The sequence below is a fragment of the Crocodylus siamensis genome, chromosome 3, assembly GCF_052110815.1.
Source record: "Crocodylus siamensis isolate JL-2025a chromosome 3, ASM5211081v1, whole genome shotgun sequence".
In the NCBI taxonomy this organism is placed as follows: Eukaryota; Metazoa; Chordata; order Crocodylia; family Crocodylidae; genus Crocodylus; species Crocodylus siamensis.
The window spans coordinates 105,257,991-105,546,348 of NC_143397.1; the positions used below are offsets into that span (position 1 = coordinate 105,257,991).

At 43.9% G+C, this 288,358-nt stretch overlaps 1 protein-coding gene and 2 long non-coding RNA genes across 12 annotated transcripts; all 3 read right to left on the reverse strand.

Moving 5' to 3' along the window:
• Nucleotides 1-20,580: 20,580 nt before the first annotated feature.
• Nucleotides 20,581-146,819, reverse strand: ZNF462 (zinc finger protein 462). Of its 10 annotated transcripts, XM_090038907.1 has the most exons (14): nt 145,847-146,819; nt 100,468-100,528; nt 95,042-95,293; nt 89,009-94,512; nt 87,801-87,965; nt 85,353-85,624; nt 82,350-82,468; nt 78,211-78,402; nt 48,921-49,176; nt 46,963-47,099; nt 35,114-35,337; nt 32,802-32,934; nt 27,044-27,158; nt 20,582-23,199 (listed from the first exon to the last, which is right to left on the reverse strand). In XM_090038907.1, exons 3-14 carry the CDS (start codon nt 95,259-95,261, stop codon nt 22,998-23,000), a joined length of 7,539 nt encoding a protein of 2,512 aa, XP_089895033.1. In that variant the 5' UTR covers nt 95,262-95,293; nt 100,468-100,528; nt 145,847-146,819; the 3' UTR covers nt 20,582-22,997. The 10 variants fall into 10 exon arrangements, with proteins under 10 accessions (XP_089895038.1, XP_089895033.1, XP_089895032.1 ...); XM_090038906.1 differs by lacking the exon at nt 100,468-100,528; XM_090038904.1 differs by lacking the exons at nt 100,468-100,528; nt 145,847-146,819 and adding an exon at nt 145,367-145,511 and having other exon boundaries at nt 85,353-85,621.
• Nucleotides 146,820-219,340: 72,521 nt separating this feature from the next.
• LOC149868618 (uncharacterized) lies at nt 219,341-224,993 on the reverse strand. The gene is made up of 3 exons (XR_016441012.1): nt 224,750-224,993; nt 224,159-224,279; nt 219,341-219,800 (listed from the first exon to the last, which is right to left on the reverse strand). It is a non-coding gene; the product is annotated as an uncharacterized LOC149868618 (long non-coding RNA).
• A 5,138-nt stretch (nt 224,994-230,131) lies between these two features.
• Nucleotides 230,132-245,747, reverse strand: LOC149868619 (uncharacterized). Its single transcript, XR_016441138.1, has 3 exons — nt 245,718-245,747; nt 233,206-233,256; nt 230,132-230,200 (listed from the first exon to the last, which is right to left on the reverse strand). It is a non-coding gene; the product is annotated as an uncharacterized LOC149868619 (long non-coding RNA).
• Between the last annotated feature and the right edge of the window lie 42,611 nt (nt 245,748-288,358).

The following is a 288,358-nucleotide window of genomic DNA, read 5'->3' on the forward strand; positions in this document are numbered from 1 at the left end:
CTAACTTCTCTGGAGGTTAGGCAGCTGCCTATGTTTCCCACCCTCAAAATCAGCTGAGTGCTGGGAATTTGCTACCTTCCAAGGTAGAGTCAGTGGGTAAATACTCCTCACAAAACATGGAGGGGCAAAATGTATGCCATACACCAAGAGAATTCCAAAGCTGAAAGTGATTAGCTTTCCTATGCCTCTGAGGAATACTACCAGGAAATTGCCAACACTGTAAATTGTCTCAAATATGCACTTACTAAAGCCTTTAAAGAGCAATTACTGTATGTTAAATGAACACCAATCAACTGTAAAAACAGCAGTTAAGCAGGTTTAATAGGTATATAAAGGAGAAAATCTCACTACCCTGCAATTAATTCTAAATCACATAAAAAGTGTAACTGGTACACTTATTGCTTATTAATACATAAAACATGTGTGGCATGTTAAAACATTTAATTAGCATTTATATTGCGGGCTCAAAGTTCAATATCAAATAATTTCTAAAATTCTTGTTGACCTCTTTAATAAGCATGCTAACTGACCTCTCACTTGTGGTGCTGAGGTCATTCTTGTTATTAGGTGTTCTCAATTACCGTTCAGAGATTTAGTACGAGTCACGTCCCATGCTTCCCTCCATCAATGGTCATCATAGTATATTGCATGGAATAGCTCTTTCAAAGGCATGCTAGTCACAACCATGGGGACATTATAAACAGCCAAGAGACAAGATGGGTACAGTAGACAGATGCACATGGGCCAAGTTTCTAGCTGGAGCAGCTCCACTGAAGCCAATACAAATTTAAACCAGTTGAGGATTAAGCACAAATGTGGTAAATTTAATAGATGCAAGCACCATAGGCCAGGTAGATTTGGAGTTGCAGTGGATTAACTGTCAGGTGCAGAAATTGGACAAATTTGTTTTAAACTGATGGCTGCAAAGAATCAGCATTTGACAGAGGAGAACCAGGGGCTACAGAAAGCAAGAAGCAGCCATAACTAAGTGGAGAGGTTGCTGAAAGCTGGTGAAGAGGAAAGCAAGCTAGATAAGTTCTTGTAGGAAGGAAGGTGGGTCCTTGTAAAGGAGACAGAAGTAGAGAAAGGAACTGTGGCCAATTTTATTAAAATAATGGGAATGGCTCTAGTGTAAAGATGCCGTGTTGAACTGGGACAATGACAATCTACCAACAGGTCATGTTGTCATGACTCCAGCCAGCATATACACATCTACATTTCATATCGCTCACTGGTAGTTGGAAAAATCTTGTTCCTAAGGAAAAAAGTCTGATATGAAGGTCTCCTACCATCACCAATATCACAGTTACTGTGGTTACTCCCAGATGTGTCTTAACTGCTGTCACTTTAAGATATAGCTTCATATTCACCAACTTTGCCTGAATCTACTTCATTTTTTACTGAAATGTTCTCACTCAACCAACTACCCTGTAGTATAATTGAGTTACCCAGCATATCATCAATAAAAAAAATTGCATGCTTTGGAAGCGGAAACTTTAAGCATAAAGCAAATGTTCCTGCATTTTTCCCCTGACATAACTGTAATTGTTCAATATATGATTAGCAAGATGATGGATATAAAATTCAGCCAGCTCTAGGACAAAGAGCTAGAGAGCTTCTATTCACTGGCAAGCTGATTGGTATCTTTGCAAATCAGCTATGTATAAAAGCGAAGTCTTGGCATCATCAAACCTCTGAAGTAAATATTTTGTATCCTTACCAAACAGTTTAGAGAGAAATAAGACACAAGGCTGAAAAGAGAAATCCAGAGTATAGAAGGTAATACTCTTCCCCCCATCTCCCCACCTTCCCAGCTCATGCTTGCTTAGACTTTGCAAATATCTAGAGAAAAAAATCTACTATTTTAATAAAGAAGGCGGCAAGATTATTGATAAAAGCATAGGACTGGGACTCAAGAGACTTGAGTTGATTTCTCAGCTATGCTGCAGACTTCCTGTTTGATCTTGATCATGTCACTTAATCTACTCGCTGCCTGAAATCCCCATGTATTAAATAGGGATAAGGAAACTTCCTGTCCTCTGTATCTAACCTTGTCTACATGTGGCCTTAGGCTGTAAGAACTTTGGAGCAGGGCCTTCTATTACAATGTGTTTGTACTGTTATCTACTGCAATGGAGACCCAGTCTCAACTGAGGCATGCAGGTGCTACTGTAATCATCAGATATTAGCTTTTTTCTCAGCCCTACTAGACCTGGGCTATTAGCTGAATGCTGGAAGCTGCAGCAGGGCAGGGGCAGGGGACAAATCAATTTACATTGGAGTGCTCAACCTTTGCCCGTGGACCAAATCTGGCCCATGGAGCCATGGCATCCAACACACAAAGCTCCCCAGGAGTCAGGAAATTTGATGCTGGGGGAGTGGTGGCAAGTAATACGACCAGCTGTCCACCACTGCCTGGTTCCCAAGCCCTGCAAAAACAGATTGAGGCCAGGCCCAGCCCCCTCCCATGCTGCTGCATTGGGCCTGGGTCACACCCCCTTCTCCCTGTGTAGCTAAATCAGCTCTGGACCATGCCTCCTTCCCCCTCCACAGCCAGATCAGGGCCAGGATGCCTCTGGATCTTTCCATGCAGCCAGATCCAGCCTGCATCTGGATGGGACACTTCCCATCTGGCCTGCAGGAAAAACACTGAGCACCACTGGTCTAAATAGTCTCTGCTTAAAAACTCTTCCTCTCTGTCACTGAGCGAGACCAGCCTTTGTGTTATACAGTTATTATGGGCCTAGGCCCACCAGGAAACATGCCTTAATGATTAGGAGGACATGGGATGTATAACAGCAAAATTCCTGGGTCAAAGGACGATAAAACAGGAATGGGAATTCCGATCAAAAGCTAATAACTCTGGGTGCCTGTACACATGCAGTGAGGCTGTTCCAACATGCTGTAATTACAGCGTGTCCGAGTAGACTCAATTAACTGAGTCTGCTGCAGCATGGTAATTACTGCACTCCAGCAGACTCCAGCATCATGTGTATTAGTGTCCCCATGCTGAAAAGTGGTGGTGGGGGAGCTTTAACTACAGCTCATTTGGCGAGTTTTAGTTAAAGTCCCGCTGCCTCCATTTTTCAGCATGGGAACACTGATACACGAGATGCTCCAGGTGCTTTAATTAGAGCAGCTCTCAGTGCTGCTCTAATTAAATCTCCCCTCCCCCTCTCATGGAGCATGTGTATAAATGTCCTAGGGCTGCAAGGAGAGGACATCAAGCAGAAAACACCGGCTAGGGTCCATTGCCCCTTGAATATAGCTAAGGAGCCTGTGGTTGCTGCCCAGGGAAACTTTACCCAGAGACATACATGGATGAGTGAAAGGAAGACAGCCACACAGTCACTCAGGTTCCCCCCAGGCCCTCCCTCCTGGTCTGGCAGATGGAAAGGTTGGCCAAGGCCAGGATGAGGTTGACCAGAAGGTCCTGGGACTCAGTGGGCCTTCATATGGCGTGTGCATAAAGTAAAAGTTGTAGGGCAAAGAGCAGCCAGAACCTCACTAGGTAGTTCCTGAGGAGGTAGTATTTGTAGGCCCCTAGCATGGGTGATATTGGCCAGGACCATCCTTCAGCTCCTTCGGACTATCCTCTAGGGTCTGAGAAACACAGGATACTGCAACAAATGGACTTGTCATCTGACCCAGGAGGGTACTTTTTTATATTCTTACATTTCCATTATTGCTAGGATGAAAAGGATGTAGTAATCCTGCTTGCTGGCTGAAATAATGGCAGGAGAGTCCATATTACTGATACAGAAAAGGATTATAGATCAGAAAACAAACATACAGTATTTCATTTATACTCAGGCATTTTTACACATCTCTCTGGAGGTTCTAAAGATATTTATCATCATTTTGGAGTCCCCTTCCACTGCATAAGATAAAATTAAACCCTACAAGCTTTTGACACAGAATAAGGTGGATTTCTCTTTGAGATTTTTAGGAAAACTCACAGCGTGAATGTTAGAGTTGAGTAAGAGTTTCTAAAACTGGTGGGAAGTTAGTTTATAATGCTGTTTCTTCTTCCCTAGTTCCTTAAAAAAGATCCTAGCCTGAACATGAATATACTAGTTAAAACTCTGCTGGAAAATTATTCCTGTATGTCACAGGAGCAAGCAAGATACTTCTCTGTTTGTAGACGGTTAAAGACGTCTGCAAAACTTTCAAGATAAAAAGAAGAGTTCAGCACTGGAGCAGCTGCAGAGATATGTTACAGAGCTACCATTGTTTTCAATGTTCAGTTTAGCAATAGAGCTAAGTCACAGAGACTCTGACTTGCCCCAAATTCAGGGATGCTCAGACTGGAGATTTGGATCTGATCCCACTACAATGGCAAATAAGTGCTCAGAGTTAGATCTGAGCTCTTCCAAAGCATACGCTGGGTTTGGATCTGGGAATTTGGTGTAAACCTGTCTCCGTTCACCTTGAATTATTACAATGGGAGTGTGTCCTAAGTGAATCAGATCCTCAGTCAGTGCAAAGATCCTGACTTGATGGTATTTCCTCTGCAACACCAAAGATGTCTAGGTATTCTGTGAAGAGATGTGGTTTCATTTTGTTTTGTCTTAAAGTAGCCCAGTGGGGCGGCAGAGGTCACCTGTATGAAGTTAACGTACCATGTTTGTGAGTAGAGTTCCCAAATGCACTGCAGTGCTCCAGGACAGTGACCTTTAAAACCAAAAGTACCAAAGCAGCATTCAGACAAGCAATGCTAAGTGATAGAGCCAATTAATTCACCCCTTTGTTTATTAGTCCACCTGCAGGGCTGCACAGGGAGGCTACCCTGCTTCTAGTTTAGGAGGCAGCCTGTCTGGAGCAGTACAGTGCTCTTGAGAGCACTGGAGCCACACGAGTCTATCACGTAGACATGGACAGTAGGACTGTGCAAAGCAGCAAGCATTCTCTTTGGATTCAGATTTGGCTGATTCAGAGACAGTAATTCAATTTGGTGATTCAAATCACTGTCCTGATTCAATCTGGCTGATTTGGATTTGGAGATTTGGTGCCAGTTCAGAGATTTGGCCATAGACTATAATAGGGAATCACTAAAATACCTATAACTTTGTCATTTTTTTGCAGATTCAGATGAAAACAGCAGAGATGGTAGCCCCTTTTGAGGACATGAAGCCTGCCAAGTTTCAAGGAGATAAGTGGAGGGGTTTCTGTGAAAGTGTACCTCAAACTGTTGAAAACAAAACTTGTATTACTTGTGTGTGTTAAGGCAGAGCAGGATGAAAACTGCAGGGATGGTAGCCCTACATGCGGGCATGAGGCCTGACAGGTTTCAAGCAGCGTGGTGCAGGGGTTTCTGTGAAACTGCACCTCACGTTTCTGAAAGCAAATAAAAAAAACAAATAGGTGCGGAGTGAAGAGGGAGGCACTCACTGCAGGTGGAGCTTGGGGAACCCCGGCAGTGGGAGGTTCACCTTCAGGAACACCAGCCGCTTCACCAAAGTGGGATCCAAGGAGGTGCAGTGGGAGGTCACAACATCCTCTCGCTTGGCACACTGGTCAGTGGACAGGACAGGTGCTCTTGGGCAACAGTGGCCAGAACCTGCCACACGTGGCTGCATGTTGCCCAATAGGCCAAGGGGTCACAGTACGGTAGCTCCACATCCTTGGCAAGATAGGTAATCACCAAGGCCTCTGTACTACTAGCCTGATGGTGGGGTCTTGTGCCTCTGGACCTCAACATTGAAGCCATGCCGTTGGCTCACATTGGCAGTGACTGTGATGGAGGAGATGGCTCATGGTTGGAGTGCTAGCATGGGAAAGTCACCCCTCTTCCCCATCCCCTGCCTCTGCCCTTCTGCCTCCCTGACTGTTCACCAGCACCTCCGTCTAGTGATTGAGTGTTTTGAGTGTCCCTCCCCCTCAGGTCTCACATGGCCACCAGCACATGAACTGTACTGGGCTGCAACGGATTCAGCCATTTTTTGATGCCCTCCTTCAGCTGCTTCACCAGTGCCTGCATCTCTGATGAAAGTGGCTTGCCCCAGCCAGGAACATTGATCCCCTGGGATTTCTCCATTTCATTCTCATGCTCCTTCACTGTGAGGATCACCTGGCTGAGGAGGGCATCGCCAGCGCTGAGGTTCTTGGTGGCCTCGAGGAACCACTTGAGGACCACCAAGATCTGGGAGATGGTATCCCACTCCATTTTGTTAAGGGAGCCACTGATCCCACTCTCCCCAACCAAGGCCATCTCATGGATGGCCTTCTGTTGCTCAACCAGCCTCTCCAGCATCAGGTATGTGGAATTCCACCGAGTCTCCACATGCCACATGATTCTGTGCTGCAGGATGCTCTGCTCTGCCTGTTTCTCCTGCAGCATCTTGCCCCACTTCATGCTGCAATGGAAGTAGCCCACCACCTTCCTGCATTTCAAAATGAGCTGACTGGTAGTGATGGCACTGTCACCAGGAGCCCTGTCCCCCTCCAAGGCATCCCTGACTATGAAGTGGCATCATGCACTGCCTTGACCATATTGGCCCCGTTGTTGGTGACCACGAACCCGCAGGTGAGCTCTTCCTGCCCAACAGGCCACCCCTGCACCATGCAGTTCATGGTCACCATGATCTCCCTTGCTGTGTGGGACTCATCCATTACCTCAGCTTGAAGGAGAGCACTTGTTTCAAAGTGTTTCATGCCCTTGCCCCAGCTGATCTCCCTTCAGCAGTACTGGCAGGTAGCATACTTGAGATAATCTGCCACCTCAAAATGATCCCACACTACACTACCTACCCACCCACTTCTGGGTTGAAGGGGGGGTCCTGCTTATTCCGCTGCTCTCCAGGCAGAGGCACAACAGAGGGAGCTGAGCCACCTGCCTGCACAACCTCCTCCAAAGTGCCTTCCAGGGAAGGAGACCTGCCTCTCGGGGAACTTTGAGGGGTGTGGAGCACAAACTCAGATTCCCCCTCCTTCCCCAGAATTTCCTTCTCTAAGGCCCTCAGCTCCTCTGCTTCCAGATCGAGGTCCTCCTCTGGCACTGGAAGGCTCATGCTGAAAACTGAAATTGGGGTGGAAAAGGTCATGCTGCTGCTGGTCAGTGGTGTTAGTGGTGGTGGTGCAGGTGTAAGCACTGCTACCATCTCCTTGCTCCCACTAGCAGCAGCAGACTCACCGTTGCCAGGTACATCTATGTTTGGGGTAGGGGGAACTTGCAGCTCTCCCTCTGCCCCCTCTCCCTCCCCTGCCAGAAGACCTGGCACCTGCCTTTCCAGCATGCTTCATGTTTGGTGTGCTGCAAAATGTGTGTGTATGTGTCTAATATATATTGTGCTTTCCCGCACAGTGATGACACACCATCAGGGCAAACACAGATTTCTTTTTGTGGGGAGAAAGACTCAAAACAGACTTGTTGACTTGACAGGCACCAGATCAAAACTCAGGATCCCAATATTGTGCTGTTAAACAGGAAGGCAATACAAAATGATATACACACACACAAACTACACAAACACCACTATAAGTTCACACGCGCATGTACACATACACAAACACACAAGCATGCACTTTTGTGGCTGTGTGTTAACACTAGGGGGCACTGGGGTAACTTGGTGCTTAGGTTTACTTAAGGTCAAGTGGCCCCAGGGTTACTTGAGGTCACTGGGCTTGGGGTTACTCGAGGTCAAGTGACCCCTAGGATTACTCCGGGGTCGCTTGGGGTTGGGAGTTACCTGAGGTCACTGGGGCTTGGGGTTACTTAATTGGTGTTAATTAATCAAAGGAAAAAGCTGAAAACCAGCCAAGTGGAGGAGCAATGCCGGGGAGAAGCCAGCACAGAGGCTGGGGCCAGAGCCAGAGCTGGAGCTAGAGCAGAGAGACTGTGGGGGAGCCCAAAGGTATAGGGAGAGGGAAACTGGGACCGCGGGGAGCCGGGGAACCAGAGAGGGGCTGTGGGGAAGCCAAGGGAGGCTGCAGGGAGCCAGGAGCCAGGAGCCAGGTTGGGGAGCAGCAGAGGAGCCGCAGATGCTGCGGGTATCAGGGAAAAGCTGCAGGGGTGCTGGAAGAGACTGCAGGTGCTGGAAAGGGGCTGCAGGGGAGCCAAAGAGGGGCTCTGGGTGCTGGGAGCTGGATCATGGCTCCAGGTGCCAGAGAAATGCTGTGGGTGCCAGACAGGGGCTGTGGGGGAGCGGCTCCAGGTACTGGGAGCAAGAGAATGGAAAGGGGCTGTGGGGGAGAGGCTGCAGGAGAGCTGGAGAGGGGCTCCAGGTGCTGGCAGAACTGGGGAAAAGCTTTGGTTGCAGGGAAAGGCTGTGGTTCCCAGAAAAAAAGCCATATCAGGGAGCTGGGGAAGGTTTTGAGTGCCAGGAGCTGGATTGGGGGGCAGCGGGAGAAGCTGTGGGTGCTGGAGCTAGATCAGGAAGCTGCAAAGGAGGCTCCGGGTACCAGAGCTGAATCGGAGGAAGCCCAGGAAGCTGGGACCTGGATTGGGGAGCAGGGGAGAGGATGCGGGAGTGCCAGGAGAGACTGCAGGGAAACTGGGAAGCTGGGAGCTGGATTAGGGGGCCACAGGTACTGAGGAAAGAAGCTAGGAGTCACTGGAGGCAGCTGGGAGATCGGGGGACACTATGGAAGGTAACAGGGAGATCGGGGAGAAGGCGGAGGCAGCGAGGCACACCGGGGGAGTGGAGAGAGGGAGAATAGGCAGAACGCAAAGGCGGCAGGACACAGGCAGGGAGAGAGAGAGAGATCAGGGAGAAGGCAAAGGTGGTGGGACACAAACGGAGAAAAATCAGGGAGAGAAGGCAGAGAGAGACAGGGATTGGGGAGAAGGCAGAGGCAGAGGAGAGAGTGGGGCCTAAAGCTGGAAAACCAAAGAGTGGGGCTGGGAGGTCAGCAGAGAGAGAAAGAAAGCTGGAGCTGGGGGTGATACAGGTGGCAGAAAGGAATGAATTCCAGAGGGAAGTCAGAGAGATGGGGATTTAGTTGGGAGCCTGCAGCAAGACAGACCAACTCGGGGTCAAAAATATCAGTTTTATTAGACAGGTAATGTTCTATACAGCTCATGAATTTATTGGTTCCTACACACACGCACCCACACAATGGTAGGAGGAGAGAGACAAAGGGTTGGTGGAGGGATTGAAGTCAAGGTGTGTAGGGACAGAGTCAGGTCCTTTGCTTGGGGAAGAAAGCTGAGTGATAGCTACCTATCCTGGGCTGCGAGTTGATCCTTGATGGCCAGTCGGTGTCTTCTCCAGCAAGGTGTTGTCCAGAGGGGGTCACCGGTAGGGCCTCTGGGTAGATAGGTGGCATGGTGCAGTGCTGGTCCAGATGGAGAGGGCATCCCAAAGAGGTCACACTCTACCAACCCTTTTATAGGGGTGGGCTACCTGTGTCTCCTATAGGAGGGACATACCCAGACAAGGACAGTCCTGCTGAGATGCCTACGTGCAGATCCAGGTGTCCTTATTGTCTGGTAGGACACAATGGCAGGGTTGCTGGTTAGTTGTCTTTCAAATGCTGGGTTTCTTTTCTGTTCCTGGGTGAGGTCCATGGTTCCTGGGTGAGTCAATGCAAGGCAATGGTCCGGTTGTTGAGCTGATGGTCCAGTCATTGAGTTGATCATTTAGTAGAGGCCTGCTATCATTGTACTTCAAGCAACCTCATTCATTCCCATTCATTCAGGAACCAATCTACATGAGACTGGTTAGACATGAGTCACAGTTACAACATAGGTTACACCCGGGCAGAGGACACAAGATGGAGGCTTGACATACAAAATGGAAACTTGACATTACTTTACAGACATAGGCCTAAATCATATAAATTCAATATAAAACAGTAAAAATCAATACAATCATAATAGGAACATAATATAATGCAATATAAAACAGTAAAAATCAATACAAACACAATAGAACACTAGTTACAATATAAAAGGGGTTTGTTACTATAAGGGAGTATAAGAACTTATCTTAGTTTACCTAGTACTACTTGTAATCACTTATAAGGGAAAGAGAGGGCAGAGAGAAAGTCAGAAATGGTTGGGGCAGGGAAGAGAATGTATTTTTAAATAATAAAAAAAATAAAACCCGGGGTAGGGGAGCGTTGCTACAGACTAACAGGAGCAAATAAGAGGATTTGGGGGAAGAATAAGTTGAAAGGAATGGATAGGGATAACAATAGGGATTGTAGGCAAGGGTAAGTAGGAAAGGATTGGATACAACTTACAAGAAGAAAGTCTAGCTAGCAAGAGACTAAGCCTTTCAGATGCTGATGCTCTAAGGGACAGACAGCTCACAAAAGGCACAGATCACTTCACTCACAGCTTTATATGTTGCTTTTACTTCCCTCCCCCAGAGCACTGTGATTGGAAGGGAACTCAGAGGATGATCACAGACACTGGCCAGCTACAGACGTCAATATCAGAGCAGTCTTCCCCTCCCCCCTGCCTTTTCCATATATGGAAGATCGACCTGCCCCCCTCTTCTCAGTTTCTGTTTGCTGCAAGCTTTCGAAATGTCCGAATCGATTTGGATGCTTCTAATTCAATTTGGACCTTTCAATGCATCTCCTGATTCGATTCAGATTCAAAGATTCGGCTGCCGAAACAGGCTGAATCTCCTCTGAATCAAAGCGACTACCAAAGCTTTGCATAGCCCTAATGTGCAGTGCCATCCAATAGATAGCTCACTAGAAAAAAATGAGTAGTGATCTGGGTTCTAGTTCTAGTTCTGCTCATGCTGCACACAGTAAGCAAGCCATTTAAATGCTCCATACCACAGCCCCCCAGTGTGTAAGACCAGAGACAGTGCTTACCATTTCCTTCACTTTGTAATGTGCATTGAGATCAGGAGATGACGAGGATTTTCTGAAGAGTTAAGTATTGCTAATATTTGCAGCTAACCATAAAGACCTGTAAATAATGTTTTAAAAGTGAATATGCACCACAGCCCGATATGTTTGCATTTTCTTTTCATGTTGCTAGTTTTCTGGAAGAACCAAACGTGTGTGTAACAGCAATGACCCGAGACAACCGGAAAATATAAACGTCATGGCCAGATCCCAGATACTTCAGTTGTGATGCTAACAAGTCAACAAACAACCTACATATACATACATAAGGTCCTACTGCAAAGTGCATTTCCATGTGATCTGCAGAAAGAGCAGAATGCAGAGAATCTAATCAGACAGGCCTACTGAAGTGGGAACTCACCTGGGCACCAAAGAATGACTCATCTGTATGACACCCTTGCTATCACACTTCTTTCTTTCTCTCTCTCTCTCTTTTTTTTTTTTTGCTAATCTCTCATTAGAACCAAGCTCTTTAAAATTTAATATGATTATTTTAATTGAGAAATCTTTGAGGCTCATTTTGCAAAGCACTTTTCACATAAAAATCAGAATCATCACCTTTTTTCCAGAGCAAATTAACCACTTATACACAGAGCATTTCCTATCACTGATTGATACTGTACATAATCATGTGTCACTCCTTGAATGTTGAATAGAGGATAAGTAAGGGGTACTTCCCGAAGGACGTGTTGATGGGTAAGGAGTTGTCCTAGCCTTTAGGGACACAAGCAAAGAGCAGCCTAACAATACTGGTTGAGCAACAAGGATCTCCACTGGTAACCTTCGCTTTAGGATGTGAGCCTCAGCCTGGGAGCAAGAGAAAGAAACAGAAAATCTAATAACCCAGCAAGACACGGAGGACCAGCTCGTATTCCACCTGTTAGATATAAATATTTTTTATGCATCTAAGTCTAAACATATTCTGCTGCTTGAATCCCTGACAAAATTGTTAATGGGGTAAGGTCTTCCTCCACTTCACCCTTCTTTGTGAATCAGCCTCAGTAGAAGAACTAGCGGTGGGTAAGTGGGGCACCCGCCCTGGCCACTGATTTTGACTGGGCCCAAGAATGGCAGTTCCTGCTGATGTCTTGGTGGCAGTAGCTGCTACCTTAGGCAAAACATTTCCTAGTTACACCTACAGTTGGACTTAAATGCAAGAGGACAGCACACTACACAGAAATGGACACATTATATTAATGACTTTTCAGGGACTGAAAGCAGAGTGAAGCAGGAGTGGACTTAGAAGCTTAGGCACCAAAGAGGCAAGACAGGAACTTGCACTTAACCATATACCTCACAGCTCCATTGACTATAATAACTTGGTCTGTGCTCCAAGCAACACTTACTTCTGTGAAGACAAAGAGATTTTCCGGTCTTCGCTCATTACTGTGGTCCATTCATACCATCTTCACAAAATCTCTGCCATGCCCCAGAGCAAGAGTAGCATGTATTTACAGCAGTGCTGGATAGCCCTGGCTGAGATTGGGGCACTGAGCACAAACACAGGGTAGGACAGCCCAAAATCCAAAAGCTTACACGAGACAAAAAGTGGGAGGAATAAAGCTTCTTCACCCATTTTAGATAGGAGCATCCGAGACAAAGAGAGATGAAACATATTGAAAGGGATATAGGTGTCTGAAAATGCAAAGTGCGATTTTTCAAAGCACTAAAGTGCCCATTAGTATTTGTAGGAATTTTCAGCCTTTTGTAAATCTGACACCAAGATCACACAGAGAATCTGACAGAGCTAAGAACTGAACCCATTATTTTCCAAGTCTCACCCCATTAGCCGAACCACGAAGTCACTCCTCTGCCTGGCTGCAGGCTTTGTACTTGGTAGTGGGAAGGTACCCCATGCAAGATACCCCAGAACCTTACCAGTCTTTCTGTTAACTCCACCCCCTCACCCGTGACTACTGAATTAATGGTTTAATTTGCTTCCTACTGAATGTGTGGTTCTTGAGACAACATAACCTTGCTGATAATCCTGTGCTGACCTCACTGAAATGTTAGAAATTAATGTCATTGACCTGAGTGGTGCTTGCAGATGATGACTTACAAAAATGAAACCAAAGCTAAGATATACTGGGGACATCTCTAGAATTCACACACAACTTTGCCAAAGGGAGTTGGTGAGGTTCACTAGTCTGAAGAAGTTATTCCCTAGATTTCCACTTGCCATAAGGCTTCCAGACTTGTACACCTGCAGAATATCCCTCGGCACAGCCCACTTTCTCTGGGCTGACATCCATTTTGTATAAATTAGGTAGGAGAGCAGCATTTTCTTGTCAATTTTCCAATTAAATTACACAGAAATAAATCTGAGTTACAGCATAAGTCCCTACAGAATGGGATCCTAATTGCTCTACACATATGTTTAATGGATTAAGTAACAACATAAATTTAATCCATTGATAAGAATGTAATTATACTTTTGTTGCTGGTGTCAGCTAAGTTAATTACATGGGATTGGATCTGTACAGCTGATTGTCTCCTCGTCCTGACTTCAGCATGTGACAGTGGTCATTTGTGTGTTTCCAAGACTTAGGTCAGACCTGGAGAAAGACACCTTTTAAGTCAGCAACCTTGAAAACCTCCCTACTGTGACTAAGTCAAAACGAACTCAGTTTTCTCCCACTCTCCTAGAACATGCAAACAGGATGAGCAGACCAAAGGGAAACAACCTCCCAGAAATCAGTTGCCACCAATTTTCAGTTGCCAGGTTGTTTTCTGGTGTCCAGAATGAATCCATCTGGCCCACTCTCTCCCACCAACTTTGGAGGCAGACATGCTTATCTTCCTGCCAGGAACTCAATCCCTCTTCAGTGGGCATCTGTACAGTCTTGATTCAGTCGCAGAAAGCAAATGTACAAATAAATGGGGCTTAATTAGCTACAGCATATACCCTGGAGAGAAAGTCTATTTCCACAAAGACAGCAGCCAAATTTCGCTAGGATCAAGGCTTCATCCTATGTTCTTAGTAGAACCACACAACTAAACACCCAAGATGGGGCAGAATGGAAATGGGCTGATTGCTTGAGAGGCCAAGAAAAGAAAAACAAGCCACGGCTGACCTCCTCACTTTCCTACCACCTCCTGGGTGGAGACTCCTTGGTGGAAAAGGCTGCAGTCGCATGGACCTGCACACTGAGGTGGGCACTTTCAATAATGGTCAAAGCGGCTCCTTTCTCAAAGGGCACACACGGTGCTTTGACAGTGAGGTTCCTTAAGGGTTTCTCAAAGTGAGCACCCAAAAGGCACAAGATATCTGAGAATTCACTATGCAGTAAGAATGAGTGCCCAGGACAGAGAGCCTCTGAGCGGGATGAACACACACTCAGGGTCACTGACAGGTGGCTACATTGCCTTATTTTGGGGAGCGAGCAAAAGGAGAGCAGGAGTGGATAGGTAAGACTGTGCTTATGGCAATCCATCTGGCTGTGGCAAGGAAGTGATGTAGACAAACTTTATGGTTACATCTTTTATTTATTGCAATGCAAGTAAACACTTATTTTAGGAGATTTAAAGCTTCAGTGACAGGCAGGAGGAAAACATACCTTGTGTCAGTAGCCAATTTTGCTTTCCAGAGGACTTAATGACCTTCTCTGTTTGTACAATTTCCTTTCCATGCTGTATATGTGCCAGTGGGAAACCAAACTCTTGCTATTCTTGCATTTGATTTGGAAAAACAAAAAAGTGGGTTCTACAAACACAGACCTTAGATTCTAGAGAGAGCCAAGCAGAAGGAACAACTCTCCCTAAGCAACATAACAAAGGACCCAAGTGTTTGATAGACCTTGTCTTCTAGTCAAAGAGTATATAGCTAGACAATGAGCAGGACTGTCTTCTCACTTCCATAAGTATAATTCTAGAAGATAATTCAACAAGAGTTATTTCAGCTGCAGACAAGATACGGTTTCAATCTAATGTTTTTATGCAAGCTTAGCTGATTTGAGGCATATGTGGTTCCTCCCTTTAAACACTACTGGAAGTGCAAGCGCACAGCTGCAGAGACGCATTTCACTTGCTTTTGGAAGTCACGCATATAGAGTTGGCCTGACAAAGCTAAGCTCTTCATTAATAGGAGTTTGAACTCAATAGAGAATTTGTCAATCAAACTGAGGCATATTTGCTCTTATACCAACTATTCAAAGTGCCAAATTATTTGAGAAGCAGAGATGAGGTATTCCCCATTCTCATTCCAACAGCTGACTTCATTTTTCCATGAGCATTCTGGATTAAAAGGACCTCTTTGAATTCCATATGGAATACACACACACACACACACACACACACACACACACACACACAAACGTCAAATTCTGTAAATGACACAGGACTCTTCAAACCAAGTGTTTTCCTTTTATCAAAATACTTTAAAATGAAGAAATAAAAGACAAATGACTTTTTTAAAGGATGCTTTGTCAAGCCTCATTGTTAGGGCCGATGTAACAAGACCTTGTCAGTCCCCATTACAGAGTAAAAGGGACAGGGCTTTGTAAGGCAAACCAGATAGGCTGGAGGCCATGCCCCAGAGATCAATATAAAAGGAATGGCCCTAGCAGCAGCAATGGGACAGAAGGGCTATGGCTGGGGAGACAGCAAAAGGAAAGCTGAAGAAGAGCCCCAAAGACACTGACTGGGGTATATCTGGGAAAAAACAAGGGAGGCCAAATTGGCTGCAGGGGAAGTCAGCTTGGTGCTGGGCCTGTTCAGAAATATTCAGACGATGGAAGCAGAAGGGACTGGACGGGGAAATATTAATCGAAGATTTATCAGGTCAGAGAAAGTACAAGTTAAAAACATGGCATATCAGGATGCTAGCAAAACCACATTTCATGCCAACTAGATTCTCCTTCTCTTCAGAGATCTGCACACTGAATAAGATCAAGATTATCTAAAGTCAAAAAATGCTAATGAAAAGGGCATATCAGGAGATGCCTGAATTTTCATACTTTGGGTTTAAAGGTAATCTGATATAAATTAAAATGAGAACTTTGTGGGAGAGACAGAATCTTAGTTCAACCACCTGGAAGTTTCTTGCATCTTCCTTTGGTCCCATGTTCCTGAACTAAATGGACCATGACTTTCATCCAGTTTGGCAGTTTCTGTTCCTCTGGAAAAAAAATGCTTTTAAAATGTGAAAAAGAGAAAAGTTAATGGATACTAGCCTAAAAGTTGCCTGCATACTCTGTTTGCTCCTTTTGCTGCATCAGCAACTTTTGGAATCTAGATTTGACATAACTTCAGCCTGGCTTCCTCTATCCAAATCTAACAAGAGCACCAGCTAAGGAAGAAAAAAAAATAGTGACACTTCCCTTAAAGTTTCAGTTGATTTAGGCAAATCCTCGAATAAAATAGGATGGGATTTAAAAGAGGAGTCATGGGATTTAAGAGTGAAGCAGTAAAAGGTTTTGTCTAAGGTGACATTCAGTGATCTGGATCAATATCCCTGCATGCACAATAGTCAGTTTGCAGACTTTTGGTATGTTCAACACCTGTGGTCCACTAATAATCTAGATAATTTTGTTCAGCGATATTACTAAAGGCTTTTCTACATTACAGGGCTACTACTTCCACAGCTTTGCTGGATGCACTAAGAAGTCAAACCCCTCAAGTGCAGACTCAGCATATAGCAACAAATACTATTTACTGCCTACACAAACAGAAGTTCTGGGCAGAAACTCTCTTCTGATAGTGGGGCTGCATCCAGATAAGGGAGGGGTGGGCAAAATGTGGCCCGTGGGCCAGATGCGGCCCACCAGGCCATTCTATCCAGCCTGCAGGGCCCCTAAAAAATTTAGAAAATTAATATTTATCTGCCCCTGGGCTGCCTGTCATGCAGCCCTTGATGGCTTGCCAAAACTCAGTAAGCGGCCCTCCACCCGGAATAACTGCCCGCCCTGATAAAGGATCGGGCAGAAGGGGTTTAGTTTCCCAGCAGATTCACATTGGCTAGGGTCGTGGTTCTCAGCCTTTTTAGCCACAGACGGTTCAAAGCACAAACTGCCCTGATCAGCCACTCACGTGCTCACAGAAACCAAACCAATCAGTGATGTTATGGTCATTTTCAAATTCGAAGGACAAACAAGGCACCCCTACTTATTTCTTCTGGATTTCATGACACCTTGTTGAGAATCACTGAGCTACAATTTAAATTCAGAGATCTGGAGGGCTGCCTTCAGGATAAAAGGTTAAGAAGCACTGATCTAGTTGGCACCAGGTGAGGCCAGTGGGAATAGGACCTAATCCTGCTATGTTCTGCCTTTTCTACTTCTGCCCCCTCCCTGCCCTGTTCTGTACCTGAAGGACAAGGACAAGGACAGCACCCACCTTCAGGGTCTCATGCATCAGTTATCATCCACCTGGTCCCTCTCTCCAGCCCTGGGAGTCTTGGAGGAGCAGAAATGACAAGCCAGCTTGCAAAACAGCTCCAGCCCCGTGTCCATGTAGCCATCTGCCTGCCTGCTGCAGAGCATGCTGTTGGGAGCATGGGGACAGCAAGCACAGAGGCTACCTGGGGAGTCAGGAGAGGACAGCAGTAGCAACAGCCCTAGAGGACCAGCTACAGGTGCTGCTGAGTAGCTGGGGAAGTTGCAGGGTGCCACATGAGGGGAGGAGAGCATGTCTTTCCTCACATAAGGGCCGGGCGGCACGGCATCCTTAACAAGATGACCAACGAATTTTTCTATCCACCTTATAGTCCCTTCATCCAACCCGTACTTCCTTAACTTGCTTCATGAGTGCTGTGGGAGACTATATCAAAAGCCTTGCTAAAGTCGAGGTTTATCATGTCTGCTGCTTTCTCCACATCCACAGAGTCAATCATCTCATAGAAGACAATCAGGTTGGTCAGGCATGACTTGCCTCTGGTGACTCCATGCTGGCTGTAACTGGTCATTTTCTTCTCCTCCACGTGCTTAGAAATGGATTTCCTGAGGACCTGCTCCATGATTTTCCCAGGGACTGAGGCTTCCATCAGGGGAGCCAAGGGGCACCCCCCACCAAGGAGTTTAACCTTCCCCCTTGCCCAGCAAGCAGCTGGGCACAGACAAAGTGGGCTGTTTAGCTGCAGTGCCCCGCACCTCTCAGGAGCTGTGGGGAAAGAATTATGAATATGCCAGGTTGCAGAAAGCCCCATGGCTCCCCATAGTCTGGCAAGTTGTTCACTTTGCCCCACAGCCACAGCTTGGTATCCCAGGTCAGCTGTTGGCCTCCCCATGCATCTACATGCCGAAAACCACACAGTGCCAAAGCAGGGGGAGCCCATCAGCTAACAGGCCTTCAGGACAGGAAGCTAAAGTCATGGGGTGCTGTCTCATACAGAGCTGCACTGTGTGGCTGACAGCCAAGACTTGCTGTTCAACCAGCACTGGGCCCCAGGGCAGAGTCCGATTGAAACAGCCACAAAAACGTTTCACTTATTCTGTGGAACATTTTTATGGCTGTTTGCTCATTTTGTTATATCACTAAATTCCTTGAATGTGTGTCCAGGTTACTATTTCTGGCATGATTGACAAAGTTAGTCACATCATGATTGTCCTATCTGCCAAGGCCCTAAGTTGTTGGTTGCTACAATAGGAGTGGCCAGATATTAGCACAACATTCTTAACATTGCACTAACATTACATTTTTTGTTGGGCCTGAGATACTGTTTTAAAAACAATCAGCAGTGACTAAACCTCAGAACTGACTGTTTTGATGCCCCCACCTTTGAGTTAGTTGGTTGCATGGAACATCTGGAAGGAATACAGCATTCTGTCTCAGTAGAAAGGGCTAGGTTATAAAACCCTAAAACCCTCATGTACCAACTAATGAATGATACTTCTCTGTCAAAGCAAATTTAGCTCAAGTTCAATTCAGATGAATTGTCTGAATTCACAAGTACAGCTTTCAACACCAAAGAGAGACTCCTGTGGCCTAGCAATTCAGGATTTTTCCAAGAGAGTCACGAGAACAGGGCTAGCACAAAACCTATGATTTACCAGGGCAGATTATGCACTCTCTTTATATTGCTGTACATGCGAAGTAGCTCCATACACTGATGCGAGCTCTGTGGATGAAGGAAATGGAGACCGTGCTCCAGGGCTAAAAGAACATTCAACTAGCAGTACGTTGGCATCAGGGTACAAAACCTTCATAGATATTCCCTGCATGTGAAAAGGTAATCAGTGTTTAAGTACCCAGTACTCTCACACATTAATTACACAAAACATTAAGAGTTTCCACAGAACCGACAGCTTTTCAGGCACCTGGTAAATTGCTTTGAACTAAGTTAAATGTAATGGAAGATGAATGTTCTGCCTGGGTTTAGAATAAAAAATATCAGACTAGACAAATTAAACTAATAAATGCCCAGCTTAATACACAGTACTGCCTTTCCCTTCTCACCATCTCCCCCGACATACTGCATTTTCCATTTCAGCGGGGGAGGCGAGCGAGGTTATAAACTGTACTTGAATTCAGCTCAGGATCTTGTAACACTTGAACTCTGAACCTTACTCAGTTCTCAGTTGCAAATAGGTAACTCAGAACAGATCAAGAGGTCATATTTTGTTTCACTCACACCCATCATGGCATTGCAATGGAGTTACATGTCTGTAACCTTCTTCAGATTTATACCAGTAAATGACAAACTAGAAATTATCCTGAAGTCTTTCATTACATTAGTAACGTAAAGCTTATTAGTGACATACCATTGACAAACACTTATTTTTACAAATACAGGTTGGCTGTGGGAGAGAATTTTTACCGTTCAGAGTACTTGCATATTTTATTAATTTACTCCACTTCGATGTTCCCAAAAAGCTCTGAGGCAACCAGTGCCTGAAACTTTCAAATGCATTGTTTGATATATAGTTCAAAGAAATGTCTTTTAGCACCTAAATTATTTTGATCATGGTAGCATAAGCCCCTGAAGAGAAGAGGATGTGGATAAGGTGACCAAACAATCAGAATATTGGTGCTATTTATCATTTGTCCAACCACACCAATTCTGCTCTCAGTAAGGCTTGGACAAAAGCTTCCAAAAATGAACTCTTATCACATCTTATCAACCTATAGTTGCTGTGGAAAGATTTGGACTTTGAAGCCCACGCCACAACTGTCATGTAAATTTTCTGAAGAAATTCTCTGAAGAAATGGTGTGCATGCAGGTACACACATACACACACAAACTGCTAGGCTCACTTTTGCCTAAAATAAAATGCAAAAATCAATTAAGGATTAAAATGGATCATGAAATATTGAGATGGACTTACAGATTTGATTTGATGAGCCAGATAACCAGTTTAACTCCAGTTACTGTGATCTTATAGGATAGATTGCAGTAATTCTTCATTTCTGCATCCAGCTTCAGAAGCACTTACTGGACCTTAGCAGCGCCTGTGCAGCCCACAGAAGAGTACCATTGCCCTCCGCTCGCCCCAGCCCTGCTCCTGGGACGTGGGGGCATGGGGTGGTGGGTGATGGTACTCCATCCCTGTCTGCCCGCACATACCCCCTAAGGCCTTCCCATTTACCCGCAGTTGATAACCCCTGTTGTAGACTACCTACACCTTGCTAGGTAAGTCAGTTAACACCTTTGTCCCTCAGTGCCCATTCTTTCTGAAAATAACTGCCCTAATTCATGGGGGTATTGCATGAATAAATACTCCAAAAAGTGTGAGGCATTCAGGTGCCTCTATGACCCCATAGCATAGACTGCAATATAAAATGACACACACACACACTCTTAAAAAGTTTTTATTAATTTTCATTGTTTAAAAAAACCCAAAAAACAAAAAACCCAAACCCATCAGTGCAACAATTCAGGATTCCCCTTCTCCTACCCCATCAATAAGCAGTAATTAAAGAAAAAAAATCAGGAAATACTGAGTGCTGGAGCCAATGGGTTAGCATTTTGCTATTTATTTCCTTTTGTCAAACTCTGAAAAAGTCCTCTGTATAAATTAAACAATGAAAAAAATGTTATTTTCAATTCTATGTCATCATTACAGTCAACATAATTCATAATAATGCTTCTAAAATGTGTGTCCACAATATATCAGGTATACATTTTGGGGAAAAGAAAAAAAGGGAAAAAAATATGACATTTTAGGCTTGTTAAAAGGATAATGGTCCCATATTTTTATTAACAGGTTAGCAAAACAAAATCCAATGGATTACAATATTTACATGTTATTTGAAAAATAAAGTAGTGATAAAAGCATGTCACAATCATTTATTTCATTTTTTTTTTCTTTTTCATTTTTGGTAACCATTACAAACACCCAATCCAGGTATGGAACTGTTTAAATACATTTGAAATGAGGCCAATTAAAAAACAAATACAGACACAAAATGTGTGTTTATACTTGTCCCTCCGATGCATTTTCCACATAATGCTCCCTCCCACCTCCGAAAAAAACCCAAAAAACAAAAACCCCCAAACCCACAAAGGATGAATCCTTAAAAGCAAAAAACACCATGCTTCTCAAGTAGCACTTATTCCACAAATGCAACATTTTTGCCATTGATTTTTATGTGAAGCTCTGTGGGACACTGTCTTCTCAGCAGCTTCCTGTCTTTTCCCTCCCCACCCGATATATTCCCCCCAAAAAAACAAAACAAAAAAACAAACAAAGACACATGCATTTTCTAAAACTAGGTTTCAGTCAAGTACTTTCTACTTTTTTGGAAAGAAACTCTTTTTGTTCTCGATCAGAACATACCACGGGCCTGGATCCTGTATTCCTTGCTCAGGCAAAAACTTCCATTGGCTTCAGCAGAACTTTCACCCAAGGAAAAGTGCAGGATCAGTCCCAAGGCGTGTAGATTCCTATTTAGTCTACGCTGCTCTCCTCATGCCAAAAGCTAAGGAGGAGGGAAAAAATAGCAACTCCCATCTTGAATCAGGCAAGAGTAGTTCTCCAGGCTCCATGTAGTATGAAACTATCTCACCTCCGCTTGCAAAATGATGTGTTAACAGACACCTCTCCCTCCCACTGCACCAAAACAAAAAAGAAACACACACTCCACGTACAAAAAGGCAGCCAATCTTAACAAAAAAAAAGTTACTGGTGTGAGACTGATAGATGTTAATATGACAAGCAACAGAATGGTTATGAGGACCTAAGTGTTTGGTCCGCAAGCTGCATAGCTGTGCCATAAGTTTGGTTCTTTAGTTTAAATTTGAGGAAAAAAAAGTTAAAACATCTTTGTTATTTCCGTGTTTAATTTAAAAAAAAGTTCTATTCACAAGAACTAATTTCCTTTCCCTGCCCGCACCCCCCCCTCCAAAAAAAATAATTTTACATGACAAACTTAATTGTGCTGTATTTGTAACACCTCAGGCTGATAGAAAATAAACATGTGGCAAACAAAACCGCACAATCAGTCACATGAAATCTATCAAATCCTAAAATTATAGTTGAATACTAACAAACAGCTTACCTGGAATAAAGGATGACAATTCACAAACAGTTATCTAGGAATTAAAGTCTCTTTCTTTTTTTTTGTTTTTTTTTTACTAAAATAATTAAAAAAATCACAGTATTTTAAGAAATAAAACCCACACTGGGATTTTAAGCACAATTTGTTTTCCTTTCTTTAAAACTTTTTTCATCCTCCATTCACCATCTTACCCAGCAGTCTCTCTACATTTAACCACAATGACAACAGGTAGTACTGACAAATGCAGAGATTTCCCTTGGTTAATTTTGAGGTACTAGGAAACAGGTGACTGTTTTAAGCAAAGCAGTTTTTTTTTTTCTTTTCTAAAGCAGTTGCATTCAGTCTGGAAAAGCGTAATGTATTAAAACTAGAAAAACGCACCGAAATTTGTGCGTCGAAAACTCGTCCCCCCCTTTCTTCCACGCGTGCGACGCTTCCATTCTCAAACAATCCAAGTCTCCATTGCAAAGCACGTTGTGTAAATGTAGAGATATATGGGGAGTTGCTTCATTAGTCCAAGGATGAATGTAACTTCCCATTGTCATGATCCAGAAGAAAAGATGCAGTGATGTAATGGAGCCACTTATTCCATCATTTAAATAACTTTAATATACACACACTCACACAGGTACCAGTGCTTTGAAAATAGATCATTCAGTCCTAAAAGCAGCTTTATTTTGTCCTTCTGCCCACCCCACCCACCCCACCCCATTCATCAATGTTCAAGTAATTTGATTAAAACCACACCAAAATGCTTATTCATTTTTGGCCTCTGAGTTCTCTTGGAGAGGTTTGTCGGTGGCTGCAACACTGACTGAAGTTTCATTCTTGTGGGAAAAGTCTAACATTATTTGCTCGCTGCCTTTCTTTTCTTCCACAGGCAGTACCTTAACAGCTTCCTCAGCATTCTCCTTTGGCTGGTCCTCACTGGTCCCTCGCTTACTTTCATTCAGAGCCCTGGAAATGTGAGCAATGAAAAGTGGAAAAAGTTAGGATTAGAAGCAAGTAAAACTAAGCCAATCTATACAGTTACCTCCCCAGCAAAAAAAAAAAAAAAAAAAGAGTGCAATTTTCCCGTGATAATGTTTTGGAGATAACAGGATCAGTCAAGCCCCTTGGGACCTCGTACAGCAGGGGCTGTCAACCTTTTTGCTTTGATATCCAGCCCCGTCACTGCCATAGACCACAAGTCTCTACCTCTCAGTGCCAGCTGGCTTACCCTAGTTGCTGATTCCCATCCCCTCTGCAGTGAGGACAGGCACAGATATGGGAGAGCAGTAGGCTCCACAGCAGACAGGACACTGCAGAGGGGATGGACAGCACAGCATAGCTCCGTGCTACTGATCCCTGTGCAATCAGACCAATCCAGCCAGTGGACCATAGGTTGCCGACTCCAGTACAGATGCCTGTAACAGGTGATGTAACAGAATGAAAATTTTAGTTTCCAAGAACCAAGGTAGGCTGCATGATATAGTAGTAAAGGCACTGGCCCACAAAAGAGATGACCTGGGTTCTTTCTACAGTTCGGGTGCTGGACTGCTTGTGTGACCCTCTCCTCCTATATGGGATGGTTTAGGAATACTGAATCCTGCAACTGTGCAGAGTGGGACTCAACTGACCACACGGCCCTTTCACCTTCTATGATTCTGTGATCATTTGAATTAAACTGTGAAATTCACTGATTATGAGCTGCCTCATAATGGCGAAGAAGGAAGGATTCTAATTTTACCTTTTCATCAAACAAAGTGCTTTTGACAGTATGGATACTGTGCAGGCATTATCCAGTGAGGGTTAGGTCAATCTATAAGCCCAATCATGCAGGCATTTGGAGGGCTTAGAACTCCCCAAAAAATGTTGTGCCCAATCTAAGGTAGTTCACACCTCAAGAAGTGCATTAACTTAGACTGAGATCAGGCTAACCTGATCTAGGAAGGAAACGGTTAACCCAACCTCCTGAACATCTGCACAAGTTAACAGCACAGCCCCAGGCCTGGAAAACCCAACCACTCACCCCAGGGCTGTGCTATTCCCACCCCAACCCTGACTGGCCTATTTTTAACCCTTTAACCCTCTGTCCCACTCCATCAACTGGCAGTCCCTCCCTTTCGCCCTGTAGACCTGCCAGCTGCCTCCATTCCACTCACCCGTCCCCACACATTGAGTTATTCACATGGGGTTCCCCGTGTGGCTGCCAGGAGCAGCAAAAGGCTGTATGTACCACTCCTGATCTACATTCAGGCAACTTAAAGTAAGCTGCATGAGCATAATCAGGCGTGACGAATGACTGAATGTACCCTATACAAACATCTAGGAAAGCTGTTCTTCCCCACAGCCCTATCTAAAATAATCCCTGGTCCCAGCCCCTAAACCCTTTCAACCACTGGCTTTCAATCACTCAAGTAACTCTCATCTAAAAAGGCAAGAGAAAGGATAGACATCACTACTATCTTTAACATTCTAGCACTAAGCAAAATGAATGTTACCATATTTACCTGAATATAAGACAAGGTGCACCCTCCCCCCCAATCAGCATGGGGAAAAAGCCCCTTGTCTTGTACATACGAAGTGAAGTGGGGAGCAGATAGCTGCTGTAGCTCTGACACTGGCCCTGGTTGGGGCCAGAGATGTGGGTTTTCTGGAAAATTTTGAATTGGAAAATTTTCCAATGTCCTACATAGAGCGCGATTTGATTTAGCATGTTTATTTTACTTATATTTAGTAAACAAAACTAAAAAAGCACCCCGTGTTAATTTTATGCCCCAATAGCCACAAGCATTTGAACTGAAATATTTGATTAAGAAAAAATTAAATACAGCACACTAAATGTGGTCTAAATGTTATATTCAAACAAATTCAAAGCTTTATGTGGAAAGAAATTATTTTTATTGGAATACTTGTAAAAATGTAAAGACAATACACAATAGCATGTACTTCCCTTCCATTGTTTGTTTATATTTGAGGGAAAAAACCCAAGGCACTGAAAACTGTTGACACACTAATATTAGCATACCCAAAGAACTGTGCATGACATGCCATGGTTGTCCACTCATCTACTTCAGCAGAGCTTAACTCTCTTCCATTGCAGCACCTCCAGTGTCACTATCACTATCTGTAGAATCACTTGCACTACTTATTGGTCCATTTCAGAATCCGACTGAGGCAAATCTGATTCACAACTACTCGACCCACATTCTCTTTCAGTAAAGGCAGAGATGTGGAGTGGAAAATTTTCCATGGAAAAATAAAGCACTGGAAAATTTTCCATCCCACGTCTCTGGTTGGGGCCGGAGTCAGACCCACAGCAGCCTCTTGCCTCCCCCCGTTCCTTCCCCTCTGCAGCTTCTGCCCCCCACCCCCCACTTTCTTCCCTCCCTATTAATGTCAAGCAAATCTCAGCTCCAGGTTGGGCTTGGCTCTCTCCCACAGAGCACATGGAAACTGCTTCCCCTGCCCAGCCAAATAGCAGCACCAACACTGGTACATGGACAGGTAAGGGTTGAGCTTCCACATGCCATGCTCTGGAACGGAGCAGCTCAAGCAGTGCCTGACAATAAAGGGAAGGTGGGGAGGAAAGAGGCAGAGACTGTGGGAGGTAGGGAGGGAAGAAGGAGAGACTGGGGAGAACGGGGAAAGGCTGAGGCTGTAGAGAGCTGGGGGTGGGGGATACAGGTGGCAAGCAGCCGGGCAGGCTGCAGGGGGAAAGGGGGTATTCAAGACAATCTTCCAATTCATAGATTCTGTACTTGGGAAATTATAACAAATATATAGAATATAATTATTGGGAGGGGGGGTCATCTTATATTCAGAGTCATCTTAAATGTGAGTAAATATGGTATCCCCCAGCCCCCGGCTCTAATAGTAACAGTGAGCAAACCTTCTGATTTGGAGAAATTAGGGCCCAAGATATTATCAGTTCGATTTACAAGATTTAGCTGATAAAAGTTTTGAAGGCTAGCAAGAGTATCACAAATGCACCCACCCACCCATGCTGTGGGCTTCCATGAGCACAGGAAACAACACGAAGTGCTGTGCTATTAACCCTATACTGTGAGTTTCAGCGAGGTGGTGCACATCTGAAAATCTTCAGCGAAAGATCAACTTCTTAATTCTATGTGACATCATAAATTTAAAAAAATCAGCCTTCTGAAAGAAATAGTACAAAGGAAAAACACTTAATAAATCCCTAGGAAAAGGTCACAGTTATCTGAAGAAGTCTTCATGCTGGTCCAGGAATTGACAAATGACAACAGTAAGTTCCAGCAACACTAATTATGGAGTTGGATCAATGAGTGGGAGGACACTTGAGGCCTTGAGGTCAGATTTAATGATAATCCTCAATTTGGTCTCATAATTCTTGCAAAATGCTCCAGATTTTGGTCCAAATTGGTGAAATGTTCTGAAGATTCACTGTACCCTTTTCTAGACTTATGTACTTTTTGTCCATCTCTGGAAAAGATGTTCCTTCTAGTTTGGGATCTGGGGTTTAAAGCTAGTCATCCCCACATCCAATACTGGATTAATGGAATGAGAAAGCATTTTAGGTCATTTTCTAGTCCCATAGCTACCTTAGAAAGTCCGGAGTGCCAGAGATTAATACATTTTTAAGGCTGGGACTATTACAATCATCTAGTCAAACCCCCTAGCATTAACATAGCCCATATTCCTGCAGTGAAGGGAATTCTTCTCTACCACTAGAAATATTCGTTCACCTCCCTGTTTTTGCCTTCACTAGGTATTGGAAGGAACAAAGATCTACTGTTGCCTTTGGCTGTTATGAAAAGCAGTTTGTAAAGCGACTTACATGCCATGCCTCAGTACATGTCGTTCCCACTCAGATCCCTCTGTAAATGATCGGCCACAAAACTCGCATGGAAAACGCTTCTCAGGAGCTCCGTTGTCTGAAAACATCAGAGAATCTGTTGCAGGAGGGAACAAATGTTAATCACAAGTTCATGAATGTCATGTCCAGAAGGGACCATTATGATCATCATCAACTGTGACCTCCTCCCCTTTAATCTTCAGGGAAAGAGGGGGAAAAGCTGCTGGGCCTTTTGAAAAAATCTGGCTCCAACTCTCACTACATACAAACAATGCAGAAGAAGATTCCTATCCTCCATGTTTACATCTATCTACAGAGATATGATACAATTGGTGTTAGGTCCCCATAGTTACAGTCTCAGTCTCCATGTTTCAGGTGGGGAGAGTATGCACCTCCTCCTTTCAGTTCAAAAACTATTTTGCCAGAAGCTTAACGTGGGAACAACTTGTAAGAGGGGGAGAAAAAACACAAGTCCCTATAGATTTTTCAGGCAGAGGCAAATTTTAGGCAACGTGGTTTCATTATATAAGGCATGTGATCCACCATATATGAAGTCCCTCATGACCCTGCACACGATGTCTCTTGTGTGCAAGACAAAACAAAATTCTTTCAGTGGTAACTACTGGACAGGTGTCTCATCTTGTCCTAATCCTTTACACAAAATGCTAGGGACCTCATTTGTAGAAGAGCCAGACAACTCCAACTGAAGCCATTAGAGGCTGTGGACACAGCACTTCTGAAAAACCAAGCCTTATGTGAACAGAGCCAGCTTTAACAAAAGATGAAACATTTTCTCACAAATTAAGAAGATCACCACACAAGCCATTAAAAATAATTGCATGGACTATCTCACTTGATTCTTTTCACTGGAAATGAGACAGCACCATCTGCTCAGAGCATTAATTCCTTAGCAGGGATTATCTTGAGCAAGAAATCAACAGAATGCCTTTCTGACTCCTCCCAAACTACCTAATGAAAGAAAAAGGGAATGTGCTTCATTTAATTTTGATCTCTGCTTCCCTGTCTTTTTCATTTTAAAATTTTACTTCATACTAGTCCAAATCCAGGAACTCAAAACTACTCCCACTTACTCTCCTTTCCTGCATATACACTTTGTACAAGCAGTTTTACCAAGACTTTGCTGGAGCCTGCCCTAAGTTAACTGTTTAAGCTGCAGTAGAAATATTTTTATCCTTTCACCACTGAATATTGGCAATCTGTTACATAATTAAAAATCAAAGGACCCAAACATCTTCTGATGTGAATTAGTACTGATTTAATTCTGCAAAGTCAGTTTATACCATTTAAGGATCTGGCCCTTAAGTTTAGTCCTAGATACTGATGCGTGTGGTACAAATTTAGAAGCATCACTATAACACCTCTTTTCTGTACCAAAGCTAGTCTAACACCTATTCAAAGAAAAACTTTGGAGGCAACAGCTGCTCTTCTGTGCAAGAATGCACCTAGACGACAGCAGACAATAGAAAATTTATTCTGGGCCTATGCAGGGGAGATACGGACAATGAAGCCTATTTTGCTCAAATGAATAGTGAGGATTTATACTTGTAATTCCCATTAACATTAATGAGTGTTACCCCTAGTAAATCCTCTACCCTTTCAGAACAGACTATATTCTTCCCTCCCTCTCCCCATGACTTCCCGATCAGTTTGGTTCGAAGGATTGTGAATGTGGGCTGCTTCTTGAAATAGAAAACAAGCTGAAAGTATTAAGTTCATCTCAAATCTACAGGAGCTCGGTTGGCACCAGGGCTCCAAATGGGAAGGAAAATATTTGTATGTTCAGGAACACCTGACTGTCCTTTTAGTGTCCTTGCATCTTGTACACAGGCATCACTTCTTTTTTTTTTTTTTTTTTTACTACTACACTGAGCACCCTTACAATTCAAGTTTGTTTCAAAATTAAGAGCCAGATTCATAGGGATAACCTGTGCCTTTATGACACTGCCTAGCCATATCAAAGGGTTCCAGAAGTATCCCAGAGAAGGAACATGTCTTCCCTATCCCTTCCCCCCTGTAGCTCCCAGATATGCCAGCAAGAAGTTATCCCTCTCCTACATACTGCTGTGTAGGGCTGTGTAAAGCTTCGGGTGGTAATTCAATATGGAGGAGATTCAGCCCGATTTGGTGACCAAATCTCTAAATCCGAATCGAAGCAGGGGACCAATTTAAACGTCCAAATCAATTCAAAGCTCTCTGAATCTTCAGAAAAGATTTGGAGAGCTTTGATAATTTGGGCAGTCCCCAGTGGCTGCAGTAGGGAGCTGCAGCAGACTCCGAGCTGGTAAGTACTAGGGACAGGGGAGGGGACCATGGGGGGACCCCTGCCAGCCCCACCCCCCATGGGTACCCCTGCCTACCCCAGCTCAGTACTCTCTGGTGCTCACTGGGTGCTGCTGGGTTGGGGGGCGATCCCTGATGCCCCCCACTGCATGTGGAGCTCTGCACGAGCCCCCTTTGCTCTCCCATGGGTGCCCCGCCTGGGCTAGCTCCGGCCCTTTAAGAAAAAAAAAGACAAGGAAAACCCCAGGACTCACTGCTCCTACAGTGGCCTTGGGGGGGCTCATGCAGAGCCCCCCACATGGCATGAGGCAGTGGGGAGCAGCAGGGATTGCCCCCTGCTAGCAGAAGCAGTGAGTCTGGGGGGTGGTTCTTAAAGGGCCAGAGCTGGCCCAGGTGGGGCATGCGTGGGGAAGGCTGGGGGAATGGGGGGATAGGTCAGAGGGCTTGTGCAGAGTCCCCCATGCAGCACCCGCTGAGTTGGGGCTTTTTTTTCCAAAGAGCCGGGAGCTGGGGTGGGCGGGGTAACCATTGCCAGGCTGATCTGGAGATTCGGCAGCAGCCAAATCTCTGAATCAGATTCGGCCGAATCGAATCAGGACAGTGATTCGAATCACCGAATCGAATCATTGTTCCCCAAATTGGCCAAATCTGAAGCAAATACTAGCCGCTTCGCACAGGCCTACAGCTATGGTATGAAGATATATGTGTGTCCCCTCCATGACTCACTTTCTCTGGAGAGGAAACAACTGGGTACATAGCTGTGCTTACTCCTGGGGGCTTGGATTCAATGCCTCAGTAGACCATGTATTGTTGCAAGAAGTGTTTTACGCCCCCCCCCCCCCCGCATTGTAGTCCAAGTCACAGTATAGGCCACAGTGGGACTCCTGGGGTGAATTCATGACTGCTAAAGTCTATGACTTCAATAGGGCCATATTTCATCCCTGGCACTGAGATGAGAGAAGACTCTTACATGATGTCCGTTCTCCAGCACATGATTGAGTCTATAATTGTCCTAATTGCCTAAGTGATACAGGACACTAAGTCCCATATTAAAAATTATTTTAGCTTGGCCTTTTAAAATGCTATTTTAACTTATTCCATAAAGGGGAGGAGGTAGGTGATCGTGGAATGTTTGCCCAAATTCCTTTCAGAGTACCAAGGCAGTTTTGATCCTGGAAAGGGTGAGGAAGTGAGGCGGGAAGAAGCATGTTTTTGTACCCACCATTTTAACGACCAAATATAGATTTCTTTAGATACTCACAGATGTAATGATACAGCTCCCAGTGAAAAAAATATTAAATAGTTATGATACTGTCTGTATCGTAATGGCGGTCCAAAGAAAGTATATTGGGGTTTGATAGCCCTGCTGAGTAAAATCCTGATGCAGAAGCCAGGAGTGTTAACATTTCATAAGTGTCAAGGGGTTTAAGAATCTTGAAAACAAAAATTCAATTTTTATGGATATTTTCTTTTTTCATAGAGAATGTAGAGGGATTCTGAGTGGCTCAGCTGACAGCACTCTTCCCTCTGTGCCTGAATACTACGGTTTCAAGCATCATAATAGCACCTGGGCTCCTACGCAGCGCTGATGCGATCCATAGGAGAACATGCCTCTTCATTCCTTTTTACTGTTGGTCTATGCAAGACTTCAATCAGTCAGCTACAGCTGCAAGTTAAAGAAACTGGTCCTCTAGCAAAAGTGGTACAGGCTGATTCTTTCAGCGCTGAATTTTCAAGGTTCAAAATGCCACTGTTGATCAGATGGAATACTGTTTATAAGGACACAGAAGTGCACTTTTATGTAGGGGCTGTACATTTAGAGATCTCAAACTGGTATGCATGGAATACATGCAAAACATAACCCTTTTGGTTCATCTGTTCACTTCTTCTAGGGCCACCAGCGAAGATCTCCTGGCACTATTTTTCAGTGGGAGTTAAGTGGTCTCCTGTCTGGCATGTCTCTCCTCTCATTAAATAACAACTCTGTGTGAGCCATCACAAGGCATACACTAAGGAAAGCGCCAAGTACTTATGATGCAATGATGCTAAACAAATGGCCAACACACTGGGATTTCACTAGGAAGAAAGGCATGACCTAAGTCCACATTCTGTTCTACATGCTGCCTGTGAGTCATCAGCAAGTTGTCACATTTATAAATTAGAAAAAAAAGAAAACTCGAGTAGATGTTTTGTTTTCTTTGGAAAAAACCCCTTTCCAATACAACTCTGACTTTAGGTTCAGAGAGAGGGGGAGGCCACAAAAAGATCACAGTGATCCTCTAGTTAATGGCGTAGAAGCCAGTAAACTGCCAGAAGAGACTGCAGGACTGAATGGTTCAGGGTTTTGGTAACGGGATAGGCAAAGCCAGACTTCTGTGCATCATCAGTTCAAAGTGAACCAATCAGCAGTGACTAAAAGTCTTTGCTATATTGTGTGTGGTGGATGGCATGGTGGGACTATGCATTACATGGAGTTCTTTAGTTCTCAGAGGCATTGGTATGCAGTAAATTGACTTGAACAGTGAAGGGTAAAAAAAACCCCATGGTATGATACGCAGCAGATATTCCCTTTCTTCTCCCTACCCAACCAATGATGGCCGAATAAGGATCTGTAGCTGTAAAACAAGAATGATGCTATTATTTGTTTGATAAATAGTTTCCCCTAAGAGTGAGTATGCTATTAACACTAGTTCTACATAGCCCTGGTAATTTAAAACTTACAACAGACACAGGCACTGATTCAGCAATGTACTTAAGCACGTGCCCAAGCACATGAATGGTCTTATTGGAGTAATTTGAACTATTCACATGCTTAAAATTAGGGACATGCTTTAGTATGTTACTCAGTTGGGACCTTCCTAAGTACTGCCCTTCCAAGACAGAATATGGCCCTACCCTCACTCCCAAGTTGCCAGACAGAATGAAACTTAAAAAGGCAGAAAATGCACAATCCCACCCCTCCTCTCCAAAATACAGCAAGACAGATCAATAATGATGCTCCAAAATTAGTTTCTCTCCTAACTTTGACCTAAGAAGTTTATTATGTCATAATAAAATTGCAAATGATTTATCAGCACATAACTGGAAGTCATGGAATAGACAGCCATGCTACATAACAACTGCTCATACATGCAAGTATAAATATAATCTGCTTTTCTCTCAACATGTCACTCTCATATCATTTTGTTTTTCTTAGCACCCAACACACTTCTTGATGTTCCCAAAGAACCTTTTGGGTAAAATTCTGAGGTAATCCTGGAAACTGCATCTGTAGAAGTGGCCCATCAAAAATTTTAATTCTCTTTCCACTGTGATGCCTCTACATGCCTGAAGAAAAGGGCCATTGAGTCAATAGCAGATTTTGCTTGATGGTGGGTGCTTAGATTAGAAGGTCTATAGCATAAAAAAAAGGAGACATAGAAAAGGAAACAAGACTGACCTCTATCTTCAGTTTTGGGGCTCATCTCCTCTTCCTTCTCTTCCTCATCACTGCTGGAGCTCTCTGTTTTCCCCTTCATTTGTTCCAGCTGATCCAAGTTAACCCGTCCAACCAGCTCAAAATTACGACTCACCTTAAAAGAAACAATGTAATCAACAATTAACATTAACAACATCACTATCTATCAAAAAAACCTTCTACTGGCATAGTAAAGCCTGGCAATGAAAACTTGGCAACACACCCTGTCAAATTAATACCCAATCACTTTAAACACAATTAGAAATGCAGCTAATTGGTTTTCTTTAGTGTTTATACTGCATTTCTCCCTGCTTCTCCTTGCAGAGCTCTTGGTACCTGAACACAAAACAAAAAAGATTCTTCAGATATTAAGAACATGACTTTAAAAACAATGACAAGAACAACAACAAAACCCCCAAAATTAAATAGCACTCTTTACCCCCAGGATCACTTCATGTTTGCCTGGGGAGCACTAAATTGATGCAGTATAGCAGTAACATAGCACCACACCAGAGTAAAAATATCCTTTGGGAATGGTTCATTCAATTTCTTTTGTGAAGAGATGGGTCTTTTACTAAGCACATGGCTGCTGCCTGTGCATGTTCCCTTACACTCATTAATAACAGATTAATTTTCATTATAAAGGTTGCAGAGTGCTTAACAAACTGATTTACAGACTATAATGGGAACACTTCACCCAGCAGATAACCCTTAGGTAAAATTCATCAGCTATTTAGCAACTCACAGGAACAGTACACACAAGTGAAGAACTCTACTGCATCCAACACAAACTACAGAGTAGGAGGAGATGGCACAGGTCAGGTTTATGACACAGGTGGAGAACGTGGAATGCTGCCATGACACTGAGGTTAATATCATCTGTTTAACAACTGCCCTGTGATTTTCAGTCAGGCTAATAGTCAGGACTGGATTTGCATCTCATCCAAAAAGACAGTGGTTCCAGCAGCATGAGCATTATGCCAGGGAACCAATCCAGTATGGACTTAAAAGAGGGCTGAATCCCTCTTGTAGCACTTTAAATGAAGCGCTGGCCTTGTCTGACCTTGTTTTAGCTGTTTGCAGGGAGGGGCGTTGGAATTAATCTAAAGCGCAGGTCATTTCATAACAGGGAATTTTTTACTAAGCAACGTGGCTTCCAACAGGCAAACTACAATGAGCACAAGAGTGAAACAGGAGCAGCTGGAACTAAAAAGCACTGCTAGGTACATAAATCATGCATAGAAACTTAAGCTAGGAGAGAGAAAAACAGAGTAACTAGTAAGATAACTGCTGCAGACTCTTACTGGAGAGGAGGGAAGTACACATCTCCAGTGAGAGTCAGAATGGGGTTAAACCTTCCTAGACTGAAGAACTCAGGAGCAGGTTAGGAATCCTCCCCCTCTACATGCAACTGGGACCTTAGCTGCAACCAGCAGGGGAAATGGGAGATCTTTATGTTCTAGCTAAAATAGTACAGCAGAGAAGCACAGGAAGACTGTAAAGCAACAGTAATGAAAAGGGGAGGCAGGCATGCAAACTGCTAATAGACCAACATGAGCAAAAGAAATTGCACTACAGTTCACAGTGTGAATTTAAAAAATGCAGTAGAGTAACATTTCAAAGCAAAATGAGTTTGGCTGAAGCTGTTGATACTCACCTTTTCCCCACCCCCTAAAGCCAAGAGAAGCCCATGGAAAGGCTTCTATCGACTCACTCCTATGGGTTTGGAGCAGGTCTAGAGTCAGAGAATTCCAAAAGCTGATGCTGCCAAAGTAGCCCTAACTTAGCATGCTGTGCACATGATCTATTTGTTGTGGATCTTTCCCTTGTGAAATGTAAATGGGAATGCATGGCACTCTTTGTTACTGAAATATGCATGGCATGTGATGTAGTTGCCAAAGCAGTCTTAACTTCTGGAATCTCCTGACTTTTATGAGGCTGGACGAAACAGCCTTCATGTTACTTCATGACTTAATTTAGAAAACAAACAAACAAAACATCAAAGCAAAAAATCCAAACAATATTTACCTAAGTATTTACATGAATCTCCTTTTCAGGTAATCATTCTGTATATTCATGGGTAGATACATTCCAGAAGATGTATCCAAAATTCAAGAAAAAAACCCTCAAAACCATAATTTTTGAAAATATGGGATTTCAGAAAATGTAAATTCCAGCCTGTGGGGACCAATCAGATTCTGAATCATCAGTGTATACATGTGACAAACTAAATTTCACCATTTGAAGAAAATACGAAGAGGTCTATAGCTGCAAATAAAACTCTGAGAACTCACTTTGTGCTCATCTCGAAGGTGAGCATCCAGCTCCTCTGTGTGTTTGGTCTCATAGTAACAGAGTTGGCATTTGTAAGGTTTCAGTTCATTGTGCTTCTCTATATGCTGCTGCAAGCTCTCATCGCTGGAACAGGTGAAGGTACACTTATCACAGCGGAAAACGACTCCCTGCAAGTATTTTGACAGTTTGGAACGGCAGACTTCGATGGGAACAACTCGCTCTTCTGTTGGGAGAAGCACAATGAAATTAAAGTGTTTATTAAGGAAAAAAATGGACATACAACATACACACAAGCATACAGAACAAGATCTGCTAATTTACTCATGCAATTTATCTACCAAGGAGCAGGAACTGAACTAGAATGAAAAAGAAATGCAACTCTTTTTCTCTCACAGAGGTAGGGTGAACCCTCCAGGACTATGTATTAGAAAAAATAAGGAAAAGATTAGAAAAAAAATTAGAAAAGATCTCAGGAGGTCATCTAGTCCAACAGTTCTCAACCTTTTTTGTACCAGGACCCATTTGTAAACATTGATGGCCAGTCCCGACCCAGTAAATAATTAAAGTAGAAAACAGCCTGTTGGTGCCCCTCACTCCCGACCTGCTGCCCCCTGCCTTCAGGATACAGCTCCCCAGCATGTGGGGTAAGGGGTGGATGTGTGGGGCGGAAGGGTATGGGGGGGCACATACCTTCCAAGATTTGTGTGCCCACAGCAGGCATGGGGCTGCAGCCTAGCTGGACCAGCATGGGCAGGAGCCATCTGTGCGGCTCAGCAGGAGCTGCCACTGTGGTCCAGCAGGCAGGACCCAGCACAGGAGAGTGGAGCAGGGCAGCAAGACTCATTGCTGCCACCGGGACCTCTGTGCCAGCTACACAGCCAGCAGTGCAAGAAGTTACAGACTGGACAGGGGGCCCACGCTGCCCTCATCTCTTCCCACTGCCAGCTGCTTCTCTCAAGCTGCCTGCACTGTCCCCCATCTCATCTCTCCTCCGAGGTAGAGCCACAGCCCGAGGGGAACAGCAGAGGTGGCAACAGCCAAGCCATCGTGTCAAGGTAGAGCCACAGCCCAGCGTGTGAGCAGCTGCTGGTGGGAGGAGGTGAGAGTATGGTAGCCCCCCCTTCCCTCCCCCCCAGTCCATTACTTCTCATGCTGCTGGCCCTCTGATGCATCACCCCACAGTCCTCTGACACATCACCTTTGCCCCCCGCTTCTGATGCATCATGCCCTCCCCACCCCCTAAACTTACCTGTGGGGAACTGCAAGAGATGCCATATGTTGCCTGGCTGCCACATGGATGTATGCTTGCACACATGCATGTCATGCCCCCCACCTGATCACTCTCCTCTTGCTCCCCCCAGCCCAAAGCAACCCCTTGCAGGCTCAAACTGCCAGCCTGCAAGGGGAAACCCATAGTTACCCACATTTTTCTCCTTTAAAGGAGAATCCAGTTTTAAAGTTTGTTTGTGATCTTTTCATAAATTCTTGTGACCCAATTGTGTGTCACAACCCATGGACTGAGAAACACTGATCTTGTCCAACCCCCAGCCCCAACTCTAACTGCCCTTTCCCAGGTCCTCAGGAAGGGCAATTTTTGCCTGAAAGCTTGTCTAATGTCTCTCTCTACTCAATGGTTAGTCCAGTAAAAGATACGACAAAGAAATCCCTTGCCTCTTGTACATTTCCTGGGCCACCATGGCTGCAACAATACTCTAACTGCAAGTCATTTTTACATTTCCAACAAGCCCAGAATCCTGATATTTCTTACATTCATTCACTCTGGGCTGCAGAGTATTATGCATACAGGGAAACGCCTTTTATTATAATATTATTGGAAAGTTTTCACTACAGTTCTTTGATTACTCAACTGCCCCTCTGAGCTACCATATTAAATTAGCACTACTTTTCCTTTTAACCTGTGTAATAAAGCGAAAAGATGGAGTTTGAGATTCCTAACATAGGTCATAACTAACAGCAACTTGCTTAAAAAAAGGCCAGACTCTCAGCTGGTGCAGGACAGTTGAAGAAATTCAATGGAGCTCTGGCAATTTATACCAGGGAAGGATCTGAACCAATATATCCAATTCTTTGGCAAGTTGGTGAGTCTGAGGCTTCCAATTTGGAGAATTAAAATAAAGCAAGGTCCCTAATGTCTTTCCTGTATGGAAATAAGCAGCAACTATAATTTAAGGTTGGGGTTTGATAATCAGTAAAGATCTGCAGGGTATGCCCTATGAAGTTTTGTTATTCCCCCAGGGAAGAACTATATGGAGTCATTTACTGCATGACTAATCACTTGCAGCTTATCACATTCATATAGTGGAGTTTCTTTAAAGATGCCACTTATGCTTCATGTTTGCACATCTCCCATAACAACCTTTAGTTGCTCCTCCCTGGACACCATTTGTTAACTTCTCAGTGGGCACATCTACACGTTCATTAATGTGTAGTGGTTACTGCACATTTAATTTAGTACTTATATAATGAAGTACTGAATAAATGTGTAGTAACCAGAGATACTGCGCAGTAGTGCCAGCAAATGCCTTTTTAATGTAGCCTAATAATAGTGTGGAGTAGCATATTACTGCTGTTTATGCTGTGACCTGCCACTGTGCAGTATTATTAAACTACTGTGCTGTTAGTGTCTTTAACTCTGTTTAAAAGGTCCCAAGTGATATACGGGTACACAAGTGCAAAGAATCACAACTATGTACATCCTCTCCATATAAAGAGGCAATATCCATATGGCAAATTTGTTTATCCCGCATCCATGACTAACTTGCATGCCTTTTTAATTTTTTTTTGCCAATTAACAGATTTTTCTGGGAATCCTGAGCACACCCTAAAACCCTCAGCCCCTTCAAGCATTTTCCTTTGAACCAGGAAATTTCAAACAACCTCAACTATTTCCTTCTGCCACTCCTGACAAATGTGGAATTCTCCCCAGAGCTATCCTGTAAGAGGCAGCCCTGTATCAGGGACAGCTCTACCATCTACAAAAGTAAGTCAACCCATAGCCCTTCAGGGTTAGAAAGAAAAAGGATTAAAAGAGAAGAGGATTTAAAGCTGTAACATTTGGGGGGCACAGGAAATATTTTAGAAGGTTTTACAGCACCATGCATTTAGATTCATGGATCTAAAGCATCTGGCTTTAAAAAGTGAAAGAAGCCCCCCCTTTTTTGTACATTGACTATGTAAAATATTTTAAAATTAGTTTGCCTGTAACGGAAGGCATGAATGAAAACCAAATGAAATGCAAGGTGGCAAAAAGGTTTTGTCTGTCACTTTTGAATAATGCTACATTTCCTAACTCATGTAGGAAAGAATCTATTAGCAAACAGACATACTCTCCATATATTTAGCTGACATAACAAAATGAGACAGGCAAGAAAAACACAACATAACTTTCATTTGAGGAATTCTGATTTCATATATGGCAATTTAAAATATATTTATGGTGGGAAAATTCTGAAAGTTATAAAAATGTGTTGGAACAAGACTGTTGCATCTTATAAAGGTGATCCTCCAACTAGGGTCATTCCAACAGTCACTCTTCCCCCAAATCCCTATTTAGAAACACACTAGTTCTATTTGAGCAATTGACAAAGTTAGAGCAAACTGTAGGCCCTAGGCAAGGGGTGCAAAATGTAGCCTTCCTCTCCATGAAGCACTTCTTAAAGTTCAGTGGTTCCCATAGTAGAAGCTTCCCTAAAAACCTATAAAAAGGAGATAAATCTATTAAAAAAAAAAAAAAAAAAAAAGTTCAACAAGCATCTCACTTCATGCACTGAGTACATAAAAGCTAAGTGCATCAGCTCTTTTGAAGAAATTCAGGCCCAGCAATAGATGAGGGTGTTTGTATTCCTGCATTTTCTCACATACAACACCCCTGTCCCCGCAAATAAAATATGCACTTTGTTTTTGCAAGGGAAAGTGTAGAACAGAGGTAAACAACCCCCAGCACAGGTGCCAGAGTGTGGCACTTAAAGGCATTTTGCTTGGTACGTGCACCTTGGAGCAGATGGTGGGGTAGGGGTCAAGGCTGCACTGCCACAAGGATTGGGGCCCTCGTGGCTCCCCTGCCATCTAGCCCTGGCACACTAACATCTTACAAGTTGAGGTTGCTGGTATTTTTGGCACTCTGCTCAAAAATTTTGCCATCCCCTGGTGTAGAATAAAAGATATTTCCAGAGTCACGGATGGCTTGGAAAAAGTCCTCCGGGTAACACAGGATGTCCAAAAGTGTGGCATCCTAAGAGATAGCCCCACAGGATTTCCTGGTATGTCAGACTGCCTTCTGGGATGCCACACTTCCTGGACACACCATTTTTCTAGAAGAACTTACTCTGTCACACAGAGTAGGCGCCCCAGGCCTTTGCAAGGAGAACAGTAAGACCCTTTACTGTATTCAGTTCTTTATATAGGTTCCTGTAAATAAAGTGTTTCCATATCACAAGCCTCATCAAGAAACTACCAGCAGCTCATGTGCTGCTTCAAGTGCTCAGTCAATAGATATGGCTATGAGAGGGTTAATATAGGACTCTGCCATCTTGGCAGCTGCAGGGCATGCACAGCATCTCTAGGCCTGCTTTTTTTCCAGCGAAGGAAAATGCTCTCCTGCTTAAGACGTGCATCCCAATTTTGGTGGGCTGATTTTGGGGGATAAGACATGCCTTGCATGTGAGAAAATAGGATAATTCTAATATAGATGAGAAACTAAATGGAAATTCCAGTAATGTATTAAAATACTCACAGTCCAGTATTATAGTTAAAGGCAAGCATAATTTTGCTCAGGACTTCATTAAACAAACACCCCCCCCCAAAAAGGAACAGCATCCCCCCCTTCCCCTTAAACAATGCAGCACTACAAAATGAAAGCCCTCAAATGGAAAAGTATCATGTTTCTCACATATGGCCTACACCTTTCCCCCTAAAACCAGCTTGTAAAAATTGGAATGAGAACTATATGCAAGAAAAGTAGATTCCCATAGGTCCAGAAAGTTGGTGGTGGCAGCATTTATTGCTGGGGCTCTGGGGGCCACAGCAATTAGTGCTGCCACCTCAACCCCACTGCAAGATTTCTGGACCCATGGGGGTCTCCTGCAGCTGGACAATGTTGCCCCATGTGGTAGACTGGGTTGGTGTGTGGAGTTTGTCTATGGCTAGACCCAGCAGATGGGGTTGCACCTGGCATGCTGCCCTGGACTTGGCACACTGGGTCCCAACACGTGGCTCCAGAGCCAGTGCATGGGGTCAGATTTGGCACACGGTTTCACATCTGGCACACTAGGCCTGACCTGGCAAGTGGCCCCAGAGAATGCACAGGGCCCGACCCAGCACATAGCCAGTGTGTGGCTCCAGACCCAGGGTGCAATCCTGGACACAGAACATGCACATGGTCTTAGAGCCAACACACAGCCCTGGACCTGGTATGCCAGGCCCAACCTGGAATGTGGCTCCAGAGCCAGCACACAGGGCTGGACTTAGCATGTAGCTCTGAACCTGGTGTGCCAGGTCAGTTCCTGGGCTCCATCTGGCACCTGGGTCTAGCAGCAGGCTCAGTTCTCTACCTGCTGTTACATGCTTACCACCAGGGATCTGGGATTTTTGTTTCCTGCGGAAAAATAGACATGTTCCCCTTTGAAGCAGGAAAACGCAGGTTTCCCCTTTGCCAGCCTGCAAAGAGCTGTTTGCAAGAGTTCCAGCCTGCAAGAGCTACTTGCAGAAGGGTAGGAAACCCTAAGCCCTGTCTGCAGGGAGCCAGGGCAGGGCCTGAGAATGTGAGTCAGCCAAGGCTGGCTCAAACTGAATTTCCCTCCTGTGGCCTTTGGAGTAAGTACGGCTTTTGGGCTAGGCCCTGGGGATGAGGGACAGTTGGGGGCCCCCTCAAGAAGGACTGGGTGGGGGACCTGTGGGTCGGGTGACTGTCATGCTGCCAGGCGGACTGAGGCCTGCAGGGAGAGCTAGCATGGGAAACAGCAGGGTTGTGGGTGGCAATCACCCTGTCCTGCACTATGGGCCAAGGGCAATGCATGTGCAGGCTGGCTCGTCCCTCTGTGAGTCATCCCAGATGGGCTCAGGCTAGGGACTGGGATGCTGCCCAGCTGAAGCGGCAGTGGCAGCAGCTCAGTGCGGGAGGGAGGAATTGCATGCTGTACCCCTGCCCACCAGGCAAGGTGCCTTTAGAGCAGGGTTGAGGGTGCTGTCCGGCCAAGGCGGTGCTCAGGGCCGGAGCCAGGGCTCTGGAGGCGACTACTACCTATCCGCTGTGCCAGTGGCCACTGCCCCACTGGTCACTGTACTAATGTGCTACATCCTGCTGGCCTGCAGCTGTGATGGCTACTGGCAGCTAAGCTGGGGACAGCACTGGAGGTGGTGGCTGTGAGTGCACTGTGCAGAGGGGTGCAGGAAGGGGAGAAGAGGAGCAACATGGCTAGCCCACATACTGCCCTGCCCGGCCCCCAGGGTGGTAGCAGGGTCAATGTGTATGTGTGATGGGCACGCAGTGGCAGTGCGGAGGGGCTGGGTGTAAGACAGAGACGAGAGTGGGGGGCACACTCCAGGTAGAAGTGGCCTCCAGAGCCAGGCCTGGAGCTCCCCTGGCCCAGTAAAACAGCTTGTCCAGGGGGAGGCTGGCCTGAAAGGAAAGGGACTTGCCCAGCCAGAGATAGGGCCAGCCCAGTCTCTGAGCCGGAGTCAAGGGTTTCCCAGGAAGAGCAAAGGGGCTGCTGAGGTCTGGGCACATATGTGGGGAGCAGAACAACAGGGGCCAGCACTGTTCAGAGCCACAAAGGAGCAGGCACTGCCAGAAGACAGTGAGTGGGGGGCAGGCAGGGATTGCAAGTCAGGAATGAGGGACACTGGCAGGGCTGTGAGGGCTGTGGGTTGCGAGTGAGGGGCAACGGCATGGGCAGGGCACCAGCACATCAGTGCTGCTCAGTACCACAAAGCAGCCATGGGAACAGATGCAGCTGGACCCATGTCCTGGTAAGCCAAGGGGGGCAGAGGGCGCTCTGATTTTCTATGATAAACAAAATCAAACACCAAAATATATAGGTATTTAGAATGTATTTTATTAATGATCGAGACACTGGTAGGCTTTCAAACTGCTTTAAAATTGTAAATATATCAATAAAACATTGTGTTCATCTGATACCTATATACATATAGCGGCCTTTCATTTTAACCATGGAAAAATGCAGGTTTTGCAGTTTTTAGTCAGAGAATCCAAAATTCTCCGATAAAAAGAGAAAACCAGGATCCTTGCTTATCACAAATGACATTATTTTTTCATTCAGACTCCTCTTCAAAAGCAAGATGTATACTATATACATGGGTATGTTGCATGCAAAGGAATGTGGTATATCTTTACTCTTCAAAACACTTCAGTATTATATGCAAGTTCCTTCCCTCTTCCTTTCCTGTGGTAGGTTAGAGTGATGTTGTAGATATAATGATCCAGGAAAGAGATGTATATCTTGGGGGTATCTTTTATTGGACCAACTCTTCCTGTGCCCAAAAGCTTGTCTAACATCTCTCCTAACTATGCAGTTTGTCCAATAAATGATATCACCTAAAAACCTTTGCCTATCATTCTCCGCTTCTATGTGAGTCAAGTGTCAATGAAGTAGTGCAAGACCGGACCAGCGTTCCCGGTACCTAAGCAAGAAGCTATTCAATAGATAGGTTTACTCGCATGCATCTGGTTTTGCCTATGGTTACAACAGCACCAGCTGTAAGCCTTGTATGTATATATTTGGTCACACACAAAACAGAATACAAATTGGTTCTTCATGTATAGACCAAATCACATGTGCAACAGCCAGTGCAGAGAGCATCAATGCAGAAAGAAACTGGGTGTGAAGGCTGTTTTGGGAGTTCTGAATATTTGAGCTTTTTTACCTGCAAACAACATTCTAGAGAAATTGTGCCCCTTTCCGTGAAAATTAAATTGCCATTTTGGGCCTGGACCAAGAAGAATCAAGTAAAATAAGTCATTTAAAAAAAAAACCCTAAAGAAACAGGAATGAAGACTCACGACTGGTCTTGGTAAACTGCATTCGACCCTGGAAAAATACCAGGGCATTTCAACATGCTGGATGGGAAAACATAATGGAATGGACAATAAAACCTAATTGCACTGTCTGGACTAAATTAAAGGCCAACAGTTCCTCTGGGCACAGCACTAGAGTGCAGAGCTGCAGCTATGGAACTTCCAAGAGCTCACAGGGCTTGACTGCTGCAAGGGCCAAGAGAAACTCAGTAGCCAAAAGTCTCCTCAGCACTGCCTGACTGCAAAACAGGCTCTGGCTTTATAAAGTCCTTCCATCTCCAGACTACTGAAGGGCAGGAAAACAAATCGTGGCTCCCTCTGTGCCCGTATAAGGGAAGTTAAACCACGCTTAAGACATTGCGTAACTGATGGAGCTGAGTAGGTGACACATGGCAGAGCTCTCAGAAACAAACCGACAACATCCCTTAATGGGAAGCATGCTCCTTGTCATACTTCTTAGGCAACCCATTCCATACGCTAGCTCATAGTGAATTTAGTCCAGTATGGGCTACTGCTTCTCTAGCCATCCATTTACCATGGTTACAGAGAAGTCAAGAAGCTGTTAGTTTCAGCTCCATGCTGCTTGTTTAACTTCATTTAAAGTTGGGTATTAGAGTCTGCCTGTCTGTTGCAGAGGCTGAACAACCTTTTTTAGGCTGCAGGCCAAAATGACCCAGTTCATGACAGAGGCAGGTGGGTGCTAGGACACAGCAGCAACCACCAGTGCTTTTCTGTCTGGCAGAACAGGGAAAGCGTCCACTGCAGCCACTTCTCCTCATGGTGGTGACCATCACTGAAGCCCCATACCTGCAGGCAGATCAAATGGTTTAATGGGCTGGATCCACCCTGTGGGCAATAGGTTGCCAAGCCCTGGTTTGATGAATCTTTGTTTCATATTTTATTTAATATTCCACTTGCTTTTATATGTTATTCTGTCTCTTACTGCAAGCTACCCTGAGTCTTTTCTAGGAAGGGAAGCATATAAACAAACAAACATAGATATAGGACATTTTCTTCCTTTGGTACCATGTACTAAAGCACTGAACAACCTAATGAAAATTCCCAAGTAGACTGTCATGTCCTATAACTAACTAGCTGTGAATTCTATTGTTTTGTTTTAAATGGGCCAGATATTCAGCTAGTGTAAATCAGTGCACCATTACTGATTTTATGCCTCACTTCAACCCCCTGCAAAATGACAGCATTTGAACTGATCGCTTAAGATCAAAGCCCTCATCCTATCAACAGAATAGGGACAGAGCCATTTCAGACCAAAGCAAAGCAGACGACTTCAGACCATGCTCAGCATGACTCCACCCTGTCAAAAGATCACTTCTAAAGATGGGAAAGTATTTCAGTTCCTGCATGCACTAAAATCTCGATGAATTTGCAGAGGATGCCATGATTAGTGACAAACACGGTGAGGTTTTTGAAGTAGTCATATTCATTACGAAGGGTGACCTAAGAGGAACAGTGTAGTTTTTGAATGGGTTGTCCTTTATGTTTTAAGTGCTGTGCATCTGAGAAAACCCTTAGGAACCAACATGTTTGACACTCTGCAGGGCCGAGTCTCATTTATACTACTCATAACTGCAGCTTACACCCAGTTTAAGGCTCCATTTCGTAATCAGAGCAGTCTTAGTGGGGCCTAGAGGGACGACAGTGTAAGTACGAAATCAGACCCAAACACTGCTGTGTATTTGCTGCAGAACTTCTTGCAAGATTATAAAAGCTACGCACAATGAAGCATTATCCATTATCTAAGGAGAACACAGACAGAGGTTGAGCTGGGAAGATTGTCTTCCTTCTTTGGAAGGGCTTTTTACTAGTGTTGGCTTTGTCAGTTGAGTTTGGTTTTCTGGCCTGTGTTTTTAGATTTTCATTTGGTATGTCTAGAAGTCTGTGACAGAAGCACTAGATGAATTGAGGGAAAAATAAAAATAAACATAAATCTCTTTTGGCTGGACCAGATACAAATTAAAATGAAGGAGCATCTAACAGAGTGTATTGGAAAATGGAAATAGAAATGCAGCTCAGAAAGTATAAACGTGCTTGTGTGCCAACTTCACACACACACCCCTCCACCAGGCCTGTCTAGACATCAGTCTGTTCTCTATGATTTGACAGCTGCCAATGACACCTGACACATTGTTTTGGAAACTGGGTAAGAGTTGCCTTGAACCACACTCTTGGTTAGAGCAGGTTTACATCACCCAAGGGTTTACCTGGTCCAGTGCTCAAAGCCACTCTGTGCTCTCAAAATATTGTGCAGCAGCTACAGGTATGCTAAGGAACTGGCCCCCAAGACAGATCCACCTACTTCCAAGGGCCTTTGAGAGACATAACTATCTCTGTATATTACTCTAAACACAAGTTTATTATTGAACATTTTTGCTCAACAAACTAGCTTTGGGAGAAACTTTCCATGCAAGTCTAGCATCACAAAACAGCATTCTACCCATCTCTGTTCATTCACATTTTAAAAGTTGTGCCTTTGCATGTGGGCGTAAATCCAGAACAGAAAAAAAACAATAAATTTTACAAGATACACCTAGGAGGAATGATGAATTATTTTCATCTGCTCGCTGGGCCAGAACTCTATATAGACAGTCCCTCAACGAGCTGACATGCACCATTCCAAAGCATCTCTTCTGATAAGACAAGTAACCCCTATGGCATGCCCTGAAGACTGACAGGCTCTGTATGCCTTGTGCTGTAACACCCTGGGAAGACAAGCTGAGCACTGTCACCGTCTGCCTAGCTTTTCTGATACTCAGTGAGGTGGTTGTATTAAACACCTTCTGAATCCCAGAAAGGTCTTTACGACTTCCCCAAATGCTCCTTCAGTATAGTCTTTCCAACATTCAGAAATACATATGAGCTCTGTCTACTTCACTGCTCAGGTATAGAGAGGAACTAAAGCAACTGGCGGATGAAAGTGGCATGCTACAATGTAGCATGACAGTGCTGTCACACAAGGATCTCCTCCAGGAAAAGATGGCATATGAAAACTTGTGTTTGCTCACCAGCAATAACCCACTGCGAGATGCTGCCCAACCTGCAAGCTAGGCAGAGTGCCATCCTAACACATGGGTTTGGAGCTAGGCAGCCAACAGACCATCTATAAGCATCAAGTGTGATGGCTGTGGGCAGGAATCCCAGCCCAGGGAGTCCAAACAGCTGTCTCTTCTGAGCTTGCATGCCTGTGGTTAATAGAATATAAAAATCCCTAACACGGCTCTCAGTTAGTTTACAGAAGTCATAAAAATTGGATATTTTTTGTTTTGCTTCTAATAACAGGTGATGCATGAGGGGTGAAAACAGGTAGCTGAGGCTCTTCTTGAGCCTCAAGGATATGGAACAGAATTGGGAGAAGTGATTTATCCTTTAACATTGTACAGAGAAGATACGCAACACAGAAATACCGGTAGGTATCTCAGAAATACATATGCAGTGAGAGAAAAAAATGCTCTCGGGGTCAGTAAGTGCTACCCTCTCTGTTCTACAGAACAGTGGGATACCGTAGCTCTTGCTGAACAGATGACTGTAAACCTTTCTAGTAGAAATTTTAAACAGCACTTTTCAATCATACCCGTTTCAACTTCAGTCTGATCCGCTGTATTTCATTGGACAGAAACAAAATGTATCATTAAAAAAAAGGCACAAGGTCTGCTGGTCTATTCTGTGTTTTAATGCTCACATTTGGAGGAAAAGAGCTTCGTTTCACCAGTCTGAAAAAAAGGTTATTGCTCAGTCAGGTCTTTGTCAAAAAACAAATACCATAAAGGACTTTACCTCTGTGCAGAACTATGTGGTCAATCATGTTACGTTTGTATTTGGTGTGGTAGAGGCAGAGAGGACAGCGGAGGTCTTTGGGTCCTTCCTCAGGAACTGCTGAATGCCCAGCTTCCACGTGCATAGTAAAAGCAGATCTGTACAACAGGAAGAAGTAATTTTGTAGTTTTGCACACTTGTAATATTATAGCTTTCCTACACAGCTATTATTTAAACACTGCAGCAGTTACTCACGCCTGTCTGAATAAGGCCACATAGTACTTTAGTGGGACTACTTATGCAATTTTCATGTGTATAGATGTGTACCTTTATGTAGCCACCACATATTGGCCCAAACATTCTTTGATATGTCTTAGTGCTATATGGAAGACAGAAAAACAATTTTCATTCCCCATGCTGGTTATTTAAAAATGTCTTTGGGCTGAAATCTTCCATGTTCTGTCTCAGCCAAAAATTAGATGTTTTTGGAAAGCTTAAGAAACATCCCTTCACCTGTTCTATAGATACAGGGGTGAAGACAGACCTAACTCTGACAGTACCTTTCCTTTGTGGGATTAACTCAAAAGCAGCTGAAATTCTGTCATCCACATCTGGTATGTATGCGGACTTTAGTTAGCAATAAATGTCTTATAATTTTAAAAAAATGTGCCCCCCAAAATTAAAAAAAAAATCATAGTTAAAACAACAATCATATAAGCTTGGAAATGCTAGTCTAAAAACTCCATGGCTCTACAAACAGATTTCATGATACCACCGTAGTTGCACGCTTACAATCACTGATACAGGGCACTGGCATGCATTAGAAACTAACTACACACCTAACCTGGCTACAAGCTCAGCTACTGAAATGAGGAGTTTGTAAACTAAAGGGGCTCAATAATTTTGGCTTAAGAAGAGGTGCAATTAGTGAATGAGGCAGGCTGCTTAGCCCTTGATTAAGGAATTTATGGTCCCTTTCAAGCTCCACTAGCGGGTTAGCTTGAGAGCAAAGGAATGTAAGAACTCTGCTGGCTTTTGGGCTGGATCCAATAGCCACTGGAGTCAATAGGTACTTTTTCATTGACTTCAATACAAGTTCTTCACTCTCTAATGAGTGGAGGATGGGATTTTCTGAGAGCTCTGCTACCTCATCCACAAAAAACTGACATACCACATAAAAGAATGCAAGCGTCCCTGCCACAACTGTCAAAGTTAGCCTCATCTTAATTTAAAGTTGTTTGGCAGCCACCAGTAGTACTGGATGGAGAAGAGAATGAGAACAAGAGTTGCACTGACACTATGGGGAAGCATAACAGCATAAGACCTGTGATAAAACAGTAATCAGGAACTGGGGTGTAACAGAAAGAGACTCCTGGAAATAAGTTTTTTTTCCCCTTTGGTTTGGGAAGTTTAATTCACTGGGTGAAATATTCCAATATGCCATCAGATACTTATGGGAATGCCTTTCATTTCTGCTGTTTCAGCTGGATGGTTAAAGGGGAGCAGAATATAAAGTCACATGGGTAGAGGTTAATTTAGTCAATGGGAAATTTGCTACCTCACTAAACGTTTGCCCTTCTCATGCCTCAAGCTGGTTTTGAGCTTCCTAGAAAAGCTGTCCCAACAGTTTGGGGCATGATATAAACCCTTGTTCTTTATCATACAAACTAGCCTCTCACTAATGATGATGGAGAGCAAGATTAATTTCTTGTACAGAGACTATTTTATTAGACTCTACTGCACGGACTTCTTACACTTCCTTCTGTAGATGATACAAGCTATTGTCACAGACAGGAAAATGGATTACATGAACCCTGGTGTGACCTGGGGTGGCTGTTCCTGTTTTCTCTCCTGGGTCTCCTTGGGCTCTGCTTCCTTCTGCTACAGTCAGCCCCCCGAGATCTCAGGAGCTGAAGTGCCTGCCTTTTAAAGAACTTTTAAAAAGTGAGTTCAGTTCATCTGTTTTGCAAAGAACTTACTTAAAGCCTGTATAAAAGGAACAATCTTTGCACTTGAAGAGCTTCTTCCCTCCATGTTTGTCACGGTAATGACGCCTAATGCTTTGAATGTAACCCGAGGAGAATTCACAAAATTCACAGTTAAGGATGGCTTCTGTTTTCTCCCCAGTCCCTGAAAGTGGTACAGGGCTAATGTTGTTGTTGTTCCTGGCCAGAGCTGCTGACTGGTAGTGGTTCAACTGCTGCTGAACATCAGGAGGCTCTGAGTATGAAGAATCTGTGAAGAAAGAAAGGGGTAGTTACAAAAGAGAACTGATCCAGCTTCTCTTAACTACGAAGAGATCTCGAGGAAGCCTAAAAATATGAAGCCCTCCATTCCCAGAAATGGTGTAGGTGGGGGATGAAGGATACTTGATTAACTATAAATTAATTTCATATTCTGAATTAACAGTAGGTGCATGAACTGAGGGCTTTTAGTCTGATTTTAGAGTTCCAGGTTTAAGTTTAAAAAGGACCCTGATTTCAATGCATCTCTAAATGCTCAAGTAATGCAAATCAGGGCAATAGAAGCATTCTTGTTAGACATAAGACAAATCAAATGAGAGCTTCCCCATTGACTTATGCTGATTTACACCACCCTAACTGGACACAGGATATATGCGAGTAACCTACAAAAAAAATTGAAGAAGAGGATATGGTATTTCCCCTGAAATTCATGGAATTATTTAAGCAAACTACATCAAAAGCCTACAAATTTTACATGTCCCAATTCTCACATTCCAAATGATTTCAAATTTTCAAAAAATATAAAATTAAGACACATTTTTCTAGCAGCTGATGTCTAAAACTGAGTCACCATTAGAAAAAATGGTATTTATTAATAAACACCATGAAAATGAATCTTCAACCAGATTGTCTTGGAAGTTATTTCTAAAGCTTGGCCATAGTGAGAAAAAACGTCCATGTATTTTATATCCAGACACATGAGTCTGAGGGAATCCAACAGAAACTTAAATGCCATTAAACAGTAAGACATAAATTCAATCTAGAGATAGTGGAGAGGGGAAGAGGAGAAAGATCTCAGCACACTAACTAGAGTACTAAAAAAAAGGTCTTCAACCTTTCCCAATATGCTGTTTTGAACACGGAGGTTAGGAATTCATCAGCTTTGTCCTAAATAACCCACAGCTGCCCATGAATGGCAGAAATGAAGGCAGATGAATAAAGCACAGATGAATTTCAGTGTAACTTTCCTGAAAAGAAGACAAAAGACTCTTTTCTTAAGCCTTTAAAAAAGAGAGAGAAAGAGAAAGAGAAAGAAGAAGCTGAGATACAAACTGTACAAGCCACCTCCTGCTTTGATGGATACTTAATTTTCCAGAGTATAATTCCCTGAGGCAGGATACGCAGGAATTCTAACACCCATAGTCACTGGAACTTAATACCATCCATTCTAACTAATTAGTAAAGACAAACAAAAGGGAAGGAGTACTATACAGCACTCAGTGTGGGGATTTCTCTCCACCTGTCTTCAAAAGAGTAAAAACGCTTGCTTTCTTTTTTCATTGCCACAAAGGGGGGTATACTTGCTTTAGAAACGATAAACAAACCGACAACAAAAGACACAAAACAAAACATAGAGAAGAGTTAAATAATGTCTCCAGCCACCCCTTGATTCATCACCAGGTGTATAGTGAAGACAAAGGCAGAGACATGAAGGCTTCTGGTAAAATGAATTAAGTTCTCCCCTTTGTTTTTCTACCCACCTCTCATGAACCAAGACCAGATTACAATGCAGCATTTATCATCTTTGCACTCGTTCTTTCCAAAGCAGGTTTGTTTAGCTTTTTGAAGGTTGTTTACACTGTTTATTTCTCCATAAAAATCTCAAATGTTTCTTTCAAATAAATGAAAAACGTCCCCGTGTTCCCTCCACGTAAGCACTGGACCTGGAAGAAGAACAGACTCCTCTGAAAGCCTGCTCTCCCTCTAAGACAGCAATGGCATGTGGCATGTGTCCCTGTTTACTGCATGACTTATGATCCAAAAAAATGATGCACAGCTCACTGTACACTTGGTAAACTCCAAAGGTGCGGCTTAGTGTCTGGGCTATGTGACACAACAACTCTAAAGTCCCAGTTGTACACAGCCTTCCATACCATGACCTGGCATCTTAACAATTCTGATGTTACAGGAGACAGTTGTGTATGCAAACTACTTAAGCTTCCTGCAAAACACTGACTGAAACCAAAGGTGCCACCTGATCCACTCCTTAGCAACTAGATAATAGACAATTTCTATCACATTTTCACCATTCTGAGCTACAGCTTCAGTTCAGATAAATGGATGCAAGTGTTGTCAGCTGCGCTATACCTGCAGTGTTTGTTTGGTTTGTTCGGGTTTTTTCAAATACCATCTGAGCTCTAGTCCACATTTCTCCTGATACAGGACAAGGCCTGGGTAACTCTTTACTTCACTCAGGAATGTTTTGGATATGAACTATTAATAAAAATGATGTTAAGCTTTTAACCAGAAGTGTTTTGTGGAAGATCCAGTCTACTTTATTTCACACATTTTTCTTTTCCCTAAAGTCAGCTGCAGAAAACTCCAGCCTTCTCATAAAAAAGCCTTACACAAAAAGCCTCCAATATTTACTAGTTATGTGGAATTCACTACACAAAACCTGCAGAAAGAGAACCGTACTGACCAAATTATAGTTAAAAACAAAACAACCCCTTTCCCCTCCCCCCCCAAGATGCACTTCATGGCCTGGGAAAGATCTTTAAAAAAATCAAATAAATTGTTTTTGAATCCATTTCTTCAGCTTTAATTTGTGCTGGTTAGTATTTCCATTGTGATATTTTTGGTATAAGAGTTTACACTGAATCAGAACTTCAGTGTTTATTAAAAAAGCATGTTAATCAAACATGTTCCATATCAGTGATTCTCAATCAAGGTGCCACAGCATCTTGGGATGTCTTAAGCTCTTTCAAGGGTGATTCGCAAATAAGATTTACAAGATAAACCCAGAGATTTCAGATAGAAATCCATAGTTGTGGTCTTTGAGTTCTCTGCAACAGAAAAACTTATCTATTATTTTTCCATAGGCATAAACAGAGTGAAAAGTAAGAGCTGGCATTTTCTAAGGGGTGCCTTGAGTCTAAAAAGGTTGAGGACCATGACTCTATAGGTTGTGAATAGTCACATTTCAACAGTGCTAACACATGTACTTATCAGGGCTGTGCAAAATGGCTATGTTTTGTTTCCATTTCAGATTCAGCCATTTCGGAGGGATAGTGATTCGTTTCAGTATTTCGGATTGCAGTTCTGTTTTGATTCAGCCAAATCTGTTTTGGAGTTTCAACGCTGTTTCAGCGCTGATTCAGAGATTCGGATCGGCTGGGCAGAGGCAGGCACAGCCGGGTGACTGCAGGTTCTCCCATGGCTCCTCCGGCTGTGCCTGCCTCTCCCTAGGTGGGGGGAGCCATGGGAGAAACCCCCATGACTGCCCTGCCCAGCTCCATCCCCCATCCAGTTCCAGCCTCCCAGCACTTTACAAGGAGTGTGGGGGGGCTGTGCTGGACTCTTCCTGGGGGCGCAAGCCCTCAGATCTGTGCGTGGGATGACAGCAGGCTGCCACTGCTGGCTGCAACCAGTGCTTGATGCAGCCCACACTGAACACTGGGATGACTGGCGCTGCCACTGGCCCCAGCCAGCAGCAGCAGCCTGCTGTCATCCTGCATGCAAATCTGGGGCCCCATGCCCCCCTGGGAGGGCTGTGGGGCTGTGCCAGACTCCTCCTAGGGGGAACGGGCACCCGGATCTGTGCGTGTGATGACAGCAGGCTGCCGTCCCTTCCCCAGAGCACTGGGTTTGGAAGGGACCTCAGGGACAGATCACAGACACTGGGCAGCTACAGATGTGAATATTAGAGCAGTCCTTCCCACCATGCTTTCCCCTCCCTCTTCTGAGTTTCTGTTTCCCCACAAGCCTGCCTCCAAAACATTTTGGATGGTTTCATTTTGTTTTGAAAATGTTTCAGAGCCTTCAGTTTAGTTTCAGAGTCGGTGTTTCAGGTGCTGAAACAGGCCAAAACACCTCCAACATGAAACGGCTGCCGAAGTTTCGCAAAGCCCTCGTGCTTATAGCTCTGCAGAGGTACTCCCCTCCCCGCTTTTTTCCCCCCTTGATATGGACTGTTTGGATCAATGCAAGGTTTTTAGCACTTCCTGAGGGAGAACAACCCAAACTGACAAGTGTGTATGAAGCTTCTGTTGATTTCTGAGACTTAACTTGCCAGACTACTATTCTAGCTCACAGCTGGAACAAAGAGACACAGCTAGGCCCAGAACAGTTAGAACCACATTCAAATCTACCAAAATGAATGGGAGTTTTTCAATAGTCTGCAATGGGCTTTGGACTGTAACACCCAGTCTCAAACCAAGTCAATAGAAAAAGACACTAATTTACTTTATAGGGCTTTTAATCAGACCCTGAGCACAGCAGTGGAACTGGAGGGTGGGACAGGAGGGAGGAGAGGAAACACAGTAGAAACACCCGTCCTGGGCAGTGTTCGTGTGTGTGTACGGGGGGTGTGGGGGTGCATGTGTGAATATGTCACTGACATTGGCATAGGAAGAACTGAACATAGCACCTAAGTCAGTGGCTGCCCTAGGCATGGACCTGCCTCGCTAAGCCTCTGCCTTGGGCACATAGTGCAGCAAGCCCTGTGAGCAGGTATAGGCAAAAGAAGAGATCATGCCAGAACGGGATGTCACATAGTAGAATAACAAGAGAAGGTTCTGTAAGGTTTTGTAAGCAAACGAAGCAATTTGGTAGAAAAAGCAAAAGATAGTATAGCCTCAGCTCAGTAAAACACTTAAATGTGCATACATATTATAATACCACCCTTGCTCAGCAGACCATTTAGGTATGTGTTTCTCTTTCTTACAACTAGGTGTGTACTCCAGCACTGTGCTGGCCTGAGGCCAAAAAGTAACAAGAATTTGTAATGAAGACGTTGTTTTACTGTATGTTGTGCAGTGCCTAACACAATGACTCCTTCCTGGCTGAAGCCTCCCAGCAGTGTCATAATATTAATTTTAATATTTATTTTATTATAGACCAAAAAAAAAGATTTTGCATATTGGGGGAAGGTACTAATGGATAAGCCAATAGTTTGAGTCATTATGGCACACAGTGGAAATTACATCCTACTCTTTTACTGTATTCAGACAAAAAAATGGATAGGGCAAACTCAAGAAACATGGCCTCATCTATCCGAGCGGTGGACTACACTGTTGTTACTGCACAGTCATTTAGTACTTACATAACCAAGTACTAAATGAATGCACAGTAACTGGTGTTAAGGTGCAGTAGTGTCCCCGCATGGATTTTTTCAGAAGTTACCAAATGAGCAAGAGCTCATTAATACAGCACAGCAACATCATGTCACAGTTAGTGCCTGCCAACACTACTGCATAGTAGCTTGGTGCTACGGCACAGTAGTGTCTCATGTAGACAAGCTCCCTATTACCAATCTCCACCTAAAGTAGAAAGACAGCCTAGAAATCTAGGCGTGAAACAAAGAAAAATAGTCTTAAGACATCTGCGAAGGCAGCAAGGAGAAAAGAGGCATTAAAATAAGTAGATGAGTAACAGTTAGAAAAAATATTTTTGATAATGAAATAAATCATGCCAAAAGGAAAACTATAGAAGGTTCAAGGGGGAAAAATATTACAACACCCAAGAAACTAGAGCTAAGCATATGACGGAAAGAGAACTACTTTTCTTTAAACAAACTGAAGAGGAGAAAGGCAAGTATGACAAAGACAAAAGATATTTATGCCCATAGACCTGATAACCAAGACCAATATCTGAATATTTAAGCCTGATTTGTTTAACCAATGGGGAAAGCCCACCAAAAAGATGGACTTTATTTAGTATTTTTGTACTTTGTAAGTGCAAGAGGCAAGGGTTTTTGTGAGTGACAACACTACTACATAAAGAAGAAATGCAAGACAAAATACAGAATGTTCAATAAAAAGAATAGAAAAAAGGAAAGGCTGCATTTACCATTTTGTCAATGAAGGAAGAACTGGCTGCAATTGAGGCTGCAAAATGTGGAGTAAACAGTGGAGATGGCATAAAAATGGTGGCCTGAAATTTAAAACCTGGGATTTTCCTGTAGGCTATCTGCACAGAAGGAGAAACATCAAAAAACAAATCACCTAGCCCCTGTCTATACTGTGGGTATGCCTACCCAAAACACTTTACTGAACTTTAGACTAATCTAATGTGTAGTAGTAAATTGTCACCATCTACACATGTGCAGCAATTACTGACCAGTAAATTAGTCTAATGCATGTAGTACAGGTCCTAGATTAACCATGCATTAGGTACTGTGCATGTGTAGACAGCTGATGAGGAGCAAAATTACTCTTGGACAGCCCAGGCAGCAGGGGAACTGTCTGGTCTCCCAGGAAGCTGCTTCCCAGCTGTATACCCTGATCTGCATGGGGTTGGGGGTGGGGAACTGTCTGCCCTCCCAGACAGCTGCCTGCCCTCCCAGACAGCTGCCTGCCAGCCCCGTGCTCCAGTCTGCATGGGGTGGGGAACTGTCCAGTCTCTTGGGCAGCTGCTTCCCAACCCTGCACCCCTATATGCACGGTGTGGGGGGGCAGGGAACTGTCCCTGCCCAGATCAGGGTGTAAGGTTGGAAAGCAGCTGCCCAGGAGACAGGACAGCTCCCTGCCCCTTGAAGATTGACATGTGGGGCTGGCAGGCAGCTGTCCAGTAAACCTGACAGTTCCCCACCCCTTGAAAATCAGGATGTGGAGCTGGGCAGCTGCTGCCTGGGAGACTGGATGGTTTCCTGTTCTCCCCCCTGCCCCGATGCAGATTGGGATGCAAGGCTGGCAAGCAGCCTCCCCAGAGGCAGGACAGCTCCCCCAACCCCTGGGAGCCCAGGCCCAACCCCCGGGCCCCCTGTCAGCCTGGGACTGACACCCAAGGGAACCTGAAGCTCCTCCTGGCTGCTGTAGGGAGAGTGTGCAGGGTAGAAACAGCCTTCCACTGAACACTCCCAATGGGCGTGTACATAGATGAGTTCCCGGGGAAGGCTTACTGCGCCTTAAGCTCCGCACAGTAACCCTAAGGCACAATAAAAAGGCATGCGTAGATGTGCCCTGCTATCCTAAAGCTCTTACTAGTGGCATCAATCTGTTCTCACTAATGTCTATGAGTTTACTGTAGATTTCAATAGTAGCTTTTAGGCCTGAACTGAATGCCAAACTAGTTCAAAGGATCTTACCACAAAGCAGCAGCACTCCTGAATGGTTATCAAAGAACAGCCATGGACTTCCCTTTAGATGGGAAAGGGCAATGCATGGTGTAGTAATGAAGCCAGAGGCACTAACTGTTCACAGACTTCATTAAAAGTTACACTGTGAGGAGCCTATGGATAAAAATGTTGCATTAATGGAACATATAAAACAATAAACGTAAATATTTAAGGCACAGCAGGATTCCTTTACTCCAAAAGACTGAAAGCTCATCTGAAATAAAGTAACTGACATGAATGCAATACAGAAAATGCTTACTTAACCAGGGAATTGGAGAAAAATCAAAATACTGTGAGAACATATACCAAAATAATGGAAATGATGGAAAAGAATAAAAATAAAAATAATATTACAAAGGGGAAATGGCATACCTGAGAGAAAAAAAGACTCAAGTTTAGTTTTTCATCTAACAAGACGTGGATTTACTTGAGTATCCTCAAAAAAGAAATCAAGCTAAAATATCATACATTTGGCTAACTCAAGATTAATCAATGGAAAGATACAAAAGAAAATATATATAAACTTAACCCAGAAGATACACATGTGAATGTGTAAGTATTGGGCACAGTCAAGCAACTGGAAAATTACAGAAAATTAAAAAAAAAATACAAATTAGCAACCCAATCTCTGTAAAAATCAATGGAACTACAAAAATTTAAATGCATACTTAGAATTACATGTTTGTAAAATCAGAGGCAGAGAGGAAAATAAATATATTGCCTCAGAGAAGGAACAGACTGTCTGTTTGAGTGCATCAGGCAAGAGTATTATACCGAAGTGACAGCAAAGAATAGCTCGGTAATCAAAGGGAGAAACAGATAACAATTAATTATGTTGTTTCTTTATGAAATTCATTTTGAAACATTAAACACAAAGTCACAGGGCATCAGCTATGTATAAAAAAGACAGAAAGAAAAATAATCAGAAGTTGAGGAAGGTATAATATGTAGCTTCCAGGTTTAGTTAGAGCAAAGGTGGGAAGAGACTGGGAAACTGTAACGTGTATCTAAAAGCCTGTTTGGGGGAAAATGAAATGATGAACTGGAAGTAAGCAAATGTAAGTAGACAAGCCAGGACATTACAGTGAAACTGACTTCAGCATCAGGGGAGACAAGCAGAGACATCAGAATGGCTAAACACCTAGAATACAATATAATTTACTGTGTACAGATTCAGAAAGAGAAGGTAACAATAAGGAAAAGTTGGATAAAAAAAATTGTGAGGAAGAAAAATTACGAACAACTGGTTGCTTCTTGACGGCTAAGTCATGATGCAGGACCAAGATCAATAAAATGGGATTTTCTAATGAGCCTTCGAGATTTAGCAGCACAAATTCTGCCAAAACTCAGTAGGACTAATAGCACCAGCTTACCCAGCTGTGGGAGAGGATCTCTCTCTCACGTGTGTCAACAGCCAGGGAAGTGGGAAGGTGACTAAGTGAAGATTCACAAAGATCACTAAGACTTAACACATTTGTTCACTTTTTTGCATAACACTGACTTGGAAGGTGGAATATGTGGGAGGGTGAAACTTTCTGAAGGCAAAATAAAGGTGGGGGTGGGGGAAGGGAGGAAAAAAGGAAAAAAGCAACAAGATTTAGGAGGATTCAATACAGATTTGAAGCTCATGGAAATATTGTGAATGTTGAGGAACTGAATATGATCCATATTAAAGAAGAAAATAACCTATTATTGGGCCAATTCTCATTCATGTTCGGCACCTCTCCATTACCTGATGTGAACTAGAATTATGCCATAAGCGTTAATACACTGCAAAAAGGAAGAGCAGGGAAAAGATCTGAATGCCAGTAGGGAAATAAAAACAAAATTACCACCCACAGTGCTTCCTATGGTAAAAAGAAACTAGTGATGTTTAAGGATGCATAAAAAAAGAAGGATTGCTAAACAAAGATGTGAATCCAAGGTTTGTCTATTGAGCCTCATTTAGAATGCTTTGATCTGTTTTGGACATTTTTGCATTAAAATTAAAGATATTATTTCTATATGAAGGTATACAGAGAAGAGCTCAACCAGAAAAATACATGAACTGCAGGATCTCAACCTTTTGAAAAAGAATTGGGAAACTATATTCTAACTCCTTTGTAACTTTTAATCCTCTCTTTTGCTTTGAGTTATATGTACATGTAATTCTGAATAGAATAGAAAAAGGATGTGCTATATAACTTGTGCTGGTGCCAAAAATCACACAGATGGGACATGTACTGAATCTAAGAAGATAAAAATAATAAAGGAATTTAGAAGATGGTATTCTGAAGAAAAAAGAATGAAATTCCAAAGAAAAAAAAAATCTTTTCATGAGATAGGGAAATGGAGAGGGAGAGGGCACATGCACATGAACATGCATGAGCCAGCAAGAAGCACCATACAGTTCTCCACTGAAGTGCATGGGAGTTTTATAATCAATTTTTCCATGGCCTGCAGATCAGGCATGAAACAGTAAAAATATGCTATATAATAAGGTACAAAACAAAACAATGGGTCTCAGGAAAGAGAAAAACAATTGAAGAAGAAGTTGTACTATACTATTTCTAGCTGCAAGAGGATCAACTCATGAGCTTCCTGTCCTAAAATTTCCAACATTGCCAAGAATTTCTATGAACATAAGCATGCAAGGCTTCTGTCTATACAAGGAGCAAGTACACATCATGGACAACAGAGAATCCCAGAATCATAGAAAATTAGGGTTGGAATCAGGAAGTTATCTAGTTCAATCCCCTGCTCAAAGCAGGACCATCACCAACAAGATCATCACAGCCAAGACTTTGTCTACCAGGGACTTAAAAACCTTTAAGGACAGAAATCCCACAACCTTTCTGGGTAACCTGTTCCAGTGTTTTACTACCTTCCTAGTGAGAAAGCATTTCCTAACATGACATCTAAGCATCCTTTGCTGCAAGTTAAGACCACTGCTCCTTCTTCTATCACCATGGAAAGCAGCATAGCTCCATCGTCTCTGGAGCCACAGTTGAAGGCTGCTATTAAATCCTGTCTCAGTCTTCTCCTCTACAGACTAAATAAGCCTAGTTCTTTCAGCCTCTCCTCAGAAGTCATGCATCCCAGCCCCCTAACCATTTTTGTTGCCCTCTGCTGGACTCTCTCCAATTTGTCCACATCCTTTCTGTGGTAGGGCACCCAAAACTGGACTTGGCACTCCATATGTGGCCTCATTAGTGCTGAATAGAGGGGGACAATCACTTCCCTTGATCTGCTGGCAACACTCCTACTAACGCAGCCCAGTACGCTTTTACCCTTCTTGGCAACAAGGGCATATTGTTGATTCATATTCAGCTTATTGTCTACTGTAACCCACACATCCTTTTCTGCAAAGCTGTTGCTTACTAAGGCTGTGAGAAGCTTCGGTTGCCGATTCAATTTGGAGGAGATTCAGCTCGATTCGGCAGCTGAATCTCTGAATCCAAATCGAATCAGGAGACCCATTAATCATTCCGAATTGAACACTGAGATAGTGGGGCAGATGAGTGTCCCACAGGAGCACAGAGGGGTCCTCCCGCATGCTCAGCAGCAGACCCTGAAGTGGACCAGCAGTACTCCCAGTCCACCATGGAGCATGCAGGGACCCCCTCCCCCCTCTCCCCAAGCCTGGCGACTGGTGCCTCCTGGGTCAGGGGGAGCACCCGGGGTCCACTTCCAGGTCCAGTGCCGAGCGCACAGGGGACCTCCGCCACGCTCCCATGGGATGCTTCATCCACCCCACTATCTGAGTGTTCACGAGCTGCGCCTAGTACCTAGAGGTACGTAGAAAAAGCATATAAAGCTGTCTATGGCCAAATTGCTGATTCTCTGAATCAAAATCGAATCTTTACATTCAGATTTGGCTGAACTGAATGAGGACTGATCTGAATCAGCAAACTGAATCACTAGTCCCCAAATCAGGCCAAATCTGAACAGAATACTGCCCGTTTTGTCCACCCCTATTGCTTACCCAGTCAGTCCCCAGTCTGTACTGATGCATGGGATTGTTCCATCCTAAGTGCAGAATTTTACAATTGTCCTTACTGAACCCCAGTACACTTCTTTTGGTCCAGTCCTCCAATTTGTTGAGGTCTCTCTGAATGCTAGTCCTACCTTCCAGTGTGATCTACTAATCCTCCCAGCTTGGCATTATCTGCAAAGTTAGAGGGTGCTCTCCATGCCATCTTCCAGCTTGTTGATGAAGATCCTGAAAAAAACCAGCCCCAGGACTGACCCCTGGGGCACTCTACTTGATACCAGCTGCCAACTAGACATTGAGCCATTAACTGAGCCTGACGATCCAGCCAGTCCCTTCCTGCAACCCATAGGTCTTTAGCTTGCTTGCAAGAATGTTGTGGGAGACTGTATCAAAAATGTTGCTTAAGACAAGGTCCATCACATCCACTCCTCTCCCCACATCCCAGAACTAGTCATCTCATCGTAGAAGGCAATCAGGTTGGTCAGGTATGACTTGCCTTCAGTGAACTCATGCTGATTGCTCCTCCCCAAACTGTGCTGCCAAGTGTAGTAGTCTGGGAGCTGACATTTCCCGTGAAGACTGAGGTAAAAAAGGGCATTAAGTACTTCAGACTTTTCTGCTTCATCTGTCACTAGGCTGCCTCCTCCATTCAGTAAGCAACCCACACTTTACCTGAACTTCCACCTGTTGCTGACATACTTGTAGATACCCTTTTGTTACCCTTAATGTCCCTTGCTAGCTGCAACTCCAGTTGCTCTGGCCTTCCTGATTTCATCCTAGCATGCCTGAGCAACACTCTTATACTCCTCTCTAATCATTTGTCCAAGTTTCCACTACTTGTAAGCTTCCTTTTTGTGTTTTAGCTCATTGAAGAGTTCTCTGCTAATCCAAGCTATTCTTCTGCCATCAGTTAAGGTTTCTTTAAAATACAACCAGCTCTCCTGGACTTCTCTTCCCCCCTGAGACTGGCCTCCCAGGTCTAGGTGCATGGATATTGGTGCCATATCAGACTGGCATCAATAAAAGGAAAATTAACATTATGGGCTATCAGCTTTTTTAGACAGTGCAGCTGATAATGTTAACCGATAAATACAATATTCCTTCTGGTGGGGGCCACCAGATGCCATGTGCATCTGTGCAGTCGCATGCATCCACGTGGCCAGGAATGCAGTGCCTCGCAGGTAAGTCTGTGGAGGGAAAGGGAGCATGGGGGAGGGAAGGGGAATGAGGGGGGTAGATTGGGGACCCCATGGTGAAGGAGGGAGTGGGGGGAGGTGCAGAGGCAGGGTCTGGGGGCACTGCCCAGCCAGGGCAGTGAATGGGACCCAGAGCTGGGGTGGGGACCAGGACAAAGCTGCAGATGGCTCATCCAGGAGTTTGGGGGGGGGGGGGGCTCCCTTCCGCTGCCTGCACCCACCAGGGGAGGCATAGGCAGGGGGGCATATGTCCCCCCAGATTTCTGCATGGGGACAGATGAGGGCTGCCCGTTGTGGGCCCTGGGCTCTCTGCTCTCTTGCCTTTCCCTCAGGAGCTCTGAGCTGGCTGTGTGACCCATTTGCCTGACAGTAGTGAGGGCCAGTGAGTCATGCCTCCCGCTGCCAGGTTGGCAGGGGATGCACGGCCAGTGTGGGGCTCCTGAGGGAAAGGCACCCACCACGACATCATCCTTGTTGCTCTCCCCTCTGACCTTAACCCAGAGACATTCAACAGGCCTACTGACCAAGATCATTGCCTGCATCCCTTTTTGCACTATTAAAAGTGTTTATTTGGAATGATTCATTTTAAGGATGAAAGGACACTTCATTCTGTGCATCCATGCAGTCTTTGACCATTCATTCTGTTACTTCTTCATGCCCAGTATCTGCCTTCCCCCCTGACAGTGCCTTCCCAAAGTTGCTTTCTTGGTTTCATTTTCAAGCTAGTTATTCTTCTACTTTTCAGTTGGTTTGCCTCAAATATGATTACAGTTAGGTTGAGCACAATCCCTTTTTTTAGCTTGCTTCCTTCTGAGTGTTACTAAAGACCAGAAAAACACTCCAAAGTAGGATTTGTTTTCTATACTGTGATTTTCCTCATTATACAGTGTCAATGTGTGTCGAGCAACATTACATATTTGAATTTTATTCCCATAGTGTTTGCATTTCTGGCATCTATGTTTACTCAGTGACTTCTGTTTAAAGTATGGGCCCTTCAGTTGGCTGGGAGTTTGCTGCCACCTGCATGTACTGGTTGAACAATTCAATACATAGGTCAAGTTTCAACCAGGCATTTTCATAATTAGCTTTATTCCAGTGATAATATTCCACAGTCTAAATACTGAGTAGGACATATAAAAACAAGGCATTTCTATTTCATATGTCAAAACTGCAATAGGTCTGCAAGTGCCAAAAAATGAATATGATAAATATGTGCACAATTTTTTTATCTATTGAGCTGGTTTTGCTTCTGGTACAACTAAAATTAAGGTATATGCAGTTACATCAGGGACAAACTGAGTTATATCTGCATACAGAAGACAAAGGCTAAGTGACTATATGCTAGGCAAATGTAGCAAGACACAGATTAGGCCATTCAACAATTGGAATTAAATATTAATAGATACTCTCTTAATTTGCAGAAATTTTCCATTCACCATTTACACCTCATTCAGACTTTACTTTGTTGGCATTTATTTTTTTAATTTGTAACCATCTCAGTGATGTTTTGTTGCTCTGGGATTTACACGCAATTCATCAGACACATTAAGCAGCATTTCAGCTTTGCTGCCATTATTATTCTAGCTCTGTGGTTCTATGTATACGCAGACACCATCAAGAACCGTCTCATCAAAGGCCGTGTCTATACCACCTCCTTGCTGAGCTTGGGAATGCTATGGAGAAAAAAGCTCTGCCCACTTGCACCTGCTCCATGTGCACCCAGGCCTGAAAATTAGACAGTGTATAGAGTTCAAAGTAGTCCAGAGTATTTACCCCAATGCTGCTCGAAGCCCTACACGCTACCTGACTGATGGACTTGGTTATACACAAAACAGGAATGGGTAGGTGGACCTTGTTTCTTGGCAGTGGTCTGTACTCAGCAATGAGGCAGTACTGGTGCACTTCTTGCATTTAAGCCACCTTGTTCCTGGGTTTTGAACAGCCTCTAACTAGGGAGGATGAGGGGAAGAAACCCACTTCCCCCTAGAGTAGGCCATTATCTGTCATGTTTTTTGCATGGTTTTCCAAGACTTCTGGAACTGGCAATTATCAGCAGTGGATACTGGCTTTGATAGATAGTTGATGTAATCCAATCCAGTTATAGTAGCATAATAGCTACCAAATTTCATCTGAAGAATAAGAGATTAAAAATAGACACCTTGACAACACTGTTGCCAATCTATCCTGCATTAGGAGACCTAAATTCTATTCTTGACTTTGCCAATGACTGGCTGTGTGACCTTGATGTCTTAAGCCAACTTCTTCACAACTAATTATGAAAACGCAATGCTCAAACAAGAGTTGAGGAATAAATAAAAGTGCGTAATGTAGAGGCCTAATCATGAGTTTAGATACCAAGCAATAGGCACTTAGCCTAAAAAAGGAATGATATCTGTATTCCTGGGCTGGATCCCCTGTACATAAAAACGGACACAATGCTAACCGGTTTTTGCCACCATCTTTGAGATCCTGTGATAGAAGGTGCAAGAGGGACAGTAACAGCTAAATGCTGCTAACTAACAAAAGTTATTAATACAGGGCCAGGCAAAATATGGTCTGTGGACCAGATCAGGCCCACCAGGCCATTGCATCTGGCCTGCAGGATCCCTCTAAAATTTAGAAAAGTATTACCTGCCGGTGGCTACCTGTCTAAAACCTGATGAGATGCCAGCAGCAGGAAGAGCCAGCAGCAGGACCCAGTGGTGGCAGCAGCAAGGCCTGCCCAGCCCCCAGCCAAAAGCTTCTGTGTAGCACAAGCTTCTGACCTGGCAACCGTGGGGCTGTTCCCTTTTGAGAGTGGAAACTCAGATAAGAACAAGCATGGGAGGGAGGGAACTCAATGGCACAGCAGGAGCCAGCCCAGCCCTACTGCTACCACATCATTCCTGGCTGCATGGCTGGGACCGAAGCACAGCAGGAGCCAGCTCAGCCCGGCCCCCATGGTTCCCAGCTGGCTCCTACTGTGCTGTGTGGTTCTGACCATACAGCCAAAAATCGTGTGGTGCCAGCCAGGCTAGACTGGCTCCTGCTATGTCCAGCAGGCCGGGCAATGCAGCCAGGAATTGCGTGGTGCCAGAAGTAGCCTAGCCCAGCCCAGCCAGCAGCGCATGGTTCTCGGCTCCATGGCTGGGACTGCACAGTGCAGCAAGAGCCAGCCAGAAACTGTGGGGGCCAGGTTGGCTCCTGCTGCGTTCTGCAGTCCCAGCCATGCAGCTGGGAATAGGCGGCAGCAGCCAGGAAGTTAGGGAAGTGGTAGAGGAAAGGCAGTGGCAGCAGGCAGGAGTGGGGGAAGTGGCAGCATGTAGGCAGGTGGGAGCATGGGCTGGTGTTCCAGAGCCAGGGCCAGCAGGGGACCAGGGCATGGCAGCAGGAGCACAGAGCCCAGGCTTGGCAGGGGCTCTATGGAGCCGGGCCAGCTCCGCTCCTTTCCCTGCTGGCCGCTGGGGGTCTCTGCCTGCTGTGGGCCGTGAGCACCCCAAGGCCTCGCTGCCTCCTGCTGCCAATTGTGGCAGGGGCTGTGCCCAAAGAGGGAGGGAGACATGGGGGGAGCTGTGTCCCATAACCTCCTCACACTGCCACCACCTGGTCCTTGGTAAATGCAATGCTTGCACTATGCTTCTATATTACTATAAAACAGTGGTGCTCAACCTTTTGGCCGCACAGGCCAAATGAGTGGCACAGAACCTGTGCCTCAAGATTGGGCCCACCCTCCTTCACACATGCCAGTCACCCTCCCCCCACATGTCCACAGCTCCCCACAAACTCCATACCCACCCACACATCGGCATACCCCCCACAAACCTCATACCCACCCACCCATCGGCATACCCCCCACAAACCTCATACCCACCCACCCACACACCCACCTAGCCAACCCCCCACAAAGCCCATACACACATCCTCCCCCACAGCCCACACACACACATATCCCCCAACACATACCCACAGCCCCCCCCAAATCCTGTACCCACGCACCCATCCCTCCCATACCCCTCCATACCTCCCCAATATACAAAAGTAAGACTTCATTTTAAGTTATTATGCAATCACCTCTATGTATACTATGCAAGCACATATAAATCAGGACAAAAATGTTTTTTGAAATCAAGGCAATGTATGTTATAGTAGATGTTTGATTTTTAGTATATATTTTTTTTTGGTTCCGAGATGGCAAACCCCCTTGCCAAAAGGAATACTTCCAGCAACAAGGGGAGGGACTTCCAGTGGCAAAGATTGGGGTTGGGTGGCAGGACTTCTGGTCCCAAGATGGCGATCACAGGGCAGGGTACCTGTCAAGGGGCAGAGCAGCCCTTGCAGCCCTCAACAGCTCACCAAAACTTGTTAAGCAGCCCTCCAGCTAAAATAATTACCTGCACCTCTACTAACAGATAGAGATGACATGGACCAGATCTTTTCCACATGGTCTTACTCAAGCAAAAATGACATAAATAAGGAGGGCTCAACCCCTGGCCTACAGGTCAGATCCAGCTCCTGGCACCTTGTCATCCAACCCACTGGGCTCCCTACAGGCCATAGCCCTGTGTAGTAGATCTGGGACACAGGACAGTGCTGGGCCCAACACCAGTACATGGAGCCTGGCAAAGGCAGTGTGGAGTCCCAGGAGTCCAGCAGGGGTGGTTCAGGGTCCTGGGGCCCCAATCCCAGGATGCAGGGCCATGTACAGGATCCTGATGCCCTGAAAAATTGGCTCAAGGGATTGGAAAGAGGTGGTACAGGACCCCAGGGCTTCAATCCCAGCAGAGATGGTGAGGAGTCCTGGGATCCTGTTTCCAGCATGCAGGGCTGGGCAAAGGTGGTGGGGTGCAGATCTGAGCATGTGGGCCCAATCTTGAGGCACAGGTTCTGTGCCACTCATTTGGCCTGTGCGGCCAAAAGGTTGAGCACCACTGTTTTATAGTAATATAGAAGCATAGTGCAAGCATTGCATTTACCAAGGACCAGGTCTTCACAAAATAAACAGGACAGAAACACAAGTGGCAGCTTCTGTTTACACTTTTTTCCCCCTTCCTTAGCATGTAGTCCTAACCAGGGTGAAAAGAAAAGAAAAAGAACAGGAAAGAATATGACCTTAGGAAGATCACATTTGGGTTTTTTTTAGCAGAGAAAAAAAAGGTGGTGTTGATGATAGGATGAAGAGGGAGAAGATACAGGTCCAGGGAGAAGGGACCGAGTGCTGAGAAATACAAGAAATAGAAGAAAAAAATGAGACAGTACACAGAAGAACTGACAAACAAGATAGAACCACACACTGTGGGGTGTGAACAAGCTACAGAATATGCATGTTTTATAAGTAACAATGGTTTCTACAATGATTTAACTCCACTCCCCTGATGTCAAAGGCAAAACACTCTCATTGACTTAAAATTAAGAGCAAAGTTAGACAAAGGCTAAACTATGTAAAAATTTCACCTTACTTTTTCACAGTTTGGATCTTTTTATCTCTACTCCCTGCCCGCCCCCCGCCTTCTCTCATCAGGCCATCCTCTGCCTGGCTCCCACCTCTCTCTTCGAACATAAATGAGAATGAATTATTCTAATGATTCTAGATTCAGTATGTACGTATTGGACTTTGTTCTTTGAGAAATGTCTAAGTATTAAGCATTGCACAAACTTCATACAACATCATCATGATCCCGTTGCTTGTTTAAAGAAAACCACAAAAGACCATTTATTGGGTGTGGGGAAGAAAACCAAACACTCCTCAATAAAATATTCTGGAAACACCTTCCTATGACCTCCTTAGGGACAACATGTCAAGTTTGCATGTACAATTTCACAGGTGACCATCTGGAAAAAAATTGTGTCTCCATATCCTTCCAGATTTATAATGCAATATATTAGCAATGATTTATTTTCCATTAGAATTTTCAGTTGGGTACAAAAAATAAGAATGTGTAGAGGAATTGCACAGTACACCAGTGCTCTTTTGGTCAAGGTCTTTCATCTCTTAATCAAGCCACAAACCCAGTATTCAGTGATTTCCAGCTTGGTCATAAACACTGTACACAGCAAATATGCAAAGCAAAAGCTTTGCATATATATAGCCATTCACGAAGAAATAATTTTTGTTTCTATTAAGTTTCATCCTTTACCGGATGAAGTTTCATCTCTTTTTATTTAAGTAATGTCTGTCTTGGCATTTCAGGATGTAACAATGCAAAGCTAAGTCAGAAAAGTAATTATTTCTGTTTTAGAATTGTCTTTAATTTATACACTACAAACTAACTTAATTTTTTAAGACCAGAGCATGTCCTTGCAGGTGAAAGAAAAGCAAACACAAACAGGAAAAATTAAGGCCTTGATCCACAGAAATAATGATCTACGTGGTTAACTTTAGGCAGATACTTCTTCCATAGACAATAATGGGATCCACTCAACAAGAGTATCAATCTAAGTATAAGTGTATATAGTGCTTTCTTGAATTGAGGCTGAACTTAGTAACAACTGAAATAGCAACTTTACTAAGCAAGGGCAGTAACTGTTGATTCGCAGGGTTATAGTAAACAACAAATGCATGTGCATACTGATGCAAGGTAACTGTCAAAATTTTATATGGTATCAAGTGTGCAGAAGTACCTATCAAGGTTGTAAACATGAAGACATCCAAGTTACCCATATCCCTGGTATGCCATTGCCACAAATGTTCTGTGCAGTTGTGCATCCAAGTTACTTTGCCATTTAAGTAGTTACCTATTAAGCTTTATTTGAACTTGCACTTATCACCTACAATTCCCTGCCTTCCCAAACAAAGTCCAAATAAAGGACTCCAGCTTCGTTCAAAAACATGTGGTCCATGTTTCATAAAGGATACTTTCATGTTTCTTCGCTGACAATACTCTCATGAGACATTAATTTCAATGTAAGCCTTCCAGAATCTAAATATAATGGCTTACATGTGTGGGATCCTCATGTAAAAAGGCTGGATAGCACATTATAAACACTTAGGGCACATCCAGACAAGCACACACGTGTAAGTTTATGGTACTGCACACCCATCTGCAGTACCACAAATTGCATGCATCACACCTGCAAGCACTTGTCACACTGCTAATCTGCAGCATGGTGGGGTGGGGTGGGGCGGGGTGTGGGGGTGTTGATACTGGGAGATCCTGGTGTCAAAAATCCTGTGCCACAAAAAAGCAGGGCAGCACACATGGCAACAGTGTGCCACCCAAAACCAGAGCCTGGCCATGTAGAGCCAAGCTCTGGCTGCTGGCCTAGCTCCATGCACTTAGATAGTCACCAGTGCAGTCCCAGGAGGCTGGGGGCAGGTTGCTGGGGCAGTCCAGGTGCTGGCCCCAGCCTCCCCTACCCCACCTGGAGCACTTTTCCTCATGCTAACCCCATGTGCAAGGGCATGCATGGAGGCAAAAAGCAGCAGTACAATGCTGCTGCTTTTTTCCCGGCAGGAATTGCACACCCCTGCTCATAGGAACATGGCCTTAGGGTGCTGACAGATGTGGGAAAACAAAAATACACACACATAGTGCTTTACTACAAGAGGAACTGCATTAGTTTGACCCAGTTCTCCAGTGTCTGTATTGCCTGTGCGCTTCAGAGGGACCTTTTGGCACTTCTATCTAATATCTTATTTGATCAGGTGTTAGATAAAAGTACCAAAAAGCCTCACTGAAGTGCATGACCTATGCAGATGCTTGGCGAGCCAGGTCAAACTGACGCAGTTCCTCTTCTGGTTATGTGCTGTGCTTGGCGGGGGGGCGGAGGGGAACAGCACACCTAATGAAGTAAAAGTGTTGTTCCCCTCCCCACCCCACCCCCACCCGTATCTGTAAGCACCCTTAAGCGTTTAATTGTTTTTTCTTCTTTTAAGTAAGAATTCAAGGCCTGGTCTTATAAGTGATAGATTTAGAGGTTCTCTGCTCTGATAGGAGACTATCAAACAGCTCTAATGCACTGTAGCTAAAAAATACAGAAGATGAGCTACAGTATAAGGCATGTTTAAGAAATTAACTGAAGCCTAAATGCACTGAAGGATCTTATTTGAAAAGTTTGCCCACATCCCACCCCTTTCTTTTTTTAGGGTCGGGATATCTGCTGGAGAGGGTGAGAGTAGTCTGCTGATATAACAGACCTCTATAAAGCATCTGTTTCTGTCTCACTGGTGTCAGTTCAGACGCTCGGTTCTAAAAGCCTCTTCAGGCTTCTGGTGGCACATTAAACAGTTCTAATAAATATTCTGAAGGCCCTCTGAGCCCAACAGGATTTCAACTGTCAAGGAGTGCAAGATAGGCATTTATCCTGATTATACAGCATAGCTTCTGAAAGTGGGGTTGGAGGGAAGGGATTTGCACCTGTCAGGCAACCGCTTAAAAGACGGGACTCAGTTGAGCAGTTCTGTACCCAGCCAGGTTCTGGTGAATCAAGGCAGCCATGTCTTTATATGTCAGTCTCCATATGATGCGATGGCCTTTATCAAAGGGAAAAGAACAAAGTTCAGGAAGAGCTAGAATAGATGGCATTGGGAGTTTTGGATAATGACTGAGCTCAGGTTACTGTTACTTTGTTATTTTAATCACAACTCCCATACTGTTTTTATGACACTGGAGTTTGTTTGTTTTTCCAGTTGCTCAAAAAAAAGTTACAAGTCCTAGCTATCTGAGAAAGCTTCAAATCTTCAATTTATGAATGTTATTAACTGCATGTGTTTTCTAATATGTGCCCGTATTAATGGTAGACAATTTATTTTCTTTTTTTTGGCAAGCAAGGGGACTAGGAATGGTCACTAAACTTCACGGATATGTTTAAAATGAACTGCGTTTCTTCCTATACTCTTTCACCAAGTATCTCCGGCCATTGTCTAAAAGTAAAGATTCTTTATATTCTTTATATTCTTACATCATGATAGGTTAGAGCAATTTGCTCATTTTTCCTGCATGCATCACCATGTTTTCAGTGTGGTTTTCTTGATCAAATATTCTTAATTAGTAAGGTCACTAATGCTTATTTTGAATGGCTGCCCAAAGCTGATACAAATAATTTACAAACCTCCAACTTTCTGTCAACCTTGCTCATACAGAGAAATCTGTTGCTCTTAAAAATGGGTCCAAGGAATGTACTGTGCTAAAAAGCACTAGTCAAAGGAAGCAAGGGATGCAAGCTGTAACAACTTGTTGGGGCAAGTAACATGATGAAAATACATTTTGAAGTGCAGGAAGTAATAGTAAACATGACACAGCATTCATCAGTCTGTTGAATAATTTTTATGAACTTTAAGTGTTATAGGTCCCCACTCGTGGATCTCTCATTTCATTATTTCTGTGGGATTGTTTCAGTTTGCTTGCCAAATGGACTCTTCCACATCCTGCAATATATTTACACTGGCATTTTGATTATTCTCTACGTAGAGTTTTCTTTTCCTACAACCAGACAATGCGGGGGGTGGGATTTTCAAAAGTTCTCAGCATTGACTTACTTTTACTTCTACTAAAGCCAAGAGTTAAACAAAGCATAAAACACTATCTGAAACTCATACAGTGGCATTTTAATTACTCAAGATATTTTATAGCGCTGGCAGTGCCATACAATACAGGCTGGATGGAAGCTGATTAAAATAATTTTTGGCTCTTACTTAGATTGCAAGATTAGACTAGGCAGGGAAAAATCTGCACTTCATACATATTCAGTTCTTACATACTTTGATGTAGACACTACTCATACTTTAAAACTATGAAACCACAACAGACAGATTCATCTGCGAAGCCATTTAATCCATGATAAAACAGTATGGCAAATTTCAATCCAAGCTTGATCTTCATGGTGTGAGAACTCAAATGCTTTATACCAAATTCCAGCACATCACAAAAGGGTCAACAAACCCCTGAAAATCTTGTACATGACTGAAAATATACAGAGGAAATGGTTTCCTTTTGGAAGAGGACAAATCCTTGAAAATACTGGCATAGTAAGGAACATTGGTAGCCTTATTATTTCAATTTCAATGGATACAATGTTTTGCACAGCACCACACTATATGTTGTTAGGCTACACAGAACTCAAAAAACAGATGCATTAGTGCACAATATTTAAATGGGCCAGTCATTTTTGGTTTTTAGAGACAGAACCAATGCTTACAGAAGGTACAAGATTTATTTCTAAGGAAACTCAGACACCACAACAACAGACACTTTATAAACAAAATACTATACACATAAACAAGGCCATTATGCAACAGGTATAGGACAAACGAGTCCTGCTCATAAGTCTCCATGCTGGCCGGCAGACCATTCTGGCACCAGGCAAATATTACATTTATATTACTAGCATGTTAATCATGTGTTAAATTGTAAAATGTCCCACATTCAACTAATCACATGATAAAAATGGCAAACCAACAACAAAAATGTTCCACATTTGATGTGGAACATTTTTGTAGCTGATTTCCAATGTGCTTTAATTTTACCATGTGGCATATTAAAGGCACCCATTTAAATTGCCTGATACATGGCACAGGAGAGCCAGAGACCTCTGATGCCAGGCTCCCTGGGTACTGTCATGTATAAAGTGGCACATGGGGAGTCCAGGATCAGACAGCCACTTCCCAATCTTGGTTTTCAACTCACCAGCATTTTGAAAAGGTATGGGTAGAGCTGGGGGGAGGGTGAAATCAAGGAGCTCCTTGTTCCCTATCTTCACATACCATTAAGGCCTAGGGCATGGCAAACTGGAGATCAGGAAGCTCCCCAGTCCCCAGCTCCCAATGCACAGGCAAGTTAAAAGGACGGGTGTGCAGCACAGCATCAGGGAGCCACCTCGTGTAGCTGGGTTCCCCAAACCCAAGAAGATACACAACAGTATCTCTGAGGAAGTTTGTCCACATCTCAAAAATCAAGCGTCCTGCCATGGCAGATAGAGTCATAGAAAAGTAAGGCTGAAAGGGACCTCCAGAGGTCACCTACCTGAAACAGGATCAGCCCTATCCAAACAATCCCATACAGACCATAATCTAAACTCTACATAAGACCACCATCAACCCTGATACAACACAGATCTAATACCCTAACCTTCAACAGGTAAAACAGAGGAACAATATATACTCAAGAGATCCTGGATAGAAGGCCATGCCTCCCATTACACAGGAAGGCAAAGATGCCCACGGTCTGTACCAGTCTGACCCTGGGGTAAAATTCCTTCCTGATCCTAAATATGGTGATCAGTCTGACCTAGAGTGAAGCAGCAAGACCCTCTAGCCAGGAATCTTTGGTCCAGCAGAAGCACTGGCACACCTCAATCGAAGTCCCATTCTTGGCTATAGCCAACACTCAGTGCCCTCTGGGAAAGCTTAAAAAACACTCTGACACACATAGTGGAAAAGGTTGGGGGGGGACAATCAGCAAGGCGCAAAAGCATGGGAAATACTATGGTAGAACATAGGCATAGCTGCACCTAGATCATCCCTGACTGGTGGCTGCCCAACCTCTTCTTGAACACCTCCAGTGACGGAGAGTCCACAACTTCCTTAGGCAGTTTATTCCACTACTTTACTATTCTCATAGTGAAGCTTTTCCAGATATCCAATCTAAACTTACTTTGCTGCCATTGGTCCATGTCCTCCTCTCTGCATCAAGACAGAAAAGGTATTTTTCCCTCTTTATGGCAGCCCTTCAGGTAGTTGAAGACTGCTATTATGGTGCCCCTTACACACTTTTTCTGCAAGCTGAACATGCCTAGCTCCTTCAGCCTCCTTGCTTTCCAAGCCCTTTTGTCATCTGTGCTGTCCAATTCTGAACCCAATCTAACTTCTCCACCTCCTTTTTAAAATGTGAAGCCCAGAACTGCACACAGGATTCCAGGAGGCCTAACCAGTGCTGAGCAGAGAGGCACTATCACCTCTCATGTCTTGCACCTAATGCTTCTACTGATGCATCCCAAAACCACATTTTCCTTTCGAGAGGTTGCATCACACTGCAGACTCATATTGAGCCTGTGGTCTACAAGATTCCCAAGTCTTTTTCCACAGTGCTGTCATCCACCATGTTTTTTATTATTCCTCCCCAAGTGTAGAACTTTTTATTTGTCCGCATTGAACACTGTCGTGTCAGCTCTAACCGAAACTTTCCCATCTCTTAGATCTTGAACTTCTGGCATGGCAGGATGCATCATTTTTGGGATCCGAGATAAAATTCCTCAGATTCTATCGCAAGATTAAATTAACATCTATCAGGGACTTGCCTATGTAAAATAAGTAATGGACATGAGTGGTCAGTCTGGCTAAACATCCAGAACCTGCTGACCTGGGAAGGCTTATAATTATGAACCTACCAAATCTGCGATTGAGCGATTTTCACAGAAACCATGAATTTGGCTGGGCTCACTGCAAAAAACTAAGAGAAAAAAAAACTTCCTGGCAAGCAGAGACAAGGGTGGGAAGCCCTGAAGTCTTGGAGCCTAAAGGGGAAGGCAGAAGGAAAAGGATGGAGGGGGAGCAGGCGGAGGGAAGAGGGATGAGGCAGGAGGGTGGGCCAGAAGGAGGCGGGCAAGGGCTGCTCACAGCAGGAGCTGCCTGCAGCTTCTGCACATCCTGCTGTGAGCAGCCCTGCCCTGCCCCCCACTCTACCCTGTCCCCTCTCTGTTCCCACCCTTCACCACCCATGTTCCAAGGGCACCTATGCACATGCCGGACATGAACTAATTAGCATGCATCAGAGCAGACTCAATTAATCGAGTCTGCTGGAGTGTGCTGATTAACACACTCCAGGAGCCTCCTCGTCATCTTTATTCAGCATCCCTGTGCTTTAAAATGGCAGCAGGACTTGTGAAATGAGCTTTAGTTCAAGCATCCCCCCTAACATTTTGAAGCACAAGATACTGGCAGTCCTTGACTGAAAACGTTTTGAGTTACGCTTTGCACTTACAACATTTATAAACTGACACCCTGTTTCAACTTTCTAATGGCAGTTTCAACTTTGCAATGCTTGATCCAATGCCATGCCAGCAAACCAGTTCGCTACATTGCCCATTTCCCTGGAAAACATCTGTCCAAACTTCCTCGAATACTTTCTTTGAGAAAGCATACAGGACTCCAGAAAAACCTGCAGCTAAGACTCCTGAGAAGACTTCCAGCCTTCAAAAAGTCCAACCAAGAATCCTTATTAAAGTCCAGCAAAGTCACCTCAAAGAAGTCCTCCCAAATCATTCTGATTGCTATTTATAATATAAATACATTAATGTAGCTTTGAGTACAAAATTCTGGGTTATTTTTGGTGAAAAAGGGTAGCGTGCCTTGGTTCAGGAACCAATGCCCCATTTATAACATTTTTTCCTATGGGAATATTGGTTCCATGTTACAATATTTCGACTTAAGATGAGGTTTTTAGGATCCAATCATGTTGCAAGGCCAAGGACTGCCTGTACATGAGATGCTGTGGGTGCTTTAATTAGGGAGGCTCCCAGAGCCACATTAATTACGATGCCACCCCCCTCCCCATGTATAGATGCCCCAAGACAGTAGGACTTCCTGCTCTTTTCTCTGCTTATCAGTTTTTTTGTTTTCTTATAACAAACCCACCAAAATCACAGAGCTCACCATTTGGGTATGGTCCCAAACCATGGCTTAATTACACCGATTAAGCCTGGGGAAGCCATTAATTCATGCTTAATAATGCATGGATTAATGGCTTCCCCAAGTTTAATCGAAGTAATTAAGCTGTAGTTTCAGGCCATATGGCAATCTAGGGGGAAAGGCGGGATTCCTGGTGCCCTTCAGCCAGGTGTGGGGGATCCCATCACACTCAGCCCATGAAAATGGCGGCTGGATCCAAGATCTGCTCACAAAATTGGCCACCTGCCTTCTCAAGCTCGGTATATCCCTATTTATAATCAGGTTTTGAGAATTACAGAACTACCAAGAATATGCCTAACTAACATGGTCAGAGATCCATCTTAACCCTAGCCCCACCAATACTTCCCATCTTCTGACTACATTAAAAGTTATACTTATTGCTCCCAACCGAGAGCTAAAACAAATGAGCCATACAAATTTGAGTATCTTCTTCTTATGTTATAATAAACTGATCAGCTTCAGTGCATTTTGTTGCATCTTTAGCAGTGGTACTTTTGGAAACAAATTCTGAAGTAACTGGAGGCAATATTTCTTTTGGTCTCTCCACACTGAACTGTTCTGTTCAAACAAGCTTTCATCAAATGTACATTTCACTATTTTAGCTGCATTTCCTTTTCCTCTCCCCTCTTTATATTTACTTGTTCCATATTTCCAGGACGAATTCTACTCACTCCCATATCTCTTTCAAGCCATGCTGCTTAAGTTCTGTTCCAACTACTGTGCATGTGCAGAGAAATGAATAGCTCTCATTTACAAACACTTAATTATACTATTTTGCCATGTAGCAACCAATCCATGAAACAAGTCCAAGTTCATTTGCCATAGCCTCCACGCTTGCCACTTCTCCCCCATCCTGATTCAATTTTGTGTCATCAGTAAATTAACTAGATTACAACCCTGGGTGTAAGTTATTTATATACATTAAAACAGCAGAGGTCCAACTACTCTGTGTTGTGAAAACCCCACTTAATATTTCCCGCCAGCTGGGCATAACAGTGCTTCACATGTACTCCCTATTTTCTATTATTGTAACCAGTCTTTTATCTATTCCTACGTAACACCTGCAGTTTACAGGCCTGGGTCACATGGAACTTTATTTGCTTCCAAACTGAACTATGATAAAAGCAAAGTGCTCATTAATTTGGTCTGTAACCAAATCCATTATGTCAAGAAAATGACTTAAAACAACAAACAAACAAAACAACCCTCCCAGGTATTCCTTTCACAAGAGATCCAGAAAATGTGAATAATCATCACTACCCTTGTACTCTTCTGACTACCTCCTCAGTGGAGAGCTTCTATTATTTTCAATGTAATTTAACCATTAACCCCATTTAAAGATGATCACACTATTTTGAACAAGTCCTGCTTTAACCTCTGAATGCAACTCTGACCTGGTTAGCTGCGACATCCTGATAAGGCCTGTAGTTTAGTGTATGTAAAAACTTGTTAAACAAGTTTAACATATATTAATATGTGGTCCTTTAAAAAAAGCTCACAATACTGAATACCTAGGCTACAGGACAGAATTTCATTTTGTGTTGGGCTATAATAATTATGACTTCAGTCTCCTAGGATGAGCAACAGGAAGTGAGCATCATCCTGCCAAAGCCCAAAATATTCTCTGTACACATCTTGATACTTTTGGTATTAGTAGAATGGTACTAACGTTGTAGTAACACTGAAACTAATAGAACGGTACTAATTAATATTACAGACTGGGAGACCCAATGAAAATTTCTGCCTTTTGAAAACTGGAGAATGAGGAAATAAATTTTTCAAAATCACACCCAAAGATGAATGTTGCTAATTCAACTATTTTAAGCTAGTTTTAGCACAAATAATCAAGAGTCCCATGATAACAAAAACTCTTCCGTGAAAACAAATTCAACTCCACAGTTCCAGACAGTCCTGTGAGGGAAGGGAAAATTTAAAGCTGTTCAAAACCTTTTCATTGGAAATATGATGACCAAAAAAATTGCTTTTTGAAATGCACAAATTTTTTTTTTTTGCTTTGCTCATAATACTTTATGTTTTCATTTAAAGAAACCAAAATAACTTTGACTAGAATAGAAGCTATATTATACAGAATATAGTATATTTTATATAGAATAGAAGCTATATTATATAGCTTCTATTCTAGTCAAGATTATTTTGGCTTCTGCCTTATTGGGCATGTCCCTCCATTCCTCCTTTTCTCGCTTTCCTCCCTTTTTTCCCCTCCCCATTGGGCAAAGTGACCAAAATGCTTGAAGTGATCAGAAGTTCAATTTTTCATTTCAGCAACAACAAAACATTTAACAATTTTTCTATGGAATTATTGGACAGCTTTAAACTTTTTCTTTCTAAAAGTCTCCTTGGAATATTCAATCTGAGAGAAACCAGTAAGACCTTTGAACATTGACAGAAACCACCAGAGCTTCAACTCCCCAACCTTTCCTCTTCCTTTCATATGGTTTACCCAGCAACTGTGCTGACTTCTTGACTATCAAATCCCTTTTTTTGGTTTGCAGGTCCAAGACCTGAAGAGAAAGCTAGAGTTACTAGCACTTGTTTCTGGCAAGCATGTCAGGGCACTAAGCCACATCTCTCCTCTGGTTCTGCACCTTATTTGATTGACCACCCATTGCAAAGATACCAGGGACACAAGCTACCTACTGCTCTTGCACACATACAACAGCTAGCAGGGAAAGAAAAAAATGCTACTTGGATGTCATTTGCTTCCTGTACCCACTACCCAGGAATAATAGCCCATATTTTTAGCTGTATATTTGTTTAATCCTTTGTAGCAGGGGAAGGGAAATAATTATTTTAACTACCATTAAAATGTTAAACTGAACTCCCTAATATGACCTCACCAAAGCACTCTGTGAGCTAGATGCCTCATTCCCATTGACTTTCAAGGAGATCCAGACACCTGATCACATCTTTCAGAATCTAATGAGTGGGTCTTTGAGAAACAAAGGTTAACACATACTGAAGGCCAATTGTCAGCTGGGCAAATTGGTGGAGAATGAGTGAGTGACCATGCTTTACAGACTATCCTAAAGCATTGAATTTATTCTGATTTTTGACACAACTTAAGATGCATTTAACAAAATGACTTAAGAAACTTCTTTTAGGGCAAACTGTTGCCTTAAAAAAAATCAAAATAAGTGGCACCTTAGACAGTGTTGTTCTTGCTCTAAAGCACCACTTACCATTAGAGTCCTCCACTTCTTCAGCAGGAGTGTGGTTCTTGGAGGTGTGTTGGGCGTGTGAGGCTGCAAGGTTGACAAGGCGGGGTCTTGGTAGTGTCAGTGCTTTCCCATGCACTTTCAAGGAGTGCTCTTTCAGCTGGCTGATTGTCATGGTGGAAAATGAGCAGGAGGAACATTTGTAGGCATGTTCACCTGGGTGAGCGAAATACAGGCACGTCATCAGCTCACAGAAAAAAAACAAAGGGGCCCCCTATCCTTCTCCTACAGAATTCGGTGGTAAAACTCCTATTTTCTCCATTAGTAAAAGACTGTTTCCAAAGAGAACAAGCTATTTAGCTTTCCTGCTGGAATACTGGAGTCTGTGGATCTTAACACCTACATCTGACAACAGCATCATCTTTTAGTAACCCTGGCTCCTTGTCATGTGATTGAGGCCAAAAAAGAGAGGCTAGACTCTAAGCAACACTCCTGTGCATCACAATTTTATTTCGTGGTATTGGAAGCAAATTGAATCTTTGGCGAAAATGGAATCATTTGAATCCAGAAGAGAACTGAAGGATGTTGATGGCACACTTCCCTGTTTTCTTGGAAGAATGGTAACAGGGAAGAGCTCAGTTCCTCTGTACTTCTACATGTGGCAAGTCCAAACATATTCCAGAAGCAGCATGAAAGAAATGACAAAATCCTAGCCAAGGTCCTTCAGAATTTTCAAGAATGCTGCGATATATCCAATGTGCAAAAGGTATATATTTTCCTTATGTGAGCAACGGTGTTGCCTGGCAGCTGAGATCATTATTACGATTACTGAGGCTAAGGCAAGTTTAACAAGAAACGGACATGACCATGTTAGGGACTGTGGGTAGATGTAAAGCTAAAGTAAAATTCTATGGAAGTGAACGAATAGAAGTAAATGTAATTCTAAGTATGTTCCAAGCCGCAAAGAGAGAATCAAGGGTAAACAAATGGCAGAGACCAGATTTGTTTGCAGTAAGCATGAAGGCAATTGGAACACAAAATGGTGTGATGTTATGCATGCAATAAAAGCAATCAATTTTTTCAAACTCTGCTTTCACGTGTAAGAGAACAAAGCACCCAACTGAGTAAGCATGGGTTACACACAATCTGCCAAAAAACAATGCAAGAGTAAAATATTTATGAATGTTAATTGGAAGACAATTCCTCTAATAATGAAGATACAGGGGGAAAAATTGGTTGGTTTCTCAAATACAGACAACAGTGTTCTGGAACACATTGGTTTGCGACACTGGAAATGAACAAAGAGAGAATTTCAAGGTCTGTACTACAGCTGAAAGCAATGTAATCACAGCAAGCACATACAAAAAGATTTGCAGCCATCCTCTCCTAAAATCAAAACCTAAACTTGTTTAATGTAACAGACACAAAATGTGACCACCTGGCAAACCCATATCAATGTATCTGGAAAAAGAACAGACCACACAGCACAGTCTGAAGTTGTGGAACAACAAGTCCCATGTGCTCTTGTGTCAAATGGCATTCTGCAAATGCATATTATCAAACAGGTATATCACTTGTTTATAGAGAGGATATAAATGATTTTCTTACAGGATATGATGAGTTGCTTAATAGAACTGCATGCATTAGATAAAATACATGCCACTGATGCAGACACTGGTAAGATGAAGAGATAAAGCTTCACAATATGGTAAAATCTGATGTTTGTGAATGAAGACAGGCAGCACTTGACTGTTAACATTAAAGCAACCATACTAAACTCACACAAGTAAAGTACTGTTACAGATCAAGATTTAAATATGGCTTTCAAACCCCATCACAGCAACTGAAATGAGCATAAACAAGCAAACTTTCAATTTTGGATGCAAGGAAATAGTTTTAATAAATCTTACTAAGTAGAAGAGCTTTTAACTTTTTCAACTCCCTAATTTGTATATTATAAATATTTAATTGATTTCCCCTGGGGTCTGCCTGAGCATCGGAGATGTACCAAAAAAATCTTGTCCCAAAATCTACAGATGTACTGATTCAGGGTAAAAACAACTGACAACACACTGGAAGGCACTAATGTTCTACCACAATCCAAAGAAGAAATGTATTGAATGGGAGTATGGATACCAGATGAAGTAAACAGACTAATTTATGTAGAGAACATACATCCAAAAAGATGAGGGAAGACACTGGAAGACAACCCTGGAATAAGAAGATTTCAAAGGAAATGCATGAACATGCTATGTAGTTTCATCCCTAAATTTGCATAAAAATAGTACTGACAAGATTAGTAAGTGAAAAGCTTTTAGAATTGCCGAGATCTCAGCAGACTCAAAGTAACATGGTTTAGGCATAGTCTTTCTGCAAGGTAGCACATATTTTCAGAGGACTGACTAAAATACAACAGAGCAAACACCAGACAAAAATGCTCAAGCAATTATTTCTGTTTCATAAATGTTTCTTGGGAAGAAATGAGTTGAGGCAAAAACAGACCATAAACTTTTAAAAACCCTAATACAGAAGCCATTGTGCAAAGCATCACCTAGACTCCAAAACATGACTATGCAATTGCAGGAATACTTGTATAATGTGAGATAGAAGCCACGTAAAGATATTGTAATAGCAGACCTGTTCAAGAAAACCTATATACTGGGGGGAGGGGCAGACCCCCAAAAAAATCAAAGCTCTACGGAAAAAAGAAATCTGCAGTATAAATATGGCTTGCATACAAATTTTGACATAAAAATCTGATAAGTTCAGCTAAGACATACAAAATGACCCAAATACATAGCAGCCTGAGAAACAATTCTTAATGGAAGGCCAACAAAAAAGATCTCTGGCACTTCTAAAAATCTAAAATGTTCACGTATAGAAGCGAAACAGATGCATGCAATGGGTTTCTGTAGAAAGTACACCATGTCATAGCCCAGCTACACACAACATGAGGTCAGAAATGTTAAGCTAATCCAAAGTGCCCATCCAAGTATTGAGAAGTGTTAGAACAGAGTCTGGCATGAATGCTGTTGCTGAAGATAAGGCACCCAAGTGTGAAATCTGCAATCAATATAGGAAACAGAATACGAAGGAAATGTCTGGTTGCCCTTGGTCCAAGGTTAGTTTTGATCTATTGGAATTAAATAGGAAAGATTTAATTTCTTATTGGTGGCCTACAACTGATACCTCCCCTCCTTCCCCCCACCTCTGAGCCCCAGCAAAAAACAGGCCATTGTAGATGCATCTGTTCTAAGAACGAGAAATGATCATGTGATCAAAGAGCCACTGAGTTCAGAGTGGTTAGTTTTTACCATACATATGGTACCCTATCCCCCTCTATTCTACAAGTCTTTATTTGTGGGTTTTAAATTGGATTATCTTAAGATGGTTAGTTTTGGTTAATATGCATTTGAACATTTAAAAAGAAAAAAAAAAGATGCAACAATCACCAGTGGCTACTGATCCCAAGTAAAGGATAACTTTTGAAACCTGGAACCATGCAATACAACTGAAATTAGAAAGTCATGATCACATCCAGATCAGGAAATCTTCCATCTTAGTCCTTTATAAAAGTTGCATGCAATACTTTGCCTTGATCATTTTTCTCATTGTCCCTTTTTCAATTCCCAACCACCATAAATACCCATTTGCCCACAATTCTGTACTGCATGGCAATCTATAAAACATTATTCCGCTTCAGTCAATGGAGTTATTCCAGTTTAAGCCAGCTGCAGATCTGGCTCCAAAATTTCAGTGCTAAATTTGAATCTTAAAGCCAACATTAAGACAGTACAGCTTGAAACCAAAATGTGATCCTCAATCATTTTCTCAAGTCCTTTACAGAGTAAACTAAGTGAAAACAAACTTCTCCATACCAAGCTGTCTTCCTAGTGTCTCTAGAAGCTGAATGACTGAATCCTTTTTCAGAAGCATATGGAATTTCCCAAAGTGTTTGGTAATGACCCGAATTCTGCTCCTCTTGAAATCAGTGGTAACATTTTCATTGATCACAATGAGAGCAGAGCTGCAGCAATGCTGAACCACCTTTGAAAATCCTACCCAAAGTTGATAAATGTTTAACTCAAATCAGTAGCACTGACCAGCAAGAAAAAAGTCAAAGGGTTGTTATGCCTGCTGCACTGTAAAACAGAGAAACTTACCAGCATGAGCTTTGAGTATATGAGTTTTCAGGCGGCTATTATAAGAGGACTTGAATGGGCAGAGTTTGCAACGGAATGGTTTATGGTGTCCATGGTGAGTCTGCATATGGCGATCCAAACTTGGCAAAGAAAAGGCAACAAAAAAAAGGAAACAAAATATTAGAGAATTTCAGCTACCATTTCAGGTACAAATGTGAAAAAAATATATACTGGGGACAGTATCTACTATTCTTCTTTATGTTGGGCAGTGTTGTAACCACCTGGAATTACTTGCACAGTGAAGTAATATTCAGTATTAAGAATGGTTACAGAATAGGCACCAAAACTATTATACAGAATGCTAGCCACTTTAAAAGAGGCTAATGGAACAAAAATCTAGTTTTAGTTTCTTTACTCAGGGTCCAAACTAACAAGATGGGAGTTCAGGAACAAATGTGGTTGGGGAATAAAAGACAAAATGAAAAACAAAGAATTTTTTTGTGAGAAGTATGGCCCCCTTCTTCCTTCCAGTCAAAAAAGGGTTTTGTTTGTTTTCTTGACCAGGTCTAAGGAGAAGCTTTCTTTTAGTAATGGGAATAAAAACAATTAGAGAGTCTCTTCTGGGGACAATGCCAGCAGACTATACAAGAACAAATCAATGAGTTTCAGAACAAAAAAGAAAAAAAAGAAAGAAAAATGATGATACAACATACAAGTTGGAGGCCTGTGCAGGGAGTTCAACAAGTAAGTGGGCAGAACTTCAATCCCCGTAAATTGGCAGTCTCAAGAGAGCAGGCACCAACTTTAGGTTGAGCTACAAACATCTCTTGTACAACTCCTTCTAGCATGCCAGCACTTTGGAATCCAGTTCTATTCTGAGTCTGAATATGGAGATGTGCATAGCAGTGTAACAAAAGGAAAAATTAGCTTTTTAAAAAACATGCATACACTTGGCTCTTGGTTCCAATTATTTTATGCAAGCTTGCTTCCCCATTACTAGTAAATATCAGCTTCCAGTTCAAGTGGAGTCCACTACAGTCTTTACATAAAACAAAAAAGTTCATGCTGCTGTGAGTCCTAACTACCAGAAAATGTCTGTCCATCAGCGGGAAAAAAAGCTGCACTCTCAGTATATATTCAAATGCCCAGTGATAGCAACAATGCAAAACATCCTGTCTGTCTGTTTCAGGACCACTTCACAGGAAAATCATTTTAGTATAAATCCAATAAGGAATCTAAGATAGAATATAACTATTGATGGTCTAGTGAAATGAACAAATCTGCTAAAATTAATTTTTAAAATGCTGATCATCAGATTGGGTCAATATTCTACACAACAAAACTCCATGTTAAAAGCCAATAGTGAATGAATCTGCTTACAAATTAAACTATCCTGCCAATCCAAAGCTGTATAATATAGAAGTTTTGTTGCCCTAACAGCAGGAGTTCTATACAGGCGCATGAACAAGTATACCTTTTACATCCTACCAATCAGTCAGATTCTTTGAAGCTAAGTTTGGGGTTTTCTTAGGGTTTCTTTTTTAATTTGCTGAAAAGATTTCTTCTCTCCCAGAGCCTAAATTACTTTGGTTATGAAAATAAAGAAGATTGTGTGGCAACCTCTGATGCAGTGTCTTTCTAAATTGGCCACCTATTGCAGCCAAAGTGTTTATAGCTCTCTCCCTTCATCCACACTATTGGCTCCACCATCTTTTATACCCATAGAACCAATGTAACAACTGAAAAGAAAGAGAGTGCAAGACAACCTTAGAGCCAGAGTGGTTTTGGGGACAAAATATTTTTGCATGGCGGCAGAAGTTCTTGTTACACTCTAAAGGTGGTAGAGCCTTACATTGTCCACATGGTCCCACCAGTCAAAGGTGGGAAAGTCCCTGAAACTAACCAGTCACTTCCTCTCCTCCAAACCACCCTTACTGATGGGTGATCAGATCTTGCAACTCTCAGAGCCTACCACCATATTATGCCTATAGCCTGCATGGATGCACTTGTCATGCCAGTGGAAGCTTTGCCCTTCTGGCATGCATTATTTGAATGCATTCATATCCAGCCTTTCTCCCTGTACATGGGATTTCAACACAGAGCAGTCAAAACTGAAACCCGATTGGTCCCACTGAAGGCAGGACACAGCATAGATCTCCCTTTCTCTTTTAAAGGTGGTGAGCAGGTAGGGAGGTGGTTCTCTGCCAGGCAAAGAAGGACATGTGCATATGCTGATGTCTTGTCTTTAAGGAAAGCATGTACCACAAACCCATTCATTTTTGGCAGTTGTGGTAAAAAGTTAATTTAAAAAAAACCCAACACCTTACCTCTGTAGTCTTAAATACCCACTTGGGCAAATTCTCAGGGACTCTGTTTATTTATAACTATCTGTAACACTTTTACTCTGTTGCATCATACAGTCAAATATGTTCAGGAAGTTGTTCAAAAAGATTTAAAAAAAAGATTAGCTTTTGAGACCTGCCTGGTATTAGAGACTAAATCTCTCTAAATCAACTTAAATTTGTTACGTCCAACACTCACATTCATTATGCACAAAAGATTACAGAACAAAATCTTTTCCCTTCTCCTTCCAGCTTATTTCATTCGACAGTGCTCTGTAAATCATTAGTTTTATCATTCTCTCCATGTAGGAAATTTTCACCTTTTGTTTGTGTGCATTTTCCCCACAGCCAACAAAAGCAGGTGTAATAAAAAAAGAAAGGAATCCATGATAGTTTCTAAAAATAATCATGGACAATAGTACCAGGCTACAGGGCATGGAAATGCATGAAAACCAAGAAAGCAAAAAACATAATTAAAAGTAAAATTGCCTAGATTCCAAGCTAACAGTGCCCCTTTTAATGTCAGAAGCAAGGATTTCTTAATCTGATATCTTATACTGAACCAACTACATAGCTGTGATAGACAAGCTTTTGAATATGACAGTCTTCATTTGTTGGTACATGCAAAAGCAGCACCTATAGTCTGTGCTTTTATTAAAAAACAAACAAACAAACAACTTACTTGTGCCTGAAAGCAGAGACAAAGGAGCAATACTGGCAGCTGTACTTGTCTTCCCGGGTAAACATGGCCAGAGCCAAGTGACTCCTCTCGTGAGATCGCAGACCCTGCATAGACATCAAAACCCGGTCACACTGGCTGCAGTGGTAGCCCCCAGGCCTGGTTTCATCTTCCAAGGATGCTCCAGATTCAGCTTCTGTAAATTCCATAATGCCAGGGTCTTTGACGCCCTCAAAACCCTCCAAAGTTGTGTTTGAAGAATCTTCAGCTTCCTGCTAAAAAACACATACCCCCCCAAAGCCATCAATTCTCTCTCCCTTCTGCCCTCAGTCTTCTCCATGTCTTAATTTTAAGATCTAAGATTCCCTTCAACAACATCTCAAAGGACGTGTCTACATGGCCAACCTCCGGACTGTAAGTCCAGAGTTGACAAAATGAACCCAACCTACTCACTGCCACTCAAACTTGGAGACTGGCTCTTAGGCAGAGTTGCACATGGTTTGAAGTGCCTTTGATTGAGCACCCCACACCTAGGCTCAGGTTCTGTTCCACAAGCAGCGCTGAGGGGAAGCAGTGCTCAAATCTATGCTGACCCACTTAGGGCTTGTCCTGAGCCCTCTTCTGTGCCTAACTGTCAGTGTCCAGGTGTGCCTCAGTGGGAGTGAGTGGGCAGTGCTTATCACGTCAGTGGCAGATGTTGGAGGCAGAGCATGTTAGGAAGGAAGCCAGATAAGACCTCACCCAGGAGTCCCACTGGCCATGTCTACACAAGACACTTACTGCAAAGTAGCTCGTTACTACTCTGCAGTAGCATCGCTGGGCACAAACTATGACACAATGCTACTGCACAGTAGTACCGAGCTACTGCACAGTAAATGTCACTAGGCAACCATGCCAGGACACTACTGTGCAGTAACACCCGTTCGTACTGTCATTTAGTAACAACTGCACAGTGGGCATCTCGTGTAGACACACCCACTATGTTCACAGTTCTAATGATCTCTCTACACAAGTCTCACAACACTAGTGGCAATCCACAAGCAGCAGCAGCACTCTAAAAGAGACCACATCTCACAGCTGGCAGTGTTCAGACTGAACAATGTCAGAACCAAGGCCAAACAACTAAAATAGAACCTGAACTGCCTACCTACTAACCTCTGGGCACAGATCCTCCAGAACAGGTTAACAGAAATGTTAGCGTCATGATATGGAGCAAGCTATCATTGCTATCGCCTACTATCATAACTGCTCTGTAGGCTAATATACACCTATGTTTCCCAAAACTCACAAGTGGACACTTTTCACTAACACTAATGTCACAAAAGAGAAGCAGGCCCTCTCAGGAAATAACCCTTTTTGTAAAAAACCTGTTAGTTTTTATTCCTTTTCCTTAGTGTTATTCATTATGGCAAGTATTATGATGCAATCAGGAACTTAAAATCAACATAGTATCCTCAGCTTAATTTCTATTTGTTCAAAAACAAAAAAAGAAGAAAGGTGGCAGTTTTCCCACTTGTAAAAACAGCCATAGTTTGATAGGAGAAAAATTACTTGATCACTTATGTAGCATCACATATGTGAAGGGGAGGACAGCAGAACAGTCTAAGCCCTCTCACTTGGAGCTGTTCAGACCCAGCTGGATTCAGTTTCCTCATGGCAGGTTAGTCAGCATTATGGAACAGAGATACGGTATAAATAAAGTTCTGAGCACAGCGGTTGCATCTTTTTTCCTCCACATAATCCAAGTGCTCACTGCAGCAGCAGCAGGAGGAATGCATTGCCAGCTCCTGCTCCATTACTGTGTACACACTCCGCTCTTGATATCCTGAAGAACCAGCTTGGGGAGTGGGGGACACAGATCCTTCTTGGAGACCAGATTCTCTAGAAGTGGAAGTCCCGATGCCCACAGAAAAAAAGTGCATTTACAATGAGCCACTTGAACCCAGCTAAACAAGTGACTAATTAGTCATTTGAATGGGGATTTGCAGATGCAAACCCTAGTAGACTGCAGTGGTAACTCTGAAAAAATAAGCAAAATACACATTTTCATGCACATTAGTACCTATGTGCTTCTGGCTTCCTCCGCTAAATATTTTGATTTAAGTGTGTTAGAAAGTAGCCTACAGTAGTTGGACTACAGGGTCTTGCTCAGAGACCTAGGCATTCTGTTACCAGGAAAATAAACTCATTTGTGGTAGAAATCAGACATGTTCTGGAAAACACAGTCTTCATGCCCTTGAATCAAGAATGGAAGAAAGTTAAAACTAGTATCTTAAAATAAGCCAGACATACCACAGAAAGCTGAAGCATTAGAGATAAATCATGTGCTTAACCTTACCCGTTCCAAAACCCTTTGAGTTCAATGAGGGCTTGCCACAGACTTCATTGGTCTTTGGACTAGGACTTATAGCCTCAAACAACAACGTAGCAGACAGATCTCAGAATGCCTACCTTTACTGTAGCTGACACTGAAGAGACATTCCCATACTGAACATGCTTGCGAAGATGATTACAGATGGCTCGAAGGGTCGGGTGAACCTCCACACAAAATTTACATTTATATCCAACAACTTTCCTCTCCTTAAGTTTTGACATATCTTCCAAGTGACCAAAAGTCTGTTGGAACACAAGTATAAAATCAATTTATGCACTGAAATATGCATAAATTTCCACATTTTAAAGTTATCATGAATAGATCCAGACAAGCACAAATCTCAAAACGAAATTAGGAAAGAAAAAAAATCTACTATCTGGGCACTTTAAAGGGCAAAGGGCTGATCTTGCAAAGCAGCCTTAGAGACTTAAATGCATCTCCATTAAAATTTAAATAGATGTGATCTTAAGTCCCAAAGGCCGCTTCCCAAAATTTCAACCCAAGTTTTCACTTGGCCTCCACTAATGCCTGTAAAATATATTGGTAAAAAAATATTTTCTTGCTTTGTTTTTATGCTCAGGAACCCTGTGTATTTGGATGGTAACAGACCATAACTCATATTTGTTTCAAACCTGACAGGCCAAATTTTGCCCTTAGATGACACCAGGGTAAGCTGTCGATAACTCTTTCAAAAGCAGAGCTATTCCAGATTGACAACAGTGGTACACAACAGAATTTCTTCTGTATTCCACATGGAGACTGATCCAAAGTCTGACGTCCAAGGAAGACACCTACTGACATCAATGAACTTTGAATCAGACCCATGACCAGATATATTATTAACACAGAAGTGTCAATCAATCAATCACATGCCTTCCTGAAGAAAAAAAGATCCGCGTGTTATTTCAAAAGAATGACCCCTGGAGGTGGGAACTGTGGGGCAGATGACACATTTACTGAAAAAAAATAAGTAAAAGTGCACAGTAACTTTTTAAGAAAAAGCTACATTATTGTTGAGGGTGAGGACAAGATGTTGGGAACCCTCTAGGGAACTCTAGGAAGAGGTGGAGAATGAAAAGAGAGGATGACAGTATCAAACTAGAATATTTAAATTGACTTACAGAGCTCATTGGCAGAAGTCACTAGTTAGTCTGTTTTTTGGCTGCCAAAGACCACGTGTGTGAGCACTAGTTATACACAGCCTACTGAGAACAGTGGGGGCCTGGGAAGGGTTGGGGGAGTAGGGGAGGGGGGAGGGAAAAAAAATGAACACACATTTCCTTACCCTCTCTTGTTTGAAATCTGCAAAAGCACCATCTGCATATTTCTGCTTGCTCAAAAGCTGTTTCCTCCTTTCCTGACGTTTGGCACGCTTCTGGAATTCCTCATTGTGACTATTCAAGTGTGAGGTCAGATCTGCCATGCTATGCAATTTACTATCACAGTGCTTGCACTGGTAGAGAGAATTCTGAGAGCGGGTGCCACTCCCCAGGATGGTAAAGTCTCTCTTCAGATCCTTGCTGTGGTGGTCAGTGTAATGCATGCACAGCAGCTCTGCGGTGCTAAAAGACAGTTTGAAACATTTAATGCATCTGAAGGGAAGCCACTCTATTTCCTGAGCCTCATTCTCCACCTCAGGCTTTTCAAAGTCATTTCTCTCCTCTAGCGGGGCTGGCTTTTCATGCTCATCAGCATACACAGCAGTGAAGTAACCCCCCAGCTTGCTCGCATGCTGTTTTTTAGGGAAAACACCAGGGTGACGCTTCATGTAGTGGGAGACGATACCTTTTTTGCTAAAAGATTGGAAGGAGCAAAGTGAGCACTTCTTCTTCTCCACAGCCCTCCTCAGCTCCTCACTTAATTGAGGAGCATCATCTTTGGGAGGAGATGGAATAATTACTTTGTTGGGCTTGTCACTAATTGTCCTGGAGGCTGCTAAGCAATGGGTATAGTAAGCATCAATGTCATGCCGTTTCTGGTAGTGTGCTGCAAGCCCTTTGCGGATGGGATTGGTGTAGGAACACAAAGCACATTTGAAGAGATTGTTTTTGCCTTCTGGCTGTGCCCGGACATTGTTGTGTTTGATGCGGTAGTGTCTAGCTATCCCTTTCCTGGTGGAGCAGAAATACTTGCAGAGCTGGCATCGGAACACTGTATGAGACACTAAATGAGAACTGGAAAAATGAGGAGCCGGCACTGTGATCTCTCCAATGTCCTCAGGAGCAATTTCTGGAGAAGCCTTGATTTCAGGAGTAATCTCTGGCTCCACAGAGGCAGACACCTTTGGTGGTGACTGCGCAAACACATCAAATTCGGGTTGATTGTGGTACTTTTCATAGTGAATTTTAAGTTTCTCCAAAGTGCCGTGGGTATAAGGACATAATTTGCACCTGTAAGCGCCATAACCTTGCTTGAAAATCCTACTTGTTTCCTCCACATCATTCTGAGCTATGTCATTAGACTGTTCTACATCATGTACAAAATCTTCAGCGGTGACCTTTATTGATGGATGCCGTTTCTGGTAGTGTGTAAGTACACCGTGAATGCGCGTGTTAATGTATGGACAATGCCTGCACTTGTATACAGCCCCTGGGTTAATATCTATGTCCTGTGCAAAATCTGCAGCTTTCACTTTCATTCCGGGATGCTTTTTGCCATAATGTGTCAAAAGTCCATGTAGGTTATTATATTCAGATTGGCATACTGTGCACTGATACGGCGTGGAGGAGATTGCAGGGTTTGCAGAGGCCAGCTGGACTGTTTTTTCCTGGGAAAGACCCGAGTCCTCAGTGCACTCTGCATCCTGCTCCATCTGTGATGCTGTTATCTGGTCTTCAGAATTAATCCTAGCCCCGAGTTCATCAGGCTGCATGCCAGCTTTCTCAGCAGCATCTTTCTCCTTTATGATATCCAACAGCACAGACTCATCACCATTCATGGCCCAAGGATGAAAAGCCTGGTAGTGATTAGTAATATCCCAAATGGAAGATGCTTCAAAAACACAGTCACGGCATTTATACGTTTTTGTCTCTGATGGCAGCACTAGAGCTGGAGGGGAAGGATCTGGACCTGCCCAGAGTTTAGTTGCCATGTATGTGTAGTCAACATAATGCTCAGGATGTCTCCTTTGGTAATGCACAAGCAAACCACTGGGCTCAGTATGCGAATAAATACACCATTCACAGTGATAACCAGCTTCTATTAAGCCATCCAGAAATGCCCATCGCAAAATGGATGTGACAGTGGCCTTCAGGGTTGGATGGTCTTTTTTTATATGCTTTCTCAAGGCATAAAAATAAGGGGATGTATAGGAGCACTGCCTGCATTTGAGAGCTCGTAGCTTAGCCTTGTCCCGGTCAGTACTGGAGGTGGGAGCAGGCAGGCTGCTGGCCAATTTTTTCTGGCCCCGGTCACAGAGGCTTCTAATAGTGGCTGTGTGTTGTCTAATCACATCTGCATTAGCTTTGAAGTCACGATGCTTCTTTTGATAATGAATGAGCACGCCCTTAACGGTCCGGTTTCCATAATCACAGTGCTGGCAAAAGAACATTTCATTCTCGGGGGGAGTCACAGCACTCTCAGAGCTGCCCCTATTCAGCTGTTGCATAGACATTGGTGGTCTCTGAATACCAGGTGGCATCTCACCAGCCCTCATCATTGCTGCAGTAGGGGGTGCCTGCCTAATGTATTTTGCAGTCACCTTTATTTCTGGATGCCTTTTCTGGTAGTGGACAAGCACTCCCACAACTGAGCGGTTGCTATACGAACAGTGTTTGCAGTAGTAGAGTTCAGTGGCAAGGTCTGGTGGTGGCGGTGGGGGAGGTGGAGGTTGAGAAGCCAGGCTGGACAGTTTTGGAGACACAGAGGTTCCCATCTCAAATGACATTTGAGCCAGGGCAGAGCCCCGGTCAACAGACACCATGCGCATGGTCTTCTGAATCCTGAAGTACGATGCCTTTTCTTCAGGGTGTTTTTTCTGGTAATGAACCAGAACTGAATGCATGTTAGGGCTTGCAAATGAACACACATCACAGTCATAAACTACAACAGTATTTACTGAAGGCTCCTTCTGATTTTCACTCTCTGGACTAAAACTTTTGGTAGCATTTTTGTTAAAAGTACTAGGCACGCTAGCTGCACGGGCCACGGGGGTTGATGTTGCCATGGTTTTGGGAGCAGAATTCAAGATCTCTCTCAGTGTTTGTGATTCTGTATTTACTCCCTCTTGCTGCTCAACTACATAACTTGAGAAGATCATTGCATTATTAATTTTAACTGTTGGGTGCATTCTTTGGTAATGGGGCATCAGGCTTCGCACATTCGGGCTAGTGTAAGAGCAGAAGCGACAGCGATAGATCAGGTCAGAATGATCAAAGTTGAGTACATTCATAGCTTCAGGGTGATGCTCACCATAATGCTGCTGTAGGTCTTCAAAGTTTGTATAGTCAATGTAACATTCAAGGCATCTGTACACTGCACTGTGATCATTAGGATCCAAAATATATCTAAAGCTGAATTTAATGTATGGGTGCATCCGCTGGTAGTGGGTGCTAACACTCCTGGCAGATTTGTTACTGAAATCACAGTGTTTGCAATAATAAAGCCTCCCAGAGTCATTAAACTCTGCATTTTCATTGTTTTGTTCAGATCCATATAGACTTGACTGGCTACCCAGAACAGAAGCATTAGGGCCCTGCTGATCTTTCAAGCTGACAGAAGAGTAATAATCTTCCTCATCCTCTGATAATGTGAGCTCAATTTCTGCCCCATTGGTGGAATTATAATCATGCTGCATGTTTCTGAAGTTAGCCTCCTTCTGAGAATCATTGGCATCTCTTCCCCACATTTGCTGGGGTGCATATGAATTGGATACCTCCATCATTGGCTCTGCTTGTTCTTCTTCCCTATCCAATTCTACCTCTATCTCCACTTCATTGTCTTCTTCCTCCTCTTCATCATCCTCTACATTAATCACAGCATCTTCTTGCTGTTTGTTTTGGTTGATTTTGCTCTGCAAGTTGCTTGCTATTTCATCAATTCTAGTTCTCTTTTTCACTGGTGATAGATCCAAGGGAAAGTCATTTGACACCTTTCGAGGGGCCTTAGCCACAAAGTTATTTTTAGATGACAAACCCAGAATGGAGGTCTGGCTTTTCTTCACAGTGCTGGAAGAGGTGTGAGCATCCCCCTCACTCTCTTGTGGTGCATTGGATGACGGTCCATCATATTTTGGCAGGTTGTCACAAAATGAATGCTTGTGTTGCTGATGAACTCTGAGGCCTTTCAAAGTAGTCGTGGAATAGTTGCACATTGTACATTTGTAGGGGTGCTGTGAATGGGGTTGTGGTGACTGCTGTTGCTGCTGCTGCTGCTGCTGCTGTTGCTGCTGCTGCACAGGTTCCATTATGCCTCCTGACTTCCTGCCATTTATATTTCCACTGTCATAAGACACAGTGCTCTCATTCAGAGAGGAAGCTATGCTTTCACTTTGAGAATTCACAGCATCCCAGTCTGACGTTGTACCTGTGTGACACTGTTTATGAGCTCCAAGTTTTAATGAACTTTTACAAGTGAAAGGACATTCATCGCATTTGTATACAGCAGTTTTCCCAGACAGGTGGATGTTTTCAATATGGCGGGAAATACTTCGGCGGTGCATGGTGAGGAAAGGGCAAAAAGGACACTGGAACCTGTTCATGTATCTTCTAAAGGGAATCCCCTTGGTTTCTAATAATTTGTTGCCATCAGAACCCATCAGTTGCTCTGCAGACATTCCTGAGGTCTGGTGATCCAAGGCATTCAAGCCATTTTCACTGTCCATTTCATTTAGCTCTTCATCCGAGCTAGAGTCATTTAGCATACTGTTCGTTTCCAGGTCAGCAGAAGAATTTGTCATGTCAGCAATGCCATAGCGGGATCTGTCGGACAAATTAACCATGCCAGAGTTATGAGGTGACTTAGGCTTCATTTGAGGATAAGACACAGAAGGAAACTTGGAGGATGTAGAAGAATTGGATCTGATAAGGGAATTGCTCATAGAGCTTCTGAAGTTTGAAACATTAGCATTTGACATCTCACGACCTACAGCATTCATAGAGATGTAGTTGGAGTTTGGGGAGGGATTCTGTGCATTCTTGTTCTGCATATCAGGCAGACTAGTGCCATCCTGCTGCTGCCGCAGGCTCGACAATATTTTCACCATGCTCCGATGTTTCTTCATCATGTGGTCACACCAGCGCTCCCTTCGAGGTGTCTGATAGCTACACCATTCACAGCAGAAGTTGCCCCTGGATTTTGTCAAGGGCTTGACCATGGACTCCAAAATGCTACGCTCTACCACCTCAGCAGGCAACTCCTTGCAGGGCTCCTGCACTGGCATAGAGGCAGACCCAGATTCAGATATAGCAGCTGCAGCAGCAGGAGGAGTTGAGCTCTCCTTCAGGTTGTTTTTGTGATACATTTTCTGGTGTTTAATAATCCTTGCTCGTCTTGGCGATTTGTAAGTGCAGAACTGGCAAGAGAAAACTTTGCCAAACCCCTCGTGCATCATGATGTTGTAATTTAATGATCCGGCAGCAGGCAGCCCCACTGAGCTCCCTCCAGCTTGTGCTCCATGGACCTTTCGGGTATGCTCTATGAGCAGGTTTTTGGATCTGAAGTATCGCACACAGAATTTGCACTGGAAAAATTTATTTGTTGGTTTAGGATTTGGGGCCATGTGCTGACCATAAAAACTCTGGCTATGGCTATAATAACTTCCAGTCCCCATTTGAGTTGCTGCATTTTGCCCTAGGGGAGAGGTGGGGGGAAAAAAAAACAAAAATAAAGAACACGCACAATTGTTTTCTTCACACATCACACTAACATGATAATACTCAAGAACAGCCACGTCCATGAAAGGCATTGGGAATATCAGGATTGCAGAGCATGCAATACTACCCTAGACATTATTTATGACACGCTTGTGCACCTAATATAGGTCACAGGCAAACAATATATATCACCTGGAAAAATGTTACTTCCAAATTAAGTTTCTTTGAACAAAAATGCATGAAGTTTTTTTAAAAAGGAAAACCTCTTCAAATGCAACAGTAAAACAAAAAATTATAGAAACACCTGAATGAAGAAGAGCAGGGAGACAAATCTACCCCCCATTTTAGCGATCACATAAAAAGCGACAAGCAGAACCAGTAGCTAGGCAAAATTCACTTCACCATCATGGCAATAAAGATAATGGATTTTTTTTTAAATTGCATTAAAATTGCACCTTAAAATATGCAGAAACCAGCATGGAGAAGAGGTTTAGGTTGACGTTTACCTGCTATTTCATCTGCAATTGCAAATTCATCCTTTACAGAAGAAAATTCAACCTCAGTCTGGTTGCTAGCATTCATGGAGCCAGACCTTGGCTGGCTAGGGCTTTCCTCAGAAACATCCGTGGGCTGCAAAAAAGCAGTGTGAACATCCTGAATGTGGGCTTTCAGGTCTTCATAGGAGGGAGCTCGAAAATCGCAGCCGTCACACTGCAGCACCTCCATGGTTCTGGGATGATCTTTCACATTAGAGAATTCTGAAAGAAAAGAGGAAAAACCCTATTTTAGAGAGACTCTTCGATGAACTGACTATATATAAAACCAAGCCTGTTCCCACATGGTTCAGCAGGCTCCAAAAATGCTATAGTTATTGCAGCTGACAACTCAAACTTTGCTCAATACTTTGAGACACATCAAGGCATTCAAATTCACAGAAAGTCCTACCTAAATAGCTCACAAGTTGCTGATCTCAACTCTACAAACATTCAAGCCTTCTGACAAATGGATATTGATTCAGTGGACCTTGACCTCTTGGCTTTTTCCTTACTCAGGTTCTTCTCATATGGGTTTGTTGTTCCTCTGGCAACCTGTCTCACACAGACTCAGGGAAGCATATACTGGAATTTCCAGCTGTGAATGCACTGAAATTTGCAAGCAGGAAAAAAAAATGGTATTTCTGCCTCTCTTCATCCAGCACTAACCTTTCTGAAGGTTAGTGATTGCCTTACCACCTGAAACGGAAAACCTCCAAAAACCTCTGCATTTATTCTAAACCTTCTGTCAACACTGACTGCAGTGGGGAAAAGAGACATTGTGGCAAGGTGATGTCTGGATACATAGATTTTTGGACATTTACTTAACAATTCCAGAAAGCTCCAAGATTGTGTCCATTATTGGTTAGAATTCCTATGATTATACCCATGGTTTATAGCCTCCTTAAAGGAACATGTCTTTCATGGAATAGGGATAGAGAAGAAAAAAACCCAGAAACAGGCCATTTTCTGTTGCTTTTGATAGAAACATTGCAACAGTATTCAAGGATTAAAAAGGCCCCTCCCTAAAACTTTGACTTCCTTGTTACCTTCATGAACCTACCTAGTTTGATATACGGAGTAGTAAGCGGAGCTTGGAAACATGACACATTATTGTTCAATGCATGATTAGTTAATGCAGCATCACATAATTCTGGGGAGAAATTTATCAGCGGGCTCAAAGTTTTTGGGCACTGGTGTAGAACAAGGAACGGGATCTCAGAAAAAATAAAAAGGTAGAGGCCCACCTATTCCACATGCTTCTTGGGTACAGTAGCAACTTACTATCTTAATGAACCAATTACTAGACCAATTACTATAACATTATAGACCAATTACTATAACTAGACCAATTACTATAAGATTTCCCACTTCCTTCTCTGGGCCAAGCTAATCTAGGAGTTGCAGAAGTCTGAGAAAGGGAAAGGCAGCCAAAAATACTTTACAAATTTCCTTTATTTGTGGAATATAAAAGTCCTCCTACAGCAAGATCCAAGTCCAATAATATTGTGTCAATGAAACACAAGGGTGTGTGGCATCAGGGTTCTGCAGAAAAGAATGTTCCTTCTGATAGCCTGCTAAAATAAACTTCTGGCAAGGCAAATTCTGGCCAGGCTGAGCACACAGACACTCCAGATATTTACCTAGTCTACTTTGCACTGCTGCAATTTGTCCTTTCTCTCTCCTTCCCCCCCTCTCCCGCCCAAAGAAAGAAACTGAATACTGCACCAGCTTCTTTGCAGCTAACAAAGTTACAATAATCGAGATACTCAAGCTTTTATGTGCAAGCACCAGGCCAAATTGTGTGGAAGAGGTTGCTATCTGCTCTGGATCAAATTACAGCAGTGAGTGAAGCCCCACCCCACGTCTCCTTTAGCACAGTCCATTAGACCTGAAAACAAATTTTTCCATGGAGCAGACGACTCCTGCATTTAGAGCACTTCACAAAAAGCAGATCATCCAGTTTTCACTACCCATCCCCCAAGCTTAGTCCTTTCATCTCAGCCAAACAAGCCACAGCTCTGCTGAATGTGTTTATCACACTTTCAAGAGATATGAGCTCCTGCGTCACTGAAGCTTTAAGACTCACTAAGCTGCCCTAGTCCTCTGAGCTTTAGGAGCAGCCATTTTAGCTCAGACAACTCATGCACTCAGAGGCTCAGAGCTTCTAGCCTGCTCACAACATGGCCTCACTTATCTCAGCTTCATCTGAAGCACACAAGATTTTTTTTTTTGCTGGGTTGAGGCTAGAAAAAAAAAATCAGCATTCTGAAAGCAATACTCTCCCCTTTTGTGTGATTTACCTTTTCCAACAAAGGAGTGGCTGTTCTCATGTGCTGTCACACCAGCACCCCCCTCCTCCAAACAGATCATTTGCAAAGATCTCTGAAGGTCCTTTTATCCATGAATGATAAATGTGTTGATTAGTTCCAGCAACACAGATTTAGGGAACCAAGACACTTGTCCAAACTGTCCTACAGGCTGAAGCCACACAGTGTAAGCTCTTAAGTGGGAGCAGGGGGAGATGGGGGGCAGGATCCTCCAGAAAGCCTCAGCCTCCTGGGAGTTGTCCTTCTCTGCACAGAAGACAGACAGACCATCTGACTCTGCTTGCCAGATTCCAAAGTCTAATGACCTTTGTTAATCACCAGCCAGCCTGTCTGCCTCAGCAAATCCTGCCAAGAGACACACCCTCCAACACAAAGGCTGTAGCTATTCCTTTTAAAAGAGGTTCTCTGAAAGCTCCATTGTGCAGAAGAGAGGGGAAAAAAACAAGAAACAAAAAATCTCTCTTCCCTTCAAACTTCAGTGCCTTTAGAAACACCACCAGAAAAATCTTTCCACTGCGTGCCTTTTGGAAACGGTTAGACCCAGTCACTAAATAAAAACCAAAGGCAAGACAAATTGAGGTTCTGACCAGGATATGCCTAACAGCCTCAGTATTGCACAAGAACAGCAAAAATTGTATGCACGGTGACAATTCTTTCGGATGTTGACACTATTTGAAGTTATCCTCAAGGATGCTGGCTGTTGTTTGGACAATCTCAAACTGAGTTTCCTTCAACTATAAAGCATAGTAAAAAAGGGGGGCCAGGGGATTAATGAGTACAGTAAAAAACTTCTGATTTTTTTTTAATGGTGAAAGAGCACTTTTAATGGGTTCTAGCTTTTCTAGTTGAAATGCCAGTACCACAACAGCAGCACTGAGTCATAGAAGAAGCTAATCTCACTGCAGTAGAGGAACTACAGCTGAATGGCCTTCAGCTTGAAGTTTTCACCAAGCATGACTGAAATCAAGATGAATCTTATTTTTGAGGAATGTTGTCTCACTATTCACCCTTTTCACTTTAAAACTCAGGTGTTCCACAAACCACGAAACTGCTGGTTTGGTCAAAGCTATCAAAAGAAACTGAAACATGATGCGTGTCGTGTGTGTATGTGCACCTGTGCGCGCGCGCACAAGGGTTATAGAACTAAGAGTGACCCATCTATTAGCCGACTAAGAGCATATTTTCAGTGTAGATGTTAATACTCTGTCAAGACGTGCACCAAATAAGAGACAGAGAGCAAAGTTTGTACTCTTCTCCATGAGGACCAAGCAGAAAAAGGCACACTGTCCATTGGTAGAAACAGCACCAGTGCTTCTCCATTCCATTTTTCATAAATCCCACAATCTAATACCCAAATGTTACAGATAGCATGATTTGAGAGGGAGGTAGATAAAAGGGTAAGGGGAGTGGATTATGTATAGAAGAAAAGGGAGTTGACCAAATCAGCAAATCAAAAGCAGAACAGGAAGTTGCAGGGGACCCCCAAAAAATAACCATGAAATGAATCCATAAATCATTAAGTCTAAAATACTCACACTCTATCCCTTGAGACCACATTGACTATAGATAATCTAACTACTAAAATAACCATGCTCACATCAAGTATGTAGATGGTTTAAAAAAAGCATAAAGTGAAATACAATATGCACCACTATCTAGGTTTGCTCAGTCTATGTAGAATACAAGCTTTTCTTAAATTTTATGGTTCCAACATTTTGTAAAGAACCATAAATCAGCATTCTGATTCTCCAACTGGGAAAGGAAAAGGAAGAACTTGAATAAACATTTCTCCTCAAGTTCTTGCAGTTTTAAAATTTCAGTCTGAAGTCTCATACTCTGCCTTTCTTTGAAATACCCATAAAATGGCTAAAACACCAAGAAACATAATGTTTTAGGCTTTTTTTTAAATGTAAGACAAAATGCAGGACAGGAGATTAGTCTAAGATACTAGATGTGGCAACAACTGTAAAGGTATGGTGCAAATAGTTTGCTTTTAGATCTGTTGTTGATATTACAAAATACAAGATTATTTGTGAAGCCCAAAGCATTGACCTCAAAATTGAGCTTCTATGGTTGACTACCCATCCGTAATGTTTTGAGATGGAGTCAGCAGTGCTTCTAGAAGTTAAGAATATGCGCACAAACAACCACAACTGAAAAGGTCATGCAGACCACACACGATATGAACTTCCAGTTCAATTTTAGTATCATCACCTTTTAAAATGAATGCTCCATTTCAAGTCTCCCAACATTCAGAAGATCAGAAGCTGCTTTAGATCCAGAAAAAGAAGGCACACTCAGCTTTCATTTTGTTCAGTTCAAGATTTATCACTGCTGGGGTGAATCTGATACTAAGCTACACTAGTGTAGTATGGTTTTTACCGGAGAAAATACTGCCAAATCTCTTTCTACTTGACAAAATTCTTTTGAAGACTTGCTGTGCATGGCCAAAGTAGATCAACATAAAATTTGTGTGTGTGTGTGGATTAGATTCATGCATTTCAGCAAATGTATCCTTTAATAAAATGCAGGAAGCTTCAATATTGATCCACTTAGTTTTCTGCTGAAGATTACCAGAAATAAACATTACAACAATGTAATTCACCAGCAACTAATTATAGACTTTACAAAATCTTTAAGTAGAAGAACCTGAAATCCCACAACTAATACTGCAGGGCATGTGTTTTCTCCTGCCATAGAAACCTAGAGGTTACACAGCATGAGACAAGAACCTTCTCCAATTATAGATTGGATTACTAGTGAAACACTTTATATAGGTTTATGCACATGCAGTTTCTGTTGCAACTTGCTGAGGGTTTTTTAATGCATCTTTTCAGTTCAAGACACCAAAAATAAGCAACATGCTGAATAAGATTATGGGACTTTCTAGCAATGGAGAAACCAACACGTGTGAGAAATGGAAAGACTAAAGGCTACTCTATAAAAAAAAGGTGCATCTGTCATTTGTAAACGTCAGAGACCATTAATAATGAGGAATTGAAAGTCCAAATTCTGTCCTCAGTCATACCCATAACAATCTCACTTGATTCAGTGGTTTCTTTCACTAACCTTTGGCCAAACTAGGAGCAACTTCAAATTCTCCCTGAGCTGGTTTTGGAATGTTTTCTACCTGGGAACAAAAAAAAAAAGGAAAGAAAAGTGTGGGTATTTTTTTCTTGCCTTACTCTTCAGTTTTGAGAGTTTTGATTGGTCTCACCTGGTTTGCAGTCAGCCCATTACTTCTTTACTTGAAATTCCAGCCTAAGTACAACCAAATCTAAGGCTAAATTCTGACATTAGTATGTGGTTATAGATTTCAGAGTCAAATTCTGTATTTAAGTCCAATGGTCAAGTTTTCTGCATTACTTTAAAAGAAATTTGAAAATTAATAAAATTTAACAGTTGCATCCATCAGTTAAATAGCATATCAGTTGGATGATTTGATTAAATAAGTCTATATATTATCTTTGTATTTCCTCCATTAGGGTTTACTTAGTTAACTATAAGATCCCAATTAATTCAGATGAAGGACATAATGGATTAGATAGGACAAATAAAGAAAATTCTCTCACAAAGAAACAGATGTTTTACAAAACTAAGTTTTCTGGAAAAATATATGGATCAGGGATCTGTTCCATGCCATAACTAATAATAAAACCATGATCTGAACAGCGGCAATCAGATCTAAAAAAAAGTTTCTCCTATTTATCTGGACATAAATATTTTAAGGATGATCTTCTGAATGTGGAATGGCCTTCAAGCCAAATTCCACAAAATGAAGTCTTGCAAGCAAGCATTCTTTATATTGTATTTGCTGAACTTCCAATTGATCAGACTGTTATGAAAGCCAAGTATTCCAAGCTTTACAATGAGAGAGAAATGTGCATGTGTACACACACCGATACATGCACAGAACCAGATTCTGTACTGGTAAAAGTGGGGCTGCAACTCAAAAGATATCCTTAGCATTGCATCTGCTTATACCACTGTTTTCTGTTACTTTGCAGTAAGAGAATCCATTAAAAAAACCCAAAAAATTATATATAAACACATACAAACTCGCATATATAGTTATATAGTTGCAATATAAGATGCATGCATGCAAATGAGTTTTCAAGCTGTTAGCCTGCAAAGCCTTTCCTCACTAAAAAGGAAAAAAACAAGTAGACCTGCACTAGTACTGTGGGTTTTTTTATAAAAGATCATCTTCACAGAGGTAATCTTGGGAGCTGTACAAAAAATACAGAGATCTCTCTGTTCATGTGAGAAACTGAATTCACAAAAGCTGTGGTATTTTCTTCTGGAGTCCTTGGCATACAAATACAAAATTAGTATTGCAGGCAGATCCATTGGACAGCTACAATGCTACTGGACCCAACCTGTCATCCAAAACCATAATTCCTAATTATTGTTTAACAGTAGACCACCACACACTAGCAACACCACTTCCTACCACAAGGCAGTTTGGCGAAGCGAACCATGAACCGAATACATCAGTACAGTATTGATTTTGCCTGGTTACCTCCTGACTTTGGTGCCTTGTCTCCCTGGAGTTTTGCAGGAGCATTAGGTATCCCATAAATACACACCATTTTCTTTGTAATAAGGACAACAATCAAAACTATGTCATTTGGAACTCGGGTGTTATTTGGGAAGAAACCGGACCAGGAGACAGAGCTTCCCTAATAATCCACATCCAGACTAGCACAGATGTTTAGTTCCCCAGGAACAACTAGCAGTTGTGCTGCTGCTAGGTGTCCCTGGGGAATGCCCATGCTACGTGCCCTCTGGCACGCGGCAGGTTACCCTGGGTGGTATAGGGAAGACTGGGGCCAGCAACTGTGCTGGTCCCAGCAGCTTTACCTGGGGGCTGAGGAAGCTGCAACCATGGCGCTCCTGCAGCTAGGAGCCTTGCTAGTAGCTGGAGTGTGGCTCTGGCTTGATCAGGTTCCAGTTTCGGTTGGCACACACTACACCTCCATGTGCACTACCCCACTTTTTTCCCCGTGCAAGACAGTAGTGTGGGAAATGCCTGAATGTGCAGTGTGTGGCAGCACAGACAGGTCTGTGGCACCATATATCGCATGGCCATGGTTGTACGGATGTGATGATATATGGTTCCTTTCAATTAATTACTCTCTCCTCATTCATATTTTTATGATGCAAAAAGGTGTGTGTCTTGTTTCTTTTAAAAACAGCTGAAGATATCTACATTCCTGGAGGATACTTTCAGACTTCAAATGTGTAAAGTTAGGGACAGATTGCAGACAACTGCTGTCTCAGCTTAAAAGACAAACTGAGGAAGTTTATAAAAAAACTACAAAAAGTAGCATTCTGAACTTCTTTCTTTGTCTTCATTTATCAAAGTTCAGCTGCTAGGAACTAGGTGAAGATTGATGTTGGGGGTAACCAGACTACATTATAAATAAGCTTCAGACATAAAAATACAATTTTCAAATCTTCTAAAATGAGATGTTCTGGCCCCAAAAAGTTGCTCTCTCAATCATCACTTCCATATCTTCTTTAATCCCTTGATTTTTCCTTGAAGGAATGTCATGTGCAAGACTGCAATCCTAACAAAAATCAAGGCGGCTCTGAAGAGACATGAGGAAAATATCATCCTTGGCTAAACTACAGATAGAAATGTACTTTTACTTTGAGTTTAGTGTGTTCCTTAACTTTATTATCAGATGACCATGATGTGTATAAGCAGGCACTCCTCTGATGGGTTAAAGGAAAGCTCTAGCAGTTAACACTTAAATACTTCTTTGAACATATATTTCAAAAAATGTGACATTTACTAAAGAAACTTCTTAGTTTAGTTCCTTTAGGTCCACAAGCCAAGACAAGAAGGTTTACTTCCTCTGAGCAGCAGATGAAGGAAAAGAGGAAGGAGGGAAAAAAAGAGCATTGAATCTTCTTCTTGAAGAAAATTCTCTGGGGAAACAATTCTATTTGACCACATTTGAGATTCTATGAAGTATTTTTCAAGGAAGAAACTATTAGACAAAACCATCTTCCAAAAGATACATTAACCTGATACGTTTTGTCAGATGCCAAAAAGGAAGGGGCATGAGAGCACAATGACTGAACTCTAGGAAGATAAAAGATTTGTGTTAGATGATTAAGAAAAAACTGACCACCTCAGTTTTTTCCCTCACCTTGTCACAAATAAGCATCCTCTTTCAAGAAGTTGGTGCCTAGCCCCTCCCATAAAAACTCTATATCAGAGTCAAGGGCCTTGGCTTTTGCACTAGTCTCCTGAGCAAAAATTCAGGCTGAGTGTTTTTCTTTTTATACTGAAAACAATAAAATGGAGATCGCCATTACAAACCACTTTCCACCTTACAAACTTTGCTGGAATAAGCTCTTTGTGCTTACAATTAGTAGATAAAGGTGCCAGTAGATGGAGCTCAAGAACATAGTAGCATAACTCCTAGATTTTATAACCCCTTGTGAACTGCAAATTGCTTCTTCTAGGAACTTTTTGCACAACAGAACAAGATCCATGCTTAAAGAAGTCTCCACCTCACTGTGCATATCTACACATTCAATTCATTCAAAGCAATAAATGCTGGAGTTTATTAATCCTGGACACACCATTTGAATGTGCATCTGGGACTGCAGCACATTGAGCCAGGTCAGAACAGCCCCAGGTGGCAGGGGGACAGGGGCAGCCTGCCAGCCAGCCTGGGGCTGCTTTGACCCAACTTAGCATTTTACAGAGTAGCTGGCTGGGGTACACAGCTGCTCCGGGGTGGGACTAGCCAGCAGGCAGCCCCCACACTGACAAATCCTTGTGCCCCAACTAGCGTTTCCCTGTACAGTGCTGTGGAATAAAAAAAAAAAAAACTCTGCAGCAGGATAGTACTCACATTTAAAAATACTACCCTGCTGCAGAATTTACTAGTTTACTCCAGCCTAACAGCCCAGCACATTTAAATGCAAGACATTTACTGTGGAGCTAATTCTAATTAGTCTACTCCGCAGTAAATATCTCATGTAGATGTGCCCACCGAAGTATACTTCACAGTATGGCAAAATACCATTAAAAAGTTTTCTGTCTTGCCAAGAAAGTCAAAAGAGATCCAACATTAGACCTTGCAGTTTCTGGCAAACTGGATATGGCTAGCAGGACCATGGTCCCTGCAGCACTATACATTAAATTGAAAGAAGAAACAGTACTCAACAGATCTGTATGTTCATCCCCAGATACTTTCTTGCATCAAGCACAGTTCAAAATAGACATGCCCAGGCACTGTTTAAACAAGCAATCTAAACGTTTGTTCTAGTAAGCATGCACTTCTATCAGGTCTGACAGCTTAGGGTGCAATTGCCCATAAGCTGTAGGTGTGCTTCAGGAAAGACCAATTTTAGTACCCAATCAGACAGGGGAACATAAACCAAGTACAGTATGGTGGTTATATGCTTCACACTGAAAATGCGGCCACATACCTGCAGAAGCCGAGGGGTACTAGAGCAAGCTTCCCTGTTCAGCTGGAGCAGACAGCTTGAGTCAAGGCTAGCCTGCCCACCCTGCAAAGGGGCATTGCAGGGGAGTTGCAAAGTATCCTGGGATGCTGGGGTACTGTGAGGTAACTTGAATCTGGAGGTGATCTAGGACACAAGTTCACCTAAATCAGCTAAGTCTGATACTTCATCCATCCAGGTTTACCTTAAACCAGTTTCAGCACTGAATTTCTGTTGTGTTACAGATTTGAACCAGTTTCTGATCACTTATACCAGTTTGTGTGTAACTTCTGTCCCTAGCTCAGGAATTCTATTAATTAGCAAACATGTAAAATGCTTGACTGTTTTACTAGCCCACAGTTTTAACCTTATCAGCTCAGTTCACAGTACCTAATATGGCCATAAAACAGGGGAGTAGAGGGTCCCCAAAATCACAGTTGTAGAAATGAGGCTGGTACCAAAAAGGAAAGCTCTGAATCAGACCTGCTGCTTAAATCCCTCAAAGAGTAAATACAGGCTGCATCTACATGAGATGCTGACTGCGTAGAGCTTGTTACTACTGCACAGTAGTGTTGCATGGCAGGAAGCATGACGCAATGCTACTGCGCAGTAGTAAAATGAGTTACCACACAGTCAGCATCACCTAAAAGCCATTCGGTGACACTACTGCACAGTCAGTGTCTCATGTAGACATGGCCACAGCATAATAAAGAGATATACTTCTTGGAAACTAAAGACAGAGATAAAGACACTCTGTTCTAATGTCTTCAACAGCTGTCTGGAACATGCCCATCCTTAACAATGCAAGCAGAAACATTCACCAACCTAGCTAAGAGTTTAAAGCAGTGATTCTCAACCAAGGTGCCACAGCACCGTGGGGTGCCCCAAGATCCTTTCAGAGGTGTGGCAGGGTACTGTGCAACTTTAGTACTGTTAGGTGTGCAAGCATGACATACAAGATACATCAAGGATTTGAAGTGGAAATTCATAGTGTTAAAAGTATTCTGGTCTGTTGTAGTCTTTTTGTGTTCTTTGCAGCAAAAGAATTGTTCTACTTTTTTTGACTACAGAAAAGTAAAAACTAAGAACTGGAATGTTCTAAGAGGTGGTCTAAAGCAAAGTGTAGCTCTTTCCAGTTAATTATACGGCAGCAGTCATAGCATAAGATTCCTGCCAAAATTTCTAAATTACTACCAGGGGTGACTTCTAACAAATGCCATGCAGTGTCCAGTTGGGTGATAGTTCTAGGCTCCCAACTAAATGGAATTCAAAGCATGGTCAGAAACCCAGAGTACACAAATGGGTGTCCATTCAAGACTGAACTCCACTGATGGCTTTCTTCAGTAGCACAAACTTTTAACACAAGGCCTTTGGAAAAGGAGTGATTTGTCTTATTCTGCTCAACGCTCTAAGTACTTGCAAATGTTTTCCATCTTAGTAGTTGACCATGCAAAAAAGGTATATAATGGAAATGAAAATGGGTGGTTTTTAGCCTGGCTTTAACCCTGTAACTGTCCAAGTTGCTTTATGCCCAGAGACAAACTGATGAAAGCCACAAGCATTGCCAGCCATCAGCCTTTTTCTGAAGTACTGCTTAGAGCTAGCAAAGATATAGCTTTAAAGGCCTGTTATACTCTTTGCAACTTAACTCATGTCATAAGTTTCGCTCAAAGCAGGGGTGTCAAACTCAAACCAGGCCAGATCTGGATCACAGGAGCTCCTCCCAGGCCAGATCCACAGGACCATCAGCAATTGCAGTGATCCACGCTCAGGAAGCAGTGCAGGGCTTCATTTTGGGCAGCATGGGGCTAGGAATCTTCCACCACTGGCCACTTCTATCAGGGTCCAGGGGCCCCAAATTCTATGGATAATGAATAGGGGCTAGATCATTCTTGTCTGATTCAATGCTCTCCCTCTAAAGCATCCAGCTCTTGCCACTGTCAGGATACTGGGCTAGATTGGTCTGACCCAGTATGGCACAACTTCTTATGTTCTAGTAATTACAGTGGCTAAAGTTTCCTTTAGTAACAGAAAGTCCCTAAAGAAATCTATGAACATTGTCTTAGGCTTTGAGTTCACTGGCAGAAGCAGAGATGTCTCCATTATTCAGTCCATTTTAGGAAGTGTGTCCCTCACTTTGGGAGCCACTTTTGATTTTCCTACTACTTAAATGCAATGTTTTACTTTCTCAGTTGTTTAAACTCCCTTTCTACAGCCTACGTTCCTTGGGCACACAGTAACAGCCATCTGATTTCCTCAGTTAAATTCAGACATGCAGCTAACCAGCTTATAATGCAACACTGAACACAAGATATTATTTGAGTTACTGGCAAAACCCCAGCACGGATTTCTGCCTAGGTACTGCCTTAGGCAGTGAACACCTGCATTCTTGTGCACTTTAAGATGTGTAACAATTGACAAACTGCCATTGGCCCTAATCTGGGACCAGTGCTTCTTACAACAGCCTTTGCTCCCCCAAGCACAACTGGATTTGCAGCTAGCAAGGGACATGAACAGTAACAGAAAGGGTTTCTATAAGTATGTTAGCAACAAGAGGAAGATCAGGGAGAGTATGAATAGGGGAGGCACCTAGTGACAGATGATGTGGAAAAGGCTGAAGTACTCAGTGTCTTTTTCATCTCAATCTTCACAGACAAGGTCAGTTCCCAGACTACTGCACCTGGCAGCAGTTTGGGAAGAAGGTGAGCAGCCAACAGTAGCTAAAGAACAGGTAAGGGACTATTTATAAAAGCTGGACATGTATAGGCCCATGGGGCTGACCGCAATGCACCTGAGGGAGCTGGCAGATGTGATTGAAGAGCCACTGGCCATTATCTTTGAAAACTCATGGCGACTGGGAGAGGTCCTGGATGACTGGAAAAGGGCAAAAATGTGCCCATCTTTAAGAAAGAGAAGGAGGAGGATCTGGGGAACTACAGACCAGTCAACCTCACCTCAGTCCCTGGAAAAATCATGGAGCAGGTCCTGAAGGAATCCATTTCTAAGCACATGGAGGAAAATAAGGCGATTAGGAACAGTCAGCATGGATTTACTAAGGGCAAGTTGTGCCGGACCAACCTGAATGCTTTTTATGATGAGATAACTGGCTCTGATGATGTGAGGAGAACAGTAGACATGATATACCTTGGCTTCAGCAAGGCTTTTGATACAGTCTCCCACAACACTCTTGCAAGCAAGCTAAAGAAGTATGGGTTGGATGAAGAGACTGTAAGGTGGATAGAAAACTGGCTGGATCATCAGACTCAAAGGGTAGTAATCAATGGTGCAATGTCTAGCTGGGCTGCTTTTGTTCAATATCCTCATCAACAATCTGGAAGGTGGAATGGAGTGCACCCTCAAGTTTGCAGATAACACCAAGCTGGGGGGAGTAGTAGATATGCTGGAGGGTAGGGCTGGGATTCAGAGAGACCTCAACAAATTGGAAGATTGGACCAAAAGAAATCTCATGAGGTTCAATTAGGACAAGTACAAGGTCCTGCACTTTGGACAGAACAATCCCATGCACTGGTACAGGCTGAGGCCAAACTGGCTAAGCAGCAGCTCTGCAGAAAAGGAGCTGGGGGTTACAGTAGACGATAAGATGAATATGAGCCAACAGTGTGCCCTTGTTGCCAAGACGGCTAATGGCATACTGATCTGCATTAGTAGGAATGTTACCAGCATATTGAGGGAAGTTATTATTCCCCTCCATTCAGCACCAGTGAGACCACATCTGGAGTACTGTGTCCTGTTTTGGGCCCCCACTACAGAAGGGATGTAGACAAATGGAGTGTGTCCAGCGCTGGGCAACAGAAATGGTGAGGGGGGCTAAGGCACATGAACTATGAGGAGAGGCTGAGGGAACTGGGCTTATTTAGTCTGGAGAAGAGAAGACTGAGTGGGGATTTAATAGCAGTCTTCAACAACCTGAAAGATGGTTCCAAAGAGGATGGAGCTGGACTGTTCTCAGTGGTGGAAGATGGCAGAACAAGGAGCAATGGTGTCAAGTTCCAGCAAGGAAAGTTTAGGCTAGATAGTTAGTTATTCCATATTTCTCACTAGGATAGTAGTAAAACACTGGAACAAGTTACTCAGAGAGGCTATGGAATCTCCATCCTTGGAGGTTTTTTAAGACCTTGGCTGGGATGATCTAGTTGAGGATGGTCCTGCTTTGAGCAGAAAGCTGGACTAAATTACCTCCTGAGGTCCCTTCCAGCCATAATTTTCTATGATTTTAAGACCATTTCATTGCACCTAGCTACCAAATCTGTTCTTTTGTTTGTAAGGGATTACAATCTGTTGTCAAGTCTCACTATTGACTCTACCAAACAGCAACACGATAGACTAGACTGGAACAGCTGAAAAAGTAACCACTGTAATCCTAAAGAAAAAGAAAGAAAAAAAATCTGCCTCTAGAGGAAAGAGCTCTCTCATGACTTAAATGCCATATGTGTTTGTCATTGGGAAATCTGAAACTATGCCTTTAGAGCAGAACACTTCAACTCTACAGAAAACATCTCGAGAGGCTCTTCATGGCTCTTTGCTTGTTTCCTGCTGAAGGCTTCACTTAGGAGTCTAGACTAGAAATGCAAATGGTTGCCTTCACCTTGTGAGGATGGAAAAAAATTCAGTTTTGATGACATCAGACTCTTATGTTGCATGAGAATCTTGCTGGGTTATCTGGGTTGCATCTCTGCTCCATCTCCTTTCAGTGAACAGCACGTTCTGCAGGCTGTAGAAGATTGCACATAAAGCATTTGAAACAAAATAAGTTTGTTGGCTCAGCCTTCTTAATTGGCTCAGCCTTCCAAAACATACTTAAAAAGAAATAAAGATAGAAAAGCTGGTGTTACAGGGCTCCTGCCCCATTACTAAGAAGGGAGGGAGCCAGGACCTACTGACCAGCCCAGCCCCTTTGTACAGAATGGTGAAAGGGATCTAATAAAGATGGCTATCTGCCACAGGTGTAGGCAGCAATTGGCAGACCTGGGGTGGAAGTTGAGTGTCAGATGACCCAGGAAGAGGCTCAAGGTTTAGCCTTTAAGAGGCAATCTAGCTGTAGGAGCTGATGGAGGCAAAGCTTCAAGGGACAGCCAGTCTGGACAGCCTGGAGGTAAGGCAAGGACTGTGTACCATAGACGGGTGGAAAAGACATTACATAGCAAGCAACATGGTGAGAGTTAACCCTGATAGGGGAGTTTGCACATGGCAAGCTTGGTTTTTGAGAGCAGAAGCTCATACTTTGTTTGCACCAGAGGATTGGGGTAGGTAAAATGAGCAGATTGAAGGCCACTGGGATGCAGCAGAGGCACTCAGTTTACATGCTCCTAAGGGAGCAAAGCTCTGGGGTGCTGTGTGAGGGCAACAGTCCAAATAAAAGTTACAACAGGGAGGATTGTGGCATGTCAAGGAGTGGGTTTCTGGCCACAAGACCGGGTGGGAGTGTAAACCCTGTGTCCGCAAAAGGAGCCATATCTAGGGGCTGAGCTGCCTAGAGCTCACAGAGGGCTGAGTTGGAGCTGGGGCCCAAGACCCTACTGTTCTGGTGCCACAAGACCCAGCCAGAGTAAAAGTGAGCCAAGGCCTAAAAGGGCCTGAGTTCAGACAGGGAACCATGCCAAACCTTGCATCTACCTCCTGGGCCAGCTCCCCTATGAATTTATAACATCAAGTGGTGGGAAAGATAACCTTGAGGGGGCAGGGCCCAGAGAGCCCAGAAGCGAGGGTGAGGAGGCTGGAGCCAGGCAGCAAGCTAGGCCAGGAACCTTAGTATCATCAGTTTGGAACTACCAACGTTACAAGTGCAAAATACTAGCTAGCCAATTAGCAAGGTTCATGGATACTTTCTAGCCAGCAAGTCTTTGAACCAAAGCATCACTGGATAAGGTTAAAGTAGGCAAAAGCAGCTATGCCATATCATCAGTGCATACCACCAGATAATGTCTACTCCCTACCCACTCCAATTATGTTCAAGTTAAGTGAGAAATTTTTTTTGAAGCTGAATTGTATCAAAAATGGCAAGTAGGTGAAATTCTAGTGTTCTTCCTGAAATAATCTCTTTGAGGGTCAGCCACAGAGATCCAATTTCTTATTCTTCCTGTTAAGACATATCCAAACAGGAAATGGACCAAAGAAAGAAAGAAAAATAACCAAGGCCTTGTTTGAAAATGCATCCCATAACTAAGGTTATGATATGGATTGCACTCTTGAAAAGCCATGAACCCTACAAGTCTGTAGACAATATAGTAGTATAGGAGAGAAAAAAGCATAAGCCTTTCAGATGATGTTTCCTTGTTTTTTCTTGTATTTGTAGAGGAATTCAAATTTTTCAACTTTGAACCTAAAAAAGTAAAAACATTTTTAGCTAACGGTTGTTTTTATTGTCTTTAGCTTTCCCTCACTTTTAAAATACAGCAGATCATTATTTTTTCTTTTATTATCCAGATGCAAAAATAGAATTTGGGGTAATACTGTGAAGCTTGTGGTCATTTAACAAAACCATAGCCTGCTATTAAATATGGAAATAAGACCACGTGTGAATATTTTATTTACTTAATTTGCCTTCTTTGCACTGAACCCCCTTGAAGACAACTGGACAAAGACATAAAATGTGCTTAAAGAGAGAGAGAGAGAGCAAAAGAGTTATCTTGGATACCATGTTCTGATATTTTCCATGCAGAGTTCTTTCTGCATTACTAGGGAATTAAAGTAACAACTTCTAATAATTAATGGTTCATTAATTAGACTAGTCACCTTGGGTCATCACCAGTTTCAAAACAGGTCCTTGTATGCTATTCAAAGAGTATACTGCTAGGAGAAAGCCTTATAGAAAATTTTAATTACATGACTGTCCACCTTAGAAAAAGGCTGGTTAATTAACAAGTTATATCAGAACCGAATGCCAATTTCTAAATAATACTATTTTGTATGTAATGATCATTTACTGGATCACATCACTTCTCAACATAGTGTCACTATCAATGTTCCCCACTGTGGTACAGTTTCCCATGTTGTGACAAACATACAGAGTGGGCAGCCATTTTGCTGTTAGTTTCTAAATCACCCTCGCAGTTATCTTAACCACAGGAAACTAGAATGATCTAGAAATAAACCTATATTTTCTTTTCTACAGGAGGCAAAAAGCCATGACTCCCAACAAAGTACGCTCTCTAAAACAAGGAGAATGTAGAGATTTTCACTTTTCCTCCCCTAACAATAGAGACTACATGGATGGCTCTCGGAGGATTCTTTGGAAAGCGCTCACAAATGTACTTAATCAACACTGGGAATTTATCCAAAAGAAAAAAAAATCCCAAGAAAAAAAATCCCAAGATATCCAGATAAATCCAATGCCATAGGGAGGAAAACCCTAGATTTACACCTGGATTTTGTTTTCAAAGGTAATTATTGAAAAGCAATTAAGAGAAATTTGAGGAAAAGAACTATGCAAAGTGCCCAGAATAGGCAAAACTGGTCATGTCCAGAAGTAGTCTTGCTCTCTTTAACATCAATCCAAAAGTGCAAATAACAATAAATATATTGGGGCAGCATAGAACAGACATTTGTACCGTGACCCAATAGACCAGCAGCAGTTTGTGAATGTTTGTTTCCAGTGCACATAAGCCGGGGCAGCCAGAGGGGCGGGGGGTGGCACAGGGTGCTGGTTCTCCTCATTTTCAGCTGCTATATTACTATTTTTCTGTGTAAAATAATGCCTGGGGTGGTCACTGGTATATTATTTCCTGGGGATGTTGTAGCATTCCTTAGGGAATGAAGAAAACAAGATGTTGGCTGCCAAAAGCATTATCCAGGTTCTTCATACAAGCACAGCAATATGAGGGTGTTTCTGCATGATGTGGTTGTGCAACACCCAGCTGGCATTAACATGGTAGACACTCCATCTCTTTCACACTCTGTTCATTCAGCTCCCTCCTCCCCACCTCAGTGTGGTCTCATACATCCTACAACCCCTGCATCAGTCTTAAGTAGGTCTCCTTAGCATGTTCTTCTATGCCATTCTTCAGTCTGCTGAGTACACCAAATTAAGTTTACCAGAACCACTATTTGTAAGGGCTTGCCTACATTTGAATATGAATTTGGATTAAGTTTGACTGGGAATTTAAAGTGCCCAATCCTAAATAACCATGCATAGGAAAACTTAAAGCTTTCTTTGCAGACAGAAAAGGTAGGGACAGAAATACAAACAAACAAACAAACAAACAGGTAAAGGCAATATCAAAGCATCTGCATAGCAAAGATGGCAATTTAAATTATTAAAAAACAAAACAAAAAGCAAAGTGCATAATATTTTAGACATGCCCAGCAAAAAAACCTCAAAAGACTTTCTAAAGCAAATAAAGAGGATTAAACAAGACACAACCTTCAGCTTTGGTAGCGATGCAGAAATTGTACAAGCAGGATTCCAAGATAATAGTTTTACCGGTGATTATAGGGATCCTAGTTTTCCATGACAAAAAACCCCAAAATTCTCCAACCCCCCTCTCCTCCCCCCTTAAAAATTAATGGGTTTTTGCAGTGATCTCCCCCTCCCCCCCAACCTTACCCACAATGCTGATTGACTGAGGGGCCCTGTGGAAGCCCACCCCTTGCTGCTGATTGGCCAATAAGACTGCCATTCATGCGGCCTCATGACTGACAGGTAGGGGTCATACGACAGGCAGCCCTTTTAGCCAATCAGCAGCAGAGGGAGGCAGCGGTGGCTGCCATCTTGATTGCTTCTCTGCGTACTGGCAGTTTCTCTCCCCCCGGGCAAGCTGCCACAGCAGCCATGAGAACTACTGCCTCCCGCTGGGGAACGAGCATTTTATTGTCAGTAAGATTTTTTTTTCCCCAGCGATCCTACAGATCCTCTTTAAAAACATGAATTCTGTGTTTTTCTGCACTTTTCCATGGAAAATGTATTTCTAGAATCCCTAGTGATTAAACAACTGGTTGGAAAATGAAGGATTCCACCAAAGGAAAATAAACCCCCAAACTTCCCATCAAACTGTTTTCCCGAGAGCTGCACCATATATCCCCTTTGGCAGACTAAGATTTCAAAGCACTGGTACCTTCCACATCGACAGGCTCCAGGATGAGGCAGTAATAGTTTGTAATACATACTGCACCACCATGCAGTAAAACATACATCATGCATAGGCTCTCCTAGGATTTACTTGAGGTATGTTTGCATTTTTTAAACCATTTTTCTCAATAAAAAAAGTGAAGAATACAGTTTGGAAGGGGGAGCTATGAAAGAGAGGCACAATCTCAAATGATGTAAACTGAAGCAATTCAGGCTGAGGCTCTGGCTGCATGCTTCCAAGTACAAGTGAAAAGGAGCAGCGGATGATCCCATATAGGAAATGACGATAGGTCTCCGAGTTATCATCAAGGGCATCCATTTCAAATAGCATCTTAAGTGATTGCACTGCCAGTCAGACACGATTTCCAATATCACTGTTTTCTATTCAGGCTAGCCTCTTCACTGTTCTTTCATTGCAAAGTTACTGTGTGAATTGTATGAAACCTAAAAGGCAAGACAGCAGTCAGTATTTTGGAGTCTACTTCATTCCTTAACTCTATACCAAAAGGAATTTCAGGAAGGAGAAAGCATAATCAAAATTAAGATGTCTATTCTAGAGGTACACAAACATTCCAAGAATGTGTGGTGAACATGTTTGTGAATAAAAACAGGGATAGCACAGCCCCTTGTGCAATCTCTTCCAGTCGTTTCCTGAAAGTGTGCATTGAAATGTAGGTACATGTAAAGTAAAAACTTTCATATCCATGCGACTCCACTGGCTTAAAAGGTTCATGTCAAAACTGTTTACGGGGATGTGCTGAAATTTCATTTTCATCCTCCTACTTATGCAGACTTTAGCAAGGAAGAAGAAACAACACCATGCTGCTGAGACAACTAGCCACATTTCAGGCACATCTCACTGAAGACAGCCATGCAGTAGAAGTGACTAATTCACAACTAGCCTGTAGACTGAAATATTTGCCTATGTTTTTCAAACAAATTTGGAATAGTGAACATAATCAGAAAGCTCCTACCCTGATTATGGTATATCAGAGATAGAAACAGGGTTAGAATGATCAACTGTTGTACCCAGATCTCCAGCTTTTCTCTGTGCAATTGCCAATTATTTGTATTACAGAGATTGAAGGCAAACTGGGAGAGGCCTGTACAAACTGCAGGGACAGTTCATGCCATGAACAGCTTTTGTTCCAAAGACATGAGACAGAGACACCCAGAAGCGGAGACATGACTTGCCCAAAGCTGCAAAGCAGCACAGTGGCAGAGCCAGAGATGGAGTACAGGAGTCCAGACTCCCACTCCAGTGCTCTGTCCGTCAGACTATGCTGCCAGTAGTTTCAGTTCCCTGCTCCCATCTTCCACAACAGTTTTAATACAAAATCATGTCGTCCACTGAAAAATAAAAGTTTAGAAACAGGTCAATCAAAAAAAAAGGAAAAGAAAAGTTAACATATCACTATCTAAAACATAAAAAGGGTATTCAGTTCAAATACAGGATTCCTTCTGTTTTTGAAGGGGTTGTCATTGAACTTCTAGTATGCTTCTCTGGCATGATACAGAATCCAGGCCTCTTCCCGCAGAATTTTGGCCATGTTTATAAGAGGCCCCACAGCCTAGTCTAACAACAACGCTGAGAGACACTGGAACTAACCTCTGGGGAATGGTATGAAGAGATGTTGGGGAGAAGCCTGTAGGTATTACAGTAGGGCAATGCTACAAGGAGGGCAAGTTGGTAAAAGGAATGGGAAATGGGAGGAAAAAGAAAAGGAGAGAGAGAAGGGAAGTGAGAGGAACTGAGGAGTTATAGGTGAGCACCTTCTGTCCAAGAGTTGGAACATACAGTTTCAGGAACAGAACACAAGAGAACAGAAAACCTGTTCAGTTCTCCCTCTGAAGCCTCCCTGCTGGGGACAGGATACTGCTTGCCACTGTCAGAGACAGGACAGTGAGGTAAGGAGGATGATTGGGCTGAGCCAGTGTGGCATTTCTTACGTTCTTATTTTAACACTGGAGTTACTGAGCAGTAGTGTTGCTGAATAGCTTTTTTGTGATGCTATGCGGTAGGCTCAAGACTAGTGTTGCATCCTGGTTTCTGCCATGCAACCCTACTGTGCAGTAGTCTTTGGCTACTGCGCAGTCAGTGTCTCGTTTAGATGTGGCCACAGAGAGAGACTGCTTCTTCATAATCTATGCAGTTAAGGGGACAATCAAGAAAAGAGAGTTGCATCTGATTCATTAACCCTCCTCCTCAAGAGATGCCGCTCAAGAAGGCATCTCCATGCTCGAGCATCTTGCTGCTGTTTCACTGAGCCAAGTCAGTTAAGTCAACTGACTAACTTAAACTGCTGATGCTCAAGTGGGAAAACATCTGATTCCTTCTGGAAAGTTATTATAAAAGCATAAAGCCCCTCCTTGTCAGCCCCCTTCACAATGACCACCAGACAAGGCCTAGCAGCAGAAGACTGGAAGCAACTTTGTGGGGCAAAGCAGGCATGAAGGAGAGAGGCTACCACCTACACAGTAACTCCAAAGACCCATAAATGTTAGGCTACAGGACCTACCATCTTTTTTCATCTCAATCCACCCCAAACAATGGTAAATTGCGCCTTGGCATTCTTTTAAACTTTGTCCAGTCCTGTTTTTCAAGCATCTTCATTGCCTTTTAAAAGAGCATTTTAAAATCTGAAGACAGCCCATCCCTCTGAGCATTTAGCCTATGTTTTCTCTTTCTTTAGTTAGGAGTTCCCTCAGAGAGTGCCTTCCTTCTTCTCTGTATAGTTTTCCTTCTCCTGGATGTGTGAGGAGGGTGCAAGTCAGTCATCTGTTACCTCTCCAGCCTAAGGAGGCAACCCTTAACCCCATGTATTCTTAAGGTAATGAGACAGCTCCTTGATTTCTTCTTCTGCATATGCTTAGTCTGATAGCCCTACAATAGTCAGGGCTAAGCCAAATCCACTCAGGATCCTCTTCTGCCTTTTTTTTTTTTTACTTGATTACTCAAGTTAAACAAAGGAACAAGTTTTTGAGGGAGTTGGTCAACTCAGACGAATCACCCAGTTAGAAAAAGGGAACTGGAGAAAAATGGGGAGGTCAGGGTGAAGGGAAAGAAAGTCAAACAAATACCATCAAGAGAAGCTAGCAATCATTTGGCTCTGCAATCTTTCAGCTAGTTGATGAGGAGGGACATCCCATGTATCAAACTGGTATCTGAGGGTGCAGAAGTGCTAAATTATACCCCCCCGCCACACTCTTTTTTTAAGAGAAAAGATTCCCTTTTGCTTCCCATTGTAGTTTGCTTTGTACTTATAACTGACAGTGCTGTGATCTATCAAGAGTGTGTGTGTGGATGTGCACGCAATGTCTGGATCCTCAGGAAGGCAGCTTAGGATTTTATTTTTAAACCCTGGATCCTGTCACATGGGCCACATGTAAAGGCTTTCCTCCTGAAGGCTGGATATTCTTCTGCTATCATTTTTCAAAAAGCCATACACAGCCACAAAGCAGAACAGGAGGAGAGTCCTCTCCTAAAGATCCTCCTATTAAAACATGAAAACACAAGACAAAGCTGCCATATTTCTGTCTTACTAGCTGCATAATTTTGTGCAAGTCCTGATACTTTTAATACCTCCATAAATTCCTCCAGTTTGTAATCAAGAAACTTTAATGGACTTCTGATTTCCACTAGCTGAGGATCATACCTTAAGCAGCACTGCTACTGACCACATCCCCTAAAGTAAGAGTTAAAATCTGGTGTGAGGAGACCTGGGGGGCAAAGGGAAGGGAGAGCTGTTACTTACCTGAAAGCACAACTTGTAATACATTATCAAGGTCTCTGTAGCTGAAGGAGGCAGAACCAAGCCAGCTAATCACAGTATTGGTGCTAAACTTCACCCCTGCTGAAAAGCCTGCCCTTGAAAGGCACGTTCCAAAGCTAACAAACTAACTCTAACTGGTATCTTGTATGTCTGGTCATCTGCAACATCATTTTAGCAGTGAAGCTTTACTGCCAAATTAAAGAAAAAAACAAAAACAAGTTTGCCAAATACAGAAGGATTCTGAATCTGTACAGTAAAAGAAACGAAACATTTCAGTGAATGGCCAAAAACAAACAAGTATACACCTTTCTTATTCCCTAATTCTAAATTTTGTTGTGAAGGAATTTCAAAGCACCAAAAACACAGGGGAAGAGAAAGTTAAAATTTGTCTTGATTTTTAATTTTTCATAATGGAAGATGTCCACCAGTTTGGGCATTAACTGTGGACTAGATTTGCTTATTACAAAATCCAAAACACACCTAACTCACAAGAGAAAGGAAACAGTTCAAACCCACTTCCTCCCCTTCCTATACCCACTGGCCACATCTACACAAGATGCTGACTGCAGAGTCATTCAGTACTTTTTTTATACACAAGTACTAAATGACTGTACAGTAACTGGAGTTACTGCGCAGTAGCATCGCCAAATGGCTTTTAGGCAACACTGCCTGCATAGTAGCGTTGTGTCATGCTTTGTGTCACGTGACACTACCACGCAGTAGTAACAAGCTACTGCACAATCAGCATCTCTTGTAGACATGACCACTGAGTTCTGCTTCCCCCAACTCAGTTTATGAAATACTGTATTTGGGATTCCATGAAAATGGATGGCATAAACCCCCCCTGAAATAAGTTAAGAACTGAAAATCCTCTTTTCAGTTGGAGAACTCCAGCTCATTTCATTCATACTATCCACAGAAGAAAGGAGAAAGGCATGTACCACAAGACCTACACTGAACTCTAGTGAAATTAGAGTTAAAAGTGCCATTCTCCAGATAGGAAACTCGTTTATTCAACAGCCACAAAGAAACAGAAAAGCCAAGGTCAAAGTTAATACTAAAACTATTCACAGATGACAGGGACCCTGTAAGCAACTGAAATGTAGTTTCACTGTGAAGGCCATCCATGAGACTTTGAAAGCTGTCCTACAGAAAACTGGATCAGATTTGGGTGGAAATGTATGAATAGGTCTCCCTCATCTTCATGAAATGTTCTGGTTACGTGGAAGGTTTCTGAGACTATTAAAAAGTTAGCCAATTTCCAGGAACAGACATGCTGCTGAATTCTTTTTGGGCTCTTATGTTATGACCACCACAGTAGTAACTGAAGGATCAAAATGTCAAGTTCCAAGCTGTTAAGGTCTGAAGGAAGGAAGGTCTGAGGAACTGGTTTAGTGAGGAAGGAGACTTTTAAGAAACCCTGAAGTTTCCAGCTCAGGAACATTCTCTAGATTCCCAAAGAAATCAGCTGTGGTTTGAGTGTTGCCAGGATTGCAGATACTCAGTCTCATCTCTTCTTAAAATGAAAATGAGAAAATGGGGAAAGTACCAGGGGGTAAAAAAAGAAGCTTCTATCAAGCATGATCAGAGATCCCAATTTCTGAGAACAAAATGCAAATACTTCGGCATTATGCTCAAGTCTGGATGTGGAGGAAAACACCCATAATGCAAAAAGGACAGTCACGGCATAGTCAGAAATGTCATAAAACAGCATTTGACTTGTATGCAATGTATTGGCAACAGGAGCAGCCTGAACATTTTGCCTACCTTTTGATGCATGTTGCTCTGGATCACAAGTCCTGTTTCTCCAGAAGGTAGCTTTATCGTCCAGCTTCATGCTTTTTGTTCCCACTGAGCAATTTACCTGTGCCACTGCTGGCTAGCTGTCACTAAAACTGCAAGGAGATTCCTGGGAAACTGGCGAATTACGGGTATTGTGGTATTGCTAACAGCTTCTGTGGCACTAATCTCAAACAAGTTAGAAGCATCAAGTCATTTGCATAACATGTAATGCTCACTCAGCATGTGTCCAAAATACCAACATGATTATGAGCTGCTGTCCCTGAGAGATGATTATCTGAGCAGACCTCTAGAAGAGAAAGATCTAAAGAGTGGACTTCAAGCATTTAAAGCGAAGCTGAGGTTTCTTATAAATGACCAAGCATACCACACAAAGAAGATGCAACCAGATATAAAGAAGTTCCCTTGAAGTACACTTTCAAACATCCAGGTAGTGTGTATGAGTATCTTTTTTCCAGTCACAGTTATCAAGATCACATCAACTTAGACAATAAAAAAGAATTAGAGGAGATTCCCCAATCACATGGACCTGAACCACTTTAAAAATCCACTCTGATCCCCTACACAAGCAGTAGCACATGCTTTTCCAAAAAAGTGAGATACCTTTAGTGGTCAAGTCACCTCCACAATCTTCTCTTTGATCAGCTAGTGACTGAGTTCCTGGAGGCTCTTACTGTGAGGCACATTTTTTAGACTTTAATGTACTGCTCTCCGAAGTCAAAGTTTTTTTCTAATGTCCTTCAAAAGCAGCAGTTCCCAAATTGGTACGCGTACCACCAGTGCTATGCAGAGGACCTGGAAGTGACACACGGAAGGCCAGGGGGAGAGGCCACACACACCTAGTGCCCAGCAGCAGTCTGCTGCACACAGGCAGGAACACAGCGCCATGTCAAGCAGCACCCAATAGGTAGGTGTGTTGTGGAGAAGCGGGAGGACAGAGCAAGGCCTCCACGGTGAGGGAGGTAGTGGGGCAGAGGCAGGGGCTGTGGTGAGGGTGAATGGGTGCCCAGGCTAGGTGGGGAGATGGTCAGAGCCTTGGCAGCTCATCCAAGGGCAGTGAGGAGGGGCTTCCCACCACTGCGCACACCCCAGGGGAGGCATGTGAGGCACATGCCCCCTGGATCTGTGCGTGAAGCAGAGGCTGCCACTGCACACTGAGCTCTGCACCATGCTGCTGCTGCCCTGGGAGCCTCGCACAATGCCATGTGCCTGCTACGCACTAGCTGCATCCTCTTCCCTGCCTGGTGGCAATGGACACATGGCATCCCGTGCAGCTATGGAAGCAGCAGTAGTGTGGTGCAGAGCACAGCAGCAGCCCGCTGCTCCCTACACGTTCTCTCCTCAGGCCGGCTCATCCCATCCTTGTGGCAGGGCTGGCACAAAAGTGTCCTGGGACTTTTCAGGGATGTGGGGGAGGGGGGACTCCCCCTGCTGGGTGCACCCTGGGGCAGGCATATGGAGCACATGCCCCCCTTCCTGTGTGCAGCTAGAAGTGGGCTGCCCACTGGGCTCTCCACCATGTGGTATTGTCTCCAGACCTGCACAGGATGCCATCTGCCTGCCATGTGCTGGCTGAGTGCCACTGTCTGCCCGGTGGTGGCAAACAAATGGCATCCCATGCAGGTCTGGAGGCAGTGGGGGTGGAAGAGGGAGTGCTGTGTGCACTCTGGGACAGGCATGGGAGGCACATGTTCCCTGGATCCAGGCGGAGGCATACTGGTCTCTGCACTATGCTGTTGCTGCTGCTGCCTCTGGAATGCCACGTGCATCCTACAAACTGGTTAAGTGCCTCTGCTTGCCTGGCGGCGGCAGGCAGATGATGTCCCGCACAGGTCTGGAGGCAGCGCCACGTGGTGCAGCGCCCAGTGCACAGCCTGCCTCCATCCATGCACAGAATGGGGGCACGTGCCCTCCATGCCTGCCCCAGGGTGTGCCCAGCAGGCGGGGAGCCCCCTTGTGTTTCTGGAAAGGTCCAGGCCATCTTTGTGCCAGCCCTGCTGCAGGAACAGGGTGAGCCAGCCCAAGGGGAGAAAATCCCCGGGGAGCAGTGGGCTACCACTATCTCTGGAGCCACATGGCGCTATGTGTGCCTGCCACTGGTGGGCAGGCAGAGGACACAGTGTAGCCAGTGTGTGGCAGGCACGTGGCATCCCATGAGGCTCCTGGGCCAGCGGCAGCTGAGTGCAAAGCCCAGTTTGCAGCAGACAGCCCACCTCTCCCCCACGCACAGATCCGGGAGGGCACATGCCCCCATGCCTACCCAGGGTACATGCAATGGTGGGGAGCCACACCTCCCCCTCAGCACCCCAGATGAGCCTCCCGCTGCTCTGTCCCACGATCCACCCTGGCCCCAGGGTCCCATTCACCCCTGCCCCGCTCCACTTACTCACTGTGGGGGCCTTGATCTGCCCCTCCCCCTCTGCCCCTCCCCTTCCACAGGCTTACCTGTTGGGTACTTGTGTGTGTGTGTGTGTGTGTGTGTGTGTGTGTGTGTGTGTGTGTCACTCTCAAGCCACAGCCCCCTCCCGCCCCCCAACCCTGTTGCTGGCCCTCACTCCTGACCCACAGTACGCTGCATCACCCCTCCCACTAAAGACATCCCCAAAAGCATCTTTGGATGGGTAAATTTACACTGTTCTTTTCCAACTTACAACTGTTTTATATGGCTACCGTAACTGATAAAACAATGTTTTATGATTACTAAAGGTTTTGATGTTGTTTTAATACATAGCCTGTTGCCTATGTGTATGAAAAATTTGCTGGTGGTACTTAAGGTTGTATCATTTTAAATTGGTGGTACTCAGTCCATCAATTTGGGAACTGCTGTTCTAAAGAGTTGACTCTAGAACTGAAGAAAAGTTCCAATAGCAATATAACCATTCCCATTACTTAGGGTAAAATTGCCACCTACTGAATATTCTGTTGTTTACAGAGCCAAAGATCACATTAGCCTTTTTGGCCACAACCTAACAAATGGAGCTCATGTTTAGCTGCTTATCTATATCTGCCTTCTTTTGAGTGTCACTGCTTTCCAGGACAAGTTTCCCCTGACCTGTAAGGGGAACAGTATGCTAACACAAGAACAATAGTTCTGACATCTGGCGGGAAAAGGAAGATAGGATACTTGATCTAGGAAGAATGTAAAACAAAGTCATTTCTCAAATGAGTCATGGAATAATCTCACTTCCAAATCATGCTTCCATTACAAATATAGACCGAATAAAGACACAATTCACTTCTTGTTGAAGAAGCTATAAACAACTCAAACATGACACCTGGGTGATGCTCCAAGGATGATCCTAGGATTGTAGCATGTATGTCTGGAAAAGTTTATTTTATTTCTAAATATAAAATTACTGGCATGGAGGACTGAAGGAAAGATCAGAAATGTATCTTTGAACTTTGTAAGGTACATTTTTGTATGACATTTAGGATGCGGTTGAGGTGGAACAGATCTAAAAGAAAAAAAGACGACATCTGGTTTTCTCTCTCAGATTAAAGGCCCTTAAGGCAAGCACATTCACAATCTCTGTTTGAGCTGTTGAAGGAAAGTCAACATTTACTTCTGTCCTACAGAGCCAGAAATGCTCACTAGCACCAACAGAACAAGATGGATAGAATGACTGGGTCTCCTCTGTTTTTTTGATACAAGAAAAAGCAGACTGTTCCATTAACCTAAAGCTACGAGAGGTTCATCTGAAGCAATCATCTGACAATGTGGACCCACTGAAATAGAAAGCCGAAATGAGTAATAAAGACAGTGCAAAATTTATTTTGATGCAAAACCTGTGCCTATCTTGGTACACCCTTTATCTACATTACATGTACAGTATTGTGACTGTTGAAAATAGCCTTGGCTCCAATATTTGCCCATTTGAAAAGCTTTGGTTTAAACAACAACAAAAATGCATGCTACTTAATTGGAGCTGTTAATTGGCTCAAAGGATGGCTTTATGAGGAGCTTCAAAAAACAGGCCAAAATCCTATGCAGTGCAGTCTGAATTTCTGTCACTGAAAAACTGTCCTGGGCTATAGTATAAACAGTCAAAAAGCCTGAGGTTGAATCAATTCAAATTTTCTTAGGTTAGTCTAAGCTGCTTAGATTTAACTGATAAGCAAGTGAACAGATAGTCACTTTTGATTCTGTAAATGCAGCCGCATCCTGCAGTGGCCCAGGCCAGAAACTCAGGGGTACTAGAGCACACCTCCTTGCTCAGCTGGAGCAGGCAGCTTGGGCCAAAACTAGCCCACCCACCCTGACGGGGAGGGGAGGTTGCAGGGGAGGTGCAAAGCATCCTGGGATGCTGGGGGATTGAGAATTAGTTTGAATCTGGAGGGCATGTAGACAGAAATTCAATAATTCTGATACTACATACATCCGGGTTCATCTTAAACCTCTTTCAGCCATTTTGAGAGCAGTTTATGTGCATTGAACTTTTGCTGCATTACAGATTTGAACTGGTTTCCGATCACTTACACCAGTTTGTATGTAATTTCTGTCCCTAGCCCTAGAGTCTGTCTTGATATTAAAATGACTGTCTTCCCATGGCATATGTAGTTTTCTTGCCACTTTCCTTTTTTGGCCTCATGGCTTAAGTCCTTGCCAGTTTAAAGAACATTCATGAATTTGTGGATGATCTGATCCGGCAGAATTTTTCATGTCCCTATCCCACATTTGAACTTTGTCCAAGAAGTGGGTGAACTCTGTTTATATTCTAGATAACATGCATCTGTTGATTACCCTGCCCAAAGCCCTTCTTGTGACAGCAGGTTCTATGCTGACAAAAAAGCAGACTCAAGGGTAGTCAAGAGAATGAGTGGCCTCCTCAGGCAGCAAAGAAGGACTAGTAGCATCACTGTTCTCTCATTTGATTTTTCTCCAGTTCAGAAAGGGTGGAAATCCACAGAGAACAATCTGGTGGTCAGATATATAGGATGGCACATTCAAAGAGACAATCCATTGATTGTATCTTCTTAGGAGAACAACAGGTCTTTGTCACTGCTTTTGGCTGCAAAACAAGTCAATCACCAGCTGAACTGTAGCACCATTTCCATGTGGAGGCTTCTCCTCTGAAGAATCTACTGATTTTTTCTGCTCACTGCTGCCAAGGTGGGATCTCCTTTTGATAGTTCTCACAGGGTCTTGAAATGGCTCCCTGCCAGGGAGATTAGCATCAGGTTCTTCTCTTGAAAGGCTGGTAATTTGGCTTCTTTCCATGCTATGGGTGACATGTCATCAAAGTCGATACATACAGATTTGTCATCAAAGTCAATACATATTTGTTCCCAACCTATGGAACAGCCATCTGCATGACAGCCATGGCAAAGAGAAAGAAAATAGGGATTTATTATTTACTATCGTGTTAAAATTCACAATATAAGAACTAGGAGTCATAAAATAAAACTAATAGGTAGGAAGTTTAACACTAACAAAATGCAGGTTTTTTCACACACCATGTAATTAAAGTATGGAATTCATTGCACACTTTATGTTGTGGAAGATGACAAGTTTAGCTAGATTCAGAAATGGACTGGACAAATTCTTGAAGGAAATGAACATCAGTAGCATGGGAGTTAGGGATATAGCCTCCGAATCAGAATTTCCTAGACCTTAAATGCTGGAAGCTGCAAGTAAGATGGGAACAGTGGAAAAAAAACCCCTGATCATAGCCGGTTCACTCTCCCTTTCAGCATCCACTCTGTCACTGTGTGGCACAGGATAGAGGACAGGATGGACCTATGGTCTGACCCAGTAAACAGCAATTCTTCTTATGTTGTCAGCTTGCATAGTGTCAAATCGTATTCTTTTGTAATCCCTGAATGGGACCATAGTCTACGGTTGCTACTCTGTTTGTTGCTGCCTCTTCATAAAAAAACAGAACAGATTTCCATCAGAGAAAGTATCACTTTGTTACAAAGCTTTGCAAGCAGCAGTGTGGGATGGAAGAAGGGCCTTTCTGGTTTGCATGAGTCCTCCTCATCCGACTTATCAAGTTGCAAGACACCTTTATTCTCCATATACATCCATAGGTTGCTGTGTTGGTGTTTCCAGGTGCAGATTAGTCTTCTTCACAATGAAGAGCCTTCTAGTTTCTCTCTGTAGCTATTTTATCAGCTCTTGAATCTTACTATCATAACCAAATGTTATGTAATATAGGACATGGCAAGTAGATTCCTTCCCCAGGTCCTTTCAGTAAATAGACAGTTGACTAAGTGATGGTTGAACTTTATTTATAGGCAGGGTGCATCATGTTTTATATTTAATCATCCAAATATTACATCGTTTATCTACCACGTAATTTATATTACATTACATATGATGTAAAAATAAGAAGTGTTCTTCAGGAGGGGCTGATCTTAGTCCAAAGTGTATGACTGATGTCTTCCTGGAACTAGGAGCATCAGTGACCTGGTTAAGGACAGGTCATCTTCTCTGTGAAAACCATCATAATAATTGTAGAGTCTGAGAGGCCAAAGGTAGAAACCTCATTATCACAATGAAGGCAGCAACCCCTCTGCCAGAACAAGATGACCAAGGAGATCTATAACAACTCTTCTAGTCATCAGTCTTAGGGCTTGTCCATCAGGAAACAGATCAGCATTGCTATTCTAGCTCAAGAGCCCTGTATGGACATTCCATTGTGGAAGAGAACTTAGGGAATTATTCTTAGCTAATTTATATCTGAACAGCTACGATAGTCATTTTCTCTTGCAGATAATGTCTTAGCTGCTCCTCAGCTATGTGCCATTAATGAACGCATTTTCAAGCCCACTGAACTTCTCCCCAAGGCTTCAAGACAAGTTTGGCTCTATATTAATGAGTCTGGAAGGTTTCACCATGTTCTCAAAAGCAACACATTGTTCTGGGCAAGTCTTAAAGTGAAGAAACAAAGAGGACATGTTCAATACTACTAGTCCATTGCTACAGTTTCCCATACAACACAGTTTATGTGCCCCTATAAAGAGTATCCACAACATCCAGAAACTATTGCTGGCTTTCCTCATGGAAGAATGTTTTTCATTCAAAGTGTGTCTAACTCTATCCTAACAGCATAGTTGTTCCAGTAAAAGAGATCACCCTAAGAAATCCTTGCCTCTTCCATATTTGCTGGATGACATCACTCTCACACTACTCATTTAACTTGACAGAGGAGAGAGGGGAAAAAAAAAAAGGAATGGCAAGCCCCCTCCCTTGTTAATAAAACTGCCCTTTAAGACAATGAAAGAAGAGAAAACAATTGTTTCCCCTGTACATTTCCTCAGGAAGTAGAAGTTTCACACCTCTCAAGTCATGCAGCAATGACATTTTCCCTTGTTTCAATCAAGTTGCCCTAATCGCCATATCTGTGAAATCCTTACAAAAAGGGGGTTTTGGCACTCAGTACAATTAACACACTCAAGACCCACTGTTTTCCGCTACTCTATGGACCAGTTTCACAGCAGCTACTATCCTATGCAAGCATTAATCCTATGGTCTTGAGAAGAACAAAGGGAAACTGCGAAAAGGATCTCCTTTCCTCAAGCACCAGTTATCTGAATATTCAAGCAGCTTGATTTTTCCACACTGACAGCAGAATAATAAATCACCACGTCTCTTGATACTACTAAAGGCTCTCAGAAGGCTATGCACGAGTGTTTTAATGTCTGTTTCACCTCTATCAGCATAATGCCTGCTACATACCACTGCTGCCATCATTATGGCAGGTGTCTTCCTATCAACCAAAAAAAACAAGACCCAAAGGTTTTCACAACCTCGATCTGTTGCAAAGTAGATATTCAGCTTGGAGATTTAACATTGTCTACCATCCCCAGGAAGCTTGTATTTTTCCCTACATTTAAAAGCATGTGTTCTTGTATAGCTGATCCCAGGTAAAAAGATTAATATCGCCAAATCTGGCTCCTAGCCAATCTTGAAAGAGCAAAAAGATTTGTTAATCCATGGTTTGCAATGAAAAAACCCACCCCAGAAAAAAGAATCACCTACCTTTAACCAAATCTATCTAATCTTACCTTCCGGCTATAATTTTACTCCAAGCACTTCACTTGCTAAGTTTAGCCTTGCACACACACAAAGAAGAAAACACTGATGCAAATCTTTAGTACAAGGTGATTCGGGGGGGGGAGGAGGGGAAATCCTCCTTATAAAATAGGATTGATGAATACTCAAGGGTTTGCAATCAAAAAAATCAACAAAATAGTTGCATGAGAAGACATTGCCATTTTTAGTAACTATAATATGCTCCAAAATGAAATAGCAGTAACATGCTTTCTGTTTCATAAAGGCTTTGACTTTCCTGCTATTATTCCAGTCTTGCTTTAGCACATACTTTATATTAGAATGCGTTCCAGGAAGCATATGGCAATAGAACTAGGTCAACCATTAACCAAATAACAGGAAGCTGCTCTGCAGAGCACACCCTTCAAAAGCTTGCTTAATGAGCTAGCTCTTCAGAATGTGTCCTTCAGTAAGGTTGAAGCTAACACTTAGAATGGTTTTCTTGAAAGCTGCAAGGTCACCCAAGTTAGAAGGCATCTGGACATGCCAGATTTAGAATGGTCCAGCTCACTCTTAAATGCAAAAAGCAGCCTGGCCAGCCATTAGAGATGAAGTACTGGCCCAGCTGCCAACCTTCTACCTTTGTTCAGAGAACACTGGGAATGAGCTCCCATGGCTTCCTCAGGTTTTTTTAGGTGATTACAACCCATCCATCCCATCTTTACCTCCTTCCCACAACTTCATCTTGGACAACATACATCTCTCACTGTAGCACTGGTAGTGTTGAATTGCTGGGCAGCATGCATCTTCACCTTCCCTTATTTCACATATACGCTTCACAAGGGGTCACGGTATTTCCCAGATTAGTCATCTCTGAACACTTGTTGCATTTGTAAAAAATAAAATATTGTTAAAGGTTTGCATTCATGGTGACTTTCCTATTAACTTGGCATCATACCTTTGAGATATCATCATCACTGTTGGTTTCTTCAATCTGTATTTGACCCTATGCAGCCATAAAAATTACTTTCTAAACATCTACAGTAAACTCTGGTTACTTTGCCACTGCAGTGGAAAGGCAAGTTATCCAGTAGTAACCAATAATTAGGAGCAGGTAATCATGGAGGAGGAGGGGGAGAAGCTGCATTAGCTGGGAATCGGAGCAACGATACATTAAAACTTTAGTGGCAAACTAACCAGTTTACTGTACAACTATGTGTGACACTAATTCCAGACAAATTTTGTTGTCCTGTTATTTTGTTATCTTTTAAAAGGTGTCCAATACTAGCACCATAGTGTGCCAAAATTCCATGAAGAGAAATCAATACTGCTTTTTTATTTAGACGTTTACAACTATTATTAGTTTCAAGACACAGACATTCAGAATTAATATGGGGTTCGGTTTTAATAAATATTATTGAGGTCACCATATTAGCATGCAGTGCCACCAGAGTAGAAACAAGTCAACTGGCTGAATCTCCTCATGCAACTTAAAAGGATAATTTGCCAAGTATCTCCTGACTAGCTTATACTCCATGATCAATTTTTCATGAAACAGCGACTGAGAAGCCTCAGACAAATGTTACAATATGACTTCTGGACTGCTATGTACCAGAAACCAATACTATACTTTAAGATCTTTAAATGACATGACTGCCATGGCTATGCAACTGTAGGCAAAGCATGAAGTAGAATGTAGGAACACATTACCATAGGTCTTATGACATCTTCAGAATCATGGATATTGACTCTATTGTCATTAAATTCCCATTTCCTTTTGGAAACATGTTCCATGTTACTGTATGTTGTCTTTTTAAGGTCATTATTAAAATAAATGAATAACTAGAATACAAAGTGCCTTATTTGCTCTACACCACTTCCACCACTGTAGGCATTAAAATGAGGGAAAATAGGGATGCTCATTTTATGAGATGTCACTGGAAGGTAGCATAGCAGTTATGCAGAAAATACATGTTCTTACAGGAATTTACATAATGCATCTGCATGACATCTATTTCCAAATATCATTGGTTTGGGGTAGTTCAGTTATTTGGAGTTCTTCATAATATTATTGCAGGCAAATCCATAGTGATACCTAAAATTTCCAAATATTTCTCACCCAATACTTTCAAAGGCAAGAACTCAGTGCTGCTCCTCCGATGAAATGTACCACAAATTCTACTGATTTTTCAGACAGTGGTTCTAGCTCAGAGTCATCAGAAATAGGAAACAATGATGTATCCACAATGACACCAAGAACAATCGTTATGTGTGATCATATGTCCATGCAGATTGCTTTATATCCTAAGCGATAGCTCCTTACTGAAACAGGCTAACTCAATGGAAAGCTGCCAAGCTTTCAGCGGCAAGATCATCTAAGGAGTTATTTATAATAGACCATATTATAAACAAATAACACCTTTCTTGGTTTAAAAAAAAAAAAAAAAAAAAGGTTTCTTCTTCCATATATGAAAGTTCTAAACGCAAAGAACAGAAAATACTGGTGAAAACAGAACATTACTTCTGGGGAAACGCATCTGATGCTAACTGATCTAAAGTGAGCTAGAAGCTATCAAACCACACTGAAAACAAAGATTGCCAGTCCATGGAAAATAAAGCTTTTCAGAGTGTTAAAAGAAGTATGTAAGGAGAGACAATGAAGGAACTGCATCCTCCACTATTAAAATAACTTCTCTCAACTCTGATATATCCTAGTTGAGAAGGAGCTACTGAAATACAGGACAATTTTATGTAACCAAGATGATGTTCCTCACTATGAGATGGCAGTCAAGTTTCATGTAATTCTTCAGCGTCACTTCTACTTAGGCCTTGAAAATAGCCTCAAATACACAAGATCCAGATTTACAGAACCTGAATCAAAAAATAGCCTGAACACAGGGCCAGTGGAACAAGCAAGAGTGAAGGGTTGAAATTATTACTGGCCAAGACCAGTCTTCATAAACAAACCATGTTTTATGTCCATCCCCTCCTCCCATCCCCAAATTGCTACTGGGAAAACATACCTGTGGGCTGACTACTTCGGTCATTCAGCCCTTAGGAACGTCTGAAGCTAGTCATACCTTGCAGTGCTACCACAAAACAGCATCTAAGAGAAGCATTCATTCAAGTGAGGCTGTAATATTACTCTTTGAAAATCCTGCTGAACAGGCAAGAGAAATTGAAAAGGCTCTGGTTATGAAGTGTAGCTCTGCCATTCCCATTACTGAGTAAGCTCTGGCATGCTCCATGCTGTGACTGTGGGAAGGTGTCTCCAATTTTACAAAGATAAACTTCCAATTCATCTGACAGAAGAATCTACAACACTGCAAGTCACTGGGTTTTCATAGTCCCAAGAGTCCAGCAAGTTTAGGTAAAAAATTCCCTCCTACAGATTTAGGCACTCTAGTGATTGTATTGGCTTATAAAAGTTGATGGCATGATAAGTTTGCTTGTAGCTACCCCCCCCCACACACACACACATACACACCCAAAAAAGGAGAAAAACCTTAAGCTGTAGAACCTTCCACTTGAGAGGAAAGCAAAGACCTTTGTGATAGCTGTCTATGGTTCCTTAGCAATTACATAATCGCAAAGTCTATGGAGTATCACTTGCAGTATATTCTGTACCTTTCTTCATTTCACAGCTGCAGCACAATGTTCTTAAATGATTGCAGTTTCTGAACAAACTGTCTCTGCACTACAGCCAAAAGGATCCACAATGAAACCTCATCTGAAGCTCAAGACTCACATGACTGAACTCCTCTCTTTCTCCAAATTCACTCAACGCTTTTTCCCCTCTTTTTGTAATCCAGTATGCATGCTTTTGGAGTACACTTCAGTTGTTTAAAAAGACAGGTTCAAAAAGAGAAAGCAATGAAAACCTGCTGGGCTGAAGTTTTCAGATGACAAAGCACAAGGTAATCATTTAATACAGAATATGAAAGCAACATAAAAGGACAAGATGCAGAGGGGAAAAATCTACTTAGGCTTCCTGCACTGGCATGAAATGGCTGCTTTCCTTCTTACTGCCAGCTCCAATGCTTCATGTTGACATTACACATCCTGTACTGTAGATCCACCCCCATGCTGCTGCTTGCCCAACAGAATTATCTCCTGCGTCACAGCAGTGGTAACAGAACTGCTGGCTTTGCAGATCTGAAAGCACCATTTCAATACTTAATACATGCAGTAACTGGACATTACTAGATATTCTGGGTTGGTTTGTGGCATTCTCAGCAATACATTACTTGGCCTAACCTTCTGTTAACCAGATGGTCTGTCCTTCCCTTGGGATCAAACCATTAAACTTTATTTTATTAAATTCTATCAAAACGCAGGGACAGTTTACAGCAGCATGTCTGGTTCATCTCCAACAGGGTTGCTAAGATGAAAATGACCTAAAAATAACTGGAAGTACTGCTTCACACCAACAGAGAACAAGAGCTTTTGGAGTAAATATTTAAATGATCTGCCAGATAAAGTACCATGGCAGTATGAACCACATGGATAGCAACTTGTATTATTTGTACACACACACCAATGCATGTTCTTTTTTCACTGGTAGCATTATTCCTGATGCAAGGCAACTGAGGTTTAGTGAACATTGACTGTCACACAAAACTACCTCATAACACAGAACCACCTATTTTATAAAGGCAAAATCATCAACTTCAAGAAACACACGCTATTTTCTGTGATAGTGATATAAGATAAATGAACACCTAAAGACTGCACAGCAGAAAGAAAGTTCATATAAGCTTCATCCTCTATGAAGTCATACCTCAGAAGCAAGCAGATACGAAATGAAATCTAACTTAAGTATGCACTACACATATGCTTCCTCCAGCCAAAATACAAAATATAAGAATGAAGAAGGGGGGGAAATTATGAATGGAAATGAAAATTATCTACTATATTAGCACCTGCTAGCTAATGTGAACAAAGTCCATCCATGTTTCCATACACAATCACAAATGAGCACCTTATGTATTTAGAGGGTAGCTGTCAAAAACTAAGTACATTAATATCATTTCCAAGTGCATTGCTGCAACCCCCAAGAGGAACACTGTGCAACTAGGAATGTGATCTTCCAAACATTTACTCACAGGAGTAATAGCAATGAAATTCAAATCAAATTCCTAGGACTACTCACATGGATAAGCTTTGCATGATAAGGCTTTTAGTCCTCATCTTCTATTGCTTGCCAAAGTACCATAAGTAACAAGAACATGCAATGGGAGCAAAGAGGTCTGACCTATTAAAAACACTTTGTTAATCATCATAACAATGGCACTAAAGACACATGATATACATAAATGTGGAATTTAAGAAGAGTCCTATAAAAATTGTAATTTTGATGTATTCCAAAGAAAACAGGAAGCCAAAGCAGATAAAAGTCTAACCACAATAAATCATTAAAATTAAATATGTTCTCTGTGGCTACCACTTCCCTACAGTACTTTCAAAAAAACCTTGTATTCAAGACTGAATCTTCTATCATATAATTTGTTACACTAAATCTTTTCAACACAGAATTTCCAACCTCAGTTGCCAGTGTTCTCAGATACGTGTCACAGAGTTGCAAACTATCCCTTTTCTCCCATATTACTAAATAGGAAAGTCCTGGCATATGAAAAGGGGCAAGCCACCACTTAGCCCTACATTACAACTGAATCTTCTTTGATCCCACTAACTAGGACAAGCATCTTAAGGGATTCTTACAGTTGCAATACAATCCCAAAACTGTAGCCATTCAAATCAACAAAGCCAGACTCAGACCTCAGATTCACCCACTACAATACCAACTCCAGAACAAGAACAGACTCTTTCTGGTTATCACCTACAGCCCCCAGGTTGAATGCCTAAGATACATCATGGATGATGTCTAACCCCTCCTGGAATATGATGATAATTTCAGGCCAGCTTTGGAGACACACCTGTTGTGCCTTACAGACAAGCACCCAAACTCAAACGGGCATCTTCCGAACAACAAACTAATGAACTCTCATCCGCACCAAGGCACTGGGTCTTGCAACTGACCCAAATGCCCAGTGTCCCCACATCAGTACCAGCTACATCAGTGGTCACCAACCAGTCAATCGTGAAGCCTCTGACAGTCGATGTCAGTCTGTCAAAGGCTCCACGATTGGGAGCAGTATGACATACATGGCTAGGCTGAGTCATGCCTCCTGCCACCTGGGCCAGCGGCTGGGTGAGTAGGGTCAGAGCCCGGGCAGCTTGTCCAGGAGGCGGGGCAGTAGATCCTGGCATGCTATTTACTTACAAGTGATCTTCACCATAAAAAGGTTGGAGAACACTGGACTACATCATTGCTGAACCTAATAAACAAGGGGCATGTCTACATGTACACTTTACTTTGGAGCTGACTAATTAGCTCTTCAGTAAAGCAACACCATCTACATATGCCAGTATTAGAGTGCAGTAGATAAATTTTCGGGGACAGTACTATCTTAGAGGATAGTTACTTCCTGCACTGAAGCACACGTGTAGATGGTGTTCAGGGTTGGCTGGGGCATGAGGGTGCAAAAGTGTGGGGGCTGCCTGCTGACCAGCCCTGCACTTTAGCACCCTTGTGTCCCAGACAGTCCTTCTACCACCTGATGCTGGCACCTAGAGCCCAGGGCCAACCCCTGAGCCTATTGCCAGCTCAAACTTCTGCAGTCCCAGGCCCACGATCTAGAAGTACATCCTGGACCGCAGCAGCTTGAGTATCAACATGTGCCATTAAGGTGCCATGATAAACTCTAATGCAGTTTGCACTAGAGTTTATCACTTTGCCTTACTGGAGTATAAAATCCAAACTTCATTCACCTGCAACTCTATCAGCCTTATATACACCATCACCTGCTTACAACATCCATCTGCTGTCTACATCAGAAAGAGCAAGTGCTGTGTGTAAGAATGAATGAACACTGATCTGACATCAGATGCAGAAAGATACAAACGCCTGGACCTCCCTGGACACTCCATCATTGACCTTAGGCATAACGTTTTGAAAAACCAGCTTGAATGGGAAATTGCAGAACAAGAAATAATCTGCAAACTGGACTGTTAAGTGGTTTAATGTTTTATGTTTAAACAGGGACTATGGATTCTTATCTCATTACCTGGATTAGTTTTTGTGACCCCTTTGTTCCTATGGGTTTAATACTTGGTTGCTTGTCCCTCCTAACACTGCCCTGCCTCCCCCTCACTTCCCCCACCCTCATCTTCTGTATCCTAATTTCTCTTCTTCTTATAATTTGCTTTCTGCAGGTCCATTCACAGCACCTGCTGAAGTGAGTTTAACCCCATGACAGCTTGTGCTCTACTATTTATCTTATTTAGTTTAGTCTATAAAGGTGCAGATCTACTACCCTGTCTTCTGACTTCAGACTAGCATGGCTAACTACCTCTCTAAGTCCACTTTCCACATCCCATTTAGAAATATTATCTTCTGATTTGGGTGCAAACCTACAGCTTGCAAATCATGAAAAAGCTTACTTCACTGTAAAGATAACTAGCCCTCTTCATGACTTTGAAAAAGCCAGTGTAGCAATTTAGCTCCATCAATCTTTAAAATTTCCCATGGAGTAGGAAAGAACTGTACACATTTTTGTATGTGCCATTTAAGTGACTGCTTCATCGGTCATATGACTGAACTTCACGGCCATGGCATAAAAAACTTCAGTATATGGTAACAAGCCTTCCAGAAAGTCATTCCACAATCTGAAACATCATCTACCCTTCAAACACACTAAAAATAGATACTCACCCCTTGAGGTCTCAACAACCCATCTGATATTACAGGATAGCATTAGCAAACCTAAGTAGACATGAAGTCTTAAAATAAACATCTCTACAGAGAAGACCAGGACACAGGCAAGCAGACCTTACATTACTGTGTGCCACTGAAATGAGTTGAATGCACTATGAAGAGCAACTTAGCCCTCGAGGACAACTAGTGTTTAAATGGAGGTAACCACCAGGAAAAGCTTTGTGGTCATTTGGTTTGCTCACTTCAAGTCAATCCATGTACAACCCTGCCATTTCAGCTTCTGGTTCAAGCCTATTTTTTGGATTACATTTTCTGACTATAAAATCATAATTAAAATATTAACAGTTGTGACACAATTCCTTGTAACTTCATGGTGTCACGGGATATTGATCACCTTGTTCTCTGCCTAGGTGGGAGCCACGCATATGTTTGGGAGGGGGGCATGGCAGAGAGGTATCACCTACAGCCTCTCTGACAGTCCTTCTACCACCTGATGCTGGCACCCAGAGCCAGCATCTGGGTGCCAGCATCTCACCTCTGCCATTTTATAGAATGTGATAAACTAAAAAACAACACATACAGGTTTGATTTATTGTTTTCATGCAGTTAGGTAACCAAAATACATTGACTTGCTCTTCTAACAGTTTCAATATGTAGTAAGATTATGCATTTGACTGAAAGGAATCCAAAGGTCTACTAGATCCTATATGAACATAGTGTATCCAACATCATAGTCAATATACCTCAAGAAGCATCTTTTCCTTATCTAATAGAATGTGATGAAATAACAGCTTCCCTAGACAAAGCACACAACCTCCAAAAAGAGGTATTATTTCCTTCTTTCTTTCTCTCTCTATTTTTAAAGCATAACAACCTCTCTAGGTCAAGAGGCCAGAAGAGGTATCATATATGCTGATTCACACAATGGCCTCAAGTGGTATTTACTTCCCAAGGACTTGGTAAAATACTCTCTCATAGGTCACTGTACTATCACACACAATGCTGTTTTACACAATATGCTGGATCATAGACGAGGGAACTTGACCTCCAGATGACCTGAAATAGCTGAAAGCTGATATGCCCTCTCTCCTCTCCCCACCCCCCAACTGAAGATAAAAGGTCAACAGACCAAAAGGAATTGGTACATGTAGCCTTGAAATTACATGGATGTAACTTGCAGATGCACTACTAGCAAGGAACTGGAGCATTTTCTTTCATCAGTGAATCTTCTGCCTTTTGCAACTGCACTAAAGAAGACAGCAACAATTTAGTAGTTAATTGCAATTTTACTAGTTAGGCAACTGTCTAGATACTCTAGCTCTCCCCCCACCCTCCAGTCAACAATTTGTAAATCCTTTTGTGTGCAACCGAAATCGAGTTTGAAGGAAACAAATCATCCTTCATCAGAAGGAAACAAGTCATCCAAACCAGATTGGACAAACACAGATTTCCAAGCTTGCTAACATCCTTTAGCCACAACATATTACCAAAATGAAGACAAGCAAGACAAAAATTAAAATATATGTTAAGAACTTTCAGTTAACCAGGACAAGAAACAGTATTGGTATTTCTAATCACTTTAAAACTGTTTTTTTTTCCCTCTCCACTGAGAGCACTGTACTTCACACACGCAGGAAAATGGATTCCAGAAGAATGGTAGATTTACTTACAGATAACTCCTTTGCGGCTGCTTCCTTCCTGAACCACATCACCTCACTAAGCCAATAACGAGTAAACTCCAGAGACAGTGTGCATATTTTAAGTCCTGTCTATTATAAACCATTACAGTTAGTAACACAGGTCCAAGAAAGGTGACCAGTCAACAAAGACAATTACTGTCAAAGTGTCATCAGGGCAGCTCAACAATGTAAAGAGATAAATAATAAAATCTATAGGCTTTTATGGTGACATTCAACATCCCAGAATCAAAAGGCAATGGGACATTCTCTGCCACAGACTGAATAGTTTCTAACTGCAAGAGAAGTGTTAATGCTCTTAATTTCAAAATGAGTTGGAAGAACAGAAACTTGTCCAAAGGTCTTAGCTTCTCAATGTCTCTTTGACTTGATTATTATCCCTATTTTATATCCTCACTATTGGGATGCTCAGCTAAGAGCCACATATAAGCCCAGTTTTCAAAAGAGCTAGTTTTCTCAAATTCAGCCACTCTCAGAAAGCAACACACAAAAACATCTCAAGTCAAATATTAGCAACCCTCCCTCCCCCTAACCCCTTCCCCAGACTTTTTTTTAAAGTTGTGGCCACAAGCAATTAGCTTAGGTTCATACTAGAAAAGTCTGGCAGAACTGGAAAGAAAATGCCCATGTCTAGTTCAGCAATATGCCTTGATCACAAAACAATCATTCCTTCACATCTGAACTAAAAAAAGGCAGTTGATCCCAAGTCCCCTGGGCTCTGATTGCCCATGGAAGTTAACTGAATTAACTCCCGCTTCCCAAGTCCTGGGAAATAAAAGTATGATCTTGGTACTTCACAGGTACTTAAAGTGGAACAACCTGCTTGTACCAGGCTGTAGGATACCAAGATAAAAAGCTTTATCCTGGGAGAAATCCTTTGTTTAGAGCCATGGAGAATCCACTTTACATAAAACCTAGCCAAAACCTGGTGAATCAACCAACCTCCCCAGTCATTCCAGAAGTTTTGCTTAACCCAGCAAAAGAAACATGGAGTTCTTTGAATTGTCAATGTCAACAACAGGAAAAAGGAGGCTAAAAGGAAAAAGTATTTACTTTGCTTTTAGTTTCAGCAGCAGCCCTGCTGAACTCTGACATTCAGACTGCAATGAGCTGTCTTAATGATCCCTTTCCCAGCTAAAGTCTTCAGTAAACCAACTTTCAAGGCACTAAAAGGTAAATACACTGTCCTGGATGTTAAGTGGCATCAACTCTTGACCTGAACCTCCAGGCACATGAAACCTTACGTGTCTCCCCCGTTCCCTCACCCCCCACCCCCTTTGTTCGCCTTATTCATCAAATAATTCAAAAATATTCAAGTGCAAATATAGAATTTTGTCTCCCCCTGCCACCTCCTTTTATCCTTAGAAAATAACCAGATATTGAAAGAAAAGGATTTGTGACCTCCACAGTAATAAATAACAACTCTATTTTTGAGCTGTTAGTCCTTCAGTTAATGTCCAGCTCATTTTATTTCCTAGTTATGTCCCATTCATTCTCCATTTACAACATTAGGGACGTGAGATGCACTTACCCTCTTTTCCCATGCAAGGCCCTGGGAGCTATCAGTGGGAAGGGAATTTATTCATTCAGCATAAGCAGTGATCATGGATACTCGTATTGCCCGTGCATGTCACAAAATTCCGTTGTTGTTACGAGAGATTTTATTGAAAAATACGTTCATGAACAAACTACAGTCTTAACCGCCATACAGAGTCATTTTTTGCAATTTCTGCTTTGTTTTTGCTTGCCAACCTTTCTACTACCTTTCCACCTCATGCAATAACTATCAGCAACAAGATTCCTCTCCACATAGTTATGTCATGTCTTTTCTGTTTGCTAAATAGCCCTGCCTATTTTCTACTTGTGCTGATGCCGTAGTTTCCTTTTCCTGACATTTTAATCCCTGCACCACTTGAAGGCCTGACTTCTTCATCCATGACAGCAGCTGGGGTTCTAATTCCCAGGTCCATTCCAAAGCTTTTTTTTTTTTCAATTAGCAAGAGCAATGCAATGCCTCAACATCTTTTCTTGATCTTCAGATGGAAATACTAAGTTTTACCTGTAAGTTGTACTAACAGTCCATACTGTGCTGCCACTCATTCTTTTGCTTAGCAATTAATAAGTTATTATTTGCATACAAAGAGCCACAACAGATAACAGATAATGATCTATAAATTTTCCACCCACAGGACCCTGAAACAGTCTTACAGAGCTCAACACAAACCTAAGAATACTGTTTTATCTTCTTCACCATGGAAGATCTAAGTAGCAACAACTGGATTCTTAAATTAACTACTTTCACACCATAAGGGAGGAGTCTTGTAAATCCTGTGCATCTAGAAGAATATGGCCTTACATTGGCCCTGTAGTGACTGCTATCCAGATAAGCTCTCTCCAAGTCCTTCCTAATCATTGACAACATCATTCCTGTGCCTACAGCTCCTTGCACTGACTTTATCAAGTGTATATTCTTAGAAATAGTGCCTGACCAGCAATTTAAAAACAGTGGATGTGTGTTCTGAGATCTCTAGCTTGTACTTTCAGCACATAAAAAAGTTCTTAAATGATTCTTAACTATGAAACTTCCTCAAAGGATCTTCACCCTCTTCACAAAATAAACCTTTAGATCAACAGACATCACCCAATACCTAATGAATTCCCACTCCATCAGGAAAGTCACCTATGTGTGTTCATCTTTTCATGGTTGCATCACATGCATTCATGAAGGCCATCCAAAATTGCTGAGATTTTCAGGACAAAAAGGAAAGTCAGTAGGCACAGATTTTGATTGCTGGATCTGGACTTGACATTCAGTTCAGTGAAAAACAGAGCAGGTGATGTCTAGAAAATTAATACCAAATGATCACAACCTTTCATTTGGGGAGTGGGGGGAGTTCTTTCTAAATACAGCTTATGAAATGTTTTTTCAATTAGTAATTAGGCAAGAAGTGATGATATTACAATAATTAGAAAGTGTCTCAAGCTGCACAAAACAATTTGGCCAATGAAACTATATTTGTTGAAGATAGAATACAGTAAAAACAAAAAAATGCCAAGAAGCCTGTGTACATTAAGTAGTGATTCTCAGAAATGAAGAGCCATTCTTACCATATCTCAAAACACCTCCAGTGTTGGGTTCATACTGCAACTTCTAGGATAGCTTTACAAAAGTCTGAGATGAATGGTAAAATCTAAATATTGTGGAACTGTCTTCAAAAATAAACACCAAAACAATAAATATAATTTCATTTGTTTTTTATTTGCACACGTGTTCAACCTCTCAAACACGGTCAAGTAGACAGAATGTTTCCAAAAAAATACAGGACAAAAATGAAATCTGAATTTATATAAATCAAGTCTCCTCATTTGGAAACTTCTATTCACCCCTTTTCACTATAACCAACAAGATAATTATCATAAGTTGAGCTATCTCCCTTCCTTCCCCCCCCTTTTCTTCTTTCAGCACTGGCATACAAACCATGCTATTTTAACTTCTTTCCTGTTCTCCCAGTTCTTCTGGAACATTTTATTTTCAACAGTCAACTCATTTGGAGAAGTGCCATGCTGAAGTTCAACCGTTTACAGTGTTAACTGTGTCTCTGCCAGCAGCTGAAGACTCGCATCGCCAACTTCTCCAACCCCCTTTTAGGTTAAGAGAATTGTGTTCCCTCTCTCTCAAAAAAAAAAAAAAAAAAAAAAGAGTATTTAAGCATGCTTAACTCCTGTCTCACCCTGCTTTTTCTTCAAACCTACTCTCACTCTTTGAACAGTAAATTGGACTTGCCTTCCCATATTCTTTAATTAACACATTCAAGACTGCTGTTCAAGTTATATGGGTTCATACTAAGTTTTGCTATTCTGAGAAATTTCTAAAAGACACCCTGGCTATCATTTAGCAACTTCATGGTTTCTGCAGCACAACACAGAGACAAGTACCTGGAAAAAAAATGTGTCTAGATGGACACAGTCAAATGTTTTGGGGGGAACTCACCAATGAGAAGTTTGATCAATAGTGAAAGTAGTTGATCAATGACAAACTTAAATGATTATGTCGGTTAGTCCAGTAGATGAGATCACAAAAAAAACCAAACCCTTGCTTCTTGAATATTTCCTGGATCATCACAGCTACAACAGTCCAACCCTACTACAGTGGCAGGAAAAGACAGTTTGGAACAGGTTTATAACCTGCATTTTTTCAATCTTTGTAGGAGACCCCTGCAAGCCTGAAGATAAGTATTGCTAACATGGCTTCCTACAATGAGGTAATAGAACTACAAAGCAAAGTCCAGAAGAACAAACAAGGTAAGAGACACAAGTGATACAACTAACACCTGCTCTGTAGACTTTTCCTAGATATGCCAAAAAGGGTCCCCTGCCACAGCCAGTATCTCTCCTTAATTTTCTCTTTGCAACATTTTAGCATTTCTTCAACAACTTTGTACCTGTATTTTTCCTCCCTGGGTTATGGTTGGTTATGGTTTTAGAACTGGACAAAGCTGATTTATGAATATTACATAGCTATTCACCAATTTCACAGATCTAAGTCCTTTTTCCACAGCTTCTTACTACAAAGGAGTGCTCTTTATCTTAATTTGAGAAATTATCTGCAACAACATGCAGAGCAACTGTTACAGCAGACTAGAGCAATCTTAATTCATACTGTAACACTACATGTGTTGTTTGTAAATAATCCAAAAAACCCCCAGCTATTAGCTCACTATTCTTTCTGAGAGCTCAGAATTTCAAGAAGTATGCTTGTGTTTTTGGAGTAACCTTCCTCAAACTGCAGCATGTACTATTATAAGATTTTAGTACTTCCCATTTCCTTTCTAACACTAAAATTAAACTGTCCATTCCTTAGGGCCCAGCATCTGCCAGATGTCCAAGCATCTTTGTAGAGCATGATTCTCTTCCAATACCCATCAGTTCTCACTCACAGTGGGTTGATGGCTTGCAAACACCAGTCTTGCTCTAAGTCAGACCAATACAGTAACCATTTCATTGTTTAACTTCATTATTGTAAATCAGTTACAAAACAGAAAAGCCTTTTACTTTCGCTTATTTCCACATAAACCATCAGATTACACAGCCACACCAGATTGTACATATTCTCAACCCACTATATGCACAACATAATTAATAGATGCTGTTTTGCTTTTTGGGGGCTCTTTTCTCTATCAGTTTCAGTGGTGCCTTTCAAATTGCACATCCTTCAATAGCATGCTACAAGTTTAATGACAACACACCCAACAACCAGTTGAATTCATTGTTTAAACCAATGAACCAATTATCAACTTCAATAAATACCTGTGAATAAACAGTACTTCATGAGAAAGAGATCATTCTTCTATCCTTTTTCATCAGAAGTAACACTTATGAAGTCCATTTACTATAAATTTCAATTCTTGCTCAGAGATGCACAAAGTAGCTTAATTAGCAAAACTACTCCTGTCCCAAGAGATTTCAATCTCACACTGAATAACAAACATACTTGTGAGAACTAGTCTACACTCATCCAGATATGGAGAACATTATGCAGAATAGTGCATCTATAGTAACAGTTATGGTTTTCTATAGTGCCCATCACTGTAACATATAGGGGAGGCCCTCCCTTTAGATGCTCAGTTTCTTGAATCTCACACTAACTGTCCAATTGCACGTGTCATTTTCTATAGCAATGAATTATACACCAAATTATACTGCTAGCACTGAGTTGATAGCTCAAAGTAAGTTGTGTGCTTCTGTGTTGAGATCAGAGAAGACAGAGGAGACGGTCATATAGCCCTGTGGTTTCTCTCATTTAGAAACCTGCAGTTTTTTTGGCCATTTTCTACATCTGAAATCAGTATGAAGGGCAAGAGACATGCATCATGGGCCTGATCCAAAGTCTGCAAAATTTAGTAAAGGGCCTTTTCATTAACTTCAGTCACCAAATCAGGCTCACATGGAAGGTGACAAAATGAAACACTGATCACCTTTGATCAGACAGCAGATGAAGACTCCTTCTCTTTCATGCAGTGGCTGTGTAAGCTTGAATATATCTAAAGTTAAAAGTGCCAAGGTCCATCCCACATGTGTTCTGTTTCAAAGCCGGTCGTGATATTTCAAGCAATTGAATGAGACCAATTTGCAACCGCCATTCTAGAACCACACAATCCCTTGAACAGTGTACATTCAAGGGTTTGACTGTTTAGTGTTATATGCACACATGCAGATACACACACAGACACACACACCCACTTTTTTTTCCCAGAAATGAAAACAGAACAAGTATATTGCTTTTAATCTTGTGGCAGCTGGAATCATCAAGTTCTACTCCAACCACCATCTTACAAGTCTTTCTACCTTTGCACAGGCACACTTGTGTTAGCTGCTAATGGCTAACATCCATTCACTAAGACTCATCTCACTCAGATATTTCCTACACCATACTTCCTTTATTGAGTTCTCCCAGATACTTTAAACACCATGTATGAAAGCACATGGCTTACACCTCTCTGCTGACCCATTCTTCAACCAGTATGGTAATGGTCCTTTTGGAATCCTAAAGCATTGCAGCACTTCATTTTGGGTTATTATTTGAGAAAGCATATACTTGTAACAACAGATTAGCAAAGTGTGATGGGTCCTCCTGTCTCCTGGCTTTGAGACTTGCCTAAGCTCTTCCAAATAAAAAGGCAGTGGGGGGGAGAAAAGCCTTCTGTTCAGCTGCCATCATATTTTAAAGTTCTTAGGTTTCCATAATGACATTAAAAGTTTCAGAAATAAATTGTCTGGGTCACTGAAGAACATGAAAAATATTTCGAGGGTTAAAAATGTGAGGGGAGAAAACCCTTATCATTTATGGTATCTTAAGAACCTTCTATTAGCAGCCAGCCCCAGGGCACCTCTAAAAGCTTTCCAGTATTGTAAGCATGCAACCAAGTTAGCTGGGGAAAATGTTCCACTGTAATTTAAAATGCATCCAAAAAACGTTCTGGGGCAGCAGAAGAGAAAATACCCTAAAAATAAGGCTACCAGGATCACCTCCGAGGCTGATGTTTCATGGTGTTTTGCAGAAGAATCCAAGCAGCTTCCAGCTATGGAAACTTGCCTCAAAATATGAAAGAAAAATGATGCATCTGGTCAACTCATCAACACTTTAATTCCTATGAAGGTTACTCAGAGAGAGAAAAGTCTAAAGCATTGACCTCAACATGAAAATTGGAGAAAGAAACCCCTTAGGACATGCTCTTCTATGTGGAGAAGGATCTAAGAAATTTCCTCCACTCCTCCATTTCCTAAGAGAATGGAGAGCCATCAACAATCTTGCACAGGGCAAAACTGAAGAAACCTTTGGGAGGAAAAAAATGCCATGAGCAAGCCAGCCATTGCCAGCAAAGCTTCACACACAAAAAATGGAGAGGCATCCATAATGTTTTGAGCACTTCCTATCTCAGCTTTGTCTACTGGAAGCTTGCTCTCTCTCTCCTCCATTTTCTGGTGGAGCTACTGAACATGACATGGCTTACCTGACTCAGATCACAGCTCTCTGCCAAACTAGTCACTTCCTCTTAGACATGCAAGCAGCTTCATGAGACAGACACACACACACAAAAAGCAGCAGTAGAAAGCCCCCAGACTTGAAGGTCTTTCCAATCCCAGACATTAAAAACGAATGAAACTTTTTATAACAAAAAAAAGAAAAAAAAAAAGAGGGAGGTGGGGAGGAGGGCGGGGGGGTCTCTTATCCCATCACATCTACCAGAAGCTCTGGTAGGATCTCTCTCCTTCTCTCTGCAGGATAGAAACTACAATGCTTCAGAGAAAAGGAAGGTTACTCCAGAAGACATAAAGAGCCTGGAGACTGCGTGTGTGCGAGGAGAAGCTTTGTGTGGTGGAGTCTGGACTGGAACCAAAGCAGACAGCTTGCAAATGGAGGACAGGGAGATAAAGAAAGGGAAAGAGGGGGAAGAGATAGAGCAAAGCTGCTCTGAATGAGGGGAAGCTCCTTCCTCCCGGCGTGCCAGGAGGACAGAGACACCCGGGAGCTGAGCGAGCAAAAGTGGGGCTCCTGCCCCCTCCTTTCCTCCCCCTTTCTCTCGCGCTCTCTCTCAAAGGAGAGCAGAAGCGTGTGTGTAATGGCTTCTGCTCTCCAGCTAGCGCTGTCCTCCTCCAAGCAACCCCCTTCAGAAACCACCACCACCACCCCCCCCCCGCCCCCGGAGACGCAGCCAGAGACCCCCACATCCCAACTTGAGGAGCGGCGGTGGGGAGGGAGGGGTGAGGAGCCAAATACCTGGGTGATGGACCAGCTCGCAAGAGGGGAGGAGAAAAAAAAAGGGGGGAGGGAGGGAGAGAAGGAAGGAGAGAAAGAAAGAAAGAGGTCACCCGATTGCCTGGGTCGTGCCAGCACGGAGCTTTTTCTCTCCTCTGTGTCTCCCGTCTCTGCTCCAAGTCCACACACACAGGCACCATCCAGCCCTTGCACACACATGCACACACACACACGGGCACCCCCAAGCCCCGCTGCTACCTCACTGATCTCCCCATATCTCCCCCCCCCTTGAATGCAACAACAAAAAATTAATTAGCCGCCTTCCTCCTCCTCCTCCTCCCACCACCACCACCAGCACCTCCTCCTCCTTCTCCTCCTCCATGCAAGAGAGACTTCTCTCTCAAACAAAACACCCCCCCTCTTTCTTTTTTTTCTCCCCTTCCTCCTTCCTCCCTTGGCTGAATGAATGGGTTTCCGAGGAAGACGGGGTGGTGGAGAGAGCGAAAGAAAGAGCGAAAGAAAACCGAGAAGGAGAGAGGGAGATGATCCTGCCCATGCCAACCCGGAGATGGGTTTTCATGGCAAGAACTTACAGTGGTGTCCCGGAGCTACTGCCGCCGCCACCGCTGCTGCCGCCGCCGCCTCCTCTCCTCCTCCTCCTCCTCCTGCTCTCTGCCCAGCTCTTCTTCTTGTTATTGTTGTGGAAGTTGTTTTGTGAGTCTCATGTGCTCCTTGCCAGGTCTCAGCAATGGAGGATCGCCATCTTTCCCTGCTTTTTTTTTCCCCCCCTCTCTCTCTCTCTCCCTCTCTCTCTCTCTCCTTCACTGGCTTGCTGCAGCTGCAGATGACCTGAGATATCCGTCTCTCTCTCTCTCTCTCTCACTCACCCTCTGTGTCTCTCTCTGAATAATGAGCAACCAGAGGGAGAGAGAGAGAGAAAGAAGACAATCTTCCTCTCCTACCACACAAAACGCAAGAGCACCAGGGGGTGCAAGAAGCCTTTCTAACAACAACAACAACGTGTAGGGGAAGAGGAGGAAAAGAAAGAGGGAAAGAGAGAAAGAGGGGAAAGGCAAGGAAGAGGGAGGGAGGCAGAAAGAAAGAGCTCCAGGAGGCAGGGAGATGGAGCAGGAGAAGATGATGCTGATAGAGAAGGAGGTGGTGAAGATGGAGGAGCTGGAGAGGAGGGGAAGGTGGTAACAAAGTTAAGGTTTGGGACATTGAGTCACTCACAGGCCAGGGAGGAGGAGGAGAAGGAGGAGGAAGGGGGGGAAGCGATCTGAAGAGCTTCCCCTTCCAAGCTGTTGCCTTCACAAAGCCTCCTGCACAGAAGCACTCATTAGCCCTGGCGCTGCCGGGGGAGCCCGCTCAGATGGATCTCGCCTGCTGGGTCATAGCTTTCTACCAGCCATGGCAAACCCCCGCTCCTGCAGGCAGATGTGCCCCCGAGCTGATCCCTCAGAAACATCCATCTAGAGGCTAATCTTCCCGGAGCAGGGTAAAGAACATAAATGGAGCTGGAGGTTGCAAAGTATAAAACCAGATCTACCACGTGGTTGGCGTTTAATCCCCCTTCCAGCTCGCGTTTGATGTGGAGACAAGAGGCTGGAATTGTCCATTTCTGGCACGTATTTTGAAGTCTTCTCCCAGAAAGAGAGACACGGCCGTTTCCGTTTTTTTGATTTCTCCCAAGCAGGTAGGAGAACAGAGAGCTTGTACGGCGGAGCACCAAGAGCACCTCCTAGATTTAGGAAATGCTTGGATTGAGCGCGAGGAGGGAGTAAACACCACCCAACCCCACTTAAAAGAACTTTTACACTTCCCGACTCCAAGTTGTCCGCGGTTCTGCGTCTGCTCGCTTAGCCCTGGGGCAGTGACAACGATCAGGTGTCACGCTGGTGGAGGCACGAGAGCAAAGATGAAGCTTTTTCTACCCTGATTTTTTTTAACGTAGTGTCATTTTCCAAGAGTCCTTCGGAGCTACCTCTTTTGAGATATGTGTGTGTGTGTATATATATATATATATATGTAGCTTCTTTCCCATGCCAAGTCAAATACCTTCCAGGCTTTACTCTGGAGCTGCGGAAGCGCAGGGGAGAGGGGGGTGGAGGTCTCGAAAAATCAACACCTGGTAGTCAGACAAAAAGTAATCGGAGTTCAAGGACGTGCCTGATCCCTAGTCCTCTAGCTTGCATGGATGGGAGACGGACTAGAACCGGAAAGCTTCTTTCCATCGCTCCCGGGCTGGGGCTAACGGGAAGCTCCTGGCCGGGAGTTGAGGCATTTCTATGCGAGTGGTGAAGCTGAGATGATCTTCTTAAAGGGCGTCAAGATTTTAGGAGCGATGTAGGAGGCACAGTTTGCAACTCTGCTCACTTTAGCTATCCCAGCCGATCAACTAAAGAACAAACGGAGGCATGGGGGGGGGGGGGTCAAAACCGTGCCATGCACTAACCAGATATTTAAATCATAGAGTCTCCCATGATCTCATCCCTGATCCTGCTTGCAGTACAACGCACACGCACATACACACACGGAGGATCTCCCATTAAATCTCTCTCTCTCTGTCTCTTGAGCAGTGCAAGTTAACAGCTAAGACAGACATTTCCAACAAGTGCTGGAAATAGGAGGAGAGGAGATTCTGGACAGAAGGAGCAGTGTTGGACTTAGAGAATCCTTCTGGAAGGGGGGCAAAAATCCTGGGAATTCATACTTGCTCTCATGGCTTTATGCAGACAAACGAAGCGGACACCTCCTAAGAAGCTGATAAAAGAACATTAGGGAAGGGAGGGACTGTCTTTATGGCTGCCAGGATGTGCATGTGTTCTGCCTGCAATTTTCTATAAATCATCCCCTCGCATGAAGGCAACGCCAGGGCTGTGCAGAGCCTTTGACGTACCTTCAGTGCCGAAGGGGAGAATTTACCTCTTTGTCTTTAATATTAATTTAAGGGGAGGGGGGTCTGACTTTTTCTGACAAGCTAGACTCCAGGAAAATAACAATCGTATTTCAAAATGAAGGTTCTTGTTAGGGCTGTACATCAAGTCTGAGATAAAATCTTCATTGAGATTGTCTCTCGGTTTCTTCTTCTTCTTTTTTATTTAGAAGTGTGTGTCCCCCCTCCGACATCCTCCTTGCCCTGTCAGCTAAATTAAAAAAAAAATCCTTGCATTGATCTAGATTATTTCTGGAGTGAAGCACCCCAAGAGAAAGCAGGAGTCCTGTTCTCGTGACCTCCCTGCACAAAAGAGGATGGTCCTGGGATGCATACCTCACTCTTTCCTCCCACCCCCAACCCCAACCCCCCTTTTTGCCACGGGTTGACTAGAGGACTGAAAAGGGACGCTTGCCATAAATCTATCACATACACTAGTGATCCACCTATTAGAGCCTCTCTAAGACATGCTCAAGCTTTGCAGGTTTCTTGAGGTGTCTGGGGTATAATACTTTGTGCTTCCCCTTAAGCAAACACTGATGGGTGTGAGGAGGAATTGTTACCTGTGGAAAAGATTCATTTTTTACTTCCTTCTGGTAGAGGTTCTTCCACCTTTCTTTGAAGCAGCAGCTGCTGGACACTGCCAGGGAGAGACTGCTGGATGCAGTGGACAATCTGAAAAGAACTGTACGAAGTCTGTTGACTCTCTGCAGCGATTTGCAGTAGCATTACCTGTTGTGTATTTTTGCATGGTATTAACTGTTCTAACTGAGCTTTCTGTGGGGCTCCAGGATCTAGTTATCTCGAAAATGTACCAGAGTCCCACAGTTTTAGCTCAAGACACTGCAGCCCATCCAGGAAAGGGCATTAGGAAGTTCATAAACTCTCCACCTACAATAAAGTGAAGCAAGTTTGACTGACAAAGGTAGTTGCAGTCCTAGAGTTTCAAATGAAGTGTCAAGAGGTGACAACAGGTGGGTTCCTCCATAGAAGAGGACCATATTCATGCAATGTTTTAGGTGTGGTGACCAGCAATAAAGAGGTTAACTGTGTTAACACCTCAATGATCCTAATTAGTCTCACAAGTTAACAGCCCATTAAGATGAATGAGGAAAATTTGCACTTCTCTTGGTGCTGGCATCTTGTCTCTGATGACTCAACAAGACAACTTCCACAGTGGAAACAAATACACTATTATGGTGACAACCAAATCTAGAATTAGCTTAATTTTAAAGAAGAAGAAGAATTCTTGGAGCTTGTATAAAGCAGCTAAATTTGTTAGAAGAGACTAGATCTCTGCATTGTGTATTCTCTGCTCTATCATATTTGTTATCACCATGTGATTCCATGAAGAATTTCAAACATACTCCTGTTAATTTTTACAGCTTACAGCATATTTCACCTGAACATGTATAAATACAATGCACATATGAGCAGGACATCTCCCAAAAAGACTAAGTGGCCCCAAGAGAAAACAAAGTTGCAGCTATATGACATAATCCCTTGAATTAAGACAAATGTGTCCTAACTCCAATTCCTATCCAGGATCATCCACCCAGATCACTCATCCACACCAAGATCTTTCTGGTACAGTTATTCTTTTGCCCACAGATGCCTTGGGCAGAGGCTTCAATGTTCCCTGTCTCAAGGCAACTCCATTCCTGTATCCATGGTTTACCATTGCAGCATTGTTCTTCTAACCATGGCAGCCAAGAGAAATTTTGCGATGGACCTTGCAGGAAGAGGAGGACCAAAAGCTAGGTGGCCAAGCAGCAACTCTAAAGGAAGTTCAAGGTCATTCATACTGTCCCGGTTTTTAGATATGTTTATATAGGGATTCTACATCAAATGTTACTGTTAGCTAGAGGCAAGGATTTCTTAGGGAGATCTTTTTCACTACGTAGTTGGGATAAAGTTGGACAAGCTTTTGAATGCAAGGCATTATTTGTCAGGTCTCTAGGAGGAGAATACCTGACAAAGAATGCCTTGTATTCAAAAGCTTGTCTAACTTTATCCCAACTACACAGTTGGTTGAATAAAAGAGACCACCCTAGGAAATCCTTGTCTCTTACATAATTTATGGACCATCTTAGCTACAACATCACTCTTACCCTCCTGTTAGTTAGGAAGGCTAGGTGCACTGTGAACAACTTGGTGAGAACAACCACTCCACCATGTTATGTTATTGCAGCAGTGAGCAATAACATAAAGTAAGCAAGGAAGTCTTGAGAAGGGGTTTTAGTAAACGTGTTGAGCATATATATATATAAACGTGTTGAGCATATATATATGCACTTCACTGAACTTTTTCTATTTCTGTTCCGTGGGATAGGAGAACCTATTTATACATAAACATACATGCATATGTGTCTCTGTGTGTGAATGTATGTATATAAAAAGTATATATATTCATATATGTGTGTGTGTACTTATCAGGATTATTACATTTTGATGAATTGGGTAATGGATCATGGCTGTCAATCAGCTGCTTCTCTCCTTTGATGAAGGAAAGGGACAGTCAATTAGAAGATGAATTTAAATAAGCATCCTAAACTCAGTGCATAATCAATCTGTAGAACTCACTTCTACCAGATAATAGCAATGCAAAAAAAATACAGCTGTATTTAAGAAAAAAAATAGACAGTTACATAATTGTCAGTATTTTCACTGATAAGATAAGATAGTTAAAACATAGACTGATTACCAGCCACCCCGCACAAGGGCATATTATGGCATGGTTTTCTTCATGAGATTCCTCTGACACTTCTATCCCTGATTACTTTTGGAGACAAGATATTGGAATACATAGGACTACTGATCTACTTAAGAAAGATAATCTCTATGTGAAGCCAGAGTGACCTGCCAGTGTGATTCATATGTCATGTATGCATTAAGAGAAAAAAGTACATTAGGATATTCCATTAACGCACTTGGTACTCCATGCTCAGGATTTCGCATAAGAGACAAACTTACAGATGGCAAGCAATCTGAGAACATACAGACACTCCTCAAATATTCTAAACTAGTACCAGGTGGGAGTCTGCTGGATCCACAAAAGAGTGAATGTTGTTAAAGCATCTGAATCCAGAGATTTTAGGGTCAACATAATCAACTAGTCTGATCTCCTGTATAATGCAGGGCGTAAACCTTTATCCACTAATTTCTGTGTGAAACACATTACTTCTGGTTGAGTGATCATGTATCTTTTTAGAGATAAAGCCAGTCTAGATTGAAAGACTGAAAATGATGGAGAATCCACCTTGTCCTTAGGCAGTCTGTTGCAACAATTACTGCTGCCTTTAAAAATGGTGAGCCTTCTTTCTAGTCTTAATTTGTCTAGCTTCAGCTTCTAGCCATTGTATCTCATCAAGTCTTTTTTCTTAGATTAAAAAGCCATCTAACATCAGAAGTTTTTTTTTCCCTAATAGGGACTTGTAGAGTGATCAAGTGAATTCTTAACCTTCTCTTCAATAAATTAAATAGATAAAGGATTTGAAGTCTCTCACTATAGGCAGGTTTTACACACTTCAGCTCAGACTCCTTGTATCTGTGCTCCCAACCCTTTTTTGCAAATATTTAGTTGGTCTAAAAGATATCACCTCTACCACAAGTTCTGATTGCTTTTGCCTGTAGACCAAAACGGATACAACCTGTATTCCTAATTTTTCAGAACCCACATAAGACTGCAGTAGCACACTAGTGAATCAAACACTCATAGACCTTCTCCATTCAGCACACTTGCCAATCCACTTCAACATACTACATATGTAGACAAAGACCTTTGAAGAGAGAATGCAATTGATTTTTTTAATCCATACACTTATTTGAATGTCACTCATTCTGACTCAGTTTGGAAAATACTCTCAAATTGTATTTCTATATTATGTGCAGTTTATTTGGGGGGGAGGGGATCTGTTTCTCTGCTGAAGAGTTTGATTATCTGATTCTTGTGTGGGACAACCATGACAGTTACTTCCTTAATTTGATCTAGCAAGTAGGTTCTGGCATTAATTTCTGATTAATACTCTTCCAGCCGTAGAGCTGAGGATGCTCTCTCTCACAAATATGGTCAGCATGAATTTGAGAGGAAATCCAGGAAATTTTTGTTTACACAATACTTTTTATGGACCTTTGTATCTAAGAAGTGTAGAGGTTTCCAATCTATTCAACTGACATGCAAGCATCTGATCTTATTCACTGAAGGCCTGAGTATCATGCTCCCACTTGAGAATATTGTGTTCTCTAGCTACTGAATAAATTTCATTCTCAGGTCTGGGAAGATTAGAAATATGCTATTCTACCCCTTCCTGGGCAAAAGTGTTATAAAACCACTGGTATAAAATCACTGATGATCTTGATTATTTATAAAAAGTCATCTCAAAACATGCTAAGCACTTTTCAGATGCAGAGCAAGCTACTTTCTATCAGGCATTAGGAAGCTCATAAGGAAAACTTCATGTAAGGGAATGGTATCAAAATGGCGGTTGATGATAGTTCACTATGCGAAGGATTTACAGGTCATGAGAGCTGTTCAGAAATTGTTTTTTATTCCCCTTCAAAGAAAGGACTTTAGTTATCAGCCAAAAACTTCAGTTTTCCAACCACCACTACCACCAAAGTCCAAGCAAGCAAACATGCAAACAAAATACCCGTCACCCTCAAATTTACTATGAAAACCAGATACACTGGAAACCTTAATTCAATCAAACATCCAATTTCTATCAAAATACAGCTTCAATAGAAAATTTGGCCACAACACTCATTTCGGCCAATTCAGAAAGCTTCCTTCTGTGGTCTCCAGTTCTCTACATCAGAAAACTGATCCAGTAGTGTCATTTATTCCAAGGAAAGGTACAGAAGAACATGCTTATCTTAAGCTAGTTGTGCTTCTACATATGCACTTGATCTGGGATCAGTTTACTTGTGAGCAAACTAGTCATGAGTAAATGCTCCCATGCAGGCATCTACACATGCAGGCAGGGAAGCAGGAGCAGATATGCTGCTAATGGCAGCAGACTGGTCCTCTCTCTTCCTGCGGGCCTGCAATGGGCCCTGCTGCCACCAGGGGGAGCTTTAGGCAAGGAGACAGTTGTCTCCTGGCCAGGGCTGGGACATTACACCCTGCCTCCAGCAGCAGGGAGCTCCTGGCCCTTGCTCCCCAATCAGGGGCAGAGGACTTGGAAAGAGCTGGGGAAGGGCAGGTCCCAGCCCTCTCCCCAATGTGCCACTGGGGCAGCTAGCAGCTAGCTCACTGCTAGCTGCCCCACCAGCAGATTGGGGCAGGGGGCTGGGGCCTACCCCATCTCTGCAGCTCTTTCCAAGCCCTGTGACTTGATCACCTGATCAGTGCACAGGGTTGGGACCAGGATAGTTCCAAGCCCCTGCCCCATACGAAGGGTGGAGACTAGGGAGCCCATTCCCTGCTCAGCTCTGCAAGCATGGAGGTGGGTGGGGAACAGGCTGAGGAGCTTGTTCCCCACTCAGCTCTGCTTGTGGAACTCCCCAGCTCCCCAGCCTGTGCCCCACCCAGCTCCATACTCATGGAGCTGGGTGGGGAACAGGGTCTCCAGCCCCTGCCAGCAAGGAGCTCCCAGCACCAGCTCCACACTGTGGGGCTGGCACTAGGACACCCTTACCTCCCAGCCCAAACTTTGTGGTCACGGGACTCGGGCTGGGAGACCCTTATCACTCAGTGCCAGCTCCGTGACCATGGGGCTGGCACTGGGAGACATTTATGTCCCAGCATCATCTCTGTGACTGCAGGGCAGGTGCTGGGAGATAAAGACCAGCCCCACTCCCCAATCATGATCTTGGAGCAAGGAGCTCTGAGTTCCCTGTTGCCAGGGCAGGGAGACAAAGTCCTTGTCCAGGCTCTGGTGGCAGCATCTGCCCCAGCAGCAGGCAGCTCCCTGGGGCAGGGAGCAGTCTTCCGCCCCCTGGTGGACAGCAAATTGGGAGCAGATATGGTCCCAGTCAGTTATCTACATGAACACTACTGTGCCATTACTAATTGAAAGTTAATTTTGCTACTTGCATCTGCAGGTAGCAAATTATTCGTGAATAGCAAGGTTTACTTCATAGTAAGCATATGCATGTGTAGATGCACATGCTTACTTTACAGTAAATTATGCTACTGCGCAGTTAAACATGTCATGTAGACATGCCCTGTAAGTCCTCCCCAGTCCTGCTCTGAAAATGACCTTTTTTTCCCTGGTATCCTCTACTGAAGCCTAGACCAGTAGTTCTCAACCTTTTTTGTGCCAGAACCTATCTGTAAACATCAATGGCCAGTCCCAGCCCAGTGCCCCTCACTCCTGACCCTCTTCCCCCTGACCCCAGGCCCCAGCCCCACAGTGTGTGGGGACCCACAGGTTAAGAAATACTGCCTTAGACCATTAAGCAATTGTTCATTTAATTTAGGACGCCCAAGCCTAGACCAGAATCCCACTGGCAAACAGGCAGACAAGAACCAGAAGACAAGACTGGGTAGGAGATGTTATGCTAGGTGCTATACAAACAACAAAAAGATGGTCCCTGCCCCAAATAATTTCCAATATTAATGTAAGTCAAGGGACAATACATGGTGACAGACAGACAAGGAACCACAGGAATTATAGTCTACACCAATGATTCTCAACCTTTTTTAGGTTCAAGGTACCCCCTCCATAACCTTTCTAAATTAAGCAGCACTATGGTTGAGAACTACGGTTGTACAGTCTCAGTTTACCTAGTTTATAAATAAAACTAATGCAGGCAGAAGCCCCTTCTCCTACTGCAGCTGCTTTCTGGTCTGGTGCCACACATGCCTCCTGAAAACAGAGGCACATAGGACAGACAGTACCATCTGGCCACAGTGATGGCAGCTGCAGTATGGAAATAAATCCATAAAGCAGTGGTTCGCAACCAGCTGCCTCTCCAGGCTGCTGCTGCTACTGCCAGGTGAAACTGTATCATGAACCTCTGTTTCCCAGAGGTGTGTGTAGGCAGGACCGAGAAGTGGCTGCAGCAGGAGTGGACACACCTGCCACAACCACTTCCCAATCTGGCTCCACACACCTCCTGAAAAGAGGTGTGTAGGACAGTTTCACTTGGTTGTGGCAGCAGCAGCAACAATGGTACTGGCGCTACAGCACTTCAGAGGATTTTGTGGCACCAAGGTTGATAACCACTGGTCTTAACTGATCTGGATGAGGCTAAGGACTGCACCATGAAATCACCTTGCTCCTGCTTCGCATGGGACAGACACTAAAGAAATTGTCCTACACCCTTGGTGTAACTAGTGCTGCTATAACAGCAGATACATGACATAGTTCTGGCATGTGGTATACAGAGAGAAATGTGTGAGTGGATGGAACATGTTTTCACAGTGGTACTCTCTAGCATTGTCCAGTACGCTGTAGGCATGCCTAAAGAGATGCTAGGCACGTCCACATGAGATGCTTAATGCGCAGTAGACTAATTCTACTGCACATTAGTGTGTCATGGCAAAAGTTGTGCTAATGCGCTAATACTAGAGGTACTAAAAATGCACACTAACAACAGCACATTAATGCATGTGTAGGCACATCCAGTGTTGCCCATATAAAAGGCTGTTACTTCTTCCTCTCCAAAACTTGTAAATATAGACCCTCCAAATTGTAGGAAATACGAATTTGGAGTGAGATTATATCCTGGCTATTAGTCATTTAAGAAGATTTAGGTGTCTAACTACAATTTTATTCCACCTTGTTTAAGTCCTGAAAATCCACGTACCTAACTTTTGTAATACAAAATACACCAATACCTTATCTTTGAGATTGAGTCAAAGAAAAGACTAGTGAGAAGGAGGAGGACCCATCTACCTTTTGCAGAGGTATGTGGTTTTCAGAGACTCAAGTAGGATGGAATCAGATCACACTTAAGTACTAAGTCCACTTATGTGTCTAATACATGGAATAAAATCTGGCTCTTAAAGGTCAATAATTCCCTCTAGACTCAATGTAAAGTATCTCTGTGACTTTGAAGGGAGTGAGATTGTAACCTAACAGAAAGCTGTGCTCTTTATAATCATGACACTAATCACAAATTGCTCACAATTTTTAATAAGTAATTCTCCAAATTACAGCCAAGATTTCTCAAATCCTATTTTAATGGGATTTCTCAAACCCTATTTTAACCCAGTTTAAAAAATGCTCAGTTGTAGAAGTGCTTATTCTTTATTATGGGAGAAATTACAAACTTGGTTTTGGAAAATCTATGTGACAAAAATTGGTTAAAGAATTTATGGCAACCAGAAACATCTCTTGACTAGTTGTTTTTTTCCTATACAGGAGACAGTGAACAGAAAAGCAAAACTTAAGCTTGCAAAGCGCTTTGCAAGCTTTAGATTAAAAATATTCTGTGAAGTTAAATGCAAAATAATTATTATGAAATTCAGTCTCTCAGAACTATGCAGTTAGATTCACTAACACTTCAATTAAATATGCCTTTCAAACAGTTTTACATGGAGTTGGTAATATTGAAATTGTGATAACTCTTTACAACAGCTGACTTTCAGGATCATGATATTGGCTCTCATTTTCTTGCTGAACATTCCCTATTCCAACATGACCATGCACTCCCCAACTGGAAGATTCTGCTAGGGAGAGAGGGAGTGAGACAAGGAGCTAGATTTTTCCATTGCAATGGATGAACCCTGAATGACTAGTGGAATAATGAAGTTTCTCAAACGGCTGGATTTTATGGTTCTCTTGTTTTCTGGCTCTATTTGGTAATCACTATTCAACAATACTTCTTTTGAAATTAGAAAGGCAATTTTTAGTGAATGTTTTGGAAGTCACATGTACATTGGTGCAATTGTCTTTGCTTGTCTAACCGTATTAGAAAAAGGAAAAACAAAACAGATTTCCCTTTCTGTTGTTATTTTTTTATCTGTATGCAGCACAGGCAATGGCATCTCCTTCAAACAGCCTGACACTTGCTATTTCCTGTTTTTTTTAATGTATGCTTCTATGTTATTTATATCTATTTTATAATTTAAAGCATATTCTACCTTCATTATATACAGCCTCCAATAGATTTGAGATATGTGTGTTTTTAAACCTACCATAAAAATGAGCAAGACACACTTTGGTCTTGCATGGAGTGCCTGATAATACTGACTAATCAGTTTCAATACATGAGACTTAAGAATATTTGTATTCATACATATATTAAGCATTTATCCCAAATTTCAAGGTCTTTTGGGTACCTCCAGTAGAAGTTTTCAGTCTTCTTTCATCTTTGAAGCATTGTGATCACAGATTATTTTTTCACTGCATTTTTGCACTTGTACTAAAAAACAGTACCTTTTATCGCCTCTTTTGAACTGTGTTAAGTTACAGTTTACATTTCTTAGTAACCAATATGTTGGTTCTTCCCCAGCTTTTTTTGATCTAGCCCTCATATGGCACACACAGCTCAATTCTAATTAATTTTCTCTTGTAAGCATTCAGTTGACAACTTGGAAAAGCTGCACTTTCCTAAAGGGTGAATGAGAGAGAGATTTCTTAGCTTTATAATAATCGTGCTTTTTTAAACACAATTTCAGTATTAAAGATAGATTTCTTTAACCCAGATACAATTATGATTACTGCTTAAAACCATACTCTCCTACACTTATTTTAGCCATAATCCCACATAGTTACAATCTCAAATTTATGACAGACACAAGCCAAGGTCTCTCTCACCCATGATGATCTGACCCTTTATCTGTATTAAAGATGGCATCTCCATTACTATCCTATGTATTTATGGCATAATTGTTTTTCACTCTCCATTCTGCACACTATCACCTGAACCTTCAGCTGGTGTAAATTGGTAGGCTCTATTGACTTCAATGGATAGACTACTAGTTTGTACCAGCTGATGCTCTGGTTCATGAGGCTAATTGGGTTAATAAATCTTTACCAATTACTTTAGGTAGAAGGGATTAATTTATATCTCGGCTTGTAAATAATGATGTATTGAAATTACAAATGTGTCTTTCTTCACTGGGGTTTTCTTTATTCCATTTTTAAGTCACATTCCTCTTCTCCTGGCAAGTTTTCCCTTTTATAAGCTTATTCTGTTTTTTTGTTTTCTCACTTTATTATTGAATTTCCATTACTGAATTTCTCTCCACAATAAGTATTTTCCATCTTTCAAGTTCCTAATCTGTTTTCTTCTTCTACAATATCCTGTTGCTGCCATATGTATACTGTATGTATAATTTCCACAAAGTGGACATTATGTTTCACATCCTATTCTTAACAGTTATCTGGAATATCCTATAGAAATTAAATAAAAAAGATGTGGCAGTGTTGTAGTGATGTAGTAGCTGTGATTTAAAAAAAAAAGATACCCTTTATAATGATACCACCATCTTTACAGTAATACTCATGAACTGATGAGCAAGTTAAGAGGTAGACAGTTCCACAACCATACAAAATACTGCATATTTAAATGGTAAGCAGTTCTTTAGAACAATTTTCAGCCATTATATTCTGAACTCTTGTCAGGGCTTTTCATGGTAAAGTTTCCACTGACTCAAAGGCGTTTGGCAGCAGCATGCAAGCATCCTAATTCAAACAGCTTTATGGGAACTCATTCTCCATCTTTAGTTTGCAAATGACTGGATGGATCCAGTTAAAAAAGGAAAAGAAAAGATGAAGACAAATACAAGCAAGGGAGATTGTAATTAATCTGAAAGAAGATCCAAAAAATGGAACCTATGTACTTGAAGAAAAACTTGTCTACAGTTGTATCAGTATTGCAACAAACTCCACTGCTATCAGTAAGGTAACAATTATTCATACTAATAAGTCTCCATGTATATGTTTCATGTCCTTTCATTACATTAACATTTGAATTTAACTCAATAGAAAATGGCAAAATGGCATTATTTCTTCAATAATGAACTAATTCATCTGAGATTTGACAGTTGCTAGTGGTTGATGGTCTTTTAACTATGGAGACTTATAACATACTGCTGTGGTCACTTTGGTGCTTACTAGTTTAATGATAAAGCATATGTAACATCAAAGGTTTGATGTGGACTTTAATGAAAAGTGATGTGACTGAACAGAAATTTAGCAGATATGTTAGTCCCATGATTTTTGCTTCGGATCTTTAATAATTTTTTTCTCTGTTCTCAGAGAAGTAAGTGTTAAAGATGTCTTGGAAAAAGATATTCTAAGGAGGAGCTTGGCTATGACAGAGTAAGATCTTACATACTAGAGAAGAGTGCTCTGGCTTTAAGGGGCTGCATGAATGAGCGCAGGACATTTGTCTAAAGCCTAGCACAATAGCCTCCCATCTCAGTTTAGTGTCTCTCCCTGCTATTGTAATACAAATAGACTTGGAGAAGGACCTGGAGTGTTGTCTACTCATATGGATGGGAAAGCAAAGGAATAGAAGATCAAAAGAAGTAGGAAAGAGCTAGTTTATAGAGGTTTGAAAGCTAGGATAAAAAGTTAAATTTGAAGCAGAAACTGAGTGGGAACCAGTGAAGGGAATGGAAGAGAGGGCCGAGATGTAGCTGGAATGCCAGACCAAATTTTGGCAGTAGTTATTTTGGACAGATTGAAGAGTGCATAGTGGGAGTCTGGAAAGCCTGCAAAATGGATAATGTAGCAAAAAGAAAAAACACTTAGGCCAAAGGTTTACAGGTTGGGCATGAAGTGAAATGGGCACATTCAGAAAGAAGTGTCAGGATTTGTTCTATTGACAAATGTAAATGTGGGGAAGAGTTGAAGGAAAAACTAAGGATGCTGTTTTTTAGATGAGAGGTAGAGCAAAATTAAGAATTTAGGGGTTATAATGGACAAGAAACTCAGCACGAGCTTGATATATGTTGCAGCCAAAAGGACTGAGGCCATGTTCAGATGTAGGAATAGAAAAGCAATGAATAGGAGGAAAGAAATAATTTTGCTGTGTACAGCATTTGTAAGGGAGATGCTGAAACACTGCATCTGGCTACAGGGTCTACACTGTAAAAAGATACAGAAAACAATTGGAAAGGGTGCAGAAAAACAGCCACAAAAGTGAATTGGCTGATGGTTAGAGACTTAAAAGAGTATAGGCTGCACTGAGAAAAATAACCAGGCATACAAGATTAAATATACAGAAGTAAAAGCCAAATTCAGACCAGAAATTGGGCAAAGATTCTTAACAGTGAATGTGCTTAACCATTAGAACAAACCAGTTGGCTCATAACATCGTAGCCATGTTAGCAGGCAAGATAAGATCTTATTTTGCCTTCACATAAAAATCCTCACCTGTAATGAGCACTTCAAGATGTAATGGTAGACATCTGCCCTTAATGAGCTAACATTTGCAATGAGGCCATCTGCTGCTGTCTACTATAGGTCCTGACAGCTTAGTGGATCCACCTTTGGTTCTCTGGAGATACATCCAGGTTGAAACTGAAGTAACATGTCTTTTTCATACCACGATCAACACGAAGGTAGACAACAGACTCTCAAAAGCAGGTTCTTCAAGTAGGTCTGTAATAGTCACAGCCTATGGACACAGACCAAAGTTAAGGTGTACAGAGCTGTTATCTCCACCCTGCTGTACGGTGCTTAGTCATGGGTCTTACACTGCTGCCACATACAACTCCTTGAGGACTTCCATCAGCATTGCCTCCACACCATTCTCAATATCCGCTGGCAGGATTATGTCACCAACATGGAGATCATCCAAAGGGTGATCAAAGGGCCATCGAAGTGATTCTCCTGCAGACTCAGCTGTGGTGGGCAGGTCACATGGCTCAGATAGATGACAACTGCCTATCAAAGGCCATGCTGTACACGGAACTGATGACTGGGATACATGATATAGGGGCCCCACTTAAGTGTTTCAAGGACACTCTGAAGAAGTCCTTTTGTGCCTGCGGTATTGATCACAAACTGTGGAAAACACAGGCTGCAGATTGTGATGCCTGGAGGCTCCAAATTAAAAAAGCAACAGCCCTCTTTGAATGTCAGCACAGAGCCAGCATCAAGGAGAAGAGGAGAAAAAGGAAAGCTACACCTTCATTTAGCAGCTATCAGCCATTCATGTGTAACCATTGCAGCAGGATTTGCCTCTCTGCAATTGGACTGATTAGTCACGTGGGCAGTTACTTCCTAATATCTTCATCTGCAAGTATGGGCCCTGCAGAGGGTACACACCTTATCCTATCTCTTTAGGTATCCTGAGCTGGATACGTTCCTGAGGGAGGGGGAAACCTGCTCCCTCTGCCTAGGTGACTGGCATCACACACCTGGGTGAGGGGCTTGGGCTCCCTGGTGGGCTAGAAGAGACTGCCAATATGCCCAGCAACCAGTGATGCATTTCAAATTGGTTGGCTAACAGCCAACAGGTGCTGGCCTCCATTGGACCAGGTAAATGAAGTCACAAGGGCTATATAAGTTAAGGACTGCCCAGGAGAAGGGGCAGTAGCCATGATGAAAACTCAGAGAGAAGAGCTGGACCATCTGAAACTTGTTCTCTCTCTCAGAACTCATGATCAAGAAACTGCCTGCCTCCAGAGGGGATCTCCACCTGCCTCTGGATGATACTTGTGACTAAGCTACCTGAAATCTAACTACAGGCATACCTCAGAGATATTGCGGGTTTGGTTCCAGACCACCGCAATAAAGCGAATATCGCAATAAAGCGAGTCACACGCATTTTTTGGTTTCCCAGTGCATATAACAGTTATGTTTACACTATACTGCAGTCTATTAAGTGTGCAATAGCATTATGTCTAAAAAACAATGTACATACCTTAATTAAAAAATACTTTATTGCTAAAAAATGCTAACCATCATCTGAGCCAAATGGCGCCGATGGAAAAATGCTCGACGTAGGGTTGCCACAAACCTTCAATTTGTAAAAGTGCAATATCTGCGAAGCACAATAAAGCGAAGTGCAATAAAACGAGGTATGCCTGTACATATATAGCTTGCAGTAACTCAGATGTGTGATCAGAGGCTACTCCAGCCACCCTGTTCGCTCTATGGGATTTCTCTGATACTATTCAACCTTGTACCCTATTCCAACCCTACCCCTGGTAACCAATAAAGTTCTCCTTTGTACCTAGCATGGGAGACTTATTGGGAGTGGATCTAGATTATGCCTTGGGGGTCCCCTTAGTTTGGCTGACTAAGGGAGACTACTACTTGTGCTTCCGACTGAGGGAAACATCCCAAGTTCTTGAAGTGAGTCAAGTACCCTTGAGGGCTACTAGGCCTGTGTTTTCCAGGGGATACCATGCCTGAATCAAGCCCATCCCTGGGTGGTGGCAGGTCTACCCCCAGGCTAATGGTTGTGAAAGAACTGCCAAAAATTAGGTATGTGGTCTTTAGTTTCCAATGGGTTCAACTTTCAAACCTGCTGCTAAAATCTTTAATTAAAATTCCTTTTTTTTTCATAGAGGTCTTTCAATGACTTTCCATGAAACAAAACCTGTTCCTATCAGAATATATTGCAAGTATTTCACAAAAATGTATTTCACCCCAGGGAAACAGCACGTAGGAGAAGAGTTTGCTATTCAACCTTCCAGAAGGCACCACGACAATACTAGGTTCTGTACAGAGCCTAGACTAGAAAGGGAAACATGGGAAAAATTCTGCCAACAAGTCAGGTGGGCAACTAAGTAGGCAGCCAGGAAGGTTTTCTTTAGAATTGGGACCAGATCAAAATATTTCCAAAATGTTTTGATTTTGAATCAGCAAATTCTGATATACACAAAAAAATTCCTTTTTAATTTATGACCATCTTTATGCTTGTCATGGCTGGAGTGGAAGGAGCAGCAGAGGGAGTGCTTGGAACCACACTTTTGGTTTCCCAGGGAATGGGGAGTCAGAATGAGGGGCCATAGTTGATTAGGGAATAAAGATATAGCTGACTGGGTATGCAATGGAGCTCATTGATAAAAAGTGCCAACACAGGTAAAAAAAAAAAGGAGACAGCAGTGTTTTGACTGCATATCAAAGTGGCCATTTGCATCAGTGTGTGGCAGGGGGAGGAATGATGCAGTGTGGGATGCCTGGTGGGCCAACCAGACCAAAATCATGGATCACTTTATGCCTACATGTGACACTGAACTGCTGCACTGTGAACCACTTTAAACCTGATTTTCCAGGTACACTTTTGAGTTATTCCAGGCATTTTTAAACTGGTTTAACAGATGTCCATTTCAGGTTTAAACCACAGTTAAACCTAAGTGTTACATGTGTCCATGTCTTCTAGAGCACTGGAGTTATGTGCTGTTGGTGACCTTCCCTTGTCAGCAGGCTGGCTGTCAAATACTGTGCCAGTGCAGCTCCTGCATGATCAAGTGCAGCCCCACATAGAGTACACTGCAGTAGTCTAGCCCTTAGGTTATAAAGGCATGGGTGATGGTGGCCAGGTCTGAATACAAATCTAAAAGAAAGTGTTGCAGCCTTTTTACCAGATGGAATTAGTGAAAGGGACTCCTGGCTACTGTCACCACCCTAAGATGCAGGTGCAGCAAAGAATCTAGGATGGGGTGGGCAATTATTTGGGCTGAAGGGCCACTTAAGGAGTCTGGGTGAGCTGTTGAAGGCTGGGTGGGAGAGAGGCCAGTAATCATAATATTGCCCACCAGCATAGGGTTACCATGCCTCTGGGTTTTCCCAGACACGTCCTTGTTTTTGGACCCCTGTGCTGTGTCCGGGCAGGTTTTCAAAATAAGAGCAAATATCTGAGTTTTCTGCTTTTTCAGGCTGGCTGCTTTGGGCTGGGAGCAGTGGGCAAGGCTATAGACTATTGGGAGTCATGTGCTCCATGCACAGGCTTCAGCAAACCAGGTAGAGGTAGGTAGATAGATAGCTAGAGAGAGAGAGAGAGAGAGAGAAAGCATGTATATAATGTGGGAGCTGCTTGGCACCAGAGCTGTGGGGGGGCAGAGGTCTGCAGGTCGGGAGTGAGGGGCACCAGCAGGGCTGGGATGGCAGAGGCTGTGGGTCCAGAGAGCAGGACACTGGCAGCACTGGGGGGGCAGGGGCTATAGGTCAGGAGTGAGAGGCCCCAGCAGAGCAGGGCAGGGGACAGGGGGCTGTGGGTTGGGAGTGAAGGACATGGGGGTGACAGGATGGGTGACTGTGGATTGGGTGTGCAGGGCACTGGCAGTGCCAGGGGGCTGCAGGTCAGGAGTGAGGGGCACCAGCAAGGGGTGAGGAGTAGGATACTGCTGTTTGGGAGTGAGGGGCAGCAACAGGGCTGGGGGAGGGGGTGTGGCTTGTCAGTGACAGGCAACAGAATTGCCCTGCCCCCCTTCAACATTATATTCCCCCTGCCTCCCCCCACCCTCTTGTGACAGATGTCCTTTTTTTTGGACCTGGAAATATGGTAACCCTACACCATCGTCTACCAGGAGCCTGAAGAGGGAGGGCTGCACCCTGTGCTGCTCCGCTGTGCCGCAGCTCAGGCCAGGGTAGATCCACACAGTACTCAGAGTCTTTTGCCCCCCTGCATCCATCCCCCTCCACTTGGCTTCCTGCTGGTGCTTTGGCCACCAGCAGCTGGACTGGCATGGAACAGGGCACTATGCAACACACTGAGTAGCTGTCCTGCCTGCCCACCTACCACAATGAGCTAGTGCTGCCACACTGCGCAAGGAAAGTCAGAGGCAGCTTCCCTGGGCCTAGCCCCACACTCTGTAGCCAGCCCAGACTCATCTCCTAATGGTACCACAGCAGCAGCAGCTCATTGAGGAGGGTGGGCAGGCTGTTGGCATCTATCGTGTCAGGACTGTGCAGCCACAGAGCCAACAGGAATCTGAGCAGGGGTGATTATGCATGGGGGGTGGGGGGGGAAGGGGAGTCTGCATGCTGCGTGGCTCAGCCCAGTCCTGGCTGTGGCAGAGTGGAGCGGCGTGGAGTACAGCCCTCCCTCTTCAGGTTCCCAGTGGTAGCTGGTGGGCCAGATAGGATCAACTGGGGGGTGAGTTAAGGCCTGCAGGCCATACTTTGCCTACCCCTGATCTAAGAGCACTCAAAGTCTGCAAACCTGAGTGACAAGGGGAGGCTGAAACACAGCAATGATAAGTGTCCCAGTTCCTGCCACAGGATCATGCAAACTGCCCAACACCATCATCTTTGTCTTGTCTAGATCCAGTATCAATTGGTTCACCCACATCCAATCCCGATCTGCAGCCAGATACTGAGAAAGGACAGTGACTGTAGGCCCAGGTCAGATGAGAAAGAGAGGTAGGGATCACTACCATCCAGATGACACCTTATTCCAAATCTCAGCATGATCTCACCTCATGTGAGTGGCCTTGTATACTCGAGAGCAGTGGTTCCCAACCTTCTTTTCCCATAACCCGTTGCTGGGAGCGGAGTGCAGAGGTGGTGGCAACCCAGACACAGGGGAGCTCCCGGCATGCGGCACAGCTCGTCTTTTGTGTGTGGTGCTGATGGCATTGCCCCTGCAACCCTGAGTTGGCAACAGCTGTTCTTGAGTGAGCTCTAGACTCTAAGCCTGCAGCTGTACAGGCTAGAAACTTATTTTCCTAAATGCAAGAGAAACTTTTAACATGCAGATTAAGACTAAACTGATGCAGGAATCTCCACTGGAGTTAGCAGAACAATAGTTCTGAGAGGTCTGAACAGTCTCATTCCTCTTAATAGGGTGTTACATTGTCATTGTTGGATTTGATAATCTTAAACATCAGCATTAGGGGTATCCAAAGATGGGTGCCTTGACAACATTGTCTCCTTTTCCGATCAGACTGTCAGACTATTGAAAATTAGCAACTCGGCTCTAATTAATATTTTAAACCATTTCTATTGTGATTGTTTCAGTGGAAACATTCAACTGTTGAACTTATTCCATAACTCCAAAATGCTCTTCTGGAGACTGCCAGGTGAGACAGTCCCCAGTTAATGAGATGGCCAGCTAGCTCCAGCAAGCACAGGAGTGGTAATGACAACTTAAGATGGAACACAAACGAGGGAGGGGACCATGGGTGCAGCTAATAAAATTCCATATTACAGTATGTATTGCAAGGACTAATATTCTCGAAATCAAGCTGCCACATCATTTCTAGTTCATAGTGACAGGAACCTCACAGCAGAATTTAGGTGTCACTTGATCATATAACTTATGGACACAAAAGTAAACTTCTTTCTAGATTTGTCTTCTGCTTACCCTTGGAAGAGCTACATCCTATGTTGGCATCAGTAGACCTCAGTCCACTGAAGAACCTCTAATTGCACCTACCAAGCACTGGATCACAAAGTTTTTGAGTTCTGAAGCTGTACTTAAACACGCTCTCATTTCCAAAAACATAAAAAAAATCTCTCATGTTTCCTTAGAAACAGCAATTCAGAAATACCATGAAAGCAAGGATTAGGAATAGGCACAAACCTGAATAAATGATGAATGCCACTAACATAACATGTGGAATCCTGTTTCAGCGTCTGTATGTCAGAAATACTTATGCTTCCTAACTCAAACTCCTTCCATCTGTCAGGAGTTGTTTTACTGTCTTTAACAAGAAGTAGAACTGCAAGCATTCCTAGCTGCTGAATTTTTGCAGTTCTGACCAATAAAGGAGGACATATTTATACTGGGAAATAGACTGGTATAACTGTAGTGGCATGATTATTTCACTGTAATAATGTCAGTCAATTTTCCTGTGTAGACAAGCTCTTAGAAAATTATCCTTAGTTTCCAAGACATTTTGACTAAGAGCACATGGCTGGTCATATCCCTCTCTCAGATTACAAAGCATTCCAGTTCCTTTTATTTTCTGCAAAGCACCCTGGCATTTCAGCTTCAGAACTCATCCAATTTCTGGAGCCCCTGCCTATGAGCCAAGACTCCTCATTAGCCATATCACATTCTGCTACCATTGCTCTCTGCCTTGCAAGCCTATGCAAAAGCCTTCTCCAGAGCTTTCCAGCAGCCGTGCCAAAACCTGAACAGTCCAAACAATGGATGGCTTCAGTCCAGAAAACAAATTTGAAGCTGATTGGACACACCTTTCTCTGTCATTACTAGCTATACTTATCTGATGTTCTGATCAAATGGGTGTTTGAAGATTGTGAAATCAGATCCAAAACCAAGTGCATGGTTTATCAAGCGGTGGTGATCCCTACCTTACTGAATGGAGCTGAGACATGGACAACATACAGGAAACAACCTCAAGTCACTGGAGAAGTACCATCAATGCTGCCTGTGGAAGATCCTTTGAATCTAGTATGTAGAAAGACATATCAACATTAACATTGCAAGCCAACACCATGAGCATCAAGGCGATGACCATCCAACCTCAACTTCACTGGGCTGGCCATGTCATTCAGATGTCTGACTCCACTCCTGAAGTGAGTTTTATTCTCCCAGCTCAATCAAGGTGTACGCTCAAGAGGGGGGCAGAGAAAGCACTTCAAGGATGCCCTCAAGGGCAACTTGAAAAAATAAAACATCAACATCAATGCATGGGAAACTATCAGCCAGAATCACCATCCCAAATGAAGGAAGAACCTGTCACAAGGATTTCAGTACTTTGAACCCTTACAGTGACAAGAGGAGATGGAAAAAATGGGAGCAGAAACAGCATGTCATGGAAAGAACTCAGACCCACCTACCCAACATGGAAACATGTGCCTGAGCTTCAACAGAGTCTGTTGATCCCAGAAAGACCTTGTCAGCCATCTTTGAACCCACAGATAAGGCTATCATGGAAGGCAATCATCCTCAACCTTGAAGGATTTCATAGATTTCACAGACATTTGGGCTGGAAGGGACCCCGGAGGATTGTCGAGTCCAGCCCCCTGCCCCAGGGGTAGGAAGTCAACAGGGATCATAGGATCCCAGCAAGATAAGCATCCAAATGTGTCTTGAAGGTGTTCAAAGTGGGTGCTTAAATCACCTCCGGTGGCAGTCTATTCCAAACCTTGGGGACTCGGACAAAGAAGAAGTTCTTCATGTCCAGCCTGAATCGGTCACAGTGGAGTTTGTGGCCATTCTATCTTGTCATCCCTTGGGGGGCTCTGGTGAACAGACGTTCCCCCAGATCCTGATGAGCACCCCGATAAACTTATAGGTGGCCACCAGATCACCCCTGAGCCTGCACTTTTCCAGGCTGAACAGCCCCATTGCTCTCAGCCTCTCATTGTAAGATCTGTTTTCCTGACCTCTGAACATGATTGCTGATGACTTATATGAGCCAGAGGTTCTTGTTCTAGAGTTGCGGTTGCATGAGGTAAAGAAATTCTGGCATTTGATGAATAACTCTATTGTTACCAGGAAGAAACAAGAAAGTCCATTACTCTGTTTTTTCCCTATGTTATTTGAGTGTCAGTCACTGATTTCAACAACATACTATTGTTAATGACAGCAGGCAAAACATATATCCACCCCACCTTTCTTATCTCTCTCTCTTTCACTTTTATTCATTTCACTAGTGACATTGTCCTGCATGGAACATTACCTGACATTGCTCATCCTTCTTTGGTCAAGAAATGTTATTCTTCCTTCTGTACTCTTTTTGGTTTTTTCTCTGTTTTTACTATAGCTTATTTTAAGCATTACTGTTGCTTAATTACCTCCCCTCCACCCCACCCCCCAAAAAAGTGCTTTATCAGAAGCAGCAGCGTGTTACTTTGACCCGGCTCTGCAGTAGCTGTATAGAACAGGCACTTCAACAGGCCTTTTTGGCACTTTTAGCTAATAGCTGATTCAATCACCTATTAGCTAAAAGTGCCAAAAAAACCCACTAAATTTCTCAATCTATATAGGCATTGAGCAAGCTAGGTCCAACTAAGGCATTGCCTCTTCTGAGCATGCACAGGGCTCAGCGTGGGAACACACTAAGTTTGAAGTAAAGTGCCATTTTTGGTGTTTTTTGAACATCTGCAAGTAGCCTACATTATTAAAAGTACTCAGGGAAGCATCAAACTATCATAGTTTTGTAGCACTACATACTAACACTTGTCTTTTGAAGGTCCATAAAGCCAAATATGCCTTTGTAACAGGGAGCCAATCCCAGGCCCTTGTTACATGCAGGAGACTGGCATTGACAGGGCTTTCTGCTTCCTAGGTTGGAGACCTGTGCTGGGACTCCATTTTCCGCACCGGGAGACTTACTGTAGGCAGTGAAGAGTCATTCCCTTTCCTCAGAACAAGCAAGGGGGTCTCAGGGGGTTGGCTGGATCCTCTCCCAACTCAGGAGGGTCTTTGGCTGTGCCTGGCAGCCATGGCAGGTGACCTGGAGTGAATCTGGAAGTGCCTGAAGCCCAGGTCTGAATATTCCCTGGTTACAGGGAGTCATGTGGGGCAAAGAGCCAAAGGTGATTGGACATCACAGGAGGTGACCTGTTTAAAAGTATGAGGCCAAAGGCCCACTCTTCCCTGGAGAGGGAATAGAGATTACTACCTCCTAGCCAGGAGTGGTGCGGACCTGTGCAGAGGCACACAAATAGGCCTGGCAACGGTGAATTAGAACAGCCAGGCTGTGCAGCTTGAGGACTGAAGCTTGCTGGAGAAAGATGTCAGGCTGAAGAAACATCAGAGTCAGGATTGCAGCCAGCTGGTGGAAATAGCCAGCATAAGGAACTTTGACCATTAGAGTCCAGTTTGGGACACTGGACTTGTGGTAAGACTGTTTATGAGATTTGGCCCTGGAGACCCCTACGAAGGACTTTGCTAGGGTTGACTGGGAAAAAGTGGGGTGCTGACCTGGAGGGTCACATCCAAGCATTTACTGGAACTGCAATTGAGAGAGAACGTGTGGGACCTGAGAGGGCATGATTTGCCAGGATTTGCTACTGAGCTGACTGCTTGGGGTGTAAGTGTTGTAGAAGATCTTATATTCACCAAATAGGGTAGTGAGGACAGGGTGTAAGGGAAGTGGAGCTCTGTGAAGAGTATGACAGGAAGCCATCTCCATGGCCTGTCAGTATCAGCTCACCCACCTGTCTAGGACAGTCCATCCACCTAATTCACCTACCATGCCTTTGTTGTAAAATAAATAGATGTTTCTAGGCAGTAGGCTGCCCATTTAATGCCCTGATGTCAAGGGTGTAATACATGACTCTGATCTCCCTTTTACTGTGTCCCATGCCATGCAGATGGCATCCAAATCCCTCCCAAGTCCCCTGGCCCATTGCTGGGCCGCACTAGGCCACTGGCCCAAACTATTCACTATTACTCCGCCAGCCCCATTGCTGGACTGCACTCAGCTTCGGGCCCAAAACTTGACCCGAGGTATCCAGAGACTTACCTTGGCTACATACCCCTCACTGGGGCCTCAACTCCATGCCCCCTCACTCTGGGCCTCCTGCCTCATTAGGCTCCTAGCCCTTCTTACTCTACCCCTCTCTGGGGTTACTACTCTGCCCCTCAGTGAGGCTGCAGGCCTTTATGCCCCTTAAGCCTCAGGCATCTGTTGATGTGCCTGGACCTCATTCTCCTTCAGGCCTCTCACTAGGCCTCACTCTCATTTAGGCCTTGGGCCTCATGCCCTCCTGGCCCCTGTGCTGTTGCACAAGCCTTACTCTCAGGCTTCAGGTCTCAGGCCCCCTTGGCCTCCATGATCTTGCCCAAGCCTGTTGTTTTTCTGTCAGGATGTGCTCTCTTAGCCTTTCCCCTCCACAGGATCACCCAAAAGGCAGCAGGGGCTGAGGCTTTCCAGTGCCCTATACTTGCCATTCACTAGGGAGGCACTGGTGTGACATTTCCTGAGGACTGTCCCACCATCAGCAGCCCCACCACACCATCCTCTGCAATAGGGTGTAGTTTTAGGTCATTCCCCAGGACCAATCCAGGCCTACCTGCCCTGGTCTTAACTCTTCCTCACTGGATTCCTACATGTTTCTTCTTAGCTGCTCGTTCCTGCTGACTCTGATACATCCTCCACCTTATGGCCTACTCTCAGTCACTGGTCCTTTCACTCTCAGGACCCTTTATTGGATTCATCCCTTCAGGTGGCTGGGTTTCAGCCCCTGTCAATCCAGCCTGCTTTCTGACCAACCTCTTTTGCTCTCTCACCAGTGGTCTCTTCTGTGAGAGACCTTCACTCACTTGAGCCTTGACCTGCTCTCCGGCCAGTCAGGGTGCAAGGGCCTTCAGCTACCCTGGCCTACCCCTCACGGAGGGCATGCTTGCCTTTCAGCTAGTCTGGCCCCAGCTTGAGCCAGTTGAGAGCCCTGGGCCAATCCTGCAAGCAGCTGACTCCTTTTCTCAATAAGGGTCCCCGATGGGCCCCACCATAAAGTCCACACCTCATACTAAGCTTGCCTAGAGCCCCAGAGATACGAGGCAGCCCTTCACTCAGCTGGCCTCACCCCTGCCAGTTCTAATCAGGGGCTTGCCTAGCCCACATGTAGGCCCACAACTCTAAGCCCCTTTTGCAAGGCTGACCACGCTCTCCCTAGGCCCAAAGGCTTGTCCACAGAGCTTGGGACCCCACTGGATCCCTAGGAACCTCCTCCTCCTTCCCAATAGTTCCTACCCTGAGCCTTCAGAGGTTTTGGGAGCAGCAGCTCCAGCTGGTGGTGTTCTCTCTCCGACTCCCTGCAGCAACTGCCAGCTCTACTACTTAAGGCCTGATTGGCCTGCTTTTATCCTGCCATTGCATAGCCCTGCTCCAATCAGGCAGCCTCCTGATAGCCATGTCACTCTCCTGATTGGTACTGCAGACACCTGCAGGCTACCTCACAGCCTTCTCAGGCCCTTAGAGTGGCCAGCACCCACAGGTGCACTGCTACAAAGAGGACCTATCTGTGGGAAGTGGTCATTTTGCTTCTAACAATCAGCTTTCCTGTTTCTTTTCCATCAGGGCATGGCAGACAAATATAAGGAAGCGGACTGTGACTCAGACTCAGATATGCAGGACAAGAATCTTCTGCAACAACCTTACAACCATATACTGTATTTATTTACTCCACACACACTCCCACCTCCCAAACTAGGCTTCCAAATTTGGGGTGCATGTCTTAAGTGAGAAAGGTGGGGTTTTTACCCAGAATAGAAGCATGGTGATGCTGTAAGATGGCCGTTGCTTATTTTCTTTCTCTTCCTTCCAACAGCTGCATGGAGGGAGGGAGGTATGGAGTCCAGCAGAGGCAGATCCAGAGGGTTGCAGTGGTGCTGAGGGAGTCAACTGACTTCAGGGGCCATGGTAATCTATCTGATTTCAATTAATTGCTTTTCACTCCACAGATGTTAAATGACCTCCTCTCCCTTTTAAATGGTTTTGATGTTCTACTAATCAAGCAATCCTTTTGCTGTCAGTTAGGAGAAGAAAGACCAAGAGTAGCTATTTCAGTCCTGCAGACAATTTTTAGCTCTTTTTTAAAATCCTAGGTCCACCCATGGATTCCAGTCTTCAGCCACATCTAGTTTCAGCTTTTGGGTAAGCAGTCAAGAACTGCTGATAATTCAGCTGGGAAAAGGGTTAAAACTATAGCTTTTGCCTGAGCAGGAGAAGAAGAAGAACCAATCTGAAAATTAGGCTCTGTTCCTGGTCTATGCTGCCATAACTTGCAAGAATCTTTTTTCTTTGTTCTGCCTTCCCAAAATCAAGGTGTGTGTCTTCTTTGCAGGTGTATGGTAATGCAAGAAATTGCAGATCTTTTATTAACATATTTTTGATGACTATTAATTAATATTGACAAGAAAATATTATATCTTAGTGTCCAAGATGAGCAATGGCAGGCTTAATGGAAAACAGTGTTATGGAAACTTCCTGTCTATCTTATTTTAATTTAGAATTAATTGCAATACACACATTATCTTCTAGTTGGTGATATGTTTTTTACTGGGTAAAATTCAGCCTTGTACACAGAGACTATCCTTATCCATTGGAGTCCTCACCTTTGGTAATGCAATATATATCCCATAAGCTATTGCCTGTCCCTTCTAAAAAACAGACACCTCATCTACGATCTAGTTTAGGTTCTTGTTCATTAGGCTGATTTCTTCCAGTGCTTTTCAGGGCTGGATAGTTACAGGGCTTTAAAGGGACAGAATATCGTATATTACACTTTACCTAAAGCTATGAAAGTGCATTCTTTTACAGCTGTGAATCAAGAACTATGACAGTACTTATACCTTGAGTTACCCCTCTGCACAGGGGAGAGTTTCCCTCTCCAATTCTCTCTTCTAGGGCCTGTTTTGATATGCCAAATGCCTTCTCAGTTTTTTCTGGCTCACAAAATATGCATTTATTACCATCCTACCTAATTTACCAGCTTACTTCTACTAACATGTCATGTTGTTCATTCTCTGCATGTCCTCATTAGCAGAAAGGAAAGGGTAAGATGAAAAAAAAAGTTTCTTTACTTCTGACAGCATCTTTCATTTATGTCAGTAATAAGAATTCTTTAGTCATTTGGTTTATTCCTGCAGATAACAATGGACAAGATCCAGTGCTGAGCAAGTCTACAAAGAAAGTGAAAGAGAAAATAGAAATTAAACAAAGGGCATAGAATAAAGCCTTGGAATCAAATGCCATAAAGCTGAGGAAATTCAGGTCTGGATTTAGATTCAAATTTTCTAACTCAGCCTGTCTCAAAGTTTTAACTACCTGGAAAACATGAAAGTCCAGTAGACCAAGGATTTTTGATTGCTTCTCTTTTATAGGAAAAATAAACATAAATGGGGTAGGATGAGTGAACAGGGCACCAGATGTGGCTTCCAGGGAGATCACACCATGGGGCTGCTTCCACCAGAGTCAACACTGCTAAAGCAGCAGAAACAGACAGCATCAGCAGTGGCTTCCTTCAGAGGCAGAGAGCTTCCCTTCTTCCCACCCATTCCCTCTGTCTACAATGGTTGGCATACACCTCCTCCCCTCCTACTGCTCTGGGCACTGAATGAGCTCACTACACCTTTGAAAACAAACATAGACCTGTCTTTTTGCAGGTGAGCACAACTTATTTTAAAGCCCTAGGACCATTCTCCTCTTTGTGGTTTTCTTGGGAACATAAATCACTAACACTTCCTTATATCAAAATGGTAAGAGAATTTAAAAAATGGTTTCACTAAACCTTCTGTGCATAATGTTCTGTTCAACTTCCTGTGTATAATAGGTGTATTAAGCTTTGTTCCTACTGGTTGAATTTTACACACTTCAGACATGCAATGAAATCTAACCAGCCCTGGTCAAAGGTTAAAAGAATGCGCCATGAGAACCTGAAAAGAAATTTTCCTTATACTTCATAGTAGACTTCCATTCACAAATGTTAGTGTTTGTTTTGAATCAGGATGAAAAGTCAAAGCTTTCCATAGACATTCCAAAATCATCATTTAAATAAAGGCAGAAACCAGGAACAGGTTTATACACAAATATTTTATAAAATATTTTAACATAAAAGTCAGAAGAGCATTCTAGAGCATGCTTTGTTTTTACAAAGCTTTGATATTATCAAAAACAAAATAAAATCAATCAAAATGATCGATTGACATACTGAGAAAACTGCATTTTCCAATGGAAACTTGTTTATTCCAAAGTTATATTAGCAACATGATAAGAATGCACAAACATGAGTACCCATGAGCTAAACCCAGTGCCCCCATACCAATACATTAGCTGTTTATTAACCATTTATAAATAAAACTTCAATAACTTGCTGACAGCCAAAGACAATTCACCATTTTAAAGTGAAGCTTTAGAAAATGTGAAAATAATTCTCTGCAATATCCCTAGTGTCATGGAAATTCTGGAAATACCAAAGAATGGGAAATTTCAAGTGCTTGAGTTTGAGTTGAAACTTTCACAGAGCTCTAATAATAAATTTTGAAAGTTAACATACCAACTATTAAACAGATTCCTCTACTAAGAACTTTTTAGGCACAGTAATTGAAATATGTTTAAAGAAAAAACTCAATTTTTTTCACAGTTCAGATATCTTTACATGTGTTTTTACACACACCTAAACTTAATGCGCATTTGCCTAATGTGCATTAAGGCAATTTAGGCATGTGTCTACATGTGCATGTGCTAAGAACCTACTTGGGATTAAAGTTGTCCCAAGTGGGTCAGCATACACAGTGTTAATGCACATTAGCACCATCACAGAGTGGGGTCCTAGGGGCGGCTGTGATCTCCCCTAGCACCCCCTACCGTGCCAAATTTACTTTAAAGCACCCTCGTGCCCTCCTGCCACATCTTGATCTTATATATAAATAAAAAGGAGGCTGCCTCTCATCTTCTTGGACACGGTTCTACTCCTGTGCATTAGCCCTGTTGCACTAATGGGTGTTCCTGTGCCCCAGCCTTATGGGCTATGCATGGCTCCAACCGCCCCTTTACCATGCCCCAAGTCTCGCTGATGTTTTGCTCTCTGCACCCTCTCTCTGGCACTCGGGCCCTCCGCAGCCCTTGTCTATCACCGTGCCCTCTGGCACTCTGGCTTTCTGCAGCCTTGTCTCACAACTGCGCCCCACAGGCACTCTGGCTTTCCACCGCCTCATCTCTCACAACTGCGCCCCACAGGCGCTCTGGCTTTCTGCAGCCTTGTCTCTCACAACTGTGCCCCACAGGTGCCCTTCAATTGCTGCCCCTTTTGCCTCTGGGTCTTGTCTCACTGCCCCCTTGGCTCTGGGCCTTGTCACTCTCAGGTGGGCTCAGGTGGCTGTAGCTGTGCCTGGCCCCAACTCTCCTCCTTGGGGTCCCAAACCCCCTGCAGGGCTCAGGGGGCCTCAGCCTTACCTGGCCTCCAACTTTCTACTCCCCTTCTCTGGGGCAGGGGCAGTACACCTGAAATGCTGCACCCTTTCTGGTGCCGGGGTCCCCACACTACCATGGGTCCCCTATGAGGCCTCCTCCAACCCCTAGTAGCCTCACCCAAACCACCAGTTGTAAACAGCAAACAGAAACTCAAGCCTCTTGGCTACAACATAAATTCAAGCCACTTGGCTACAGCATTAATCCCACCACACCAGGGGTGCTCTATCCTTCCCCCAGTCTCACAGCTATACCTGCGGTCTAGCCTCTCCTCTTTGGTCAGTCTGGCAGAGCTCCTTCCTCTACAGCTGCTAGAAGGGAACTGCCTGCCTGGCCTCAGCCTGGGAGTTATCTAGGAGCCAGGCCCTGGCCCTTCCTGTCAGCTGACCCACAGCGGTTGCCCTAGCAACCTGCAGCTGGGCTCCTTTATTTACTGCTCTCAGTGCCCTGCTACAAGCACATCTACATGTGCATTAAGGTGCTTTAGCTATTCGCACCTAAATTTGATACCGGCTTTTGCAGGTATCAAATTTCGGTGCAAATAGCTTAAAATTGCTATTTTTAAGGCACATTAAAGGTGCACACGTATAGACCCACGCCTTTAATGTGCCTTAAAAATGGCTAATGACCCCTAAGTCAGCATGTGTAGACATGCCCTCTATGATAGATTTAAAATAAATATTTGTATTACAATTTTAAAAATAACTTTAACACAAATTTGAGTTTACTCCTTAACCTAAGCCTGAGAAGATATCTAGGCCGTACAGAAACAGTTGGCAAAGACTGGCTGAGTGAGCAGTTCTCAAAGGAGTATTTTCAGAGCTAGTAACATTACCCATAAGTCAAAAATGCCAGATTGGGGGTTCCACAACAAGCATGCAAAGTATCACAGAAAATGGCTACAATACATAATCCATGCTCTAGTACCATTAACACTACCCAGTGCAGAATTGATCTCTCAATAACCAGTTTACTGGAGGAAAGTGGGTTTCCTGGCTCAGCTGAATGCTAACGTAGACATGGTCAGGGAAAACAATAAATATGGAAATTAATCGTCTGGCTTGATAATTATTGCACCTCCAACAGCTGTAAATCTTACACTCTTAGCATGTGTTGTAATTAGCAGCGTACACTACAGCTTGATCCGTGTTGCTCATGCTAGATTCACTCATTGTTCATTTTGTTCATCAGCCTGCAAGGCATCAAAGTTCCAGTCTTGCAATGTATTTTACATTCTTAGATAAATATGAAGAGCACAGACCAGCTGCAGATGCTTCTTCAGTCTGATGAAGGATGTTGATGCCTGCAAGCTTCAAGAATTTTTCCAAGTATTTGAGTTGGTTTAATAAAAGACATCAGATTTACCCAAAGAACCTTGTCTGCCTTCTTAGCTAAAGGAACGCAAGAGGTCCCATTGAGCTCAGTGGAGCCATGAATACACATTAAAAATAAGCACATGCTTGAGTGCTTTGCTGGACTGGGACCAGAATACTTGGTGCTTGACATGACCAAGCCCCAAATGTTGAGAGAGAAAAAAATATTTAAATTCCTGTTTAATCTGATATATTTGGTCCCCAAGGCATATACTTGAGTCCCTTGTGGCTCACATACTGTGGAAAGTCAAGGTCCTGCATTCTTCAGATTCCATCAACAGAAGTTCAGGAGCAGAAGTGTTCTCATTTAAAACATGGCCTAACCATCATAGCTCCTGAGCAGGTTATTTGAGGTATGCTGACCTGCAGATGGTATGATCTTGCAGATAATGCAAATGATCTTTGCAGTACAGTTGATGTGTCATATGGATTCTTGTTAATACGGCTTCTTTGAAAAAGAAGACTTATTGTATGTAGCTCAGAAATAAACAGGGGTAGCTTAATCTGCATTTCCTCGCTTGTATCTGGGTTGTGGCTGAAACCACTGTAGCATGCCAGATATCGTGGTTTTCAAAGGATTATTTTCTCTATTGTACATAAATATTCTGATTTGGTCAGGAAAAGATCAGGACCCATTTCAAAGACCAAAGGCTTCCTGCAATATGATTTCTATTTTAAAAGAGGCACAGTATGCATTCTGGGGCTGCACGTTTGTAATTGTATTCCTGTTATATAGAACTGCTCACCTACTATTGTCTGAATAATGCATTTCATGAATAATTCATTATTCATTAATCCCATTGAAATGAATGGGAGCCTTTCCATTGCCTGTGCTGGGATTTGAATCTGACTCTCATGGCCCAATTCTGCTACTCTTCACTTTTGCTGAGTGCTACCTTACTTTGCAAGTACTCCCAGAGGTGTCATGTTCAACACCTGCCATTTATTTCCATCTTTCCCTTATCCTGTCTATCCTGATCCCCCAACATATAGATCTATACTTCTGCATAGAGGAAGGCTGGATCCTCCTGCTGTTTCCACTGAGAAAGAACTGTTTGTTTCAGACAGATCCAGTATGGCCAAGAGTTCACATGCAGATGCAGGACATATGGGGAACCTTCTTAGATCTAAGTCTGTGGAGCCCCTTTTACTGCCGCCCAGATCGTAGCCTTGCCTGCCATCTGGCAAAGTTCACTAAACCATCATTTATTTATACAAGGCAAGAAGTCATGCAGGCCTCTGAGTTTCCTGTGGCACCCTCCCATTGTTACTATGCCAGTCTTGTCTAGCCCAGGCAGACAATCCTATCCAAACTCTTAGCTTCAGCAGTTTCCCTCCTACCATTTAGCAGATCCATTTGCTTTTTATTTGTGCTTTTGCCCTTTCACAAAACAGATTCCTTATTTTTCAGCTAATCAGATGCGGAATGTACCATGAGCTGCTGTTCTCTGTGATCAATTTCTCCGCTTACTGCAAGTTAAGAATATACTCCACTCCTCTGGCACAATGGAACTTTCCATATTAGGGGTAAAGCCTTTTTGGGTGTTGGGTCAAAATAGTAGAATGAATTTCCTACAGGATCTAAGGACTGTCAAAAACTTCCACTCAGAACAATGCATATTTTTTTACTTAGCTTTCTCTCATCCAAACACGCAGCACATATTCTTAGATATACACACACAAATATATATACAGTACGTGCGTGTGTGTGTGTGTGTGTATAATAAGGTAAAAAGTACATATGTTAAAAAATTTCAACAAAGAAAGGAAGGGAAAATATGCAACAGATGTTAGCTACAATGCTTAATGCACTATGGGGAGGTGCTTAACGATGAACATGATATAAGAACCCATAGAGAAAAGTATAGAACCCATCAACCAAACATAATAAGTTTGATTTTAGCCAGGTTTCTGGAGTGTATTTAATAAAGTCAGTCTTGACACACTCCCATCCCTTTTATCCAAATTCAGTATAGTGTAGATTATTCTATAGAAATGAAGAGATTGCCTGTTGTCTTTTGGCAAAGTAGTTTACAAGGTTAGGCATTAGTAACTATTGGGCTTAAGAGTATGATCTTCATAACAATAATTCACCCCTTGAGAGCCTTAGATTCCTCTTTGTTTAGATATATGGAGCAGTGAATAGCTCAATTCCATGTTGATGTTGCCTATGTTGCTTGGTTCAGTTTTGCTTGATTCCAAATTAAGTCATATTTTTCCATTTCAGTTCCCCAGCAGTGAAAGAATTAAATTTGGCAGGGGTGATTATTCCATATAATTTTGTCTGGTTAAAGACCAGCACACTGATAAGGTGCTATTCTTTCAGAGCACATTCAGAACTGCATTTTTTTAGATTTTTCATGAAGAGAAATATGCTGTATATATTCTCTGGATTTGCTGTCCTGCAAGTCATTTAATGTTTCAAAAGGAAGACTGTAGTAAGTTTATCAAAGGCCTTTTCTAGCCAATCTTATGTGATCTTCTGGTTATGAACATAGATAACAGTATTCCAAGAATACTTAATAACATATCCATCTTTGTTTAGGTTTACCTGGTTTGTTAAATCACATCTTTTCTTTGACTGGTGTTGAATTCTGATTGACTGATGTTGCTGTAATAAATACGTAAGAAATAGTATTGGTAACAATAATGGGAACAAATTAATTTTTAGAATATTGGAGTTAAAGCATCTCAGTACTCTGAACTTCCCATCCCATCTTTGTATAAATAAATATCACAACATTAGAAAGCGGTCCTTGACATCTCAGAGGAAGTAATACAGGTTTTCTGCTTTATTCAATATATCATTACATGAGGGTACTTCCTATTAGCTGTCTTACCTGATATTCACACAGATGCCTTTGGATTCAGTTCTTTCCCTTCTACATATTCCATTTCTCAGTTGTATACTCTAATCCTGTCTGAAACGTTGATTAGGGCTGGTGAAGAAAATTCCATCAGGACATTTTTGTGATGTGAGACATACGTAAAATGAAAACTCACAGAAAGTGTCTGCTTCCCTCTAAGATCTTCATTTTTTGTTGAAAACTAAACCGGGCCAAACTATTTTGTTGCATCTTAATGAGCAGTTTTCCATTGAAAATATTAATAAAACAGCAATATTTTCATCTTTCATGAAATTTTCCATGGGAAGGAAACCTCTTTTCTGATTGGTGAAATTAGCTATGCTGAAGTTTCATAATTAAGTTCCCATGTAAAGGGAACCCAGTTTTTCATTAGCAGGAGTTCCATGGTGCTAACCAGGTCTGTCCCTGCCTTGTCTAAGCTGGCAGCAGTGAGGAATGCTGCTCAGGCAGTTCCTGGCCCATGTAGAGATGGACAGCCTTCATGCACTTTCACATGAATTCCTCCAGTTGATGAGAGAGAGTGGGTATAAGATTCAAGAAGGAACCCCAGTCTCCACAAGTGTAGTGTAGCAGGACAGGGACTGCAAGAACGGGAAGTGTGAACAGTAGGAAATTGATCTCAAAGTCAGGGTTGCAGTGTTAATGAAAGAGAAAACAGATATAATTAAGGTGAGGTCAAAGGTAGCAGAGTAAGGCCAATGCCAGACAAATCTGATATTCCTCCTGTGGAATTCAATAAATGTCTTGTCTAAAATCCTGAAGTTAGTGACAGATATTACAACGACTTCATCAGGGCCAGGATCTCATGTCCATATTAGACTGTCCATTTACTGTAACCAGCTTTATGTTTCGTTCTTTAGGGCAATGCATCAAAGTTAGTTAAATGTACCTTTTTGTTCTTCGTTCCTTGAGTATTTTGCAATGAACAAAGAGAATCTAAAATTAGAAAGTACCTCAATTGTTAGGCTCAACAAAGCCACTATAAAGGTGTGAGGAAGAAAGGATGGGAGGACTGCAGTGTTAAAGGCGTGGCTTAGCACACTGACTTTTCTATTTTAAAATATATATATACATATAGTACTTGCTGATGATCCAGTGATAAAGCTAACATGGTTATGAAGGCAAGTGACTACAGACATTCCAAGCTTATGGATTAAGGTTTTAGGTTAAGCAGTCCTTCTGGACAGAACAGGGGAAGGATTAAAAATCAGAAGAAAAATCAACTGTTTCTGTTTAGATTATGGTTGATAGGTAAATTGGAAAAGCATTGTTAAAATATTTTGCAGTTGAAACATCTGGATGAGTGGACGTGACTGACATAATATTCAAGGCCATGGAGTAGTAAGTGCTTCCTCACATATTAAATTCTGTATAAGCAATGAGAAGTTTTCCAGATGACACTGGCTAATCTGTCTACAGCAGTGATGCAGATGATCTTTAGCTTTTTTTTTTTTTAAATGGCAATAAACTGGTATAATCCATAGAACTGAATCTGTAGAACAGAAATTACAACTCTCCCTTTGCTTCTCATTCCCACTAACACAGTCTGAGTCTTCTCTTTGAAAACCCTGAACTCAGAACAAAAAAGGAAGTTTCCCCAAAATATTCTCTTTTATTACTTATGCCTCAGAATTTTTCAGTGGCTAAAAAGTGGACAAGAGATTAATCTTTGTTACAGTTGTGATTAACATGTTTTGTTCAGTCACAGTCCAAGCCCATCCTATCCTTTTTTGCTTTTAAACCTGGTTTGCTGGAACTTGAAATTTTTACAGCAATTGAGTTTAGTTTTGCTTGAACTTTGAAAGCACCAAAAATTCTTTATAGTTAACGCATTTTCTTAATGCACAAAAGGTTTTAAGAACCTTGATGGGGGGAAAGGGAGTTAGGGAATCCTACTTATCAACTCAATCAATATTTACTTGCAGATGTCTATAGTAAAATACAACAATTAAAATTTTCCATTACAGAATGTGGTGTATGATTTATGACTTTTGGGAAAAATAATTTGGCTGATGAATTGCAAACAATTCGAGGCAGACAAGATTTTTGGGGGGTAAATCTGATATAGTTTATTAGACCAACTAAAATAGTTGGAAAAATTCTTCTTTGCAAGCTTTTGGGTACAAACACCCTTCATCTAATATACTTCCTCAGGCTGACAAAGGGTGTTTGTACCCATACCCAAAAGCTTGCAAAGAAGAATTTTTCCAACTATTTTAGTTGGCCTAATAAAAGATACCGGATTTACCCAAAGAACCTTGTCTACCTATGTCCTTAGACGAACACAACTACAACTTATACCCCTCAGACAAGTCAAGATAGTTGAATCCATCCAACAAGACATAACTCTCAGGGAAGTTGAGACTGAGCATAGCACTTAAATCCATTCTTCATTTTAAATCACATTTTCCAATCCTGTATGGATTGGAATGGATTAATCCTGTATGAATTAATCTGAAGCACATGCTTGAGTTCTTTCCTGAAGTGGGGCCTTAAAACGAGTTTCTCCAGTGTTCCAAGTCGGAAGAAGAAAGAGCAAATGAGTATAGCTTTCACTCATAAAAGCAGTTCCCATGACTCCAGTAAGGTGATCAAGCAGAAAAGAATGATGAACAGTTAGGGAGGGAACACTGCAGATCTGCAGCATGAGGATGAAGAATGCTCTTGTCCTCCTCCTCTGTGGGCCATATCCCATAAAGGAGGAGACCCTCATTCCATAAGGCTTAAGCATTTGCTTAGCTGTAATCACTGTTGACTTCCATGGAACAAACTCACGGTGCATACAGTTCAGCACAGGCCAAGCCTTTGTAGGACCGAGACCTATAGGGTGGGCTCATCTGTACTGGGTGGAGTTTCATCCTTGGCTTCTAACATTTGCAGCTCATACAGTCCTTGCAGCTTTTATGTCATTTTCCCATTGCAAATAAGAGTCTCTCCCATATCTTAATTTAGAAGAAGCTACTGCAGCAAGGCAGCAAGATTCATATTTATTAGATACTCAGGACTAAATCCACAAAAACTATTCAGGTACCTGCCTCCCATTTATTTCATTTTTTAAACAACTTTGTGGTTTCAATAGGAGTGGCGAGCTGGGCAAGAAAGTAGTGGACACCTGCAGTATTGGTTTTACCACTAGTACAGATACAAGTCAACAGATAGGAAAGGTGGCAGGGGACAAAGGAGCTGTGGATAGTGGTACCTTAAACATTTGGCCTGACCCCATACGTTAGATTAGTTGGGCCCTACTGGAACATCAGTGAAATTTCTCCTCCATTTCACCCTTCTTCCATGATGAAAGAACCAAACCCAGTAATGGAAACAAGCTGGAGGAAAACTACTGTGCCAGAGATGGTCTTATAGTGACAACCCTGGACTTGGAGTCATGTGTTTAATACCCACCTCTGCCACGGATTTTCAGAGTAATCTTGGACAACTAGCTTTTTGTCTTAAAGCACCATTTCTCTTTCTAAAAGAGAGATAATAATGCTTTCGTTGTGTTATAAAACCTATCTAAGATACCCTCCATAAAACAATCTATTTTTTGTTAAAATAAACATTTTTAAAAAATTATGTTTTGGAAGAAAAGTTTTGGGCAGCGTGGTCCTATGCGCGACTCTTATTTGCAGTGACACCCCCTGGTGAGACCAGCAGAACACATGAACTTCTGCAGCTTTACAACCATTTGGCCTCAGCTGGCAAGCCTGCTCATGACTTGAGCAGATGTTTCTGCTTTTAGGAACCAGTCGTTTCCTTTTTTCCAGGAGCACATGCCAGCACAGTCAATATCTGGAAACCTGCTGCTTCACAGTAGGTCCAGAGTCTAAACTGGTACTTTACTAGAAAATGGTAATAAAACAGTTTGAATTGCTTTTCATCCTTCATGCTCTTAATGGCTTTCAGGTTCATATGAGACCAATCAATTAATCCTGCTTCAGACCTAGAGGAATGGGATGTTTCCTACCCTTTGAATAGGAGACAAGCCCATAACTGAGATTTTCCAGCATTACCAATCTACTTATTAAAACTTATGTAAGCAGTGTAGTCTAACAAAGCCTCCAGCTGGGGTTGGGATCACAGATATGCAATCTTGTATAACCCTAATGTTTGCTAGTCATATGCTAATTAATTGCCAAATCACAAAAGGCAAATCATAATTATTGTTTCAGGTTAGCAATTTTCCCTGACCTGATTACATACGCACTGTAAGGAGTAAGAGATGATCATTTACCTAAAAGGTAAATTTACTTTTCTTCAGCTGAGTTTCCAGTTCCTTTGGTTATCATTCAAGGCTCAGGAAAAAATCATTTCTGCTTTAATCATAGTAAGGTGGATTCTGCCACCGTTATTCACCCATTGGAGTCAGTTGGACTACTCGGGAAGTAAGACCATGCTCATCAGCAGGAAGGGTGGCATGATCTGTCCTAGAGAATTTAAAAGATATAGGTCCCTGATCCTGTAGCTTTTACTGTGTACTTAATCCAATGTGTTACTGAAGACAACAGAATTAACTGCAATGCGTGAAGGCAAACACATGCATAAATTTGCTCACATTTCACCAACTTATAAGTCTGTTTTAGGGAATTTTAGCATGAGACTTTTCAGCAAAACTTGTATATAAGTGTGTGCTCCAAGTCCTTTTTACTACATACTTTTTTGTATTTATTACACTTTGATTTTTATTTTTGGACCAGAGGGTAAATGGTTAAATACCACATCCTTACGCTTGTTAAAATCAGCTGCAAAGCTCCCATTGGCCTCAGCAGTACAAGATCAAGCCCTGATGTACTAATTGGTAATATATTTGAAAAACATAAATCAGTGAGCTGACTAATTTTCTTGTCATCTGATCATGATTCCCAACTAAAGTCAATGATGTTAAAGAATTCCGTATGGTCTCTACGTATTTGTAGCTAGTCGTATCCAGCAATGGACTGTGTGACATTTTGCTGAAGTCACCATGACACAGAGGGTACTCTTTGGACTTAGGATATACTTGCTCAAATTATTACCTGAAATTGTTTCAAGACGTCAAGCGTAGCTTTTTTAGCTCCCTTCCAATCATGATTTTTCAGATGGCCATTAAGAAGGTTGACATGGGCAGCTTTGAAATGGCAGTCTGGAAGATAAAATAATTTACATCCTCAGATTAAGGTAATTCTAGCATTCCAGTGAGTAATGCCATAAAAAAAGAGTCTGTTACATAGATTCACAGTCTGAGGTGATCTAAGTTAGTGGTTCTCAGCCATTTTTGTATCAGGACTCATTTGTAAACATTGATGGCCAGTCCTGACTCAGTGCCTTTCACTCCTGACTTGGTCTCCCCTGCCCACAGGCCCCAGCCCTCAGTGTGTGGGGCAGGGGGTGTGGGGCATGGGGGGCCCCAAGCCGATCCATGAAGCCCCTTGCAGACAGGAACTCTGGCAGCCTGCAAGGGAAAAGCCACTGTTTTTCACATTTTTCTCCTTTAAAGGAGAATCCATTTTTAAAGCTTGTGGATCCATTTTTAATGTTTGTTCACGATCCTTTCATATGTTCTTGTGATCCACTTTTGGGTTGCGACCTGTGGGTTGAGAAACGCGGATCTAAGCTGTTAGCATAGATTCATTGATTTACCTGTGGTTCCACAGGTGTTTGCAGCAGTCATATTCATAGCTGAAAGAATTTTTATGGCTATACTGAGCTGGCCAAAATTCAGGACTATTTCAGAGCACCTTCATTATTGCTCCATGGACCCACCTTGAAGAACCTGACAAAGACTACCAGTGAAGAGGGAAATTACTTGGTCAGGCAAGTTTCATGCTGATGGTTTTATGAAATACAGTGAACTGAGTAGATGCTGATGGACAATAGCTAAATCAAGAACACTGAAGGCCATGAGAATTTTTTAGCAACTGAATAGCTGCTGCAAGCAAAGAAGCATTTGGTTTAGCTTCTCTCCACCCCTCCTCTAGCCCCCGTAACACTAGCCAGTCAGTGAATCAACACAGAAGACATTCAGACAAGCTCAGTGGTACTGGACTCAGCCCAAGTCTCCTTGCCAGATTCCTAGCACACCTGTTAAACAGATTCCTTTCACCCAGCTTTTCAGCTAACATTTCAGCTGTGGCTGGTAATACTTCTGGCACGCTGCATTCCAATGGCTGCTAACTAAGTTGGTTGTCCAGCGTGCTGCTTTCAGGTTGGTCAGTGATGTTGACAGCGTGTCAAAGCAAAGAAAATAGTGCAAAAATACTGAGTCTTTGGCTATAAAACTACTGATTGATCTATGTGCAACTATGCAGGGAACACCATCTTTTCACCTTAGCACCTGCCTTCAGATTTGCTGCAAGTAAAGCGGATGTAGTCTCTTAGTATGTTGAAACTTGGATTATATTGACAGGTAATGGAGCTCACATTTATGCCTCCTCCAACTACTTCCTTTTTAAGCACAGCACCTTCTGCTATGGCAGATCACACAGCTGGAATGAGAATGCTCAAAGGAATGGTAGAGGCACCTGTTTGACTCAGCAGGTGTCCATTCCTCCCTCCAGGGGTTTCCTCATGGCACAAAGGGGGCTCAGTGAAGTTTGTTCTCATGAGTTATCAGCAGCAGCCCACCTCTTGCTGGCAGTGACCATTCAGAGCAGCTGGAGATGAAAGGTCAAATGCTAGGAAGAAAGCTTCAAACAGGAACTCCAGCATTCCTGCTTTCCCTCACTACTAAGCTCTAGGAGCTCTCAGTGGCTTTGAAGTTTTGGTTTGGAGGCTTGAATTAGAAGTTGACTAAAGACTTTTAGGAATTTTATCAAAGACGAGGAGGAGGACAGAGCTTATCTTTATAACATCTTAAAAACATCTTTGTACAGTGCACTTGCACATCTTATAAACTGTCTCATTACCAGAGATCCTGGTTTTGTCCGATTTTTAAAAATCCCCAATTTTTGGTGAAAAAAGTAACCCCAAATCCACATTTTTCCACGATTAAAATGAAACACCACTATGTATAAAAGTGGTGTTTCATTTAAATCGTGGAAAAATGTGGATTTGGGGTTACTTTTTTTCACCAAAAATTGGGGATTTTTAAAAAACCAGAGAAAACCAGGATCCCTGCTCATTACCCATTACGTAAATAGGACTAGGATGGCCTAAGCAAAGACATGGTGTACCTCATCCTTTCCCTCCTAATTTTCTTTTTACTTATTCATCAAAATGGGCAGAAGGATTCCCCTCCTCTTCCTGATAATGAGGTACCAGGTTTGTACCAATAGGACTTGGTCCACAGTGCAATATCACCAGAAAGGCTCAACTGGTCAACCAAATAGGCCTTTGGATAATCTTTATCCATAGCTACAAATTCCTTGTTGAAGTCTCAGTGGACAATGAATGCTCATGGGAGAGCCTGGTGAATTAACTGCAATAAATAGGGCTTTTCCAGCTTAGTTTCTGCCTGAAGGCCAAAACTCTATAAAGCCTCAAACACTGAAAAGAAGGCATTCCCTATTGCAGAATAACTTTAGACCCTGCTACTAAGGCCCGATCCATCTGCTTGCTTGATCCTTATTATCCCAGTGATTATTTCTTACAATGGCTGACCTCTCAAGGAGAAGTACAAGATGGAAAGAGACTGCTTGTATAGGTTTCTGTTGCTAAAAGGAGGACCATGGCAAGTCCTTTAGTTAGCAGTCACATGTAAGATGTTCACTCTTTAAGCAATGCTCAAGGGCAGTGCTAATTTATTTTTATAGCAGTTCTTTTCAGACAGCTAAGTGGGTGTCAGACAGAATTTATTTACTTGTGGTGCTGTGCAGTTTTGCATTCGATGTCACACTGCCATGCAGCAACTGGAAGCAGTTATTTTCCTAGGAAAGAGTGAAGACCAAAAGTGATAACACACAGTGACATGCAGGAATATGGTTGTGTTTATAGAAGATAACACATATCAGCACTGGAAACTGTACAGCATGGTTAAGTATTCTCTTTTTCCTGGATCACTTGTCCTCTTTCAGAGCTGTGGACCTTACGGGAAGACAGGTAGGGTAGTAATTAACTTCCTGTGGCCTACATACATACACATTCATGTTGATGTTCTTAGCTTTCAATGCTTCGTTTCTAATTAGTTCAGATATCTGTATGTTCCCTATGAGCTTTCTCACCATCTTCTCCACCGTCAGACATATCCGGGTTTGGTGTACTTGAGTGTAATTTCATAGTTGCATCTGCTTATACAACATTCAAATCTGGCTTCAGTGTTGCATCTGTAACATCATCATTACTGTTTCCCATAGTAATTGATTGACAGGTCATGTTACTTATGTTCTAGGCTGTGACAGAGTCAGGCAGAAGCAAAACTAGGACCGGAAGGAAAAAACCTTGGGTGCATTTGTAGCTTCAGTAACATTAGTAAACAAAATGGTTATTCACATGGCAAATTGCTTTCTGCATAGGCATTTCCTTCCTCAAGCTTGCTCTAATGCAGAAGTTCTTCTCTAGGGATCTGCCCCTTGCCTATCCCAGAGGTCTTAATAGGATATTAGGGGGGGGTTATATTTATTGTGTGAAGTGTCTACAGCTAGAGTGCTGGATGCCTGCATTGCAGTTCCTAGGATCCAGTGACATCTTGCACAATTCCTATAAAATTAAAAGAAATGCCTTGCAGAACAAGAAGGTCAAATTCATGCAATCTGTGTGAGTTAACCTCTCTGTTCAGCTGATTAAATGCCATAAATTATGTCCTTTATTTTGATGATAGGTAGACCTATCTGTCCTGCTATGCTGAGTGGGGTAGGGGCAGGAAGAAATGTTAGAACTAAGGGCTCATATCAGTGCTTGGAGTTCACCTTACTTTTCAAGAACAACAAAATCAAAAACAAAAAGTGATAACAAATTTAGAATTCAAGCTGCTCTTCTGATACAAAGGCTGTTTAACTCTTTCCCCTGGTCTAAATAAGTTCTGAATAACACCCTCAAACAGTAACTGCATTTTGACTCTTCCCCAAAACGAGCAAATAGAGTGTGTCTAAATGAGATGCATTCATGTGCATTAGCCTCATTTACTGTGTAGTACGGATCTGTGTCTACACATGCACACCCTTACTGTGCAGTAAAAATGGCTAATCATGCCTAAATTTGATACCTGCAAATGCAAATGCTGGTATCAAATTTAGTCATGATTAGTTAATGTGCAGTAACGCACATGTAGACGTGACCCGGCACTACAGTTAGTACCAGGTTTGCCCAGCCACTGTGGGGACAGTTGTCCAGGGCTGGGTTGTTCTCTGACAGCCACTAGCTGCAGGGTATAAAAGCCTGGAGCCATTTTGTGCCTTGGGGCAAACTGCACAAAAGCCTGCTGGAGTCTGTGCACTCCTTAGGACCAGTGCAGGCCTCGTGTACCCCCTGGACAGGCCATAGACTGCATCTGCCTGGCCCGTCCCCTTTTCAGAGCTGCTGCTTAGCCACAGGTGAGTGTTGCTAAGTACTGCCACCTGCTGCACCCCTTGCCCATCCCTGAGAACCTCCCAGGGCTGCAGCCTGGGTGCCTCTGCCAGCCGGGCCAGCACTTGCTCCTGCTGCTGCTCACCCCCAGCCGTCTCCTGTGCTTGCAGGTCCTGTGTTGAAGTGTCTCTGCTGCACAGCTCCCAGAACTGGTTCTGCACATGCGCTGAGCACTGCTACTGGCTGTCCACAGCTGGCATCCCAGGGACATCCATGCGGGGGCCCAGAGACCCAATGTGGGACATCATGTCAGCAACTTCCTCCCTGTTGCACCCCAGCCTGTCCATGTGCGCACGCCTGTGCTGACTGCCAGGGCCCCCAACTGGACCCAGGAGGAGGTTGGTGACCTCATAGTTGCACCGAAAAGGTACAATCCCAGCAGGAATATTGTAATTCCAGTACAGAAAAAACAGTCATCAGTAAATGCAAATAAGTACATTTATGATGCATCACTAGCGAAAGAGTTTTGATTAGCTTATCTATGTGACCTATAGAGAATTCAGTTTCCTTAAACAAATCCAAAACACCAAGTTCACTCTATTACACCATTTTCAAAGCCATTTTTTTTTGCTATTTCAAGAATTAGGGGAGGAATAATTAATTTTTTTATTTATTATTATTCCATTCCTGGCATGGCTGTATGAGTGCTCATGGTGCTCTGGCCATGTACCAGAGGACTGGAAAAGGGCCAATGTGGTCCCCATTTACAAGAAAGGGAAAAAGGAGGACCTGGGTAACAATAGGCCAGTTAGTCTCACCTCAGTCCTTAGGAAAACCTTTGAGAAAATTATCAAGGAGCACATCTGCGGTGGCCCAGCATGGGATATAATGCTCAGGGGCAACCAACACAGGTTCCTTGTAGGCAGATCCTGCCTGACTAACCTTGTTTCCTTTTACGACCAGGTCACAAAGTCCCTGTATGTGGGCACTGAGGTAGATGTTGTCTACCTGGACTTTAAGAAGGCCTTTGACACTGTTTCTCACCCCATGCTCATAAAAAAATGAGGCAACTGTGGCAATGATGCCTATACAGTCAGATGGGTGGCAAATTGGTTCGATGGTTGCGCCCAAAGTGTGGTGCTGGACAGGTTGTTTTTGACCCAGAGGGATGTAGGCAGTGGAGTCTTCCACGGCTCGGTCCTGGAGCCTATACTGTTCAACATCTTTATCAGTGACTTGGAGGTGGGTGTGGAAAACACGCTGTCCAAATTCACTGATGAAACAAACATGTGGGGAGAAGTGGGCATGCTGGAGGGGAGGGACAGAATCCAACTAGATCTAGACAGGTTACAGAGGTGGGCAGACGAGAACAGAATGGAGTTCATCGCAGACAAGTGCAAGGTGCTGCATCTAGGGAGAAGGAACCAGCAACACACCCATAGGCTGGGGAACACCCTTCTTGTCAACACAGCGGTTGAAAGGGATCTTGAAGTCATTGTTGACTCCAGGATGGACATGAACCGCCAATGTGAAGAAGTGGTCACTAAGGCTAACTGCATCTTGTTGTGCATCTACAGATGCATCACAAGCAGGTCCAAGGAGGTGATCTTCCCCCTCTATGTGGCATTGGTCAGGGCACAGTTGGAGTCCTGCATCCAGTTCTGGGCATCGCACTTAAAGAGAGAGGTGGCTAACCTTGAGAGGGTCCAGAGGAGGGCCACTCACATGGTCAGGGGGCAGCAGGTCAGGCCCTATGAAGATAGACTAAAGGGCCTGAATCTATTCAGCCTCCACAAAAGAAGACTGAGAGGGGATCTGGTGGCCATCTATAAACTCACCAGGGGGAACCAGCAGAAAATAGGTGAGGCTCTGTTCCCCCAGGCACCACCTGGGATAACAAGGAATAATGGCCATAAATTGATCGAGAGCAGGTTCATGCTTGATATCAGGAGGCATTACTTTATGGTTAGGGCTGCCAGGCTCTGGAATGGGCTCCCAAGGGAGGTGGTGCTCTCTCCTCCCTTGGGGGTCTTCAAGAGGAGGTTGGATAGATATCTGGCTGGGGTATTATGATCCCAGCACTTGTTCCTGCCCAGGGCAGGGGGTCGGACTTGATTATCTGTTCAGGACCCTTCCAACCCTAGAAACTATTAAACTATTTTCTTGAAGCACAGGAATTAATCACAATGGCACAAAACTCATGGTTTACACTTTTAATAGTGTTTCACCACAACCACAGTTTTTAAAGGCAATATTTTACTTACAAAGCCATTTTCCAGTGAAAAGGGGTTTCATCCCTAAGTGTGAAGTCATAGTTATACAGCTAGGAAGCAATGGACTCTGCTGTCATTTCTCCTGTTTCTATTTAAAAAACAAAGATGTTTAAAGCAACTAACAACACACAGGCCAGAACCAGTGCCAAGAGGAGTCAAATAAAAGACTCTGTTGATATCAGTGAGCTGTGGATTGGCTTCACGGCATCCTACTACAAAACCTGATACCCAGTCATATCTGACAAACCAACTCTTTCATTTGAAAAAATAAAAATGAGGATGAAACTCTGTAGGTATGGAAGGTTGCAAGTGCCACACTTCCTCATCAGTCAATATTTCTCTTAAGAAAATAAAGGAAAAGGCTAACTGGAAAGGGCATATATATAAACATACACATGGACAGAGCATTACTAGTGAAGAGAATAAAGAAAGCTTTCTGATTTATTTTATACAGTATATTGTTCTATTATTATTGCCTTTAAGTTTAAAAAATGCAGTGGAAATTTAAGATGATTTAATTCACACGTAAGTTTCAAAAAGTAAAGATCCAGTAAAAGGGAACTGGTTTGACAAATACTTGTTTGTTTTTGTCTCGCCTACAAGCCCCTTACTGAAATCAGAGTCCCATTACCGAGATCAGAGTCCATCCAGTCAAACAGTCAAAATAGATGGTATGGGGATGTTTCCCATCCAACCTAGAAAATAGCTGGGCCATGTCAAATTACTTCCTAGATAAATATTCTAACTAGTCTAAATTTTCTAAGCTTTCTAAATTGGAAGGATAGACAATAAATAGATGGGAAATAAGGTACAGAGAAGTGAAGTAATTCCTCCAATGCTACACAGAAGCTCAGGAAGAAAACTCAAGTCTCCAGTGTCACAGAGTAGTGCTCTGTCCATAAGCACATGCTGCCTCTCATGTTGCTTTTAATATGGTGGCAAAGGTATTAGTTTCACTAGAGTCCTCTCCTTCATTTACACATTTTGCATGTACAGAGAGGAATGATATAGAGGCATGTGAGCCATTTTTATTTTCCTTCTGAAATGCAGCCTGGGCCATGAAGGCTGTAAAACAATTGTACCCAACAAAGGGAACAAAAGTTCAGGACTAATTAGTATGTCCCCATTAGAAATTTTGGAAATCTTGAAGTTGCTTGACCTACCTACCAACTGTCTACCAAATCCATTACTAACATAAATTGGTTTATGTGAGACTGAAGCAATTTTTCGTCAGCCCTCTATTTACCAAGTGCTTCATAAGGCAACCTAGATGGCTTCCCTTACAAATTAGGATCCTCACAGCAAGGAGCCTTGTATCAAACTATCACTGTAACTGGCATTATTAAAATCAGCAGTTAGGGTTGTTTCAGCTCTCACATTAGGAAGGATCAAAAAGAATTAATGTTTTGTGTCAATATCAGACACATTGAACAATTAAATGTACCCAAGAGGTGAAGGAGAGTGTGCTTAGCAGAGGGGGGACATACAAGTAGGATTTTGGGTCCCATTTGCTCTCATAGTCTCAGTAATAATATGAGAAACATCTCCAGTCAGCCACGTCCAGGAGAATAGTTGTTGTCAATTTAACCTACGGTATTGTACATTCGGTGGATATGTGCCTAACTGCTGGCTATAGAGAGAATTGAGTTCATTAGTGCCAAATCGGAGTTCTTCGCTTGAGTTGCGGTTCGCCCATGTGTGCAAATTCTTTTCTGGAGCTGACTCCAAACAGGAGATGAAAATATATGCTTCTGATGCTAACAAACAAAACCCTGTTAGCTGAAGGGCGGCCAGAAGGTGAGAAGAAGTTATTTTTCTCTCTGGGTATGTTCTAACATGAGTCTCACACTGCAGCAGTACATGCTAAGAGGGGTTGCCGTGGAGAGCAGCACTGAGCCTAAATTGTAAAAATCTAGACAGACTTTTAATGATTATACTTGTCATCTTCCTGGAATTAAGCAAAGGGAGAATGTAAAAATAGAACAGTGTTGTTTCCCCCCCTCCCCTTCAATCAAAATCTTTTTATTATCATTCATCTCAGGGGTTCGCATTTCAGCTCAACTGTTATTCTTGCAGTCCTCTTTGCAATTTGTGCCTACTGACACTTTTGTTCTTTGTAATCTGACTATCACCTAGAGCATTTGTTTGCTAGAAGGGAGGATGCAACTTTTCCCTGTGCATTCCATATATTTCCATCACCCACAGAGAGAAGAGGTGCCTGGATGTACCCAAAAGAGACTGTTTTCCATTACAATCTATTCTCACTGTTCCAAACAGGAGTGGTATCATAGAATCACAGAAGTAGGGTCGGACGGGACCTTGTAGATCTTCAAGTCCGACCCCCTGCCTGGGCAGGAGAAAAAACTGGGCTCAAATGATCCCAGCTAGGTAGGCATCAAGCCTCCTCTTAAAGACCCCCAGGGTAGGAGCCAGCACCACTTCCCTTGGAAGTTGGTTCCAGATCCTAGCCGCCCTAACTGTGAAGTAGTTCTTACGGGTGTCTAATCTAAACCTATTCTCCAACAACTTGTGGCCGTTACTCCTTGTCATGCCAGGGGGCACTAGGGGAAACAAGGTCTCTCCCAAACCCTTCTGGTCCTCCCTAGTGAATTTATAGACGTCACCAGGTCCCCCCTCAGCCTTCTCTTGTGAAGGCTGAACAGGTTCAGGTCCCACAGTCTCTCATTGTAGGGTCTGCCCTGTGGTTCCCGGATCATGCGGGTGGCCCTCCTCTGGACCCTCTCAATGTTGTCCACATCCCTCCTGAAGTGGGGCACACAGAACTGGACGCAGTACTCCAGCTGTGGCCTGACCAGTGTCACGTAGGGGGGGAGGATCACCTCTTTGGCCCTGCTAGAGATGCACCTGTGCATGCACGACAAGGTCCAGTTAGCCCGGCCAACCGTGACCTCACATTGTCTGCCCATGTTCATCCTGGAGTCAATAATGACTCCAAGATCCCTTTCTGTCTCCGTGCTCTCAAGAAGGGAGTTTCCCATTTTATACGTGTGCTGCTGATTACTACTGCCCAAGTGCAACACCCTGCACTTGTCAGTATTGAAACACATCCTGTTTTTGTTAGCCCACCCCTGTAACCTATCCAGGTCTTGCTGCAGTCTTTCCCTCCCTGCTAGCATGCTCACCTCACCCCAAATTTTGGTATCATCAGCAAATTTAATCAGGTTGCTTTTCACCCCATCATCCAAATTGCTGATAAAGAAATTGAACAGCGCGGGCCCAAGGACCAAGCCCTGGGGGACTCCGCTGCCCACTTCCCTCCAGGTTGAATATGACCCATCCACCACCACCCTTTGAATGCAACCCTTCAGCCAATCTGCAATCCATCTGACTGTGTATCAGTGCCACAGTTGCTCAATTTTTTAATGAGGATGGGGTGGGAGATGGTGTCAAAGGCCTTGCTGAAGTCCAGAAAGACTACATCCACGGCGACACCTGCATCCAATGCTTTTGTGACCTGATCATAAAAGCCAATCAGGCTGCCCCTAATGAAACCGTGCTTGTTGCCCTTGAGCATCATCCCTGAAGCTGGGTCATTGCAGATGTGCTCCATGATGAACTTCTCAAAGAGTTTCCCTAGGATTGAGGTAAGACTGACGGGCCTATAGTTGCCCGTGTCCTCCCTTCTCCCTGTTTTAAAGATGGGGACCACGTTGGCTATCTTCCAATCATCTGGCACCTGGCCCGAGTACCATGAGCGCTCATAAAGCTGTGCCAAGGGCCCTGCAATAACCCCTGCTAGCTCCCTCAATACCCTGGGGTGGAGAGCATCTGGACCCACTGATTTGAACATGTCCTTCCCCTCCAGAAGCTCTCTAACCCAGTCCTCCCCAACCTGAGGTCTGGAGGTGTTCCCCTTGAGTCCGTCTTGCATCATGGTGGGGAAGTCCCGGTCCCTGCCCAAGAAAACGGAGGTGAAGAATTGGTTAAAGAGGTCTGCTTTCTCCTCTGGCGCAACCACCAGATTGCCCAGAGGATCTTGCAGAGGCCCCACATTTCCTGGTGCTTTCTTCATCCTTCCTATATATTTGAAAAAGGACTTTTTATTATCTTTGATTTTGGACGCAAGTCCTAGCTCTATGTCCGCCTTAGCTTTCCTGACAGCCCCCCTACAAGCCCAAGCAGAGGAGGTATACTCCTCTTCAGAGATAGTACCCCCCTTCCACTGGTATGGGAGACCAAATCCAAATCCAGATCAAGGCCTGACTGAAAGCCCAATTAAATCAATATAAAGAATCCTGTGGATATCACTGAACTTTGGACTGAACTTTGGAAGGAATGTACAGAGGAAGATACTTCAAAAAGCCTGAAATGATTTTAGTGCTAATAATTACTGAAAAGAACAATTGAATAGACAAGGGAGAATCAATTTAGCTACTAGGTACTGAGCTGGCTCATATTCATTTTTTATGCTTGCATGTATAGCTAAACCAATTGCTGAAAGGCAATTAAAAAGTGTTGTTGCAGCCATGGACAAAGTCCCCTGGGTAGGTCACCAGTGACATTAAGATCCCAATACATTAGATGTCATGCTCCTAATCTTGCTTTAATCTGAATAAGCTGCAGTACTGTCTCTTCCCTGGGTTTCATTTGACATCCTTCCTATCTTTTGGTTACCCCTTCATGAACATGGCACTTTACAGACCAGTGGCCCAATAGTCTCAGGACCAATTCTGGCTTCTCAGTCCCTCCAATTGCCTAACTACACCCTTTCCCAAAGTTACAACCTTGTGAGCACCCTGGATTTACCTCACCTTCTCAGAGAGATATAACAGTTCAAAGCAAAGAAGTAATAAAGACTTTGTAAGGATTGCTAAACACAATTAAACTGGCCAACACAGGAAAAAGAAAGCTCTAAACAAAATCAAATCCAGCTGTATGTATTTCTCTGCCTCAGTTTCCCCACCACTTTCAGGATTCTTAGGACTTTAGACAGAGTCCTTTAAGGCAGGGGCTAGTAACATATGGCCCACAGGCCAGATCTGGCCCACAGAGCCACTGGATTCAGCCTGCAGAGCCCAATGGCTTTGTATGTGCCCATGACTACAACAGGGCTAAGCAGTTAGGAGATTTGCCAAGCAACTTCCAGCTGCACCCTCGCTGCTGCTGTTTCTCTTCCCTGACCCCTAGCCTCCCCTCATCAGTGATGCAGGTGCAGTTTCTCCCTGGTAGAGCATTATGCTAGGGCCAGGCAGCTGGAAACTGCATCCAGGATGCTGCTGCTTCTGCTACTCCCCTTCTTCCACTTCCCAACCCCACATGCCTCCCAGCTGGGCACAGAAGTGGCAGCAACCTGGACACAACTTTCAACTTCCAAGTTCTGACATAGTCCTCCATCAACTGGAAGCTGTGCCCACACCCCAGCCATGGAGTGGGGGACTGGGTGAAGCAGCGATTGTATGAGTGCAGCTCCCACCTGCCTGGCCTCTGCATGGGCACAAGTTAAATCCCCTGCTGCTGATGCACCCTGAAAGCCATCCAGCTCCCTTCCAACCGGAGCCAGGTTGTTCTGGCCAGCAGCTTGAAAGACTTGCTGACAATTGTTTTAAGAAGTCCAGGGTGCCTCTTTCCCCGCATGGCTTCTCCTCTGAAACATGTGGCCTCTTTCTCCTTTGTGGTCAGCTTTCATCTGTCTTGGCTGATTGCTCAGTTAAACAGGATCTCCTTGCTGTGAAGCCCTTCCTCTGTCCACCTAGATTTTCTCTGTCTCTACATGGAACCATCTCACCTTTATAATGGAGTCTGCAGCCAGAAAGACAGAGAGTCTCTGATATCATCCAGAATTTGTAAGCTGTCTACATACTCCCAAATTGGAGCAGTTGCTAGCAAATTTCTGTTTCTATATTCTGTCATCTCGTTTTCATGTGCCAATTGCACTGGTAGTTCCATTAACAGATCAAAGATTAAGTAATTCTGTTTACAAGCTAATAATGCAGATACATATGTAAAAAAGAGATTTTTCACAAATATACAGATAACATTGTTTAAGAGATTTATGCAGCTCAGTGTCTACAATGTGGGGTTTCTAATTCACTTGTGTACCACATATCTTGAAAAACTCTTTGCTCTTTTACAGTGAAATAAATATTAGAGCTTTGTAGTATATTCCAGACTAAGATAATCAAGCTAGATTTGGAGAGTTCAGCGCCTTGGAATTTACTTATTAAGTTTTGTCAAGATCACATCTATCTGTTCCTCTCCTCACCCATTCTCTTGCTAAAATTAGCCTTTCTGATAAACTTTTAGGTCATAACTATTAGAGTGAAAGATTCAGACTCTATGGCAGGATTTTCCACTGTGGTCAGAAGTTTTCATTGAAGTCAATGGTGAAATGCCCATGTTTTTTAAAGGGAGCAGAGTTAGGGCAAAAGTGAGCATTTATGAAAAACCTCATTTGAATGCCTACGAAGCAGGGATTTTCTAAAATGAGTAACCAGGTGGATTGGATGCTAGGCTCTCCTTTAGTCCTCCTTGGAAATCCTGCCCCCAAATACTGATATTATATTAACTCTTACAACAGGAGCTAATATGGTTCCAAATCACAGTTCAGTGATTTTCTTATGTCAAAGAGGCAGCATGGTGGCTGAGTGGTGGTTTGCTGAGATTAATCAACATATCACAGTATTATAGAAGTATCATGCTTATGCCATTGTTATTTTGAGCTCTGGGGCACAAGCGCACCAGTACAACACTAGATAGGATCTAAGAACTATGTCAGGCTCCAGCAGAAAATGAGATTTGTTGCTACTTGTACATTGTTTTTTCTCCCCTAAATTCTTAAACGGTCCCATCCCACCATCCTAGGCATCTCTGCACCAAGGAAAAGAAAATGAGAGAAGTGGCTTCTGGGCAAGAATGCTAAAGATTTGAGGGACTGACTTCGGCTAATCACCCAAAGATCAAATGGTCAATGTCACTGCATTGGTCTCCTTGCTTCTTGAGACCATGGCGTATCTCCTTTGCAGCTCACGATAGGACAGAAATACCTGTTTGCTTTAGAGACATTTGGGTGCCAAGGGGCAGAATAAGTGAGTCTGCACAATTTTTGGTGTACCATGCTTTTGGTACCCAAGCTGCTTGTTTAAAACTACCCTGTACTGCAGTCTGCAGTGTGGAGACACCCATGTTGGGAAACCAAGACACTGTTTCCCCATCTACTCAGTGGGGCTGCAGCAGTGAGTCTTTTCCACCACTACCCAGGAAGGGTGGAGGATACATCTCTTCTGATGCAGCGAAGTGAAGTAAGGTAGTGTGGGGGCATCCCATACAGCTGGTAGGCAATCTCTATCCTTTACAAATTAATCCAGATGAGCACAACTGACCCTCCTCTCAATCCCTCAGTGTTGCAACAGAGATATAAATTATTTCCTTGATACTTCTGTTTTTTGGAGTCCACTTGGACAACTAGTCTCCCCTTGTATTTGGTTTACTAAAGAATCCAACACTGCCCTTAATCACCTGGCCCTCATCAGCCCACAAACCGGAAAAAAATGCTAATATAGAAAAAACTAAATCAGTCCCAACTTCTTTCCAAATATTTAAATTGATCTAAAAACAGCATCTGAGTCAATGTGGTTTCCCCCCATATTTAACTCACTTACAAATATTTTAATCAGTTCTTACACCTTAAAAAAAATGGCCACCTTTGTCAGCTGAAGTAAGCAAATTATGCCATCAGTTTGATGAATTCCATGAAGAGAGAGCGTATGTCGGGGGCGGGGGGGCTTGTTTTGTTTTTTAAAGAAAAATAGATAGCCAAGATAGAAAGATTTTAGCATTTTAATATCTCACTAGTTTTGTTTTGGATAAGTCCTTATCCCTAATCTACCCACCAGACACAAAGACAAAGAACCCAGTGCAGACTCAGTATATTGTTTGTGTCAAGTAGAATCTCATCAGGAGTTGCTTCAAAGATGTGTTCCCCATGTTCAAATGATATCTTGAGGTGTTGCTACTAGCAGTTGAATTTTTATATTATGCATGATTTGGGTTTGCGCAGTGTTAATCAGACTGCAGACAGAGTTTCATTAATAATTCCCAGCAGCAAAGAGTCCTAGTTTGTTGGTATTATTTACAATAGAATAGATTAATGTTACATATTAATAACACATAGTGTCATGTATCATAGGAGTATATTTATTCTTAACAGTAACACATATTGGCCAGACAGGAACTGAGCCAAAGCACATAGGAGACAACATAAATGATCCAGTTGACTTCATTGGGCACTGGACCCTTATTTACAGTCCAAACAAACTCATAATGCTGACAACCTTCTGTAATGAGTCCACATTTTAGAAGTATTTGCTAATTATTTCTGACTTAACTTTCCTTAGAGTCAATGCAGGAATTAAATGTATAGAGATACATATATGGGGATACTCATTCTATGTACAGCTAAACAGAAGAAATGATTCTATCAAGTGGATAACTGACCACCTTGAGCTTCACTTTGAGCAGGATGGGGACTGAGATGTTCTGCGTATAAACCATAAAGCTACTGATAGGAGAATGGGATGTCTGGCACCTCCTCTGAGGGTCAGCTTTAGGGGTCACCCCAGGAATCAGGAAATAATTCCAACCACACACAGCTGGCTGAGCACATTTAAAGGATACTGTGTTTGAGAGACCACTAGTTTGGTGCAGCATGGTAAATTTGTTGGTCATGTGTATCGGCGTTCTATAAACACTCTAGGGATGGTTTTCTCATGAGCGAGAGGCAGTTTGCTTCAGTGAACAGGGAAGCAGATAGGGAGTGAAGTGACCTATGTTCTTCTCTTGGCTCAGCCATTTCTCAATTCAATCCTGAGTAAGCTCCTTCACCTGTCTATACCTCTGTTTTCCTTTCCAATTCCTGTCTGCTTCCTCTTGTTAGGGCTTGTCTATGCATACAATTATTCCAGACTGCCTATGTGTGTGGATACTCTTGTTTTAGAAGAGGTATTACTTTTTCCTGGTTTAGCTTAATCTACTTTCAAACCAGAAAAAGGCACATCTCATAAAAAGAAGTCTTCCTACCTCTTCCCTTTTTTACTTAATAAACTTCACTGAATACACAGAAACTGAGTTTTGCCTAATGTGCAGCTATTTCATGTAAATTATGCAAAGGGCAGAAACAAAATCTCCCACATGAGGGTAGAAGGTCGGACATGTCCTTTACAAATGATTTTTTATACATAAATATCAGTTTTAAAAATCTGCTGCCTGCTCTTCCAGACATCATGGACTTCTTCCATTAACTCCCTCCCTGTTATTGTGCTCACTGAGTCACAGATCTTTGCTGACAAGACCATGTAACTAATAATTAATTATAATCATATACAATTTTATCAGTCATTTTGGATTCTTAGTTAGGTTTCCAGTTACAGTATCAACCCCTCTTCTGAGGCTGGTTACACTTTTATATTATGCTTTATATTTATATTATTCACCAGAAATGCCAAAGAGAATATAAAAATCTGCTTCAAGTAATTCAAAACTGAAACTAGGGCTCTCAATTCATCTATCTATGTCATTTGAGGACAAGCAAACAAACTCCTAGAAGAGTATGAAATGTACACTTGTCAATGTATTTTGGGGGAAAAAAATGCAGCTCTTCACAAATGAATCCCTTGTGACGCACAAAGGCAGCTTCTTTTCTCTGCTCTTGCATTTGATATTGTGTAGATGCTTAAAACATTATCCTGGTATTGTTGTACTCTGGGCAAAGGACCACTAAAATAAGACATTTCATATCAGCAGTATCACTGTGCCTTATAGAAATTGTCATATGTTTTAAAATACAGCTGTCCCACTCTGGCTGCATCCAGCTCTGTTTTCTAGCATCAGCAACAGCCCTCCACTTTGAAGGCCTATTCATCCCTGAGCCATTACAAAAAGCAGTAAGTAGACCTGCTCAGTGATACTTTTCTGAATGTACTTGGTAACCCAGTATTTGTCTCCCTTCCTCTGTGACTCAGACATCCAGCCAAAATGAACTTACTTTCCATAAGTTTAATTCAATTGCTTTCCTTGCTGTGACTGTGAGGAAAGGCCCATAAGACATCGGTAAGCAAATGGGTCCCATGCCACTTTGGCCTCGCAGTTAGGCTTCCATCACAGCGTGTAATGGTGCTGACAAAATTAAGTTATTGGAGTCCTTTGCATGAGCTCAGACCCTGAAACAGAAGTGCCAGAAAACTTGATGTGACCGGGGGCCGTCACAAGGCTGGTCACAATGTCAGCCTGCCCACCTGTCTACGGTAGTCTGCCCCGCCTGCTTTGCCTTTGTTGTAATAAGATAGGCAGTTGTTTGTAAGGTCACCTATACACAGCCCTTCAGGCCTCCATACGGGCCCTACAAGTCACACTACGCCCCCTCACTGGGGTCACTACTTTGCTTCCTCACTGAGCCTATGGGGTCTTATGCCCTCCAGGTCTCAAGTGTCTGTTGACATGCCTGCACCCTATTCTTGGCCTACAGCCCACTCAGGACTCAGGCGCCTGTCAACATACCTGGACCCTGACTCAGGCCCCACTCAATGGGCCTGGGCCCCTGTGCTTTTCTGCCGGGGTGTGCTCCCATAGCCTTTCCCCTCCACGGGGCCACCTGCAAGGCAGTGGGGGCTGAAGCTTTCTGGCACTTCATCTTCACCCGTCACTGAGGAGGCACAGGTGTAATATCTGGAGGCTGCCCTGCCACAAGCAGCCCCATTACACCATCCTACCCTAGCAGGGTGTAGTTTTAGGTCATGCCCCAGGACCAGGCTCCTCCTCCATCCCCATAGTTCATACTCTCACCTCCAGGTGTTCTAGAAGCAGCAGCTCCAGCCAAGTAAAGTTCTCCCTCCCTCGCTCTACTACTCAGGGCCTGCTCTTATTCTCTATTAGCTAGGCTCTCCTTCCAATCAGGCGGTCTCCTGATGGCCATGTGACTCCCAATTGGCAGTGCAGTCACCTGCAGGCTGCTCTGTTGCTTGCTTAGGCCCTTAAACTGGCAGGCACCAAAGGTACCCTGCCATACTTGACAGGATATTTTTTCTTTTATTGTTATAGGTAACTATCTGATTGTGATATTTTCAGGGTTTTCATGGCTTTTACAGACAGAAGTATCATAGAAACATAGAAAATTAGAGCTGAAAGGGACCTCAGGAGGTCACCTAGTACAGCCCCCTGCTGAAAGCAGGACCAGCCCCAACTAGATCATTCCAGCTATGGCTTTGTTGAGCTTGGCCTTAAATACCTTCAAGGATGGAGATTCCTCTCAAGGTAACCTGTTCCCGTGCTTTACCACCCTCCTAGTGTGAAGTTTTTCTTAATATCCAACCTAAATTTCCCTTGCTGCAACTTGAGACCATTGCTCCTTTTTCTGTCGTTTGCCACCACTGCAAACAGTCTCGCTCCATCCTTTTTGTACCCACCCTTCAGGTAGTTAAAGGCTGTTATCAAATCCGCCCTCAGTCTTCTCTAAAAGTTAAATAAGCCCAGTTCCCTTGACCTCTCCTCATAAGTCATGTGCCCCAGCCCCCTTATCATTTTTGTTGCCCTCTGCTGGACTCTCTCCAGTTTGTCCACATCCTTTCTGTAGTGGGGGGCCCAAAACAAGACATAGACGTGGCCTCATTAGTGCCAGATAGAGGGGAATAATTACTTCCCTCGATCTGCTGGCAAAGCTCCGACTAATACAGCCCAGTACGCTGTTAGTCTTTTTTGCAACAAGGGCACACTTTTGATTCATATCCAGCTTCCTGTCCACTGTAACCCCCACATCCTTTTCTGCAGAGTTGCTGCCTAGCGAGTTGGTCCCAAGCCTGTTCCCAATGGGATTGTTTCATTCTAAGTGCAGGACTTAACATTTGTCCTTGTTAAACCTCATAAGATTGCTTTTGACCAAATTCTCCAATTTTTGAGGTCACAATCCTGGCCCTAGTATATCCACTACTCCCACCAGCTTGGTGTCATCTTCAAACTTGAGGGTGTGCTTCATCCCATCTTCCAGATCATTAATGAAGATACTGAACAAAACCAGCCATAGGACCAACCCCTGGGGCACTCCACTTGATACTGACTGCCAACTAGATCTTGAGCCATTGATCATTAGCTGTTGAGTCCAATGCTCCAGCCAGTTTTCTGTCTACCTTGTAGTTCATTGATCCAACCCATACTTCCCTAACTGCTTGCAAGAATCCTGTGGGATCAAAAGCTTTGCTAAAATCAAGGCTTATCATGACCTCTGCTTTCCCCGCATCCAGAGCCCTTCATCTCATCGTAGAAGGCAATCAGGTTGGTAAGGCATGACTTGCCCTTGGTGAATACATGCTGACTGTTCCTGATCACTTTCTCCTCTTCCAAGTGCTTATAAATGGATACCTTGAAGACCTGCTCCATGATTTTTTCCGGGGACTGAGTTGAGGGTGACTGGTCTGTAGTTCCCTGGATCCTCCTTCTTCCCTTTCTTAAAGGTAGGCATTATATTTGCCCTTTTCCAATTGTCTAGGACCTCCCCCAATTACCATGAGTTTTCAAAGATAATGGCCAGTGGTTCTGTAATCACATCAGCCAACTCCCTCAGCTCTCTTGCATGCAATGCATCTAGTGCCATGGACTTGTACACATCCAGCTTTTCTAAATAGTTCCTAACCTGTTCTTTCACCACTGAAGGCTGCTCACCTTCTCCTGAAACTGTGCTGCACAGTGCAGTATTTTGACCTTGCCTGTGAAGGCTGAGGTGAAAAAGGGAACTGAGTACTTCAGCCTTTTCCTCATCATATGTCACTACATTGTGGAGGCTGGGTCCTCCACGGAGATGCTCTGGCTGCCAAAGCATCGCTGTCATTGGCCCCTTGCCCTGGTGCTGAAACACATGGCTGCCCAGGCCACAAGTTCAGCACCAGGGCTCCAGTGCCAGTGAGTACAGGGTCGGGGGGGCTGGTGGAGTGGGGAGGGGACCATGGGGGAAACCCCCTTCAGCCCTGCCCACTTCCCCTGCCAACCTGCCCCCTGCTCCCCTGCCCTGCTCAACCCCACCCCCTGCCAGCCCCCCTGACCCCTGCCCTGCCTGGCCCCATCCCCCCAAGCCCCCTGAGCCCTGTCCCCACACCCCATAGTTTAACAGAAACCAACCCCCCCAGCACTTACCAGCAGTTGTAGCTGCTGTCTGGCTGACAGGGGCCTCGCCCACACAGTGTCGGAAAAAGGGACAGCACCTGCCTGGAACCTCCTGCTCCATCCTGCTCTCCTGTGCTGCCTTGGGTGCCTCTGCCAGGAGGCTCTGGAGCCCCCCCCCCCCCACACTTCTAAGATAAGCAGAGGCTTTTTTCCATTTTTTTCCCTGTTTTTTTCTTTTTTAAGTGGTAGTGCCTGGGGTTGGAGGGACAGCTATGGGGGCTGGGGGGTGCATGTTGGGGGGTGAGACTGGGTGGGGCAGCCATCAGGGGGGTGCAGCAGCTGGCAGGGGATGGGGCCAGGTGAGGCAGCAATCAGGGGGCTGGGGTGAGGCATGTGGGCCTTGCCATTTGGCCCCTGTGTGGGGGTTGAACCCCATGTGGGGGGGCCATAGCCCTTGTGGGGGGGGGCTGAATTCCCTGATGGGGGGCCAAATCCCCTGTTGGGGAGCTGCAGCCCTTGTATGGGTGCCAAACCCTTGTGGAAGGGCAGCAAAATATATATACATGTCTTCATGAATTAATGAAACATGTATTTAGAGTTCACTTTTTTATTATATTAAGAGACTTTCTTTAACACTGTAGATGTATCAATAAAACATTGTCCAACTGATCGCTGTCTCTGTCTCACTCTCTCTCTCTCTTTATAGTGGTCTTTTGTTTTACTGGAGGAACATGGATTTGGTTGTATTTTACACAGTAACTTTGGGATTTTTCTATTAGGAATATTTCAGTTTTCCAATAGGGAGCTCCAGAATTCCTGCTAGGACCCTGCCTGCTCAGACCTGGCACCTTGGACCCAGCTGGCTGTGGCTGACCTCCTGGCCAAATGGGGTCAGAAGGACATGCTTTGACAATTCAAAGCAGGCCACCACACCCAGAACATCTTCCAGGTAATAGCTGCACAGATAGCCAGGCAGGGGGCACACGTGGCAGTAGTGCCACACAGAGGCCAACCCTGCAACCACAGTCCACTGGCAGCTGGCCCAGAGGGGCAGATGCCTCTAATGGCTGTGCAGTTCCCATCCAAGTCTGGCAGGTACACAGCAAGTCACAGCCAGGCAGCAGCCCCCACTGCCAGACCGCTGCAGTGGATAGAGGGGGCAGGGAGCTCTCAGGACTGCTTTAGCAGTCCAGCTGCCACAAGGGGTAGTGTCCCCAGGTACCAGCTGGCTAGGCCCCAGAAGCTCCTGAGAGTTAATAGCCCTGAGCTACTTTCCAAGGCGACTTTTTATACTGCTGGGACCAGGACAAGGCAGCTTTTTATACTGCTGGGGACAGCACAGGTGCTGGCCCCTGGCTTTAGCTCCCCCAGGCTGCAGATCTGGGAGAAACTAAGGTAGGGTTATTTTGCCCCATGTGGCACAATTTGCTGAACAAAAAAATGCATGTCCAAGCACATGTGCTGAGGCAAAAAACCCCAGCTCAAATTTGCACTGCTTCTATTTGAGCTGCTGCACCTGCTGCCCAAGTTTCCATCTCTTCTGTTTCAATGCTTCTGTAAAAAACTGGTTGAGGTGTCGTTATCACAAAGTTTATAATTCCTTCTCCCCACACATTTGTCCATCCATCTGTAAGTACTACAAGATGCAGTGCTTCATTGATTTTTCCTTGCACTGATTGCATTACACGTTCATATTCTGGCTCTAAAAGAGGCTTGCTCAAAGAATGTCTGCTGGGGAAATGGTATGACGGTCTTAGTAATTTAAAAGCTTCCTGCCAGTATACATTTTCAGTTATTGACAATGGCATCCCAGAAGAATATACTGCTCTTGCACGAGCTTGGTCAATTTTTTCCTGATCTTCAGGTGTCTTCTTGTCTACAAATAAGGCTATTGAGAGTCTTGTTTACTGTTGGTTGCAATATTTGGTTACTTGAGGATGTTGACTGGGCAACCCTTTGTGATGCTGATGTTATAGAAAAAGAAGCAGCAGCAGTAGGAGGACTTCTGCATTGAGAACACTGGAAAAGTTACTTGCACTTTCATCATCATGATCTACCTCCTCCTCACTTACACCCATGAAGGATTTTTTAATGTCTGCAGGACACTTCTTACATACAAGCAGGGCTGTCCTGGGGACAGGCAGGTGAAACAGGGCAACTGCCCCAGGCCCCGTGTTTTGGAACCAAGAAGAGTAGCCGTGGCAACTCTGCACCACCACCATTGCTGACTTCACTGCTTACTATCCCTCCCAACTCCCGCGCACCTTCTTCACATCCAGGGCACATGGGATTGGGGCAGGGCCCTGCTCAGGTTGGCTCTGCATACAAGGAGGTGTTTGGTCATCCTAGTAGCATTTTTAATTTGCCAGTATTTGCAAAACACATTTTTTTTCTCAGAATAACTTGCAGTGTGGAAATGCTTCCATATGCTTGAAGTTGGTTGCACCATTTTGCTGAGAGAGAAAAAAAATGTAATTTAGTGGCTAGCTTGCATATGTAAACACTGAGCTACAGTATATACAAATTTAGTAATGGATAAAGGAGAGGCCTCCTCAGAGTTAACTGAGAACAACTTTCCTGCCCTGCAGGCCTCACCTCACTGCTAAGGTTGGGTGATTTGGCACAAAACATCAGATTAGTAGGAATTCAATTATGAATTACATAGGTTATGAAAATATACTAATGCAGCTAAAATATACTTTAATATACCGAATTCAGAGAAATTTAAACTCTTACCTTTCAATAAAGAAATATACTTTCTTTCAGCTCCTTTGTGCTGCTTCTGTACTTCTATGGATCTCAAAGTCACAGGGCCAGGAGGAGGCAGGTTCCTTCCAACTCCAAAACCTTTACACTTACTCTGTCTCCTCTCCTGAGGCTTTTGAGCAAGCAGGGCAGTAAGCTCCTTGTTCCTCATCTCTACAGGAATGAATGGATGCTGCTGCCAGTGTCCACTCCCAGTCCTTTGAGGCCTAGTCCGGAGGACAGGAGCAGATCCACCAACCTCTAGATCAAAAGTCAACAGTAGAGGAAGTCCACAAGCAAAGAAGGAACTGAATCCTTCTTCCTTCTCTTGTGAAAATGGCAGTGTCCCCTGGGGGCAGAAATGCATCTTGCTCTTGCATTTGAGAGTTGTACTGTACTGCTTGTCCTCGGTGTACAGGAATTTTAATGATCTGATACTGTATATAGTCTTACATAAAAGTCTTCCTATTACATAGTTATTAGAAAATATTTTGGGGAAGTAAAGTGTAGCAATATATCAACAGCCTGAAACATTTATCATCATTGTCTGAAACATTTATCATCATTCTAAAAGAAAATATTTCATAAGAGATTTTTTCAATTTTTCCAAAATTTTTCAATTTTTCCAACTTTTCAGAAAAAAACAAACAAAAAAAGTACTCAGAACAAAACATTTTTGTTCTGAATTATTCTGGAGGGCTTTTCTGGGCCTTCACACCTCTAGCTGGGGGACCCAACTCACTGGGACTAAGGCCAGAGCCCAGGAGGGACAAATGTAATCAAGGCCAGAGAGCTTGGAAGTCTGTACTCCAGGAAGAATGAGTGTAAGCAAGGCCAGGAGGCCTGAAGGTTTCACTGGCCCAGGAGTGGGACCACAGCCTAGAGATAGGAGCCAAAGACTGAGGAGAGCCAAAGCTGGAGACTGGTGGGGCCAGGGGACTCCATGAGTCTCAACTGGCCTAGGAGTGGGGCTAGAGCCAGAGAGAGGGGCCAAAGACTGGGGATCACAGGCAGAGACTGAGCATGACAAGGAGCCTGTATAGCTCAAGAGGGGCTAACATGAGCCCAGGAGGGGCACATGTCAGCAGAACCAAAGGGCCTATAGCCCAAGGGTGTTGTTAGGAGTGGCAGACAGAAAGAAAGAGAGAGAGGAATTACTAACATCTGTGAGGCATGGGCATATATGTATTAGGGAAGACAGAGCCTATGTAATTAGCCTTTAAGGAAATGAGTAAGGACACCTGTGTTCATCAGAGGAGATCTGACTTGGGAAGCCCTGGGGCAGCCTCCCTTTCCTAAAAGCATCACTTCATTAAGGCATGGCAGACAAGGAGAAGCGGAGATTACCCAAAGAGAGCCAGCTTGACAAGAGCTGAGGAGCCTCCAGGGACTGTGCAGCCACCCCTGGAGATGAACCCTGTTACACTTGTATCATCAACTGGTCTGACCTCCTCTATAACACAGGCCACAGAAACTTACTTAGTCATGCCTGAATCAAATCACAACTTTAAATAGAACAACAGCTTGCTGATTTCAAGAGTTCAGGTGACAGAAAATTCAACATATCCCTAGGTAAATTGTTGCACTGGTTAATTACCCTCATTGTATTTCTAGTTTAAATTTGTCTAGCTTTGGAATCCAGCCATTACAGGTTGTTAAGCCTTTTAATGGTTTAATGACTCTGAAGAATGTTGTGTATTTCCTGTAGCTCCGAAGCCATCTCTTGCAGAAGGCTGACATCGAAGAAGAAATCCAACACCACCTCAAATGTGTAAGTGCAGCCTTTGGATGCCTGAGAAAACAGGTGTTTGAAGATTGTGACATCAGATTTGAAACCAAGGCTCATGGTTTATCAGGCAGTCATGACCCCTACCTTACAGTACACAGCAGAAATGTAGACAATGTACAGGAGACTCCTAAACCTGTTGGAGAAGTATCATCAATGCTGCATTCAGCTCCAGTGGGAAGATAGGTGCACCAACATTAGTGTCTTTTCTCAATCAAAACACCATGAGCACTGAGGCAATGATCATTTGATATCAACTTCAGTGGGCCAAGTCATCCAGATGTTTAACTTCACTATCACCCAGGGCCACCTCAAATGGAGGAAGAGTTTGCTGCAAGGACCTAGTACTTTGAAACTTAATGACAACAGAAGATGGAAAAAAGGGAATAGCAAAAACAGCGTGTCGCAGACCAAATCAAGAATCAAGAGCCACCCACCCCGCAGACAAACATGTGCCCAAGTTGCAACAGAGTCTCTTGATCCTGGAATGACCTTGTCAGACATCTTCAGACCCACAGATAAGGCTATCATGGAAAGAAATCATCCTCAACTGTAAGGAATTGTTGTTGCTGATGATGAAGATATTAAAGAGATGTCTTCTTTCAGAAATCTCTTCCCAGTGTAGGTGATTGTAGACCCACAGTCAAATCAGTTCTTAGCCTTCTCTTGGCTATACTAAAAAGATTGAACTTCCTTAGTCTCTAACTATAAAGCATGTTGTCCATTAGCACTAAACCTGGATATGGTATTCCAGCACAAATCTCATAAATTCCATATACAGCATAAACAGCAATAATATCAACTTCTCCATTGCTACTAAAATTCCCTTTCTTATATATCCAAGGATCAAAAGTGACCATACAAACACCCCCAACCCAAATCCCCCAAAACTCAAACTTCCCTCCAAAAAATTCAGACCCCTCCCCCCACAAAGAATACTACTTTAAAATATTGAATGGCAAGCAGTAAGACTGTTTTCTATTTAAGTATGTCTTCAACAAATTTCAAAAAAGGATTCTGAAAATCGGGAAATGTTTGGTTAAAATTCCTGTTGTGAAAAAAGACCAAAAGTATCTCAAAAAAATTAACTTGAAAAAGCCTGCTCAGACTCAGCAAACTTCATATGTATTGTATAAGAAGTCTACGTTTAACAATGAGAACCCTCCCTCCATTTTAGGAAGAGTTGTATGAGTTGTTATACCTCTCCTTGTAATAAGCAAAATGAAACAAACAAAAATAAAAAAATAGAAAAGAGAACAAAAACATTATTGCATTGGTATGTGCTAATCTTTGGTTGTGTGAGGCCATACCTGACAAAATGTGACTTCAGCTTCCTGATTACAGACAGTCCACCTCTCTGAAACTGGAGTAATAATATACTGTGACCTTACAGTTTCTATCGTTGAACACAAACAGGTCTGCCCTAGCTTTTTCCCAAGATCAAGTTAGAATCTCATGAAGCTGCAGCATCTCCTTCTGTTGTCTATCCCATGCTCTTTACAAACCTCATACTGGGAATTCATGCCTGTCCAGTAGATCCACTCATGGACTTGCTGTTGGTGTACTTCTATTCACAGGTGCAAAGCATGTATTCTTTTCATGATAAGATTGGTAGGGATTATTGCTCTGTCAGCTTTAGAAAAATCCCATCTTGTGCATATAGTTCATCCCTAACCTACCAGTAGGGAATGAATTCATGGGGCACTTGTTCCTTGCTATTTGGCCACTCTTAGAGTATGACTCTTATTGTAGCTTATAGCCATTTATGCAAATCTTTGTGCTCTCATATTTTCTGGAGACACTCTTTGGAGATAGGGAGGTACTGAAGCACATTAATAGATTTTATGTCCTGTTCTATAGAGCCACATGCAATGTACTGTGGAACGTAAGCCTCACTCAGAGTATCTACTTCTAGCAGTGACTTCCCTGGACAGTACCTGATGCTCACATCATAGTGCTGAAGTCTCAATAACATGTGTTGTAGTCACCACAAATGACTCATGCCTCCTGAGGCTTGGGGGGCGTGGTGACTGCCCACAGACGGCCGTGGTGGTGGTGAGCAGGTACTGCCCATAGATGGCTGTGGTGATGTCGGCAGTGAGGGTGGGCCGAGTGGGGACTGCCCGCAGGCAGATGAGGTGGTGTCGGTGGTGAGCAGGAAGGGGTGGTGGCAAGCAGCAATCACCCACAGCCGGCAGCAGTCTCAGCAATGGCCAATCTCAGGGGAGGCACATGCCCCTCCATACCCATCCTACATGTTGCATATGGTAATCACTTTGGTCCACTCAGCAGTGGCCTCTTCATAATGCTTTCTAGTGGCTTGTGATCAGAATGCACAGACACTTTCTGTCCAAACCTAAATAGGTAGAATTGCTCCACTCCAAAGAGCACAGCCAGGAGTTCCTTTTCTATTTATGCATATCCTCTTTCTGTATCTTTCAGGGCCCAGCTAAGAAATGCTATGGGTTGCTGATTCTGCACAAATACTGCTGCTTCTAGGCTTCCTTCTGAGGAATCACACTGTAGTTGCTCCGCCGGGTAGTAATATTTCAAGACTGGTGCCTTGCTTATGAGTTTCTACATTCTTTCAAATGCCTCCTCCTGGGCTTCTGCCCAGTCCTTTGTTGCCTCTTTGTGCATTAGCTTTCTCAAAGTTTCACAAACCTTTGAGAGGTGAGCACAGAATCTGAAAAGATAGTTATCCATGCCTACATCCATACCATAAATTGCTGGCCTGCATTCATACCTTTTGGTCTGGACACTTCCTTCATGGCCCTTGATATTTCAGAGTCAGGTCAGAGTCCAAGATCAGAAGGTGTCCAGTGTAGGGTACCTCAGTTCTCCTCAACTTCAGCTTGGCTGAGTTCAATTTCATATTCTGCTCTCTACATCTGTTTAGGAACTGTCACAGCTTAGTATCATGGTCCTGGATAGCCTCTCATAAAACATCTAAAAAGGACCATGCTGTGCTTTCCCCCTCCTATCTCATATGGAAGATATTGGTGTTGTTGTGAGATCAGATCCATGGCTTGCACTATTCAGCTGCTTAACAATGGATGGCACTCTTCAGTATTGAGCACTATGAATTCCAAGCAGTATCACTTTCTGTTCCATGGATTTTGTATTGATAGTCTGCATTTAGTTGTTCAAATGTACATCACCAGTATTCTCAAATTCTTCCAATCTGGCATTACTGCTGAGCAGTTTTGCAGGATTTCATAGATTTCATAGACATTAGGGGTGGAAGGGACCTCAGAAGATAGAGTCCAGCCCCCGACCCGAAGGTCAGGATGTCAGCTGGGGTCATAGGATCCAAGCAAGATAAGTATCCAATTTACTCTTGAAGGCGTTCAATGTAGATGCTTGAACCACCTCCGATAGCAGGCTGTTCTAGACCTTGGGGGTTTGGACAGTAAAGAAATTCTCCCTTATGTCCAGCTTGAAACAGTCTCGCAGTAGTTTATGACCGTTCGACCTCATCATCCCTTGGGGCGCTCTGGTGAACAAACCAGATACTGGTGGTCACCCCTGATAAACTTATAGGTGGCCATCAGATCACCCCTGAGCCTGCACTTTTCCAGGCTAAAGAGCCCCACGGCTCTCAGCCTGTCATCGTAAGGTCTGTTTTCCTGACCTCTGATCATGCGCGTGGCTCTCCTCTGGACTCTCTCAAGCTTCTCCACATCCTTTTTGAATTGCGGAGCCCAAAACTGGACGCAGTACTCCAGCTGCGGCCTCACCAAGGCCGAGTACAAGGGGAGAATGGCATCCCGGGATTTGCTTGAGAAGCATCTATGGATGCAAGCCAGCGTTTTGGTTGCTTTACTAGCCGCAGCATCTCATTGCAGGCTCATGTTCATCTTGTGGTCAATGATGACCCCCAAGTCTCTTTCTTCCATAGTGCTAGCCAGCGTAGCACTGCCGAGCCTATAAGGATGCTGCAGGTTTTTCTTCCCAAGGTGGAAAACCTTGCATTTTTCGGTGTTAAACACCATCAAGTTCTCATCTGCCCATTTGCTGAGCCTGTCCAGGTCAGCCTGGATCACCCGCCTTTCTTCTGGCGTGGATGCTTTGCCCCAAAGTTTGGTGTCATCGGCAAACTTGGCCAGTCCACTCCTGACTCCAATGTCCACATCATTAATGAAGATGTTGAACAATATGGGTCCAACAACAGATCCTTGGGGGACCCCACTGGTCACAGGACACCATGATGAGTGACTGCCATCAGTTACTACCCTCTGGGTCCAACCACAGAGCCAATTTCCCAGCCAGTGGATCGTGGTGGACCCAAGGCCACAACTGGCCAGTTTTGCCAAGAGGTGATCATGGGATACCAGATCAAAGGCTTTTCTGAAGTCAAAATATATGACATCAATCTCTTCTCCATTGTCCAGGTGATAGGTCACCTGGTCATAGAAGGAAATGAGATTGGCCAAGCAAGACCTACCCGCAACAAACCCGTGCTGGCTATCCCTCAGGATGTTGGTGTCTGCCAATCCATTAAGGATGGCCTCTTTAATAAACTTTCCTAAGATCTTCCCCCGGATAGAAGTCAGGCTGATAGGCCTATAGTTTGCCGGATCTACTGTCCTCCCTTTCTTGAAGATAGGCGCCACATTGGCCTTCTTCCAGTCTTCGGGCACTACACCAGTGCGGGCACTACACCACTGCACCAGGAGTTTTCAAAGATCCATGCCAGGGGCTGGGCTATGATGCTCGCCAACTCCTTGAGTACCCTGGGGTGCAGATTGTCAGGGCTGGCTGACTTAAAGGTATCCAGCCTCTCAAGGTATACCTTCACAAGGCTGGCATTAATGGAGGACAGGGAATCTCCCTCACCAGGACCACTCTGTCCTGTGGTGGGCATGGGCGTCCCATGGGACTGATGAAAGACCGACACAAAATATCCATTTAATAGGTTGGCTTTTCCTGGGCATAAGTTGTCCCAACTGATTCAGCAGGGGTCCAATGTTGCCCTTGGTTTTCCTCCGGCTTTCCACATATCTGAAAAAGGACTTTTTATTGTCCTTGATGCTTGTAGCTAGTTGGAGTTCAGTTGCAGCCTTGGCTTTCCTGGTTTGCTTCCTGCAGGACTGGACCAGTGCAGAATAATCCTCCTTGGAGGTGAATCCCATCCTCCATCCTTTGTAGGCCTTTTCTTTTTAGCCTCAGGAGGTCCGCTAGATCCCTGGAGAGCCAGGGGGGCTGCTGTGCTCTCTTGCTGCCTTTCCTCCAAGATGGAATAGACTTAGCTTGTGCATTGAGGATCGCTCCCTTGAGGAGCAACCACTCTTCTTGAACTCCCCTCCCCCTGGGTTCGTGGTTCCTTAGGGACTCACTGACAAGCCTTCTGAGCTTGTCAAAGTCAGCTTTCCTGAAGTCAAGGACTTCCGTGTTGCTGACTGACTTGCCAGCTTTATGGCAGATGGTGAAGGTGATCAGCTCATGGTTGCTGTCACTCAACTTCCCATTGATCACTAGGTCACCAATTAGGTCATCCCCAGTAGGCAGCAGCCAGTACCAGGTTGAGCAGTGCTTTACTTCTTGCTGGCCTGTAGACTTCTTGAGTCAGGTAGAGATCATCCACACACGATAGGAAGCTTTGCGACCGCTTGGATTTTGCTGAGTGATTCTCCTATGAGATGTCCGGGTAATTGAAGTCACCCATGACAACCAAGGTCCTGGAGCATGCAGCCTCAGCCTGTTTGCAGGCAAACTCCTGGACAAGCTCTTGACTTTGGGTGGGAGGTCTGTAGTAGACTCCCACCGTTGTGTCCCCTGTTCCATGTTCCCCACAGATTTTAACCCAGAGGGTCTCCAGTTGTCCACCCTGGTTGCCAACATCAGTTTGCAGGGACACATAGCTTTCCTTAACATAGAGAGCTACACCGCCTCCCCTCTTACCTACACAATCCCTCCTGTACAGGGTATAGCCATCTATACCCATGGTCCAGTCATGGGTGGAGTCCCACCAGGTCTCCGTTATCCCTATGACTTCGTAATTATTTGCATTAAGCAGGAGGACGAGCTCCTCCTGCTTATTCCCCAAGCTCCTGGCATTTGTGTACAGGCAGGCAAGTGTCCCCTTGGGGGCTCTTTCCTTGCCCACAGATTGTACCAGGGCTGGGGCAGGGGTGGGCTCCCTTAAGTGCCTTGGCCTGCTAGCTCTGCAATGGTCACTCAGTGGGCCAGCAGTGGCGGTAGTCCCCCTGTTCCCCAGCGGGCTTAAAGCCTGGTGGAGCAGGTCAACCAGTCTGGCTGAGAAGAGCCTCCTCCCCAGGGCAGAGAGGTGGAGGCCATCTCTTCCCAGCAGCTCGCTGCCTGTCTCTCCAAAGAGCAGGCTGCGGTCATGGAAGCCAAAGCCTTCCCAATGATACCAGCGCCGCAGTCTTTCGTTGACTACGTGGATCCTCCTCTCCCTCCTCAGCCCATACCCTGAGACTGGGAGGATCGAAGAGAACACCACCTGTGCCCCCAGACCCTTTAGCCCCGCTCCCAAATCCCTGTAGCGCCTCATGACCTGGCTGGGAGTACTCCGAGCTGTGTCATTGGTGCCCACATGAATAAGGAGCATGGGATAGTGATCTGTGGGCTGAAGGAGCTTAGGGATCCTGTCCGCAATGTCTCAGATGTGGGCCCCCGAGAAGCAGCAGACTTCCTGGGCTAAGGGGTCAGGGCGGCAGATTACCCCCTCAGTCCCCCTCAGGATGGAGTTTCCCACAAAAAACACCTTAGATTTTGTCTTGGAGAGAGCGAGGGCAGTAGCTGCAGTTGAGCCTGTGTTGCCTGCAGGAGCTGGCAATTCAGCAGGCTCTGCTGGAGCAGCAAGAGGTGCGTACCTGTTGCTAAGCTCCAGCAGGGCAGGGGCCTTGGTGTGGTAGGCCTTAGGGCCCTTGACCACCTTGGTCCATCCCCCTGACTGGACAGACTGGGAGGTCCCAGAGTCCTCCTTGTCCTGGAGGGAGACTGTGGTCTACCCTCTGGCTCCCAGGGAAGAAGGGCCTGGCAGTAGAAGTCTATCTCCTGCTCACAGTCCCTAATGGCATGCAGTCTCTGGACTGCAGCCTGAAGCTCCTCCAGCTGGCGTGTCAGAGACCCCAAAAGGGAGCAGACCTCTCAAGGGGAGGTGGCCATGCTCCCGGGCCCTATAGCCTGAAAAAGGGACAGGCAGCCCCCGCAGCCAAAAGCCAGAGGCTCCATCTGCATGGAGCCTGGAACCATGGGCTCTGTCTGGGTGGCCATCTCTGAGGTGCCAGAGGTGGGGGGGCCACAGAGCCCGAGGGGACCCGAGGGGTGCAATGCGTGCCCATCCACATCATGCCGCTGGTAGGCTGGCTATGGCTGGGACTGTCTACCCTAGGGGGCTCGCAGGCAGGGCCTTGGGCCCTCCCACACACCCTCCTACGTGAACACTGCACTAACTCGTGCACCGGCAGACAAGCATGCCTGTTTGCGCAACCTGTTCGCATGGCTCCCTGGGGGGGGCTGGGCGAAGTAGGGGTCTGGGCGGGGAGAGACCCAGCCCAGCTCCCACTCAGCCACTTCCTCCCACTCTCTAGGGGTTAACTCCCTTCCACCACGGGCCCCCGCTTACCTCTGGCTTTGCTGGGGGTCGGCAGGGGTCTCTGAGGGGCTTCAGGGGAGCGGGGGCACAGTGGACTTTCACCCGCACATCTCTCACTGCTCCTGGAGCCTAACTAAGGTTTTTTTTGCTGTTGGCAGGCCCTTTTAAACTACGTGCAATCTGACCGGTTGCTGCTCCATTAATATAGTTGCAGATGGTTTTAGCAGGGTTTTTTTTAATAGTGCATACATGTTCTGAATATTTGGATCAGCTAAAGTCAATGAGAAGACTTCATGTTCCTCATAAAAAATCCAGTATCCTCCTCTACTGCATATACAGTTGTTTATTTCTTTTGGAGTTGTTTTAGCATTGTGACAAAAACTGGTTCTGTTACCCACAGCCCAGGCTGTTAGTTTGTTAGTTGGGCATTTCTCTTTCTTTCATGCTGCTTCCCACAGTACCAACACTAGAACTGAAGGACTACATTCTCAGTTGGCCTATCTTTTAGTCTCTTGGGTTCCCTTAAATTGACCCTGTATACTGATTCTGCACCAGCTAGTGTTTTGATTTTTCTTTAGCTAATTCAGCTGCCCTTGAAATTTGGATGCATTTGTCTAGAATTAGATCAGCCCCTATCAACAGCTTTCCCCTTATCTTAGGATCAGATGTCCCACAAATAATTCTGTCTCTAATGAGGGAGTCTCTTATATTTCTAAAAGTACGTGTTAATGCCAATGTTTTCAGCTTTGTAACGTAAGTATGTATTCCTTCTTCTGGATCTTGATTCTAGGTGAAAAAGAACCATCTTTCCACAGTCTCATTTCCTCTGGGGTCACAGGACTCATCAAAAGCCTTCATCAGCTCCTCTAATGTGTGTGGACCCATCAGGTATAAGTGTTGCACTCACTTCTCTGGAAAAGGTTTATTCATCCTTGTCTGCCATAGTCATCTGTGTGCACAAGGTCAGTTCTTCCTTCCATTGTTTCCATGCCCCTACCAGGTTATTTGACTGGAAATCCAAATATGCAAGGGATCAGAGTTCCTTCATGCTGTCTGCCCTCATTGGCCATATCCAGACATGTGTGAACATTTGGTTCCCCAGGGACAACTAGCAGCAGTGCACATTGTGCCACTGCTAGTTGTCCCCAGGGCACACCTGTGTCACACATGCTCTGGTACGTGGCAAGTTACCCCAGGTGGGGTAGGGGAGGCTGGTGCCAGCACTGGGCTGGCCCCAGCAGCCTTATGTGGGATCCTGGGGGCCTCCTGGGGCTGCAGCAGCAATGATCCTGCCACACAGAGCATGGCTGGCAGCAGAGTGTGGCTCTGGCAGTGTGCTCAGCAGAGTGTACTCTAGCTTTGGGTGGCACATGCTACTGCTTGGATTTAGATTTGGATTCAGATGTTAAAAGCAGACTGGCAAAGTTCTCAGATGACACCTAATTATGGGGGACTGTAGTCACGCTGAAGGATGGGCTGGGGATACAGGTTGATCTGGACATTCGTAAAGTGGGTGAATCAAAACCTGATGATGTTCAATATTGAGAAGGGTAAGGTGCTCTACCTGGGGAGAAACAACTTGCAACATGCTTATAAGTTCAGCAACGCTACACGTACTAGCACCACAACCTTAACAGACCATAGAATGAACATGAGCCACTAATGCAATGCTGTAACCGGCAAAACAAACAAAACACTGACATGCATCTACTAATGCATCTCAAACAAGACTAAGGATATCATCCTCCCACTTTACTCAGCCTTGGCGAGGATGCAGCTGGAGTATTGTGTCCAGTTCTAGGCACCACACTTCAGAAAGAGGATTGAGAGAGTCCCAAGGAGGGCTACACATATGGTTAGAGGCATGGAGAGTAGACGGTATACTGAGAGGCTGAGATGTGGGTCTGTTCAGCCTGGAGAAGAGAAGACTCAGAGGCGACTTGGTGGCAGCCTATAAGTATATAAGGGGCCCTCATCAGGAACTGCGAAAACGTCTGTCCACCAGGACTCCCCAGGGGAAGACTAGGACTACCAGTCATAAATTTCTAGAAGATTGCTTTAGATTAGACATAAGGAAAAACTTCTTTACAACTCGAGTGTCCAGGGTCTAGAGTAGAGTAGACTCCCCCCAAAGGTGGTACAATCACCTACTCTGGATATCTTGAAAAAATGCCTGGACACTAACCTTGCTGGGGTCATCTGACCCTAACAGTCTTTCCTGTCCAAGCACAGGGGGGCTGGACCTGATGATCTTGTCAGGTCCCTTCTAGTCCCTAACATCTATGAATACTTGAACTGGGATCTCATTCCTCTCTGATTACAAAACTGTTTTCTTTCTCTCTCTTTTAGCCCAATGAAAATATTTAAACAAAAGCAGAATAGTTTTAACAGGAAAGATTGCAAAAGCTCCATCCCAAATACCCTACAGCTAAGTGTTAGGGCCTCGTCCTGGGAGATAAGAGAGGGCCTAACACCCCCGTTTCCTCTTTCAAACCATGAATCAAGACATGTATTTCAAAATTCCCTGCACTTGAGTGATAAATGTGGTTAAAAATGCCTGAAATTGAAACAATGTTTTGGGTCATGTTTGGTTCCTTTTGTTGGGGAAAAAATGAAAAAATGTTAAGCATTTGCACAGCTCCATCCATCAAATCAAACAGGATATCAAATAGGTGTGCTGCTACTCAGTGTTCATCAGTTCTGTCTGCCTTGAATCTGTTTCTTTGTGATCAGAGTGCAGATGTAGTCTGGAAGTCATTGCCACAATAAGAACCTGTCAGCTCAGTGTGGATGCCCACCTGCAGTAGAAAAGTATTATGTTAGAGAACCGAGGTAGGAATTCTGGCAAGCAGTAGCTTGTGGTAAAATAAATGCAGCTGGAAACTCAGCAAATGGTTTTGGCCAAAGAAAACAGGGTTGGGAGAGGAAATAGTAAGAACAGTTCTTTTGACATTATTTGAATGGTGCATTTTATTTTGGAAATGTCTAAACATTTATAGTTTCATAGTTTCATAGTAGCTAGAGTCGGAAGGGACCTAGGTAGATCATCTGGTCCGACCCCCTGCCTTGGCAGGAAAGAGCACCGGGGTCAGATGACCCCGGCAAGGTGCTCATCTAACTTCCTTTTAAAAATCCCCAGGCTAGGAGCCTGCACCACTTCCCCTGGAAGCCGGTTCCAGGCCCTAGCCGCCCTGACTGTGAAGTAGCGCCTCCTAATATCTAATCTAAACTTACCCTCCGCCAGCTTGTGACCGTTATTCCTGGTCACTCCTGGGAGCGCACGGGGGAACAGGGACTCCCCCAATACCTGCTGATCCCCCCTGACCAGTTTGTAGCAGGCCACAAGGTCCCCCCTTAACCTTCTCTTGTGGAGGCTAAACAGGTTCAGGTCCCGTAGCCTCTCCTCATAAGGCCTGCCCTGCTGACCCCTGATCATACGAGTGGCCCTCCTCTGAACTCTTTCCATATCGTCCACGTCCCTCTTGAAGTGCGGCGCCCAGAACTGGACGCAGTACTCCAGCTGCGGCCTGACCAGTGCCGCATAGAGGGGGAGGATCACCTCTCTGGACCTGCTCGAGATGCATCTGTGGATGCATGACAGGGTACGGTTGGCCTTCTTGACTGCCTCCCCACACTGCCGGCCCATGTTCATCGTGGAGTCAATGACGACTCCAAGACTCCAATTTCAGTGTTGTCTTAATGACACCTTACATTTTATTAAAAAGGAAAAATGCCTTTTATATATACACCAACAAAACAGAACTAAACTGGAAAAAGGCTAAGATGACCTGAAAACATTTCATTTTGGATTAAAGAAAACATTATAGGTTGACCCAAATCAAATTTTTTCCAGCTGACCCAAAATGAATATTTTCAGCTCTTCTGTTTGCCAAATCCCCACAGCATTTCTATTCTGTTTTGAACTTTTTTAAAAAAATTTTGTTTTGGTTCCACCACTAAACCAAAAACATTTATTATTTAACCAACTCTAGTAGGCAGTCCTTCAATGGTTGTCTCCTGGAGGTTTAGTCAGATTCCTGTGAGCTCATGCATCTCAAGGACTCTGAACACAGTGAAAGGAAAAAAATTAGGGAGAGTCAGCTCAGCAATTCATAAAATTCACAAGAAATAAAGACGGTATCCTCTTACAAGGTGAGGGACAGAAAAGGATAGTTACAAAGCTGGAAGAGTCTTCCACAGAGGCAGTCTTAGAGTTGGCCAGGTCTTTCCCTATGAAAGGTTCAATTCACTCCTACTGAGTTATATGGCAAAACTTCCATTAACCTCAACAGGAGCATGAGCAGACTGCCAACATTTTAGCAACCAACAAGGCTAGTTTAAAGTCAGATTTTTGGCACTGAAAGAAGAATCTCATAACCATGCACTGTAAACTATATAATGAGCCTGACCCTCCTCCTTGCCTTCCTCTTTGTCTGTTTCCTCAAGCAATACAGCCACCCACAGACACACAAGGGACACGGCTGGCAATCTGTGGGAGATACCGTTCCTCTGGCAGCAGCTGACTAGACTAGACTGTATTTGTTTTTGCTTGCTTCCCATGAAATATTATTGATTTGAGTGTGCAGTCAAAGAGCTGGAACAGTTGACTGTGAGAGAGAGAGAGAGAGATATATATATATATATATAAAAGCTCCTAATTCAAGAATGGTGAAGCCCTGCAAATAAAGCTTCTTTCTCAGCTCCTATCAGGAGAGTCACCAGGCTCTGTGCAGTAATATCAGTGACATTTCTTTCAGGCGATATGGCTCCTTGGCAGGCTCTATGAACAAGTTTTCCTGGCATGGCTAGCAATGCAGCTGGATCCAGCACAACGCCTGACTGCGGCAAGCCTGGCTGGGCTGCCTTATCTTTCCATATGCTCCTCTCCTCTGACTGACCTTTGATCTTGAGGAATCTGGCACTACTTTCAACCCGAGGATAATTTCCTTCAGTGCCACCCACAGCACAAACCAACAGGCCCAAGGAGAGAAGCGCAGCTATGGCCAGCTGAGGAAACAGTAAGTTGTCAGAGTGGAAGATTTCAGGATTAACCCCACTCAGACTTCAAAATCCATAATTTGCTGGCCTAAAGATGTAGCTATACTTTTGTTCTCCAAGACCTGCTCTAGCAATGCAGCTAAGCTCCAGAAGTTGTCTCATATCCAGGGGCTAAGCACCAGAAGTCACGTATGTTCTTAACAGTGACTCTAGATTGGGGCCTGTTTTCTCTTACTCAATTCAACACTCAAATATTTTATTTTTGAGATCATAGATGCTTTTTTTCCTCCTGTGCTTTTTCTTCCTATAGTTCTACCCCTGCCTGTTGATTCTGGTTAAACTACAAGAAATGTAGCTATAAAATAGCTGTTTGAAGAGTTTGAGCCTGGGTGCTGACCTTGATGGACATTGCATTTCACTTACCACCTATAGCCACTGACCACCTCTACCTGCACTTTCCGTTACAGGAGTGCATGGCAAAAAAAATAGCTATGGAAATTATTGCTCTGTGTTTGTTTTGTTCTTTTGCACAGTCACATCTCTTGCCCTGTGGACACTGAAGTTTTGCCACTTAGGTTCACAATGCTCATAAAATTAGTTTGAGTTGGTAAGCCTTTCTACCCACGAATTGAAATCCAGGCTTGTTTATTTTATGGGATTCAATTTCTTTTTTAATAAATATTTTTATACTTTAAGAAAAGCGCACATTTTACTTTGAGCTACAAGGACTCTACTCACTGCCTCCTCCCTGGGAAGCGATTGGAGCTAGTTAAGACAACCCATTTATGAATTATTATTATTATTATTATTATTGTAATTGTTAAAAAAAGGGAGAGAGCCCCCAGCTGAAAGGAGGGCCATGTTAAGCTAATCACTGTGCAAACATAAGGCAAGAGACTATCCCTGCTCCACAGCACTTGTAGTCAATAGAGACAAGCCAAGGGAGAAGTGAGAAGGGAAAACCACACACACAAAGAAACGAAATGACCTGTCCAAGATCTTATCATGGATCTGTGGTAGAGCCAGTCCTATATGTATTCATTCTGCCTCATACACTGCTTGCATGATGCACTGGAGAGTACCACCACAAAGCACAGAGCCACCCCACCCACTTTGCTCTCCATGCACTAAGCCAGAAAAAGGCACTGAAGCTGCTCCGAGGGAGCTCTTCCTCCCTGGTGTGCTCAAAAGGGGCAGCAGGGGCACACTTAGGGCAACTTTCCTGCCTCTTTTCTGGGTGTGGCACATGTAGTGGGCAGGCAGGGCTGTCTCTCTCAGAAATGCCTTCATCAGTTCTGTGGAAGGAAGCACTATAGGCATGCCCTGTGTATATACCTGTAAAGGCACATACTGATTTATTTGTTCAATGGTTTTTTTTCTGTTACTTTTTGTCACCCACCCTGAATTTGTTTTTTATTTTGCCTACTCCTGGCTCCATGTTTCACCCTGTTTATTCACCAGGTTTTTTCTTCTTCCTTTTTGCTCTCTCTCTCTCTCTCTCTAAATCTTTATTTCACCACCTCTCCTACCCAATAGTATTCACCAAGAAACCCAGGATGCTTAAGTGGGTTAAAGCCAGGCAAGCTGAGTTCACCCAGCACTGCATATTATTGCCAAATGACACTAGGTTGTCTCTAAGACACTTGCATAAACTAATGGATGGTATAATATCTCTCAACTGTATGAGAGAAGAAGGTCTCATATTCTCCCTTTATTCCTATCATTGTGCTGAAATCAAAATTCATCCCTCCATTCTCTGTTACTGATCCCTTCTCTCCACTGTGAAGTTCTGTAGATTATTCTGCACTCATTTTGTGTCTATTCAGTCACCTTTTTTAGCATGGAGAGAACCTTGCTTCTCTCCAAAAATACCAAGAGAAAATGGTATTCCATATTTGTTTAAATAAAGTCTAGCTTTTCTCATTAGTATAAGTCAAATGATCATATAGCTCAGCATCTTCTCACATTGGGGTTTATGAAGCTGAAAAGATCATTCTTCCTTTATGACTCTACTCAGCAAAGTATAGTATATCATCAACCCCCTGATGATTTTAGTGAAAATTGAGGGTATATCCCAAAAGGGTTTGGGATTTTGCCATGTGAGGACATTGGTCCATATCTATGGTGGTTGGGAGGGGTCTACTGTAATTTATATTACCTGAGGATCTCATCCATTGCAAAATGTTCTTGGTGTCATGGTTCAAACTCTGCTAGAGGTGAAGCAGTTTGCTCCTTATTATCCTCTGTTCTATTTTCCACAGCAATTCAAGCAAGGTAATCTGTGGAAAGAGAATCCACCTCAATTTCTGATAAATCATGTACTCAAAGCTGCATATCAAACCATCTCTATTCACTCTCTGCACCAGCTGAAAAGTTATTTTCTTCTACAAATTTACGCCTTTAACTTAGTTGCATACGTGGAGCTTTGTAATGGAGGCCATAGTTCCATTTCCTACAAATTCTATCTTAGTATAAATCAGCCGTGTCTATGATAGACCATACTATGCGAGGGGAACAGCACAGTCTAGGGCTTTGAAGTAATCATTTTCTTTTATACTCCACTACAAGCAATACTGCAGCCTTTTGCAAAACAGAGTAGGGAGGGAAAGGGCCTGTAGAAGCCAAACATATAATGATTTTTAAAACAGTTTTTCAGGTGTACATCTGCTGAATAAATACAATTTATCACATAGCTCCATAATTTATCACATGGCTATTACTACCATATATATGCATGATATATACATACCTTTAACTCCCTAGCTAGTATCTCTCTTGTGCCTGTTCCAAATTTTCCACATCTCCAAGCAGTGTCAAGCAGCTGCATCTTTTCAAATGTTTCTTTTCCAAATATGGAATTTCCACTCAAAATAACTTTTGCCCAAAGCCCATGAATGGAAATTTTTGTCCTGGACCTCTGACAGGTTTAGGATCTGCTATTTTGCAGATGTACAATGCCAGAGATAGAGGGCCAGCTTCTCACATGTGGTAAGTTTGCATGGCTCTGTGGAGTAAAATGGAGATACACACATTAATAGCAGTGGAAGATCTGGCTTGGGAGCTTTAAATCAATTACAAAAAGAAGACAGTTTCTCATTTGGACATGCAGCACATACAGTGGCCTTGGAAGGTCTGAAGATAGCAGACCCTAAAATGATGATGCTATTGCTTTCAAATACAGAAAAGTTACTTTAACTCACTAGAGGGGCTCTTGTGACTCACATGTAGTCCTGTGCAGTTGGATATTTTGGCTAGATTCTCAGATGATACAGATTGCCATTGAATTTCATGACAGTTCATAGGCAGGCAAGTTTCTTTGGGTAGATGTGATATCTTTTAATAGACCATCTAAAAAGTTGGGAAATAATTCTTTGCAAGCTTTCGGGCACAGCATTTCAGGATTTGGATGAGGGCAAATAAGGCTTCAGAAAGGCAAGGACACATACAATAGTTCCCATATATTTTAAGCTTTCTAAAATATTTGTTTTTTCCACAACAACCATGACATACACTGTTCCCTGCCTATATGCACTACCTGGCAAAGCACCCCCTTACATCAGGAGGAAAGTAGCAGGTGACATTGATCGGCAGGTAAAAGAGCAGGGGCAGGCAATTAGTTTGGCTGGAGGGCCGCTTAATAAGTTCTGGTGAGCTGTTAAGGGCCACATGGGTAGCCCCACCCCTTGACAGTTGCCCCACCCCCTGGCTGCCATTTTGGGATGAGAAGTGCTTCCCCAACCCCTGACCTGTGCCACCAAAAATCTCTCCCTTTGTCCTGGAAGTACTATTTTTGGGAGGCTGAGTGTGGCCCTGGAGGAACTGGAAGTCACATCCTGTGACATGGTATGTAACTTAAGACCCACCCATCCAACACCAACCTTGCCCTGCTTGCCATGTTGGTCTCAGAATCCCCTGACCCCATCACATGGTGTTTGACATTAGGAGGTCCAACCCCTTACCTGAGAAACACTGCCCTTCTGCAGGGCCCATGCTCATGGTGCATGGCCTGCTTCTGGGGCCCCAGGAGCTCTGCTCTCTAGGCCATGAGGCACAGGCACAACCCACCAGGTAGCAAGGGGTTGTGACCCCTCTAACAACCTGCCCCATAACCCTCAATGAATTTGTGGGAGTTTCAGGGGCATCAGACCTCCCCAAGAATGAAGCCAAACCAATTGAGTCAAGGACTGCACATACAACATCTTTCAGAAGAAGTCATTTTAACAAAATATAGATAAAAATCATATACTAAAAATCAAACGTCTACTAGAGTCATAGATTGTGAGGCTGGAAGGGACATTGGCCCCTGCACCAAGTGTGAAGGCCCCTGCACCAAGCAGGAAAGATAACTGGGGGTCAGGTGACCCCAGCAAGGTAACTGTCTAGCTCCTTCAGGCCTCTGGGATGAAGATCATGCGGTCCTGCTGACTTGTATATGTCTAAATGTTTTAACTGGTCATACACTAATTCTATGGCAATAGTAGGAAGGTGATTATTCCTACCATGCTCATATTTATTATTCCTACCATGCTCAAGATTTTAATTTTATTTAAAAAAATATTTGAGTAGTGTATCTAGAGATGATTGAATAATAGCTCAGAATAAAGTCTTACTCTTATATGCTGTATGCTGCCAGAAGTGTAGGTATGGTGTAGTAGACCTCTTCAACCTCTTCTATTTGGCCACCCCATTCCTCCCCCTGGTTTGATGACTAGGGACAATCTCATTGGAGGAATGAGCCCTCAGTAACTTGGCCCTTGCCTGGATGGGGTCCTCTCCACCTCTGCCCACTTTTGCTCTAGCAGCATCTATTAGCTCTGAGCCCACTTCTAAGGACTACAGGCTTCAGGTCTAGCTGGTCCCTCCCAAACAAAAATACCCTGCCACAAGTTTACTTTATTCTGGGCAGCCTGTTTCAAGTCCCAACCAAAAATAAAACCAAAAAGCCTTGGAACTTATCTGTTCCCTTAGTACAGTGCTGCCAGTCTCTCCAGCTCCGGCATGTTTCCAAGTCACTCTTCTCTGGCTCTCCTTCAAATCAGTTGCCATCTCTGCAGGAAGCTCCTTCCCCTTTGGATTCCTGCCGTTCCTCTGCCTCTGTATCCCAAGTAGGGGCCTCACATAGTGGAAAAGGTATTCGTGCAAAAAACCCACCAACATCCTAACCTCTCTAGTAATGGGAAAGGTTAAGATGTTAGAGCATTGAAAGTTACAATATTGAAAATTAAGTTAAAGACAAACAAAAGGACTCACTCGATGAGAAGAATGAAGCCTCTGATGTTCATTAATGAGACAATTGAAGTCAGGTGCCATCTCCATTGTTGCAATGCAGAGCACTTCAGCAAGGTGGTCATCACTCATTGAAGATCTAAGATTTGATTTGTTGACTTTCATTACAGAAAATGTCTGTCCACATACGTATGTTGAGCCAAACAACATGAGTATCTTCATGAGCCTTGATCTTTGGAAACTTCTGTTCATTGAGAGAGGCATAAAAGCTAAGAAGTGGCACTGATTTGAATTGCTCTGCAAGCAATGCATCACACTGCAGGTCAGTAAGCTCCAGTTGAAGGTCACATGGAGCAGTGTCAACATCAAATGTGAAAGATGAGGAGACCAAAGACAGGTCTTTTTCTATCATTTGAAATCCCTGAATCAGTAAGAAAACTTATTATGCAAGACCACTAGTAACAACGTGTATTTCTTTAGGTTGATCACAAACAGTAATCTCCGGCAATGTAGGAAAATGGCCCAAATCTTTATTTTCTATCTGATGAGAGAAAAGGAGTAACTTAATCATAAATGACTTGATCCTGGAATGCAATTCATGAGCAAAACCCCCTTCCCTTGCAGTTGTGAATTCAGACATGGATGTAGCCCATGATATCAACAGCAAATGCAAAATCAGAGAGCCAATCTTCATTGTTCAGCTGTGGGAAATCCAAATCTTTTCCTTTCATGTTCAAAAATAAACCAATCTTGGCTCTCAGTTCCCACACTCTTTTCAAAACTTTACCCAAACTAAGCCATCTTACATTGGTATGATACAGAACATCTGTGTGCTCAGATTCAGATTTCTCAAGCAGAGTTACAAATTGCCTGTGATTTAATCCTCTTGCTCAAATGTAGTTGACCACTATTGTAATGGTGTCTACAACAATGATTAGTTTTAGAACACTTTTACTCTCTTGATGAATAATATAGTATAGTAAAATAATTTTATGTTCTGGATTTGTTTCTTTGACTTGGTCTGCACTAGAAGCAGTGGCCTGTGCAAAATATTGGGAGCAGACCATATAGAAAGGTTGGACTGGAGACACGATCAAGAAGTGACACACACAGACTTCTAGATAGTGGTGAAGGAAATATAGTCTGCAGAATACAGTGTAACAGATGGTGGTGTCCCAGCAAATTTAAAAAAATAAAGTTGTATGTAAAATAATCCCAATAATTATTTTAAATTCAATAAAACCCTTTTTCCTTACAATGTGTGTGTGTATACATACACACACACATACTTACATATATATTTACATATACATATATATCTGTGAGTATATCTGTGCGCACATACATTCTAATTCATATATGTGTGTTTACACACACACACACACACCAGATAGCAAGAAATGAGTTAAAGCTTTTGTCAGTACTTACTTGTACCAGCATCATTTCTTTGTCACTAATCTACCACTAAGTGATAGAACTCAGCAAACTTTTTTTTCACATTATATATTTTTCAGTGAAAATAGCCTTTTTGAAAAATATTGGGGAATAAGTTTTCAAATTTTGGCAATTTATCCCAAAAGTTATCAGAATTTTTATTTTAAAAAATGAAGCATTTGTTTACCAAAAATTTTAAGAAAAAGTAATACTTTAAAAAAATGACAAAAAGTCTATATTACACCTGCAAAATGAAAACAACTTAAAAATATTAAACATCTTCATTCATTTTTTGGTGTCATTCTCTTACAGTTAATATAGTTACCCCATGTCCATATCGAGATTACTTTTACATTGCACAGAACACTATATATGCATCATGGAAGTTCATATTTCAATGTCTTGCAAGTCCTAGAGCTAACTTTAGAGGACCCTGACATTGGCTCAGGCTTACTGGAATCCAAATAGAATCTATATGTATCTATATGTACAGGAATGTATATGTGTATATGAATTAAAATAATGTATAACCAGAAAATAAATAGAGAGCTTTAGGATGAATTGATGCATAATAGATGGCTTCACTCATGCAAAGATGTCTGGTGTATTTCATGACATGTATATACACGTATACACATACATACATACATGTGTGTACACACACAAATATGAATTAGAAGAATTTATACACACACAAACATATATATGTTAATGTATGTATGTATGCATCTTCTTTTGCTGTGGATAGGGACATAGACATGGATTAGAAATCAGTACATACGTTGGACGATCAATGTGGGCCTTGTACATAGACACCATTTAAAATGCAATAGTGCCCCAAAACCTTTATACATAACAAAATGTAAAATATATGAAAATGTTAAGAACTTTGGTCCTTGCAGGCTATGGGAAGTGATAGAGCATTTTGTCAAAGACAGGTAGTAGCATCTACTGAGTATACTCAGTGCACTGAGACCCCTGGTTAGGTTCTTTCTCTTGCTTGCCTGCTGTGTTTCCTTGGGTTAAGTCCTGCAGTTCTTTCTTCCCTCTAAGCATGTGTCTAGGTTGTCCAACAAATAAGTAGACATGATCCAAAAAATGGGTTTATTTTTTGTGAAAAAATGTAAAAGATTGGTCCCTTTTCAACAGAAAATGTAAGGATTCAGGTTTTTTCTGTCAATGCTACTGTAAACACTTCAGGGCAGGGACTGCCCCTTACTCTGTTATTATTTGACAAACAGCTACCTTATAGGAAGCCATAAAATAAGAAGTTGTCTGTCAACTTTGATTACCACCAGTCACAACACCACTCTTTAAGGCTTGATATCATTCAATTCACAGATGCAGTCTCCAACACGAGCTGGATATTTTTATAACAAGTTAGATCTTTTACACAGTCCAATGATGACTCAACTAATCAATGTGTAATCATCTGCTTTTTCCATTACACTTTTGTTCAGGAACCGATATACTCCTCATGTTGGTTTCCAATATCAGTATTCACCTAAGGTCTTCATTCACATTCAGACAATCCAGCTGCCTGATTAGATACATATGAACAAATAAAAGTGAGATTGTCATTTTCACATCTTGCCCCAGATGGAAAATAAAACTGGCTGAAAGGATGTTAAAGGATCGCTCAAAATTATCTCCTGCAGTATACTGTAGTAGTAACGTATTCATGTTGTTTTGCTTTCTACTTTCATCTTGAGCATACAGCTAATCTTCCAAGAGATATGAAAATGTAGCCAATATAATATTTGCCATGCCTGCATTCCTTCTTAGCCCTAGGACTTTCAAGAAAATAAGATGTGACATTTCATGATACATGTATTAATTTTAACTTGGAAAAGAAAAAAATGTCTTCAAACAAATAGGTAAATAAATACAAAATCATCTCATGAATATATTTTTTAGCTTGATGGAAAGTCATATCATTCTGCTGAAGTCATGTTCTCCTTTCAGGAGTTTCACTGGCAATTGCTTGATACATTACACTGTTCACAAGAAAATATTTAGGGAAAATCAGAACTAATAAGCTGTAACTCTAGATGCTGCCTTTACAGCGGTCAACTCATCTGCTGAAGGAGATTTCATCATTCACTAGTCCTTGCTGGGGATTTCTGGGTTGAAGACTTTTACATATACATTATTATGAGGCTCCACATCTGAAAGGAAGAACCTGACAAAACTATTCCATTTTATCTCCGTTCCAGGAAAATGGGCCAATTCTCAGCTGCAATACTTTGGAGAATTTCCTGTCTGGTAGTTTAGAAACTGCTCAGAGCAGGGAAGAGAAGCCAGAAAGAGCTCTGTTATCATTGGCCTAACCAAAAAAATGAAAAACCACCAAAATAAAAATAATTTTAAAAGATCAACAACAATAGAAATGGACCTGATTTTAAACAAGAGTTTAGTTTGTGTGGCTAGACATAGTTTTTGGAAAAAATCTGTAACAGTCTACTTTTCTCCCCCACCATCTGTCAGCAGATGGTGCTTACTTGAAAAGTTTGAAGGCAATGCATGGAGAGTAGCAAGTGTTAAACGAATTGATTTTAAAATGACATGAGTGGGGAAATTCAAAGGGCTGATACTCCTTCCTAAATATTGTGAGATAAAGAGAGGAACAATAGCATGATCCACTAGATTTGTCTCAGCCTGCGTTAGGCTGGATCTCTGGCTTTCATCAGTGTGTGGTACAATCCTGACATTATATAAACATGGATTTGGATGTGTTTATTTTAGAGTTGGACCAAAGTGCTTTTGGAAATGGATTAGATTTAGACCAGGACTCAGGGTAGACAAGTCAAGACCTGCTTTCAGTTCAGGTTCTACAGCACCAAATTCTTCCAAGCTATTCTCTTGAAAGTTTGGCCCTGAAGGATTGATGTTCAAGATGAAGTTTTATGCCACCTAGTATTTTTGGAAATCTCACCGGGCCAGGTTTACCTTGCAGGTTCATCCCTTCAGCTCCATCTACACTATTTCTGCAGTGTTCCAGGGGGAGCTGCTCTCAAACTGTGCCCCACTCACCCACTCCAGATCTGCACACATCAACCCCAGAAATGAAGCAGTGAAGCCATGCTGAGGGTAGAGCCCCACAACCTCTCTTGAGCCTGAGACAGAGATCTTGAGAACAGTAGGTTGGGGAATACCCTCAGCATAAGATCACTGCCTTGTTCCTGAGTTTGGCAGGCAGAGCCATCCCTAGGGTATGGAGAATCAGGGCAACTGCCCCAGGTCCCACGCTTTGTGGGGGGCCCTGCAGAGCCAGGCAGAGCGGCCACAGCCCCTCTCGCAGGACCCACATGGAGCTTGTGGCTCAACCCCGCACCATGGAAGAAGCACGGAGACCCCCCTCCCCTTTGCAGGGGTCCCATGGTCCCATGCAGTGTTAAGGGGGCCCCACACAGGCTGATTTGCCCTGGGCCCTGAACCCCCCCAGGGTCAGCTCTGCTGGCAGGTATGCAGTAGAAGCAGGTGGGTGGGGTATGTTTGAGGGCAGTGTCCCTGGGAGCAATAGGGAAGACATACCCTTTGACTTCAGGGGGGATACTCAAATGAGTAAAAGCGAATAAAAAGTTCAATATCTGGACCATAACTAGCTGCTTGTATTTGATTTCTTGAGCCAAACTCCAAAGATGAGCTAATAACTTATTGAACTGGGAAAACAGACCCACTCCCAGCTCTAAAATCACAGGGGCAAATTCAGATCTTAGGGTTTCAATTTAAATGTGAGACCCTTCTCCCCCTTCTGAATTTTGAAGGAATTTCATTTGACAGCCCAGTGTTGTTGCACCTCTTATTTATTTTCCATGCTTTTTAAGTGTAGAGCCTCTGTGATCCCACTGGACCAGTAGAACTAGATGCTGTTGACCTTTGGGAAGAAAATAAAGCCCATTACTTTTCTCAAATATACACTAGACAGAGAGCAAGGGCCATGATCTTTTCCATTTTGTCTCTTGGAAAAAGCAGCAAATTGTAGTTTTTAATTAAATTTCACATGAGACTTCAGTGAAGTTGCATGGTTGTGAATGTGAGCAGAATTTAGCCCTGTGAACTGTATACAGCCTTTTTTTAAATGGAATAGGCTGTGAGCAGTGGAATGGGTCAGCACCTGTGGACATATTAAAAACTTCGATGTGGTCCCATGTTTTGAATCTGTGCCAGTAATAACCCTTATAAAATTTGTGGACTAAATTTATTGTATGTTTGCTGTAACCAGTTTTAAAACCACGGTATTTTTCTTTTTTAAAATATGTTTTAGCATATTTTTTTTAAAAATGCCAAAAGAGCAATTGCATATTTAGATCAAAGTGATAAATCCATAAGAAACCATCTGATATTTATAAACTCTCCATTTTACTTTACATGTAGATAATTAAAAAAATACTAAACTATATTTGTTTAATTGGGATTTTTTTTAAATCACTCCCAGTCATATACCTTGTAAACTGAGTTTCATTGCACAGTGAATTTTTTTATATAGTTCAGTTAAAATAACTTTTGAAAGAAGGGAGTTTTATAAATGAAACACTGACCTACCCAGGAATATTGTAAGTGGGCACAGCCTTTGCCTGAGAGATAAATATGTATCTGTAAAAAAATAAATAAGTGCTGGGTTACCACAATATATGTTCACATGCCATCATAAACTACAAAACCCATCATGACGGATGAATAAAATAAAGAAAAGGAGGGTTCACCTTTGATTTCTAACAGTCAAAGATGTCCTAAATATCTGTGGTTTTTTGCCTCCAGGCATATTCAGATAGCAGGTAGGATAGCTCTCCTGAGTAAACACTGCCTCTTGATACCAATTCTCTAGCATTGTCAAAGGATAGATGATAAGCGCAATTCTTCCTGCAACCAACAAGGGCTCACATAGCAAAATCCTGAGGGAAGAGCTAAGGAATGAAACTAGTGATGCAAGGAAAGAAGCACACGTGCCCCTGAATTTGCTCTCCCATTCTCTTCAGAACAGGGTCTAGTCCATGTCTAGAAAGCCATCACTAGGGAGCCACTGCTCTTCATGGAAGGAAAATGCAGCAAGATCTGCTTACGTCAGCAGGGAATTGTGTGTTTTGAATCTGATTCTTATATTCACCCAGCTGCAAATTAGGAGGTGTTCTGCTGAGGCATGTGGGACTTCACCAAAGTTAATGGGAAGGAGAGAAGAATTGATTGTCACTGAACTGCATAGAAAATGAGATACCCAGTACCTGAATCTTCTAATACTTCTGGGTCTGCCCAGGTGTAACTCTGCTTCAACTGATTTGTAGACTTCACTAGATTCATACCAGAACTGGGGCCAGAGTATTCAGATTACAGACAGTCTACGTAAATGCCTCGAGACTTATAAATATGAGATCTTCTCACCGTAGCCAGTAGACACCATTGTCTCTAAGGTTCTTTGATGAACCCAGTGAACAAGGTAAAGAGGATGAGTGTGTCAGGCTATTCATGGAGATACATTTACTAAGGAGGTGCAGTCTCTTGTGTGGAGTTGAGTTGAATTGGTTTTCAATTTAACAAAGGTCTAAGTCCTAAGAATTGCAATCTCCTTTTTAGTCTCTAGCTTCTTTTCTTCAAGCTTCTCTTCCTCTGATAAGGGCTCTGAGATCTGAGATGTAATTGAATATTGTATCTGAGGGTCTTATATACACACAGTTCTAACTTGTACACTAGCCAAGTGATGGCAGGATGAAGCTCCGAACCTAGGCTCTCTGAAGTACACTTTCTGTAGTCACCATGTTGGAAAAAATAGTCTTGCTGCCAAAATGAATGGTTACTGTAGCACCACATTAATTGCCCTGAACATGAAATACCATGAAATCCTGCAAAGCTACCTAAGAAGCCAGTGGAGCTCTGTTGATTTATAGCAAGTGATGGTCTGGTTTGTCTTTGATGGTCTACCTACTGCAGTACTGTTTCAACGCATTCAGTACCTGTTCAGCTGAGACTTTCTTAAAACAGCTATTATTGGTAGTTTTATCAAGATTAATAGAGAGTTTCTACATACCCAGGGTAAAAAAAAATCATTATTCCTTCTCCTACCCAGGTAAGCAGTGACTGAATAGAAGGTCAAATATTTTGTTTGAACATAGTGTGTGTGGGGGAGGGGGAAGGTAGCCGTGAATTTTAACGAATTAGGATCAAATTACCCAAAAGTGCACACAGGGTATTGTTGTAATTTACAAAGATGGAAAGTACAGAAGTAGGTCAGTCTTTTACGTGAGTCTTCAAGCTTTCCCTATGCAATGCAGTGAGCTAACATTAGCACAATCATAAATGAACTGAAGCTTAAACAGTAAGGGACACAAAAAAGAGGTGCAGAGTTCTCTGATTGAATTTCAGTTGTACAATTTAGGAGGAGACATTACTTGACATGACTCTCCCCATCTAATTTGTTCAAGAGTGATTAGCATTCTGATCATCAGGATTTGTAGCTGTTCACATTAAGGACATGAGGAAAAATAGAAGAGTAAACTGAACAATACAGAGAAGTAGAAAAGTTCAGCCCAAAATATAAGATTATCTAATAAATGAAAAATGAAACTGGCATCAGGTAGCCCACAATCCCAGAAACTGAGCAGCACCATTATATGGGTCAGTTTTTGTATTGGAACAGATTTTGATAGGCTTACAATACCTTATAGCACCTAAAAATAGTCCCCAGTGGACTATTTTGTCTGTTACTGCTTATGATGAGTAAGACTTTCCAAATTTATTCCACATGCAACAGAGATTAAACAGATCATAAATAATTGCTCAGATTTGTTATCTTCAGTATCAGATTACTGTATCCCAAAATCTACAAGATCTTTCTTTTAGGGTGTGTCTACAGGTTCAAATAAGCATGACTAAATTTAATGTGTATTAAGATAATGCTCATTAAGTGATTTTTGGCAGGTGTCTACACATGCAGAGACTTGGGACTAAAGTTAGTGCATTTGGGCATTTTTACACATGCAAGTGCTGCAGCACTGGGCACTTTGAAAAGTGCCTGGCATTGCATTGCTTGTAGTTGTATAAGTGGCAAAATGTGCATCAGCACTGAGAAAATGGCAGCAGCATGCTATTGAACTAAAACACATAGAAGGTGTTTTCATTCAAAAGCGCGCTGCTGCCATTTTCTGTATGCTGATGCACATTTTGCTGCTTATACAGCTGGCGCAGAACACTTCGCATTAATCGAATCTGCTCTGAAGCGGCGCATCTCTGGTACATCACAGGCCAAAAAGGTATGTGTATAAATGCCCCTTGGCACTATAGTCCGAAGTCTCTCCAGTCCTGCCATGTGCTCCTGTGGCTACCGGGGGTATCTCCAGCCTCCGGCCACATGGCTGTCAGCACTCGGCAGTCGTGTTGAAGCCAGAGCCAGCTTCCAGCACCCGGTAGCCATCTTGGAAGCTCTGATCCATAGCTGGACCCTTCCCTGCACAGGAGCTGTGTGCCCAGCACAAGGGGAGCATGTAACAGCTCCCTCCCTGCCTCCCCATGCCACAGCTGCCCATGCCAGGGCTGCTTCTGCCTCTACCAGCGGTACCCAGCGCCCTGCTGCTCCAGCTTGGTCCCTGCCAGTGATGATCATTACCCTGCACTGCTGCTGGCCATGGTGCTGGCCCTACTGGCACCAGTAGGCCCCCCCTGCCCAGGCCCCAGGGAAGCCACACACCCACTGCCAAGGCACTGGCTATGGGAGGCCCTGCCCAACCCCTCCTCCTGCATTCCCCACTCCAGCTTGCCTGCCCCACCACCCATACCCCCCCAGCCCCCTGCCCACCCCCAGCACCATCAGTGAAACAAAAAAACTTTATTGCCCTCACAACCCCCACCCCCATCCCTTCTTCCTTAACAAACTGTGCTCCTCCACCACTCTCCACACCCATCAACAATACAAAACCTGCTTACAAGAGGCAAGTTGTATACATGAGGCAACAGGAGACAACTATATACCTGAGGCAAACTATATACATATTGAAAACTGTTTACAATATTTTGGCTGAGTGGGGGAGTCATGTGGGCGGTGGGGCTGGGCTAAGGGGAAAAAGCCCAGCATCCCAACCCCTGGATGTTCCCCCATGGGTCTGGGGTGAGAGTCATCCCAGGAAGTCTGGCAGGCAGGAGGTGCCCTAGGACCTCCTCTCAGGGCCAGGCGGGGGTCTGCTGTGGGTGGGACGCAGGAGTGAGGCCCAGAGGCCCTGTGGGGTCATGGGCAGGGGCCAGCCAGCAGGGGACATGTATACAGCTGCCAGGGCCAGGAGGGTCTCAATGGCCTGGTGGCCAGCATACCCCTGGTGGTGGAGCTGCCCTAAGTGCTCTCTCTCAGCGGACCCACTGCACCTGGTCCTGCGCCTCCACCCAGGCAATGTCCTCCACCCAGCAGGCCTGCTCCCTTGACTGCCACACCTGCTCCTGCCACTAGCTGCTGGAGCAGCAGGGTCCAGTCCCTGGTGCACCACTGGTGCAGCCAATGCATCCAGACTGCTCCAGTGGTGGGAAACCTAAGGTGGCATCCCCTCTGAGGCTGGTGGGATCTCCCCTGTGCCCAGATGTTGGCTCTGCAGAGGCAAGAGACAGAACCTTTTGTGAGAGTTTGCAACGTTTCAGAAATAAGATGCTCTGCACCAGGGACAATGCGCTACCCAGCTTCAGATCAGAGGTTGGCCAGGCACAGGTGCCCAGGGACCATGGTAAATTGGCCTGGGACCTGGCAGCTGCAGGCTGAGCCCCCTGTCCCTCCTTGCTCCCCTGGGGCTGGCAGCCCACTGACTGTTTGTACAGGCTGAGGGTTGTGTGAAACACTATGCCGTGCTGCTGAAGATCCTCCTGGTTCCCTGGGCACACCTGTGGTTTTGGTTTGGGACCCTGAGCTACAATGGTGCAGAGGGCAAGCCTGGGCTTCGCCACAACCTCTGCTGCCACCTGGAAGACCATCTGCAGAAGCGCTACATATCCTTGCTCCCTGCTGCTGAGGACAGGACTGACAGCATCAACACCTTCCTCAGCATATGAAAGGCCCGTGCATGACCAGCAGTGGGGACACAGGCTGATCAATAAAGTTCTGCACTGTGTCCCGCATGTCTCTGTGCTGTGGCGGGGGGGAGGGGGAAGAGGGGAAGCCAGGGCCAAGGGAGTGTGGGTGGGCCAAGCCAAGAGCAGGAGCAGGGGCCAGGGCCAGGCCTGCCAGGGGCAGGGGTGGGGACTGGGAGGGCTTACCATGTGTCTGGGACTGGCAAGGCTGGCAGCTTGCCAGGCTCTGGGGCTGTGCTGAGGGTGAGGCAGCCATTAACAGGGCTCCCTGAGCTGCCAGTAGATGCAGCAGCCAGGGGGAGGACAGGGCAGGGTGTTGAAGACCTGAGGTCCCCATCTCCAGTGACATGTCACTGGAAGTGTCATGGTGGGACAGGGGCTCAGTCAATCCCCGCAAAAAGGGCAGTTTCAGCATAACCGGACCAACTGAAGACGGTTACAGCCATCCACTGTGCCCACAAGACCATGACCTTTATGCAGCACTGCCGTGCCAACTGAGAATGGCCTCATCCCTGCATCCTGCCCAACATATGGGCATTCAAGCACCCACCCCATAGTTTCATAGTTTGTAGGGTCAGAAGGGACCTGAGCAGATCATCGAGTCTGACCCCCTACCATGGCAGGAAAGAGTACTGGGGTCAAACGACCCCAGCAAGGTGTTCATCTAGCCTCCTCTTAAAGACCCCCCAGCATAGGAGCCAGCACCACTTCATGTTTCCCACTTACTCTTCTCATCATCTCCTTGCACTGGATTTATTCATACTTGCTATCTTAAAATATGAACTGTCTCTGCACATCAACATGACCTCAAAGCACCATGAGGTCATTCACTTCCTTCCAGGTCCAGCTGGGACCCCTGGTGGCTGGCATGGGCATGAGCAAGCAGGCAAGCTTGATGGGAAGGATGATAATGACATGGTCATCCTGTGCTGGCTTTCTGGGCCACCATGTGGCTGTCCCTGTGTGGGCAGCCCTGTATGACTGCTAGTAGTGCCCAGCACAGGGGCACGGCCAGGGACTGGGAGCTGTGTGGCAGAGACACTTCACCACAGGACCTACAAGCATAGGAGACAGCTGGGGGTAAGCAGCAGCAGGGAGAAGTTGGCCCTGCTGGCAGAGATAGGCAGGCAGCAACACTGGTGGGATCTCAGGGCTGGTCAGGGGGTGCAGCAAGCTGCAGCTCTTTGCAAAACTCCTCTGTGTCCAAGCAGCAGCTCTGGAGGGGACAGCCCAAACAGAGGCAGCTTGTGGCCTGTCCAGGGGGACACACGAGGCCTGCTGATCTCCAGTACAGATCAGCAGTTTTGGCCAGGCTCCTGATGTGTGTCCCCCAGGGCACAAAATCGCTGCTGGCTTTTATAGCCTTCAGCTCGGGGCTGCCAGAGAATAGCCTAGCCCTGGGGGAGGAGGAGTGGTGAACGAGGAGCCCTGGAGCTGGGCTCAGGTTAACTAAAGTTAGTGTTGGGTCATGTTTACATGTGTGTTAATTAACTTTAACTAATTGTACCTAAATTTGATACTTGCTGGTATCATACTTAGTCATGATTAGCCTAAATACTGCATCCAATTCTGGGCTCCACAATTTAAAAAGGATGTGGAAAAGCTTGAGAGAGTCCAGAGGAGAGCCATGTGCATGATCAGAGGGCAAGAGAGCAGGCCTTATGATAAGAGGCTGAGAGCTATGGGACCCTTCAGCCTGGAAAGGCACAGGCTCAAGGATTACTTAATGGCTGCCTATAAGTATATAAGGGGTATACATCATGATCTGGGGGAACATCTGTTCACCAGAGCGCCCCAAGGGATGACAAGGTCAAACATTCACAAACTCCTCCAAGACCGTTTTAGGCTGGGCATAAGGAAAAACTTCTTTACTGTCCGAGCCCCCAAGGCCTGGAATAGACTGCCTCCAGAGGTGGTGTGAGCACCTACTCTGGACTCTTTTAAGAAACATTTGGACACTCCTCTTGCTGGGATCGTTTGACACTAGCTGACTTCCTGGCCCTGGAGCAGGGGGACTGGACTTGATGATCTTCCCAGGTCCCTTCCAGCCCTAATGTCTGTGAAATCTATAAATTCACCATTTTTAATGCATATTAAGGGCACACATGTGTAGACATGCAACCTTAATGCACATTAAATTAGGTTAATGTGCACTAATGCATCTTGTTTAGACATGCCCTTAGTGAAATAAAATGGTGGCTTTTCTTACTGTGAGAAAAGCTCCTTGTGAGGATCTTGTAAGTAATTCCCAGTCTCATGTGGGATAAACCTAGTCACTAGTGAAATGGCCAGTGGCTTTAGTCCCCAACCCCCTTTGGAGAGACCTGGTAAAATTGGTTAAAAAACCCAAATCTTTAATGAAAAATTTCCAAAAATCTTAAATAATTTGAAGTCCACAAACATTGAAATGGAACTTGAAATACATACATTTGACTTCAAGACACTGTTCATGAGCTCAAGGTTCTGCACCTTTCAGGATTAATCGTTCAGAGCAAGACTGTGCAACTGGAGGCCTGTGGGTCACATATGGTACATGAGGAGTTAATTTGTGGCCCTCAGGTTCCTGCCAGGCCATTTCCCCCCACATCACTCCAGCTGCAACAGAAGCCAGAGTCTCCAGGTTCCCCCTTCCTCCTCTGTCTGCTGCTTTCTGTCCCTGCCCCTGGGGGTGGTGCAGTGTGGTACAGTGTGGCTCAGGGACCTAAGGGTCAGCCTGGGGCTGCATGAGCATGTAGTGCAGCTGTAGGAGGGGGCGCCCAGCAGGTGCAGTTGTCAGGGAAGGTTGGGATGTCCGTGCAATGTGTGGCCCAGGGGTCTGAGACTCACCTGGTGCAGCCCTCTGTTAAGACTCCTGGCTCTTAGAAGTTGACCAGCCCTGTTTAAAGATCAAGCCTGGTCAAGGTGTTCTGTCTTTTACAGTATGTCTGTACACTGATGAACACCATGGGGCCTTGATCTCTGGCTAGGGCCTGTTGGTGCTACTGCAGTATAATTAAAAATGAAACAATGCAGTGCTATGCCGTCATGTCTCTGGAGAGAGTGGGTACGTCTATATGTGCTATCAATGCACCTTGAGTATATTGCGCAGTAAAATAAGTCACAGTAAGCTTGCCCCAAGAACATGTCTACATGTACACCCTGGAGGGCACAAATTGGCTCCTAATGGGAGTAGGCAGATCTAGGCCTGCTCCTGCTCTGCTCTGTCCCCCTGCAGCAGCAGCCAAGGGGAGCTGCAGGCTCCAGCTGCAGCTGCCCTGTTGCCAGGGGGCTCTGGGAGAAGGCTCAGACTAGCCAGGGGCTCAGGGGGCATCCTCCGGCATGCAGGGGACTCCAAAGTGTCAGGCACAGCTTGGCAAGGGGCTCTGTGGGCAGGCTTAGACTAGCAGGGGATTCTGGGGTGGGGGGAAGGGAATGCTATTCAGGGAGCCTGAGGCCAGCATACCGTGGATGCTCCCTGCCCTTCCCCCAGCAGCAATGGACAAGGCACTGTGTCTGCAAGGCATTTCCAAACTACCTCCTTCTCCACCTCCTGCAGTAGGGCTCCTGGGCAGTTGTCCATGGGCCCCGGGCCCACAGGGCAATCCCAAGACCATACACATTATGGACAGTTTGTAACAAAGACCAAACTTTATTTCCCTCTACCACACAATAACAGACCCCCACCACCACCATCAACACACCCCTCCCTAACCCTAACCCTTTCTGTGCAACTATGTACAATGTACTTTTTGAATTGTAAGGGGGGAGCAGTGGGGTGGAGGGGCCTATGACACGGATCCCAGAAAGAGGCACCTGGCTCCCTGGTCTCTGGTGTCACCACTGCAGGTGTGGATGCCATTATGAGGTTGGTGGGCTGGGATGAGAGCAGGCACTGTCCAGCCTACTCCCCCTCTTCCACCATGACACCAGGGCCAGGAGAGCCCATGTATGGGCCTGGCCCAGCTGTAGGCAGCTCCCGCTCAGGGGCCGCACGGTAGCCAGGCAAGCATCAGGCAGTGGCCCAGGTGGGGGGCCCAGCCACCAGGGGACCTAGCTCAGGAGCAGGGCAGGGGGTCCTGGCAACTGCAAGTGGTGCTGGACCTCATTCCAAACTCACTGTGGGGCTTGGTGCTGGGCCATGTGTGGCCACCAGGGGGTAGGTAAGGGTGAGGTCAAGGGCTCGGCTGGGCCATGCCTGGCTGCCGGGTCAGGTGGGGCCAGGGACGGGGTAGCACAAAGGTGACCACCAGGATGGTGTCCAGCTCCTTTGTTGCTTCCACTGCCTAGGTAGCTTGCCACTTCTGGGCTTCAAACATCCTCTTGAGGATGGCAATGTGTCTCTCCTTGAGGTGTGTCCCTGCTGAAAATCCCCTGGGCACCTCCCCTATGAGCTATTTGAGCACACTGAGCAGTTCCCAATCCATTATGCCCCACTGTTGCTGATCACTATGGTGCCTTGGGCGCAGCTCAGAACCTGGTACCGGGATCTCAGCTTCCATGGCACCTCAGGCAAATCTACGCTTCCCTGCAATGTGCGCCACCACCTGGAGGGGTACCTCTGCCTATGCTACAACTCCTTGACCCCTGTGGTTGAGGAGATCGCTGCTGCCACTGATGAGTTTTTTTGCATGCGTCAGGCCCATGGCTGCTGAGCTGGGAGGCCACTGCCTTCTCAATAAAGTTCTGAACTGTCTCCCACCTCCCTGCATGTTAGGGCAAGAATATCCAGAGGGGCAGGAAGGAGCTTGTCCAGGCAGGGTGAGGAGGGGAGGGGAAAGGCAGGGAAGGGGCCCACCTCCACAGGACCCCTGTTTCCAGGTGTGTAATCTGGGGGTGGGCAGGTAACCACACATGGGAATATATGCCATGTACTTGGGAATATGTGCCACACATGGGAATATGTGCCCCCTTCCTCCCCCATCCTCCTCCCTGTGCAGGGCTTACTAGACAGGCATGGCAGGTGGTCCCAGTGGTCTGACTCTGTCCCTGGTGGTGGCAAGGTGGTCCAGCTTCCTGCAGTGTCCCAGGGTTCAGCGGCACAGTTCTTGGCTGCCCAGGTAGAAGCCCCTTCCAGGGAGGAGCTGGAGCTCCTTATCACAGGGCCCATCCCTGACTTGGCCTCCCCATTTGGTGCACAGCTGGAGTTGGTGGGGCAGGTCTCATCCCCAGCTGTCTGCACTGCCAGCTGAGGCCAAGGGTGGGGAGCATGCTGGGTCCTGCTGCTGGTGCCATGAGAGGCCCTCCCCTGGAGAGTCGTCCTCAACACTGGCCCAGTGTTGGCTCCAGTAGCCTGTCTGTGATGAAGTATACATGGTGGTCCTTGCCAGGGTCCCTTGTGGCCCCATAGGGCTTTCGTTTTAATGTGCACTGCCACTCAGACCACTTGTGGCCACACTCCCACATGTGGGCTGCCATGGCCTCATAGATGTGGGCATATGCCTAGGTGCCCCAGCCAAATTCCTGCATGTCTGCCTCACCCCAGACCACGATGAGATCACCTGTCACTTGCTCTGCTGCCTGGCACCCCAGGCTGATATCTCCAGTGTTAGGGACGCTGCCATTCCAGGTGCTGCCAGGGCCTCAGGGCTCAAGCAGGGACTCTGGGTGCTGTTGGGGCTTGCCACATGCATGCAGCAAAGGGGCATGGTGCACTGGGGCCATACAGCTGGAGCCATGGGCCCTGGGAGGCAGAGCCAGGGTCTTTGGCAGTGCTGTGGGCAGCCTGTGCCCAAAAGAGGGGCATGGTGCCCAGAGGCCAGACAGCTGGAGGCACAGGCCCCAGGGGTCAAGCCAGGGGTCTGGAGGCCAGCCTGGGTGAACTACCACGGTGTGTAACAAATGGGTGTTCCAGGGCTGATCCAATCATTGCCCACCAACTTGTCTCAGGGTTAGCCAGGCAGGAGGCTGCCCATTTAACTGCCCTGATGGCAAAGGTGTACATGGCTCTGAATCTCCCCTTATACTGTGTCCCATGCCTCACAGATGACATCCATGGCCTAACACCTGGCCTACTTGCTTCTCTGGCCTAACACCCAGCCTATAGCGAACCCCACCCTGGGGTCTCCCTCCAGTGTCCCTGCACTGGGACCCGCACTCACATGCCTTCACACTGGAACCCTCACTCTAGTGACTCACATCAGGACTCTCACTCCTGTGGTCTCACACTGGAGCTCGCAATCCCTACGTCCTCATGTCGGGACTCTTGGTCCCTGTGCACTCACACTGGGCTCTCACTCACACTCACTCAGGGCTCCCAGCCCCTACATTTGTCATGGGCTCCCTGCCCAGCCTTGGACCCTCTTGGTCCTCTCACACCCCACACTGGGCCTCAATCCCCTGCCCGACACTAGGCCTCAATTCCATTGCTCCCTGGAGCCTCACGCATGGCTCCTTCTTGGGACTCTGAATCCCACCCCCCTGGAACCTCACACCCGGCTCCTTTTATATGCCTCGAGCCTCATTGTGGACTTGGCTGTCTTAGGCCCCTTCATGACCTGGACCCCGCCTTAGACTCCATACAGTTAACCTGGGCCCTTGCTCTGTCTTTGAGGTGTTCTCCCCTAGTCTTTCCCCTCCACAGGGTAACCCACAAGGCAGAGGGCGCTGAGGCTTTCTGGCGCCCCATACTCACCCTTCACTGGGGAGGCACAGGTGTGGCATTTCCTAGGGACTGCCCTGCCACCAGCAGTCCTACCACACCATCCAGGCCCTGCAGGGTGTAGTTTTAGGTCATGCCCCAGGACCAGGAGCCTCCACCTTCCCCATAGCTCCTCTACCTCCAAGATGTTACTTGACCAGTAGCTCCAGCCAGGTGATGCCTTCTCCTCAGCTGCTTGCAGCAGACTGTTGGCTCCACTGTGCTGGGCCTGTTCTTATAGAAAACAGCTGGGACCTGTTCCCAATCAGGCAGTTGTGCCTGACTGGGAGTGCATCCAGCTGCAGGCTGCTCTGCTGCTTGCCTGTGCCCCTTTGAGTACCAGAGCACAACTTGTGCTCTGTTACAAGGTGTCCCTACCACATAGCTGGAGGAACTCCCAGACATGTGGCTCTGCCCCAGGCAGGAAGCTGGGTGCAGGGGTCAGGCCTGAGCTCTGAGGAGCCAAGGGGAGCTGTCCCAGAGTGGGGAACAGTTTCCTACCAAACAGAGCTTGGGGGAGATGCCAGGGGTAAGCAGTGCCGGGACTGACGGGAGGTGCGTCTGCCCCCGGTTCTGGCACTGCTTACCTCCCCCGTGTTTCCCCCTAGTCCTGGCACTGCTCAGATCTCAGCTCCCCCCAGACATGGGCAGGGAGCTCAAGACAACTGGGGTGTGCACTGTTTGCAGTGGCAAGGCTGAGAGTACACAGAAGCTCTGTCCCTGGCCTGCTGCTATGGGGATGGAGAGCTCCCCTGTCCTGGTGCTGCTCAGCTCCCAGAGGAAGGTGGGAGCTGAGCAGCACTGGGAATGTATACAGAGAGATCCCCCATCCCCACTCAGCAAGCAAAGAAAAGGGAGAACGCAGGCACTGCTGCTGTTTGGCCATGGGGCATCATCCCAAGCCAGCAGTGCCAAGCTCAGTGATCCTAAGCTGTCCACTGAAGCTGCGACTCCCTGACCCCTGTAGATCACTCCCTGCCCCTCTGGCCCCCTGCTGCCTAGCCTGACCACAAGCAAATTGCTCCCAGTCAGCATCTACATCTCTACAGTGTCTACACATGCGCTGTAGCTACTGTGCAGTAGCTAATGTACCATTAATCTAGTACCTGTATTTGTTGGTAGTAGCAAATGGTTTATTAGCCTTATTTACTGCTCAATAAGCCCCGCACACATGCAGATGCTGATGCTTTATTCAGAGTTAGACTAATCTAATGTACAGTAAAGTGTCTCATGTAGATGTGCCCAGTTATTTTAATATCAGTCTAGACTAAATCAGTGAAGCCAATGGTATTCCCTTGGCTTCATACCAGTGTAAATGAGGCCTGAACCTGTTGTACAAGTGACTTCAATGAAAAAAAGGATCTGCATTTTGTTTAAAAAGGTAAAATAATAATGTTGGCCTTACCATTCACATTTTCCCTCCAAGCCATTACTGAGCTAGAATCAGAGTCCACTCCTCTCTCCTGGTTTAAATACGTCCAGCTGATCTGTTTCTGGACATAAGAAATAAAAATAAGTAAGCTAATGGCTGGGTAGAGGGTCATTTGGGGTTAGGCTGGAAAATAAATGAACTACCATGACATTCATCATCCACCTGACATTTTGCTTGTAGAATTCCCCATACCCTGCAATTTCTTGTCTTCTGGCAGATGTTTGTCCCTTAGGCCCTTGTTACACATTAATTTTATGTGGTTCCTGGAGCTCTTAACTCCTAGATTGTCCCACATATTAACACTTGAAACTAGTTTTAAGCACACTTTAGGTGGCTTAAAGTTATGCCACTACAGGGCAGGTTTATCTCTGATCCATATTACCCAGCTTTTAGTCCATTAATGTGTGGGCATGCCCAACAGATGCACAGCCCAAGTTGCAGTCCTCCAGCATCTCAGGAAGCAGTGTCCCCTCCCCCACCCTCCTGTTCTATGTAGAAAAACTTTCCACCCCCTGAACTCTACTGCCCAGGGGTGATTCGGGCACCAAGCCAACACCTCTTCCCACACCCAAGGGCATGACCTTTCCACTGTAGGGTTGCAACCCTGTGTAAACAGACTACAGAATATATGCCAGCTAGTCAGGTCACAGAGAACAGATGGGTCCACAAGTGGGTCTCAGGAGGGTGTAGGAGGGAACAAGGTAGGGGGCTGAATTGGGTCCTCATGAGCTAGAGCTTTCTTCCCAGGGCAGGGGCAGTAGATCTGACAAAAGCACCTTTCCTCGCTGTTTCCACCTCCTAGCCAGCCCGGGAAGCACAACCAGCACCCCCTACATTGCCCAATCCCAAATCCCTATTTATTAAAACATGAGATTTTATTTAATTTGTTTTCTCTTTATTTTAAAAAAATATTCCTTTTTATTTTATCCTTCAACAGCTGACTTCCTTCATTTCACAACTCTTTATCCACCCTCATTTCTTTTTCCTCTCCCATTTCCTTACCCAATACCGTCCCATTAACTCTCTGCCTCCCAACCCCACACAACCTGTCTCCCCCACCCCCGAGCAGGGATAGAAGCCTGTCCTGGCTCACCAGCCCTGTAGTGGCAACTCACGGCTATAGCTCCTAGTCAGGCCCCTACTTGCCAGCCATCTAGTGGCAAGTCAGAGCTGCACAGATGGGGGGCAGCCAGAGAAAGTGTTTAGTCTTAAGGTGCGACTGCTCCAAACTCAAACTAGCAATAACAGTGGTCAACTTTTGAGCAATTTAAAATGCAACATATAGTGAGGCCCTTAGAAAGTAAGCTTGGAACCCAGGGAAGAGAAGTGGGGAGGGGTGTGAAAGTGGGACTGTACTTTCCTGTACATCCAGTTACTATGGATGCCACCAAGTTATTAAAAACAAGAGTCACGGGGTGGGGGGAAGGGAAGAATTTTAATAAAGGGAAATTAACTGCAAAACTACCACTGGAATTGACTTAAAATTGGATGGATGGCTGTCCTTTGTGCCTTCAAAAATTTCCCTTTAAATTAACACCATGGATTTATTGTCCAATGGTGTTTATGAAGGAGGGGCAGCAAAAGCCGATCATGTGCGTGGCACAAAAGGAAGAGAAGGGAAAGGGTAGCACCCCTCTTACATGGCACACAGTTTAAGGCCTGGCTCTGATTCCATGTAAACCAGCTTTACAGCAATCTGTTCCTGATTTACACTATAAGAGAAGAGTCAGGCTTTTTTGTTTCCCTCCAGAAAATACAGGGCCTGAAAAAGAGTAGCCAGGGAGAAAAGAGAAAGAACAACTTTTTGGAGGGGGTGGGGACAGACGGAAGGGATTACAGAAAATTGGATTGTTAAAAATATAAAGAAACTGGGCCGAGGAGGGGAGAGAGGTTGGAGAGAGAGCTGGTCACAGCCTTTTCTTGAGTTGGAGGAGCATGAAAACAGCTCTGCTGTTCTTACTGCATTAGTTAATGTGAGCGAGGTAACTTCCACCAAAAGAATGCCTCCTGAGGGGGAAGAAAACAAGCAGAGTGTCAGGACCAGCTGGCAGCCTGAGAAAAACAGCCGTACAATTAAACAGCACCACTGGGAGCACTGGATGCCTGCCCCTGCCTCCTCATCGTCACTATTCAAGGCACTGTCAAAAGAATAATAAAAGGTGCTATAAAGAGAAGACAAATCTCAAGCTCTCTGAGCAGCAGTGGGGTTGGGCAGGAGGGCCACAGTTTCCAGAGCTGAATTCCTAAAGACAGGTTCCTAAATTTGCGTTTAGACAGCTAACAAGAAGTTGGCTTGCTTTGTAGAGGTGCTTAGCATCAGTCACAATGTAGTGAACGGGAGCCTTGCGATTGGCTTAAATTTGCCTGAGGTTCAGTCCCTTCATGTTCCAATATTTTTTCCCTCTTAAACATCTCAGATAAATGCTGAAGGAGAGGTCCATACCCACCAGAGCTTCCCCTTCCAAAATTCCTGCACAACAGCTGAAGAACAGCTTTGATAACAGTTCAGTGTCCACATTATCAGATTTTCCCAGTTTGTTTAAAGGTTCTGGGGCCTCAGCTGATATAAACTCTCCTTCCACTGAAGTTAATGGAATGATGCTTACTTTCACCACCTGAGGACTGTAGCAGGGTACTGAGATGCCTGCTACTTAGGAAGCGGTAAGTAAGGAGCCCAGCTGCGGGTTGCCAGGGCAACCAGTAGAAGTCAGCTGACAGGAAGGGGCAGGGCCTGGCCCCTATATAATTCCCAGGCTGAGGCTAGGGAAGACGAGCACCAGAGCCAAGGGGGCAGCCAGACAAGGCGGCGGAAAGCCAGAGTGCCTGTGGGCCACAGTTGCGAGACAAGCCAGAGCGCATGTGGGGCACAGGGTGAGACATACGAGGCTGTGGAGAGCCCGAGCACCAGAGGGTGCTGAGAAACACAAGGCGCAGAGAGTGAAATAGACCAAACAACATCTGGTACATCAGCAAGGCTTGGGGCATGGTACAGGGGTGGTTGGAGGCACGCATTGCCCATAAGGCTGGGGTGCACAGAAACCCCACTGTAAGAACAAGATGAGTGACAGCAGGAGAAAACCATGTCCAAGAGGACGAAAGGCATCCTCCCTTTAATATTTAAGATCAAGACATGGCGGGCAAGATTTTGAGGGTGCTTGAAGTAAGCTTGGACGGTAGGGGGTGCTAGGGAAGATCACGGCTGCTCCTAGGACCCCATTCCGTGACAAGGACCTGGATATTTTATGAGACTAGAAGTTAACGTTTGTCTCTTAGTACCAGTGGCAAAACGTAGTGGGTGCAGAGGGGTGCACGTGCACCCCCTGAGAGCGCTGGGGCAGCCCCTGATAGGCAGCGCTCCCCACTTGGGCAATGGACAGGGGGGACACGCAGAAGCACCGGTGCCCACCCTGTGAGCACTGGATGTAGCACCGTGGCCACTTCCAAGAATGCCATGGCTGCAGTTGGTACCATCAGGCACAGGGACACCCCCTCCCCCCCCAGTCAATGAGACTGACTGTGGGGGGACCCTCCCCCTGGTTGCTGGGGGGGAACCTGCCCCACCTGACTAAGTTGGCACCAGTCGCCCATGCTCAGCACTGCTTCCAGTTGTCAAACATGTATTTTGAACACAGGCTCAATTATAGATTCATGAAGGATGCTTAATACTGGACAGCACTAATAAACCCACTCTGAGAAGTACCTGAGGAAAACCTAAGATAACCGTTCATTTAAATGATCAGTGGAGAGTACTGAGTTGCTAGAAGATCCAAAGAAGTAGATGATGTTCCTAAGATCTATAACAGAAATCTTAGGGAAGGAGCAATTCCTAAGTGCAATAAAGAGTAGGAAGGAAATAGTATTTGAAGGCCAGAAGATCCTATTCTTTCCAGATTTAGGTACAGTGATAAACATCAAAAGGAAACAATGGATACCCACTTATGCAGGTGTTTCCTACATACTGTTCTGCTCCCCTCCTGTCTGTGGGGGGATATGAAAAAGCTCTCTTGCCTATTGTTTGGGCAATTCCAAGAACCTTATTTATATCTCCCCTATGAAAGATTGTGCTCTTGGTCCAAACCCTAAGAGAGCACATACAAAACTGTGCCAAGTGTAACACTGGCAAAGCCAGGCTCCAGATACTTCAGTCTACTACAATGCAGGGAAGAAAAGGCATAGTGAACATTTAGACAGTGCTGCATCCCACCCCACTGCACCCCGGCCCCTCCCTGCCCTGTAAATTGAGCAGCCATCATAGAAAAACCTTTTTTCCAATTTTAAAACCTTTTCCTTCCTCCAGCCTCACTAAATCACCATGTATATTATGCACTACTACTACTGACATGGTGCAAAATAGAGAACAGCTATTAAAACAACTTAAAAAGAAAACATAAACAAATTTTGAAATGAAAACGTGAAATTCTGAAGCAAAATTCCAACATTTTCCAAAAGAAATATTATTCAAAACAAAATGAATTCTGCTTTTGAAGTACTTCTATCCACATGAATTTTCATTCAAATTTACTCATTTTTTCAATTTTATTTTGATTTGGTCTAAAGCAGCATTCTTCACTGAAAAAAGAACAAAAAACATTTAAAAAAACCTTCCCCATTAACTCTAAGCCTGATAGCTCTATCGTTTTCCCCTTTAAATGGAAACAGTGAATAATGGAAAGAGGCTTATGCTCTGGGGACAAGAATCAGCTAAACAGGGTTTGGGGAAGACCAAAGTGAACAACAGTCAGGCTACGTATATACATGCCTGTCATTCAAGTGGGTTAAGTTAGTCACATGAATGTGTTCTCCTACTTCCTTTTTCTATTATATATGAAATACTTAGCTTTCTTATAGTTCCTTTCATCCACAGAAATCTAAGTCCTTTACAGAGGAGGGCAAATTTAATTACCTGTGAGGACAGTGATGAGGAAACCATGGTTCCAAGAGGCAAAACTACTTTCCCAAGGTGCAGGATAGTAGAATGCAGGACTCCTGACTTGTGGTTGAGTTGCCTGTAGCCAGGATCACATTGCTTTCCTATGCACACTTCCATATGTGCTTTTGTAGCGAGGTGCAGGTCTAGTTTTGCAGCCCAAAAGCAGTAAATTTCTTCTTGATGCTGGTGAGAGCTTTCCCTGCATGGTCACACAAGAATCCAAGCCATACTTTGAACTGATTACTTTTCTTTCTGAACTTCAAACTTTTCAAATTGCAAGGCAGTTTGTTTAATTAGAAAATAAAACAATACATTCATTTTTCATTCACTTCAAGTAACTTTGACCTAAGTGTCACACTCTAACAAACTTGGTGTCCTTTAAGGAAGAAGACAGTCAAGTTACCTGGTACATCTCAACTCTTCCCACAAAGTCCACGGAAGCCAACAGGAGTCCTAACATTCTCTCTAGTTACTCATATGGTCTTTATCACCAAACTTCAGACCACCTATCATCAATGGATTTTACTCTCACTGCATTATCAGTGCCTCCAATTTCTCTTTATTGGATGAAACAACTGAGACACAGGGTTCAAAGTCTGTGGCAGAGAGGTCTCCTGTGTATCATTCCAATACCCCAATAACTAGACTGCTTCCTAGCACTGATATCCACAGGCTTTGGAGCAAGCCTTACATAGATCTTCATGAGTTCCCACAAGTGAAGTATAAGGTGTAAACCTGGAGTTGCTCTTAATTACTATTTGTTCTGAGACTACAGTAAGAGCAAATCATCATGAAGGAGATCACTCTTAGATATTAAAATGTGATATGAACCATAATGGAAAAACCCAGATATTCCCCTTTCAGAGCAGCTCCTCAGTTCACAGATCTCCTTCTCACGGGATCCCAGTTTAGAGTGTGCATTGCTTCTAGCCTGCCCATGAGACCTATTTCCACCTCAGCATTTCTGCTTCTTGCTTATAATGTACTGTTCTGACCTGAAAAAACAGAGGTCAATATGTATTAGTCAGCAGAACGAAGGTTTTTATTTATTATTTATAGGCTTTTCTGTAGTGCTCATCACCACAGCATCTAAGCACTTCCCAACCATTAATGGATTTATCCTTACAACACCTCACTGAGGTCAGTCACTATGGGACTCCTCACTTCTCAGACCCAAGGTCACACAGACAACCCTACTGAGGAGCTGGGAGCAGAACTCAGATCTTCCAGTCCAGTGCCCTAAACCCAAGTCTATTTTTCTCAGAGGACTTTCCTGTCTTTCCTCTCATGGTTTTACACCCTTTGAAGACATCAGTATGCATTTAACTTTAACGTATCCCACTGAAAAACAATACGTTTATTCACAGTGCTTGCAGTTAAGTATGTGTATGCCTCTTTGTGGCTTGAAGCCTTATTTTGGCTTGGGATCTCTTTGCTGCTCTGGGATGAAACACAACATGTGACAAGGGGTGACTTGTTTACAGGAGCCTGATAATTAATAATCATACTGGAAAATATTTGCACATGCACACACGCCACACACACAGGGTTTTGAAGAATGACACACATATTGATTCATGTTCAACACGCTCTCAGATCCATAAAATTCCTAGTGGCCTGGAGTTTGTCAGCCTGTTGATTCTGTTGAAACATATGCTGGCCTATTGAGGGAGCTGCGTGATGAGCAATTTCTCAAATGTCCCAATTTGGAAATGTAGCTGCAGTCCCTGTTTTAGAGGAAGTGCTGTGTGATTGAAAGCTGAAGCTGCACCATGCAGTTCAAATTAGATTTGGACATTGTGTGCACTGTCAATTTGGAGAACTCCTCCAATGCTTGCCAGCATTTTATAGGAAATATGGGTAAGATCCACAGACAACATGTAGCCCTCCAGCTTTTACTTAGTTTTAATCAGACAAGCCCCTGAAACACAAATATACAGAACCTTGAATGTAGACAGGGAACACACAAAGAATCAGAGCAAGGGTGGGAGGAAAGAAAGAACAACTAATTCCAACATAATCTGTGTGCTTCACATGATCTCCAGTCTGCTGATCTCAGTTAGTCTGAGGTAGAGAGGAAATCAAAACTAGCAGACTGTGGGTCATTTAGAGAACAGAAATCCAGGAATCACTTTGGAGTTGGCTATTCTGCCATAACTATTGTCACTTCATTCCCCAGCTGCTGTTTACAAGGTGGTATCTTAGATTAGCCTTCTTTTTCCCCAAATCCCTTACAACTTGCTTGAAAAGTTGCAGAAGTTTAAGGAAAGCCCGTCATATTTAAGGCCTGATCCAACATCCACTGAAGTCCATGCACTTAAAACATGTCCATAGGTCCCAGTCCAGCAAAGTACTAAGACCCCAATCTGAAGCTGAAGTTTATGTATATTTGTAAGCATATAAGTAGTCCACTATTTCCAGCATAAATATTTTCCAGCATACTCAGAGATGAGCAGGCTACAGTGAACAAGTCTCTACTCTTCAGATGCTGCATTTCCACACATCACAGCAAAGCTAAATCAAAGCCCAGTTGATTTCAGTGGGATTACAAACATGCTTAAAATTAGGTATCTGTGTTTAAATACAGTGCTGAATCAGGCTCCGAGCCACCAAGGTCACTGTGAGTGCTCACATGCTTTAAAAGTGAAGCAGCTAGCCATTTTAGTCTGAAGTTAGGCAGAAGGTAGGGCAGGGTGGCACCTCAGAGAATAACTGGTTCAGAGAGTCATGAGCTTTTGTAGCCAAGTCTGCTTCATCAGGTGCTATGAATGGACTTATGCTTTAATAGCACAAGGCTTGAATGCTCTCTTAAGTGGACATCATGACTCCTGGAATCCTCCTCATCTGCAAAATAAACTGCTTTGCTCGTCCTGCCAGACAGCCATCTAGATTCCTGGGACTAGATCCCAGTTCCATGGGAATCCATGAGATTCTTTTCATAGATTTCACTGTGGCCAGAGATTCATGCCTAAAGCTTACACTGCATAAAGCAACAGAAAAAACCCCAGGTTTCCCAAGTTGTATTTGTTGTGAATTGTTGCAACATGTACGAAATATTAACCCTCCATGTTATGAGTCAACACCCCAAAGTGGTAGCGGGTCTGGCCCCCAGCACCCTCACACCCTTTAGAGGGATTCTTGACAAAAAATATATCTGCTGTGCTTTTATGCTATTGCTGGCCTTTCACCAGGAGGTATACAATAGCTCAGGCTGTCTCTGACCATACCAGCATATTCCCAAGCCCACCATTCCACAAGAGGAGACTGTCAAAGAAAATTTGATAGGAAACTGTGGGTCTCTGATAAGAACACAGATTAAATAGAAAGAACTTAAGGCCAGCATAAGAAGTGTGTCCAGGTGCATTTTCTTACTACCTGATCAGATGTCTGATGAGCTCAATGGGAGTCCTTCTTCTGATTTGAGTGACAATTGGATCAGACTTAATATTCCTTAACAGATTCTTTCTTCTGTAGGGTAACTGAATGGCTCAGACCTTGTTTGTTTGTATGTTTTTGGTCTCAGCTATTTAATCTATTTTACTCAAATCACATCTCTATCCCTTCTTAGAATAACTATGGTCCCAAGCATGAAGGCTGTTTAGTTCTTCTTCAACCTGAGCACTCAAGCCAGCATTCACAAATATAGCTGGAACAGAGAAGAAAGCAGCATCCTGAGGACAGGCAAACCAAATAATGCAACAGGCATGTGAATAAGTAACTCAGACTGTAAAATGATGCCTTCAGAGAAATCTGAACTAAACCTGTAGTCCCTTCCCACTGGTAACAGGCCACTAGAAATCTTCATTAAAATGCCTTCATTAACCCATCAGTCTTCAACAAACAACGATCAGCATCCAGCTGCATGTCATCCACTTCAATATGCTCTTTAAAGTAGTCACAGCTCCTGTATGTGAGCCCTTTGTGACATTCAAGAGGTCAACCTTCAATGTTATTGTCATATTCTAGGAGTACTTTAAGATCTCAAGTAAGAGATGGGCTCCATTGTGCCAGGGACTATACAAACATATAGCAACAGACAGTCGTTGTTCCCCAGGGTTATACTGTCAAGAAAGAAGGGTAAGAGAAAAGAAGATAGGCATAAGAAGCACAGAGAGCATTACTGAATTGCACAATATGATATAGCATGTTTCAGAGTCAAGAATCAGACACAGATTGCCTGAATCAGAATCTACAGTTCTGACCAGAAGATTCTGCTCTCTCTCAAGTGTTAACCAACTTTTTCTAAACAAACAGTTTCTACTTTGTGGGCAAAAGCTATGGATCAAAGTTATAATAATATTCTAAGCAGATGCTCCCATTAAAAAGGGGAGGGGGGCATGTTCTGGAAATAGAAAACATCTTGTTGCAAATGTAAAATGTGATCTCAGGTAGACACATCCAGAGAAATTATTAAATTGAATCTTATTACTTTACATACCACCTGCTATGTGACCGAGAATTATCTGAACAATCTCGGAATGAGGAACCAGAGCAGGACATCAAGAAACAGACAGATCGCAAGCTGTACAGATAGAAACATTGACTGATATATCAGCTACAGTTACCATCATAATTAACCATATTTACCTGAATGTAAGATAAGGTTGTTTTTCCTCCAATCACCACAAAGGGAAAAGCTCCTCATCTCATAGTCACACACAAAGAAACCTCATTAATTACGTTGGACATCATTAAACTGTTGCCAAAGGCAGTATGTGTTCAGTAATGGAAACCAACTATAAAGCTGATTAAACACAGCCAACTTTGAGCATGACTATAAGACACATGGCCCTTATTGAGCAAACATGCTGATGTGAACCTACTGCAAGAATGAGTTAGAACAGCCCTTCTAAATAAGATACATGGTAGTTGCCCATTAAGTGCAGTCCCCCTCAACACCAACTCCTTTTCAAGTTATGGTGAGCCACTATATTGCATATATTTTGATTACTTTTTCATTCCCACAGCTATGCCTTTCTTTCCCATTTCCAATTATTCCTCTTTCTTCACCGGCCTTAAATGTCTGGCAACCATCATCAAACTGGGCTCCAAATGGTTCACCTAGAATCTCTCTGTTGGTCTCTCTCTCAGCCTGTTGCTTATGATTAGTGTGGCCCTGCCCTCCACAAAGTGGAGCTGGACCCTCACCTCATCTTCAGATAAAATTCTGGAGCATCCCAGAATTCGTAACAAGAACACCTGGTTCCAGTCATATGTAGGGAGCTAGTTAGCACATGGATCATTTGTGGCGGGTAGCTGGAGTACACACACACAGGCCAGGTACAGACATCACATCTTTACTGGTATAAGTGATTGGAAACCCATCTATACCCATAACAAAACAGAAATTTGACACACAAAACTGGTCTATACCTGTACCAGAGCAGAAGTTTACACACAGACTGGTTTAAGAATGGCACCCTTCCCTCCCCCCTCCCCAGGGTGAATGTGTGTTCTGTTCCACCTCAGGTTTTTTTAATGTCTGTACCTAACCATAGTGAGCAGTGCTGAGTTGTGGGGTCACCATGGCTTGACTCTGGTCAGGCCCAGCCTAGTGAACTATATGGTAAATCATGAGCCTTTTGCCTTTGGATTAATATCATGCATAGTTTGTACTATATATAAATAGGTGCCAAAGTGCTATTTAAAAGTGTGTTTATGTGTGTACCTATGCTAAAACTTGCAGCAGTTACAAAACAAAGGAAGATGAATCAATTCTGGATGAACTAAGTCTATGGGTGCTACATGAAATTTACTACAGCTAGGTTGAATTTCAAAGTCATTGTTTTCAAGCTTGCTCCTTACTTCCATATTTACTTCCATATGCTCAGGGAGAGCAGGGTTTGACAATAAGAAGAGGTGGAAGGGGCTACAGGTGGAAGCTGAAGGCAAGGTGGCTGCCTGACCACCCCCCCCCGGATTTATTTTCCCTGGTATAGCAGTGGGAGAGGAAAAAAATCAAGGCAAGCTTCCAATAATTAGATTCAATACCTGGAAAATGATAAGAAATGTATACATTTTCCATATATCAAATCTAATTATTGGGGGGCATCATCTTATAGTTAAGTAAATATTTTAATCGGACTCCTACAGTGAAGAATAATGAATCTGAATTTCAACGTCCAGTTCTGAATCTACCACAAGCCATACATACTTGTTCTGAAACTAGAATATTTGAATGACTTCAATGTTAAACCATTTGAGCCTACACATCCTAATAAATTCTCTACCATTACAGAAGCATGGCATTATTGGTACCTTTCTTTTCCCTGAGTCTTTCCTGTGGGATGTTGCAAGCTGCTCTGGTTTTGGTTTTATGTTCATAAGATGTTCTGTGATTGTGGTGGAAGAGGGACAGGAGTGGACAATTTAAAAAACTCTTTATATGACAGAACATGGAGCAATGGTCTTAAGTTGCAGCAAGGGAAGTTTAGGTTGGATATTAGGAAACACTCTCACGAGGAGTGTGGTGAAGTACTAGAATGGGTTACCTAGAAAAGTGGTGGAATCTCCATCCTTTAATATTTTTAAGGCTTGGTTCAACAAAGCCCTGGCTGAAATGATCTAGTTGGGGATGGTCCTGCTTTGAGCACTGGGTTAGACTAGATGACCTCCTAAGGTCCCTTCCAACTCTAATTTTTTATGATAGCTTCAGAGCTTCTAGGGTTGGAAGGACCTGAAAAAATCATCAAGTCCAACCCGTGCCCTGGGCAGGAGTGAGTTCTGGGATCATAATGTCCCTGCCAGATATCTATCCAACCTCCTCTTGAAGATCTGTGACATAGGGGAGAGTACCACCTCCCTTGGGAGCCCATTCCAGAACCTGGCAGCTATAACCATAAAGTAATGCCTCCTGATATCAAGCCTGAACCTTCTCTCTATCAATCTGTGGCCCTTATTCCTTGTTATCCCAGGTGATGCCTAGGGGAACAGAGCCTCACCTACTTTCCGCTGGTCCCCTCTGGTGAGTTTATAGACGGCCACCAGATCCTCTCTGTTTTCTCTTGTGGAGGTTGAATAGATTCAGGGCCTTTAGTCTATCTTCACAGGGCCTGGCCTGCTGCCCCCTGACCATGCAAGTGGCCCTCCTCTGGACCCTCTCAAGGTTAGCCACCTCTCTCTTGAAGTGCAGCACCCAGAACTAGACACAGTATTCCAGCTGTGACCTGACCAGTGCCGCATAGAGGGCAAGGATCATCTCCCTGGACCTGCTTGTGATACATCTGTAGATGCACGACAAAGTGTGGTTAACTTTACTGATTGCTTCCTCGCATTGTTGGCTCATGTTCATCCTGGAGTCAACAATGACTTCAAGATCCCTTTCAACCACTGTGTTGACAAGAAGGGTGTTCCCCAGCCTATGGGTGTGTTGCAGGTTCCTTCTCCCTAGATGCAGCACCTTGCACTTGTCTGCATTGAATTCCATCCTATTCTCATCTGCCCACCTCTGTAACCTGTCTAGATCTAGTTGGATTCTGTCCCTCTCCTCCAGTGTTCCCACTTCTCCCCGTATCTTTGTGTCATCAATGAATTTGGACAATGTGCTTTCCACACCCACCTCCAAGTTGCTGATAAAAATGTTGAATAGCACATGCCCAAGGACTGAGCCCTTGGGAACTCCATTGCCCGCATCCTTCTAGGTCGAAAACAACCCATCCACCACCACTCTCTGGGTGCGACCATCGAGCCAATTTGCCACCCATTTGACTGTGTAGGCATCAATGCTGCAGTCGCCAAGATTTTTTTTATGAGAATGGGGTGAGAAACAGTGTCAAAGGCCTTCTTGAAGTTCAGGTAGACAATTCGATGATTCTGAAGTCACTGCCTGTGAGCACTGCTGATTGGAATCAGTAACCAAGAGGCCCCTGCCAGTCCTATGTTCCTGTGTTTCATTCAGTTAATTTACTCCTAAATTATTAAAAAAACCCAAAATACAATCCAACACCTAATGCATAGGGCAGATGGACACAGGCTAAGCTCTCATCTGGTTTTAATGATGGGGTAGTCTCAATGGCTTCAAAGGATTTATACCAGTAAGGATTGGGCCCATAGTGAAAATGGAGCAGAGTTTGCTGACTAACGCTGTGAGGAAAGATAAGGTTATCTAAGTGCAAGTACCTGCCTGGGGCACAATACAAAGATCAGCACCACATAAGATATGAATGGCTCATGTATGCTGTAGAAAGATAGTCTCCATTCCCAAAGAACTTTTCCATTCAGTCACCTGAGGCAAACGCTTTGCCTTCTTTTTTGTTAACCGCAGCAGAGGCCCTGAAAATCTTGCCACTTTTGCCTAAAAGAAATAGGTGAGGCCATCTCAATGACCACCATCTTCCTTGGGAAACACCTGGAATACTGAGGTGGTAGGTCTTTATGGCTGAAAGGCCATGGACACATACCTGAACTGCTTTAAATTATCTTGTGTGGTTAGGCACAGCCTGTCTCTCTGCGCATTCACTCAGCTTCTCAGGCAGGATTTGCAGTCTGTGCTGAGCTCTGTGCTGCCATAGCTAGATTACGAGCACCTCCCAAGCCAGCTAATTTAAAGATAGCTTGGATAGGTCTATGCAAACTTGAAATCACAACAGTGACTTCAGTATAGACATACCCTGAAGCTTGCTCATGCAAACACTTAATTATCTAAGGCAATTGGCAAGTTTTTAGAGCCTTTGCTCTATTTTTCCTAACTAATCAAGCTGAAAGCTGAGCACAGACAATGCTGCCAAGGCAGAGCGCTGATTCTACCCCAACAATGGCTTCTTCGGTGTAACCTGGCCAGCCTCACTAGACAGCCCATTTGGGAGTGATGAATGCTATGATACTGGATGAAACTCATTAGACGAGCCAAATTCTTTCAGATGTTCTCCTAATGGCCTTGTGCAAGAAGAGAACAAATGTGAGCAGGCTTGTATTTTCCTACCAGTGTATTTGCTAAGAGACAGATAGCCCTCAAAAACAACTCGCTGCTGGTTCTCTGCCTGCATTACCCACACTGAGCTCAGTGCTGACAGTGTTTGTAGGGATGTTGGGAAATAATGTGTTTTGGAACACTAAAACTATCATTGCTTCTGATTAAAACAATCCAGTTCCCAGTTTGGTACAGTTCTGACCACATACTGTACTAAACACACATTCCGGCCTCTTCACTTATTCTCCCAGTTTCATATCTGAAACCCATTATTTCACAAAGGTCATTTATACACCTTCGGTGAAACACCATAAAATTACCTCCAATGTGGGCTTCGAAATAATCTTCCTCTCTTTCATTTATTTATTTTTTTTATTTGGGACATTCTCAAGTTGACAGCTATTAAGGCTGCTCTCGCTTGTGTCAAATGTGCCACCTACAGGGAACATTTTGGAACAATGAAGTTATAGGGGATAGGTTTAAAAAAAAAGAAGCAGAGGCAATGAATATGAAGTGGAAATGCTTTAGTAAAGTAATGGAGACATGTACAAACAGCAAGTGAAATTTGACCTTCTGGCTGGAAACTGGATAGCGAACCAATTGGAGAACTTTAGAAAATTGGATTGGCCTCAATAGGCACAGAGTAAACATTGGAAGTGCAATATAGTCTTATTAAACATAATGCACATTTAATGCATAATTTTATTGCAACCAATTTCATGCTACTGCCTTAAATGAGTCTGGGTCTACTTCCACTGCAGCAGGGCACTACCATTAGTGCCTCTTAAAAGAACTGCAAGGCCAGTAAACTATCACTGGTCTGATCTCTTCCTTAGCCCATACTTTCTGCTTCATAAACTCCCCCAGCTCCCACGGCTTGTAGTGAGATCTTGTCTTCATTCAGTACATGGCTTTTGAAACACTAAACTGTTTTGGCAAGTCTTTCACAGATGGGAACGTTACAACATTTCCATTTTATGCTCGTGCAGTAAAGCAGTGAACCTTTGCATCTGTACAGCAGTCCGAATCGTAGCCCTTCAATGGGGGCTCCTGGAATCCATAGAATCAGCCTGGTGCTGCAGATTTCTGAAGCACAGCAGCCAAAATCCTATTTTTCTAAGTGACAGCAATAGTATTTGCCCTCTGACAGGAATGAGTAAGGAAAACGAATAATCCCAAGTACTAAGAAAGCAGGTAGTCCTCACAGACTGATTTAGCGGAATAGCAAGATCAACACATGTGAAGCCGCAAGGAACTAACAATTATAAATCATTAAATTTTAGCCAAAAAAACAATGAAATTTAGAGCCAAAGTTTCCAACCTCTGCAAACATTCTCTATCATCTTCATTTTGAGAAGGCCTGAGCAGACCCAAAATTCTTATCTGGATCACAAGTTTGAAATCCCAGACTGAGAATGGGTGTTTGGATGAGTGCTCATTCCATTCTAGAAACAGCAGCATTGAGAACTGAGTTTTGATTTTCATATTCCCCAGCACTTAGAGATCTCTGGATTCAAAATTCTGGTTCAGTGTGTGTCATTCTTACTTAATGGTACCCCACTGCAGGTTATTCTTGTTAATGGTTGTACTACAGTAGTGCCTACAGGCCCCAAGGTGGGCAATGTTGTGGTAGGTGTATGTATTTAAGTTTCAATTCTGGCCCTAAAGGCCACATCCACATCTGTGTGGACATTTGGTTACCTGGGAACAAGCAGCAGAACCCCTTGTGCCACTGCTAGTTCTCCCTGGGGAACACCTGTACCATGTGCCCTCTGGCACACAGCAGGTTACCCTGAGGGGTGTAGGGGAGTCTGGGGCCAACACTGGGCTATCCCAGAGGCCTTACCTGGGGTCCTGGGGGCCTCCTGGGGCTGCAGCAGTGGCAATCCTGCCGTGCAAAGCCTGGCTGGCAGCCAAAGCACAGCTCCAGCTGGCCAAACTCCAGTTTATTTTCTGTGGGTTTTTTTGACCCCTGGATGTCCAAGGGTCAAACCCCACCCCCACACCGGTCCTTTACAGCATGAAGAATGACTGAACAACTGATAATCGACACCCAGGAAAAAGCCAATCTCCTTAATGATTACTTTTCATCAGTCTTTCACCAGTCCAAAGGGATCACCCTGCCTGACAAAATGCAGGATTACCAGGGTAAGGGCAAACATACACCCATCACTGGCAACAGATCTTGTGGAGCGAACACCTTGAAAGGCTGGACATCCAAAAATCAGCTGGCTCAGATGACATTCAGTAAAGAGTGATAAAGGAACTGGCTGACATCATAGCACAGCCATTGGGGAGGACATTCAAGAACTTGTAGCAGTCGGGCAAAATACCTGAAGATTGGAAGAGAACCAATGTGGTTCTTATCTTCAAGAAAGAGGAAGGAAGAACTAGAGAAATACAGGCCAATCAGTTTGACCTCAATCCCTGGAAAGTTCTTGGAAAAAATCATCAAAGAAACTATTAACAACAGGCTAATGGAAGGCAACATTCTAAGAGATAGTCAATATGGCTTCATTGAGGGTAAGTCTTGCTGCAGCAATCTTGTTTTCTTCTATGACAAGGTGACACATCACCTGGACAGAGGAGAAGAGGTTGATAGCATATATTTGGACTTCAAAAAAGCCTTTGACCTGGTGTCCCACAATATCCTCATGGCAAAATCAGGGAACTGCAGCCTCAACAACCTTACAGTCCAATGGCTGGAGAACTGGCTCCATGGTCAGACCCAGAGAGTGAACATGGCACATGGTGACCCGTGGCATCCCCCAGGGCTCTGTTCTCAGACCTGTACTCTTTAATGTATTTATTAACAATATGAACCCTGGTGTCAGCAGTGGACTGGCTAAGTTGGCTGACAACACCAAACTGTGGGGAAGTGTGGTCACACTTGAGGATAGGCTGGCAATCCAGGCTGACATCGACAGGCCTGCAAAGTGGGTGGATTAAAACCGGATGGAATTCAACACAGAGAAATGCAAGGTGCTCCACCTGGGAAGAAAAAACCCATATCATACTAATACGTTTGGCCGTGCTACGCTCGCTAGCATCACAACTGAAAGAGACTTGGGGGTCACGACTGACCACAAGATGAACATGAGCCTCCAGTGTGATACTGCAGCTGGCAAAGCAAACAAAACTCTGGCTTGCATCTCAACCAAGACCCAGGAAGTCATCCTCCTGCTTTACTCAGCCTTGGTGAGGCCACACCTGGAATACTGCATCCAATTCTGGGCTCCGCAATTCAGAAAGGATGTGGAGAAGCTTGAGAGAGTCCAGAGGAGAGCCACGCGCATGATCAGAGGGCAAGAGAACAGGCCTTATCAAGAGAGGCTGTGAGCGATGGGACTCCTCAGCCTGGAGAAGCTCAGGCTCAGGGGTGATTTGGTGGCAGCCTATAAGTACATAATGGAGTGTACATCAGCAACTAGAAAAATGTCTGTTCACCAGGGCACCCAAGGGAAGACAAGGTCTACTGGTCACAAACTCCTGGAAGACCAGTTTAGGCAGGACATAAGGAAAAACTTCTTTACTGTCCAAGTCCCCAGGGCCTGGAATAGACTCCCCCCAGAGGCAGTGCAAGCACCTACTCTGGACACTTCCAAGAAACACTTGGATGCCTACATTGCTGGGATCTTTTTGACCCCAGATGACTTCCTGTCCCTTGGGCAGGGGGCTGGACCCAATGATCTTGCAAGGTCCCTTCCAGCCCTAATGTCTATGAAATCTATGAAACCTATGAATGTGCAGTACGTGCTGCTGCAAACATGTCTGCATCACCACATACCATATGGCTGCACTCATCTGGACGTGGCCAAAGAGTTTATAAATTGTGTTTAATGACAAAATGCAACACATGAGAAGCAAACAGAGGATGGGAAAAGTGACAAGCTTGCTAATCCCACACAGTCAAAAATAACGAGATTAACAAAATAATGCTTTGCTTTCTGGTTTCTGAGTACCCTGATGGCTGGAAACTTATTTTGCGCCCCCTACCCCTTTGTTTTACTTCAGTGAAAGGAACTGAGCATAGGCACCAACTTTAATTTTCATAGATTTCATAGACATTAGGACTGGAAGGGTCATTGGCAGATCATTGACTCCGGAAGGGCAGGAAGTCAGCTGGGGTCATAGGATCCCAGCAAGATAAGCATCCAATTTACTCTTGAAGGTGTTCAATGTAGGTGCTTGAACCACCTCCGCTGGCAGACTGTTCCAGACCTTGGGGGCTTGGACAGTAAAGAAATTCTTCCTTATGTCCAGCCTGAAACAGTCTTGCAGAAGTTTGTGACCATTCGACCTCGTCATCCCTTGGGGCGCTCTGGTGAACAAATGTTCCCCCAGATCCTGGTGGTCACCCCTGATAAACTTATAGGTGGCCATCAGATCACCCCTGAGCCTGCGCTTTTCCAGGCTAAAGAGTCCCATGGCTCTCAGCCTATCATCGTAAGATCTGTTTTCCTGACCTCTGATCATGCGTGTGGCTCTCCTCTGGACTCTCTCAAGCTTCTCCACATCCTTTTTGAATTGTGGAGCCCAAAACTGGACACAGTACTCCAGCTGCGGCCTCACCAAGGCCGAGTACAAGGGGAGAATGACGTCCCGGGATTTGCTCGAGAAGCATCTATGGATGCACGCCAGCATTTTGGTCGCTTTACTAGCCGCAGCATCGCATTGGAGGCTCATGTTCATCTGGTGGTCAATGATGACCCCCAAGTCTTTTTCTTCTGTAGTGCTAACCAACGTAGCACTGCCGAGCCTATAGGGGTGCTGCAGGTTTTTCCTCCCAAGGTGGAGAACCTTGCATTTTTCGGTGTTAAACACCATCAGGTTCTCGTCTGCCCATTTGCTGAGTTTGTCCAGGTCAGCCTGGATCACCCGCCTATCTTCTGGCGTGGATGCTTTGCCCCAAAGTTTGGTGTCATCGGCGAACTTGGCCAGTCCACTCCTGACTCCAATGTCCACATCGTTAATGAAGATGTTGAACAGTATGGGTCCCAGGACAGAGCCTTGAGGGACCCCACTGGTCACAGGGCACCACGATGAGTGACTGCCATCAATCACAACCCTCTGGGTCCGACCACGAAGCCAATTTCCCAGCCAGCGGATCGTGGTGGAGCCAAACCCACAACTGGCCAGTTTGGCCAAGAGGTGATCATGGGATACCAGATCAAAAGCTTTTTTGAAGTCAAGATATATGACATCAATCTCTTCTCCCTTGTCCAGGTGATAGGTCACCTGGTCATAGAAGGAAATGAGATTGGTCAAACAAGACCTACCCGCAACAAACCCATGCTGGCTATCCCTTAGGATGTTAGCCTGGGCCAGTCCATCAAGGATGGCCTCCTTAATAAACTTTTCTAAGATCTTCCCCAGGATAGAAGTCAGGCTAATGGGCCTGTAGTTAGCCAGATCCACTCTCCTCCCTTTCTTGAAGATCGGCACCACATCGGCCTTCTTCCAGTCTTCGGGCACTACACCAGAGCGCCAGGAGTTTTCAAAGATCCGTGCCAGGGGCTGGGCTATGACGCTCGCCAGCTCCTTGAGTACCCTGGGGTGCAGGTTGTCAGGGCCAGCTGACTTGAAGGTATCCAGCTTCTCAAGGTGTTCCTTCACGAGGTCAGCATTGATGGAGGGTAGGGGATCCCCCTCACCCAGATTTCCCTGTCCCATAGCAGGCATGGGCATCCCGTGTGACTGATGAAAGACTGACGCAAAGTACCTATTTAATAGGTTGGCTTTTTCCTGGGCGTCAGTTGTCAGTTGCCCCATCTGGTTTAGCAGGGGTCCAACATTGTGCCCTTGCTTTTCCTCCGGCTCCCCACATATCTGAAAAAGGACTTTTTGTTGTCCTTGATGCCTGAAGCTAGTTGGAGTTCAGTTGCAGCCTTGGCTTTCCTGGTTTGGTCCCTGCAGGACCGGACCAGCGTGGAGTAATCCTCCTTGGAGGTGAATCCCGTCCTCCATCCTTTGTAGGCTTTCCTTTTTAGCCACAGTAGGTCCGCTAGGTCTCTGGAGAGCCAGGGGGGCTGCTGTGCCTTCTTGCTGCCTTTCCTCCGTGTTGGAATAGATTTAGCTTGTGCACTGAGGATTGCTTCCTTGAGAAGCAACCACTCTTCTTGAACTCCCAACTTTTGTTGGAGTGGAGCCTAAGATGATGGACATGTGGACAGTTTTACGCATTTCAGGTGACAACCCTCTTCCCAAGGGAGGCCAGGTCCCTTGGGCCCCTGCATACTCAGCTCCTCTGGAACTGAGGCTTTAAAGGAGAAAAAGCCCCAAATACCGCAAGGCATTTGACTAAAGTTGGCAACAGTGGAAATGAGAAAAGCTCTTGCAGATGCAATGTCTTTGACTTCAGGATCACACAGAAATGGATGAGCTGACTAATAATGTTATTATGCCACAGCTGAGAAACCCAATACTTGAAACACTCTTAGGACTGTGTGGACGCCTGGAACTAAACTCTTTACTGGTTCATACCTGGTAAGACCACAGCAATTCTAAGTCAATTCATTTGAAGCCAGAGGCAACTTTGGCTCAGTGTTCTGTCCAGCCCTGATACAATGCTGAGCTGCAGTGACTTAGCATTTCTGGGATGTCTGTACAGTTACAAACTGATTTAGCCTAGCCAAGTTAGACTAACCTGCAAAGATTGAATCAATTCAGGCTCAGGTTTTTTGAATGTCTGTCCCTAGCCCTACTCTATGCCCAAATGGCACAGCAAAAACAAATGAATGAGTTTACGCTAGGACATGTTCCTCTAAGTGCATATACATATATTTTATATAGTTAGAAGTATAAATTATACTCCCAAACACAGGTGATAGCATTGCAGATTTATGGAATGATGAATTATTGAAAAGCACTCTATATGTAATGCTTTTCTCTCCACTTCCTACAAATCAAATTACCAGAGATATATTTGATTGTGAGCATATTTTAAAAAAATGCAAAAGCCATGCAATTCTTTTATTTTTTTAATTTAAAAAAAAAGCAAGGCAAATGCTTCAATCATCTTTTCTTCTTTAAAAAAAACCTGAGCACCAGCAGGGCAACATTTATGAACAATAAGGCAGTAGCATGCATGAGTGATACAGAAGGGGAAAAAATAAGTAAATAAAAGGTTTCAATGTTAGTCTTCCAAGATGTACAGTGAGGGAAAAATAGTTAAAACATAATGAAAAGTATTAATACATTATCACTTTAAGTCAAACCAAAACTTCCACAGGTTGAAGTGCACCTACACATGTAATGGCAGTCATGTTTTTCCATGCAAATCTGTACTTTTTAGGCATCTAATTACCTCTTTTTATGTCTGGCTCCCTGCATTCTACAGTTATGGTATCATACATGCATTGGGGAAAGTGTGACTACTTTCTGTTTGAGAATATTTGACCCTCAATATTAGTATAACAAATGTTTTTCTTTTTTTGTATCTACAATTTTTTTAGGCCAGAAAGGATAATAACAATAACCCAAGGAAAAAAAATCTCAAGTGCATCTACACATGCAATTAGTGCATAGCAATAAATTGCAGTGCAGTTCATGCCAGAGCTTATTGGTCCCAGGCACAGTGTTTACATGTGCACCTGGGACCACAGGATGTTGAGCCAGGGCAGAGCAGCCCCAGCCGGCAGGGGACTCAGCGGGGTTAGCCTGCCAGCTCGGGATTGCTCTGCCCCAGCTCAGCGTGCTATGGAGGGGCTGGCTGGGGCACAAGGGTGCTCCAGTGCGGGGCTAGCCAGCACCTGCACTTTAGCACCTTCATGCGCCAGCCAGCCCTGGTCACTTGTCTGCACATGCATTTCAGCATACAACTACTCTGTTGTAGGATAGTACTTGTCATGGACAGTACTATGCTACAGTGGAGTTAATTAATTTACTGTACTCTAATACAGGCACACATGTAGATGGTGACACTTTACTACAGAGCTAATTAGTCAGCTCTGGAGTAAACTGCACATGTAGATGCACCCATAAACACCTAATGGATGTAGGGATTTCAGTCCCATTGCTTTATAATATGATTTAGGCTCCTCCACACCTAATATTTTTAATTGGATGTAGGGCCTTGTTACCATAGGCAATGCATAGGGTAGGCACAGGGGGGCACATACCCCCCCCCCCGAGATTGGCCCTCGCTGGTGGGTGAGTGGGGGTGCTGAGAGAAGTTCTGGCCTGTTCCCCACCTGAGAATGACACCATCCAGGGAGTGGGGGCGCTGAGAGAAGCACTAGTGGTGCTTCCGGGGTCGGCGATCAGCTCTTGGGTGACTCCCCTCCCCAGGGATCGGCTGCTGGTGCCCCCCAGACTCAGGAGGCACCAGTCATCCATGCTTGTTACGCAGCAATTTTGGGCAGTTCCTAAGCTCTTAACACCTGAACTGTCTACACATTAACACCTGAAACTAGTTTTATATACCTGTTGTATGGCACAAAGTTACACCACTCTAGGGCAGGATTATCTCTGATCTGTGCTACCCAACTTGTGTTACACTAAGATGTAGCCACTCAAGGCTACACATTAGTTTAAACATCTCTCCCCCCACTGGCCCAGATCAGGCCCATTCCCACCCCCCCACCAGCATTCCAGATCCCTACTCACTGCCCTCCCCCCTCTCCCTCCCAACCGCTGCTCCTGCACTTACTTGTGGTTGCCTGTGCTGTCTGTCCATGGACAGCAGGCAGAGTAGGGTTAAGCTGCCTGCCCAACCACCACTGTCACTGCCACCTCAGTCGCTCTCTGGTCCTAGCTCAGCCTGGATAAGAGCAGTGACTTGGCAGGGGCATGGGCAGGGAGGTTAACCCTTCTCTTCCTGCTCCCATGGGGCAGCCACAAGTAAGTGTGTGGGTGGAGGGCAGAGCTGTATCTACAGACATTTAGAAATCTGGACCCTAAGTTGCACCGAATGTTAGAGGGAGTTAAGGTACCTAAATTCATTTGGAAAATGAGTCCTAAGTTAATTAGGCATTTTGGCAAATACTACTTATAATATAATCACTTGTGTAAGACAGGCCATAGATGCCCCCTTCTTCCTTCTCTGCCTATGTTAATCTTCGCACCATGCCTATTTTCTTTGTCTTTCTTTTTAACATTAGCCTGAGCACAAGTACAAAACAGAACAGTGAGCGAGTAAAAACAAAATAATTCTTACAAAAGTTACATTGCAGGAACTTTCTGCCACTAAATATTAGGATGTCTCTAAAAGATCTATGCTCTCAATAAGAACATCAAGGATAAAGAATACTAGATCTGCAAGTAGTCACTGGTTTGGTCATTATTTTGGAATCAAGATTGTAATCCCAAACTTGATCTAAAGCTGGTGTGTCAAACTCATCAAGCCAAGTGGGCCAGACGAATGGCATGGGGCTGGTCCACAGGTCAGACTGGGCCTGCAGATTGGCCCTGTATGCTGGATCCAGCATGTGGAGTCAATTTGCTGTGGGTACTACCTGCAGCACACACCCCAGACTGGCTCTAGGAGCCGCATGCAACGTGTGCCTGCCTCAACCTCGCTTACTGCATATAGCACACAGATGCCTTGGCACTATGCACCGCATGTAGCATGCAGGGTGTTCCAGCATGCACTGCATGTCATGTGTGGGCCCACTCTAAAACCAATGGACAGCACTGTGGGCTGGATGATAGGGCTCCATGGGCCACATCTGGCCTGCAGGATGTATCTTTAACATCCCTGACTTAAAGTAATGCATGTGACCTCTGTATGATCCTCAAACAGTAGAATCATTATTATTTTAAAATCTGAACTTGATGGAAAAAAACAGTTTGATATATAGGACTTTAAAAATGACTACTCTTCCCCTTTCTGATGAAATTATGGTATTGATCTAAGTATTTTTGTGTGCAGCTGCAAATGAAGTAGTTTTGCACTACCAATTTCCAGTTTGTTCTCTGAACAAGCAATGACAAAAGCATGTGCATTAGGCAAGCTTGGCAGAAGTTACCTTCCTAAGCAGAAAAGGAAGGGAGGTCTGGTTGGAGCAGCTGGTGTCTCACTGTGGCTTTGGAGGTATGAAATCAAGTCTCATTACAGACTTGTGCTGAAGGCTGCCCACCAATGTAGGTGGGTACCTGATCATTCAGACTGGAAAGTCAAAGCTGATTGGATGCAATGCTGGACTTATCAGTCCCCCATGTGCTGTTAGCTATAGATCCTAGAATGCCATAGCCACACTTAGACCACTGGGCTATCTAGGTACAGATGAACTTTTGATTTTTTTTTAAACATAAAAAGGGATTGAAGGACAAAAATAGCTTTTAAAAAACACCTACAGTTGGGGTCCCTAATCATGAGCTATAATGTCCATGCAGGACTGGGTTCTGATTACCATAGTACCATATCACGTACCTTACTCCACCTTACTGCACCAATATGATCATTGATTTCTACGGGACTACAAGTACTACACTACTCAGTGAAGGTAAGAATAGCAGAATATGGTTCTTTGTTTATGACCTCATTTCTAGTATAGTCAATGGCAAAAATTCCATGACTTTAACAGGCTTAGTGCTCAGCATATAGATGCATTTTATACTATATGATCAAGGCTAGGGTGGCACAGGCACTAAGGCACATGGTTGACATCCCAGAGGTTGCAAGTGCAAAGCCACAGCAGAAGTGCTTGTACTGCGGCCTGTCAGATTCGAACAAAATCTGAAAATTCTGCTAAATGGCTTGACAGGAGGAAGGAAGGCCATGTGATTTTTGTGACGGCTGTGTAGTTAAATCTTCTATACTGGCAGAGACTGTAGCATGGTTTATCACAGAGCTGGTTTCACCATTTTACACCTAATGTATTTTTGGTAAAATATGCTGTTGTATTAATGTTGTAGCATTTCACAAAGACAACAACGTCAATGAAGCCTCTAGCAGGCTGTCAAGTCCTAGGGTCTCTGGTCACTTCTGATCGGAGAGAGAAGAAAAGAGCCAAATCTAAACCCTGGATCCTTTTCAATCTGAAAACGGATACTTCTTCACAGTTCTGTTCTGTGAAGACATCTGAAAGGTTTGGCTTTCATTTCAGCGCAGAAAGAAAACAAATTCTGAACCCTTGAAAAGTATTACAGAATGGAACTGGGTCATTCTCTACCCAGCTCCGACGTGTAAGTCTGAGGAGTCCCAAGCTGTGAAATACTTCTCATTCTAGTTATATAAAGATGGCCAGGCTAGGGACTTTTATGACTACCTGATAGAATGAGAGACACCTGGCTACAAAGACTGGTCACACTTTAGTAGACCCAGTCAATACTTGGCATTTTTATTCTCTGGGACATCCCAACATTTCAAAATTATCTTTTCTCCTGAAATGTAATTAAATGTTGATATTATACCTCAAATGAAACGCTCAAGGAAAAACATTGTTTTAGGGATACTGCCATGACCTTATTGAACTGCTTCATTTTGATATCATTTTGATTACGCATACATCACAGTAGCATCACAGAAAAGTGAAGTCATTCAGTTCAACCCCTTATTTGAAGCACAATCGTCCTTATCTAAACCATCCTGGACAAGTTTGTCTAACTTATTTTTAAAAACATAAAACAACCCTTTTATACAACTATTAGGTACAATGACCCAAACATCAAGCACACACTTGCCACAAAAAAAGCAGGGGAACTAGGGCACTGTCAATGTCCTCCCACTGCAAGGACAAAGTAGCTATTAAATGTGCTAAAAAGATCCAAGAAAGAGGTTCATGCTACAGAGGAAGGTGAAGAAAGCCACAGTCCGTGCCAATCCGACAAAGGCAGTGGTGTCCAACGCTCTGCCCCCAAGGATCAGATGCATGGCACAGGATTGGTTTGACCTCATGCACCGGATCCAGCAGCATGAATGCCAGACCTCACACACTGGATTCCACTATGTGCCAACCTGAACCCATGTGCCTGGATCTGGCCATGGGGCAACCCCCATGCACAGGCCACATTATCCTGCCTGTGGAGTTCCCCCTGGGGCTGGAAATTTGGTAGCAGGGGTGTGACAATAAATACTGCCAAATTTCTGGACCCATGGGAAACCCCACAGGCAGGATGAAATGGTTCCATGGGCCATATTTGGCCCACGGGCCAGGGATTGAGCAGCTCTGGACAACAGGGTAAAATTCCTTTCTAACCTCAAATGTAGCAATTGGTCTGATCCTGAGCAGAGGAGACCCACTAGCCAGGTCTTGTTTTTTAACTCCAAGAAGGAGCATTAACACATCCCAATCAAAATCCCCAGCCTTTGCTGCAGCCAATACCCAATGCTAAACGTAGTGATAGAAGTTATAATTTAGAGATGCTATCTAACAGGAGACTGAGGAAGGTGGGAATTGGAAGACAGTCCCTCATTTAGGGAGCAGCGAGTCAGTCAGTCAGTCAGAGATAAAGGGTCTGCAGAAGTTGCCTTCTGCTCCACAATTAAACACTAAGGGTGTGTCCCCATGAGCATGCATATACAATTTGTGGCACCTCAAAGCCATTTGAGGCACCACAAACTGCACACAGAGGATAGCCCTTTATGACCAGGTAACTAGATCTCTGGATGATGGTGTCGCCATGGATGTGGTCTTTCTGGACTTTAAGAAGGCCATTGGCACTGTCTCTCACCTCATTCTCATTAATAAATTGAGCGACTGTGGCATTGATGCCTACACAGTTGGATGGGTCAAAAATTGGCTGATGGGGCACACCCAGAGAGTGGTGGTGGACAGGTCGTACTCGACTTGGTGGGATGTGAATAGTGGGGTCCCCCAGGGCTTGATCCTGGAGCCTACACTGTTCAACATCTTCATCAGTGACTTGGACAAGAGGGTGGAAAACACGTTGTCCAAGTTTGCCAATGACACCAAGATGTGGGGAGAGGTAGGCATGCTTGAAGGGAGAGAGAGGCTGCAATTAGATTTAGACAGACTACAGAAGTGGGCGGATAATAATAGGATGGGCTTCGATGTAGATAAATGCAGGGTGCTGCACCTGGGGAGAAGGAATCCACAGCACACATACAAGCTGGGGAGCTCCCCTCTTGTAAGCACAGAGGCGGAAAGGGATCTTGGAGTCATTACTGACTCCAAAATGAACATGAGCTACCAACGCCAGACAGCAGCCAGCAAAGCCAACCGCACCTTGTCGTGCATCCACAGATGCATCTCAAGCCTGTCCAGAAAGGTGATACTCCCGCTCTACATGACATTGGTCTGCTCTCAACTGGAGTACTGCATCCAGTTCTGGGCACCGCACTTTAAAAAGGATGTGGCCTGCCTTGAGAGGGTTCAGAGGAGGGCCACCCACTTGGCTGGAGGGCAACAGGGCAAGCCCTATGAAGAGAGGCTGAGGGACCTGAACCTGTTCAGCCTCAGCAAACGGAGGCTGAGGGGGGATTTGGTGGCTGCCTACAAACTCGTTAGGGGAGATCAGCAGCAAATAGGAAGATCACCTGGGGTGATGAGGAACAATGGCCAGAAGCTGCTGGAGAATAGGTTCAGGTTAGAGATTAGGAGGCACTATTTCACTATTGGCACTATTGGATCTGCAACCAACTTCCTAGGGAACTGGTCCTCGCTCGTACCTTGGGAAAATTCAGAAAGAGTTTGGATGAACACCTGTCTGGGGCCATGTGATCCCAGCGTGTGCTCCGGCCAGTGGTGGGGGGTTGAACTCGATGATCTATTTAGGTCTCTTCTGACCCCTAACTACTATGAAACTATGATGTGCACCAATGTGCTGCACTGCTAATTTGCAGCACAGCAGTTTTTTCTGAAACGGGGAGATCTGGCTTGGTGCCACTGATGGTCAGGGCGGGCCCCAGAACCCCAGGTAAAGGCTGCTAGGGCCAGCACAGGTCCATGGGTGCTAGCCCCACCCTCCCCTACCCCACCTACGTCCCTTTGCCATATTCTGGAGTGTGCAAGCAGGGGTGTACCCAGGAACAAACAGGAACACAAATATGTGACACACCCCAAATGTTTACTGAGCTTGGTATTTACTACAATAAGGAAAGCAAAAATAACCCCCCAAAAAGAAAACCCCTGATACTTGTAGCAAAAGGGTTAAAAAATCCTTCTTGGCTCTATGTTGCAACCACAAATTTAAGTTTTTAATCAAAATTATTCTTGCAGATTGTTTATATTTTGTCAAACCAGCATTTTCCAGTAGAAAACTATTCCACCGGAAAGTTTATGGCCAGCTCTAATATGAATGTTTTGTTTATAAATGATTAATACATTATTAAGAGATATTAAATATGTGTAGCTGAAAAATCAACAGAAATGGATTTATTTTGGAAACAATATTCTCAGGAAAACAGCTGGACCAGTGAAAGGCCCAGTGAGGGGAAAATGGAGACAAAGTAGTAACAAAAAATTACAAAATAACACAGAAAAGACTCTTGTTACAAGTTTGTTTGTACAATTATTAGCATGGATCAGCCTTGTGGTGAAAGTGGAAGAATCAAGAAACTTTAAAATTATCTATGATCATCAACTGATAGGATGATGTCTTTAAGGTAGGCCTCACCAATGATTTTTGGACAACATAAGAGGAGACCTGAAGGTACTTAATTTAGGACAGGATTGGGAGGAGATAGCTTATGACAGACAAGAAGGGAGGTGCATCATCATGGATGCCAAAGCTCTATAAGTGCTGTTTGGCTACTGGGAATTAGTAAGTAAGTAAATTAGATGGTTCATTAATTGTTACAGAATCTAGCAAGGTGCTTATAACCATGGATTACAAAGATCTACTACAACTGTCACTGACTCACACACACATATGCTGCACATCAGCATAATAGGTACTGTGGTCGCACTTGGGAAACCCAGTCATATCAGGACTAGAAGCAATAGATTCTTCCAAACAAAAGCAAACAGTAGGCTGTAACATACTTACGATTTTATATAGCAGCTCAGCCAGTTAAATGCTTCCCTTCTAAAACAAAAACACACTCAGTGCAGATGGGTTAATTAGCCCCAGGGCCTGCATAGCCCCAATTACCTGCATGGATATGGCTGCTTACACATAAGCAGCAGCTTTTTCAGGGCTCAGGAAGCTACTCAACAGCACACCTGGGTTGTTCATCTGTACCTAGATGTACTCCAGCCCAGATCTGTGTTTCTTGACCACTGGCTTCTGACTTCCTGTTTCCTGGCTGCCAGCTCCTTGTTCCTGACTCCAGCCCAGAGTCTTGTATCCAGACTGGTGGCTCCTAGTTCCTGGTTCTTGCCCACTGGTCCCTATTTCCTAGGTGCCAGTTTCCTGCTTGCAACACCAATCTGGTTCCCATCTTATAGCTCCTGAATAAAGATGATTGTAGCTTACAGCCTTGCTTCCATACCTTATCTGTTCCTGCCTCTGCAGCTTGTGACTGTAGTTCAGGGGTAGGCAAGATACAGCCCGCAGGCCAAATTTGGCCTGCAAAGCTATTCTATCCAGCTTGTGGGGCCCCTAAAAAATTTAGAAAATTAATATTTAGCTGCCCTTCATTCCTGTCAATGATAGCAACCAGGGGCAGTAGGACCCAGGGGAAGCCCTGGAGGGATCCCACAACACCAGGGCCTGCACAGCCCCGCCCCCTCATCCCAAAGCCCCAGCAGGGGCTTCTGGCCTGGGACCATGTGGCTGCCACACAAAAGAACCACAGGGAAGGGGAGGGAGGGCAGGGGAGGACCCCAGGGAAAAGCTGAGTGCAGAGGGGGAAAAGCAGTCCCTTACCCACACTGTGGCCAGTGCCCTGTGCTGCAGCCACTCACAGCCCACCTGGGGTTGCCTGTGCCTGCTCAGGACAGCCCCGTGCAGGCTGCGAGCGGCTACAGCAGGGAGCACTGACCACGGGGCAGGGGAGGGGCTACTGTTTCCTGCACTCAGGGGTCCTTTCCCCTGCCCCATGGCCAGCACTCCCTGCTGCAGCCGCTCACAGCCCAGGTGGAGCTGTCCTGAGCAGGCACAGGCAGCCCCACACGGGCTGTGAGCAGCTGCAGTGTGGGGTGCCAGGCATGGGGTGGGCGACTGGCCAGTTTTTCCCCCTCGCGCTCAGCACCAGCTTGTAAGCTGCCCCCACAGCCAGCCTGGGCCCTAAGCTGGCTCTGAGCTTGCCCACTGGGGATGTGCATGGTGACAGCAGCTGTGGCTCCCCACTTGCTGCACCAGGCAGTGTTTGCCACTGCTGCCTCAGGGTTGCCCAGCATGCGAGCTCCAGGCGGGCAGCAGCAGCAAACACTGCCCAGCGCAGCAAGCAGGGTAGCCACAGCTTCTGCCGCCATGGCGCAGCCCCAACAGGCAAGCTTGGAGCCACACAGTGCCCAGGCTGGCAGTGGGGCCAGGTTACAAGCTGGTGCTGAGCGCAGGGAAAAGCAGCCCCTTGCCCACCCCATGGCCAGTGCCTCGCGCTGCAGGCGCTTGCAGCCTGCATGGGGCTGCCTGTGCCCGCTCAGGACAGCCTTGCATGGTCTGCGAGTGGCTGCCACAGGGAGTACCAGCCACAGGCTGAGCAAGGGTCTGCTTTTCCCTGTGCTCAGCACCAGCTCCTTCCTGGCTGGGAAGCAGGGGGTCAGGGCTGTACACTGCTCCCCGCCTGTACCGCGGGGCTGGGAGGTGCTGGGAGTGAGCAGGTATGGGAGCCAGCAGGAGCACGAGGCCCACACCAGTGCTGGCAGGGCCCAGAGCAGGGTGGCAGGAGCACAGGCCAGCTGCCCCCTCTCCCTGCTGGCACAACCCAGCCTGGCTCCACAGACCCCTGCCAGTCTGTTCCCCGCTTTGGGCTCCACCGGTGCTGGACCTGGGACACTGGTGCCAAGACATTGGGACATTGCTCCCAAGATGGTGACCAGGGGGTGGGGCACCTGTCAAGAGGCAGGGCTACCCATGTGACCCTCAACAGGCTGCCAAACCTGGGTATAAGTGGCCCTCCACCCAAAATAATTGCCCGCCCCTGCTCTAGGGCCAAGGCCTGACTGGATCTATGCCAGGCATACCCCCAACACTCAATGGTGCTTTGAAAAGCAGCACATTAAAAATAAAAAAACTTTTTTGGGGAGCTTTTGGAACGCCAAAGGAAGACAGGTAACCTATATGGCTAAGAACTATACACTTACATTGGCTACAATAGCATGATTAGGGTTGTTCCTTCTAAGGCTTTAGGGCATAAATTGATCTTTAGGTAAGGTCAAGATCTTTCCTTCCAAATTCCTGTATTTTCCATGCAACTGATTAGTAGGTAATAGGGTGATAATTTAGCACTGAGACTGTCTGATATGCTATACCAGGCTTAAAGAATCTTGTTCTTTTATGGAATGCCAAGAGTGTGATCTTTTATTTCTTTTTTAAAAAAAAAATCAGAGAACACATAACTTTTCTAATTTCTATTCCAATTTACTGTATACTCAATGTGATAAGAACAAAAATGTGTTTTAGCTGTGGGCAGATTTTAAGACCACATTGTTCTAAACCTCTGAAAATCAGGGTCCTTGATAGAAACAATGATAAACCCTTGAGTCTAACTGCATTAGCAAGAGCTGCTATCATACAGACGATTTAATAAAGATTTCAAATGTTCCTTCTGTGTCCTAAAGCCATTATTCATTGCAAAAGAGCTGAGAATCAGGAGACATCTCGGAAGGCTTTAGTTTGAAGCAATATATATTATAGTTCTAAACTAATCAAGAAATTTAATGCCAGAAACTAAATTTTCTTTGTCTTTAGTTATTCCCTCATTTTAAATTGCAAATCTAGAACAAGAAATGCAGCCTTTTAAAATGCCTGCCATGCTGGTGTAGTACATCAGCTCCTCTATATAAAGCAAACAAAAGAGGCCATCTCTCTCAAAAGCAGCATGGCCCAGTGGCTCAATAAACGGGCTAGGAGACTGGAGACCTGCATTCTTTTCTTCATTCTGCCACTGATCAGTTGTGTGAGCAGAGGTAAATGACTTTACTCCTTAAATTGCAAGGTTATTTAGCTTCATACAGCAATAATTTAGGGTAGAAACTCTGCGCATTACATTCATACAAATAATAGCTGCTCGGTGGATGTCAACAGATTTCCTGCCCATTAGTACTTGCCAAGAATATGACCCAACCAATACCCAGTCAAGAAATATTACAGCTCAGCAACAAGAATGGTCTTACTCACTGTTCAGATGTAAACTCACCACACTTTTCATTCTACTTGTGCTTCTTTTTGGAAGATACTGCCCTTGACGCAACCGGGCACTTTGTGCTGAAATACCCATGTACATGGAGGGGCCTTGAGTTCGACTCTGTGCTTTCTGAAGCAGAAAAAATACGTTTCTAAGGACAATATTAACCATACTGCTTAGGAACACTGACAAGACAAGAACACCCTTAAGCCCTGAGCTGTGATGCTAAAATTATTCAAAAGCAAGTGTAGTAATCAGGTATAGGCATGCCTGGCTTGGAAGAGAAGAGTAATAAACTCTTTCTGGTGATTCTTTTTCCCTCAGTTAAAATTCAATGCACTCTGGTCCTGGGCTTACCGCTGATGTGGTAGGAAAATAATCCTGGTAGTAGTTGGTATATGCTGGGGCTAACAAAATATCTCTCAACTTAGTGAACCCCCAGCAGAAACATGTGAAGAGCTCTATCCCAGGAACATCACTTTGAGTCACTGAGACTATGTTAGCTTGAACTGCATTGAAAAGATTGTGGCAGGCACCTTGACCAGAGGACACTGTAGAAGATTGGTCTACACCTGAATATTCAGCTGCTTCATGGAAGCAAAGGTACAAAGTAGAAACCTTGCAACCATGAAATACTAAAAAAACCCACTCAACTTGGATGGGTTTCAAGAATTCAAGAATCATACTGCTGTATCTTAGTGGTCTTGGCAGGATAAGTTAATAAACCAGCAGTTTTATACCAAATGTCTCTTGACTGAGTCTTAGCAAATCTCAGCTCGTCCTCCTAACTGAAATTAATTTGATGCTTCTAGCTTATTTCCTACTGGTCAATAATTAATTTTATGAAACAGTCGCCTTTTCTCTGCCTCTGACAATATTGGCAGCCTTTCCTCAGGAGAAAGGCAAGGCCAGCTAGTTCACAGACTCTTTTCTTCTGAAGCACAGAGGTCATAGATGCAGCCATTATCAGGGTAACACAGAAAGCTTTACAGGGTGTCTGCAATGACTCTGCTGCCTCTATAGAGACTCAAGAGAGAGCTACTTGGAAGCAAAACTGCTCTTCTGCTGATGTAAATCAGTGCAGCCACACTGATTTACACCAGCTGAGGATTTGGCCTGTTATGACTGGTTGGGAGAGATGAAACAAAATACATGCCCATTTGACTGCTAGAGTTCAAGTCACCGTTTGCCTGTCTTGAGTAAGATAATTTGTCAGACACCAGCTGCTGTTAGTTCTTTCCTCATGGGCACACTTGTTATTATGTTACAGAGCGCATGAAGAATGTCCAACGTCACTGAAGTGAAAATGATTACAACTGCATTTGCACAAATAATCTGTGGCCTTCTTTTTTGCAAGAAAGAGTTTCTATCGTGCACAGTGTGTCGGTAAAGCAATAATCATTGTGAGGAGGAGGGGGGAAAAAGGCATGCTGGCAATATTGGGGGAAGTGCCTTTGTAAGCACACAATGAATTCAGCACCGGATGGAAGTGGTCCTCTCTCTCTCCGTCTCTGAAAGAGTTACTCAGGAGGATTTTGAGGGTAGGTTTCTAGAGCGACACCATGTCTAATTACGTACAAGACGGAATGAAAAGGTGTAGGCCTGTCTTTCCAGTTCAGAAAAAAATGTGGTGTCCTGCGAATAAGAAATGAACAGACTGACCTTTTCAGAGCTGCTGAAAGAGAAAACCAGATGTATTCCTCAAGAGTCACTATGACTGAAGGGTGATAAAGGCTTGCATTGTGCACTTGAATAAAAGGAAAGCTAACCAGAAAACAGCAGCTGATAATAGTCAGGCCAGGCTGTGCTATTGTCCAATGCACAAATGTTCAGCATTGGCCTAGACCACCACTGCTGGTGTATACAGAACAGACTAGATTTTTTTTTTTTAAAAAAGACCTTTTTATTCTTCTTACCTACAGGAGTTTACATGAAACTGCTAACAATTATACAAACCTGTATCTATGTCCAAAAAAGAGTAATGGGGTTTTGTCATATTTTATTTTTCATTGATTCCATTTCTAACATAATGTTCTTGTAAAATCTGAATCTTAAGCTCTATCCATCTGCCAAATGAACAGACAAAACACCCAGCCTGCTTTCATGGTTTCAGATATAAGGGGTGGGATAAAGAGGAAGTGTCACCCCTGGAAAAAGACTGGAGCATACTGTGCTGCAAACCCAGGTCTCCAGAGCTTAGAATGAATAGCCTGAGAGATTGATGGACTTGATTTCCAAAGGCAGAGCAGAGGACTAGAGAATGAGGGAGGGACACAGAGAGACACAGGGACACATAGGGAACAGGCAGTCCCATACCAGGCAAGCTGTCCCTCTGAAAGAATCAAAAGTGCGGGGAGAGGAAAAGGAGAAAAGCAATGAATCCAGAGTAGGAAAAACCAAGTGAAAATTACATGCAGTGCCTTTGATGTAAAGTGAATTCACTGTTGATGGAAATGGCCTCTTCAGACAAACTGCCTTTGTGACCGCTGTGGCTTCTGAAACATCACAGACCTGCCAAAGAGCTGGTCTGCCATTTTTGAACATTGCATCACTCTGCTCAACCAAAGCTAGGTCTAAGTAGCAGACCTTCTCCATTGGAGATGGTTATTTTTAGAGTGGACATGACAGGTTTCTGCCAGGCTCAGTCTGTAGCCAACCATGTCCATGAACACATGGAAATCAGGCTGTGCGCTCAAAGCCTGTTAGATGTCTTTGCCTTTTCTCCGTCAAAGTATGTGATTTGAAATGACCCTTTGTGAGCAGAAGCACTGGGGCAGTGTGTACTTGTGTGTGTGTATGGTTCAGTGAATTTTACTGTCCTGCAGGAAAACTGACCAGAGATTTGGAGAATCTTCCTGCCTGTTGCAAGTGTTTTGTTGGTGGCGTTGTTTTCCTAAAACTATTTGAATTAATAGTTGATAATTAATAGAATTTAATGCTGGTGAAGGGCATGGGTGAGAGCTAGGAAATGAACTCTTGCCTTTGGAGAATGAGAGGGACATGTTCTAGTGTGACAGGCTTTGGACTAGCTTTTAGAAGACAATGGAGGCTCTCTCAGCTCTGCTACCGACTTGCTGCATGGCCTTAGTCAATTCACTTTACCTCACTACGCCTGCAGTTTCTCTTCCAATCTTTGTTTGTTTGGTTTATTTAGATTGTACGCATTTAAGAAATGGGACTTTTTCATACCATGTTTGTGCTTTGCCTAGACCCTAACCTTAACTGGTGGCTTGGCACCATAAGGATAGGTTCAAATCTTTTATTACCAATCCCTTCCCCCACTCCAAAAAACCCCAATAAACCCTGAAAAACAAAGTAGCAAAGGATAAAAGAAGAACCACCAGAGAGGACTTAATAAAGACCTCTGCTTTCCCATCCAATAGGTCAGGCTGGAGCAGTGTTGGCTTCCTCATGCTGTCCTGCCAATGTACCTCAACCCTGACCTGCCTGGGTGACCTTTGGGAATGAACTGTTTTCAGGCTCTTAGCCCATTGAAGTCTGTTGCTTCTCTGCTGCGTCTGCCAAGGAGGAGGCTAATGAGTACTAGTCACAGTGCTTTTTTCCCTTCTGATCTCTGCTAGCAACAGGACTGAGAAACCACCAACTCATCTCACACAGAACCCACAGGACTTCTGGAAGCTTGCTGGCCAGTCGCTGTTTCCTTTATGTCAACAAAAATGAAAAGATAAAAAAAGAAAAGAAAAGAAGTGAGTCACAGGAAAATAATTTATTCTTGCCATCCATCAAGAGAATTAAGCTGCATAGATATACACACACATTCATAAGGCTGAGGGAGCAGGCTGAATAACTTTCAAAAGGCTTGCTGCATCTTGCTCCATGAGTGGGTTTTTCTTGGCTATTTCCAAGAGACAGACACTAAAACCTGCCGCACAGTCATTTACAATTTCAAAAGATTCTTCTTCAGGGGGTGGAATACAAAAGACACCACCGTTATTCACATAATACGAGTAAGGTTGGGGAAACAGCAGCATGCCATTAGGTAAGATTGTGCAGCAAGCCTTTCTGGAGAAGGCACAGATCTATTCTATCAGAGTAAAGTGACCCCTGTTGCAGCTCATTTTATGAAAAATTATTCCCCCCCTCCTCTTTTTTTTTGGCATATTTGTTTACTTCAGTTTGGGAAGAGCTTGGGACTGGAGAGAGAGAGAGAGACCATCCTAAAACACGCTTTGTCCTGCATTAAAGAAAAAGAATATTCAAAATACAGCATGCAGCATTCCTAGAGCCAGATAAACACTCGCACACTCCTTTTGCTGTGAGGTTTGGGTGTCACTCAGCAGGGAGAACAAACAGCAAAATGAAAACCAGGAACTCCTTCTATTGAGGTTTTATGATAATGTCCTCCACCATTTGCCCAGTTTATTTTTAATGTGCTCCACTAAACGTATGGCAGGAGAGGCAAAGAAACCGAAGCTCACATATGTAAAGCATTGTGTCCTCCGACATATTCTTACAGGAAGGTTCAGTTCCTCCCCCCTCCCCTCCCCGGTGTTGATGAATTACATGAAATGAATGTCACAGATCTAGGTTTTTAAAACCGTGAGCGAAGGCAGCAACAACAACTGCAAAGCAGGCAACAGTGTCTGAACCTCTATTGTTTCTATTTCGGGAGCACATTGAGTGATTAGTTTGGGTAACAGGAACATCACATTACCTTCTACAGGCTGGAAATGTCTTTTAAAACTGAGGCAACGCTGAAGCCATGTGATACAATGCTGTAGACAGAGCCAAGTGGAATACATCAAAGAATGCCTTGATGCAGATGTTTCATGCAGAAGAAAATTAGGTCAGAGACCACTTCAATTTCAGCTTCTGCCAGGCTTGTTTGAGAGCTTCCAGTGAATTCCTAATGAATAGCTTCTAGGGCACTTTTCTCTCATTCAGTCACAAACTGCCACAGCCAGATGAGCTTTCCATGTGGAATCTTTTCTCATTATTTAAAAAACTATTACTTTGTGTGCAGCCATTCCAGAAGCTTCCCTACAACAATAGCAACTCCCACCCGCTCCCCCCACCAAAAAAAGAAAAAAAACCCACACTAGTAAAAGCCAGACCTACGAGGAAACAAGTAAGATAATCTATTGATATACAATATATGCTGCAGAACAAAACCTTTTATCATTTCTGTGTGGGTTTATCAACACTTACTAAGGATCCTTCTCAAATGTAGGGCTTTTAGATTCTCAGGTATTCAACCTTTGAGAGAAAGCTTGGACTGCAGAGACCCAAGTGTTTTGTTGATGCCTTGTAATTTTTTTTTTTTAAATAACAAAGCTTTTCTATGAAAGGAACTTGGGGGTGGAGGGGAAGAAGAGAAGCATCGCTATCCCAATGGGTTAAGGATGCTTTATCATCCTCTTTCCTAGCACAATCCCAGTCTTGTGCAAACAATATTTTCCCACTCCTTCAAAATTTTTGTATTTTAATCCATCTTTCCACCCTCCTCTGCCTCATACTCGGCCGATTTGGTGTTTGCACACCAATGTACTGCTCTTTATTTTGTTGGAGATCTCTCTTGTTGGGCAAACTGCAAAATCTGGGGAAGTTACATAAATATGCACAGAGTAGTTTTTAAACCCCAATGCGTATTTTAAGCAGAATTTCTCCCTCTGTAATACAACCAGTGATTTCTCCTAGAAGATGACAGTCTTTCATTCCTGCTTACTATGCATGCATATGATGTTGCATGTTAGCCCCTGACATGAACGAAGCTGGCATCCCACAATGGTACAGGAGGTCGGTCTCTCTAGCAAGAAGGCTTGGCTATTGCCGTGGTACCTTGTGACAGAGGAGTATAACTGTGCACATTTATGAGTTGAGCTATGTAGTTCAGGCCTTCCGATCAATGCTGGCCAACAGAAGCTAAGCACAGAGGCTTGCAGTTCTATGCATGGTGCACAAGCTTGTTACAGCCATAAGTGTGAACAAAAGTAATGTCCATGGACAAGTAAGAATAAGTGCTTGTCTTAAAGGTCTTTGATAAGCAGTAAGAAAGCCCAATCCTAAGGTGCAGCTGGTTCTCCACTCAAAAAAAAAAAGCAAGAAAGGCAGATAAAGCTCCACACAAGAACTAGAGAGACCGAGGTCCAACTCCTGTCAAAGATTTCCTGTATTGCCATCAAGCCACTTTACTTACCTCTTCCCTCAATTCACTTCTGCTTTGTGGCCAGGATTTTTTTCTCCCCCTCACGTGGCTGTTTTAAAAATCAAATCTACTGTGCGCGAGGTGAGGAGGATCTTGTAAGGACCTAGAAAGATTTTGATGAGGGAAAACACATGTCTGAGGGAATGTGGGCTTAAGTCCAATTCTTGGGGTGCAAAAGACTTTTTTTTAAAGAAACTTTCTACCTCCTTTTGTCCATTACCCTGACACTGCGCTAGGCTAACTGGGTAACACCAGGGCAGAGTCATTCAGTAACCTCATTCCATAGTGATTATTTTCACTTTAATTTGTATGGTTAATACACCACCCTGACGTCATGCTGGAAGAAACTAAAAGTGCCAACTGAAGAGGCTAGGGACAGACATTAGATTTATCCCTGAATAAGCTGTGCTTGTGTCCCTGAACAAAAATATCTTGGGACTGGTATGTACACACATCAGCCTTCTAATCAGGGCTCACTGAGCAGTTGGATTCAGTGCTGCTTTTCTGCCACTGAGTCAATGATGCAATCTTGGGATAACTGTACAGCCATATTTTGAAATATCTTGGCATAAACTGTTGCCAGGTCTTACCCAGGAAAAGCTTTTTTTAGGATTTATCCTGGGACAAGAGACATGAACATCTGTACAACTGCCCTTGGCTCCAGGATAAAACAGTTTGTCCCAGTACAAATGTAATGTATGTTTGTAGCCAAAGAACCATATGAGAGAAACCCCTTTGCATGGACTCCAGGAATATGTATCCACTTTAAGTTACCCAGCTATGGATCATCAGCCCAATACAATATACAGCAAATTCACTCACTTCCCAAGTCCCTCCTGGATATGTCTTCTAGTTCGTTTGTCACTGAGCTGCAAGCCAAAACATCAAAGCAAGTGCTTCCTGGCCCAGGACCCACACCAAGGTAGCTCTCCTCCCAGCTGAGCTTCTTGTAAGCATAGGACTTTCCCAACTGAGATAAAAAAAAGAAAAGAGAGAGAGTCTACCTTTGCCACAGGTTGCCTCATAACTCAGTTACCTAACTGATTGCTCAGTCTCCTGCAAACCCCTTCTCTGCTTGCATAGGGTTTATGCACACCATCATACATGCTTTTCCTTATCTGTTTCTTCACACAGACAAGATAAACTTGGATTTGATTAGTCATGGTTTGTGCTGAACATGTAGGCCAGACGTTTTTATTTATTGGCCAGATGTTACTAATGCACATAGAACATGGGGGCTCTCAAAAAGTTAAAACATACATGAATTAACTTAAATGGATTGTTTTAGTATTTTATACTAAATAAGAGGAAGCCTAGACATCTTCGCCCCATTTTCTGGGGGCAAGGATGGGTCACAAGGGGCCATAACAGTGTTTGCTTCTGACCTGTAAGTCTTCAGAGCTCTCCCTCTTCTCTACAAAAGGCACCAGGTTAACAACCATGGAGACCAAAATATTCCATTTAGCTGTACAACATTGTCAGGGTTATCATAGACCTCCTCATTTATGTTTTGCAAGGGTTACTTTGCTCACTTCTTGTCCATTTAGTCATCTATAGCCATCTGTCAACAAGGGTCACAACTGTTGCCAAGAGGAATTGTGATTTTCATAATGTGGATCCTCTCTCACTGGGAACTGGGTAGCAGCTACTGAAATTGATTTCATGTGCATGCCTTAGATCGCAAAAGACTCCAAAAATGAGCTGACTTGGTGTCCTGTTGCTGGAAGGTTTCCCCAAGTTTTTATCAGTGCCCTCAGTTCCTCTTGTTCAAATCATGACAATCCTTCTGAAAGCTGTGCAAAGTTTGCACAATGCAATAGAAACCCTGTATGAATTCACGTGGTGTATGAGTGTTTGGTGATGGGCTCAAGCCTGATCCTTGGTCAAGATTAAATGAGATTTGTAAGCCTTCCATGTTAAAACAGAGCCTTGCATCAAACCAAGCTTAGCCAAAATGAAGCTAGAATATTTCATTTATTCTAGCAGTGCTGTGCTTTCTCCACCAAAGCAATGGCAACAACAGCAAAAGTGTACCCTAACCCCTAGCTCAACATGCAGCATCCACTAAGGCTTCCCTTCCTTGTGTATACCCACACACTACCACAGGGATTAGCAATATTTTTGGGCAGTGCCGAAAAAACCCACAACTTCAACTTGTAAGATGTTGGTGTGCCTGGGGTGAATGATGGGGGAGCCATGAGGGGCCCCAATGCTTGCTATTGCCATGTAGCCACCATCCACCCAGAGGCACGTGTGGCAAGCAAAATGTCAAATGCTACACTCTGGCACCCGTGCCAGGGGTTGCCTACCCCTGCACTACCACAAGTATGAAGTTGCAACAGGCTACTGAAGTGACTCTGCAGGGACTGGAAAATCTAGGTCAGCCGATCATGTCCTTTTTCTTAGGGACAGCTCAACAGCTCAGGAGGCTTTAAGAGAACTTCAGCATGTAAGCAAAAATATTTTTCAGCTTCAATCCAGAATACCAACCATCTTCTAAGTGGTTACGCTTGGGCTAGTTTAATTTCTGGTCTCTGTTGAGCTCTTATGCAAGTTTCCATTGCTGATAGCTCCTCATTAGCTGTGGGCTTGACAGTTTTTCTGCCCCCCCCCCCCAAAAAAAAAAGGCTGGTCAGCCCATGCTTCAGTGCAGTGCCAGTTGCAGTGGGGACGATTTCAGGAATGGTTTATTCTGATGCCACTGCAATCAGGTTACAAAAGATGTTTCCCACCCTCCTTTTATCTACAGTGGACCACCTACAACTCCAAGTGAAGTCAAGGGGAGCTGGAATTCCTGAAACGTCACGCTGTCTAGCTCTGCGCCTTAATCCAGAGAATTTTCCTGTGTTATTTCACACAGGTTCAATATACATAGCTCATTTTCTTGCGCTATTGTACTTGGTATTTTTTTTTTTTTTTAGTTATTTTTAAATCAGACAAAAGAATCCCAATTATTCAAACCAGCAAAGATAAAAACATCACGCATGTAAACTGGGGGAAAGGGGGGGGGAAATATATGCACACACTATACAAGTCAGCCATACTAAAACAACCAACCCCCACCCCCAGACTTACCTGCACCCAGCTGCTGAGGCTGCTTCCACAACTCTGCCTGCCTGCAAGCTGGCCGTGTGTGCGCGCGCACACAGATGCACCTGCTGCCTCCAAATCACCCTCCCTCTGCTCCCACCAGCTAAGTGGAGTCAAATCCCAGACATTTGTTCAGATTTCAAAAAAGGCACCCAGACAGAGATTGGGAGGTCCAGAAAGAGGACATGTCCAGGAAAACCCAGACGTATGGTGACCCTAGGCCAACAGAACTGCCAAGTAGGGAAAGCCTGAGACTGCTGTCATCTGCTTATCTCCTCACATCTTCTTCATCTCTTCACATTTCCTGTGGCATCCTTCAAAGGATCTTGTGGCACCCTCACGTTTCCCAGCACTCTAGTGGGGTGGGGGGGTGAAATCACTGGTATAGTGCTTCAGTTAAGAGGTAGAAGAACTGTGCTCCTGTGAAGGAAGTATCAGCTAGAGGTTTGGTTTCAGGACCCACATAGCAGGACTGGGTCCCAGGGGCGGTCATGACACCACTTTGGTGGCTCTACAGCCCTGCTCTGGCTCCATGGTCCTTCCTTTCTTTCCTGCCTGCCACACCTAGATGATCTTAATTCATTTTGGAAAGGGAGGATGCTCAAGGGTCCTAGAGCAACCCCCACTCTGTTCTCCTGCAGGGACCAAGGGATCCACTGGCTGATCCTAATCCAGTCCTCATGTCTAGGCAGCCTGGCAGGCCTGTACATGCCCCCCACTCCCAAGGGCCCTGACTCTGTGTCCGTCTCTCTTCAGGCTGGGCCCTTGGCCCTGGTTCTCACCCTCTCAAGTTATTTCATGGTGTGCACCTTGCCCCAGTAGGTGCAACCCTCACATGCCTACCCTGGCACTACTGGGACCTCCAGAACTTCCCTTTAAGTCCCTCTCCAGTCCACTGGCTTAGTTGATTCAAAACCCTAAACACCCTGGCTGTAACTAAATCAGCAGCCCCTCAGCAGCTTAATAAACAAATCATTTCACCTCAAGTTCCAGCTCTCTGCCAGACCTCAATAGCTTATTTTCCAGTTGCTTCAGGATCCAAGCTTGTATTGCAACTACAGTCACCACCCTTCCCTCCACAACTTCCAGAGCCAGGCCACCTGGCTTGGGTCAGGCTCAGGTTTATATGCTGCTCAAGCCCCACCCACTCCTGATCAAGTGACTTGCTAGTCCTGACACAACTGCTCTCTCTCATTAATGAGCAGGTTGTTGCTGCTACCCCAGCTACCATAGCCATGTCTCTGTTACTTTGGTAGGGCACTGTCCTATCATACTACTGCTGTGCAACTAACACAGCAATAGTTGCTCTCAGCTTCTGGCCTCTGGGTGCCTATTCTTTTGCACCTAGCCCTTGTTAGGCTTCTTGAACACTGCTTGCTACAGT

Excerpts from the sequence above, each read along its gene's own strand:
- ZNF462 (XM_090038903.1), bottom strand. The coding sequence starts at position 145,472 with ATGTGTGTGCAAGGGCTGGATGGTGCCTGTGTGTGTGGACTTGGAGCA. Across the intron at positions 49,177-78,210 it reads AGAAGTGGAGGACTCTAATG|ATTCTTCATACTCAGAGCCT; the intron begins GTAAGTGGTGCT and ends CTTTCTTCACAG. Across the intron at positions 27,159-32,801 it reads CCCCAAAACTGAAGATAGAG|ATTCTCTGATGTTTTCAGAC; the intron begins GTCAGTCTTGTT and ends CTCCTGCAACAG.